This window comes from Chrysemys picta, chromosome 6 (assembly GCF_011386835.1).
Source record: "Chrysemys picta bellii isolate R12L10 chromosome 6, ASM1138683v2, whole genome shotgun sequence".
NCBI classification, from domain to species: Eukaryota; Metazoa; Chordata; order Testudines; family Emydidae; genus Chrysemys; species Chrysemys picta.
In genome coordinates this window covers 97,138,547-97,382,339 of record NC_088796.1, presented here as the reverse complement: position 1 = coordinate 97,382,339, position 243,793 = coordinate 97,138,547, and the positions used below count along the sequence as shown (strand labels likewise).

The following is a 243,793-nucleotide window of genomic DNA, read 5'->3' as shown; positions in this document are numbered from 1 at the left end:
TATTTTCATTTTGAGTGCAGCATGTCTAGACAGAGCAACTCTGATCCCCCAAACGACACTTACTCTGTGCTGCTTTCTGCTTGCATGCAATTAGAAATGTTCCTGAGCTGCATGCAGTATTCTGAGGGAACACAGGCTCCAGTCCTCTTTATGGCCAAGCCAAACTACTTACTGCCCAGAAAAGCACATGAAAAACTCAGAAGTGAGCAAGTATAATATAGTGTGCATTATAACGTTACAGATGCATGCTGTTCAGTCTCCGAGGGGCATCCAAAGAAGAGCTAGGAACCAATTGAGTTGCACAAAGCGCTCAGCTTGTTTACTTCTATTAATAAAGAGCTAGTGTTTGATCATACCCAGGGTGTGTCCTTAATGATCCTTCCAAAGGTCCTGAGCGCCAGTGGCTTCAATCCATGCACAGAGAGTAGCCCATGGCTATTCAATCATACTGGATGGAAAGCATATCGCTTCACTTAATGCTGTGTTCTACATTTGTAAATGTATATTTGCAGTGGTTCCCAGACCCTTTTCTGTCTTTATGAGCTACCAATGTTGTAGTTAGCACTGAATGGCTATAAAATTACTTGACTATGACATTTAAATTGCATAAAAAGTAAAGTTTAAGCCTGTTTTGGTATGGATGACTTCAAACTTCTCAGTTTAAACTGATATTTAAAGAGCAAGGTTACTTGTCATGTTCCTGTGTACAGAAGAAGGGCCTTGCAATGAGTCCATTCTGTTTGTTAGGAAGTTTCATGGTACGTGACCCCTTGCACTAGATCATGATACAAAATAATAGAAAATGGACAAACTAATGTTTAAACTGGTATGAGGTGTTTGGGGGAGGTGAACTACAATTATTGTTTAATCCTAGATGAACTGGTGAGGTGGCTTTTGATAAAGCCTAAATTTCTCAGGTTCTTTATCATAATGCTAATCTAGTATTGCTGCATATTAGTTGTCACCAGTAGTTTCTTTATCCTTATACTATATACCATATAGGGTTTATCAAACCTATGCTGACTTTGCAGTCTTTACATCATTCTCTCATATGTTACCATCTAATGAAATCCAATCAACCTTATTCTGAGGTGACTTAGCTTTTCAGTGTCTCACAAAGACTTGTTTTGTGGCTGTTAGACTGAACCATAACCAAATTTGCTTCCCTAATTGACAATCCTGTATGATCATTTGAAAGTACACATGGCAATTGTGGTTGTTAAGTAACTTAGCATTAAAGAGGATCTCGGTTATCGCTCGGCATTTTATTCTAGAGTTTATATAACTCCCTGAATAGTCTCATATCATATGCACTAGATCTCTTACCTGACGTTACAATAACATTATAATATTTGTAAATTATACACATACATATGTTTTGTTTTTGACCTTACAATGGAAATATCAAAGTGAATATCTATTATAAGTTGAACTAGTCCAAAAATGCCAAAATATTTGTGTGAAACCTTTCATCCAGACTTGTCATTCTTTTGGTGGAAATTCTGAAAACTTGCAACAAGCTCTAGCTATAAATTAACCATACATTTTCATAAATTCCCACTGACTTAAATGGGTCCAATTTACATGTCTAGTCAACTATATAATTCATATATATGTATGCACATATATTTATATATACAGTACATACATATGAAATGTCTGGGTTATTTTTGTATAGTTCTGTATCTTTTAAAATCAGGACCAAGTAGAGGTGAGTGTGAAATGAAGTGTAAAAATATAATTAAAAAGACCAAAAAAGAATTTGAAGAACAGCTAGCCAAAGACTCCAAAAGTAATAGCAATTTTTTTTTAAATACATCAGAAGCAGAAAGCCTGCTAAACAATCAGTGGGGCAACTGAATGATCCAGATGCTAAAGGAGCACTCAAAGACGATAAGGCCATTGCGGAGAAACTAAATGAATTCTTTATCAGTCTTCACTGTTGAGGATGTGAGGGAGATTCCCAAACCTGAGCCATTCTTTTTGGGTGACAGATATGAGGAACTGTCCCAAATTGAGGTGTCCCAAAAAGAGGAGGTTTTGGAACAAATTGATAAACTAAACAGTAATAAGTCTCCAAGAACTGATGGTATTCCCCAAGAGTTCTGAAGGAATTCAAATGTGAAATTGCAGAACTACTAACTGTCATCTATAACCTATCATTTAAATCAGCTTCTGTACCAAATGACTGGAGGATAGCTAATGTGATGCCAATTTTTAAAAAGGGCTCCAGAGGTGACCCTGGCAACTACTGGCCAGTAAGCCTCACTTCAGTACCAGGCAAATTGGTTGAAACTATCGTAAAGAAAAAATTGTCAGACACGTAGATGAACATAATTTGTTGGGAAATAGTCAACATGGCTTTTGTAAAGGGAAATCATGCCTCACCAATTTACTAGAATTCTTTGAGGGGGTCAACAAGCCTGTGGACAAAGGAGATCTAAATATAGTGTATTTAGATTTTCAGAAAGCCTTTGACAAAGTCCCTCACCAAAGGCTCTTACGCAAAATAAGCAGTCATGGGATAAGAGGGAAGGGTCTCTCATGGATTGGTAACTGGTTAAAAGATAAGTCCCAGGCAGACTGTGAAGAGTTACAAAAGAATCTCACAAAACTGGGTGACTGGGCAACAAAATGGCAGATGAAATTTAATGTTGACAAATGTAAAGTAATTCACACTGGAAAACATAATCCTAACTATACATATACAACGATGGGATCTAAATTAGCTGTTACCACTCAAGAAAGAGATCTTGGAGTTATTGTGAATAGTTCCCTAAAAACATCTACTCAATGTGCAGCGGCAGTCAAAAAAGCGAACAGAATGTTGGTAATCATCAAGAAAGGGATAGATAATAAGACAGAAAATATCATATTGCCTCTATATAAATCCATGGTATGCCCCCACCTTAAATACTGCGTACAGATGTGGTCGCCCCATCTCAAAAAATATATATTGGAATTGGAAAAGGTTCAGAAAAGGGCAACAAAATTATTAGGGATATAGAACGGCTTCCGTATGAGGTGAGATTAATAAAACTGGGACTTTTCAGCTTGGAAAAGAGGCGACTAAGGGGGGATATGATAGAGGTCTATAAACTCATGAGTGGTATAGAGAAAGTAAATAAGGAAATGTTATTACTCCTTCTAATAATACAAGAACAAGGGGCCACCAAATGAAATTAATAGGTAGCAGGTTTAAAACAAACACAAGAAAGTATTTTTTCATGAAACGCACTGTCAACCTCTGAACTTCTTGCCAGAGGGTGTTGTGAAGGCCAATACACTAACGGGGTTCAAAAGGGAGCTAGATAGATTCATGGAAGATAGGTCCATCAATGGCTATTAGCCAGAAGGGGCAGGGATGGTGTCCCTAGTCTCTGCTTGCCAGAAGCTGGGATTCGGTGACAGGGCATGGCTCACTTGATGATAACCTGTCTGTTCATTCCCTTTGGGGCACCTGCCATTGGTCACTGTCAGAGGACAGGATACTGGGCTTGATGGACTTTTGGTCTGACCCAGTATGGCTGTTCTTATGTTCTTATGAGTAATATAAAGAAACATTTTACGAAAACAAAAACTTGGCTTGTTATCCCATTTCTGTAAAAATCACCCCAACAACAACTACGTGAGTGATACCAGACAATCACTATGCTCTTGAATGAATTCACACAGAAATATGATTAAAGACAAAAATACCCTATCCCGGGACACTAAAAACTATGGACTTAGCAGAGCTACTGGGTTTATGGCCAATTACAACAATGGGTAACACTCTGCTGCCTGCTAACGCTCCATTGTCCTATGCCTGCAGAGGTGTGTTTTGGCCACATTCTTTTAAGTGATCTCCTACGACATGTGTGAATCCCTTATGCTTCACAAGCTGCTGTCCGACATGGTATTTAGCTTGAACACTCTAGTTACCTTCCCCAAGCCTGAAGAAGAGCTGTGACTCTCGAAAGCTTGTCCTGCCCACCAACAAAAGTTGGTCCAATAAAAGATATTATCTCATCCACCTTGTCTCTCTCCTATCCTGGGACTACCAGGGCTACAACCACACTACAAACAAATAGGCTAAGATAGTCCAAATAACATACCAGCAGATTTTTGAATAAATTTATTATGACTCATGTTCTTTAAATGATTTTTTTTATAACAGTTTAGAAATAATTGTTCTACTTACTCAGGTTCTTATACTGTGCTGATCACCATGATGTCTGTTAATGGCACTATACCTGTGAAAGAAGTTGATTATGTCATTCAGCAAAGCAATAATTTTACTGATATTTCTCCCCAGGAAGACTAGTGAGATGAGACAAGCTGAGACAGAGGAAGGGCAGCTAAGTGAAAGGGACACATGAAATAGACGGGTATCTTTCACAGTTGTTGTAAAGTACAGCACTGCCTTTCACTCAGAAAATATAGTTCAGTATAAATATTTACTCCACTGCATTTTTTACCTTCGCCAATGTATTTGTAGCATTCCCTAGTCTTAACTTTACTGCAGTATTTCTAACTCTAAAGTCTATGGATTGTAAAATGTCCACTTTTTAACGCTGCCCACTGTGTAAGCTTTAGTATGTGAACCCACTGTTTGTTAAATTAAACAATAATACTACACAAACAGCTTGTATTGTATTAGTGTTATGAAAAACCTGTTGCTGCTTTATTATGCTCAGCTACACTTTCTGCATCTTAAATAATAGGTCAGATTCTACCACCCCTTACTTACTTGGGCCCTTCTGAGGGGGCACACCCTCTCCCTAATAAGGAGGCCACTAACGAGCTGTCTGGGGCTCCACCAGAACTAACTAAACACACCCTTAAGGAAGAGGCAGATTAAGATTTATTGGGGCCCTGGGCACAAAGAATATTTGGGCCCCCCACAACACTCCTCGCAATGGGGCCTTGCCCCCTGCGCCTACTCTTCCTCCTGTGGTCCTGCCCCCAATCAGGCTGGAAGCCAGAATCAGAAGCCAGACCCGGGCCATGGTAAGAGCCGCCCAGGGAACTGAGGCTGCTGTAGGGAGCACCACACATGCCACCTGCCCTGTGCAGCATACACTGGGGGCGGGGGCCACAAGCCAGAGGCTGCTCTTGGACACATTGGTCCCCTGCCCAGGACAGGTGGAGGGTCTGGGACTCCCTAGAGTGGTCTGGGATCCCTGGGCAGCTCTTACCATGGCCCAGCTGCGTCTTCTGGCCTGGCCTCAGGGGAAGAGGAGGAGCAGGGGGCGGGGCCACAGTTCCAGTGCTGGTGGCCCCTCACTTCTACACAGATTCCTGCGCTCCTGGAGCCCAACGAAGACATTCACCTGTGGCAGGAGAGGAGCACTGACTGGAGATGCTGCTGCGGCTACACAGCTAGTTACACGAGTTGCTTCTTTGAATCGGACACAAGGATGCAGCCATTGAACCACACTGTGCATGGAAACATTCTGGCAGGGTGTGGTCTTAATAAGACACCTTGCTGCAAACTATCTTCCTCTGTCCCCTGCCTTTCCCTGGCAGCTAGATGGTGTTGGCAGAGGCAATTTGCTCTCTCACACTCTCTGTCTTCTCATTGAAATGGTGGCTTCGCTGCATGATGCCTCCTTAATGCTGGGAAAGGCAAGCCGAGTGTGCAACCTGCCCCCTCCCCAACCCTTCCCCCCGAACAGCACCAAGTCTCAGATCCCAGGTCAATTGACTGGGGCCTTTCAGCGCTTGGGCTGTGGGGCCAAAAATAGCAGCGTAGACATAGAGGGTGGGGGGGAGGGAAGCAATTACTTAGTCCTGGCTGGAGGAAGTGAATTGCACTCTACAGTGCTGAGCTTCAGCTGTGGGGCATGGGGCTTCTGCTGGGGGCTCGTGGGGGGAAGGCTATTGGGCTCAGGGCTTCAGCCCTGCAATTTCTGCTAGGACTCGGAGGCAGGAGGTGCCAGGGCTCAGGGCTTCAGCCCAAGGTCGTTGGAATAGGGGCAGCCAGAGGGCCATGGCCCCATCACTTTTAAAAGTGGGAGGGCTATGTCTTCCCACTTTTTACCTGCCTTAAGGCTATGGATGCCCATTTTGGTTGGACATATTCCTGAAGGTTTCATCACATGACAATCTTTAATTAAAGATTAATATTTAATTCCTGGAGCCTCCAGGGCAATCCTGGGGGGGTTGGCAGCCCTACTTAAGGGTGAGCAATGAGGAGGGGGTGGAGAGGTGAACATGGGGATGACAGTGCCTTGTGGGAAGAGGACGTGAGGCGGCAGGGCTTTTGGGGGGAAGGGGTGGTGCAGGAGCTCCCGGAGCTCCTGTAACCCTGTGGCTTCTGCAGGGTCTTGCGGGGCCCATTTTTCCAAAGGCCAATGCATTAATCCACCACTGACTCAAGGCTTGCTTGGTTGCGGGGAGGAAGCTTAACAAAGGAAAGCCTGTCACAGGCCGGGACAGCAACTAGAGACAGACTGCTGTGCTTCAGAGCCAGCTGGTGACATCAGTGAAGAGGGAGACACTTGCACACCCTGCAGCCATGAGACTGTCTGGACCAGAGACAGAACAGGTGCAACAAAAAACAGGGATGTCATGAATGGACTCAAACCCTGATCAGGACACTACCAAGTCAAGCCCCAAAAGTGTGGCTGAGAACTGTCCAAGATCCTGAGCATCATTTTTCCCCCCTTACCTGAAAACACCTGAAGCTCGTGTCACACATAGCAGTTCCCTGGGAACTACTAACTGATGAAGGGACTAAGTCCACCTCTCAGCTGCTGTGCAAGTTATGGCTCCCTTTAAAGGTCGAGCCTCTGTAAAACCATCTCCCGCTTCACTGAGGTAATCAAACAAATCAGATATGGCGGCAAACCACCCCAAGATCACCTTTTCAACTGGAGGGGGTGTGGTATGTGCAGAGAGGTGCACACACTCAGCTTATTAAGGAGAAAACTAATAAGCTCTTCTGGGCTCAGCCAGCACTAACAAGACATCTGTAGGGCTTGCTTTGACTGGTGGGAGGAAGGGAAAGCCTGCCACAGGAAAGGGCGGTCACTGGGGGAACTCTGCTGTGCCTTAGCTTAGAGGGTATGTCTACACTGCAATTGGAGACCTGGGGCTGGCCTGTGCCAGCTGACTTGGGAGCAGTAGGCTTAGGCTAAGGGGCTGTTTAAGTGCTGTGTAAACATTTGGGCTCAGGCAGGAGGCTGGGAGGATCCCCAAGCGCAGGCTACATCCCGCAATTAAACTGCCCCTTAGCCCGAGAGCCTGAGTCAACTGACACGGGCAGCCACGGATATCTAATTGCACTGTAAACATACTCAAAGACAACTGGTTACAGGGTTAGTGCAGCAAAGAGGCAGCCAGTCACCGACCCTGCTGCCCTGAGACTGCCTGGACCAGATAGAGAATGGGTCCAAAAGCTGAGGGGTGGGGGATGGATGCTAACGATGATCAGGACACCAAAAATGTCTACAGACCAGCTAGGCCCCAAAGGGGTGACCCAGAAACTGCCCAAGAGACTGAGCACCTTTTAATTTCCTTTCTCTTTTCTTTACTATGATGCAACCTGTCCTCAGGAAGGTCGGGGGAGGAGGGGAAGGAGAGAAGGGAGAGAACATTTATTGCTTGAAGAGACTCTTGTATGCCCTGAGAAGGACACTGAGTGCCAGAGAAGGGAAGCAACCCAAACGGTGGTGCAGTGGGGGCTCAAGGGGCCCTCATCCACCACAGCCCTGATTCAATGATATTTAGCTTTAACCAAGTGAGTAGTCCCACTGACATCAGACAGACTACATGTGTGATTTGTGTAAAGGTTTTCAGTGTCAGGCCCTATGTAAAGATATTTAGGCACCTAAAGGCACAGATAAGTACCCTAGTGGGATTTGCTGCCTCTTTAAATACCTTTAAAAATCTAGCCTTATGGCCTCAGACTCTGAAGATAGTGACTTTCTGTAGCAGTGTTAGTCACTTTTATTACACATAGGTCAATTTTAAAAATATATGATTGACATGGTCATCTTTTCAGTTAGGTGTACTGATTAGAAAATCTTATATTACTCTGAATTTTCCATTCATAGAAGTAGCTGAACTAAAATTCGTCACTCTTCTACTAGCTGAAGCTTTTTCTTAAAAACAAACAAACAAAAAACTCCCCACAAAACAAACCCAAAGAAATCTCTAACATTTACATATTAAAATTTGCAGTCTAATTTAAATGGTAAATTAGCAGTTGTTTTGGTGTATTGAGGAATACACATATTATATGTCATGCTATAGGTAAAAGAAAAAAAAAATCCTGAAAATGTTCTCTTTCCTGACTTTTTTTTTTTAACTTCCATCGCTGAGTAAAATGATAAACCTACACCCCCCACTTCAGAATAAAACAAAGACAGAAGGCAAGTTTTATTTTCTTATACAGTTTTTTTTTAATTCAGCGTTAAAGAAAGGAACTTCATCAACATTGATTGTCATTTACAGAAAACATTCAAAAATCATGTGTGCATTATTATGGAATGCTAAAAGTATTGAACTAATAAATTACAGGACATAAAATAAGACAAAAATCTATTACATTCTAAAGCAATATAAAACCTTTTTATTCGACAGGGATGCTGGTTCTAGGATATTCATGATTTAAAAAAAAAACCCTCAATGGTCACTTTCTAAATGAATCAGGCTGTAGTTTTACTCACATACACATAAATTAGGGCTCATATATTAAACAGGGGAGAAAGAGAGCAGAGAGAGATCAGAAGAAAACTGCAGATGTAAAAACAGTGGATGATATCCTGGCTCTGTTAAAGTCAATATTGACTTCAATGGGGCCAGAGTTTCAACCAATATGTCTCTTTGTCATTTGTGGTTTTGCTTTTTGCATCTACAGGCTAGTAAAAATACATCATTCATTATTATTAGTATTATTATTATACAATTAAGCTTCAGAAACAAAAATCAATGTTGGCTCTAGGAGGCATTTAGCTTTAGAAAGTACTTTTCATTCTGCTTTTAGTGTGAGTCATTTTTTATTCTACTTATTTGATTTTTTTACACTCGTTGTCAGGCAATGCAGCTCTGGTGTGTTGCCAAAGTGGTGAGCATGCTCACTGAGTAGCAAGTTACCCGCCTCCCCCCTCCCCCAAATCAAATTAAATCAATTTACAACAATGTAGCTACAGCCAAGCACCAAATAGCTCAGGGTTTTTAAATCTGGGATTTAACATCTCACTTCACTCTAACAAAAGTAATTGGAAATAGGATAAAAACATTAAACCTTTGAAACTTGGAAGTATATGAAAAATCATATCCGCTCACAATCCTAAAAGCAAGGAAGCATTTTCAGGGATATTAAAAATATTAGAAAGTTTCATTTAAATCTAAATAGCTATTTTAATTTTATTTATAAATTGGTAATCATAAAATACTAGCCATTAAAATCATATTTAGGATGCAGGAAAGGCATCCAAATGGTTTGCATCTTATTTATGCTCCTGCTTGTGTTGTTATAGCTGTTGATACACTGGACACAGTTTCTTTTTTCTGTTGTGATCTTTAAAATGTTTATTTGGTGAAGGTCAGTTATGGCTTCAGATTATAGCTAATGAGTGGCCTGACCTCAAATTTGAATAAGAAATTAAAAGCATACAAAAATATTTAGTTCATGGGAAAGAAGAATTTGTTTTTATTAATATAATTCATGCTGGAAAGATTCATAAAAGCCATATGTTGTAAGGAAACATTATTTGCTTGAGTAACCTTTTGCAAATTGTATTGTTCAACTGCGGTCTTCAGGTATTATTAGCACAATATTCACTTTACAGACTCGTTGGGAACAGGTGTCATTGACAGACCTGTCTTATTTTTCCCCCATTACAAACTGAAGTATACTCTAAACACCAATGGCTGATCAAAAGGCTTTATCTGTTACAATCAGTTTCCATTAAAAACTGAAGAAAACATTACACTCATAGGAAGCAAGTACATAGTTTGCTCTTTGATGTTTTTTCCTGTTTAAAAAAAATTGTTACAAAGTCTTATGCTTAAACAGAGACATAGAAAAAATCAGTGTATTCACTGTCCCAAGTTATTTACAGCAAAAATTACAGAGACAGCATACATAGTAGTAGACCTTCCACAAGCATATATTAAAAGTAATTGCTTTTGAAAAAATATTTTATTTGTCCTCTACATTTCTACAATACATACTCAGTTTCTGTTTGTTTTGTTTTTAGTACTTTCTTTAGTGTTAATCAGATGAGGCAGACAATGCAGTAGTAAAATAAGGGATTTCTGTAGTCATTCAGATTCCTAATTTATTTATAGCTGTTGTCCATCAATTACAGCCAGGGCAATTAGTTTGACATGGGAATCATCCCATAGAGATTAGCATAAAACTCAAAAAACACCCCTACATTTTCTTGAACTTCGTGTGAACAGTAGCTCAGTTAGAGTTTCGGTTGTGCTTTAGTCATGGCTACAAATATAGTCACTGAGCTGCTCCCTGTAGCCCACTGGAGGTCACACTGCAGTAATGCAAGAAGCAGAGATTACCACAGCTAGTTCACTTGTTATGCTATTCAGTGATGTTTTTTTTTTATAATAAGTGCATGAACAAATCCCCATCTACTGCACAGAAATGCATGGTCCACACTTTAGAACCTCAAAGGGTTACATTATTATTAGAATTTCATATTAACAACAACAAAAAATTTGCCCGATTCAGACATTGAAGTGACACATTTAAAGAAAACAATTATAGTGCATTTGAATCCCAGAAGAAGCTGACAGACTAATCTATTTACTTTGATTTCTTAAGCTGGGCGTCTAATCAAGACAAATATAAGTGCTTTTTTTATAAGCTGTTTTTAAGTAGAACAGTCTTCAAGGTAAAGCCTGTTCTCTGTTGCGGCCCATCTGGCCCTATTTGTTCTTCAATGCATTTGGGCTTTTGCTGCTTGAATAATAAGGGACCAATGTGGTTACAAAATTGAAAACAAGGAGACAATTTTCTAATTCTGTCCAGATATAGTTTCACTGTTACCAATGTATAGCAATAAACAAGGAGCATTGCCTTGCCTTGAAGCATATACATGTTTCCCAACAGCAGTATCTTCAATCAAAGATTACCAAGTCCAACAAATATGGAAAAACATTGTCATATCTACAGTAGATGAAGTTTTTTCTTTATGTTTCTGTACAGAAGACAGCGTGCAAAGCAAACATTTTCTGCATGTATAGTTACAAAGAAACATTTAGAATTTATTGCTGCTATATGTTTTCTTTCACTCTTCCTATATGATGCGGTCGAATTGTTACGATGATAAAAATATATACGTACAATACATCAAGTTACTGAACTCACTGTCAACAGTATTATTCTCATTGTCTGCAATAAATGTTTGGGCAATATTAAGCACCAAACAAGAATCTAGTCCTTATTCTCTGATGCATTTGTGTGTTTCCTTAGTCTTTTAGTGTAAACTAAATGGAAGGATTGTTTAAAAAGGACACTAGCAGATTGGCATAATCCATCCATGTCATTGTATATTCAGACTGCCTTTTAGGGAGAGTTACCACTGTAGAATTTTTTCTCTTTTCACACTGGATATTTTTTTTCTATAGTGCAGGCTGTGCATGCAAGTGACTTGTATAGTTAAATGATCTGCTTCTAGACCACTTCAGAGACTGTGCATTAGTTGGGCATTACCATTAGTGATTTACAAGATTAACTGTGAGAACCATAATGTCCAAGCCACTTGCCTATGCTGGCAGAGAGAGAGAGAGAGAGACAAAGGAGGCAGTTTCCTGCCTTCCCAGTGGAGAAGGTCTCACAAGGCTCCAGGATAAGAACAGATCAAGGCTTCTGTGGGGTGAATTAGCTTTAAACAGATTCCAAAGTGGGCCAGTCACTTCACAGTTCTTGAGTGTCCCAGTCATGTTTGAGGTAGGGAGCTCGCTCATTGGTCAGGAGGCTCTGCCTTCTGATGTGCTGATGCACTACCTGTGGATCTCCATAACCTCCATGACAGGCTCAAAGTAGCCCAGAAAATTGAATAGCCTAAACTCAAGTGATGGCTACCAGTATAAGAACTTGGCTAGATAGATCGATAGCTTTAAACCACTGGTAGCAGGGATCTTAGTCTCTCCCTTCCAACTCTTGATGTGAGGTTTCCCATTCACTCTCCCTATATGGAGGACACAGAGGTAGAAAGGGATCCTAGCTGCCCCCACCCCTAATAAACTTGGGAGAAGTGATGTGATCTTATCATGGTCAGAGGATAGGAACAGCTTAGCTAGGTCAGGGACCTGGAGGGAATTGATTGTGCGTGTGTGTGCATGTGTGCGCGTGTGTTTTCAAGTTCCCTGCACACGAAGAGCAAGGCAGTTCTTGTAAACAGATGAAGTAGGGCCTGGTTAAGGCATCAAGGAGTAGGACTGGGGAGGAGGAGCATAGTGTCCCAATTCTAGTGTAGTTGGAATATGGGAATATCATGCCTCTGATGTAGTAGTAACAAATACCAGTGTCTCAGCCAGAGATGAGCATAAGCTCAGAAGGACATGGATATATGCTAGGAGAAGAGTTGGTTTAGTGGCCTGGATGGGGACTGGGTTTGATGATCTGATACATCCACGAGAGGGAAGGAGAGTAGTTAACCTCTTTCTTTTCTATTGCTTCCTCTCAGTGATTATTTCTCCATATGGTCAGTCAGCAAAATGGTGGCGGTTACTACCAGCGTTATCATTTATTCTGTGTCCTAGTCCTTCATCCTACATGCCTCCAGCCATTCTGAATATAGCCCACATTAATGGTACTTTACCTTGGTACCTTTAAATCAAACTTTCTTTTGTCAATAGTCTAATTCAGTAAATCATACAGAGCTAATTTACATTCTGATTCTGTGGGGACATTTGAAAACATGAATTAATTGCTCAGAAATACTGTAATGAATGTGAAACAATAAGTGAAGAAGGTACTGCACTGAGTTGAGGAAACAATGCCAGTGAATTCAGTTTCTAACCAATGTCATTTCCAATCATTGGCTTGAAAGCCTTGTCTGGATCTCTCATTTGGGCATCTAAATGTGTGCCCTTCAAAACCCCTAACATTCTTTTCCTTATTATTACCATTATATTTATTTTTAATAATGAAACATCCCTGAGTGGCATACAGTGCAACATCTGCATCAAGCAGTGATTGTCATTTACAAAGTGTGAAACTTTAAAGGAAAGAAGAGGAGTGATACTCTGATCCACTGTTTCTACAGGATGTCAGAGACAGTAGGTAGTCCTTACAGTGGAGGCAGAAAGTGCTGGGTAATGTTAAGAATAGATAGTGTATTTTGTTAGTGTCAGGGAAAAGGAAGCTATTTTTGTCTTGGGTTTCAATTTCAACAGATATTTTTACAGGATGTGCTTAGACCAAAATGATGGTATCATGTTTCATTCTCATCTCATTAGCCAGTGATATTTCAGGAATGCTTAATATTGTATAACAATATGGCCAAATCCTCCAGTCCAAGCAAGGGCTTTGTGTGATTCTGAATGCAGCACAACCAATGGAGATAGGCTGCATGGGGAAGGTGTAGGGAGACTGAAGACCCTTTGTGACATGTTCTACAACTCTAGAGTAGCATAGGAGAGATTTTGGGGGCAGGGGCCAGGACCTGTGATTATGCAGATCTACCAGCCAGAACACCTTCCAGCACATCTGAGGCTACAGTAGCCTCCAGGAAGCAGCTCTACTATCATTCCACAACTTGGAGTGGAGATGGAAGGTGGCAAGGGGAATGTTCCTTTCCCCAGCCTTTGCAGAGCACTTCTCTACACAGTTTATTTACACAACTGTTCACAAGGAACAGGATTTGCCCCCTTTTCTGTGTAAATGTCATAATGGGGAATGGGAGGGGGAACAAACCAAAGCTAACCCAAAGAAAAACTCACACTATTGCAGGCTACCTACGATGAACATAAACAAACAAACAAAACCCAATCACTTCATAAAACTTGTCTTGGGTAATAAACTTCATCCTCCCCACCTCCCTAAACACATAAATTGGCCCAATCTAAACATCCAAGGTGAAGTGGAGGAAATAAATTATCCCATGTGCAATGGAGCTGAAATTAACAATGGGAACCACAAAGTAAAAACATTAAAACAAGTATGAAGGCATTGGGCAACATTTGACATGCATTCTACAAAGCTCAAATGGGAGCTCCAAACTCTGAGGCCTTTGATTTTATCAGGTGCCAAATACCTCCTGGGAGGTGCTGCAGGCCCTCCGATTTCATTAGCTATAACTGGAGCTAAGGGAGCTCGACAAATTGCAGAATCAGACCCTAAATGCTGCCAATCACAAGCCAATCAAAACATATATTGTATTTGGAAACTGCTTGGTTTAATTGAGTGACTTCTATTACCCTGTTTTCCTAGCAATCAGTAAAGTAATTTTCCCATTAAAAGGAAATATGACTCTTGGAATTAATTCTTTACACAAAGAGCTAACAGGAGTGACATTTACACCAAAATTAAGTCTCTGTAGTAGTGTAACAAGCCATCTACATACATCTGTCTGTTCAGACGGTGTGGATAATTTGGTTCAATGTGGCTGAATTATCTGAGTACAATACTAGAAATGGAGGAGCAGGTATAATTTTTTAAAATTTTCTTTTTTTTTGTTAAAGCACTGAGTAAATTTTGATAATCAAGGCTTTAGATAATAATATGAGGAGGATTAATCAGTCATTGAAAATCAGTCTAATTTAAAGTGCTTGCCATTAAAAATTTTACATGTATCAGCAATTAACTGGCTGAAATATGACATAGACTAATTGTAGGGAATTAACCTTTGCTGTCTTTGATATAACGGTGGAGTAACTAGAGATACTAATAATATATAAAATGATGCACAAATATTTTCTGAAATAAAATAAATAAAAACTATGTTCCGTTTGCTATAAGTGTGGAGCTCACATTGTACATTGTTCTTAAGACGGTTGTCATCTAATTCATGAAAAAGGTATCAAATCCTCAATTTTTTCAAATTTTAGCACAAATGAATCATCATCCAAAAATTTGCACTAGACATGATTGATTACTCATTGTTCTCTGGGTTTTATAAGTTTTAGTCATCCAGTCAAGGAGCAAGAACAATACCATTTTACTTAAATTACCAGTCTCACCTCATAGCTAATGAACAGCAATTAGCAACTAGTCAAAGTTTGCAAACAAGTTGTATCTAAATTTGTTTGTATTAAGTATTCAGTGAATACTAACAAATAATTTGGAAAAAATCAGGGTGTATGTGCAAATTATTCAAAAGGAATACAAAAGTGGGATGCTAAATTCAATAATTATAGTGGTAACTGTTGATAACTGTTGCCTTTTTAATGGTGATCAAGGTTCTGTGAATCAGCAATTTTTAAACACCACTGTTATACCCATCTTAATGCAGAGGGGCAGCAGTGCACATTAAAAGTGGTCTAAGAAAAAATCACTGTTTTCTAATCCCAGTTTGGACACTGCTTCTTCTGTAGCCTTTGGCAAGGTTCTTAATTTATTTGCTTGAGTTTTGCCATTTTAAAATAGGTATAATAATCCTTATGCATGAGGAGTGTTGAAAGGTTTAAGTGGCTGAGGGTTAAGTAAGTGCTTTGATGATGAAAAGCACTATATAAATGCTAAGTAATATCTTTTGTGTCTACATCCAGTTAACTTGACTAGAGTGCAAGAGGTAAAATTCCCAATGATAGTTGTTTTATTTTATGAAAGGAAAGGAATGAAAAACTTTTCAGGAAGCAACTCAGCATAATGAAGTACTGTTCTTATTTACTCACATAACAAAGCCTTATTATTAACTCCCCAAAAAGGACAATTATATTTAATCATTTTCTCTATGGATTGGAGGGCAGACTAAATTTATTATGTCTGGTCACCACAACACTGAAACAAACACTTTGAGGGTTTTCAACTATATGTTTTTGTTCTTGTGCTTAAAAAAAAACAAGCAAGGGAGTAATCATGTATAACTATAAATATACTCTTCTGAGCTGCTACAACCTGACCTGGTGAGTAGTTTTATTTTTAGCTGTATTCACATTTATTTGTTCTTACTGTAACATATTTGCATACCTTGATTGTCTGACTGTCATGGGGGGCACTGAGTAAATTTGGATAATCAAGGCTTTAGATAATAATAATATGAGGAGGAAGAATGGAATTGGGGTTCTATTCATCATTCTACCAGAGATGTCCTGCATGGCCTTCAGCAAGTCACACATTGGCTCTAAATTCTGCTCCAGATGAAATCAAGTAAAACTCTCACTTACTTTGGAGGTACAGGGTCAAACCCTTAGTCTTCTTGTGCTTCACTTTCCTCCTTTGTAAAATGGGGATATAAATACATTCCTCACCATACAAGGGTGTTGTAGGGTTAAATCAGTATTTGTACGTTGCATTGAGATGGAAGTTGCTATAGAAGTGCAAATTTTATTTGTTTATTTTAACTGAGGACATTTTTGGTGCAAATAGTAGATATCAGGGGACATGGCCCTGGTTTGGAAAACAAGTTGTTTCAGAAATGGATGTACAGTACAAAGTAATTTTGCAAACACAATCAGGTTTACAACAAATCCTTTCCCAGCAGAACTACTTCAGCTGTGCATTTTTTGAGATTGGAAACTGGCTTGTAGAAAAAATGATCTAGTATAAAACTGTAGGTTACATGCATAATAGAGGCTTAAAAAAATTATTGCTGTTGTGTCTTGTCTGTGATTACTAAAGAAAATGAGCATGAGAGGCAAACAATTATTAACTTTGCCCAGATAGGCTCCTCCCAAGCCAAAGAAACAGAAGAGTGGCCAGTGGGGGAAAGGAAAACTCCACAAAATTCCCTTATCAGAGTTTCCTATGGATTCTTTGATAAGATGTGGGGTTTGGTCCCTGAGGAAGGAGGAGGAGGAGGAGATTCAGACCAGAACCCTGCAGATCCCTGGAAATGAGCTGGAGGCTCAGGGCTACCCATGTGAAAACCATGCACTTCCACGTCAGCTGTGGAGTCTCGGGGTGTCTCCTCCAGCTCCCTATCTACACAGTTCCACTGTGGAGCCATACGGACAGGGCTTTCCATGCAGGCTGCAGAAATCCCTTTATAGGGTAGTTCCACTGTGCTGAATGACTCAGGCTGTATTAATTTCTATGTGGTTTGGGGGTGGGAGAATGGGGAGGGAAATTCATCTCACTCTGGCCCCCACACACAGAATTCTCCCTCTTTGCCAGCTATCCACACTCAGGTCCCTGAACTTGTGGAGAAGCCTCCACAGGATAAGGGGACAGTAGGGATTATGCTATGGGGGAAGCTGAATCCCTCACCTTTCCACAGGTGGAAGTCTATTGTGTGTGGATCTGGGAGAGACAAACACATTCTTCATTACTGTTTTTTCAGCTTGTGGTATCCTCCCACTCCCCTCTGCCCAGTATCTGCAGCACAAAGAGACAGACATGAATACAAACCATGGATCTGAACACTCTCAGGTTTGAGAGCATGATCTGGGACCGATTCACATTTGCATTTGAATGTTGCTACTCAGGCCTATCTCTGTTTTTAATTCAAATCTGTAAAAAAAATCACATCCCCTCACTTGCCTATCCTGAACCCCTAATAGTAGCACCTGAGCAATATATTTTTATGAAATGGAAACCCTCCATTGTCATCCAACAGCTTACTGTGACTTAGCTGGCGACAGAGTATCACTGTCATCACCACCCGCACCACCATCACCACATCACATTTTTACTCTTCAAAGCTATATTTTGGGCCTGCTCCTGGTTCAACTGAAGTCAATGGGAGCAAGATGGGCCCTGTATCTATTTCTCTAAGAAGCGCTAATAAAATATAATGTTTGGCTGATTCACAAAAATGTTCTGTTTGGGATAATTTACATTTTGACTCTGTGGTTTAGATACTTTACTGGCATGCTATGTTCATTTTTATATATGCTTTATTCCCGTAACAGGGAGAAAATTCCAAATCACTTTTCCTCTGTCCATTTGAACCATCCAGACAAGGCTTTTGCATCATTGATACAATCTTAATGTTTGATTTACAGACTGCATACTGCATAGACACACTATATGACAAGTTTCTCAGAAGCGATACCATCCTTTCATTATACATTGGTGAGTGAGGATTTAACTCTGCCTCACAGAGCAAAATCCTGATTGCCAAACATAAATCTAATACATGACTTGGAGAGTAAAAACTGCAGGAGAGCCTGACTGAGCATCCTTTGAAAGTAGGCATGGGATTTTTAAGCTACAGCATGTGCATATACTATATATATATATGTCTATAGTACATATACATATGTATATTTCATATATGCACAACAATTTCCAAGACAGCTATAAATTTCCACATGCATTAAACTATCTAAAAACATAGAAATAGGCAAGTGTAATAAGTGGAATTTTCTTAAATTATATTTGAACAATAAACAGCAAGAGTAATACTGCAAAGTACCGCTCTATTCTCATTTATATCTACAATAAAATTCTATGAACAGTTGTCTCCCCAAACATACCCCAATAAAATAAAATAAAAAAGGTAACACCCGGTGTCCTATATTTGTATATTTATGGTCAGTTAAAAAAAAAAAGAAGTAAAAGAAAGACAAGAATAAAAGAGCCCCACTCAGAGGTGCATATTTACATTCTTCAAACTGTAGCGGTGAAAAATAATTCTATTAAGTGCAGGACATTCCTAGTGTTGCAGTAGTGACGTTTTTAATAAGTCTTCATGAAAACATTTCTTTTGTCTTAACAGTGATGCATTCCAGGACTATGTGACAATTCTATCTTCCCCTTCACTTGCAGCCCGTGGTAGAGTCTGGATTGAAAAGCTCCTTGTATAATGGAGGAAACAGTGTATTCACTATATCTGGATGAGATTGCTTAAATACCTGCAGTTTCTCTCCATGCAAGTTGCAAAGTGCAGTAATGGTTGGTATCTTGGCTACTAACTGTAAGGGAAAAAAAAGAGCAAGAAAGTGTTTAGAAGAAAGCAGGGTTTCCAGAATGAACAGAGGTAGCATCCTGCTGGGTGGAAGAGTAACTGAGAACAGCGAAACCTGTTTAAAATGACCACCCCAACTGGCAATATCAAATTGTCTAGAAGAAACTGTCTTTTAATTAAAGGCCAAACACAACTGTCCTAGAAACCTCGGTGTTACTTTAAAGTGGCCATTTAAGAAATAGAGCTGCATATTGGAGGTGGTCCTTAATGAAGTCTCATTCCCATAATAGCACCAAATAAAACCACTAATGGTTGGAGTGAAAAAGAAGGAAATAAGATAGGGTAGCAGGGAAAAGAATAGCAATAACTCTCTTTTCCCTAGAAAAACTAAGCATATAGCTTGCTGCTGTTAACTGAATCAAAATACCACTACATAAACCTATAGAATTTCCTGTGGAAAGTAACATATTTTTGGTCTAGCAGCAGATTTTTGTGCAGTTACATGAGGAGCCTACCTAATTAAAATGTCTCCATTTCATCTGAATTTACTATTTATGTAATGCATGCCACACATTTCATAGTCCTTCCTCTGGCAAAACTCTGACTGAAATTAATGGGAGGTTTTTTATTTATTTATTTTGTTTTATTTATTTATTTACCAGGACTGCAGTATTAGGCCTTGCTTTTCTGATGACAGTTTCAATATCTTTTTTACAGTAGTACATATTTTTGACAGATATGAAATCTCTAAAAATTACAAAATAAGTATCCTTGTGGTCCTTACAGTGGACATGAAAAAAGCAGAGGACCAGATGCGCTATGCACTCGCCATTTGATATTCTAGAACAATGTGCTTACACTTTTCCCCAGTGTTAGCAGATATGTGTATAGGAACATTTCAGTAAGAAGCCTTACCAACACAATTGACAAAGCTATTGTCTTGGTTCTACTGAAATCTGGAAGGGACCATCCTCACTTCAAGTCTTACAAATTTTATTTCTCTTTTAAACAATTACAATTACAGCAACTCAGAAGCAAAATAGTTTGGCCAATAGAAGAATAAATACCAGATTTATTCAGGATGATCTATGGCTGTGAACTGTCAGGGATAACTCAATGCTATGTTCCCCTTATGTGATTACAAATTCCAGAATTTATTACCCCCTCAGTCGAACAACTGAAACAAAATATTATAAAATGGTAACACTTTCTTTCTTACCCTTATTCAGTGGGGAAATATATTAAGACTGAGCTTGCTTTCTGAATTCTTATATTAATATCTTCCAGAGTCTTCTGACTCTCATTCTCAGTGCATTCTTTAAAAAAAAAGATTACATTTTGAATACTGCATTAGATAATCTGGTAATGACTAAATTACCACTTCACCTTTGGCAGCATTATTGCTGTTCCTCCACTTTGAAATCATTCTCTATCAAAGCCTTACTTTGGTTATCAAATATATAAGAAGAATTATAATAGAATTGCTATGTACATGTTGGCAACACTCCTGAATCTTAGGAACACTTGTTCCGTTAATATAGTCATGAGCTAGCATGTTCAAAGGATCTACCTTTGCCAAGGTTTCATCATCAAGATGGTTCTTCTGAATCACATGTTGAAGTGCAAAATAAATCTTTTCCTGAAGTTTCTGGACCTTTCTTGGTTCTATTAGCCAGGCTCGATCTGACAAAGAAGAAAGGCAAGGGCTAAAGCCAACAAGAACAAGGAAAGAAGGCTCATCCACACATAGGCACCACATACCACGCTGACAAGGATTAATAATAATTGCATTATGCTGAGGGACTGCTATGCTATTAACACATGATTTCAGAGGCAGAATATTATGAATTATTATAAGATCACCTGGGAGTTCAAGTCATGGACATGAAGTACGTACTTGCTACCAGTGCACTGCCTTTACATGTTTGAACTTGACTATGTGGACTTTAAAAAAAGGACAAATGAGAGAAAGATGTGACAAAATGGACAAACTCCTGCAAAAAAATTAAACAAGGTCCAAGCAATTCATTTATTCTCTGTTGTTTTTTGGTTCATATTTCTCTATTTCATATCTCACAGGTGAAATACAAGTAATGCTATCTGAGTGTCTATTGAGTACAGAAAGAATAAACAAACTGATCAAAGTAGTCACACAGCTTTGACAGTAATAAAATATAACAATTTAAAAATTAAAAATTAAATAAACTAGAGTCTCAACTGGGCTAACATTTTGAGACCAACATTTAAGTCTGAATGAACAGAAATAGTTTCCTTGAAAAGAGTTTCTTAATACTTTAGATTAATTTTTTTGTTGCAACATCTTGAAGTATATTATTTAAAAAATGCACTTCTTTTTAAATGGCAGCAGATAAACTCTAAATTATCTGGGAGAATATGTCTACAGAAATAGCTGCTTGGAAGCTATCTTGCTTGTACTGAAGTCAAAGGCAAAACTCCCCCTGATTTCAGTGAAAGATGAGGATCTATATTCTCCCAGCTCATGGCTTCCTGAAACAACCATATGGCAAGTAGTGCAGCAGATCTTGATTCAATTCTGAGTCCATTAATACAATGCATTTACTCTACCGGTAAACTTTTTTTGTTATCATGCTGCAAATCTCTCTCTCGCTCTCTCTGTCTATTCAGACTGAATCTTAGAAATAGTTTTTGGGTTTCCATCAGGAAATGAAAAATCCTATCTTAATGCAGAAGATGAATTTTACAGGAAGAGCCAGGAGGTGCAGAAGAGCCCTTCCCCCCATTCAGATGCTTATTTTTTTTAATTAGAGGCAGAAGTGAAGTAATGGCACCGATTGGATTATTGTAAACTAACCATTAATATAATTTATCATACAGGCCAGATAATAGTGATGTTTCAACATATAATTAACAGGATACTATCATTTTGTCAGGCCCTGTGTGAGGAGAAGTGCATGAAAAGGGTGTAGCATGAAAATATTGCTGTTTGGAACACACTAGTCTGAGGCTTTGCTGAAAAGAGACAGAGCTGAGGTCTCCAGACACTGAACAGATGCTGAGAGAAAGGAACCTTGTTAGAAAGATAAAGAATCTTGTTCACATAAGGTAAGCAACTGGATTCAGTAACAGCAGTAGCAGCAGTAACAAGATTAGCTAAGAACTTACATAACACCTGCCTAAGTGAGCATACAGTAATATTCAGACTTCATATACTAAGTGCTAAATTTTATGCTGTCATAAAAACATGCACTCTAGTGGATTTAAAACAAGGCCCAGTGTGGCAGACTGGAGCAAAACAGATTTATCACAGAGGGATATTCCCTAAGGATTTCTCTCTCAATAATAAACGTGGGTTTAAAAATGAATCAGCGTTGTTGGTACAGTCTTTGTGAGTTACATTTCGGTGTCTAATACTACAAATTAGGGCTGTTACGCATAAAGCATAACAGTTGTTAAGTTCATGACAAAGAAAATGTTTGTCATAGTTGTACATGGTGTTTCAACCCATCTGTCTGTTATATCACCCCTCCCCATACATAAACACACCCACTGCAGAAAGAAGTGGCACATACTATTCACTTTGAGATTTGCTTCTTTGTGATGTGGGAGAGAAAAATCAATTGCAAGTGTCTTTATGTCTGTGTAGGAAAGACCCATTCAGGAGATGAAAGGTAGAATGATGGGACATTACAGTAGCTAATCTTGTGTCTCTGAAGAGCAGACTGAAATTCCGAGTTGGAGCACAGTGAATATGAGTTTGATAGTTGCTCCTGTTTATCTAAAGGACGCAACTCCCAAACAGCTTGCTATATCCAGCCATTTCTGGTCCAGAGAGGCACAGCACTTGAGTACTGTAGTAGGACTGTTGTATAGCAGTTAATGCACTAGCAAAGTTAATGGGGAAGCTTTCAGAACACTTGCTTGCAGTTTAATTGTCTCAAGTCAGGGCTGAGTCACCCACTTTTTTGAGCACTAAATGCATCCACAAATGGTTTAGAAAAAGTAGAAATGAGCAAGGGATTCTCAGTCGACAGCAAATACTGGTATCAAGTAGAAACGTTTGGTACTTTCCAAACTATGGGGTATTTAGAGGACCACAGGGATGAATCAGTATTTTGAGATCTATATACCATCTCCCTGCAGCTTAGCACATCTCATAAAAGGCTGCATCAAAAGCAACTAAAGTTAATGGGAATCTTTCCATTACTTCAGTGGGGTTTGGATCAGGCCTAAAGCAGGTGCCATAGTCTTAGAATTATCGGTAGTGTTTTGTTACCAGATCTTGCTGGCTGCCTGAGGAAGTAATTTGCTCTTCCTTCCTGTATTACCTGAGGCATAACATTGGGTAGAAATTTGATTTCACTGAAGTTTCTCTAGCTCCCAAACACATTCAACTGCTGCATTTGCCACACCTTTTCCACAGATGTGCTGTACTAGTCTGATCCAAAGCCGACAGAAATGAATGGAAAGTTTCCCATTGATTTAAATATGCCTTGGATCAGATCCTATATTTCCAAGTCACTGTTGTAAGACATCAAATTGGAACACAACTCTCAGTGAAGATTTAAATACAAAGACACAGGGATTCCACCTCTGCCCATTGTGAAGGTTTTGTAATATAAAACAAAGCTCGGTTGGAGAAGTATGATTCTGCTCACAGCTCTGCTGCTGTCCTTTCTCCTGTGGCCGAGGAACTTTCCCGCCAAGAAAACATCCTGGAAAGCAGCTTTGCATCCAGTGACTCCATCTAAGACACTAATGGTACTAACCTGCAGCAAGTACTCACTGAATCATCCCTTCCAACACTGAGCAAACTGTTACAGAACACAAAATCTCCTGTAGAAATAACAAGGACCAGAATCCTTGCAGCACATGTTATTATGAAGATATCAAGCGTGTTGACACCATCTGTGCTGGTCTAATTGTATCTAAATTAATCTCCTCCACAGATGTGACAAAGGGCAGAGCCTAGAGGAGGCCAGGAGCAGAATTGTGTGAATTGTGTGTGTGTGTGTGTGTGTGTGTAGGGGGAATTTATAGGCATGAAGGAGTTAGGCACACAATACCCATTAACTTTCAGTGGGCAAGTCCTTTTCCCTAAGGTGCTTTTTAAAACTTGTCCACTAGATTCAGCTTGTGATCTGATCCAATCACCCATGGTCCAAACCCTATTTTTTCTGCTTTTCCATCAACATTCATGCAGCCAATGTGTTTTCAAACACATAGGTGTGACTATGGGTATTTTGTACAAATGAGCATATTCCCATGACAATAAACGTATTTCTGACTGGCCCTTGTACAGGTGCACAGTATGGGGAAGGCCCTTGCCCTGCTTGCTCCCATCCCACATGAGAAGCCAGTCACAGTCCCATCCCTATACTCTATCAAAGGCAGAGTGTGCTCCCTTGTACCAACCATGAGAGTGCCTGCTGCCTCAGAGTGGGAAGGAAGGAGCTGAGGTCCGGTGCTTCCTGGAATTCAAGAAGGAATATGCCTCCCTGAGGCACACTATCTCTCAGAGGTCCACCTGGGGAAATGCTGTTCTGCCCCACTTGCAATCGGTACCTATGCCTATCACACACAATCTGGCCCCCTATCTCTTTCTAGTGTTCCTATTTTTCTTCTTTCATCTTATGACAGTGCTGTTGAATGTTGAAGAGACAATACTTGGCTCAGATCCAGCCAGTTATTTTTCTATCATTCAATTCAGGTTCTGAACAGCTGGCCAGAATGTTTTGGATAACAGGCAGGTCATAAATCTGCCTACCTGTGGCTCTTTAGGCTGGTGTAGCCATATTTTGTTCTGAGCCTATTTCCAGTAGGTTAACTGCTGTCGATATAATGTATTAAAGAAAACTTTAGAGAATAATCCAGACAATTCTTCAATTACTTAATGTGCCAGTTTGAGTAGGAACAACAGCTGTTTATGCAGGCAAAAAAATATGAACAAGGATGCAGTGAAAAAGAGGATTCATCAAAATACTTGGCGAGAACTACCTGGTGATATCAGAACAGCAGATGAAAACAACGCAATCTCTTCCTCAGTCAGCTGTAAGGAACATAAGTTCTTTGCAAAGTCAAACGCTTCATTCACCAGATCATCAGAACCTACAGATCACAGAGAACAAAGTCAATGCTAGACATTTATCAGCTCCTTAACCTGCCTTGAAAAACTGCTTGTTTTGATGTCAAGAGTGCGTGTGTGTGTGTGTGTGTGTGTGCGTGCGTCTGAGTGAGAGAAAGAAAGAGTGCAAGTGAGTGAGCAAGTGTTCTGGTTAGGTCAGCGCTTTCATTGATTACTGAATTTGCACTCACATGGAAAGTGAGGCTATTTAAAAAGTAGCATTTGCAGTTGTATATCACTAAAACTTTCAATAAATCCCAGTAAAATATGTGAAACACTCTGTCTCTAAAAACGCCAAAGGAAAAAAAATGTCTTTTGCAATGTCATTCAGAGATGTTAGCCAAGAATTTTCTTTTTCGTTATGAAAGAAAATTTTGTTTTTGAAACTAAAATGACATCTACACAAGGAATCTGACTAATACAGAACAGTCATCTCCTACAACATCCCATCAGATACCAATATAAGATAGCCTTCTTAGAAGTTTGGAGAAAAACATGCTATGGGACAAAGAAAATCAGCTAAACATACATGGAATGTTTATATATGATGTATATATTAGCAATGAGCTAAATATATACTAAATACTACCAATATTGAAACCTTCATTGGCTTTGGTCCTGATTGCCGAATGATTAACAGGTTAATTATTCTCACAACCAGAACACTGACATCATTTATAAGGTAACACTACAAGCAAGGTAGCAGTCATCATGCATGTTACATATAGTGATGAGGAATGATACAGTTGCTCTACCAAACGAATCAGAATGAACCTGAGCTGCGCCTGAATCTTTCTCAAGGTTCAGAGTATTCTCTGAATACTTGGTGCCCCCCCATGACCTTTGTGGGATCCATGCATCCATCCATCTACCTAAGCCACGAGGCCAAAAATAGACTTCATCCACTTACCCCTTCTGCAACATTCACCTTCCTTCCACACAGGTTTCAATTTTGAAACCATTCTTTTGGCTGATATTATGCACCAGTGCAAATGTCAAGCACAAATAAGGTTGGGATCACTATAGGCCAAATTCTGAAATCTTCATTCATATTTTACTCAGTCCTTATGTGGCACACTGCCAAAGTGTATCTTGCAGACCTCCCATTGCTCCTTTTCTACTAGAGGAAAACAGCCTACTACTGTTAGCAGCTAATGGAGTTACTTTGTTAGCTTAAATGGCAGTTCCCTGTTCTTCAGTGCTAAAGGTAAAGGATTCAAAAGCTGCTAATGACTTTTTTTGGGAGGGTGGTTACATTTAGAAAGGTAAATCCCCCACTCACTCCAGAATTTGGCTCATTGTAATGGCTGAAAATAAAAAAAGGCAAACCTACCCAAAGCTTTGAACATTTGCATTCCTCCATACTTTCCTTCAAACAGAACAGTGTTGTTGAGTGGGTTGAAGGCACGGCACATTCTCACCAAAACCACTTCCAAGCAGCCTGTTGGACAAGGAAAGAGTATGAAAACTACACACACTTCATTACTGGGATGTTTCAAGGCACTTTTGAAAGCAGAATGTATTAAATTTCAAAAAAGTTTCTTAGCAAAATACCAATGAACAGAAACAACCTTGGGCACAAATGGTGGGATTTACCGGGGAGGGGCTTAAGCACCTAAGTCCAATATTATATGTCACTGGCATTCACAACACCCTGCTTAGCAGCCCCCTAACCCTGTAGGTGCCTAAAATCCCTACGGCCCAGATCCACAGAGGTATTCATGTTTCTAACTTCCACTGGGTTCAATAGAAGTTAGGAGTCTAAATATCTTTGTAGATCTGGGCCTAGGTGCCTAAGTTTCCATTACTGAAGTCCCCAGGGTGCCTAAATGTCAGCAATGGGGCATGTGCACACCTGCCTAAACCCTGACACTGCACAGCAGTTTGGTGTCTAACTCATGCCTAAACCCCAGATGGGATTAAAAACCTAGGTATTCCCCCACCTATTTGGGTATCGATGTGGTAGACATGCTCAGAGCAAGTTGAAACTCACACAAAACAGCAGGAGGAGGATGTTGTGCCCTTCCTTATGACCTTTAGCCCTCCCCCAGGGCATTGGAGACCCAGGTTCAATTTCCCCCCTCTACCTAGTGTGGCGGAGGGATTTGAACTTGGGTTTCCCATCTCTCAGAAAAAATGCCCTTACCCCAGGGCTATGGGATATTGTGGAACAGGCCTCTCTCAGTCTCTCTTGTTGAAGCTGTTCCACTTTGATTCCCAGGCTCCATTCCTGCAATGCCAGTTCATATTTAATTATTTGTAAACAGTTGATCAACAGGAGAGATTTAGAGAGCCCTACCCCATAATATACCATAGCCCAGTGGCTGGAGCACACCCCATAGCCCAGTGGCTGGAGCACACCCCTTCTTCATATCAGGCAGAAGTAGAGTTGAACGCAGGGCTTCCCATCCCAGAAGGATACTCTAAGCACTGGGCTAAAAGTTGTAATGGTGGTTTCTTCTACCACCACTACACCTTCACAAGTGCCAGAAAAAAAATCCATTTTCAGATTTTGTTTCGTTTGACCTGAAATAGAATTTTTTGATGCACTGATATTTTTAATTTTTTTTTTAATTTTTTGATTTTCAGAAATGTCAGTGAACTGAAAAATCCATTATTTGCCCAGCTCTACCTAAAAGTTAGGTGCTGAAATATGGAGTGTTGAAGCATCTGTCCCCCTTGTGAATCCCACCCAAACACCACAACACAACCTACACATTTGATGGTCTTTGGGGCCTTTGAATTGGTTACTCACAAGACAGCGAGATCTCCTCTGCGGCTGTGGAAGTAGAAGACAACTTACCCTCCAATCTCTGCCTCTGGCACTAACCAGAGGGGGAAGAAATTCACGATCCAGTCCCATATCCCTGAAGTTTAGGGCTCCACTTTTGCTAAGGACAATTCAAATTGCCAGGCCATCCCTAATTTCAGTAGTAGAGCTGGTCAAACATTTTCTGATGACAAGCTGTTTTTTTAAAGGGTTTCATTAAACATTTTTTTTACAATGAAAGGTTTTGAAAAAGCATCCCAAAATTTTTCTATGAAAATAAAAAAAGTAGGAAAACACCCCAAAATTTTTTCCTGCAATTTTTGAAGTTTTTCCATTTAGAAATTATGGGGGTTTCACACTTTCTGATAGTTTTCCAATGTTTGCTAGTTTGAAAACTGTAACAAAGGGTTTTCTGAGAGTAAATTAGCTTAAAAGTGGAAGTTCTACTTTTAAATGTAAAAAGTGTTTCCCCCCCCTCACTTTTCCATACTATTTCCTTCATGTTTTCAGTTGGAAAACTGTAAGAAAGTGTGAAACATAGGTTTCCCCCTCTTTCTCATAATGGAAAAAGAGGGGAAACAGTCAGAGGGTGTGGAATGTGAGGGGGAAAATAACACTTTGTCACATTTTTAAACTCTACCACAGGGAAACCAGAATTTCCTCAAAGGAAAAATTCAAAGGGGGATTTTTATAGGAAACTGTGGGAAAAATCCCAGAATTCTGGCTATCTCTGCTCAATATTAGCAGCATGAGGAGCAGTGAAACCTTAGCAGTTTATACACTCTGCAGCTAATGAGGGTTCTCTTACAATACATTTTATGTCCAAATGTCATTGAATCTTTTTTTGAAGCGCTACTGTTTCTTTTGCTTTACCAGCCAAATGAATAAGGTTGTTTAATGCAGAAGCTGGAATGTTAATAATGATATTATTAATTATTCTCATGCTAAGATCCTTCTTTTCCAGGGGATCTTCTGTATTCCTGTTGGAGCCCTACTGGTCCTCTTATTTTTCTGCAGTTTGCATCTGCCTCCAACAGCTTGGTCCCATATTACAGCCACATCCTTCTGAACAAAGACTGGATCACACTCTCTCTTTCAGAATTGCCTGAGAGTTCTCAATTGAAAGACACAAGGCACTTCTCTAGCTCAAAGAAACTGCCTCATGCTACATCCCAGCCTCTGCCAGATCCAGGGACCAGGATAGTACAGGGTAATGTAGTTAATAACCAGTAGCAGCTTGTTTGATAATACCATTTTGTTCTACTGAGTGACATGGAGTTATTGCAAGGTCACAATTCCTAACAACTTAATGTCATCAGAGTGCATCTTAAAATGATTATTCTAAAAGAATGGCAGGAATTGCTGTGTGACATGACAGAAAAACTACCCCTCCCCCCACATACATCACAATGCACACACAACAGTGTCAATGCATGCTGCCACAATCCAACCACGCTCACTCCAGTATTAATTATTGCCAGCAGGGATTTCTCTTACTAAGTACTGACATAAGATTATAGGTATTGCTGTAGCATCATTAAAATGATTAGAGTTGACCAGAGAGGCAGGGTCCAGTTAGCGTGGATTTGATTCACTAAAATCAAGTGGCGGTTTTAGGGGCAGCAGTTGGTGATTCAACCAGCTCAGCTCAATGATACCTTACACTGCGTGTCAAACTGTGGCTTCTGCAATTAACAGTAAGTTTTTCTGTAAATGAAAAGCACAATTGACTTTAGAGGGAATGGGATCTGAAGACATGAATGTTATCAGGAGCGCCGCCAGCTTTTCTGCTGCCCTAGGCGGCGGAAGGTCCCGCCCCGAAATGCCGCCCCCCACAGAGGCAGCGGAAGGTCCTGCCGCCGAAATACCGCCGCGGTCACCGCCCCCCAAATTGTAGTGCCCTAGGCGACTGCCTAGGTCGCCTAATGGGTTGCGCCGGCCCTGAATGTTATTAATGCAGAAGATCATGTAGGGTTTACGTGTGTGGGGAGGGAAGATTGTGATGGGGAGAAGTAAGGTTATTTGAAGAGAGAATGACTGACTAAACCACTCACCTGATTTAAGGAGTAGAATTTGATCATTTTGACAGAGCTCCATGAAGCCTGTTATCCGCTTTGCAAACTCCACTACGTACTGAATAGCATGAGTGATCTGGATGGCACACTGCTGCCACAATGCTTCTCTTGCCTTCCAAAGGAAATATGCAATAAAAAATAAAGCAGTAAGCAAACATAATGTTCAGAGGCAAAACAATACAATGCTGTGTCACGCAAAGTGTGTAATTTAGATTTTATAATAGACAGAACTGGTAGCGCCACTTACAATCAAGGTTGCCTGACTCTTCTCATTATAAGACCCTATTTTCAGTTGCTTATAACTTTGCTAAACTTTAACTGTTTGGGCTGAAATTTTCCATGCTGGGTGTCTGCTTCTGGCTGAAAATGGTTTGGAAAAATTCAGCCAAATCATGTCAGACATTTACAAGAACAAGGCTAGTGATAAATACATTTTTGTATTTACATTGTTTTGCTCACGTAAAATTTCTTTTGAAAAGCTCTAGTGCCTCCATGCTTTGGAGGAAGGACTTGAAATCTGGTACTTTTGACAATCTCACTGTGCCTCTGACTCTGTAGCCTGCTGGTTAGAGTAATCATGTGTGAGACTCAGGATCCAGTCCCCCTGCTCTAAGGACTTTTTAAATTGTTTATCCACAGTGGAACAGCTTCAGCATGAGAGACTGAAGAAGCCCTACATCAGAATATCCTATAGCCTACTGTTTAGAGCAGACACCAGAGAGATGACAGGCCCCTGTTCAAATGCCTTCTATTCCTCAGGTGGAGGGGGGAGTTGAATTGGGGGTTCTGTGAAGCCTACTAGGGCCTGATTCTGGGATTTAGGCACCTAAAGTGGCAGTTAGGTGCCTAAGTCCTTTTGTGAATCTATCTATCTATCTATCTCTTTCTAGAGATAGATATAAATTAATGACAACTAGGCAATGTAAATATGCAAATATATTGCTAGCAAAGGAAATAGACTAATGCTATTTAGTCACCTAGTTGAACATTTCTGCTGGGTTCAAAAACCATTGAAGTGTAATTACAGTCAGAACAGTGACCGCACAAAATTGGGACCTTCTTGTTCAGTTTATCACCTTTGTGTGTGTATATGCGCGCGCACAAATGTATCTTTGGACTACATCTGCCACAGGTGAGTTTCAACTTCGATCATCCCTGGGGAGCCAACAGAGCAAACTGAACTCTGTTCTGCTTTGTCTAAATTCTGATTGCTGAAACATTATTATTGGTGAAAATGAAAAAAGCAGAACTCAGCTTGATTTCCACTGCCTAGGCTGAAATTGAAGAGCTGCAAGTGGGAGAAATATTCGGAACGAATTTGATATAGGAATCGTAGGGGGAGAATAAATATACAACCAGATGAAGTCATTTTTACAGCCACTTTTCAACAGTATTACCACACTTTACAGAGTGTGTTAAATTCTGCATTATCTACTGTCGACAGGTGATGGACATTTACTTTCCTTACAATAAAAAACATTCATTTTTCCACATGAAAATGGGGACAGTTTTAACAGTTGTCATAAATACGTTAAACAAATCTATTTTCTGTTTTGAAAAAACTCTTCCAACATATGGAGTCCAATCCTGCTCCCACTGAAATCAACTGGAGTTTGGGGAAAAGATCAGGCCCATGGAAACAAATAATTAATATGGGAGGCTGATTTTATCACCATTTCCTTTGCCCTGACATTATGCTACTAGCAAACACACAAGCAAGCTGTTATTTCTATTTTAAAATGCCATTCTCACATCTTCAGTTGCCAAGTTCTTCTAATATCAAACTGCTATTTCCCACCCAAAGGTTTAAAGCTTAACCTGGTATTGATCAACAAGTCCTTGCCAAATATACTGCACTGAATCGCAAGGAGATGGCGAAGCAAGAGAAGGAGTGGTAAGGTATTGTACCTTGCTCTGGTATACTTTAATTTCTTCATATGTGTGGGTCTGCCATGCTAGCTGGTGTAGTTCATCCATTGTATATTGACACGTCTCCAAATGGGACTTAATGATATTCTGTGCAATTCGATCTAAGAAATGGGGGGAAAGCAGAAAGTCACAATGAATAGTAATCGGCAATAGCAAAATTTTGAAGACATCAACGTTGGGGGGGATGATTAGTAGATAACAATATATTTTATGGCATAGGAGACTGGACAATGTCACATTTATCAATGTGAAATGTTTTTGTATTTATCTAGTTATTGTTTGCGCTGTGGAAATGTTCCTTATTAAATCCAAAGCCACAGGAAATTTGCTTGGTTGTGGATTACAAAATTAAAAATAACCAGCCTTTGGGTGAAAATATACCCAGTTAAAATTGAAAATGAAAGTTTTATCTGTATTTGGATAGGCACACATTTTTAGAAACCCAGGATGGTATTTTCAAATGGATTTTGAAATGGAGCAGCAGTAGCAAAACCTCATACACAAATGACAATGTATTCCTCAGAAAGAGACAGTACATTCAAGGTGCTGTAGCCAGACTTGGGCATGGGAGCGAGGAGGACCAGGAACAGCGTAGCTTCTTCATCATTGTCTACATCACTCTAAAGCTCTCTTGTTGCAGCTGTTCCACTTGGTCTAAATAATTAATTATTCACTGGAGCAGGGACTGGAATCCAGGTGTTCTCCCTCCCAGATGAGTTCCCTAACCACCAGGCTACAGAGTCATTTTCTCACTCTCTCTCTGGCCCAATTAATATATAATTATTTATACAAAGTGGAACAACTGCAACAGGAGAGATTAAGAGAGATGCCACACCTCAATGGTTTGATGGCTAGCACACTCATATGGAAGGGAGGAGATTTGGGTTCAAGTCCCTGCTCTGAAGCAAGGATTTGAACCTAGGTCTCCCATTTAACAGGTGAGCATCCTAACCACTGGGTTGTTAGGGGATAGGGAGTTAGGGGATAGGGAGCCACAACCACTTTGTGAAAGGTGCTTAACTCCCCCTGTGACTCTAATCCCAAAATCAAAATATTTCATTTTGAGGTTTCCTTTTTTTAAATGGAAGCAGTTCACCAAAATCAACATGAACTCACAAATATGATTTGGTCAATGTGAATTTGTATGTTGCTGTGAAAAAGAGTTGCAGCCAAAATCTTTTACCCAGCTCTAGTAATAACAACAAAAGGGCACATTAGTGACTGCGTAGGGTCTATACCATATTATTGTCCAGGAGGGAGAGGTGGAACCTTTGTCCCAGGGTACCAGGCTGCCCTATTTTGTCACACGAATAACCTACTGTATATCTGGTCACGCTGGGAGAAAGGGATGAAAAAGAAAAGCCTGGGAAGGGAGTAGAGAAGATACAGGAAAGTAAGAGAATGACAGCAGATAAGTCAGGGACTTGGGCTAAAATCATCATACAGATTAATGGCAGGTCTCAATGCACCCATCTCTTGTACATACTATGAGTGGAAGGGAAACCACCTTCCTCCACTTAAATCTGTTATGGCAAAAGCAGTAGTTTTACTAGCATGAAGTGATCTGGGTGCCTAGCAGCTGTGGAGTGGGTTAAAGCAGACCGTCAGTCCTGGCTTGTTCAGGTAGTGTTCTGGGGGAGAGGAGGTGGATCCCATTTATAGTTTTAGAAGGAAACCATATGAAAATTGACTTGTTATCATGGTTTTACCCAGAAATTAGACAAAGCCTAGCAGGCTCAATTTAAATATTTCAGGTTAATTCAATCTCCAAATTCAAATTATAACTGAGTGGAAAAACAATTCTTCTCTTATTTACATGTGTAATTCAGAGCTACTTCATTGACTTCCGCTGAGTTACTGTGGATTTACAGTGGATCAAAGCAGAATCCAGCACAAAAACATTTATCATTTCCCAAGAAATTGCACAGTCCATTTGCTGTTGCTGTACAACCAAGATGTTAGAAAAAATTTCACATACTCTTTGGTCAGGTTCAACAATGAATTAATCTAATATAAATTATATTTAAAAATAAACCAGACTAGAATTACTTACTCATGTCTATAATATGTTTATAACATTTACTAATCATTTAACTCTTTCTAAACCACTTTTAAATGGAGAGTTAATAAACAGTTTGACCATTATATAAAATATATAAATGCGTGTGTATACAATATGTATAATACTTATACATAATATATGTGCTTGTTTTTACACACACACACACACACACACACACACACACACACACCCACCCACCTTAATAAACAAGATGCTAAAAGATTCCTACATGCCACATGGAAAAAATAGCTCCATGAACAAGGAGGCCCAGTTCTGTCCAACCACTGGGCAGTATACAGTGTAAGACAGGGAAGAATTTGCCCCAAATTTCTGGTTTCAGTCATTTTTCAGGACTGAAAATTATTTGCTAAGGGTGTGGCAAGCGCTAAAGATTTTATTGTCTCTTCCCCTCTCTTAAGGGAATCAGAGAAGGTTGATTTTTTTTTAAAAAGTGATTCAAAGAAAACAATTTTATAATTTTTATAATAACTCAAATCTGAAAGATTGCTCTACTCATCAATAATCTCAAAAAACAACCACATAAAAATGCTTTAGATTATGGTTAAAAAGAATCCCAAATGGAGTTATCACTAAAAACTAGCAGGCTTCAATTTAATCCTTATTTAACTCACTCAAATATATCTCTGTGTTGCAGCAGATGCAGTCCAGGCTAAAAGATCAATCACTGAATTTAAAACTCCAGCAATGTCTGGATGTAATGGGGGTGAGTTAAGGAGGGAGTTTCAGCCTGAACTCTGAGCTTTCCTAACTCCTATGAATATATGTTCAGTCCTTGTTGTCATTAAGCTATAACACTGAATACGTTAATATTAAGGTAATGAGAATGAAGTATATGATGTTTGCTGGAAACATATTGAACCATAGCAAACCTGACTGCAGAAATTAAGCTCAAGCTGAAGGGCGTGTTTACGCTGAGGAGGATTTAACCAGATGGAACTGAAGTGCAGTCATAGGAACTTTTATGTTTTTTTTAATCAAAATATCTGACAATGGAAAAATAATTTAAACTTGCATTGCATTTTTCCAGACTATGTTGCAAACCATGTTTTAGTCCCATGCTCTTGGGACTCGTATATTCATTTCCTTTCTACTGACTCCAGATCCTTGCTTACAGTTTTCATCGATTCTTCCTACCCCACCCTCCACCTTTCTTTACATGAAGCAAGAATTATTCATACTCTTGATATAAAGAAAATAAAAGACCATATTACTGCATAGCTGGTAGAGGAGGTAGCTTATTGTTTTTCAGTCAGAACGAGGCACACTGAAGGTGAACAGTGTGAAAATAACATACACAGGCTTTAGCATAACTTGTCTTGAAATACACTTGATTGTTACAGCTAACTTATGGTACCCACTCACGTCACTGCTCTCTTATTCTTGTACTTCCTGTTTATGTATTTACTTAGGATGAGCTGGTTCTGCTGCAGATCATATGCTCTTCAATATTTTGTGGGGCTTGCATCCAAGCGATAGCTCTATACAGCTGTACACAGAATTGTTTCCCATATACTAATTGTTTCTTGAGCTGATGTTAAAACCCATCTAGGTGTATGAGGGCCTAGGGGCTAGTACCAGCAGAAGTAGCAGCAGCTCTGTATGCTGCCTTCCAAAATGAACCAGGTGCAAAGACAGACTTGAAATTCTTGTGCTGCAGGCCAGCTAAGTCTGAGTGTATCATGGAAAGGATATGCTTGGTCTCTAGGGAAAGGAGCCTGACAGCTCATTCTGTTGGCTGATTAGAAAGATGCATAAGCGGCAAAGGAGACTGTTTGCCTGCTTTCAGAGATGGCAGTCATGAAAAGGAAAAGGGGATTAGTGTTAAAATGGCAAGCGTTGGGCTGATGGGTCTTGTACAAGCTATTGACAAGAGAGAGATGAAAAGTAAAAGCATGGGCTTTCTGAGGGACAAGCAAAATAAGATACTTCAGGTAAAAAGAGCAAAGGGTACAGAATATCTTCTTGTCACAACACTCTAAGGGCATTACATCTTTCTGGGCATTTTTGGTGTCTTTGCCTTTTAGCAGGTCAGTCAGGGGAGCCTCAATTGATGCAATGTTGGGGCTGAACTGGAGATAATATCCTGCCAGGTCAGTAAGTGGCATGTCGGTCTTATGATCTGGGGTGTAGGGTATGAGTTTAATTCATGGATTTTATCTAGGATAGGTATTTGGAGGCCTCTACTTACCTCATTATCCTTTGTACCAGTGGAATGGTGGAGTGTCCCATCAAAAAGACAAAAACCAACTGTTTCAGCAGTGCTGAGAAATAGAGATGCTCATATAGCAGACATGATAGCTCAGTATGAAACAAACAGAGCTGGTCGTAAAATGGGGGGATGGGTCTAGTGGAAAATATCGACTTTTTGGCAAAAAAATCAAACTGAAATATTTTAGCCAAAAATAAACATAGTTCAATGCAATAATGCTGCCACAGTGCCTCATGAGAGGCGTAGTTTGGGGGCTTCATCTTTCCATTCTCCTCTATAGGCTAGTCTCCCTGGTCAGACTACATCTCCCATGATTCAGCCTGGGTTCCTCTTGTTGAGACGGTCCCAAATTATTATGAATTGCTGTGATTGATTTGAATGAATGTGATAAGCATGAGTTTTGTATGACTTGGTATGCCTGAACTTGCTAGAGGATTCTGGGAGCAGAATTCTCTCAGCATTAGACAAATGACGTGGAAAACTGCTGGAGGTGCTGAAACTGCACTTAAATGGTTAATAATGGCTCAATGGGCATGTATGTTTCAGCATCGAACTTTGGAATATATCAACAGAGAACCAGCTCACAAGATAAAAAAACACATAAAATCATGATATCGGTGGGCTTGGTGCAGGCTGATATGGGTCAAAATGACCCTTTTTGGATAACATCACGCTAAGAGCTTAAGTGAATGATTGATGAGAGGGTAAACGTTGATTGAGCTTTGGTCTGGGTTTGTTCTGCAGCCCCTCCTTCCAAAATATTAATTAGAGAAAACCAGTGATAAATGCCCAAGAGGCATATTTCTGGGACATGTGACTCCTTTGAGAACAAAAAGGTATAAATGCTAAACAAAGTAAATTAGTTAAGTTAGTTCCCCAATTAACATCTGAAGAAGTTCAAGACTGTGAGACGGAAGTCCTCAGGTGACCTAGACCCTGCTTTGAGGGACATTTAACAGACCAAGTACCTAGTGGTAAGTGGAAAGAAGAGAAGAAAAGAAGTCTCCATCTAGAATTGGTAGATATATCTGTCTTGTTTGCTAATCAGGATACTGTGTAAGGCCAACATAGTTACTGAGGGTTTATGCTTGGGGAGCTAAGGCTTATAGGAAAAGACGTGCTCTGTGTAACCTTAACTACTTGTGTGATTCTTTCTCAAATAAATTACTGTGCATTAAGCATATGGGTTTTCGAATTCTCACTGGGATTGGTAACATCCGCCCAGCCGTGGGCCATTAAAGATCCGTTTCAACGTTGGTAGCAGAGGGTGGTTTACTGTGCTAGTGGGAAAAGTCGGTTGTTTCTGAACTGGTAAGCCAAGCTAAAAGGAACAATATATCGTCTTAAAGCATTTTATGGTGACGGGGAACTGGGGAAATATATCTTGGAACCAGAATATTCTGGCAAGGCAAATTAAAATATTATTTTGAGACATTGTCTGTAGCGAGGGAAGCAGAGACTAAATACAACTTGGAACCAGTATATCGAGAGATAGAGAAACACACAAGTACAGAGGGTTGCATCAGTGTCATCTTAAAGCCAATGATGTTCCACAAGTGCAAGCAAGGCAGATTTACTTCAGAAGACAAAGGGGATGCCCCGAAGCCTCTGGGTATGGTGGATAAGTGTTTACTAAGACAGGTATGTGAAAGTTTGGAGTCAGATTCATGTCTGTGTGATGCAGTCCCCACACTGCATGAGAAAGGTTTGGACAATTTGTTGTTGAGGTATCAATAACGGTTACACTCCCAAGAAAGCCTGAACATCAGCACAAGTCATCTGTGCTATGTATCATGCTGTGAATAAGCTTGTAAAGGAGTGAGATGTTTTCGAATGTCAGCAAGAAAGTTTAGAACAGGAATTGGAAAAACTAAAATTGCAAAATGAAAACCTGAAATGGGACCTGCAAACTGCTGTAGCACAGAATGTAACTAATGCTCAGCAGATAACAGCTTTAACCAATATATGTCAAGATTTAGAGGAAAGAATTAATATACAGGTGGAAGAGGAAGAGGAGCCCCTTCCAGGATCTCTGGTAATCCAGCCAGTAGTGGTAGTGCAAATGCCTCAGCCTCCACAGCAAATACAAGAAGTAATTCATTCTCTGACTGAAACTGAAAAACAGACACTGGATAAACAATTGGGTTATTTGACTAAGAAAACGTGTTTCTCTTGGCTGTTGGGATACATGATTAGAAAACATCTAGATCTTAGAGATTTAAGAGAATTGATAACAACATATGCTGGCCCTACAGAAGGAACGACATTGCTGGCAGAAATTGAGGCAGAATTAAGCAAAGATAGCACAGACGGTGCTATCCTGAAGGTAGCCTGATATTTTCTAACCCCCTCTGAATTAAGGAGATCAGTTTTGTTGATGCATCAGGAGGAAGGGGAATCTGTTATGGCTTATTGTACTAGATTGTTGTTGGTATGCTCTCTGGCTGGAATTGAGGAAAAACAGGTGACAGATTTAATATCTTGGATGGATTTAGCTCAAGCAGAAAGGGTAGTAAATGGAACAAGTAGTTGTCCTCAGAGAATGGTTGGTGAGACTTCCTACAGTAATCAAGAAGGCTCCAACCATGCTCCAACCATCCAACCATGCTGACCTGGGACGTGATAGTTGCAATGAAATAGGTCAAGGCAGAGAATGGTATAGTAGGAGACGTGGAGTGTCTAGTGGGGGATTATTGTGAGCACAGGTATGGGCACAACTTGAGGAAAGGAGTGCAGATATGGTTTGTTTGGATAGGCAACCTTTGGAGACATTGAAGTGATTTGATGGCAAGAGCTAGATCACAGTCAACGCTGCAAGCAGGAGCTAAGGCTGGTGAGACTGGGGAAGCAGGCATAGGAACCCTTTATGGTTTGTTATTCCAGGAATTAGCTCCGATGGACGTGGTGACTCCCTGTAAGGGCGGCTCTACATTTCAGTAAAGGTGCCTCTCCCTTAGCAACCCAGGTCCCCAAGGTTGGATATTAGTGGCCAAATTACAGCCCCACATAACTGGTAGACGTATAATGGTTGCTAGCATTAATTGACACGGGAGCAGAGGCAACTTCAATTAAGTCAGTGCAGTAGGATGTGCACAGAGAACAAATCATTCCTTTGTTTGGATTCCACAGCAAAGAAGTAAAAGGGACTTTATTAATACATCTGCCATGTATTAGTATAGGATAGTAGGTCAGACCAAATTTTAAACAGATACAGTGGTTTCTAACAGCATGACTGAGGAAGCTATATTGGAAGTAGATGTGATACAACAGGACTTAATTTGGCAGGAGGCTGTTTGTGGGGAAAAAAGAGAGAGACTGAACGAGTGGATTATTTCAGAAGGATTAAGAAAGTGGGCCTGCAAGGCTATGACAGCTGTGGCACTGCCAGACAATAAGTGAATGAGGGAATGTCCTGTGGTTTGGGCTAGAAAAGAAATCTGAATGTGAAGACGTAGAAGCAGCAGTGGAAATGGCTTTACACATTTTTCCACCGACTCCTCAGTATTCCCATCCAGCAGAAGCAGTTCCACATATAGAAGAACTGTTACAGGATTTGAAAGCATAGGGGGTAGTAGGAAAATGTTAAAGTCAATACAACTCCCCAATCTAGTCTGTATAGAAATTGGATGGCAAATGGCATCCCACAATTGATTACAGAAAAATTAATAAACCTATAGTACCTATGGTCCTAATTGTAGCCCACCTTCCAATTTTAATGGCTGGAGTAGTGGCAATGGCTAAATGGTTCTTTATGCTGAACATTGCTAATTGCTTCTTTGCTAGTCCATTAACCTCTTTAAATTAATAACAGACTAAGTTATGAAAACTCCTGAGTTCCTGTTAACACCAAAGAAACAAATGCCTGAGTGAATATAAAAGAAGATCTGGGTGGCAAATTTGGTGCAAACAGTTAAAAACATTTGGACAGGGGAAAAAAATCAATGCAGAAAAAAAAAAGACCAGAAGGAACAACTGAAATATCAATGAAAAATAGAGGAAAAGATGATGCTTAAAGAACTGGTAAATAAAGGTAAAATAAAACCTATATAAAAGGAACTCTTTCCAGTTAAGTATGTGGCCAGTCCCAGAGCAGTTTTAGTAACCACTTTGGATGGAAATGTGTGAAGATATTCTGATCAAATCAAATTATACTTGCCAACGGACTAGATATAACAATTATCAGAAATGAATGCACAGTATGTACTAACCTATAAGGCCCGGTCAGAGGCCTTTGCTTTGTGTTTGCTTATATTTTTGCAGGTTAACCTATGACTTTATTGAAGCAAGAAGAATGCTGTGACATTTGCTTTGTTTTGTTGCTTCTGGGCTTGTTTTCTATGTGATTGCTGCACCTGTTTGTGCCATAAGACCCTATCCAAAGAATAAGCCAGAAGAGTTTTAAGTTACTCAAATTTTAATACAATGATCATCCTTATTAGGGGCACAAATATAAGAATATAAGAATGGCCATACTGGATCAGACCGAGGGTCCATCTAGCCCAGTATTCTGTTTTCCGACAGTGGCCAATGCCAGGTGCTTCAAAGAGAATGAATGGCAATCATCAAGTGATCCAACTTTTGTTGCTAATTTCCAGCTTTTGGCAAACAGAGGCTAGGGACACCAACCCATCCCATCCTGGCTAATAGCCATTAGGAGCTATCCTCCATAAATTTATTTGTTTTTTTCTTTAAAAAAAAATTTTTTTTGTTATAGTCTTGGCCTTCACAGTGTTCTTCAGCAAGAAGTTCCGTAAGTTAACTATGTGAAGAAAATATTTCCTTTTATTTTAAACCTGCTGCTTATTAATTTTATTTAGTACCCCTATTTCCTGTGTTATATGAAAACGTAAATAACACTTTCTTATTTACTTTCTTGACACTAGTCATGAATTTATGGATCTCTATCGTATTCCCTCCTTAGTCATCTCTTTTCCAAGTTGAAGAGTCCAAGTCTTATTAATCTCTTCTCATGTGAAGTTGTTCCAGACCCCTGATCATTTTTGTTTTTTTTCTGTGTCTTTTCCAATTCCAATACATCTTATTGAAGATGGGGCATACCTTGGATTTATATGAAAATACGAAAGGGATAAATAATAAAACAGAAAATACTTTCCTAATAATTCCCAATATTCTGTTAGCTTTTTTTTGACGGCTGCTCCTCCAGCCGCTTTTGGAAAGGCGGGGGAAGCGGCTGCTGCCCCTGCACCCCGCTAGCTATGCTACTGCGGCCCCTCCCCCGCTGTTCCCCCTCCCCCACAGCCTCAGCTCACTGCGCTGCCGGCGCAATGCTCTGGGCAGCGGGGCTGTGAGCTCCTGGGGCAGTGCAGCTGCAGAGCCCGGCCTGACCCAGTGCTCTGTGCTGCACGGTGCGTGGCTGGCTCCAGCCGGGCAGCATAGCTGTAGTGCCACCAGCCACTGGTGCCCCAGGCAGCGCGTTAAGGGGTCAGGGAGCAGGGGGAGTTGGATAGAGGTCAGGGGAGTTCGGGGTGTGGATAGGGGTCAGGGTGGTCAGAAGGCAGGGAACAGGGGGGTTGAATGGGTGCAGGGGTCCCGGAGGCAGTCAGGAATGAGGGGGGTTGGATGGGGCGGCAGGGGGCAGTCAGGGGCAGGGGTTCCAGAGGGGGTCAGGGGACAGGGAGCAGGGGGCGTTGAATAGAGGGCAGGTGAATTCGAGGTGGTGGTCGGGGGCGGGGGTGTGGATAGGGGTGAGGGCGGTCAAAGGGCGGGGAGAAGGGGGAGTGGATGGGGCAAAGGTCCCGGGGGGGCCATCAGGGAATGGGGGGGGTCGGATGGGGCAGGAGTCCCGGGGGGGGGGGCTGTCAGGGGTCAAGAAGCAGGAGAGGGGGATAGAGGGTAGGGTCCAGGCCATGCCTGGCTGTTTGGGGAGGCACAGCCTCCCCTAACCGGCCCTCCATACAATTTCCGAAACCTGATGCGTGTGTAGAAAATAAAACAAACCTACCGATAAAAGTATTCAATTACCCTGTTTAAACCCTTAACAGACCGAAGAAATAGAAAAAATCCCCAAACCTGAAAGTAGCCTCCAGGGTTAATTCTCCGAGGGAAGGAAAAGTTCCGAAAGAGCTTTTGGAAAGTCTAAATTCCAATACTGGGGTAGATAACAGTACAGATTTGATCAAAATCCTAGTCAAAGTAAACCTTACTGTGGGAAACAACTTGGAACCAATCCCTGCAAAAGTGCTGTACAGAAGTACAATCAGCACATGCTGGGAAGTAAGGAGAAAGAATGGATCAAGAAATGGGATACCCTGTATTGGAACTAAGTGAACTCCTGGGAAAGAGTGTTTTGGAAATTGTTAAACAATAACAAATATTTGTTCAGGATTGTTCTGGGAAAAAGTGTGTATAGAAGCTCAGGGAATCTTGGGAAAACAATGGAAAAATATCTTGAAACAAAGTCGCAGAGGTAATTGGCCAGAGACACTTATTTGGGCATTGAATTATTATTCCTATATTAACCAATTGCTCCAAGATACCTGGAGGGTGCATGTACATACATGTACCATACGCCAGTGCGCCCGTATCCTTTCCGGTATAGCTAATGGAGAGGTACAAGAAGTGTATCCGGTAATATATGCAAGTGCCTGGGGAAATGAAATGGGGGATTTTGGTGGATACGTGTGAGGGATGAAAACAAATAATAGGGAATGGGGCACCTTAATTAAAAAAAAAGGAATTGGAATTTGGAATTAAAAAAAATATGGTATGTACAATAAAACAATCAGCCAGACTTGTAATAATTGTAAAAAAATACACTTGCTCGAAAATATAAAATTATTTAAAAAGTTGCAGAAAACTTAAGATCTAAAATGTGTGTTTGGTACAATGTTGTATGTCAAGTAATAAAATAAAATGAAATTAAATGATAATATTTCAAATTTGTAAAACAACTGTATTATTTCTGCTATGCTTGTGTTTTAAATACCAAATATGTAAGCAGTATAAAAGAAAAGACAAGCTTTGCAGAAAACTTTTAAAATTAAATTGTCAGATTATGTTTTTAAAGATCGTAAAATGAGGCTGTAGTTCAAAAAGATCCAATAACTGGCATATTGGTACAACTCGCATGATTGGTGCGATATCACAGTTACCTTGGGTAATTGGATATTGAGTGAGGGACTGTTGAGATGATGTCAAATTATTATGAATTGCAGTGATTGATATAAATGGATGTGATAAGCATGAGTTTTGGATGACTTGGTATGCCTGAACTTGCTAGAGGATTCTCGGAGCAGAATTCTCTTAGCATTAGATAAATGATGTGGAAAACTGCTGGAGGTGCTGAAACTGCACTTAAATGGTTAATAATGGCTCAATGGGCATGTATTTTTCAGCATCGAACTTTGGAATATATCAGCAGAGTAATAAAATTAAAATTTTTTAAAAAATTAAAATTTTTACCTTGGTAAAAAAACACATAAAATCATGATATCGGTGGGCTTGGTGCAGGCTGATATGGGTCAAAATGACCCTTTTTGGATAACATCATGCTAAGAGCTTAAGCGAATGATTGATGAGAGGGTAAATGTTGATTGAGCTTTGGTCTGGGTCTGTTCTGCAGCCCCTCCTTCCAAAATATTAATTAGAGAAAACCGGTGATAATGCCCACGAGACATATTTCTGGGACATGTGACTCCTTTGAGAACAAAACGGTGTAAATGCTAAGCAAAGTAAATTAATTAAGTTAGTTCCCCAATTAACATCTGAAGAGGTTCGAGACTGTGAAACAGAAGTCCTCGGGGTGACCTAGACCCTGCTTCAAGGGACATTTAACAGACCAAGTACCTAAAAGTGGAAAGAAGAGAAGAAAAGAAGTCTCCATCTAGAACTGGTAGATATATCTGCCTTGTTTGCTAATCAGGATACTGTGTAAGGCCAACATAGTTACTGAGGGTTTATGCTTGGGGAGCTGAGGGCTAGTCTACACTACCTGCCTGGATCGGCGGGTAGAAAGCGATCTCTCGGGGATCAATTTATCGCGTCTCATCTAGATGGATAAATTGATCCCTGAATCGACGCGCTTACTCCCACCTCGTCAGGAGGAGTAAGCGCCATCGACGGGGGAGCCGCGGCGGTCGATTTGCCACCATCCTCAAAGCAGGGTAAGTTGAATAGGATATGCCGAATTCAGCTACGCTATTCGCATAGCTGAATTTGTGTATCTTAAATCAACCCCGCCCCTTCGTGTAGACCTAGCCTGAGGCTTCTATGAAAAGACGTGCACTGTGTATCCTTAACTACTTGTGTGATTCTTTCTCAAATAAATTACTGTGCATTAAGCATATGGGTTTCCGAATTCTCACTGGGACCGGTAACATCCACCCAGCTGTGGGCCATTAAAGATCTGTTTCAACACCCCTCTTGATGCAGTACATCATGGGAGTCATGGAGATAAAATCTGGCTGGGGAGCACAGCCTATAAAGGAGAATAGGGACATGAGAACGGAACTACAACTCCTATGAGGCAGCAAAGTAGTGTTTCCAAATTGAACTATTTCATTTTTGGTCTGAAGTATGTGGGTTTTGGGCCATACCTGAAAACTTTTGGGTTTTGGGGCATACATTTTTTTTGCCCAAAAAATCCAGATTTTCCATGGAAAGCAGATACTTTTCACAACAAAAATCTGTTCAATTGTAAACTCAATTTTCTGTCAAAAAAAAAGTTTTGGTAGATCATTTTCAATTATAGAAAAAAATACTTATTTACTATATGCAAAACCCATGGAGCCAATACAAGGTCATGAAATACTAGAGAGACCCAGGCAACACGTGATATATAATTATCAATTAAACTTTATTTTGGTTCTGTATTTATCTGATTAAATTTCTTAGAACACAGACACTAATATAACTCATTCCAGGCTGATTATACAGGGCCTTAAACTGGTAAAGGCTGCTTGAACTTGACATGGAAACTTATTTGCTGTTAACTGATTTCTACTCTTAATTCATAGGAATTTCAAAATTAAAAACAAACAAACACAGAGACATCAAATACCAAAGATTCTGATTCCCGAGAACTCACCACAGCTTTATTGGGCAGAATTTCAAGTTTCTGCTAAGACCGGCTAGTTTAAGTAAGTCACCTCCTTGCTAAAATACACCCAGAGTAACAGCATGACCAAGAGACCTATTTAGGCAATGAAAATATCTTAAAGAAAGCTGAAGGTGCCAGTAGAAATCTGTTTCTTTGGATTTTAGAAGTGCAGACCAGTAGAAGTATTGGTTTCCCCCGGAACAGATGCTAGTGGGAAGATGAACAAGGACTTGACTTTCTACAAAACCTCAAATACAAATGAAAGAAAGGAAAAGAAATGACAGTTTTCCTATAACAGACCTACAAGCAATTGTCCAACTGGGAAACCAGTTCACCTGAGAATTGATAACAACAGCAGGAACCAAACAAGAGTCATTACCCCTTCCTCAGAGCCATGCTCATATACTGATGAAAGAGACTCTCAAAGGTACTGGAGAAACCATCAAGATTTATTTGAAGTACTTGCGATATCCTAGAGAACTGCTGATGCAGTAGAAAAAGAGGAAAGCTCAACAAACAGATACAGAAAGAAGAGAATTTGTATTAGTGCCAGCAGAATAGTTACAGGCACTAGCATCGCCAAAATTGGCAAGTGCAAATCACTACAGATACCAGCATTGGCAAAGCTGCCTCATCTGGGCAGTACTTGGCTGAAGCCATAATGTAATCAGACTAGGGTGAATTTGATTGAAGTATGTCTACACTGCAGCTGGGAGTGAGCTCCCCAACTCCAGTAGACAGACATGCACTAGTTCTGCTAAAGCTACTGCACTAAAAATAGCAGCGTGCCTGGGGTAGCCCAGATGACATCTCAGGCTAACTGTCTGAGTACAGACCTGCCCCCAAGCCCTGGGTACATCCTTGAGTGGCTAGCTCAAGCTACCGCCCATGCTACCCCCAGCTATGCTGCTAGTTTGATGAGCGAGCTCGAGTAGAGCTAGTGTATGTCTGTCTACTGGAGCTGGGAAGCATGTACCCAGATGCCCTTGGTGACCATTTCTTGAGAAAACAGGCAGATTCAGAAGGACTGAAATAAATTACAACTGACTAAGTGACAAATAAGTATTTCAAAATCTATTGATATTTTAATTATTATGGCTGCCCAGTAACCCAAACTCCTAGAGTGTCAGTAGCGTGCCAGGGGTACCATGAGTAGGAGGAAAGTGCTGGAGATGTTTCAGCAGCTAGGCTTGTAGGTGCTAGCTCTGGTGTGTCCCAGTAAGTACTTGGACACATAGCTAAGGGAAAGGATATTTTACTAGGGCTGGCAGGAAAGGGAAAAGTTTCAAATACCCTAGGTAGAGAGGCTTAAACAGAGTTCAGAGTGAGCAACAGCAGTTCTTGTTTGGGTCCCTGGGCAGCCCAATCACGAGTCAGGGCTCTGCAGGCCTAGTGTCCGGGGTACCCTTTCCAGCCCAGAATCGATTCGAGGAAATAGGTGCTTGTAGGGTTCCAGGACAGGGTCAGCTAGTGTCTCCCATTGGGACCTCTCCATACTGGCTCCCTGCCCAGCCGCTGCTGGTCCACCCTAAGTCCTACACAGTGAAACGTCTGGCAGTCACATGGATGTTCCACATGCAGCTTTGTCCACAATCCCTGGGGTTTCTCTACAGCTCCCTGATGCCATGCAGCTCCCACTTTCAATCTCCAAACAGAACCTGGCCACTTCCTGGTTCAGGACCTTTCCTCTTACCTGGCCAGGAAAAAGGCAAGTACAGAGGGGTGAGGGCTGATGGGAGTGTAGTCCCTTGCTTTGCAGATCCATCACCCTATGTTATTTCAATGTTAAAAGAAGAATTAAAATAGCTAAAAGGGCAGGATGTAAGTATAGGTATCAAGTTTCACCAGCATGGGAATGATTTTGCCAATATCCGTCAACACAAAGAGCATGCCCAATGTGAAATAGTTGCTTTCAGAAACCTGAGCGATCAGACTCACCTGGGTGCTTGTGCAGTTGATAGAAATGTTGCTGTTAGGGTGACCAGCTGTCCCAATTTTATAGGGACAGTCCCAATATTTGGGGCTTTTTCTTATATAGGCTCCTATTACCCTTACCCCCACCCCTCAGTCCCGATTTTTCACACTTGTTATCTGGTCACCCTAGTTGCAGTTCTTTTAACAGGAGCTCAGATACTGCAGTGATGAAGGCCCTATAAGAACCAGGATGGATGGATGGATAGATAGAACTGAGTGAATACTGCCCCCTGCTGTGAGACAAGGGACAATCTTTTGTAACCCTGATCCATGTTGTGTGGCTGGAGCCAGAAAACAACAGCCTGTCTCTTCACAGTGCTTTTGTGCATCACACTTCTGTTTCTCTCCTGCCAATTCTGACTCCTGAGTGTTTTGCCAAATGTTATAGTAAGAAAGATGAAGAGGAAATAACAAAATGAGACTCAGCCCAGACAAAGCCAGCTAACATTACACAACTGGGAGGGGGGCATTAATCCAAGCAACATAGATATTCAATGTGTGGGAGAAAACTGGAAATCAGTAATATCCACAGGGACTTAGAAATGAGAGAGGACAACAGAACAGTTATGACTTTTCAAAGAGATATGGCAGAAGAAAGGCAGATAGATTTTGGGCAATTTTGGGAGAAGCTGCAGATCTTGCAGCTGAGAGATAAAAGACCCCTCTGTAAAAGTTCTCTGTCCTCACTGCCAAAACTTAGGTTCATGCCATGGTGCTCTCTCATCCCAAGAATTCTATCTTCCTCCTCTCTGCCATCCTTAGCTCTCACCTCTTCTATCTGTCCATCTTGTTCCAGATAAAATAATCTTCTTTCCCCACCACTATGACCACATAACTCCACTGGTTCCACTTTCATCCATGCAAAGTTCAAACTTTCCATCATTCCTTTTAAGACTCTGCCTATGTATTATCTGTCATCCTCTGTCACTTCCCATTCATGCTCTGCTCATTCTTCTAAACCTCTTGCTCCCTCTCTCATTCTCATCTGGTGCCTTTTGTCATGCTCATTCCTTTGCTTGCAAGGACATCCCAATTCTTGTTTGCTTTCATTTTTGAAAGCAACTTCCTTCAACCTTCTTTCCACCATTGACTTCCTATGCTATCTAGTCTTCTGCCTCTGCACTACCCCACCTACTGGCGATATCAGATTGGCTTTCTGTATAATACGAATTATATTTTTCTAATTAGTTTTGTCCCCTCACCTGACTTCCTTCCTTTTTCTGTTATCTTCATGTTGTATGTGTGTCTATTTTAGACTATAAACTCTTCACGGTAAGGAGCCTGTCTATTTAGATATATCTCTGGAAAGTGTCATGCAAAGCAGTATTACTTTTTATATTTATAAACATATTTATACATGTTTGATATAAATAAAATATAATAGTATATAACAATAAGTCAATAGAAATAACAACAACAACACTGCTCTACAGCCAAAATGCTTCTGAAATAAATGTAGTCAAACTTTACTAATTCTGGGTCACTGAGAATGAAAATGATGCTTAAAATTGTTGATTGGCTCTAGTTTTCAAGATATGCTATTGGGTCAGTATATACGACCCTTGACTTGGGAATGGCGGAGGATAAGTGAGTTATAAAGGGAAGGGATCTCAATTTAAACCAGAAATGACTAAAATACATCTTTGACTGGATCTATGAATAAATCTATGACTGGGTTTGGACAGTACTTGCTTTTTAGGCAAAACAATGAATGATGCAATTTGAAGCTGGTATTGCGTCATACATGATATGAATTGCATCATGTTATTCCTAGAAGTCATGGATGATGCAATCATAACGAAGCTTACATCACTCTGCTGAACAAATTGCCCTATGTCAGCTCTAGAAACCATACAGTATAGTGCTCTCTTATTTGTCAGTGTTTGATTTTTGCAAAGGGACACATTTCTGTTTAGCCAAAGTGAGCAGAGATGCCTCGTACTTGTGTGAACAGTGCAGATAACTTCTGCTATGTTTGTGGTGAAGTGACTTTTGCATCACAAAAGCGCAGCATAACCACTATGGTTAAGAAAGCCTATCACCTTTATTTTGGCTGCAAAATTGGAGATCAGGACAAGAGGTGGGCCCCACACATATGCTACAATACTTGTGCAACAAATCTTTTGCCAGAACAGGAAAAGGAAATCTACGCCTTTTGCAGTGCCAATGATTTGGAGAGAGCCAACAGATCATACCATCAATTGTTACTTCTGCATGGTGCCTCCAGTTGGGAAAGGTGTGTCAAAGAAGAAAAAGTGGACTGTGCATTATCCAAACATTCCATCAGCTATACACCCAATACTGCCGGTTCCTGATGCACCAGAATCATTCTCACTTGAGTCAGACGAGGAAGAGGATGAAACTTCTGGTCCTAAACCAGCAATGTCACAGTACCCACATTTTCTCCCATCCTCCTCCTCTGAACCACATCTCATAACACAAGGTGAACTGAATGACCTTGTCAGGGATTTGGAACTACCCAAGAGTAAGGCAGAGCTGTTGGGCTCCAGACTACAGCAGTGGAATCTCCTGGCAGGTGATGTTAGGGTTTCTATGTTCCGTGACCGTCAAAAGGATCTTGTCCCATTCTTCTTCATGGAAGGTGATCTTGTAGCCTGCAACAACATCGATGGTGTGATGGCAGCCCTCAACATCGTTCACAATCCAGATGAGTGGAGACTGCTCATTGATTCATCGAAGACGAGTCTTAAAGCTGTTTTACTGCATAATGGCAATGTTTTGCCATCAATTCCAGTTGGTCATGCAGTCCATATGAAGGAAACCTATGACAACATGAAACAACTTTTGAGGTGCATAAACTATGACCAACATCAGTGGCAGTTTTGTGGCGATTTGAAGGTTGTTGCTCTCTTGCTTGGTCTGCAGACTGGATACACAAAGTACTGCTGTTTTCTCTGCGAATGGGATAGTCATGCAAGAGATTCCCACTACATCAAGAAAGATTGGCCACTCTGACAGTCATTGGAGCCTGGGAGGAAAAGTGTTCAGCATCCACCACTTGTTGAATCAAGGAAGATTTTGTTACCCCCTTACACATCAAGCTGGGTCTGATGAAGAACTTTGTCAAGGCCATTGACAAAACACAAGCAGCTTTCAGGTACCTCCGTGGAAAATTTCCAAGGTTAAGTGAAGCTAAGATAAAGGAAGGTGTCTTTGTTGGTCCTCAGATTCGTGAACTTCTTCGAGATGATTCATTTGACCATGCACTGCGTGGCAAGGAAAAGACGGCATGGAAAGCCTTCCAGTTGGTGGCAATAAATTTTCTCTGAAACAACAAGGCAGACAACTACAGGTTGTTGGTAGAAAACTTCCTCAAGGCATACAAAAGCCTTGGTTGCAACATGTCATTAAAGATACATTTTTTTGCACTCTCATCTAGATTTTTTTCCACCAAACTGCGGAGCAGTGAGCGATGAGCACGGCGAGCGATTTCACCAGGACATTGCAACAATGGAGAAACGCTATCAGGGCAAATGGAGCCCATCAATGCTTGCAGACTATTGCTGGACAGTGACAAGAGATGCTCCATTTAATGAATACAAGAGACAAGCCAAGAAGCGCCGAGTAGACACTGAGAAGGACTAAACTATGTACATAATAGTTTTTTGCCTTTTGTTTCATAATAAATTTTATTTATATAACCCTTTTGCTGATTTTTAAAGTGTTACATAAACAGGACAGGTGAAATATTATCATGTAAAGCAACCATAAACACATGAAAAGACCTAGGTTTACAAATTATGATTAAAACTCTACTATCTATACAATATACATAGACATAAAATGTAAAAACTTAAATATCTTAGAAACAGTAGCCAATCAGTTGTTTTAATTGTCATATTTGAATTCAGCACATCAAAATACATAATAAATAGCACATTTTATCTCTGAAGCAGACGACGTCTCAAAAATTGTAGACCAGTGTAATAATCCCTAAATGGCACTGGTAAAAGGACGTCTGAGATTATTTCCCAGCACCAGAAAAATAGTGACAAACTAGCAGGAGTTCAGAGAATGACAGCTGCATTTCTGATAGAAAAGGACTCTTTAATCTAGAAGGCAAAGGTGTAACAAGATCTAATGTCTGGAAGCTGAACAAATTCAGACTAGAAATAAAGCTCACTGTAACAATGTACCAAGTGATGTGGTCCATCACTTGAAGTCTCTAAATTGAGATTAGATCAAGTTATATGCTGCAGAAATCACTTGGTGAAATTCTGTGGTCTGTGTTATACAGGAGGACAGGCTAGATGATCATCATAGAGCCTTCTGGCCTTGAAATTTATGAAACAACAGTTGTGTGGAAGAAGGGATTTAAATCTAAGGAAAGTATAAAAGACTAAAATAATCTAATTTGATTATGTGATGACCAGGGAGAGCGGGGACATAGTAAATATCTACAAAGTATGACCACAATCCTGCAAACTGCTCATCATGGGCAGACAGTGAGTCTCTGGGCGGGTGCAACAATCCACCCATGCACAAATTACAGTATTAGGGCCTATATTTGAATGACGGGGTTTGTTTAGTATTGTAGAGGGGATCTAACTGGCAATAATAGAATGAAATTAAGAAAAATAAAATTAAGGCTGATTATTAGGAAAAAAAATCTGGACAGTGAAGCCAACCAGAATATGGAATTGTCTTCCAAGGGAAATGACGGGGGCCTATAGTTTGGGACTCTAGGGTACAGTTGTGTCCTGGAAAAGGGATGGGCTAACTGACTTAATAGGTCTTTACATTCAGTCAAGGTTTCTTTAAATTGTAGGCAGAAAAAAAGGAAACCAGCATATTTTTGTAAGATTGGCCTAATTTACAATGAAAAAATGCTCTGCAGAGAAAGTGACAATGTATGGTTAACAACTTCGATGTTCTAAAACTGGGACTATAGCGTACAACTTCCAAAATAGCAAGTGACCTTTTCTATTTTTGATTTCAGTAGCACAGCTGGATTTTTATTTTTTTCCAACCAAGTTTCCTTATTTTAGGTTTCAGTAGACATCTCAAAGGTTTCCACCTCTCAAACATACATTGTGCTGGTGAGTTAAGAAGCTACCTACATCCAAGACATGTACAGAAAACTGGACATTCCAGGTCAGGTCCCCATATGATGTAAATCAGCACAACTTGGAGCTACACCGCTTTGGCCCTCCATGTTTAATGTCAGTATCAAAATATCCCAAACTGCAGTGCTGATGGTTCATAAGGGAAAAAACTTAGACTTAGGGACAAATGCAGATCTGGTGTAAGTAGGTGCATTTTCATGTACTTGAATGAAGCTTGCACCAGCAGTGCATTTGGCCTGCTAAATATAAGCTACACTTAGAATTATGTAGTATATGCTTCCTATAGGCTCTTGAGTTCGTTCATTTGTTTCTCTTGTCTCATGAGGGAGTCTAGCTTTCTTAGCATCCCCTTCTTTTGCATTGGGAGCTGAAGAACTTTGAAGTGTGCCTCCTAAAATACCGATAATCATCCTCAATTAAAATGAATAATGAATTTTTAATTTCACTTACCCTCAGGATCCAGTTGAGTAGCTAAGAGCTCATCTCAGCTTATACCCTAAGTTGAGCTCTCTTAGGGATCCACTTCGAATTAATGCTGCAATAACACCACAGCTTTGTTTGATAGCTGTTGTAAGCATTTATGTCAGGTTTTTAAAATGTCACACAGCCTCTCAAGCCAAAAATCACTGATGGTGTGCCCAGGATACTGCTAGGCTGATGTCCCATTGCCATCTGAGTCCTAATTCTAGGTTTTGTGTTTTCAAAATAAAATGTTTTACATTCTGTTCAAATATGGTCTCTGTTCTCTAGCTTTCATTTTATTAATTAATTTGTGGAGTTTTTAGGAGGTGATAGAGTTATGAATGCAGAAAAATGCAAATGAACGTCTCACAACTGTGGACCAAAGTGAAGTGTATGTCCTTAATGTATATAGACTATAGCGCTGGCTGAAAAATCTCAAATTTCAAAATTTGCTGGGGAAAAGAAAAGGAGGTGGGGGGGACGGACTTATTTTTCCTAAAATGTTTTTTTTCCCTAATCTCATTTTCAACCATTTGCCAAATGATAATGCAAACAACAACAAAAATTAAAGTACCAATAGGCACAAATCTATTGTATTAATTTAATTTATATAAAAGCCTAGCAACAGGATTTGACAATGTGACATTCAAATACTGGAAACTACAGTACATTTGAATAAAGCTCTGATCCTGCAAAAAGATGGACCCCATACTCCCAATCAGAATTCAATGAACTGCATGAGGGTTAAGGATACCTTTGCTGGAATTGGGACCATTTAGCCAAAGATGGATTTTCTGCCGATTAGAAACAGGTTAGCGGACAGTAGAAGCACATTCCACAGCAACTGAATAGTTAAAAGACTACAGGACATGGACTCTATAAACAACATTTAATTATTACAGATATATTTAAAAGTATTTGAGATGAGCTGCTTTGTGATTCCACACTGGATAGAGTCACATCTCACAGAAAGATATCTTTATACAGTCCTGGAGCATTAAAATTCAATCTACCCTGCAATAAGGGGGTGTCTATATTTATTATTATTATTATTGTTATTATTAGAACAAGAAATAATTTTTCAGCTGAATTTACCTGGAAGGACAGGAAATTCCTGAGGGACTGGTGGCATTTTAAGGCTCTTGGAGTGTAATCAGAAAATCTGTGGTCCACAATAATATTTAATAATTCAGAAGAGAATCAAACACACACAACCAAGTACATTAAAAGAGATAGGACTTCTCATATACTTAAAGTTAGGCATTTGCTTCAGTATCTTGCTAAAATGAGGCCATAGATTTCACAAAATCTAAGAATAAACATTTTGCCTTTTGTTTTTAATATTTTTTAAAAAAATCATGACAATATTCTAAAAATAATTCACATCTTCCCTGGAAGTGTTAGAAACTAACACAGGCCAATATTGAGCTAGTGCATAGGAACCAAAAAGTGAAACTGACTAGAAACAAAACTGGCCAGTTTGAGTGATTTCATTGCAAACAGCAAACAAGCAACATATATAGTGAGACTTGCAGCCTTGCTTTAAGAGTCCCAATCTATATAGGGCTTTTGCAAGACCCTCGTGAAAGACTATTTCATTATTAAGAAATTTTCCCTGATATCCTGCCTCAAGTGTCTGGTGTGTTAATTTGATCTCATTATGGCCATTTATAGCCCCTTCTTCCACCATAAATAAATGCATCATGTTTCTCCATCTCCCATATACTTGTCACTCATCTACTTTTTTCTCGCATGTAAGTCTCTAGTCACGTAATCATTTTTGTTGCTGTTCCTGAACTCTCTTCAGTTTGTGAATATCTTCCTCGCGAAATAACACAGATGTTTAAAATTAGCAGTGCCCAGACATTTCTTCCAATGCAAGACACCAGCTACTAATAAAGCTGGGAACAGCAGCATAAACAATACTAAAAAGGAAGTACAACATTCTCAACCGTAAAATAGTGGATAGTGACAAGCCTACGACAAACAATGTGGTTTTCCAACACATCTACTGCACAGGACATAGTATTTGAAATTGGAGATGTGGTTTTGGGAAAAGAACCTATGATGCATATTCCCCATGCATATATTCTAGAAAATGCACTATAGATTTATAAAGTTTAGCTGCTCCATCAGCTATAAGCTACACATGCTCACCTGTGCTCTAGTTGACTATGGTTAAAGGGAGATCCACAAAGAACACATGTCAGAGTCTAGTGGCAATGTTAATTATTGTGAGAGAGCAATGCATTATGGACTTGACATGCAGAATAACAGTATACAAAGCAGGAAGGGGATCAGCCAGAGACAACGTAAACAAGCCCTAAGACGAGGGGAGGATAAATGCTGGAATACAAAGGCTGCTCAGATGGTGGAGCAGGTGTCTAAAAAGGAAAGAAGGTACAGAAACAGAATCCAGCACACATTTACTGTCGCAGATACCATAGTATTTCTGTGCTTCTGTGTGGCATGGGCATCATTGTTGCAGTTGGCATAGTGTCCCAGAGGTGCTCGTCCCTCCATAGCCTGCCCTGCTGACACCCCTCTGGATTTCTATCATTCATGTCAGTTACTGTTCATTTAGGGGCCCTAACACTTATTTTGCAGCTACTCTACCTCCCATTTCCCAGGCCCAATTGCTCTTGCAACTTCTGTGACCCATTCCTTCCAGAACGTCCTCATTACGGGCCAGTTGTAATGGTAGCAGTTGCCAGATTAAACTACTTCTCCTACTGATTTTGCTGCTCCATGCCCTATGCTTTTGTGTGAATTAAATGGCCATCCGTCTGACATTTAATGGGCATGGTGTATCTCGTTATTCATTACTCAGTGCTGGCTGTACATTGGTCTTTTACAATTCTTTATTATGTGCCACCAGCGTTCAGGGCGCTGTGCAGAACGAAGACAGCCATGATCCCTGCCCTGAGAAGAATACAATCTTTCATCACAATATTTCATGGGAAACTTGTGGTTACATGATGCTTCGCTTATTCTGCACATCTATAGAGGTACGTTTAATAGACACTTTTTTGTGCACTCAATGGAATAAACTAGTTTTATTAGTTTACAATATAAGGAGTTATTCCCGTTTTTTTATTTAGACAATGTCCCTTTAAGAAAATTAAAAATGCAGCCTATTTCACGGGAATATATTTAATACATCTTGGAGTACAATCCATGCTAAAGTCTGTTCTTGCTTATTAAAAATTGTAAGTACATTTAAATTTATTATTATTTCTAATTCATTTTGGAAAAGTGGGTCCAAACTGTCATAAAAATCACAAAAATGTTGCCCTGATTTTTTCCATCAAAAATGTCACTGAAATTATGACTTTCAAAATGTACCATCCATCTCTATTTATTTGTACTACAATTACAAATTTGTAGTGTAATGCGCAAGGTCATGTATTTAGGGTCTAATAATAAGAATTTCTGTTACAAGTTGGGGGCTCATCAGTTGGATGCAACAGAGGAGGCCTGTGACCTGGACAGATGACTCTGAGCCACCAAAGTGATATGGGTATCAAAAGGCCAATGCAAGCCTAGAATGTATTAGCTTAGGAATTTCCAGTAAAGAATGATACGTATTAATGCCATTGTACAAGGCAGCGGTAAGACCTCACTTGGAATACTGTGTACAGTTCTGGCCACCTGTGTTCAAGAAAGATGAATTTAAACTGGAACAGGTGCAGAGAAGAGCTACTAGGATGATCAGGGGAATGGAGGGCCTGTATTATGAGAGGTCTATCAAAAAAACAACAACAAGGTTGAGCTGGGATATGATTGCTGTTTATAAATACATTAGGGGAATAAATACCAGGGAGGGTGAAGAGCTATTCAAGCTGAAGGACACTGTTTTCACAAGAATACATGGATATAAACTGGTCATGAACCAATTTAGGCTGGAAATTATAAAAAGTTTTTTAACCATCACAAGGGTGAGGTTCTGGAACAGCCTCCTAATAGGAGTTATGGGGACAAACAACTTGATAAGTTTTGAGAGAGTGGACAAATTTATGAATGCAATTGTATGACATGGTTGTTTGTGATGGTAGGGGGCAGGGCTCAACAGTCCTGGGCCTCACTGTCTTAGGAAAGTTTCTGTCCTATGCTCCTAAAGCTCATGCTTCAGGATTTCAGCTGTCTAATAGCAGGGGTCAGGAAGGGATTTCCCCCCATTCCCCCTAGTGTATTCTGGGAGTGGTTTTTTTATCTCCTTCCTCTGAAGCACAAGGGATGGACATGGCTGGAGATGGAAGATTGGGTGGGGTGGGCCAGGACTCTGAGGTGGCTCCAAGCATTATCTCTCTCAGGTACTCGGCTGGCTGGTTCTTGTTCATAGGCTCAGGGTCTAACTGATCACCATATGTGGGGTAGGAAAGGAATTTCGCCCAAGGTTGTTGGTGATTTTAGATGGTCTCGCCCTCCTTTGCAGTCTGTGGGAGTGGGCCACATGCCAGGATTATCTGGGTATATCTCCCTTAATCATTTCCTTGACCTCAAGCACTCTGTCCCTCCTGTTTTCTGGCTGCGGCCCATAATTATCTAGTCTCCTGTGAGTTGCAATGCTTTGGTCTGGTTTTGGTTGTTGGTTTTAGTGCAATGGTGGTGTTGGTGTCCTGTGATATACAGGAGGTCAGATTAGGTGATCTAGTGGTCCCCTCTGGCTTAAACTCTGACTCTTGCAGTAATGCCTCAAACCTCCAATTAAAACATTGTCCAGAGTGCTGTACAAACTCATTTCCAAAGGAAAACTGCCTTCCCACCCATCCCCCCAACATGATATACGATAAACAAAAAAGAAATAAACTTTAAATCACCCTAGGCAGAACTCTGCTTAAACTTCTACAACAAACTTAAAGGGCAATATTTAAAAGGCTTTGAGTCTAGCGTAAATTGATCAAACCCCAATTAGGAACACTGCCGACGGCCGTCATTTGTAACATTATAGTGACTTTATTAGCAGGCCTACAACTGACATGTGAATTGACTTAATCTTAAAAGAAGTTGAGTCCCTTTCAGAGATATACTGAAGCGATTTTGACTTGTAGGAAGATCTGGTCTGAGGCATTCTTTAAGGGTATCTACTACATTTTCAAACAGTTAAACTAAATAATTTCAAATTAATTGCTTGATTACATAAATAAGTACTAGACTCATGCAATTTAAAAAAACACATTTCGCCATGCTTATTGAACTGCAATGGTGTGTGTGTGTAAGACAGAGAGAGAGAGATGAGGCTTGTTAGACTATGGTCCGGATCCAAAGCCCATTGATATCAATGGGAACTTCTGGGTGGTAAGCAATTTGAAAATCAGGCCAGTTATTTAGGTGCTTAAATATTGGCTGAGGCACTTAACTTAAAGCCCTTATTTGTGAAAATCTTGTTTATTTTCAAAGACTGAATCATGGGTTATACCGCAGACTGAATTCCCCCAAAAGTCATTACAGTTCAGTAAGCAATTAAATATGCCTCGATTAAATTGTAACAACATAGTAAGTTATCTATGTGCATTTAGTTCATTTTAAACTGTCACATTGTGTAACAAACTTTAATAAGGCCACTGCATACATCTATAATTAGGTTGTTTTCAGTTAATTTTAACCCTATGACACATGACAACTTGCTTGAATGAGAAACAAGGCATTGTAAAACTAGCAAAAAAATAATCCTCTGCATTTCTGCAAACGTATACAGTACTTTTTGAGGCCAGATCAAACATTTATTTCTAAATGGTAAGCCCAGAGCAGCTAAAAAAACAGGTTTTACAGTGAAAAGGAAACAAATGAAAAAAAAAGGTTCTTCAGTTCAATATCAGCTGAAGCTAGAATGATGAAGGTGTTTCGGTTTTGCCATGTTCTAGTTTAATTCTCTGTTTTTCTGTCCTTTTGTCCCTTTTTCTGATGTAGTTGAAACAGTTTCTGACTGAGGAAAGCCATCAAATTAGTTTTAAATCTTGCCATACACCTCTCTCTCTCTCTTTGTGAGTTTAAGAGGAAAGTATGAGAGGGGAGGGGAGAGAGAGAGAGAGAGAGAGAGAGAGAGAGAATTAACAAACTAGTTACAGTGATAGTTACAAAATTAAGGGGGATTTTTTTGGTCTAAACTGTGTCAGATGTGCTGAAATGGGCATACAACTGTCATATTAATTTATTTTGACTATCACCTTTAAATAGGTATGGAAAGTAAGGTTATGATGGTATGGAATAGTGCCCAAAGGGTGTCTGTGGAATACACACATTGGATTAGTTTAATTAGTCACTAGATGGCAACGTTGCTCCATTGAAATATAGCTTTAAGACATATACTGTAGCTGTACTGGAGGGGATTTTAAAAGAGGAGTTGAGAAATGTGACTTCATATCACCTCTGTAAGAGGGATCTTAAAATATGGCCTAGGAAAGAGAGAGGCAAAGAGAGACATAAGGCTCATAGGACTACAGTTATAGATGCATCAGTTTGTTCAGGTTTATTATGCATGTGTGTTGCAATGGCAAGAAAATCCTATAGAATAGGTGGGATTTTAACATAGTAGTTGGCAGTATAGTATCTTTGACATTTCTGAAATATTAAGAAGACATTTTAAAATTTTAAATATATTTTTAGGGAGGGAGATGGGTTACAGTACAAGTCTGTCAGTCTCCTGAATGTCCCTTCAAGTAACGTTTGACTGAAAAGATCATCTTAAATTACATGCCTGCTGAAATCCAACTCGGCTGAGAGGACAAATTCTGGAGTGACTGAAGCAGGAGTTAGAGAAAACAAAATTCATACTCTTGGGGGCATATTTTTTTCAACAGTTAGGTTATGTCTACACCTCAGCCTATGTTGGCAAAATTTATGTTGCTCGGAGGGTGAATATTCCAGACCCCCTGAACGATATATATTACACTGACATAAGCGCTCATATACACAGTACTATGTCAGCAAGAGTACTTCTCCCGCTAACACAGCATCTGCTGCTCACGGAGGTGGGTCTTTTATGCCGATGGGAAAGGTCTCTCCTTTCAGCATAGAGCATCTTCATCAGATGTGCTGCAGTGGTGCAGCTGTAACGGCACAGCTATGCTACGGCATGTATAGATATACCCTTAGAAATGAAATATATACATGGTCTAGCAAGAAAGTGTAGTGCTATCATAGGAACCTGGTATATGAGGCAAAGCATATAGCTTCAGTTCAAAGTGCTGCTGAAATCCCGACAGAATGTCAGCACGTAGGGATAGACCCAGCTCCCATTAAAGTCAATGGGAGCTTTTCCATTGATATGAAGGGGAGTTGGATTGGGCCCTTAAAATGCATCAGTGAAGGAGTCAAAAGCTTTTAAAAATTAATATCTCATATAAAAATGAGTAATTGTGTGATAAATTCCTGGTTGTCAGAGTGCTTTAATAATAAATAATAATAATAACAACACTTTACTGTATATAATGCTGTTTATCCAAGGACCTTCAACATTTTTATACACTGAACTGAATCATGGTTGAAACCTTCAAGGTATTGAGCACTGTAGTTTCTGTGAGGCTACCTGAACCTTTAATTGGAAGTTATTTTGCCCCCTACTTCTACCCATATTTTGATTTTCTTTTCTGTTAAACACCAGTCGAGGGTTTTTAAATTTAAATGTAACTGTTTATTTTCGCCATGTTGCAGACCTTGCTTTGCTTTTGGTTTCTGGTTGAAGGCAGGGTCAGAGCCAGCCCTACATTTTGCAGAGGCCTGTGTGAAATAAAGCATGCACTCCTCCTACAGAGCACAATAAAGAGTGGCTACAGGTGTTAAAGCACATTAGTTCATTCACAGTGGTGCAGGCTAAGGGGATAATATCAGGCCAGATGATGTCAACATTGTTCACTATTTCACAGTTGCTTATTGTAGTAGAAACTTCTAGATACACAAGGCTGATAGGTGCAGCTTAAGTAGATTACCACCACTTCCCGCCCTCTGTTAAGAGCTGATGTAAAGAGTTACCAGAGGAAGCCATTTGTGATGCACAACAACATTTTTATTGGCCCTATAAAATCCAGGAACTTTGCTATGCAATCGGGAATGCCATCTACCTTACTTATTAACTATTTGCTTATGTATATATAGATACAGATACTCCTGTAACACTCTCTACAGTTGTATCCCTGAATAGGCTTCCCCCCCCCAACAGATATAATAATAAATTGTTATCCTTCTGTGGATTTTACAGGAACTAAGGGGATGGGGCTTGCTCCTTTCCCTCAAAATAATATTAAATGACTATCAACTTTCCCATTCATCTTCCATAGCAGCCAGTTGTCTTGTATCGGACCCCAGTCTTGACAAGAGATTCACCAACGTAGGTGTGGTATTAGGAACTCTACCTTAAAATAGTTTAGTATCCCAGACAGAAAGTGTGGGAGAGGGGCAGTGCAGAAGCCCATGTTGTTATACAGAGGCAGTTCGAACTGTGTCACTGAATAAAGAGGATTTCTTTCAAGCCTCTTGGACCCAAAGTCATTACTGAACACCACAGTGGAATCCCCTGCAATCAAAGGGACTCCATGATGCCTACACGGCTGGCTCTCTTTTGCAGAATCGGGCCTTATAAAATTAGATAAGTGAATTTAGCTGATCATAACTAGAGCAGTGTTAAATTCAGTGGGTCATCAAATCCTTGTTCTGCTGCAGTCCATACAGACTTTTTTCTCATGAATTTCACTATGAATTTCGGGTTTGAAACCCAAAAATTAAAAGGTAAATTCTGTCAAATCTGCCAAATTTCACCTGATTTGTTCTAATGGTTCATGATTCTCGGAGAACAGTTTCCATCACTCTTCAAAAAGAAAAAAGAAAAGAAAAAAAAGAAAAGGGACCAGATCCTAAGCTGGTGCAAAGCTGAGGATCTTCCCCTATATATTTATTTTGTTTTTAAAACAAATTGTGAGTAGTCTTTTTTTATTTTGCTATGTAATAGGAATTAGGATATTGGAACATATTTCTTCCAATAAATAGCTTTTCCAGTTATCAAATGCCTTAGTTTTGCATCTATGTTTAATTACCTACAAAGCCTGTTTATTGCTTCATATACTTTATCATGAACATTATTTCTTAGCTACCAAAAAGACTTCCCAGTTTTGCTTCTAGGCCCTGGTTACTGCTTTTGATTATATATATAAATTAGGGTGACCAGATGTCCCGATTTTATAGGGACAGTCCCGATTTTTGGGTCTTTTTCTTATATAGGCTCCTATTACCCCCCACCCCCGTCCCAATTTTTCACACTTGCTGTCTGGTCACCCTAATATAAATAAACCTGATTTATTTTTTCTAGGAGTTACAAAATTAGTACATGAAGAAGGGACCATCAACAATGTGTAAAGCATTTGAAAGGGCACCTCATGAAATCTTATTTATAAAATTAAATCAAATTGGCTTTTAAGTGAACACCATGACATGGACTGCAAATGGCTGATGGGCCATGAACAAAATAATGCTCAAAGGCAATTTATTCAGTTGCAGCAAGTTGTTTGGTGGGGCGCAGTAGGGATCAGTGTTCGGTCTAGTCCTACAAATATTGAACATTTTCTCTAACAACCTGGAAAAGAGGGTTTGCCACATGTTATTGAAATGAGCAAATGATTCTAAATTGTAAGGAAGTGCAAATATAAGTGAGGAGAGAGACAATTTAAAGTGACCAAAAGAGGTTAAAAGTGTGGCTACAGAAAAAGGAGATTCAGCCCTGGAAATATGCAAGCTAGTATATCTTGGGAAGCTAGCCCCAAGTGAGAAATTTGATGTGGGGGAGAAAAGAACAAAGCTCTAATATCAAAAGAGATGTAGGGGTTAGAGCGAGCAGCAAAATAGAGGTTAGTGGGCATATAAAGTGGAAGCAAAAAATGCCACAGTGATTCTGGATCGTCTCTGCAGAGCCAACATGTCCCAAACCATGGAGCCATTTGTGTCTCTCCATTTCTCCACATGATTCTGATGAGAATAAACTTGCAATAAGTTTTGGGTATCTCGGTACCGGAGAGATGTAAAGCAATTTATGGGAGTTGTATAAAATACAGCAACATGTATTTTGGCTGCAGAGTTTGAGAGATTGATTCTTGAGGTAAGATTAATAGAGTGGATATAGTACCAACTGGCTAAGTGACAACTAAGGAGCGGCAAGATAACCAACTAAAAGTATTTTAAGAATATAAACAGCAGAGGAAAATTTAATCTGAAAAACTTCTTAACCATGAGATTGGCTAGAATGTCTCCAAAGAGTAGTAGTAGAATTAATGGAATATTAATGTCACTTGGGACAGTTAAAGCAAAGCTGAGTAAATCACTAGAAAATATCCTATAGGGAGCAATCTTCATTGGCATGGTATCAACTTAATACTTACTTTCCATCTCTATTTTCTATTATTCTCTATCATTTTCACATAATACAGGCCATAACTCAGGAAAGCACTTCTGCTCACACACCAGTTAAATACATACTTAAATTTAAGCCCAGGCTTCAGTTTCATTGAAGACAACAGGACATAATCACATGCTAAACATTAAGCATAGGCTTAAGAGATATCCTGAATCGGGGGAGGGAGGACTTAAGCATGTGCTTCAGTGTTTTCATATATTGGGGCCATGGACTGCAGAGCAGTTTTCCAAAAATTCCAGCAATACAGCATTAGCACATCTTTTCTATTTTGCTCAAACATCCCTCTTTACTAAAGAGTGAGCCAGGTAGGCAGAATTATTTATATATAACTGGAAAGTCAACAAAAGGACAGAAGATCTGAAAAATATGTTGATTTCTTATTTATACTAAGCGACATACAGTCATTGTACTGAACAGTTCATTCCCTTGTGAATAATATTACTGGTTCCCGCAGTTAAAGACACAAGGAATATCTCCCAAGCTAACAGGATCTTTCAGAATGGAATGAAATTGATGTCAATGGAGATTCAGTAGAACCTCAGAGTTCCGAATACCAGGGTTATGAACTGACCAGTCAACCACACACTTCATTTGGAACCAGAAGTACACAATCAGCAAAGCACCAGCAGAGACAAAAAAAAAAAAAGAAGAAGCAAATATAGTACAGTACTGTGTTATACGTAAACTACTAACAAAACAAAGGGATCGTTTTAAAAAAAGATTTCACAAGGTAAGGAAACTGTTTTTGTGCTTGTTTCATTTAAATTTAGATGGTTAAAAGCAGCATTTTTCTTCTCACCGTAAAGTTTCAAAGCCGCATTAAGTCAATGTTCAGTTGCAAAGTTACAACTATTTCAGAGTTCCGAACAACCTCCATGCCCGACAGGGCCGGCTCTAGGTTTTTTGCCGCCCCAAGCAAAAAAAACAAACAAAACCTCTGAGAGCGCAACTGCCGAAGCCAAAAAAAAACAAACAACAATCCGGAATGCTGCCCCTGGAATTCTGCTGCCCCAAGCACGTGCTTGGTTTGCTGGTGCCTAGAGACGGCCCTGATTCCCGAGGCGTTTGTAACTCTGAGGTTCTTCTACTGTATGCCAATTGACACTAGTTGAAGATCTGGTCTTAAGAGTGTCCACAGTAGTTTTCATTCATTAAAAAAAAAAAAAAAGAACTTGGGTAAAATTTTCCAAAGGCCCTAGGTCCAATTTTCAAAAGTAACTTAGACACTTAGGCAGTTAAGTCTCACAAAGAGCTAGATCCATAAAGGAAACTTAAGCTCCATATTGCAATATCTAATGTTTAGAATCCTGCCACCCGCTGAAATCTTTAGCTGTAACTTAGTCATTGGGTCAGAGAGAAAGTGAGAATGACTCTATAGACAGACAAGTGGTTAGCACACTGTCCTGGGAGACCTGGGTTCCAGACCCTGTTCCAATGACTATTTAAGTATTTCATAAAAAGTGGAACTCCTTCAACAGGAGAGATGTGCTTCAGTGCTTTCCTGTTTTCGGACCACGGACTGTAGGACAGTGAGAGAGACAGAGAGACCCACCCCAGAATACCATATAGTCCAGCAGTTAAGAGTACTCACCTTCTTCCTTTCTGTTTGTGTGGAGCCTGATCTGGTAGGCATGCTCTACGGTGACCTCTGAGAATGCCTACAGACTGGCCTCCACAGGCGAGATAGGTTAGGGAATTCCTAGCTTGAGGATCCTGCTGGGGCTGAGGTAGCATCAGGATTTAGGCAGTGTGCATGTCCACTGGCAGAAACGTAGGCACACTGGGGACTTTACCAGTGAAAACGTAGCAACCTAGGGAATTTAGGTGCCTACAGGGTTAGGTGGCGGCTGAGCAGAGGTTTTGAGGATCTAAATTTTGGACTTAAGTGCCTAAATTCCTTTGTGGCTGTAGCCAAAAACCTTTGCTTGGTCCTACTTTCCCTACCCACATTTGGAGCTAATATAAGGCTGCTCAACCACCAAACGGTTTTCAGTTTCACTAAGGGGAGAGTGTGAGAATTCTTCCTGTGCTGAGTTCCACTCTCCTCTGATAAACCCTCACACTCCTCAACCTTGTCCCATCCTCAGGAAGCTAAAGTTACCCTGAATAGCACAGGGAAATGTAGGGAAAGGAAAGGGCGAGTGCCAACTCAGTGCTCACTAAATCGTCTTATTACAGTGTGTTGAAGAGGCAGTTGTCTGATGTGCTCACCTCTGGTATGATGAGAGGGAGTGGAAGAGCAAGGTGAGCCCAGCCCAGTTCTTTGCTAGGAAAGCAAGGAAAGAATGAAGATTTAGGCAGGGATACTGTCTTATCTGAGTGACCCTGAAGGACGAGAGAGTTTGGGCCTGATCTAAAACTCACTGAAGTAAATGGAAAGACACTCACTGACTTCATTATTTCTGGGTCAGGCTCACAGAGAGCAGTGGGGCAGCACCTCATCATCCCCACCCGATCAATCTACTGCAGTGTTTCCATTGGCACACCACAGAAGGTATCGGTGCCCTGGTGCAGGTGAGTATTGGCTCACAGTTTTTTAGATAAACAAGTAGCAAATAGGCTGATGGTACAAATTACAGCAGCATCTTTATTCTCATTACAAAGTCTATCCCTACACAAGATACTTCAGGGGCACAAGTGGTGGTATCTATTAGACTTGATTTTTCTCCTTTGTACCCACCCCAGACATCTTTAGGCACAAATTGGAAATGTGACTCTTCCAAAGCACATGGACACGTTTTCTCAAGCCAAGATGCACATACAAAACATTCAGTGTGTGCAAAGAGCTCAAAGATTTGGTTTTGTGAGAGTGAACCTATTTTAGTTTACTTTTTTACTGATGCTATAGTATAGGCTGGGGGTCTGCGAGCCATTTCAGGGGTGCCACGGGGCCCTGCGGCTGAAGACTGAAGCCCTAAGCCCCGATGCTCTTTGCAGGTCTAAAGCCCAGAGCTGTGGGGCTGAAACTCCCACGGGATTGAAGCCCGGAGCCATGGGACTGAAGCCAGGAGCCCTGGTGCCACCCTGCAGGGCTAAAGCCCCAATACCAAGGGTGGAGTTGGGAGGATATAAAGGGCATTGTTCCCTGCCCTCCCCCCCCACTTCAGTGCCTTACCCAGAGATGGGCAGGCCTGGGGGCAACTCCACACCCTCCCTCACCTCCTTCTCTCCCCCAGCCCCTGCCGAGAGGCCCTGCCCCCTGGCCAGGTCAGAGGTGGGAAATTGGAGCCAGGCACTGGGGGCAGCTGCTGCTCCGACTGCTGCCATGAATTGGGCAGCCACAGAGGTCTCCTATCTCCTGCTGCGGCTACTGGTGGAGCCCAGGATTGTGGCTGCTCCTCAGGTCCCAGCGCCCTTTTACTGCTGGAGCAGGCGGTGAGAGCCACCCAAGTAGGTGACCTGACTCCTGGGCAGCAGAGTCCTCAGGGAGCAGTGACCGCAAGGCAGGGGCCCCTCCCGGGCTCCCAATATACAGCCCCTAGCTACCTCCCTATCCATGCACAGCCCCTAGCTACCCCTCTTCCCTGCACCGCTCTCTCCACAGAGACCCTAGCTACTCCTCTCCCTGCACCCTGAGCTACCTCCCCTGCCTGCACATAGCCCCTAGATACCCCTTGCCTGCACCTTGAGCTGTTTTCAAACTGAGCTGAGCCCCACTCTACGCCCCCCACCCCATTTAATTTATAAGTTTTGGGTGCAGCATCCCCCCACCTCCCAGACAGGCTGGCTGGACTGCTGAGGTGAGTCAGGGGGTGGAGGTGGTGATCCCTCCCTGGGCCACGCTGTGCAGAGCTGGCCCGAGCCCTGCTCCCCCCAGATAGAAGTCAAACTACGTCTATGTCCAAGGACACCTCCCCCCCCCCACCTTCTCTGGAGGTTTTATAGCATTGGGGGGGGGCTCAGATAGAAAAAGGTTGAGAACCTCTGTTATAGATTACCCTTTTCCTCTTGTTTTTTAATTAAACCCAATTAGAGAGGTGTTACCCTATAATTTTATTCTAAACCACAACTGACTCAGCATTCATCACTTGTTGAGGTGGGAAGCTCTTAATTAGTAAGCCAGCCTCTTTTTCTTTTTTCTTTTTATTTTCTTAGAATAGAATACAGTGCTTTCGGCTGAGTGTGTACAAGTGAGAGCTTGAGCCATTCTATTTAGTTAGAAACCTTCCCTAGAGTGTGACCAAAAGAACATTATTGTTCACCCAAACCCAGCCTTTTTTGCTGTCTGAAACACCTGGCAGAAGGCTTGCTCTATCATTTGCACTGGCAGTTAAAGGAAAACTTGAGTAAGATGTATGTCCAAAACATCCAGAGAGTTAATCAGGAGAATACAAATCACAGCCTATTTCAGGCCAGATCCTCATCTCAGTTACACTGCTTTAAATCAAGAGATCAGTGAAATTACTCCAAATGTACATCTGTGTAACTGAGATCAGAATCTGGTGCTCATTTTAATAAACACAATAGAATGAGCCACCTTAGGGACTCTTTGTTTTGACAAGAATATGTATAGCTGTCAGAAAAGATCATTAAACCCTTCTGGTAATGAGCTCATTTGAAACAAGCTCCCTATTAGTAATTATCACTTGGTTTTGATTGATTCATCAGTTGCTTTCGGTGTTCCAGTTTCATAAACAGTTCATGAATTGCTGAGTTAAGAAATGTAATCATTATTTTAGAATTTGGTAAACTCAACAACGAAAAAACCCAGCCAGTCAGCCAGCCCTGTTTCAGGACCAGTCCATTCTAAATGAATTGGCTGTGTAGCATATCCGTTATAGCTGGACTGCAATTTATTCAACAACGAAAAAAGTCAAATGGAACAGTGAATGCTTGAGAAGTGAAAATTTTTCTTACCTATTTCAGTCATGGTTATCCCTGGAGCTAATTGCCCATTGTTGAAAGAGCTATAGGTAAACAAGTTTGGTACAGAAGTGAGGTCATAGATTGGTTCCTGCTTTATCTGTTTGAGTCCAGTCATGTCTAACCCAGACTGATCTGGGGAGGGCTGGGCAGAATCCACATTATAATAACCCTCGGACTTTGGCAGGTCAATGACATGCCCATTCGAGTAAGTGCCACCAGTTTCGTTGTTCAGGTTGCTCAGGCCGTTACTGATGCTGCTGCTGTATACCCTGGCAAGGGCTTCTGCCTCACCACTCTGCTGCTGCCGTTGCTCCTGTAATCGCTGCTGGTGCTTCTGCACTTCAGCATACAGGCTGTCCCTCTGCTTTTTGGACATTCTTCCAAATTTCACAGCTGAAAAGCAAACCATAACAGAAACCATTGCTCTCTTTTCTTAAATCATTTTCCTATTTACATCACTTTTGCCCTGTCTTTCTGCCGGGGAAATCAGAAATGATACAAAGCTGCAGACTACACACGTATTATGAAAGCTGAAGCATTATGCTCTTGATTTGCAAGGTACAACATTGCTCCATTTTGACAGATAGGGTCTCAATCAAGCAACATACTCCTCCCTGCTGTGAATGTTAAAAAAGACCTGGCATCTTTCTCTTGTCTTTCTGTGTTCACTACACAACAACCCAGAGGTATATAAAACTTACAACCTTTAGATTTGTATCCCATGTGATTTATCAACTTGCTCCCAAATCTTTAAACTATGCACTAACTGATTAGTGCCTTCTGATGAAAGCAAATCCTAAAGCCCTATTATTGCAACCTTTCAAGGGACTGTTATCTTCACACTCCTATTTTTTTTTAAAAACAACATTACACGTTAGAGTTAAGACCTGCAGGGAAATAACAGACTTGAAGGTAAGCAGCATAAATGAATGGCACATCTGCCATAAAGGCAAGAATTATGGATTTACACAATCATATTTTATATAATCTCCATGCGTAAAATCTGTACATTCTTCACTGATGACAAATGAAGGAAATAGTGTTACTTTTAGAGTAAGTCAGCATTAGAGTGCAAACTGGATTCTCCAGCACTTTAAATCTTTAGAGACTCATGTCTTCCTAAAAGATATGCTCTGATTCAAGCACGAGTTATTAGGCTTGATGCAAGAATTACTGGCTGAAAGTCTATGGCCTGTGTTATACAGGAGGTCAGTCTAGATGATATTAGTGGTCCTTTCTGGCTTTAAAATCTATTAAATATTTTCGGGTAGATCTGGGAAACCTCAGCCCAGAGATGGTAAATAAGCTTTTAGAACAAATTAGGTCACAAATTAGTTGGGAGAATATCTAGAGGGGATCAAGGATGGAGCTCCGAGGGATATCAATACAGAGCACAAGAGAGGGACACCAGGACATTCCTTTTTGGGAATATAATTATAGAATGGCTATTAGCCAAGATGAGCAGGGATGGTGCCCCTAGCTTCTATTTGCCAGAAGCTAGGAATGAGCGACAGGAGACTGATCACTTGATGATTACCTGTTCTGTTCATTCCCTCTGAGGCACCTGGCATTGGCCACTGTTGGAAGACAGGATACTGGGGTAGGTAGACCTTTGGTCTGACCCAGTATGGCTGTCCTTAATGAAGCATCAAATAGTCCTTTCATGTGGTATGAGGACAAGTGTTTTCTAAAGCCGCTGAATTACTTTAGATCCTTCTACATATTGTGCTAAATTCAGAGACAACATAAATGACTGCCAAAGATGGGCCTGATTCTCATTTACACTAGGGCCACTTTATACTTCTATTTATACACACTTTCAGGCCCCTTTACGATAGTCAGATCCTATAAGTCTGTGTGAATGTGAGTGTAACTTGCATGCTGAGGAAGCAGAAAGATGTGCAAAAAGAGAGGAAAACACCAAAGAAAGCAGGGTGCAAGAAGGTATATCAGATAACAGCCCCATCAGTTTCTCAATCTCTTTTAGGGATTGCTTTCCCTGCTATGGCCCTGCCTTTCCATCCCCATAGCACGTAAATTATACCACTTTACACCATCATTTGCATTACCTATGGATCCTGCCCATCATGCACGTCTCGCTCTTATTTTAACCACACCAGATAAGAGCAGGGAGGGCCAATCCACAACGACGTTATGTTGAAAAATGCAACTACATATTTTCTTTAATTTTAGGGCCTCAGTAATAGAAACAAACACCCACTGTTTATGCTCATTATATTTTCATTAATTGGACTCTCCAGCTGCTGTCAATTAGCATCCTGCCTCTGCATGATAGAAATGAGTCTGTTATTAGACTGAGAGTTAAAATTCACATATGATTTCTTTGTAACAACAAAAAAAATCAATAAAGGCAAGACTGTTTATGTGAGTGTTATACTCATAGAGCAGTGGTTCCCAAACTGTGGTTCGTGAACCCCTGGGGGTTCATGAAGTGTTACAGGGGGTTCTTGAGAAAAAATTCCCTAATGGTGGACTTGTATCACTTCGAATAAGCCTCTTATATAGAGCTGTCCATAGGGGCCTCAGGCAGCATGGGGCAAGCAGCCCGGAGCCTCTAGACTTCCAAGAGCTAAGCAGCTCAAAGCAAGCCTATCTATCACACTGAGGGACTTTAAACTTCAAAACTCCTTATATGAAATGGAAAGGGAGATGGATTTTTTTTTGCTGTTTTTAAAATAAATAAGCAGCTAGTATTGTTTTTAAAATTATTATGAAGAACTAGTTTGAGCTTTGTTGTAACGTGCGTTGTTTTCCTGGACTGCTCAAGACCTGAATGCTTGTGTAGGAGGAACTCTTTGTGTTGGCTTCTTAAATACCTTTATGCTGTTTCACATCTGATACTCCTTGATGAAACATAGGAGCCTTGTCTTATAAGAGGCTTATTCGAAGTGATACAAGCTACAAAAGTGAGATCTTGGAAGAGTGTTGCCGTTTTCATAATGTAATAAAAATACTGTAATGATAAATAATAATTAATAATAAATAGTGTGTAATAAGCATGTCATAAAAACACATTTTATATTTCCAAGATCACTTCTTTTTATAATTTATACTCAAGTAAAGGAGAAAATCCTTGGAAATATTCATTTTTAGGAGGGGGTTCGTGAGACTAGACATTTTAGTGAAAGGGTTTCACAGGTTGTTAAAGTTTGGGAACCACTGTCATAGAGGTTAGAGGAAGGCAGCACTGGGAGATGAAACCCTCTGTTCAACTACACCAATGAAAACTCAGGGCCACTGAGAATCTCTGCTTTACAGGTGAGGGACAGAGCACTAGCAGCCAAATACAAATGTCCCTGTGATACCTTAAAGCCCTCAACTGCAGTCAGGAGACACCATTTTTACGAGGAAGCTATATGCTGATTAACTGCTGAAAGAGCACAGCTTTAATCTTCTTTGGGCAGAAATGAGAGGCTAAGAACCCGGTATGCTGCACACTAGATACCAAGCTGAATTCACTTAATGGTGAGACTGTAGTACCCTTAAGCATGTTGGATAGAACTTTACAGTGTGAACTGTCTCATTGTACCTATGGAGTAGAGTACTACTCAAAGTGAGTAAGAGTATTGCAATCTGACCTTAAACTAATTTAAAACCTCTGAACCATATAATGAACATAATTTCTCTGGTGATCTACAAAGCTCAGAGAAATTTAAAATAAATTCAAATGGCACATTTTTAAAAATCCCCAAGACAATTTTTTTGCCACTATACAGATATAGATAGCCAAATTAAGATAAATGCCTACAAAATAGGAGACATTTTTGTTTTCTTTTTGGTGATTTTAAAACTTCAGTATGGATTTGGGAGCAATCCAAAGTAACAGTAGTAGCTAGGTTTGGAATAATGCAGACAGATTTTGCTCAAGCTTTCTTGCACAGCTCTGCCATTGCACCTCAATGTTAACCTGTAACACAACTCTTATTCTAGTCCCAGGCAATTTTTATTCTCAATTTGTCAATCATGCTGACTTGTGTTGCAGTTTGGGAAGTGGATAAGAGGACTAACAGTAAGGACTAAGAAGAGGCCACCAGCACTAAAATATATAGTTTGCTCTGTACAGCCTCACCCTGAAGTGTCAACTGGATACAATAATCTTCTTCATTTTTTTGTTTTAAGCAGTTGTGTAGCTCTCTTGTTCACTGCTAAACAGCAGAAGGTTGCACCAAGTCGCTCCTTTGTAATGTAATGTAATTTTTATTGAAGTGCTTTCAGATCCTTTAGCATAAAAATTGCTCTAAGCGTGCATATTTCCTTTTTAACTGTATATTTTATTTATTATACTGTCTCAGGCCCTCAAACATTTTTAAGCATGGGGAGGCTTAATACATCAATATTTAATATCATTAATATAAAATGTTATTATCTGATCCAGCATATGAAGCCCTCTTTATGAGGGGAGGACCTTTTTGCTTTTAATCAGAATGCCACATTTCTCTTTATAACATTTTGTTTTAATCTAATGTTGCTTTTTATTTTGTTATTTCCCCCACCCCCATGAAAAAATGCACCTAAGTTTAAGGGAATGGCAAAGATCTATGTTTTACTGTGAACGTGTTATGGAGCAGTTAGGTTTTCTTCTTTTTTTCCAGAAATCTGTCGGGGGGTTAAGTAGTCAGCAGCAATGAAGAACAGTTTCAAAGGGTTTACCTATGAAGCAGGAAGCTAACTCCTTACCATCTCTAGACATTCCTAGGGCAAGACACTTCTGCAGTCGGCAGTGTTGGCAACGATTTCTGTTGGTTCTGTCAATTAAACAGTTTCTCTGCCTGGGGCAGGAGTAAGAGGCATTGTTCTGCTGACTCCTCCTAAAGAAACCCTAGAGACAGCGTGAAAGAGAGAGAGAGATAATTACTAGATAGATAGATAGATAGATAGATAGATATAGTGGCATGCCACTGCAATAAACTCTAATTCAGTGAAATTTTGTTTATGATACAACTTTGTAAATGCTTTAGCCATAAATAGTGAAATAAAATCATGTTCTCTCCTGATCTGAAAAACCTGTGCATTACTCTGTAAAATATAATATGAGGGTAACAAACAGGATAGAGTGATAAAATAGTGTACATCCTCAATATACAATAAACACTGAACTTCATCAAATGCTCAGGGAGACTCTCACCAATATTTCTAACAAAGCAACTTATTGCCATTTGCTCCGAATCCTTTTTTTTGTTAAAGAAAAGGTACTGGTAATGTCTAAGACTGACATTTTTTTTTTTCACTCGCTACATGTGGTATCAGAAGTTGTAATATACTGTGTGATTCCCTAGGTTAACCTGGAGAAGCTTGAACTGATTTGGAGGGACCAGATACTCCACAAGAGAGAGGTAATTCAAATTGAGGCATCTACAAGAGCCCTAGGATTTAATAACCTTACTAGCTAAAGTGCAAAGGAAAAAGAAATACTTTTAAACAATACCACCCTCCTCCAGGAAAAAAAATCATGACATTTCATATGTAAAAGAAATACACCTCTACCCCGATATAACACAACCCGATATAACATGAATTCGGATATAACGCGGTAAAGCAGTGCTCCTGGGGGGGCGGGGCTGCGCACTCCGGCGGATTAAAGCAAGTTCGATATAACGCAGTTTCACCTATAATGTGGTAAGATTTTTTGGCTCCCGAGAACAGCATTATATTGGGGTAGAGGTGTATATTATTGTCAGGTAAATACAGAAAGTTAAAAATCCCAGTTTAGCTAGGGAATAGGCTAAAAAGTTTTAAAACTTTTAGTTACCCAGTCTCAGTAGGTTTTTTTGAGTGTTATTCTGGCTAGTTGTTTGGATTTGTGATTGGGGACAAAAGTACTAGAACCTGAGAGCATGTCCTTACTTAGTCATAGCCACTGAGAATGGCACCATCAGGCAGCATTAGGGCAGAAGTGACAAGAAATGCCAGAGATGTCAAGAGGAATGGAGCCAGGAAGGGGAGATGAGAGAAGTAAAGCTACACTTGATGTTCTTCTCTCTTCTACAGAACAACGAAAGGTAAAGAGCACAGGAGGAGCAGGGAGCCCAGAGAGGGGGAAGAGAAACAAAGGAGAGAAGTTCATTGGAGAACCTAGCAGCTTTAGAAACAGGCAACTGCACACTTACACAGTGAGAAAGAGATGGAGGGGGGTCTAGCAACTGCAGGAAGCCATGAAGGCAGATAGAAGGTAAAAAGTGCAGTTAGCATCTGTAGGAGGGAGACAGAGTAAGTAAGGTTTGACACTGGTAGCAGTGGCAGTGAGGTGGTTGAGTGTTGCTAGGATGGTTTGTAGACTAAACCTGAACTGAATCAGCAAGCTAGGGCTGGCTTCATTCAACAGCTAGTCCAGTATTGTTTCAGTACAGGACTATGGATGACAGCAGCAAACCATGACAATAATAATAGCTGTGGAGTCTGGAGAAATAATGGTGAAGAAACAATGTAATTGGATTGTACATGACTGTATTCACTCAGTAAAGACAATATTTGAAGCTTCACTCAAGTCCTAGCGCACTGAACGATGGCCAGAGGTGTCACTAGCACTGGACAACAGGTACTGAGTTTGAGTACAGATACTGACATTCCCGGTCCATGAAGTGAAGTTTAAAAGTCCCATTTCATCTACCCTGCATTGGTTGTGTTAGTGGTTATAACCTATTTAAAATTTAATTTAAGATGTAAGTTTTGTATCTTTGGGAATGCAGTTGTCCTTTAGGGAAAGTACCAATGAAAAATTGTAGAGCACTTATCTGATCCTGACTGATAAAGAATTTACTGAAGCCATGGCTGTGGGATTAATTTAAGGCCATTTTAGCACTAATTATGAGACATTTCTTATGTATTTGCCATACTTTATTAGAAATTTCCTTTTTGACATAAAAAAGGGTTTTCTGCTTTAAATTTAAGCAATTCCAGTGTGAATAGTCAAATTTTGACTTGGTATAATTTATTTTTTCCCTTTCCTCATCAGATCTAAATGTTTTCTTGGAATATATAATATTTTATATCCTTTTTTTGAATGGCTACATTTATTGGGGAGAACAATTGCTCTTTTGGGTAGAAGAACTGCACTGACCTAGTGCATAGAGTAGAAGAGCTAAAAAGTTTCTTGGCTCTCTGACATTGAATCACTTTGTGATGTTGGGCAAGTCACTTAACCTTTCTCTATCTCAGTTTCCCAGTCTGTAAAACAGGTATAGTAATATGTTCCATACCTCAAAGAACTAGGCTGCAGTTTTAACCACTTCCCACAATGGTAGAGAGACAGGTGGAATGAGACACTTTTGAGAGCCCCAGAGACATTGAGGTAGGCACAAGGGGTGAAATCCAGGCCTCAATTAAATCAGTGGGAAAATTCCCAGAAGATACCAAATTCCTGAATATACCCAGGCATGCTGCAGGATATGACAGTGCTATTTGCTACACCCTTTAACAAGGTGCAATGAGGACTGATAGATCAGATATAGAGTGATCGCTTTGTGAAAAGTGTTCACACACAGGTAACAGGGTGTTTTTGTCATTTATCATTTTCCTGTATGAGTTCATTTGAGAGAGTAGTGACTATCTGGTTTCACCCAGATCGTTTTTATTGGGGCATTTAGTGCACTCGATGAGTAAAGATGTGTTGTGGTGGGTGTTGATCACTGATCGCAGTGGAGATATGGCTGCAGGTTTTGCATCTGTTGTTCTGTCTGGTTCTGGTGCCGTTCTGAGTAGCTGTGTCCTGGTCTGTGGGGAGCTTACTTCTGATGATGAGCTTGGGTTGAGGGGTTGTTTAAAGGCCAGAAGTGGGTGTTAACAAAACGATCACTCTATGGACTTGTCTTCACGTACAGCACTGCAGCTGCATTACTGTAGTGCTTAAGGGTATGTCTTCACTACCGTGGCTGTGTAATTGCGGTACCAGGGCTGGGAGAGAGCTCTCCCAGTGTTGTAAAAAACCCACCACCACAAGGGGAGTAGCCCCCAGCGCTGGTGCACTGTCTATACTGCCACTTTATAGCGCTGAAACATGCATCGCTTGGGGGAGGGTGTTTTTTCAAACCCCTGAGCAAGAAAGTTTCAGCACTGTAAAGTGGCAGTGTAGACGAGGCCTTAGTGAAAACGCTACTATGCTGATGGGAGAGCTTCTCCCATCAATGTAGTCAATCCACCTTCCCAAGCGGTGGTAGCTCTCTCATTAACATAGCACTGTCTACAGGAGAGAAGAGGGGTTAGGATTTAGCACACTCCTCAGCGAGGTAGTTATACTGGTTATACTAACTATACTGATATAGGTCTATAGTGTAGATGTGGCCTATATCTGACCTCTCAGTCCTCATTCTCAAAGGAAACATTTTGAGCCCGGATGCTTAAATTCATAACTCTGCTAGACACTAAAAATCATGGATTGAACAGAGACACTGGATTTATGGTTTATTACAACAATCTGTTACTCTATATCCACCTGTTTTTGTCCTATGACTGCAGAGGTGTTAACGGGACACTCTACCTTGAATGGTCCCTTAGAATATGTGCTAACTACTTGTGTTAAACAATCTGTTCCAACTTGCATTTTGCTGTGATGCTGGGAGTGCCTTTTCCAGACCTGAAGAGTTCTGTGTGGCTCAAAAGCTTGTCTCTCTCACCAACAGAAGTCGGTCCAGTAAAAGATATTACCTCACTCACCTTGTCTCTCTAATATCCTGGGATCAGCACAGATACAACTAGACTGCGTACATCTTTCTTCATGACAGTCTCATGAAACAGGATTAGACTAATTGATCTGCTACTTTGAAACTGGCACAAAAACAAAAGGGTTACAACTGTGTTCAGTGGTAGAGGAGCTTCTTATCTCAATATACACATAGAGCTAAGAGGCATTGTCTCCTCTTGAGGCACACACAAGGGCTACCATTAACACTAATCACATCCAGAGGAGACTTTATTCCTTACTGCTTTATGTAGACTGGTTACAGAGACAAGAAGCTCTTTTTCTGTTTAAAAGCATTTTTTTTATTATTATTTTTGTGCCAATTTTAAAGTATCAGATCGATTAGACTAATCCTGTTCTGTGCGATCATCATAAAAAGAAGCCTATTTCCAGTCCAGTATCACAATAAAACTGTGTCACAATGGGGGATGGCTCATTTACAATTGTTAAAGTTTCTGAAAGACAAGTTCTGATTTTGGACAATATATCACTTCTCAATTTACTGGCATTAAATCAAACTTTATTTTTGGGATGTGATAAATCCAATGTTTTGAATTTTTCAGATGCCTTCAATGTTATAAAATGCTAAATACAAACCTGGGGAGCAAGATATTTCACACTACACACATGTAGATGTGTATGTACACCCACAAAATGTACAAGTGCATGTTTCTATATATAAAATGACCTGCAGGTGCTAATCAGAGCCTTTGCATCTTCAAGCGGGTGGTCAGAACTGCAAACACGAAGATTTGCCTTTGCAAAATTTTTGGGTGCTGTGAGTGCCAAAATAGCCCCTTATACATAAGTTAGCCACAGGGACTGCTTTAACATATGGCAGCCTCCCCACAGGTGCTGATGGCAGGTGCTGAAGCAGCCCCAAATCACAGGAGCACTATGGGCATTCTCCCGTCTACCCCAACCTGCTCCTTTCCATCCCTGGGGTATGCCAAGCCTACAAGGAGGGACAATGCTGTGCTATTTACACTCTTCCTGAGCTGGGGGAATTTCTCGCTGGGCAACTGAAATTTCTTTATGTCCCCTTCAGAGCATAGAGGCTCTCTATGAGTGGGGCCAAAGTCAGCCCCATATCTCTTAAAACTGTGCATTATGACACTTAAATTAACTTTGACATTTCACACATATCGTAAATGAAACAAGAGAACAAAACTAGTCCTCAGGTTCATTCGGGGTGGAGCAATTCTAACATACTGTAACCAGCATCTGTATCACCATTTATGCTGCATCACATATTACTAATTCAAAGCCTCAAACAAGGAGCTATTTCCAAATATTATTTGACTGTTGAATAAGGAAGACAACAAGTAAAATTAGACACGGAACACCTGTGTATCAGCAGCAGGCATTACAGCCTTTGGCACACCTTGTTTGAAAGGGTGTCAGAGTGTGTTGTTAAGTACACAGAAGCCTGAGGCAAATGCAGATGCCAATGACAGTGCTGTATAAAGTCTCATACCTTGCAGCCTTCACATGTGATGACTCCATAGTGTATTCCAGAGGACTTATCTCCACAAATTTTGCATGGTATCACTTCAATTTGTGCTGAAAAAGAGAAAAGGGTTATTTTTGGTTTATAATGCCATTCGTTTCTTTTCTGCCCTAACTACTGATCATAGATGTTAAAGCTGGTCAGACCCCTACCTCTCTGCAAGTGTAAAATTGTTCTTTATGATATTTTATGATTTTTAGTGCTCTGTTCACTCCAGTTCTAATTGATTCACATGATGGGGCTTCCACCATTTCCCTGAAGAGACTGTTTCACAATCTAATAGATCTCATGATAAGAAAGTTTTCCCTGACATTTGCCGTAAGTTTTTTTTTTTTTTTTAATTTCATCCCCTAGCTCTACCTATTGGATCACTCTAAACAATTACCTTCTTTGGTGTTTACAGCCTTCAAATACTGCTAGCCAGTAATCTTGTCCTCCATCATATCCTCACTCTTCATTTTGCTGAGGCAGAATTGCCATATATGATTTGATGCTCTTTCTATTAAGCTCCCCCGGGCTCTTCCCTCTCACCCCCATCACGGCTCATTGTACTTGTACACTTGATATGATGCAGTTCATGTGATGTTCTTTCATGTCCTCTGATTTGTGGTTTGCTGACATACATCAAAAGATACTAGCAACATCTGTAAATATCTGCAAAGTTCTGCCTCCAAGGAATTGCTTAAACCAGTGATTTATTTGCAGATATATCTCACCTCCTGCAGTCAAAGCCATTTATTTACTGGCTCTAAATTAGAAATGAGCAAGAGCTATAGATCCAGATCCTAACATCTTCAGTATCTGGTCTTTGCTTTGGCTAACTATAGAATTAGCGGCTCGCTGCAAGATTCAGAATGGCACGTAGATTCAGATTTACCCAGAATTGGAAGGTGTTTGCTTTTGGTTCAGACCCTTCTACAACCTAAATATTCAATCACTTCTTAATCTGAAAATATATTTTCCTCTCTCTCCATATCATTTTCTTTTTTCCATCTTATCATTTCCTATATTTGAGACAGAGTATTTGCCTCATTCTCCAACTTTGAATCCTTTGCATGACTTCTCCTGTCTATACTGCGTGGTCACATCTGCTTACTAATATGTAGGGACAGACTGTGCTTGGCTCTGGGCAGGTGCACTGGGGAAAGGGAGCAAGAGCCAGGCATAATTGTAGCCCTTGCACTTTGTGGGCCAGATCCTCAGCTGATACAAATTGGTATAGCTCTAATGAAGTCAGTGGAGCTCTGGATGTGACCTCCTGAGCAAAATACTGCTTCCTTCTAACTCCCTGATGGGGCATATGCCTCCCCAAAGTGAGTGGGGAAGGCACATACCCACCTCCCACCACAAAGATGCATCTGTCAGTCCTGTCACCGAAGGCTGGCTGGATGCAGAGGGGGAGCATGCTGTATCCTAAGGAGTAGTGCAGTATGCACTCCCCAGAGCTCTAGGAGGGATTGTGGGTCAGTGCCTTCAAGGAACAATCTGGTTTTTAGTAAGTAACAAGTGTGCACATACAGTGAGCGATGATGGGGGTGAAGGGGAAACGGAAGAGCCCAGAGGGAACCTAAGATGCATTCCCTTAAAAGTCATGCTTTCCCTTGGAGGTACCACAAACGCTGGAGCGTACACTTAGCTGTAGAGGATGAAAAAATTATTTTCAAACTACTGCACACACACTCGTACACAGGTGTTCATACTATGGACGGTGTTGGAAAAACAGTAAAGTGCTCTGGCTTTATAATCTAGTACCAAATTGTATCTGTCATCATTGTTCCCAGGTAAGAGAACAGAGACTCATTACAATTATCTTTATAACTCCCTTTATAGTTTGACTAAAATCAGATGAGTACCTGTAAGGGGTTGTCCCTACAACCCCTTGGAATGTGCTGTGTCTCTCTCACTACTAAATCATTGTTTATGGTAGTTAAGAATTCATTTTTTAAATAACTCAGTTTAATTTCCAGGCACAATGGAGTGCACAATTGCCTCCCATGCTCAAATGGCCTGCAAAGAAAGCCAGTCATAATCATGGCCCCTTCTTTCAGGGGGGGTGAAGTGAATATTCCTTTGGTGCATCCGCAGAGGTGAACAGTGTCCAAAGAGGGCAGGAAGGAGATCGGAAGGAACATACATGGATGGTGAAACTTCTACACCCACTGTGCACTCTAAGACCTTGGCTACACTGGCGCTGTACAGCGCTGCAACTTGCTGCGTTTAGGGGTGTGAAAAAACATCCCCCCTGAGCGCAGCGAGTGCAACGCTGTAAAGCACCAGTGTAATCAGTGCCTGCAGCGCTGCATGCTCGCTCGCAGTGCTGCAAGCTACTCCCCTCGGAGAAGTGGAGTACATACAGCACTGCAAGAGCTCTCTCACAGTGCTGGCGGCGCGACTACACTCGCGCTTCACAGTGTAGCCAAGGGGAAGGACTCCCTCCAAGGGGAGGCACAGTGTGCTCTCTTGGGACACAGTAGCTCTCTAGCTTCCCTAATGCAAGACTGGGTGATAAAAGCATGATCTAGACATACACCGTTGCATACACTTGTGAACTCATCCACAAATGACAAATTTTCAAATGGGTTTTCACTCACACAAATCTCCTACACTCATTTATATTTCTGTGCAAATGCTCATCTAGCACACAAGACAGCTTCTGCAAGAAGAAATAATTACCCCCTTCCCCAAACTAAACAATAAAGTAAAGTAGTTCTGCTATGCTATTTCATTACTGTATTGTTTCAAAAATGTGGCGGATTTATGGTTAACCTATCACATATTTTAATTATTAGTTTGAGTTGAATATAATTTTTTGTTAATATATTTTAGGCAGAGATGGGCTAGAACCAACTCCTTTAATGCAAGGGCCTATGAACTCTGGAAAGTTCAGATATACTGTACATTTTGTTCCTCAGGCCACCCTTGACTTTAGCTTCGCCTTAGTTTATGCCTTCACTGCATAAAAGATGGTAGTGGGGTTTTACAGCAGGGTAATTAATAGGCATTAGCTATTATGCTGTAAAATCCTTGTGGAGACAAAGCACTGCAGTTTTAGTGTGAGATAGCTAGGTGAGGTCAACAGTATACCCCACCCGTGGCTGACCTTGCCCAGTTCATCTCACAGTAAAACTGCAGTTCTTTACCTCCACAAGACTATGCACTGGGACAGCTAAAACACCCTAATTATTCCATGGTAAAAACACACCCTTTTTGGCAGCAAAGACAAAGCCTGAGAATGATTCCTAGGTGCTGCCAGTTGAGAGACTGAGTTTCAAGTAATTATAGATCTCTACGGTGAGAACCATGCAGAGGGAGAAAGCTTAATCTTTGGAAGGATGGACTGTTTTGGGTTGTCAGACCTCAAAGGGATAGATGTAGGTCTCAGGCAGAAGCTAAAGTCTGGAATATGGGGAAATCCTCAAAACTCAATAAGTCAAGATGTAGGAGGCAACAAGTGAAAATAGTGGAATAATAATAAAAGAAATAGATTTTAAAAAATAGTTTAAACACATTTACTATTTATTACTTTATTCCTGTGATAGGAACAAGGGCATAAGGCTTGATTATGCAAACACTTACTGCATTGAGTGTCATACTTGTTACTGTGAAGAGTCAATAATACTACACCCAGTAAGGGACTACTCATCGTCATAAGTATTGTGCTCAGTTATAAGTGTTTGTGGATTGGGTCCCTAAATGCTGAAGCTATGGATTTCAATTATTATGGAACAAATACAGTAGGCTCAGCCGCAAATCAGAATCAATCTAATCATTTTATAAGTTAGTAGTAATAAATATTAGCGAGACAAGATGGGTGAGGTAATAACTTTTATTGGACCAACTTCTGTTGGTGAGACAGACAAGCTTTTAAGATTACAGAGTTCTTCTTTAGATCTGAGAAAGGTACTCAAGTGTCACAGCTAAATGTAAGGTGGAAGAAATTGTTTAGCACATATTTCAAGAGACCATTCAAGGTGAAATAGCCTGTTAACATCTCTCCAGCCATTGGGGGTGGGGGTGAGGGAGCTGGAGGGCTTAGTGTATTATAGTAACAGTGAATACAAAGTCTCCAGCAGATTGGTGTTGCTGTTTCTAAGGCCTTGTCTACACTGGCAAGGTTCTGCACAGTGAAGCAGCTTTCTGCGCTGTAACTCCCCAGGTATACACACTGCCAAGCCACTTAGTGTGCAGAAACTGCGCAGTTGCAGCGCTGTAAAAAAAACACCCCAATGAGAGGCGTAGAGCTTTCTGCGCTGGGGCTACAGCGCTGTGGTGCCAGTGTTGACACCCTACTTGATTACAGCGCTGCAATTGGCCTCCAGGAGGTGTCCCACAATGCCTGCTCTTGCCTCTCTGGTCATCGGTTTGAACTCTACTGCCCTGCCCTCAGGTGACCAACCATCATTCCCACCCCATAAATTCCTTTGGAATTTTGAAAATCCCCTGCCTGTTTGCTCAGTGATGCATGCAGTGGTGTCAGCGCATCTTTCCAGGTGGCCATGCCTGCCCCATGCACCAGGCAATCCCCAGTTGGAGCAACAGCAAGCTGCTGGACTTCATCAGCATTTGGAGAGAGGAGGCTTTCCAGTCCCAGCTGCGCTCCAGCCGTAGGAATTATGATACATACGGACTGATTTCACAATGACAGAAAGGGGCCATGACTGGGACACATTGAAGTGTGGGGTAAAAGTGAAGGAGCTGCAGAACGCCTACCACAAGGCGCGGGAGGCAAACCGCCACTCCGGTGCTGCGCCCACGAGCTGCCGGTTCTATGAAGAGTTGGATGCAATACTCGGTGGCAACCCCACCTCCACTGCGAAGGCCACTGTGGATACTTCGATGGCTTATGTTAGTCAAGAGTGGACTGAGCCAGGAGGAGGAAATCTTGGACGAGGATGTGGAGGGGGACTCAGAGGCAGAGGACAACTCGGAGGTCAGAGATGCATGCAGCCAGGAGCTCTTTTCTACCCCGGAGGAAGCTAGCCAGTCACAGCTGTCAGACTTTGGTGAAGCACAAACAGAAGAGAAGGCCCCTGGTAAGTGGATTTGATTTTGGGAATTGCTGAAGTGAGTTGTTGGGGCCAGGAGGGTTGCAGAAAGCAGGCTTGTGTCTGTATGATGTGCGTACCACCACATGCCTAGTCTGAGTGGTGGAACAGGCTGTTGATTGACTCCCTCACTTCACGGGACTCTCCCTCAGAGATCTCCAGGAAACTCATGGAGATACTGGGCAATCCCCTGCTGCAGGTTCTTTGGCAGAGCTGCTTTGTTTCTTGCCCCATTAATGGTAACTTTCGTACACCACTGTGTCATCATGGGGTGGGGACACCATTGCACAACACAGGCGAGCTGCATAAGGGCCAGGGCACAAGTTGCAGAAGGTCTTGGAGAAGACCTTCCCTTGATTCCCTGCTCACCCTCAGCAGTGAGATATCTTCCATAATGATCACAGCCTGTGGAAAATGTGGGGACAGAAATGATTATCAGGCCCCTCCTACAGTGCTGGCTCTCCCGAAGGGCCACGTGCCCAGTGTACAGTAGGGTCCATGAAGAGTAATTTACCCTGCCCCTGCGGCTACTCACCATTTTGGGGGTCTTGTGGCTCATGTGTGCTTGCCTGGGGTCAGCCAGTTAGTGACAGGTATGTGAATAGTGGCTGTGTTTTAAATCACTGAATCAGTGTTCTCCGTGTTGCAAACAATACTGCTCTGTAAAATGTTGCATTTTGAATTCACAGAGATGATCTATATGCATCCGAAGAAGTGGGCTGTAGTCCACGAAAGCTTATGCTCTAATAAATTTGTTAGTCTCTAAGGTGCCACAAGTCCTCCTGTTCTTCTTTTTGCGGATACAGACTAACACGGCTGCTACTCTGAAACCTTTCAGAGATGATCTTGGGAGCCCAGCCTCCCTCTTTGTTATAGGCCGCTGAACGGCTGGGCAGAATTAGAAAGCGGCCATGAAGAACTAAGGAGGACTTTCTGCGTGAGGTTATGATGCACTCCACCGCCAAGAAACAGGAAATGTAGGTGTGGAGGGAGAGCGAGAAGAGGGACCGAAAGGAGAACATGGTGCACCAGAATGAAGCCACGGAGCAGCTCTCACACATTATGGAGCGCCACGCGGACATGCTCCAGGCGATATGAGCACTGCCAACCAAGCAGCTCCGCGCCTGACCACCCCTGCAGCCGCTGTTGCATAACTCTTTCCTATACGCCCCTCAGACACCGTCAACACACTCTTATCAATCTCCTGGCTCCAGTCTGTACCCACGGCATTCCACTCCTCCCCCATCACAGTCCAGCACTGTGGACTCCCACTACCCACTGCACTCAACACGTGTCCCTCTGCAGTTTAGCCCTGTTGAAGTACAGTACTCACTGCACTGTACTCCAAAGGAGAAGGCTGGATATGATCCCTGGACATACACAAATCTTTAACAGTCCTGGGACCTCACCTCCTCTTGGGACCTTCCCTTCCCCCAACCCCCTCAGTGCTGATGTGTTTTTTTGTTTGTCTCTCTCCTCTGGTTGTTGTTTTTAATAAAATAATTGTGTTGGTTTGATAGCAATCTTTATGCTATTAATTGAAAGCAAACAGAGCCCTGCAAAGCAACAGCAATTATCTTAAACCTCCATATTTCATCATCTGCACCAATCACAATCACCTCCTAGCATTACAACACTGCACTCTCGAGCATATCAACAAATATTAGTGGCTTTCAGCTTCAAATTACTGCCTCAAGGCATCCCTGATCCTTATGGCCCCACGGTGTGACCCTCTAATAGCCTGGTCTCTGGCTGTTCAAATTCAGCTTCCAGGCACTGAGCCTCAGCGGTCCAGCCCTGAGTGAAGCTTTCACCCTTCCCTTCACAAATATTATGGAGTGTACAGCATGTGGTTATAAGCATAGGAATATTGTCATTGGCCAGGTCCAGCTTCCCACATAGGCAGTGCCAGCGGGCCTTTAAATGGCCAAAAGCAGACTCAACAGTCATTCTGCACTTGCTCAGTCGTTGTTGAACCACTCCTTGCTGCTATCAAGGTGCCCCGTGTATGGCTTCATAAGCCACGGCATTAAGGTGTAGGTGGATCTCCCAGGATCACAATGGGCATTTTGACTTCCCCTACAGTGATCTTCTGGTCCAGGAAGAAAGTCCCTACTTGTAGGTTCCTAAACAGGCCAGTGTTCCGAAAGATGCGTGTACCATGCACCTTTCTGGATCAGCCTGCATTAATGTCCGTGAAATGCCCACAGTGATCCACATGCGCTCTGAGAACCATAGAGAAATACCCCTTCTGATTAATGTACTCGGTGGCTTGGTGGTCTGTTGCCAGAATTGGAATATGCATGCCATCTATTGCCCGTCCGCAGTTAGGGAAGCCCATTTGTGCAAAGCCATCCACAATGTCACACACGTTGCCCAGAGTCACGGTCTTTTGGAGCAGGATGCAATTAATGGCCCTGCACACTTCCATCAACATGAGTCCAACCGTCAACTTTCCCTCTCCGAACTGGTTAGCAACTGATTGGTAGCAGTCTGGAGTAGCCAGCTTCCACAGTGCAATCGCCACACACTTCTCTAATGGCAGGGCAGCTCTCATTCTCGTGTCTTTGTGCTGCAGGGCTGAGGTGCGCTCATCACACAGTCCAAAGGATGTGGCTTTCCTCACCCGAAATTCTGCAGCCACTGTTTGTCATCCCACTATGTGATCCCACTGCTTAGTGCTTGTTTCCCAAGCCCAAAAGCGGCGTTCCACTGTGGTCAGCACCTCCATGAATGCCACAAGCAATCTTGTGTCATAGCTACAATGCATGGCCAGGGCTGGCTCCAGCATTTCTGCCACCCCAAGCAAAAAAAAAAAAAAAAAAAAAAAAAGCCACAATCGCAATCGTGACCGGTGGTGGCAATTGGGGGAAAAGAAAAAAAAGCCACGATTGGTGGCGGCAGTTCGGCGGCAGGTCCTTCACTCCTGGAGGGAGTGAGGGACCTGCCACCCCCGAATTGCCGCAGGTGCCGCCCCTTTCCCTTGGCTGCCCCAAGCACCTGCTTGTTAAGCTGGTGCCTGGAGCTGGCCCTGTGTATGGCGAAATCAAAGTCCCGCTCCTCTTGCCTTTTAATTTAAGCAATAACTCCACTGCCACTCGTGACGTGTTAATCAGAGCGAGCTGTATACTTGTCAACAGTTGGGGTTCCATTCCTCCAGACCGAAGAGGCAGAGCGTGCAGTACACAAACCATTGAAAGATGGCGCCAAATACACAGAGATGGAAGCACAGGGATTGCTGCAATGCATCATGGGGCATTGGGACAGGACCCAGGATGCCCCGCAACCCCCTCTGCCTTCCTACAACTCTTAGCAGCAGAAGAGGAAGAGATGCTCCGTGGGATAGCTGCCCAGAGTGCACCACTCCGAATACCACTGCAAGTGCCGCAAGTGTGAACACAGTATTGCGCAGGCAGCTGACAGAGTGAACACACAACAGTGGTTTCTCTTCAGCGCCTGCTGAGCGGCACTGTAACTGCTGGTGCTATAACTCTGCCAGTGTAGACATACCCTAAGATAGCTCATGGAAAATGCAACATCTCTAGGGCAGAGAGAAGAGATTTAAGGAAGTTTGGAAAAGCAGACTTTGCTGCTGTCTCCTAGGCATTTCTCTTTTATTCGTAAGACAGCAGGACAATTTAAGGATTCATAACAGAAAACCTGAGTCGTTAATTGTACAGGCCAGAAGAAAAAGAAGCCACTGTATTCCCAGAAACATCTTGAATTACTGTAATTAACACCCAGTGTACCAGGTTTCCTTTGCAGATTTAATGATTGTCAGCAGCTCCTACACCTTCTTCACATTGCATCTTTGTTCAATGCTCTAGATTTGTATATTTTCCCCTCTCCCTCCTCCTCCTTTCAAACAGAGTTGATGAAATAGTACATGTTAGCTCTCTTTCTGTAGAACTATTACAAAAGAAGCTGTTTCGTTTTCAATCCTTTATAAGCATAACAAATGTATCCTTTTATCAAGGGGGTATTTTCAGTTTCTTTCAGAATGTTGAAGTCATTACATTATGTATCTTGAAAATAAACTAACAGTAAAGTTGCCACTCATGGCAACTTTCAGCAATACAGGAAATTATGTCCTTCTCCCATTCAGACACAGTAAACATATTATATATTAGTATAATAGAGAACGACTTGTCTTCACTTTTCAGGCACTTCATGGCCTATCCCCTTCCTACCTCTTATATCTAATTACCTACTGAGAATATTGAGTTCTGTCTCCTATTTGCCAATTATGCTGGTCTCAGTTGTCCATTTGCCAAATTTTCAAGCAAGCATCTTCACACATTCTCCCATGCCTGGGGAGAAAGTGTGAAGATGCTTGCTTGAAAAACTGCATAGGAGGAGCTCCTCATAGATCTGAAATGCCACCGGATCATCTTCCTTCAAATCCCTCCTTGAAACTCACCTCTGCTATGAAGCCTAAAAAAATCAACAATGGTTAGGCACTTGCTGTGCTGTGATTGGTGCTTATCACACTAATCATGATCATCTCATTGATACCTTGTGCTCACCCTATTTGTTTGTTGTATTCACATCTTGTTTTATTCTTGGATTGTAAGGTCTTTGGGACATGAACTGTTCTTTTGTTATGTGTTTGTATAGTACCTAGCACAACTGGGGCTATGGACATTGGGAGCTGACAATACAAATAAATAATAAATTAATAATTAATAAAAAACAAAACAAAAATGGGTTTCCTTTATGGAACCTAATACCACTAGAATAACAGGAGGGAATAGTGAAAGGAGATGGAGTGCAGAAGATGACATTTTAAAGTCTAACAGCAAAGGAAGTACCTATAGAATAAATTAACATCACTCAAGGAAAACCCCTGAAAAGGGAAGGATTTGTGTACCAACACTGTAAATGTGTTCTTTAAACTATCTTTAAGCCAGACATTAGTTACCCAGGCTCTCAGATGCTCTCCAGAGTGGAAAACAAGCAAACAAAAAATCCCATTGCCTGAGTGGATGCACTAAATGTGATGTAGCTGTAGGTGAACTCAGTCACCTCTGAGCTCAATATGTCAGAGATCCAAGTCTTCAATCACATGTTCCAAGGAGACAGCATTTCATACAGCTAACAAACAGCTTCCTCACTCAACCAAAGGAATATAAGCAACTGTATTCAATCAGCATAGACCAGCATTTTTTCTAGCTGGAGCTAATTCCATTCCTACTAGAAATGTCATTCAGTGGCTATAGTCAAACCAGACATCCTAAAAAATGAGGAGGTAAGAGTCATATGTTTTGAATATATGGAATTAGTGGTAAATCTATAATGCAGTGTAAAAAGAGTTTACAAAGTTCATGTTGAAATGTAAGTAAAAGTCAGCAGGTGTCCTTTGTGTAGTGTGCTTGATAATCACTAAAGTCCATTCCTTCCTGGTCTTAGTAACAAAAAGAAATAGCAGGCTATGGAGTTCTGGATAATGTAAGACTGGCCAAGCATGTCCACATACAGTCTGGCAGGAAAAAGCAGGACTAAATGAGACTCTGTCTCATGCAATCACTGCTTCACATCAGAGGAACTTCATTTTCATGCAAAAGAGGCTGGACTATAATCTTCCAAACTGGTCACTTTGGACTAGTTGGGGAAGGAGCGTATGTGTCATGAGGATATTTAAAACTTTTAAGATGTTGTTCCAGATCAAAAGAGTGTTGTACACAAGAGATGGCATACAGCTGGAAGGGAAAGATAGCTGTTAGTGGATTTGTTGATACCACAGAGATCATACTTGGAAAAATCAGTGGAGCTAGCGATTTAAAGAGTCAGTGAGCAATTTGATGGAATCCACTTTAATTCTTCCAGGAACTCTCGTCACCCTTCAAACAGGGCCGGCGCAACCCATTAGGCGACCTAGCCGGTCGCCTAGGGCACTGCGATTTGGGGGGCGGCGACTGCGGTGGTATTTCAGCAGCAGGACCTTCCACCGCCTCTGGGGGGGGGTGGCATTTTGGGGCGGCGGAAAAGCTGGCAGCACTCCTGCCTTCAAATGTATTTCTTTGAATAGTGACGGTGGAAATGTCACATTGCACTTCCACGTTTATTGTCTTGGTGATTTCAGCTGAAATAGTCAGCTTTCAAGTAAAGAGATGTTTTTATCTAACTGCCAGTCCTGCAATATCAGCTTGAGCTCTGTGAGCTGAACAAGATTATCTTCTTCTTATGCAATATCACCAATAAAAGTTTTCATGACAAATTAGGCCTATAGATCACTGCATCTCCACTGCCATCAAATTATGCAGTCAGTGACAACACAGCAAGCTTTCAGTCGGTTTGCTCTGGAATCTAGTAATCACTTCTGTTGATGGTGCACAAGAGGGACTAGATAGACTACAATTATGTTAGTCACTAAAGTAAGCAGATACGACTCTGACTATACACAAAGAACCGAGCTGTTTTATAAAAGGTGCCATTTTTACATAGTCAGTCACAATGTAGATTCACAGTTTAGAAATTTGGCCTGCGCCCAGTCCTCTGGATCCTTGACTCTGCACTACCTTACTTTACTTCATTATAACAGTATAATAGTATCATGTCCTCAGGTGGCATTTTTCAGCTTATAAATACAAACATCAGTGCAAATTTTCATGACACATCATTTCTGCCTTTTTAACAGTGAACATCAAACACAATTGCCATCAGTCAGTCCTTCTTGTAGTTCAATTCTATGCTTCCTATTTTGTAGCTGTTTTCAACTCAAGTGGGACAAGGTGCCAAATGTAATTAGGGGCCATTGTGACTCAGAAAAAAAAAATTATTTATTGGGTGAGGTACTAACTTTGGGCAAGTCATTTCAAAACTCTGTGCCTCAGTTATCCATCGGTAACATGGGCATAATGATGCTTACTCACCTTTGTGAAGTGCTTTGAAATCTATAGATGAAAAGTGATATGAACCCAAATTATTAGTGATTATTACTCATGGGTCAAAGGTAATCTCCAGACTGTCCATGTTATCCTAGCTTACTGCACCTTGTTTGCCATATACTAATTTTAGAATACTAAATAGATACATTTCCAAGAAACGTTGATTTATTTGTCTTTACGTCCAATAACGAAGGTGAAATTATAGGAGAAAATGAGCTGAGGAGAGCAATTTCTTCCCATTACATCATGAAGAATAGAGCTAGGCAAAATGTCCACACATAAATGCCCTCCCCCTCGAGTTTCTAATACATTAGTGTGATGGACATGCAGCTGCTATGAATACTGTATGTGACCTACTTAGTGAAACAGTTACTGAACTACTATATTGGGTTCTTGGGCTTGCTTATGTGAATGTATTGGTTTGGTTTCCTAGGGGGCTACTGGAAAAACAAGGAGGAAGGCAGCAAACAGCTGTAGATAATCAGCCTTCCAACAAACACTTGGGCATTTACAAGACAATGGCTGAGCTATAAGTGGTAAAGATGCTATTTCCAGGCTCCAACCCAAAGTTACTCAGTTCTTTTGCAAAGGCTGGGAGCGTAGCGATCAAAGGGAGCCACAATGGTTTAAAAGACTCTTGGGAGAATTGTCAATATGCTGTTTGTGAGGGGAACAGGCTGATCCTGACACAAGTCCTGGTGGAGTGTGTGAAGCAGCCGGGGTATCCGCAGCCTTCCAGGGAATGGGAAACGCGAGGAAAACAGGCATTCATATAGACTGCTTATTGTTGTAAGATCTTTTTTTTCTGAAATGCTTTGGTTCTAAATAAACCATACTTTGCTTTCAGAAGGCTGTCTGGACACCCAAGGAACAGACTTGTAGATACTAAATGTAAGTCGAACGTGCTGAGGTAATCACAGTTAGTATCAAGCAACTGCAGCGCAAGGCCTGGTCTGAGAACGGGAGAATCGTGTGATCCCATCCTGATGGAGGTGATAGCTTGAGGCCTGAGATGGAAGAAGGGGTGCATTCAGAAGGGTCAGGGGTGCAGTTAGCCCAGTAACTTTGTTTATAAGCACAACACTTCTTAAGCTTCCCTAAGAAGGTGCTTGCTGTTCCACAGCCTGGTATTTCTATTGAAATCTATTAACCCATTTTTACTTTTTACATAATATGGCTGCAAATTATACATACAGTGCTTAATGGAGGTGTTAAAGTAAAGCAAGTCACCACATAAGATAAGAAGCAGGGCCCCCAACCAGCAATCTGGGCTACTTTAGTGTGTTCAAATCATAGTAATTTAACAAAACCCTAAAAGCCATATCCTGTGCCCCATACACAAGCCTTAAAAATAGCAGGGACACATGTCCAGCATTACTACTAGGAGAAGATTTAACTGCATAATAAAGGCAGAATTATTAGTGCACAGTTCCCACATCCCATAAAGACTCAAGCAACCGTACTGCTGACGCTGCACGCTTTTCCTAAAGCGATTACTATTGTAATCCAAAATATTATACTACCCAGGCTATCTTATATTTGAGCTCATCAGATCCAACATTCTGCAAATAATCTCCAACAGCTTTAGCTAGTGTTTACATAAGCTGGTCAGGATGGCTGTTTGAGCAATGACGACCATGTCTTTTCTATGCACAAAATGAACTACACCAAAAATATGTACTTACAAGAGCAATAACAGCATATATGGAAAATATATTACAAATGAAAAGCTCTTCTCTAGGAGAAGCATGCTCTGTATTCACTGTTTTACACAGTCAAGCTCTTTGTAGAATATTCCCCCCCCCCACTGTTTCAATATATAATAACCTCTTTGCAGCTTAAAACCAAAATCCGTTTCCCTCCCCACATATTCTACTCCATCGCACACACATACAGTGATTTGTTTTGAAAGCTGTTCATGAGTATTGGTCTGTTAGTATTGATTTCTTTTTTTAATAGAACATAAAGTCATGCAAGCATTTGGGAGCTCTTTTGGGGTGTGGAGGGAAGAAACTGAAAGAATGACAAAGACTTTGCAATTCAACTGGGCAAAAGAGTAGGGTAAATGTTTGGCCTGCCAAACATATGCCTTTAATTTTAATTATTTCTTTTTGTTTTCCCAGTATTGACATGCAAACTTGAAAACATTTTGCCTATGACAGCTGCTTGTCATTCACATATAACACTCCAAGTGTAAATGTAAATTGATCACTCAATATTATAGGTGTGCAAAGATTTGATTTTTGATGGGTTTAAAAATGGTGAGAGCTTTTTTGCATTACTCTGTCTTAAAGAACATGATCCTGCAACAGCATATGTGCAGAGTATTGCATGTACTAGTAAGAATATAAAATAAATAGAAATTATCAGGATAGAGAGCACAAGGAAACCTGATCCTGCATTAATGAGAGTCATGCTGCTACACAACCACCACGTTACTCCTGCTTAATAGCAGAAGAAAGACTAAAACATGGAACAGATACTGAAGGGCTTCTTTTAAAGGCTGAAGATCACACCTGAGCTCATGTCTCCTTAGACACATTTATTCTCTACCCACATCCCACTCATTTTAACCACTGCTTGTATGAGATCAGACAGCAAGTGTGTAACTGTTGTGAATTATTTCCACTGAGGATGGAAGACTATGTCTAATGCTTACTCTTACTTGAGCTCATGCAGTCTCTGTGAGCAGCCTTCCACTCCCAACTGCGCACCACAGGATAGAGGCCAAAGTGTGCTTATACACTTCTTGTCCTCAAAGGAAAATGGCTTCCTGCTCAAGCTGTCTGAGTTTCATATTCTTTATGTAACACTGAAAACAGAATTCTGTGCCCTGCCTAATCATCAGGGGAGAAGAGGACCACAGTACAATGTAAGCCCTTGACAGAAAACTAGTGGACAATAAGCAACTTTAATATTCATGACTCATGCCACTAAATAATGCTTGTGGCCCACATGCTTCAAGTACAATCCTGTTTAACTCCTCCTCTAAACTGTTTAGTCTCTGAACAACAACATTACAATCACTCAGACTAATAAGAAGGATAAATATTGCAGCAATCTCTGGGTTATAGAGATGTCAGAAACAGTAATGTGTTTGTAAGGTTCTTTATTATTTCATGCTCTACTGAGAACAGTTTAGAATCTAAGGGGTTCATTCTAGAGGTACACACAAATCAAAACCCCACAGTCAAACACACCCACACTATGGAGAAATTTATATCTGGATCTGAACTTTATGGTTTGGGCCTAACTCTAGTATATTATCTTCCTGATATCAGCATACAACTTTCATATTGAGCATAAATATCAAAGAGAGACTAAACTCCAACCCCCATTTATAGGAATGTATTCACCATACATGGAAAAGAATTAAAAATTAAACATTGAATAAGCAATAAATTGTTAGAAATAAATAAAATTATTTAAAATTATGATACTGACTTAGAAAAGTTACTTGCTAATAACGTTTGAATGGAAAAGATATCGTATTCTGCCATAAGCAAGTCACATTTGCTGCTCATGTTGCTTGGCAATTATGTTTCATATCATTCACCTCATGTGAACATTTATTCGTACATGGTAGAAACTTAACAAAGCCTCAGTTCGGTCTCCTTTTTGCACCCACAATTTTGGAAGTGAAAGAAGAAGAGAGTCTGGGATTAAAACATTTGACACCTAGTACTGACTAGACAGAAATCTTTGTTGTTATCAGGGGTGCTGGAACTAGGGGTGCTGGGGATGCAGTAGAATCCCTGACTTGAAGTGGTTTTCATCATATATGAGATTTACAATTTTGTTCAATGGCTTTCAGTCTCCCTACTATAAAAATTGTTCCAGTGCCACTAGTTGTTATCATTAAAGTTGCTGTAAAAAAACATACATATAAAAATGTTAGAATTAATTTGGAACAAACATTACCAGGTGTGGAAATCATTAGTTAAAGTGAAGACATTAATACCTTTGCAGATCATAAATTCCCTTTAAAAAGCAGATGTGAAAATTCTTTTTATACATTGTAACAACCTTAACTCTGACCTGTAATACACAGTTACCAAAAGTAGCACTTCACTTTTCAAGTTTTATAAAATTAAGTTAAAATGACTTAAAGGTACACAGCACTGAAGTATATACAATAACTATAAACTGACTTTCATCAAGCTATCTAAATTATACATTTTGTGGTTTATTTCTCTTTCTGCACATATTGCAGAATATTGGATTATTTACACAATATATTAAAAACAATAAAAACAAACAAACATTTTTTTTTGGATCTCATACTGATATACAACCGAGACATGTCTTTATTTAGTAAGTATTATAATATGTAGAAAATATAATATATAAAATACCATAACACTTGCCTTATTCATTACATTACTGATTACTTATGCCATATGCTATTTATTAGAAAGTATTTGCACTACCATATATAATTAAAAAATGAGGAAGGGGTCAGGGTTAAGATTACTGAAATATCTAATGTGAATTCGCTCATCTATATTTTAAAGAAGATATATGGACTGTAAGAGCATTAAAATCATTATCTACGTTACCTTAACTGATCATTGCCATAGTTTTTATTGTTTAGGTTTTATTAAGGTATGTATGTTTTCTCAAAGTTATATTACATACTGTAGCAAACATACTGTAAAGTAATTAAGTAATTTTGGGGGGAATTTACTTTTATTTATTAAAAAATACAAGGAACATTAAGAATACAAATGAGGCCAGCATTAGCCTATGAAGAACAGGGAGCACTGGATTTTCTGGACATCTAATTTGCTGTACATAACAGTCCTCAACGATTTATAGAGTACTTCAGGGACCACTAAGTAGAGAATGTGGATCAGGAACCACAGGCTTGGGAATGGTCTTGGTGAGAGAAGTCAAAGCATGGACGCAGGGAAGAGTAGTCCCCATTTACCATATAGCCTTCCCCTCCCTCCCCAAATAAGATCAACTTTTTCTGCTAATCCAGACATGCTCCCATTTCCTGGTACACATCCCTTTGCTCTTCTGGTATCTTAGTGAAGCTAGATGCCTTTTGCCCTTATTGAAAAATGATATAACCATGCAACTAAGGATATTTTGCTAATTACATCATTTTCTGACTTATGTAAGATGTCTCAGGGCAAAATTTGGCCCAGTTGATTGTTACTACTATCTACTTTGATTAACTACAGTATTTTTTGAACCACAGGGTATGATGCAATTTTAAAAACATTTTAGTAAGCTAAATATACTGTATATTTGCAATCCTGAAATGCCATTAATTAATGCAGCTTTTCATGCTAATATTTTACTGCTTTAGGCTCCTTGCCAAAATAGCTAACTACAATGCTCAAGGAAAAGTTTAGAAGGAAGAATTCATGAGCATAGTTCATGTCTTTACTTTATTAATGAGCATGATTCAGTAGCAAAAACTTTCTTCAAACCTGAGCTGTCGTCTTGTTTTCCACTTTTGATAGAACAAGAAATTTCAAAGCTAAATTAACCATCTGCTGGAAGTTCACTAATGTGAGGGAGGATGTGAGTCATTGGTGGGCCAGATTCAGGTCTTATTTGCACATGAGTAAATCAGGAGTAACTTTAAGTACATTTACCAGTGCAACAGAGATCAAAATTTGGCCCACATTGTCTTGGAATCTTATACAAATACTATTGAAATTAATGGAAAGAACTTCCATTGGGATTTGGATTAGACCCTGCATTAACTGTCCAGTATCATATACACACAGCAAAACTTCCACAAAGCAAAACTGTCACAGCTAAAGCAATACAACAACAAATAAACAATAACAAAGATTTCAGGCTGACAGAAAGTTTTTCTGAAATCAGCTAGACTTCCCACTTTATATCTACTCTCATGATTTTCTGTATTTGGTCATATTTTTTATCATTATCTATAGATTTTCAATTTGACATTTTTATTTAATTTCACTGTACCTTCTTTTCAAAGGTAGTAAATAAGCCAGAGATAGCTCATGGATTTGCATCTGTGGCAAAGGCTACTTTCTGGCTATCTGTCAACTTACCAATTTAATTTGATATCTTTTAACTCACTGGGTAATATACAGTCTAAGTAAAACTCCAAGTTGAGGTATATCAGGGATATATTTGGCCCAACATGATTAGTATTTTCCATTTATTCTTCATGCGAGCACCTCATATTACCAAGGAATGGAAGAAGAAAAAAGTTTTAACTCACCAATTGCATCGGTTTTTATTCTGAGTTGACTATCAGACATTTTAATGCAAATAAATATAAAGCCTAAATACAGAATAGTATTCTTTCTACTACTCTACTTACTGGCTACTGCACCTATGCTGTTGCAAAACTGGAATCTTAACAGACTGCATTAGCAAGATTAAATGAAAGAAGTGTTAAAGGCCTAGACTGTTCCATTTCATTAAGAAAGGGTGAGAGACTGCGTGAGGGAATGAGGGATGGAAAAAGTACTCTTTTGATACCATCTTTATGTAGAATGAAAAATCCTGTTTCTTATTTACCTGCATTTTTTAAAAACTAATGTAGAAAGATATGTAGACAAATCTCAGCCTCCTCCTAATATCAGAAATCATTCATTCAGTCTGATAGGTACAGATGACTAGATTTGAATGGCATGTTGCAGATGCCATATTAATACATATAATAAAACCATCATGTAAAATAATGCACCCCTACCTGTGTTTGAAGCTAAAAGGTTAATTTGCCACTTCTGTTGCTCTCCATCTATTGCATTTGGACCCCATGATATGTCACATAATTTTACTTTGAAAATTTGTATGAGTTTGATACTATCGTTGAGGAATTTAAAAGAGAAATTGACAAATGGGAAAACATTAAGAGGAGTTCCAAAAGTTTATCAAAATAAGGAAAAATATAGAAAGTTAAGGGAAAATATGGGGAAAAAATGCCTAAGAACATGTCATCCTGTTACATGTTTTTCTCAGTGATGATTTAGCCTATGGAAAGTTAGAGTCCCTAATAAAAAACAGTGTTTTTATTGTATATTATTTTTATCATTGCATTGAGCAACAGCAGTGAGTTAATTACCAATAATAACTAATTTAAATCTACACTAACAGCCTCTGGATATTTTTCATGTGATCTTGCTTAGATTCAGTCACACAGGCTACTTTTTATACTGTAGGTTATAATCCTAAATAAGCAGCAGCTTCATTTCTTATTCCAAAACACTGGGCATACGGCATTTCAGATGAATAAAAAAAACCCCAAGAGGCAGTCTTGCATACTAAGAGAACAGGGATAGCCCTAGCTCTATTATTTCATAAAATGCAAGCCTTTGATCTTGCAGGGCATAATTTTTCCTGATTTGATAAATAATTGGTGTATAATTTCCCTCCTGTTGCAACAGCATTTCATTCTGCTGAAAGAGTGATCGCAGAAGAAGATTTCTAAGGCTCACTGTTTCATATTAAACCCACCATGTTTCTCCCATATAAGTACATGGATCAAAGAAATGGCCAAAAGAAATCAACATATAAGCTGTTCTCATTTTTTCCTCTCTAATTTGTGTCAGTAAGAATTGGTTCTGCGTAAATCATAAGGAAATCAATAGATTGTTACCCAATATTACACAGAATTTAACTTCCAATTGGTGCAGAGTTTCAATTACTGATATGCAAGATTTCAAATCCACTTATCCATCTCTTGTGTACTCAGAAGTCCCATTGGTTTCAATGGGAATTTTCAGTGGGCAAGGAATGCAGGATCTATTTATACAATATTTACAGGAAGAGTAACTTCTGGATTTCAATGAGCATCAGTGAAGGCAGAATTTGGCCCCAAATATTTATAGTCAACTTGAATTTGGTAATGATGTTCTATTTCTAGAAAAGTTGGCAATACTTGAACCACAGCTTTTTAAAATAAATATACGGCTATAATATTATTTCAAGTTCATAGAAAGATGAAACTACAGGAGGTAACATTTCCGGAAATGAATTATTCTATTATTCCTGAAAATGTACGTTGAGGACACCTTTATAGAAGCTCAAATATGGATTGGCCCATTGGAACTCCAATCCTCTTAGTACAGAGTTATATGAGCTCAGGAATCCCTGAAGTTCCACTGCTACCTGCATTTTGAGCTGAAAAAGTTGTGTACTTGCCTAAATGATCAAACTATTGCACAATAGTTATTGCATGAATGTCAAGGACTCAGGCATCTTTTACGCATCATGACACAAGGAAGCCAAGAAAAATACGTTTTTGGATGTTTGTGAAAAAAAATTGCCCATGTGCAGTATTTCCAGGTTGGCAGTGAAGATGAAGTAGTATTGTTTAATGAAAGAGAAAAGGGTATTCTTTTATGTGAAAACTTCTCTGAAAAAGGGCAAGGAATTAAAATGAAGAGTGCTTTTCATATGTTTCACGGCATTTTATATCTGTTGCTCTATGCATAATCACTTAAAACTGTGGAATATAGTCTTATCTATGAATGCCCTTTCAGTTGTTCTTGCACCATGATTTGCTCTGTATTTTATCTAATATATGGAGGTAAATATACAAGTTTGGACTGGGAGGGGGAAGAGAGAGAGAGAGAATAAAAAGTTGACATATATTCACCAGTAGTTGAAAAAGAAAATAAACTACAAGAACAACCAACGGTATAGTGTACTGGTTGGAAATATAATGATAGCAGCTATTATATCATAATACAAATTTGATCCTCAAAAGTCATAGGTATTAAAAGAGAGAATCTATCAGGTACTCCAGGTTTTTATGAGATTGCAGATTTTGAAAGCAATGTGAAGGTACAGTAAAATCTTTATATTTATATCTATTCCACATGTAGGTGACTTAAATTCTATAAAATTAGCTTTACACTTTATTTTTCTCATAACTAGTCAGTAAGACTTGTGCACAAAATGCATGAGGGACTCACAGGCTAATTATTACATGATCAGTGTAGAGCAAAGAAAAGGAGAGGGAACTCTCGATCTCATGATAGCCTCCCTGCCTCCAGAAGTAAATATCAATGTTTTGAGTGACAAAAATGTAGGGCTGGATTTAAAGGCAAAAATCAAACAAATATACAGTTTGAAATAGATCTGATTAAATCTTGTGACAAAATCTTGATCCTCCAAAGGGCTGAGTGGAAACGGAGGGTGTTGTTCATGCTCTGGTGTGTTGATTCCAGACTATGGTGTCTCCTGCAATCCTGAATACGTTTTTATAACTTAAAACATTTCAGTTGTTCTAAGTGAGGTGGTTCATCTTAACTGAGGCCAATCTGGCCTACGCTTTAGAGACAGCTGTAAATGGTGAGATTAAAGAAGAGTAGCAGTTTGCTTTTATTTCTATCCACCCACCCCTATCAGTGCACCAATATTTTAAGATCAAGTCCCAAATGTATCCAGAGTGGAACTTTTTTCTCAAAATATATTTCTTCTATTTTATGAAAATACATCCAACTCGTTTAAGAATAGTTAAGAATAAAATTGTCTGACACATAGAAAAACATAAACTGTTGAGCAATAGTCAACATGGTTTCTGTAAAGGGAAATCATGTCTTACTAATCTATTAGAATTCTTTGAAGGGGTCAACAAACATGTGGACAAGGGGGATCCAATGGACATAGTGTACTTAGATTTCCAGAAAGCCTTTGACAAGGTCCCTCACCAAAGGCTCTTATGTAAATTAAGCTGCCATGGGATAAGAGGGAAGATCCTTTCATGGACTGAGAACTGGTTAAAAGACAGGGAACAAAGGATAGGAATGAATGGTAAATTCTCAGAATGGAGAGGGGTAACTAGTGGTGTTCCCCAAGGGTCAGTCCTCGGACCGATCCTATTCAACTTATTCATTAATGATCTGGAGAAAGGGGTAAACAGTGAGGTGGCAAAGTTTGCAGATGATACTAAACTGCTAAAGATAGTTAAGACCAAAGCAGACTGTGAAGAACTTCAAAAAGATCTCACAAAACTAAGTGATTGGGCAACAAAATGGTGAATGAAATTTAATGTGGATAAATGTAAAGTAATGCACATTGGGGAAAAAAAACCCAACTACACATACAATATGATGGGGGCTAATTTAGCTACAAGAAGTCAGGAAAAAGATCTTAGAGTCATCGTGGATAGTTCTCTGAAAATGTCCACACAGTGTGCAGAGGCGGTCAAAAAAGCAAACAGGATGTTAGGAATCATTAAAAAGGGGATAGAGAATAAGACTGAGAATATATTATTGCCCTTATATAAATCGATGGTACGCCTCATCTCAAATACTGCGTACAGATGTGGTCTCCTCATCTCAAAAAGATATACTGGCACTAGAAAAGGTTCAGAAAAGGGCAACTAAAATGATTAAGGGTTTGGAACGGGTCCCATATGAGAAGAGATTAAAGAGGCTAGGACTCTTCAGCTTGGAAAAGAGGAGACTAAGGGGGGATATGATAGAGGTATATAAAATCATGAGTGATGTGGAGAAGTTATTTACTTATTCCCATAATACAAGAACTAGGGGTCATCAAATGAAATTAATAGGCAGCAGGTTTAAAACAAATAAAAGGAAGTTCTTCTTCATGCAGCGCACAGTCAACTTGTGGAACTCCTTACCTGAGGAGGTTGTGAAGGCTAGGATTATAACAGAGTTTAAAAGAGAACTGGATAAATTCATGGTGGTTAAGTCCATTAATGGCTATTAGCCAGGAGGGGTAAGGAATGGTGTCCCTAGCCTCTGTCTGTCAGAGGGTGGAGATGGATGGCAGGAGAGAGATCACTTGATCATTGCCTGTTAGGTTCACTCCCTCTGGGGCACCTGGCATTGGCACTGTCGGTAGACAGGATACTGGGCTAGATGGACCTTTGGTCTGACCCGGTACGGCCTTTCTTATGTTCTTATGTTTAGGAGAAGGAGGGTTGAAAAAGTATAACTACACATAAGAATAAATTCTATATGGCCAGATCCTGACTTGATGTAAACTGGCATAGTTCCACTGAAGTGAATGGAGTTGTGCCAGTTTACACTATCTAAGGATCTGGTTCTATCTTCTCAATTATTCTACATCAGTCATTATAGTAGACTAAAGAAAAGACTAGAACTTTGTAAAAGGAGGTGCAGCTGACTGCAGAACTCTTCTTTTGAAAGCTGCAGGTGCTGTAACCCCCCTGGTTTTACTGACAGTGCCATAGGAAATTGAGCAACAGCTTCTAGGTTGTGGCCCTGCACAATTTCAAAGAAGAAGCTTCTGCTCTTTCATTGTAGGAAGTAGGTATTGTCCTTGGGGAATGTGATCAGATGAACCTGCAGGCTTGCTCTTTTTCGCTTTATATACTTCAGCCATGCATGCTCTGATCCACCTTGAAAATATCTTTTTGGATGCTGGGCTTCCTCCCTTGTGCGTACAGAATACAAAAAATAGTCTCTCTGCCATTCTGAAGTTTGTCATCTGTAAATCTAAGTCTCCATGGCCTTGGGGACATTTCGACAATATGAATTAAATTCTGTTCGCAGGCTTAAAATACAGAAATTGTGACACTGCCTCCTGGTTTCAATGAAAATCAATACAAATGTATACAGAATGAAAACAGGCACTTTCATTGGGACTACTATATATGGGGGATCACAACAAAAGGATGAGCACAAGACATTGCCAACAGTTCTCTCTTGGACCTTGTGAAAATAAACCCTCTAGAACAGTAGGGGGTGGGAGGGAGGGAGGAAGAGAGAGAGATAAAAGGTCTATTGGTCCATTGAGCAGTGCATTTAAGTTCAAAGAATTCAAAAATGATAACAGAGCCTTTGCCTTTATGAGGAGAAAGGAAGTGTCTCTGAAGAACCTTACAACATTAGGGTAAGAAAAGAGACTTTCCCCTTCAATATGACTTCTAATAGCACAGAAAACCACCATGTTAAGAACACTGTGAGCTAGAAAGTTATCCATACCGAAGAAGAAGAAAATCAAGGACATGTAGAAAACAATATCTTCTAAACTGAACCAGTTGAAAAAGCTGACCTCAGATTTTTAGTATGCTCTATTATTAGACTTTCTGCTGGTAACTTGCAATGTCTAGATGACCTTTCTGCCTCACTGCTTCCATTTCACTTTCCAAGCAGTGAGTGACAGGCTGCTCTTGGTAAAAATCTGTCTCCTGAAAAATGATCTCAGGCCTCCTGGAAACCTCTAAAGGAACATTTATGGCCAAGTCCACCAATTCAGGAAACCTCACCCCCTTTTACAATATGGAAATATTTTTCATTCAACACATAATTAGACTGTGGAACTCATTTCCACCGGAAGTTAGTGAGGTCAAGAACTTAGCAAGATTCAAAAAGGGATTGGACAATTATATGGATAACAAGAATATCCAGTGTGACTATAATTAATCATAATAATTTTTTTGGAAGAGATACCAAACCTCATGCTTTAAGCCAATCTCTAGCTATTAGAGACCAGGATGAGACTTAATGTGGGGGGAAGATTATCCCATATCTGCCCACTGTTGAGTTCGTATACCTTCCTCTAAAGCATCTGCTATTGGCTACTGTCAAAGACAGGCTGCTAGACTACATAAACCTGGCATCTGATCCAGTCTGGCAATTCTTATGTTCCTGTGGAATCAGTAAATTTTCCCAGCCATGCAGCTGCATTTTTCTAATATCTTTGCAATCATTAGTAATGAGGAAATACACATAACAGAGATCCGATTGACTTCTAAAGAACAGCGCACGTTGGTACTCTCTGACAGTCTCTATAACAGTGAAATGATTGGAGATCTTCTGGTTGTGACTGAAGAGCTGTCACTGGAATTCTTGTTAGGTTTAACCTCAATGTAGCACTCACTCCCACTCTGTCATGGGTACACAGGAAATTATAGTTCTGAAAATGAGTTAACCTAGGAAAGTAGAATCCACATTTAGACATGTTCCAATGTATTTGGTACATCAGACATTTGCCAGCTTATGTCCTGAGTTCCACTTTTAAGTGATTGGTGATCGCTTAGATATTTTTGACCACAGTGAGGTTGGCCAATAAACTCTTTCTTTTTCATGAATCACCTTCTGAAAACCAGGAAAGCTTTGAAGGCTGCTTTCATGTCTAACATATCAATCCATATTATTCTTTTATGGTCTGATGTTCTGAGCACGTATTATGTAGCTTGGCTACCAAGCAGAGGATGTCTTTGCTTTTACAGGATAAAATCAATTAGAATTGCAGATCCTGGGCTTTGGTAAGTTGCAGAAGGGAAGCAGTCACAGTGGCCTCATGTAAAGCCTTATAATATCATTTCCATAAAATCAAGACATACTGTTTAGTATGGGGCATCACCATCCATCTGTGCCTGTAAGGGAAATAAGTTAGTCATTTTTTCTATTCTTGTCCTCTGGGTTGGGAGGACACCTTCACAATTAGGATATATGTAAATGTCTCCTTTTCCCAAATAAATGTCAGAGGGTTATCTTGATCTGTCTAAGGATTCTGGGGATGGATATCTGAAAAGCAGGGCCTCCATTGTGCCTCCGCTATAAACTCCGGCTTTCTGGAATAGCAGAACTATCAACTCTTGACACATGGACGGATACTGAGAACTTGGTCTGATCTGCCAAGGAAGTTTGCAAGTGATCAGGGCCTGAGAAGATTGTAAAAGTGTCCAACAAGAAAATGCTACTGATGACTCTTGGCAATAAAAAAGGGAAAGTGGTATAATCTAAACTGCTTGTATGCTACTAACAGGTCCAACCACTTGAACTGTAGAGCTAGCAATCCAACAAACTGCCTTGAATTGCTGAAGGCAGTCACTGGGACTGGGTGATCTGCCATGAAGAGCAGTATGTTTGCTTCAAGCTGCAGAGAAATGCATTGCAAAACTAGAAGGTTTAGACTAATTTGGGAATAAAGCAAGTATCTCAGTGAAACATGTATGCAAGAATGTGTTAATATGAAATGTAGGCCTTAATGTAACTTATAGTTTCATATTTTACATTATATCTCAGGGGTTCTCAAACTGGGGGTTGGGACCCCTCAGGGGGTTGCAAGGTTCTTACATGTGGGGTCGCGAGCTGTCAGCCTCCACCCCAAACCCCACTTTGCCTCCAGCATTTATAATGGTGTTAAATATATAAAAAAATCATTTTTAATTGATGGGGGGGGGGTCGCACTCAGAGGCTTGCTATGTGAAAGGGGTCACCAGTAAAAAAGTTTGAGAATCACTGTTATATCTGATCTGAAACCTCGTCATTGTGTTCAAATATTTCCATTGTGAAGTAAAATTACTGCACTCTGGCTCCAAAATAAAGTCCATTATAAACTTCCCAAACTACATGCAATTTAGTAAAGCATGCACACAGAAAGCCTTACAAGTCTTATCTATCAATGAACAGTGGTTGCCATTACAAAGTCAACATAACCCCGTGATACTATATAGGTGAGTCAGAGAAATTTCTATTTCCCATTAAAGTATAGGGCAATACTGTGGGTGAATATTACCTAGTTAGCAGTGGCCACTGGGTCCTGATTGTATTTATAAGAAATACCTCTCTGTCTGCTAAATGTGTGAAATGAGAGATACAACAAAATTATTTAAGTCGGCGTCTTGAAACAATGTGGACATTATTCTATTTGCATGAATTACATTTTCTATAGAATGTATTCAATGTAAAGGGTGCAAAAGGGAGGGGGAATCCTGTGCCTTATATTAAAGGTGCTTTTTGATAATATGTTAATTCTCAAGCTAGCTTTCAAAAATAGGAACACTGGGTGCCACATTGCAAGATCAGCTGCAAAGAAAGCATCAGTACTGGGTATCTAATCTTGAATCTTGTGCTCATTAATAATACAAAATACATCAAACCTTTCTAAAACAACAAGGCCAGAACTTTGCGTTAACTGCTCTGTCAGGACTTATTTGCACTCCCAAAGATGAGGACTGTGCTCTTTGACAAAAAGAGTGCATCCATGTTTAAGTCATTCTTCTAAACATCCACACAGGCTTCTGTTTCAGAATGCAGCACGTAAATAATACATGCTGAGGTCAGTATTTTTAAATACTTATTGTTTTAAATAAGAAAAACAATTAAAAGGTTTCTGCTGTTGTCTGAGAAATAAACTTAATTTCTTGGGAGCTAGAAACAATTGTAATAATGTGCTATTATTGTAGTGTTCTCATCTGACAGGATCTCAGAACATTTCACAAAATATATATCCTCTGGCACTGGTCATTAGAGCTTGGTAAAATTTTTCATCTGAAACTTTTTTTTGCTGAAAGATGCAGGTTCTGGTCAACCAAAATTTTGTAGATTCATGTCAATTTTGGCAAATTATTTCAATCAAAACAAAGAAAAAAATTCAGAAATGTTGAAACGAATCAAATTTTTATCAGAACAAGTCGGCTTTTCAGGCTAGATTCACAAGGCAAGTTAGGTGGCATTTGCAAAATGGGAGTTGAATCCCCTCTTCAGAGCAGGGATTTGGACCTCGGCGTTTCACATCTCAGGAGAATGTCATAAGCACTTGGCCAATGGATATGGGGGCAGAAGAGGGATGCACCACCTTCTGGACCTCCTAGTTTTCATTAATCTAGACCTTCATTTCCTTTTACTTTTTTAAAGGTTAAAAATACCCCCAAATAATGTTTTTCAACTTTTTCAATTCACTGAAAATTCCAAAATTGTTGGTTTCAGTTCAACCTGAACCAACTCCCTCCTCCTCCCCCCTTTTTTCTGGAATTGACAGAAACCCCCAAAATTATTTATTTGCACAACTCTCTTGACCATGGATGTCCTTGTGCAGTGCACAGGAAGGCATGAAAGGGAGTTGTGCTCCAATGCCAGTGTGAGCGGATGCTATGTATAGGCTGAAATAAGGTTAAGCACTAGTCCAGATCCACAAAGATATTTAGACTCCTTTCTTCTATTGAAATCAATGGAAGTTCGGAGCCTAAATACCTCTGTGCATCTGGGACTAAATGTAGTCCTCCACACGGAGAAGAAATAAGCTCCCTCTATTCTCAACAGCCCATGGTATAAAACAGGTGATGTCTATATGAAGGCAGAAGGGCTTGTGTGAAGATACATAAGCTTATGTGTGATCCTCAGCACACCAATAAGGAATATAGCTACAGTAGGGAACTATATCTGACCTTACTCCTATTACTAGAAAAGAAAAACTTATCAGCTGTGTTGCAACTCTCTCATTAATGTAGGATCTGTTTTCTCTGTGCTTCTTCTCCTGTTCATCATTTTATAGCTTGCACTTATATGTGCAACAGTCTGACCCTACTGAACTGTACATGATCAAGCCCTTATATATTACAAAATATATAATCACTTCAGCCATTGCTGAAAAGCAGCCACTTCTCAAGAGGAGAATGGAGATTGTTTAATAGTACACAGCAAAACACAACACAAACAGTCCAGGACAGAAAGAGAAGAAACATACCATATCCAATTGCATCTGCCAGGGGAATTTAAATAGGCGAAATGTAATTATTTAAACTGGAATCTGACTAGCACACTGGAGCTAACACCCATCCCCTTATAAAAAGTGCTGTGTGTCTTTCATGAATAAAAATGGTCAGGATTTTTTCTCCCTCTTTCTCTTTCAAAACACAGCATTCCCAACAATCCTATGCCCTAACACCTTGCTAAGGCATTGGTTAAAAACTAACTGGAGAGCTGCCTCCTAACGAATCATCAACATGCTGAGTACTCTTACCTAACTAATCATCAGAACTAACAAGATCGCAGCTCAAAGTAATTTGGCTGCAGTTAACTAACCACATTTGTAAATACTTCATAAAAGCAAAGATTTGATTTAAAATGTTGGTGGTCAATTTCATCCATCAATTTTACAAGACAAAACTCATCTGTTATCAGTGATTAAAAATAGTATGTTGAGGCTTCCTTTTCAACTTGCATCATGTTTTTGTACGTGCCCTAAAAGATGTTTTGGGACACTTATGTGGGATTATGTTCAAAATTAGGAGGATCCTGCAAAACCCAGGATAAATGGCAATCCTATTTTCTGTGGTTTCTTTTACTCACTAGTCTCCTATGTTGTATTTCAGCTGATAATGAAGAGGTGAACATTTCTATATTTGACTTTTAACATAGGGGTGAAAATTACTTTACCCATTACTAGCTCCCTGAGCCATCCAGTCCTCTAAAGGCGACTTTACGGGTTTTATGCTTTGAGTACACAGTGAAATTGGAGTAGATTTTCAAAGGCAAAAATGTCATTTAGGTACCTCACTCCGATTGATGGGTATTAGACACACAAGGTACTTTGAAAATCTACCCTGTTATATTCTCAGTAATGACTAAATAGTAAACTAGATTAAAAAGGAAGGCTGAGGTATCTAACTGTCCCTGTAGGTGCTTCAGTCCAATATTTAGGCACCACTGGCATTCACAACCCCCCTGCTCAGCTACTCCCTAGTCGTGGAAGCATCTAAGTGTCCCTGGTAATGACCCCCTAGGGAGCCTTAATTTCTGCCCCATGGCACATGCCAGCCACCTCAGTCCTGACACTGCCAAATTGCTAAGCACCTAACTCATGCCTAAGTCTTGGTGGGATTCAATATCTAGGCATTCTCCCATCTGTTTCACCTCCGTCCCACTACAGTAGGTGAGCTCAGAGCACCCCTCCACCTATGCAAAATAGGGGGCACTACCCCCATTTAGCCCAATAGCCCAATGTTTAGCATAGTCATCAGGGCAGGGGAGACCCTGGTTCAAATCCCTCCTTTGCCTGATGTGGAGCAGGGACTTAACTGACTGCCCTGATCACTGGGCTATATGGTACTGTAGAGCAGTGGTTCTCAAAGCCGGTCTGTCGCTTGTTCAGGGAAAGCCCCTGGCGGGCCGGGCTGGTTTGTTTACTTGCCGCGTCTGCAGGTTCGGCTTATCGCGGCTCTCACTGGCCGCGGTTCGCTGCTCCAGGCCAATGGGGGCTGCGGGAAGGGCGGCCAGCACATCCCTCGGCCTGCACTGCTTCCCGCAGCCCCCATTGGCCTGGAACGGCAAACCGCGGCCAGTGGGAGCCACGACCAGCCAAACCTGCAGACACGGCAGGTAAACAAACCAGCCCGGCCTCCCAGGGGCTTTCCCTGAACAAGCGGCGGACCGGCTTTGAGAACCACTGCTGTAGAGCAGAGCTATGTTTGTCTCTCTTGTTGGAGTTGTTCTTTTGTAAGAACTACTTGAAGTGTCACTGGAGTAGGGACTGGAACGGAGGTCTCCCCCCACATGTCCAGGAGAGTGCCCTTATCCCTGGGCAATAGCATTATTCCTTTTTCTCTCTATCTGGCCCAAAGAATATTTAACTATTTATACACAGTGGAACAGTTTCAACAAGAGCGATTGAGAGATGCCCACCCCAGAATACCCTATAGACCAGTGGCTGATTCAGTCATGAGGGGAAAGCTGGGTTCAAGTCCCTGCTCTACAGCAAGCAAAGAAGGCATTTGAACCTGGTCTCCTGCATCCTGGGTGAGTGCTCTCACCATGGGCTCTTGGGTAAAGGGAGGGGTGGCATTGCTACCACCATCAGCTCCTTTTTCTTGCTTTTTATTGAGAAAGGGCTTTTACCTGGTTTGGGCACCTAACTTCAGGAGAGAGTCCATACCTGTGAAGATTGAGTGAAGGGAGGCACCTTCCTTCAATCCAGTTTTAGGCATCTAATTTCCTTTGAGGAGTGGAGCTTAGGCCATGCCCCTCTCCTCAGCGTTTCCTACTGGTTAATTTAGGTGGCTCCACACTCAGCACGTTGACTTCTGTGAATTTCTTTTTTAGGTGCCTGACTTTCCCTATGCATTGTCTGGGGCACCTGGATGCCTAACTCAGGGCTATGAATTCCACTAGGCACCAGAGGGCCTACGAGTTGGGAAATCCCTCTTACTAATCTATCCTTAAAATTTTAGGAATAAGACTAGTATGCAGGATGATGTATCTCCTTTCTGGGATGAGTAGTGAATCAGTAGTGCTGGTGTTATACTGTATAAATCACATTCAGTAGATGACCTAAAAATGGAATTTCAGGGTAGCCACCGCTTCTCGGGTTGAATTTTCATGTAATCATTAAGAAGACTTTTTCTTTTAAACCTCATTTTTCCGGGCTTAAGCCAGTCTCTAAATGTTAGAGACCAAGATGAGACCTAATGGGGAGGATTACCCCACATCTGCCTACTGTGGGGTTCTTACACCTTCCTCTGAAACATCTGGTGCCAGCCATTGTCAGAGACAAGATACTGGACAAGATGGAGCTTGCGTCTGATAATTTCTATGTTCTGTCAGAAGTTTTTCAGTTTGTTGCCATTGTGGGAGTTTTATTCCCCCTTCGTGTGAGGTCTTTTGTGCAGGGAGTCCTGTTGGAATGTCAGTGTAACAGAAGAGAAGGATGCCCTATAACTGAAAAAAATCAACTAGTGGAGCATCCTTACTGAGATATCTGAATTCATCTGTCTGGACAGGTATTGGCATTGGAGGGTAGGAGGGCAGTTCACTGAATATCTCTGCAGCGCATCAGAGCATCACAGAGCATCAGCCAAAAATGGTTCATCCTTCTATAAAAATGCTCATGGAACAAGTTAGCTGCAATGCACATAATTAAAACCAAAACTCAGCATGAAGCTATATGAAAACAGAGATAAATTCTAAGTAGTAAAATAATAATAAAAATTATGCTGACATAATGCTGGTCAGCCTAAGATCACAAAGCACTTTACAAGCTATAGGGTAATATAGGGAAATCACTGCAACCAACACAGAAATGCTGCCATTTCTGGGATGGATTAAGGTAGTTATTTAATAGCGTCAGATACACCACACAGCTGCTCAAGACAGGAAATAAAAGATACTCTATGTATTGAAACCTCACAGGACATTTAGTTAGTTAGGTGGAATGAAACTACCCAAATTCAGGTGTAGCTAAGACTCTAGGGCTGAAGCTCCTACTCTTGCAAAATGGGTCAAGGACTCTTTAATGGCCACAAGGGGTATGGGCCTTCAGTTTAACATTTTATCCAACAAACAGTATCCTGTCATTGTCCAATGCTGAAGCTTTGAATAAAAGAGAAGGGAGCCACCCACTGAATCACCAACACAATTTCCTGCCATATAGTATTGAAGTGTTATGGCTTTATCAAAAGCCTTATATAAGGAAGGCTCATCTGATTTACAGGAAACGGGAAGTCAGAAAGTGTAAACTGAAAGTAAGACTGGAGGCTGCAAAGACCACTGACAGAACCTAAATGTTATTGGAATTTTTTCATAGCGGTGAGATCAGATATCCCTTTTTGGGTGGAAAAAGTTTTATGGATACCATCTTCAAGGAATTACAGGTGAATTTTATTTTAAAAAAGGATGGGAGGATATGATTTTGTACATCTTAACTTAGGACAGAGTCCATGAAAGTTTCCAAGAAAAAAATAGTGCATTTTCTTGATAGGCAAATATACATCTTTCCAGGTATGTCTTGGATCATCCTGATTGGAAAGTACAAGTTTACTGAAAGGGAAATGTACTTTGCCTACACAATCAACTGCAATTCTTTTTCCATGCTAAGTTTTGATTGTTCTTGGACGGGATAAAAGACATATCCTCTGATGAAGCTAATAAAATAATTAGATGCAAATTTGGCATCTCCTAATGAGATATGGTAGATGATAAAATGCAAGAATCCAAAGAGGATGGCATAATCAAAAATACTGTTCTCTAGATTCCTAATTCTGATACTTGTGTGATCCCTAATTGAAAGCACAAGACATTCCTTTCTAGGTCCTGAAAATGAGAACATAATTTGTTAGAAAAAGTTAAATGAAGGTTACAGTAGAACAATCATATTTTATCAAAGTAAAGTACTAAGATACTTCCACTGTATTCTTAAATGCTGCACTATATTCATATTATAATTGTCAAAAATGGCATCTCTATTAAAATGTGTTAATGCTATACTAAACCTTAGTCTGCTAATAGTGACCTTTTTATCCATTATTCTTTTCATTTAAAATGCTCTTTTTGAGAAAAGAAAATGTGTATATCTTTTTACTGGCTATCCCTTTCCACAGTTCTCATGCATAATGCAATTGCTATAATTTTCTGCACCTCAAAAGTGCAGCCATTTCCCATAACTACACAGAGAGAAGGAAAATGACCTGAATTCAAAGTACCGTGCAAGAAAGAAAGACCTTACTAACATAGCTCTTATTACTTAAAATGACAGTGAATAACAAGAGACAGCACATGCATTTTCATTTCAGGTGGTTATATCTTACTTATTATCCAACCCCAGCTTCACGTTTTCTTGGACACTAATGATTTCTGATCATGCAACTCAAAAGATCCAGGTGAAGCTGTAATATTGGCCCACTGAAAAGTGTCCAGCGAGGCACTGGGAAACACAATAATTCCAGAGACCAAGTACAGAGCCATGTCACAGTTGCAGCCCATAATAACGTGCTCTTATTGGGTGTAACGTAGTAGGTACATCCAAGAGGGCAAAAGGGACTTAAAAAACAGCTGCAGATGCTGGACTCAATTCCCATTGCTCTTACTGTTCCACTTAAGGTTGCTAAGCAAAACAGTTATTAAGTCTCAAACATTTTGCTTTGGAGAACAAAATTGGGAAAAAAATAAAAATGTCAGAGAAGCTGTTATAATTAACCAATAAAATTGCAAAAAAAATTGAGCAATGAAAAACAGATGTTTTCAATATGTCTACCTGAAACCTTTTATAACAAAGTTCTCTCTGCACCTCATCGATCTCATGCTTTAATTGGCAGACAGTAAAGTCTGATGGGAAAATAATGGTCTTTTAAATACCTGGGAACGAAAAGCAAATTAAGTTAGCACAGTGTAAAAGGCAAGTAATTACATAATGTCAATCCTGTTTTATATAGTTGAGTCTTTAAACAGCATGCTAAGAAAGGACATGTCTGGAAGAAAATATGAATCCCCTTTCTTCAGGTGACTGCTGTACTCTTTTCTCAATAAGGAATTGGGATTAATACACCTAACAGCAGACTCTTAGGTTAAGGGTTTCTCAAATGCTGCTGCTAGCTCCATTAGTTTATGTGTATTTAAAGTTTTCTCTCCCTCCTGTCAATTTCAAATGTCAACAGCCATTGATGAAACTGCAGTCTTCATTGAGCAACTTGGAAAATAATTCCTTGTGAAAGAAAAATTTCTGCTATTTCAGTGAAAAATGTGACTCTCCCTTATATAAAAAAATAGGACCAAAAATGAAAAAGACATACTGGTGGCAATCTTGAGCAGATATACTATAGTACTGGCACTATCTCATTCAGGAAACTACCAGAGATTTATCCAAATACAGATAAACAACTGATCATAAAAATGAACGGTGTTTTAAACAGCTCATGTCTAAGCTCTTCACAGTGTTTTTGCACTTTTTGGTCCCCTACCTCTGCTGCATTGGTGCTGAAACTTGTTCACACAACACACTCACTGCCTTAGCAGGACCTCATTTACTAGTCTTAACACCCTAGGAAGTGTCTTGAAAAGAGGAGTTAGGGGTGACAGGGGCCAGAGCTTACTGCCTTTTTCCTTTAATTTATGATCCCATGCTTTTCGACTATTCTAAACAACTAGGTGGTGCTTTGCAGTTTCCCAGGAATGTGTCATGCTTGTTTAAACTGTGTGCTGTGCATTTGCAAACCTTTATCCTTACATTGTCCCTGGTGCAGTGATTACTCAACAGCAATTACTCATCTCCATTCTGTGGTGACAGCACTAGAAGAGAGGAGGTGATCCTTGTCTGCAATGACAGGGGTTACTTGGGTATATTATGATTATGTGCATAGTACAAATAATCTCAGTGCCCTCTACCAGACCGGAGTGCCTGAGTATGAAGGAGTCATGACAGGATCCCAGGTACTAGCCCTCTGCATATGTGAACATCTGCTTGAAATTGTGAATTGCTATTATGTACAAGAAGTAGGTGGATTTTCTTTTTCGTAAGCAGCATTTTATTACTTGGGTGGCTTCAGGGGAACATGATGCCCACGACAGACAGGAATTACACCATTGTATAGAACTTCTGCATGGTTTGCTGTTATTTCTCTTTGTCCCTTGGACAATGGATATATTAGCTGATGCTACAGGGAAATGCTTAAGGAATTAATCTTGGGAAATATATGCAGGTAACTGACTACATGGTACCCCGGGTGTCTCAAAGGATTCCAAGGGCCATGGTAGCCTTCACAGAAACTGGTAGGACATGCCTTTGCTGAGTCTGGCTCTCCAACCCATCTTTTCATTCCTGCAGAGAGTACAGAATGCCTGCTTCTTTCTCTGAAGGAATTTCCAGGACCAGGAATCATAGAACTGGAAGGGACCTCGAGAGGTCATCTAATCCAGTCCCCTGCACTCAAGGCAGGACTAAGTATTACCTAGACCATTCCTGACAGGTGTTTGTCCAACCTGCTCTTAAAAATCCCAAGTGATGGAGATTCCACAACCTCCGTTGGCAATTTATTCCTGTGCTTCACCACTCTGATAGTTAGGATGTTTTTCCTAAAGTCCAACCTAAACTGCCCTTGCAGCAAGTTAAGTCTATTGCTTCTTGTCCTATCCTCAGAGGTTAAGAACAACCGTTTTTCTCCCTCCTCCTTGTAACAACCGTTTATGTACTTGAAAACGGTTATCATGCCCCCTCTCAGTCTCTCCAGACTAAACAAACCCAATTTTTTTCAATCTTCCCTCATAGGTCATGTTGTCTACACTTTTAACCATTTTGTTGCTCTTCTCTGGACTTTCTCCAATTTGTCCGCATCTTTTCTGAAATGTGGCACCCAGAACTGGACACAATACTCCAGTTGAGGCCTAATCAGTGTGGAGTAGAGCGGAATTACTTCTCGTGTCTTGCTTACAATACTCCTGCTAATACATCCCAGAATGATGTTTGCTTTTTTTGCAACAGCGTTATACTGTTGACTCATATTTAGCTTGTGATCCACTATGACCCCCAGATCCCTTTCTGCAGTACTCCTTCCTAGGCAGTCATTTCCCATTTTGTATGTGTGCAACTGATTGTTCCTTCCTAAGTGGAGTACTTTGCATTTGTCCTTATTGAATTTCATCCTATTTACTTCAGACCATTTCTCCAGTTTGTCCAGATCATTTTGAATTACACCTTTACCCTGATATAACACGAATTCGGATATAATGCAGTAAAGCAGTGCTCTGGGGGGGCGGGGCTGCGCACTCCGGTGGATCAAAGCAAGTTTGATATAACGCGGTTTCACCTATAACATGGTAAGATTTTTTGGCTCCCGAGGACAGCGTTATATCGAGGTAGAGGTGTATAATCCTATCCTGCAAAGCACTTGCAACCTCTCCCAGCTTGGTATCATCCGCAAACTTTGTAAGTGTATTCTTTATGCCATTATCTAAATCATTGATGAAGATACTGAACAGAACCGGACCCAGAACCGATCCTTGCGGGACCCCACTCATGATGCCCTTCCGGCATGACTATGAACCACTGATAACTTCTCTCTGGGAACAATTTTCCAATGAGTTATGCACCCACCTTATAGTAGCTCCATCTAGGTTATATTTCCCTAGTTTGTTTATGGGAAAGTCATGCGAGACAGCATCAAAAGCCTTACTAAAGTCAAGATATACTACATCTACCGCTTCCCCCCTATGCACAAGGCTTGTTACCCTGTCAAAGAAAGCTATCAGGTTGGTTTGACATGATTTGTTCTTGACAAATCCATGCTGACTGTTATTTATCACCTTATTATCTTTGTACTGGTTTGTACAAAGATGTAACAAATTAGGTGTTTGCAAATTGATTGTTTAATTGTTTGCTCCATTATATTTCTGGGTACAAAAGTTAAGCTGACTGGTCTGTAATTCCCTGGGTTGTCCTTATTTCCCTTTTTATAGATGGGCACAATATTTGCCCTTTTTCAGTCTTCTGGAATGTTTCCAGTCTTCCATGACTTTTCAAAGATAATTGCTAATGGCTCAGATATCTCCTCAGTCAGCTCCTTGAGTATTCTAGGATGCATTTCATCAGGCGCTGGTGATTTGAAGACATCTAACTTGTCTAAGTAATTTTTGACTTGTTCTTTCCCTATTTTAGACTCAGATCCTACCTCATTTTCACTAGCATTCATTATGTTAGACATCCATTTGCCACCAACCTTCTTGGTGAAAACCAAAACAAAGAAGTCATTAAGCACTTCTGCCATTTCCACATTTTCTGTTATTGTCTTCCCCCCTCATTGAGTAATGGGGCTACACTGTCCTTGGTCTTCCTCTTGCTTCTAACATATTTGTAGAATGTCTTCTTGTTACCTTTTATGTCCCTAGCTAATTTGATCTTGTTTTGTGCCTTGGCTTTTCTAATTTTGTCCCTACATACTTATGTTATTTGTTTATATTCATCCTTTGTAATTTGACCGAGTTTCCTCTTTTTGTAGGACTCTTTTTTGAGTTTTAGATCATTGAAGATCTCCTGGTTAAGCCAGGGTGGTCTCTTGCCATACTTCCTATCTTTCCTATGCAGTGAGATAGTTTGCTCTTGTGCCCTTAATAATGTCTCTTTGAAAAACTGCCAACTATCTTTTATTATTTTTCCCCTTAGACTTGCTTCCTATGGGATTTTACCTACCAACTCCCTGAGTTTGCTAAAGTCTGCCTTCTTGAAATTCATTGTCTTTTGTGTGCTGTGCTCCCTCTTACCATTCTTTAGAATCATGAACTCTACCATTTCATGATCACTTTCAAATTCTCAACCAGTTCTTCTCTATTTTTCAAAATCAAATCTAGAACAGCCTCCCCACTAGTAGCTTTCTCCACCTTCTGAAATAAAAAATTGTCTCCAATACATTCCAAGAACTTGTTGGATAATCTGTGCCCTGCAGTGTTATTTTCCCAACAAATGTCTGGGTAGTTGAAGTCCCCCATCACCACCAAGTCCTGTGCTTTGGATGATGTTGTTAGTTGTTTAAAAAAAGCCTCATCCACTTCTTCTTCCTGGTTTGGTGGTCTGTAGTAGACCCCCTTCCGTGACATCACCCTTGTTTTTTACCTCTTTTATTCTTACCCAGAGACTTTCAATAAGTCCGTCTCATATTTCTATCTCAACCTCAGTCCAAGTATATACATTTTTAATATATAAGGCAACACCTCCTTCCTTTTCCCCCTGCCTGTCCTTCCTGAGCAAAGTGTATCCTTCTATACCAATATTCCAGTCATGGGTATTATCCCACCAAGTCCCCGTGATGCCATCTATGTCATAGTTGTGTTTATTTACTAGCATTTCAAGTTCTTCCAGCTTATTCCCCATACTTCTTGCATTAGTATACAGACATCTAAGATAGTGATTTGATCCCACGCCTCCAGTTCTGTCTTGTCTCTCCCTTATTTCTGCTATAACCACCCAAGCTACCCCCAGATTCTGACCCTTCTCCCAGGTCTCCATGTTTTTGACTTACCTGTGGGCTTTGGTCACCTGCCCCCGTTGAAGTTTAAAGCCCTCCTCACTAGGTTAGCCAGTCTGTAGCCAAATATGCTCTTCCATATAGCGAGAAGGCGGCTTGTGGACTCTACCTCTGAGTTAGGGCCCTTACTCTTTTATTTCCTTCTCTCTCTCTCCTCTTCCTCATCTGCCTCAGAATTAATACGTCCAGCATTGCTGCTTGTTCCTCAGTCCCATTCCCATGGTCCCGTCTGCCATCCCTTCCCATCAGCCCCACAAAACTCAGCCTATTTCTTCCTCCAACCCCTGGGCTCTCTTCTCTTCCCTTTTTAACAAAACTCCTGTCCACACTAAAAAATTGTTTCTCTCCAATACAAGTAGTGTGTGTATATATGGGTTCCTTGCCTCAAACTTTGCTTCTTTGGAGCCAGAGTGAGTTACCTAGCAGAAGAATAGAGGGCTGATGGGAGAGTTTCTCCATCTGTGTTCCACCTGCCAAAAAGGCATCTACTTTGTGTGTGCTTGATCCAGCTTCAGTGTACCTCATGCAATTCTGAAAGTAGATTGCGCACACTAACCTCGGGGGCTATTCCCTCTACACTGTCCATTCTGTGGTGTGCACATGATCAGTGCATGGCCACCCACAACCTGTGGAAATCCTATCCATGCAATTGTAGCTCTTTGGGTTGCACATTGTGAGTTAGTCTGCACAAGATTTTGGAAATTTGGCCCTTAAAATATCTGATCCTATTTTGTTGCTTCTAACATATAACTACTGTATCACAGCTAAGCTCTTGTCCTAATGCACTATTTCAGAAAGTATTCTTAGTAAACACTTCCAACTGAAATTTTATGACATGCAAGGCCACTGGAAATCATGGGAGAAATAACAACAGAATACTTCAAGAGGTCAGAAATGCAAGGCCATTGTCATCTTCTTGTGGTGCATTAGTAATCAAAATGCATCATCTATCTACTTGAACAACTACTGATATGAATGTATTCTGGAACAGAATATATTTGGTTTCCCAACACCATTTGCTTTTAGTTAAAAACAGTTCAAGACAACCATACATAAAATGAACAATAATAAATTATTTCAAGATTTGTACAAGACATTTGCCAATCCACTAGAATGCTATATTTACTAAACAGGCATAGCTAAAGAAAATAATTATGGATTGCATGTAGTGTCGGTCAAGTTACATTTCACTTATTATTTTTCTATTGACCTTGTGTTATAAATTGTCCAGAAAGATTTTCTTTTCACAGCAAATATATCAATCAAATGGCTTGAATCTTTTCCCTTTGTAAACTTTACAGCAATGTGAACGAATCAACAAAACAATTGTTCTCTAATGGTGAACTAGATTTAATTAAAATTTAAATATCAGTTATTGGTAAATAGAAGAAATGATCCTGGCTCATTACTAGCAGAAAGTGTTCTGTGGTAAATCAGGATGTTTCTGCTGTTTACCACCTCAGAGGTTTATAATGAACAATGTAAACTAATTCAATTGTATGCACAAATTACTACATAGTGATTGGCCTCTGACAGGGTTCAAGGATTCAATCAAGTATAGCTTTCCCACACAACAAACTGAAGCCACTCAAATAGCATGGCTTTAAAAAAACATAACACTTTAAATCCATGGCCACAATGGTAATCTTTGTAGGTAATACTGATGGAGGCATTCAAAATAACTTGACATAACTGATTCATTTATGGATTAACATCTAGATTCATTGTCTGTCAACGCAAATATGACTGACCTCAACTACGTGGAATCAATAAATCTTTATTTGTCACAACAGATATCAGTATCTGCTTATTCGCAGGTACAAGAGTAAAGTACTAGCTCCTACTTAGCTGAAAACCATCATGTGACATGTCAATAGGTTTCTGTTTCTTACCTCCTCAGAGGTCAATAATGAGATTTGGAAAATTACCAATTGGATAGCACATGTGAATGATTGCATTGCAATTACTTGCAGTGAATTCTATGGTACTATTATTCACATCCCAGGAAATAAACAGAAGCTTTTCTAGACCCCCATTTGAGAATGTTTATTTCAAGGAAATGGTTTCATTTTTGAATTTTGTGGCCATAATGGAAGATTTGCATATGTTCATTCCAATGAAGAAATTCAGAATGTATGTAAAAATATACAAACTGACTAATTGTTTGAGTGAGTAATGAGATTTTATTGGCTCTTGCATTAAATATTGACCATCTCAGGTCAATAGCTGTTGATATTCACATCAACAGAAGTCAGTATTTGTTTATTATCAAAAAGCCCTTTCAAAGACGGTATTAGAGGGTTGACCACTTTTCTTATAGACCAAACAATATATAATATTAATTTATTGTTATTATTAGTGATTCAGTTAATTTTTGCTCTGGTGAACAGGTAAATTCTTTGTTGCCTGGGGATATATGAAATAGCATGTTAGTTGCCTAGGATAAAATGCTCACAAGTATCAAAGTGATTTAGGAGCCTTAGTCCCATTTTTAAAAGTGACTTATGGGCTCATTCAAATATCTGAGGACACAGCTCTGTTCCGTAGACTATAAATTAATGTTATATGCAGACAATGCCCTTTTCTATATCTCCAAGCCAAAAACCACAATTCCAGCCCTCTTATCACTAATTCAAAAATTGGGATCAGTGTCTGGTTACAAATAAATTGGAAACAATCTAAACTATTGGAAATCTCCTGGTTGTCACATAGTGGGTGGGGCTCTTTCTCAATAGATGCAAATTGATGCAATTAAGTATCTAGGTAGAAAAGTACCAAGAAATATTAATAAACTAATGCAGATAAACTGAGATCCCATAGTTTCTCAAATAGTTAGTGATACAAATAGGTAGCATCTTCTATCCAGGAGCCTGTTGAGAAGGGTTAACACAATAAGAATGAATATTCTCCCTAGGCTTCTCTATATTCTAAATGGCGTATCTGCATAATGGAAAATTTAATATGATTAGTAGACCCTTCCTGTAAGGCGTGGTCAATATCTATGATTAACATTTAAAAACTGCAATGACCTATAGGCAAGTTGGGCTCCCAGACCTACAAAATTAAAACGGTCATGTCACAGGTGTCAAACTGGTTCTACTATGCTCAGGGCCAGCTCCAGGCACCAGCTTACCAAGCAGGTGCTTGGGGTGACCACTTCGGAGAGGGGCGGCACGTCCAGCTGTTTCACGGCAATTCGGCAGACGGTCCCTCACTCCCACTCAGAGTGAAGGACCTCCCGCCGAATTGTTGCCGCAGATCGCGATCGCAGCTTTTTTGTTTTGTTTTGTTTTGTTTTTTTGTTTGGCTGCTTGGGGCGGCCAAAACCCTGGAGCTGGCCCTGACTATGCTAATACCCTTATACCCACATGGGTGGAAATTGAATGTGTATTAATGTATCCAGTTCCTCCTGTGGGTCTCCTTGATTCCTCTTTTTGTCCAATGGAGAAAAAATAAAGTGTCTACAGTGATGGCTGGTTGAAGGGTTTGGACTGTCCTAGCTAAGAGGTACTATTTTCATTCTCGCCATCATGCAAAAGCACCTATTCAGGGCAACCCAGAGTTGCAGATTGGGAACAAATCTATAATTTGGAAGAACTAGCTGTGCAGGGGCATCATGTGAATTTCCCAAGCAGCCACGGATGAGGGCTTTGTTCCTTTTCTAATGCAAAAGCAACGTTGTGATCCTTCACCCTCAGCAGATTGGCAGTACTTACAATTAAAACACTTGCTAGCATATTAATTTGGTCTGGATACCCTAGGACTGTCACAGGCCCCAGAACTACTGGGTACTGCGCAGGCCCATGTCCACTACGTAAACTTTGTTAATGAAGAGGAACTCCACTAGTATGGAGTACTTTATGCAAGTGTGGAAAGGGGATTTATCACAGTCCCCTAAAAGAATCACAGAGTATATTATGGGAGTGTTAAAAATGCTTCTGTGGCTTCTATGCCTGATACAACCAGATCTTATTCAAAATGTACTGGATGCTACAGAGGATGCACAAGATAAAGGCCTTATACTCTGATGTTTGTTGGTGCTGTATAAGGAAACCTGGTGCATATGCTATGGGACTGTCCAACAGTCAGGCAGCTGTGGAAAGAGGTGGACAGAAGAGTTAAAATTGTGCTTGGCTTCAGTGCGCAAACCTCAGCTGAAAATTACATCCTAGGTTATTTACCTGCTGAGCTCTGCCACAGAGAATTTGGTTCTTGAGGACTGTAATCATCACCAACCTCATGATTTTACAAAAACAGAAAACCAGGCTTATGGCCAAAATAGAACTGTGGTATTCAGACCTGTCTGAGTTAGCAGCCAAAGAAAGAATATCTTATCGCTGTCAAGAGCATTTATATGAATTTGAAGAAATTTGGACCCTGTTTCTAGATAACATTTTTTACCCAAATGTTGATATGGCTCGAAGCATGCCAGAGCTCATTCCTCCTCCTCTTTTCCTCCTCCCTGTCTCTTCATTCCCTCTTCTCCCTATTCATGTATGTCTTTTTTTTACTGTTACCCCCACCCTAACATGTAATGTGTATATAGTAGTGTCTGGGTTTGTACTGTCTAGTCTTTCAGCTTTGACAAGTTGTAAAATTGTGTACTTGAATAATTAAGAATATAAGAATTGCCATACTGGGTCATACCAATGGTCCATCTAGCCCAGTAGCTTGTCTTCTGATAGTGTCCAGAGCCAGATGCCTCAGAGGGAATGAACAGAACAGGGCAATTTTGAATGATTCATTCCCTGTCATCCAATTCCAGCTTCTGATAGTCAGAGGTTTAGGGACACCCAGGGCATGGTGTTGCATCCCTGACTATCCTGGCTAATAGCCAGGGCCAGCTCCAGGCACCAGCCCTCCAAGCATGTGCTTGGGGTGGCACCTGGAGGGGGGTGGCGCTCACCCGGGGAGAATGGGGCCGCGGCCGGGCTCGCCGCCCTCCCCGGGCACTCCGGCTGGCCGGGGAGAGCAGGGCCGCCCTCCCCCGGCGCTCTGGCCAGCCGGGGAGAGCAGGGCCGCGGCAGGCTCGCCGCTGTCCCCCGGCGCTCTGGCCGGCCGGGGAGAGCAGGGCCGCGGCGGGCTCTGGCTGGTCGGGCAGAGCGGGGCCACCGCCGGGCTCGGCGCCCTCCCCTGCCGCACTCCCCGCCGGGGAGCGGGGGGCAGCGGGAGGCTTTTTTGCCGCCCCAGGCAGAGCCGGCCCTGCTAATAGCCATTGATAGACCTATTCTCCACAAACTTATCTGATTTTTTTTTCTGAGCCCAGTAGTTATATTTTTGGCTTTCACAACATCCCCTGGCAACGAGTTTCACAGCTTGACTGTGCATTGTGTGAAGAAGTATTTCCTTATGTTTGTTTTAAACTGCTGCTTATTAATTTCATTGGGTGACCCCTGGTTCTTGTATTATGTGAAGGGATAGACAGCATTTTCCTATTCACTTTCTCAATGCCATTCATGATTTAGATCTCTATTATATCCCTCCTTAGTCATCTCTTTTGTAAGCTGAACAGTCCCAGTCTTTTTAATCTCTCCTCCTATAAAAGCTGTTCCATACCCCTAGTCATTTTTATTGCCCTTCTCTGCACCTTTTCCAATTCTAATATATCTTTTTTGAGAAAGGTGACCAGAACTGCGCATAGTATTCAAGGTGTGGGCGTACCATGGATTTATATAGTGGCATTATGATATTTTCTGTTTTATTATCTATCCCTTTCCTAATAGTTCCTACCATTCTGTTAGCTTTTTTGACTGCTGCTGCACATTGAGCAAATGTTTGCTGAGATCTATCCACAATGACTCCAAGATATTTTTCTTGAGTGGTAACAGTTAATTTAGAACGCACCATTTTGTATGTATAGTTGGGATTATTTTTTTCGAGTGTGCATTACTTTGCATTTATCAACATATCAACATCAAATTTAATCTGTAAAGCCTCCCTTAACTTGTGATATTTCAGAAATTGTGGATTTTGCAATATTAGGCTTCCACTGCAATTTTGACATCAGGAACTCCAGCCACGGGGCTAAGAGTGGGAGTCTCTGCTCTCAGCCCTGTGGTCCGGCTGTTAGCCCCAGGCCCCCACTCTCAGCCCCAGGCAGCCGAGAGTGGAAAATCATGGACAAGTAACAATGGACTTTATTACTGTAAATAATAAAGTCCATTATTACTTTTATGCAATTTTCAGCTGCAATTTTTTGACAATCATCCTGCAATTCAAGTAGGGTCTTATTCATCTGCCATTTTGTCGCCCAGTCACCCAGTTTAGTGAGATCCCTTTGTAACTTTTTGCAGTCAGCTTTGTCCTTAACTATCTTGAGTAACAGTGTATCATCTGAAAACTTTGCCACCTCACTGTTTATCCCCTGTTCCAGATCATTTATGAATATGTTGTACAGCACAGGTCACAGTACAGATCCTGTGCTGTTCCTATTTACGTCATTCCATTGTGAAATCTGACCATTTATTCCTACCCCTATCTTTTAACCACTTACTGATCCAGTCAAAAAAGCTAACAGAATGTTGGGAATCATTAAGAACGGGGTAGATAATAAGACAGAACATAGGATATTGCCTCTATATAAATCCATGGTATGCCCATATCTTGAATACTGCATGCAGATGTGGTCGCCCCATCTCAAAAAAGATATATTGGAATTGGAAAAGGTTCAGAAAAGGGCAACAAAAATGATTAGGGGTATGGAACAGCTGCCATATGGGGAGAGATTTGGGACTTTTCAGCTTGGAAAAGAGAGAAATAAGGGGGGATATGATAGAGGTCTATAAAATCATGACTAGTGTGGAGAAAGTAAATAAGGAAATGTTATTTACTCCTTCTCATAACACAAGAACTAGGGGTCACCAAATGAAATTAATAGGCAGCAGGTTTAAAACAAACAAAAGCAAGTATTTCTTCACACAATGCACAGTAAACCTGTGGAACCGTTTGCCAGAAGATGTTGTGAAGGCCAAGACTATAACAGGGTTCAAAAAAGAACTAGATAAATTCATGGAGGATAGGTCCATCAATGGCTATTAGCCAGGATGGGCAGGGATGGTGTCCCTAGCCTCTGTTTGCCAAAAGCTGAGAATGGGCGACAGGGGATGGATTACTTGATGATTACCTGCTCTGTTCATTCCCTCTGCGGCATCTGGCATTGGCCACCGTCGGAAGGCAGGATACTGGGCTAGACGGATCTTTGGTCTGACCCAGTATGGCCGTTCTTATGAGAGGACTTTCCCTCTTATCCCATGACTGCTTAGTTTGCTTAGGAGTCTTGGATGCTGGACCTTTCTGAAAGTCCAAGTATGCTATATGCACTACCTCATCCATGTCCACATGCTTTTTGACACCCTCAAATTTTTTTAATTCTATTGGAGATCCTGTGAAGCGTAGGATTGGGAAATATATACAAGCTGTAAATAATTTCCCTTTTTGTACCGTTCATTGTCTATTTCTTATGAAAACCAATACACATTTTTAAAAAGGGGTTTAGGCACTTAGAAGCCTAAATCTCATTGAAAGTGAATGGGATTTAGACACCTAATTCTCTTTTGAAAATGGGACTTAAATGCTTGAGTCACATAGATGCTTTTGAAAATGTTACCTGTAAAGATTAGGGGTCAAATTCTGCTCTCTGCTGCACCTAGATAACCTCAACACATGTGAAACAGAGAACAGATTTGATCCCAGAAATGTAAACTATCAGTAGCATTGTCTTTAGTCATCTACATGACTGCACCTGGTACACAATGACTCAAAACAAGATTTTTGTTTAATTCTCTGAGGGAAACACACACATGTACAACTTCACAGATTTTTTTTATTCCTGACATTTTGCTTGGAAGAAAATTGTTTTCTGGAGGCCAGCAACAATATAATGTCTTTAACAAAAGAACCACATTTTCATGGATTTGAAAGCAGCACTGGTTGATAGCAGCTAAACCTCATCTACCATTGAATGTCTTATTAATGTGAAATGGGTTTGTGTTATCAACTTAAATCCAGGAGGACAGATGAGCACATCAAAGCTGGAACTAATTTGAGACTGATGGCAGGTTTGAGAGACATACCTGGGACTGAATGGGCATGGAGAGTGAACTACCATTTTGCCAGTGAAACCTCCAGGTATTGGTGAGGACATATTGTGAGACAATGAGAGGAACATCACATTACTGATGTTGTGCCTCTTTCATGGATTTAAATATTCATCTCCTAACACTGCCAAGCTGACAGCATTCATGAGGCCTAACATCATTGATTTCTCCAGCCCTGGAAAAGTTTTCTTTTTACAGGAGAGATGAGGTTCTCACCCTACCCTCAAAGATCCCACATTGCAGTAACCATTCCTCAAGACCACAATAATACTGCTGGATGTGGCAGCAGAGTGTATTTCATGACTAAGGAATTTAGAGTAAGTTTCCAACTTGAACTCAGGTCCCTTGGATAGCAGTTGTCACTAAACTAAGGTGCTGACCTCAAAGGTCTATTTTTGAAAAGGACACTATCAATTTGACCCATCTAAAAAGCAATATAGGACCTAGTTCAGCAAAGTACTTAAACACCTATCAACTTTAAACACGCGAGTAGTCCTACTAGTGTAAATAAACAGTGGGTTGGAGGGGTCAGAGGGCTGTTATTTTAAGCTGCTCTTGGTAAGAGAGATCTGAAATCTCTTCAGAAAAGAGGAAGAACAAATAGTGAATTTGAGGATGATGATGTACCCGCAGAGCAGAAGGTCACTGGCTGGAAGAGGGAAGGATTTTTAAGGAAATGTGTGGCTACACAGAGCAGAGGATTTTGTCCCTGAATCCTTTAAAAAAAGAAATGTCTTACTCAAATGTACTTTTTGATTTACTCTTATTGAATTGTAAGAACAATTACCTGTAGCCCCTACATGAAAACCTGGGCTCAGTTGTTCCTTTAAGGTACTGTGTCCTGCATTGAGGCAATGCAGCAGTAGACTACTCCAGTAGGTATTATGCACAATGTCTCTCTGAGCTCCCTGGTGCATAGGGGAGCACACACACTTCTACACCCCTTCATGGGCTGCACTGTATCCTTCTTCCTTTGGTCATGGTAGAGGGAGGGGCTATGGTCCCATTTTATCTCTACCTAATTTAGTTAGGGTGGCTACTACTGCTAGCAGCACCAGCCAAGGGGCATCCTTGTGCTAAGTGTGCACAAGAACTTCAATTGTGGCTGGTCTTTGCACAGGACAGGTTCCCTAGCTCAGCAGCACAGGTGCTGGCCACAAATTAACCCTTTATTTGTATTTGTATTTTGCAGAAATTCCTGTTCATTATTTTTCAAGAAAGATCCTTTCAGAATGACAAGACACTTCCTAAGTACAAGGAGGAAAGCAACAGCAACAACAAAAAGAGAGCGAGAATGTGTATATGTGTGTGTGAGAGAGAAACAGGATTCTGTACTGAACCAGCATCTTCCAAAGTTAATGCCAGCATAGCTTGTTTTGGGATATATGGAGTGGTTAAGGAAAGTACAATATTGCTCCTTAAAGTGTGTTTGCACTCTAAAAAATAACACTTACAAATTGCATGGTGAGTTCTATCTTTATTGTTTCTTAATTCTTTTCAAAGCATATAGATTTTACAAGATTTTTTGTTTTGTTTTTCTAATTGTAATCCCTGAAAACTCTACTTGGGATCTGAGACTAAAGTGGGGTTCTTTCTGAGCCATCAGCTAAGTTAATAAAGGCTCTGCAAGAAAAATTAGGTCTTCAGTTATACTCGTGCAACCTCAATGTCTTCCAGTCATGGCCTCAATGACACCTGTTCAGTCTCACTTCAAATTGTGTATTTGAATAGGTGTAAATGACTGGAATTTATTAATCAATTCTGATGCTGATACACAAGGAGGAACAGAACCCAGATCATGCTCTCTTAGGTGTCATGGTTCTATAGCTTTAACAGGAGTATGACAAATTAAAAACTTACTGTTGTTATTAAAGTGATTAGCTTTAAACTCTGAAGATACATCAGAAGCAAAGATCCCTCAGGAGAGAGAGAGAGAGAGAGAGAGAATATATAGACACATATACACACATGTGTGCACACACATACACAGAGTACTTACTTTTCAGAGTAGAACAAGAAAAATGCAGTGAATTGTTTCTTCAGGAAAAATGAGAACTTGGTAAACTCAGAACACACAACACAGCACCATAACATTTTGATATAGTTATTCCAGAAACACCCAGGTCTAGGCAAGGTTTCTCAGACCCAAGCTATTATCCCTCTGTCCTCAGTGGATTTATAGGAAGCTTTCTCTGAGCCAAACTGCCATAAAAAAGGGATTTTCATAATCCCAATGCATCTGGGAAAGGATTTTCTTGATCTCTGAACTGAACTTTTCATATAAAAATAAGAGGAGTGACCAGTCCTGCTAACACACATCATCTGCGTTTGGGAGAGAAAATCAAGATGGGATCTCTCAGTTTATTTCATAAAATGTTTATTTGTACATACCTTATTGTTACAACTGATAGTATTTAAAAGAAAATAATTTTTCATCTTTGGTAATCCTGGCAATTTGTGGCTGCTCTCGGTCATTCCTTTAATTCACCTTTTTGTTGTTTTTTGTTTTGGGAAACTATTTAAACAAGAGGTGTTTTTACAAGTTAGTGATATAGAGAGAAGCCCCAGATTCAAACAGCCCTGTTTGGTAAGGGGGGGCTTCTCTCTGTCTCTCTTTAGTTGAACTGCAATTCCAGATTGGAACACCCTGAAAATCTGGGAGGATTCAAGATCTGCTTTCAGATCCAGAATCAAATGTTAGCATTCAGGACCGTATCTAGTTTAAGCAAACGACCTTATAGGACCTGTTAAAGTTTCTGTGGTATCACTTTGGACAATATAACAGAACTCCAACACTAGCTAATCAGATATAAATGCTTTGCAAGGCTGGATATATACTTTGCAAGACTGGCAGGATAGTTTCTCTCTCCTGCTTATAGAGTTTTACTTTAAAGCAATTTTAATATGTTATTATAAATGGAGATATGCAATGACAGGTCTGCTTTAAGGTAGACAGAACACAATAGATGTGCCAATATGTATATACATTCCAAATTTGTTATCTACCCTCCTTGTTATTTGCTTATTCATTTTCTGAAATTAGCGTCAGGAGCACATTTCATGAGTGCTACATAGTCGATGTGCTTACTTCCCTGAATGCATTGTTAGTAGGGAGTGGTCAGCACACATGTGACTGTACACATTTTTCAGCTAACTCAGAGATCCAGAACAAAATTCAGTGCTCTGAACCATTAATGTAGGTCTGCAATACTCTCTAGGGTTTTCTGGCTCCACAACCAAATGAATGGCTTAAAACACATCCATATGTAATTTATCATCTCTGGCAGATATAACATGGGCAATACTCCTCATTTAATAATTAATTCAACTATCATTCAATATAAATTACCTGTGTCAATTAGATATAGGCTAGTTTATTTAACTGCTTCTGAAACTTGTGTATGGGAAACACTGAATGGAAAATACAAAATACCAAAAAGTCCCAATGGTGGGTGAGTACTGCAGAGTTTTGGTTTGCACAAATAGAAGACAAGTGATGCCTTGGGATTTTGAATGAGGAGTGGCTTGGAAAGTTTAAAAAGCCCTCTTCTGATGTGCCTTACTCTGGACCAAGAGGCAAGTCTCATGTCACAAAAAGTTGCAACCCTAAGTGCAAAATCCTGCTGTAGATACCAGTCAGGAATTTCTGATTACTGCACTCCCAAAAGGAATATAAGCAATAAAAGCAAATATACATAGTATTTTCAGCGCACGCATGTTGGTTAGACTGTTTGGAGCCTACAATTTCATTCAAATATTGTTTATTCCTGATTTACCATTAAACAGTTACTTTGCTTGCCTAAATTATGCTCAGGTAAGAGCATATGGCTAGGGAATAAGTCCTGAACTGGACAGCCAGAACAATGTGGCAGACAAATAATCAACAAAGAAATTAATATGACACATGGTTATAGGCACAGGCTAAACATTGATCATATGATCCAGGAGCAAAGATAGGTCTATAAAGATTTTCAAAGCTGTCTAGTGGATTTGGACACCCCATTCCCATTAATAATAACCGGCATTCTCATTTCCCAGCATGGCTTTGAAAGCTCAGCCATAGTGTGCAAACATATAGCTACTTTTCAACTAATTCACTATTTTTTTAAAACAAAGAACAGACCCAAGGCCCCACACAGAGCAGTGGCAAGGAAGGATGTGAGGATGATCGCTGTGTGAGAGTTTCAGTGATGTAATGTCTCTTCCAGCCATAGCAATGGAGCAAAGAGAAATGATAGTGGTGACTGGGTGACAAAATGAACTGCAGTTTTCAAAGAGTGATCTGTCTGCAATACTAGTGGACTTAAACTGTCCTGCACTGGTCTCTCGTGGAAATTTGATTTTTCATGAGTGAATTCACAGAGATACTCTTATTTAAGACAGTACTGGTAACTGGTGTTACTGATATAGAAAACTATACTTTTATAGTAAACGCAAGAGTGAACATCTGAGACAATTTTAAAGCTAGTCAATAGGAGGATAGCCATCATAAAAACAGAATGGTGATTATAGTTTCCATCATCTTTTTTTGCAGTGATAGCATTAGTCCAGTTGATTGTCCTATGACAGTGTCATCTGGTTTATTACAATAGTTTTTCTTTAATGCACAAAGATATGTGGTGAACATTACTTATTTTCCCTAAGGGATAGATTCTGATACCAATGTTCATCTTGAATTGTCCACTGAAGCTAGTGGGACCTTTGTGGAGTAAGGTGCTACTCAACATGAGTAAAGGTAGCATGAGGAGCTAGCCATTATTAAGCACAGTGAAAACCTAATTGAAGAAGAGAGCAAAAGAAATGTAAAGGATGGATTATGTATAAAGTGTCTGTCTATGGGGGGGTACTTATATGGCCCCCATCATTGTAGTGTCTGAGCACCACACAATCTTCACTGTATTTATCCTTATAGCACCCCAGTGAGGTAGGGAAGTGCTATCATCCCCATTTCACAGCTGGGGAACTAGAGCACAGAGAGACTAAGTGACTTGCCCAAGGGCATCCAGGGAGTCTGTAGCAGAGCAAGGAACTGAACTTGAGTCTTCCAAGTCCCTGGAACCATCCTTCCCCCCCCCAGTAACAGTAAAAATATTTGAATTAAACCTCACTATGTACTTCACTGAAACCATTCTGTAGGTCAGATCATGAGGTCTTTACTGAGTTTTACTCAGTCCTTGTTCAGTGTGATGCTGTCTGATTGAAAATGACCATTCTTATCATTGTTGCTATCACTGTTCTACAATTGCAACAAATCTTATACAAAGTGTATCATGTAATGTGTCAAAGAAAAAGTTACAATCTGTCAAGTATGATTATCCTGGTTAAATCCATGTATCATCACTCTATCCAAAGTTATGAATATTGGCTATGTATCTCTCTTAAACGTATTTGTTAGTGGGGTAACACCCACAAGGTCGTTTACATTCAGTTTTGCCAACCCATTGTGAATGGACTATTCAAGCTTGATGAGCCGTTAGGAAGAATGAACTCTCCAGATAGCTCTTCCATTATTAACTCTTTTCTTTTATTAATAAACCTTTAGTTTTAGTCACTAAAGGATTGGCATTAGCATGATTATTGGGTAAAATCTGGGTTATAAATTAACGTGGCTATGTGGCTGATGGGATAGTTTCTCAAGTCCAGGGTGGACTTGAGAGAGAGCCCCATGACCTTTTTGATCTGAAAATGGATGTTTTGACACAATTCCGTTTCATGAAAACCTTTGGAAGGTTTTGGGTTTGTTCCAATGAGTAACAAAAACAAATTTTGAAATCTATAAAGTTGGCATGAAGTGGAATCGTCATCCTTCAGCCAGTTTTATTTATAATCCATTTCTCCTGGTTAGGACACCATTCTGAGCCTGGGAACAAGAGCTCTCCTCTTTTCCTTGGGAGTAGAGAAGCACTGGATTTCTGGGCCTACCTCTTGGTATCATGACAGGGCCCAGGACGGAGGGAGCTTGCTAGCACCAGCTGCTGTTTCAACTTGCTGATCTACTTAAAAAGGCAATGTACTTAGAGCGGGGTCAGAGTACTTAAAGGGGCAATGCGCATCTCTCTCTCTCTCTCTCGCTCACACATGGTGTGTGTCTCTGTCTGTGTCTGCCATGCTGTCTCCCCTCCCTCCACTTGCGCTGCCTTATAGAGTGTGAGGCTATATTAATAACAATGTGTTAACCCTTGAGAGCTCAGCCAAGTTCTAGTTCATCATTTAGCAGTAAGGCATTCCCTGGGAAATATCCCACCCTCTTCCACTCTCTGACTTCACCATCTCAATGAAGCTTCACAATCATCATTGCTGTGTACAGTATTAAATTGTTTGTTTAAAACTTATACTGTGTGTGTGTGTGTGTATATATATATATATATATATATATATATATATATATATATTAGTCCTTTATCTGGTGAAAAAAAATTCCCTGGAACCTAACCTCCCCTATTTACATTAATTCTTATGGGGAAATTGGATTCACTTAATATTGTTTCACTTAAAGTCCCATTTTTCAGGAACATAACTACAATGTTAAGCGAGGAGCTACTGTAGATGCAAATAGCTAGTCACTTTGAGGACTTTCTGAAAGACTATGTTTATGTCTATTCTCAGAGGTATACACCTCATAGAAATAGCACGCAATAGAAATCTAAGAACTCAGAAAATTCAATGAACCAATTGATCCCAGACAATTTTTGAGACATTCTCAAAGCCTTGCTGAAGCATTCTCAAAACTATACTATACAAGCAACAGACAGAGGACCAACGATCAAAGATACATTCCAACCATGTCTTAGTACTTCAGTACTGGTTAGTGCAATGCACTGAGCGGTAGTAGAATATTTATTTAACACAATCTATTGTGTGTGTGTGTGTGTGTGTGTGTGTGTGTGTGTGTGTGTGTGTTCATGTTGTGCACTGTGGGGGAGAGGGGAAGAGGAATAATATAAAACAGCATATTGAACATATGTTGTGTGCATAACAAAAAATGAACACAAAAGTACATCTTTTGTTATGCTGCCAAAGGGTACATTAAAAATATCAACCCACTGACTCAAAGCTATCAAGAGAGCCTCCTTATGCTAATAATGCAAACCAAGGACTAAAGAGTCCCTGGTCTTTATTAAGATGTGCAGGGGATTAAAGTTTCTCCATTATGGCCCTTCTTGGCTGTGTGTGGCAGATCTGGCCATGGGGATGAGAGAGAAAGCAGGGGCTACTTTCCAAATAAAAGCCATGAAAGCCAATAGGCTGTGAGAGATTGGGAAAGGGTAGGGAGAAAGAGAAGCCCCAGCTTTACCCTCCCTACTCATTGGCAAAATTCTCTGTTCTGCGTGGCAGATCTGTCTGTAGTATTCTGTTCTTCTGACATGTACATAACTCTCACTGAGATCAATTACTCATCTATGAGGAAAATGTTACTCCTGTCTTCTGAATGATTTTCTCTTCTCACCTTTTCATCCAGTGCAAACAATCATACCAGCCTCAGAAGATGTGAATATTGTCTTCAAATTCACACCTTAAATATAAAGGAAATAGCAAAGCTATTGTTCTCGGTGTCGGTGAGATCCTATTTGGTAACAGAAAAGTCCCTACTTCTGCTCTGAGTAAGAGGGCTAAAATCTGATAAAAACAAAATAGGACTTTGTTTCTTTCATACTGTAAATGATCACCTTTTTCCTGGCTCTTCACTGATATTGGCTTCAGTTCTTGTAGTCCGATAGGTGTAACAAAGCAGTAATAATACTAATGGTAAATTAACAATTTAAATTTGTCCAACTCTACAAAGTACCTCCAGAATGTTTTCTTATGCCATCGTTTTTAAATGGGGTCCAGTAAGTAGCATCTTTCACTATAGATGGAAACTTTAATTAGTTAAATTAGTCTGTGTGTATGAACTAATTGGCTTAATTTGTTAAGATTGTGCAAAACTTTGAATGTGTAAATCAGTATATGAGTGAAGTGTTATCATTATTCCATACTGTTAATATACTGTAATATGAAGTAATGTATAAATACGACTATGTATTCTCTCCCTTACTAAGGGGTAATCCAATGATACCGATATATATATATAGAGAGAAAGAGGTCAACCCTAATCCTTTCTGGGCAAATGGTTTTAACAATATTGGCTGCTCTTGCCAGTGTCAACATACAACATACAAACTTCACTGAAGTGCAATTGTACTCTGAGAAGTGACTCTCTAAAAATAGCATGGTGAGGCTTCATGGTTACAGTCTCAATCAAGGAATTCCATGTCAAATGTGCTCAGTCTACAAGGAAAAAGGAGGTTTTTCTCACTGTTAGCCTTGCAAACTCAACCTGAGGTCACTTGGTTGAGTTGGGTTCTTTTCTTCTCACATATGATCACCTGTAATAATGGTTCTAAAACTACACCTCAGTTAGATCTATGGCACTCCATTGCCTTTTACAGATGTAAGTGACATAATGCATGGTTCTACTGAGCAAGAAGGTGTCATATTTATATAGTCAATTTACAGGTAAAACCCCAGTTTAACTACCTGGCCTGGGCTCAGTCCTTTTAGTCTCTTGACTTTGCTCTGAAATGTCTTGCTTTGGTCCATCCTGGTAGTGATAATGGGCTCTTGACCTGAGGTAGAGTTTTCCAGAAGACAAATACAAACATAAGTGGCTTGACAATATATGTGACATAATTTCCACTTTTTAATCAATGGCCATCAAATATGGTTGAACATGGTTAGAACTTTGTAGACAATTCTACTGAATCTAAGTCACTGTCTCTTAGCTATGTTGGTTCTGCCTGACTAGCAGGAGTAAAAAGCAGTGCAGAAATGTTCTTCACTAAAAAGAGAAGATATGACAACTGAGTACACATGAGGGGCAGCTTTGTAAATGGTGCCATTTTAAGATAGTGGCAATCTGTTTAATTTTGTATATTTTTGCCTATGAATATTAATAACAGCAATGGAAATCAAAGCCCTCTTCTTTTCCTAGTGACCTCTGAATTGGACGATCCTCTGTTTTCAGGGTAAGGAATAGTTCATTACAGTCCTGGGCTTCCCCTCAGCGGACAGTTAAGTGCTCAGTCATGTGTGGTGGTTTAGAGTGGACTCCAATTTGCTAGGCATCCAGCTGAGATCAGTTCCTTTTATTTCTTAGGAAATCTATCCACACTTGAACACTGGTCCCAGCAGTGAAAGATGGAACACTGCTTTTTCTGCTATACCTCTCAATTCCTATGTATAAGCATTTCAACATTACAAGTACTTTATAGAGCTCTCAGTTGTATTTCTCAAAGTTAGCCCATGCTCTACTTTCTTGCTTATGAAATAAGGACAAAAAATAATAGTATCCTATACTTACACAGAAATGCTACTGATAATCTCACAATTAAACCCTTGAGGTGTGGGGGGTGGGGTTTTTGCCTTCTTCCGCAGCATGGGGCACTGGTCACTTGCTGGTTTAAACTACAGTAAATGGGGCATTCTCTGTAACCTGAAGTTTTTAAATCATGATTTGAGGACATCAGTAGCTCAGCCAGAAGTTATGGGTCTACTACAGGAGTGTGTGGGTAAGGTTCTGTGGCCTGTAATGTGCAGGAGATCAGACTAGATGATCCTGATGATCTTTTCTGGCATTAAAGTCAATGAGTCTAAATGTTAAAAAGGAAATAGCAGCATACGACCTGTAGTATTCACAGATCCACATTGTTATTCTTTGTAACTAGTTAGGTACCACGTTGGGATAGGTGAACATAATGAATAAAATAGGAAATAAAGAAACTTCTTACATCTAAAATTGCATCAAGCTCTGACCTTCTACTCAAATTCATAGACAGAATGGGGGAGAGTTTCAAAGGTAAAGAAAGCAGTTAGGTGTCCAATTTTCATTGACTTTAATGGGAGTTGGGTGCTTAACTCCCCTTTGCACCTTGGAAAATCTTCCTCAAACAGCCCAAATTTACAAATTATGCAGATGTAAAAATACATATGCAACTGCACATCTAATTTGCATGTAAATCATTGTGCCTGCATATGCAAATTTGCTAATTGTGTGTGCATGACTATTTGCCTGCAAAACCATCTTTTTGCATATGCAGTTACCTGATTTGCATGCACCTTCAGAGTAAATGAATGGAAAAAATAAAAATCCAACAAGTAGGCCTGATTCTGATCTCACGCGGCTGTAAATTAGGAGCCACACTAGTAAAATCACTGGGGCTAACTGGTAAAGTACTGATGTGAGATGAAAATGAGATGCAATGTCAAAATCAGGCCAGAATGAGGATGACGTATCTCTCTACAAAACAATCATGTGATATAACATATTTTAACTAATTGGGGTACATTTCTAGAGGGACCTCAACTTGGACTGCAGTTTTGGAAGTGTAAGCAAGTAGGCGGACAACTCAATTCTAGCATTTGCCCTAGAAAAGGTGGCCTTTTTAAAATAGCCCTTTATGACATTAGCCTTCTTCACATTTATTTCATAGTAGAATATCTCTGAATCATTAACATGATACAGTCAAGTAATATAGATCTGATAGTAAAGAAGATTCTCTGGATTCACAGGGCCAAATCATAGCCTGATCTATGTGGCCACGCAGAGGATTAATGCGGAGTAAGATATCCTTGTCCCCTTCATGAACTGAGCAAGTGGGCATAGAGTGGGCATAGAGGGATAGAGGAAGGGGGAAGTCTTGGCTCAGCCTTCCTCTCCTCACCAATGCTCTGGCTGGTGCAGCTGAGACAGTGTGCAGGTGGGGAGGAGTAATGTGCTATTGGCGTAAACAAGCGGCAGATCTAGGGTGACCAGACAGCAAGTGTGAAAAATCGGGACAGGGGGTGACGGATAATAGGCCTCTATATAAGAGAAAGCCACAAATATCAGGACTGTCCCTATAAAATTGGGACATCTTGTCACCCTACACAGATCATATAACCCATTGGAATGACTGGGGGCAGGAAGCGGTGATGGAAGGGAAGAAATTGCACCTCTGTCAGATTGCAGTGCCCTGGGGTGGCAGAGGTATGTGTTGCTCTTACACAGGGCAGATTTCATTTGCACCATCTAGTCCTATTTATGTACTTTACTAATCTAACGTGTCACTGCCAAGAAATATGAGAAATATGAAAAAAAATCTACAGTTATGTGACTCCACAATCTCGTTATTCTGATACTGGAAGCCCAGCCAGTCAAATCAAATTAATTAAGAACTTAAAAACCCAACCACATAACAGTGCTGACATAATCGTATACCTAATCAATGACAACTCTGCGGGCAAAGGTCTAAACAAACAAAAAGACATGTTGCCTTGTGTTCCACAAAAAACAATGAGTATTTCTTCAAAAAGAAAAGGACTAAAAGGTAGAAAAATACATGATACAGTGTATTCAAGCTTCCTAGAGATATTAAAAACAACAGAAAATAAAAATTCAAATATAGAACCTGAAAATAAGTCCAGCAGAGCATCCCTTTAAAACCCTGCTTCAGTATACTATCTCTTGCAGTGAAAAGATTTACACCTACATGGATCAGAAAAACCACTGAGTCATGCAGCATTCATTTGTATAAACCTTATAATGTGGACTGCATAAGAAAGTTTATGCTTTCCCTATTTTAATAAAAAGGTTTAAGAACTATTCAGAACCTTGCAAGTTAAACTAAAGAGGTTACGCAGGGCCATAATCAAGGCAGGGCAAGAGATGCAGCTGCCCAGGGCACAAAGCTATGGGGTGGAAAAATGGGGAGGTTTTGGGGGGACACACACACAGGGTCATGTACTCCCGCTCCCCCCTGATTTCAGCTTTCCATTTAGCACAGAGGTTTTCTTGCTTGCTTACCCTGGTCACTAAAATGCCTAATTGACTCAGGTTAAAAGTGTCAATTCTTTGTGTTGCACTTACAGGAGCGCCGCCAGCTTTTTTGCCTCGCTAGGCAGCGGAAGGTCCCGCCCCCGAAATACCGCCGATGACCGGGGTGGCCGAAGATCCGGCCGCCGCGGTCGCCGCCCCCCAAATGTTAGCGCCCTAGGTGACCGCCTAGGTCGCCTAATGGGTTGCGCCGGCCCTGTGCACTTATACTGGAGAATAAAAAAAAATAAAACCAAAAAAACCGAACCAACTAATCAACCCTCTCAGCACCACTGTGTAATTTAAAAGGTAGAGTGAATCGTGAATGTTAGCTTGATTATTTCTTAGCATTTTACTGGAGATAAATTTTAATAACTCCTGCAAAAATAATTTTACTCCATGCTTACAAAATGGGTGGGTTCAGCAATTCCTGCACTATTAGGCAAATAGGGCAAACCTGTCACTGAATTATAATCACATTCTGCTCTGCCCAACCAGTTGAGTCACTCACACCACAAAGTCTACAAGGAAGGTGCCTACTGATGGCTTTTCCACTTGCTGTAGCTCTAGCCAGTCTTTGCAATCTAAGCCCAGTGATGCTGGTATAATGCAAGTGTTTGAGTTACACTGATAAGGCATTTTAGCTACCCCCTTCCTTTCTTAGGGGAGATGGGCAGTCTAATGGTTATACAATGAGGTCTGGGATACTCCGTGGGTCTACTCTTTGCTCTACCAACAACTCACAGCCAATGAGGCCAACGTTTTCAAAAGTGTCCACTAATTTGGGGTGTATCCATTATGAGAAATTGAGGACCTGACTTGCAGAGCTGCAAAGCCCTTGTAGCTCTCACTGATGTCAGCTGAAGTGAAAAATACATCTGATGGACACTTCTGAGAATGTATTAGTACTTCTATATACTAGTTTACATATCATTTAAATATACGGTTTATTATATAGGGTGTTGTGTAGCTCAGTTAACTGGAGCCCAATCCCCTCCTCTGGATCAAGACTGACCCAAAGGGTTAAGCACAGGTGTTGCATGGGGGAATGGAATTCTGCATTCCAAACCCCGGAACAATACAAAATTACTCCATGGCTGTCCTTGAGCCTTAATGCTACAGTTAGCTTCCATATTAGCTATGATCCCTCCCTACTTTACTGGTGGATTGGGGGTACTTGCAGATCCACAGTGCACACCCTAGCCCATCCCCAAAGCATTCCTCCATACTACTGTAGAGGAAATTCCACAAAACACACCTTTTTGTACCCAACTGTGTCCTGCCCTCTTGCGTAGGTTCCCTACATCCTCCCCATCTCCCTTCAAAGAAGAACAACCCACCAAAGTTTTTAGGCACAGATTGGCATTGACATTGAGGAGGCAGGATTTGTCCCTTTATGTTTTGAGATCCTTAGTTGGAAGGAACTATAAAAGTAAAAATATTATTAGTAGCACATTTTAAATATTAGCCATGATAAAACAAATCTGGTAAATTGTAATGCCACCACCTAGTCCACAGTATTGTCATATCAAAACATTTATTGATCTTACAAAAAATGCAGTTTAAAATGCAGTATTTCTTCCACTGAGGAATAGCTCACATAAGTAAAATGAACAGCTTAAGACCCCAATATATTTAACAGTGAAGTTATCAATTTAAAGCTCCATTTTGGAGTCTGGATTAATGTTAAAGCTAAATGACTTCCAAAGGGGAATGGTCACAATGAGGAAGTGTTTCAAAAGCATTCTCAAGTTTTACTTGTGTTTGTAACGTGCTCTGACTTCTTTGGCTGAAAGGCACTACTTTATATATAAACAAAGTATTATAAAGAACAAAAGCCTTTTGCATAATGTACCATAAAGCCTAAGGACAGCACCAAGGTAAACCCCAAATAAAAATAAAATGTACTGTATCAGAGTCTAAAAGAATTTGGAAAATGATGATAGAACATTATGATCAAAGATCAAACTGCTTCCATTACGATTCCATTTAGTCACCTAGAAGAATCTCCTTACTAATACTGAGTCTATCTAATGTAACATTATATTATTAATAAAAAACATTATAAAAACTTAGGTCTGGTGTTGCATTTAAAGGGCCAGATTCTGATCAGTTACTGTCACTTCTAGTGTAACTCCATCGGATTTGATTGAATTATTCCAGATTTACACCAGTGTAACTGAGATCAGAGTCTGATGAGGTGATTTGCATACACCAATTTAATGGCAGAGTTAGGATTAGGGCTCTGAAGTTCCTGGATCCTAGACTCACACTTGCTTTACCAGACCATACGTCCTCTCTGCTACAATCATCAGACACGAATGCAATCAAAAATCACATGAAAATGTAGAATATTATCTGATTTATTGATAGGAGCAAAAAACTAGGTTTTGCAAGTGCGCATGATTGAATGATATTTGGACCATGCCTATCCCATGATAGTCTGACGGAATGTTACTCATGATTTTGGATGTTTAGATATAGTATGTACATTACATACAATCCTCTCCCATCATATTAAAAGAGCATTATTGTGGTTGCAAAATCAAGCACTCAAAAATTAGGAAATGCCAGAATTAAGGATGCCTGTGTAACTTTAATTTGTACTCCTTGTGGTTATGCTCTAGGAGACAATCTGTAATTATATGGTCAGATACTAAGTTTGCACAGGACCCAGCTTCAGTTAGTGCACAGAATGGATGGTGCTCAATTAATGAGTCAATTATTCAATATTTTGTTTCTCCTCATTGTTCAATGTGCAGCCCTAGGCCTTATTTACTGCACACTATTGAAACTTTGCTCTGAAGACAGAATTGTTAATTTCAAACATGAATGAATTTATTTTCACAAAGTCCCAGTGAGATTTGGGGGCGGGCGGTATTATAATCACTACTTTACAGATGCGGAACTGAAGCACAGAGAAATTAAGGTAAAAGTATCAAGTAATTCTGGGTATCCAATTTGAAATAACTAGGGCCTGATTTTTCAGAATACTTAGCATTGTATATCACGTTATGGTCTCAAAGCACAGCTCCCATTGACTTCAACTGCAGCTGTGAATGCTCAGCATTTCTGCAAATCAGACCCTACAGTTTCAAATCAGGTACCAAGAAAATGAGGAACACACAATTAGTGACCACCTGTAAAAAGTTTGGTTTACGTGACTTGACTAGCATCACATAGGAACTCTTTGGCTGAGGAAGACATAGAATCAAATTCTCCAGCACAGCATTAAACTTGCTCACCCGGTTCTTTGGCAGCCTGTCTGGCAGACTGTCGGGAAGCTGGGAGCCTGGAAACCCCAGGTGCATTGGTTCCCAAGCTCTGAGACTCCCAGTTCAGCCAGTGTGCTCAGGGCTTCCAGGCTCCCAACTCCCACTTCAGTCCATTAGGCAGAATATTGTTTTGAAATGATCAAAACAAACTTTTGATTTTTCATTTTTTTTCTGGATTCTGTTTCATGGAGAATTTGAAATGCAAATCAAACGTTTCTAAACTGTAATTGAACCAAATTTTGAAATTCCTAAATCCTACAGGAAATTGAATGGTTCTCCACACAGCTGTAGTTATTATCCTTTATGTAGACCAGCACTAGATGGAATGCGATACTTTGTCAGTGGGGTTTACAGATACACCTCTACCCCGATATAACGCAACCTGATATAACGCAAATTTGGATATAACGTGGTAAAGACGTGCTCGGGGGTGGAGGGAGGGGGCAAGGGGGCTGCGCACTCCGGCAGATCAAAGCAAGTTCGATATAACGCGGTTTCACCTATAAAGTGGTAAGATTTTTTTTGCTCCCGAGGACAGCGTTATTTCGGGGTAGAGGTGTATTTGCTGACAGCAGGGGAATGGTGAGATTATGGAATCTTTGGGTTCTGTTCCAGGCTACGGAGGGGAGTGCGATCTGGTGGACAGACTCCCAATCCCAGTTTCCCCTTGTGACCCTAAGAACTCCTCAATGCCAGCTGGCAAGGGCATTACAAGAATATCCTGAACCTGTACATTTAAGCAAGGTCTTAAATGAAAGACAAGGTCTCCCTTTAACATCGCTGTGAAATGTACATACAGGTACTCTGTAAGGAGTTATGTACTTGTGCTGAAAATATGCTCCTAAAGTCTGTATCAAGGCAGAATGGTTTTCTGTCACACAACAGCTGTTTATTCACCTGTCCCTCTGACATGTAAATTAAGCATTGTAAATTAACACACCGGAGAGTCATTTACATACAAAGTCATGGGGGGTGGAGGAGGTCGGAAGGGGGAGAGGAGATGTGAAATCAACAGGGAGGCAGCACGCCAGAGAATAAGCTACAGGGAGTTATCTATGACTCTGAGATACTGACAATGAACTTTGGGAATATAAGAGGAAGGCAAGGAAACACTCCTTTATCCTGCATCTAGGAAGTAACTAGACAGTATGATTACATTCATGAAAATGGGATCACAACCTGCCCCGGTTGGAAACACTGAAAAAGACAGAAGTTTAGCCTAAGTAAAACTTAATTTCTAGAAATCATGGTGTGATTTTGTTTTATATGTAACCCCTTTGTTTCCATTATCTTTTCTCATTATCTCCTGAACCATGAACCTTTCACAATAAACACATTGTTGTTTTCACTATAAATATATCTCAGTGCCATGGTATCATACAAGGAGCTTGTCCTGTGTTGAATCATTCAAGCTGGTATATTGTTCCCTGTGGGGGGATCACAAACCTGATATTCCTGTGAGTGTTCAGTGGATAAGGAGCTGCAGACTAAAGAGGAATACTTCAAAGGGGTTTCAGGAGTGGGGTACACCTATTGTTAACCTGCAAGGCAAAAAGGGAGGCCTGGCACAGGCTAGAGAAGATTGTTTGGGTGGCTGGCAGACTGGAGGTGTTAGGAAGTGGATATCCAGTTAAGCAGAAGCAATTCTCCCTCTCGGGACAAGGGGGTAATAAAATTAATTTCACTCCTGGGTACTCTGAGAACATTCACACCCTCTCACCCCAACTCAGTCTCAGTTTTCCTTTCCCCTCCCCACACCAGTCTCAATCTCTCCACAAGCTTTGATATCCCCATCTACTTCCCCAGCACCACCCCCAGGTCTGGCTCTTGTCTTTTCTGTATTTGAATAATGCAATTTCCTCTGTCACACTACCTGGGCTTAGCAGGAGGGGCCTTTTAAATACAACACCTAACACATAATACATAGAGATGTAGTATCTACCAGAAATTTAACTACTTTTTAAAATTCAGTGTAGTATTAAAGTGTGGTAATAATATTAATAGTTGTATTATTTTCTGTAATAATATCCCAATAGTGTTTGAAGGGAACACAAATACCTTGTAAAATAATTGGGCTGGTTTGTAGATCTTAAGGGAAAGTTATTATTGTTATTATTCTCTAATTTCAATAGGGAATTGTGTTTGTGAATAACAACATAGATATTTTTTTGGCATTTCTTTTCCAAAACCTAGAGTGTATTAATGAGTCTACTCGATGAACAGTAAATAAGAAAAGCTAAGAGCAGGCTATGACTCACAACAATCCTGTAATCTAGAACTTGCATCCTTTTCATCTCCCTCTGGTAGTTGTATAGTGGCCTATTTGCTTAACTACTACTTTGCTAGAGCTCAGTGGCGGTGAACATTCTAGCATAGTCCCAGAGGCTTCAATGGCACTACACATATTCTTACTGTTATGCGTGTGCTTAAGTGCTTTGCTGGATCAGGGCCAGATTACTCAGCACCCTGCAGGATTGAGCACATAGTGTGTTACTTCCCATGTGTTCCTGGAATGTGATACCCAGCAGAGATGCATGACAGGCACAGTCCTTAGCTTTAGTGATATGCTGAGTAGACAATAGAATGCATTTCCCTTGGCAGCTTTGATACTCTGTTCAGCCATGTTGTCATCGACAGATGCAGTTTCCACTGCTCTCCAAGCTTCAGAATGGTTTTATAAATCACTTCAAGAGCACTTGAGGACATTTTCTTGCATTTTCTCTCCTGACACCCCCTTCTCCAATAACACACACAACACATTTATTCAGGGATTCATTAGCAAAGCATTCTTTAACATTAATCTAGGGAGAAAACTGTTCCCTAAACTATTGCTCTGTTAACACAGATAGCAACTAATCTGCAGTGTGGAGATTACAAAATGCTTTGTCCTTTCTACCTTGCAAAGCAGTAGAACTCATTAATGAGCCCTTGCTAACTGAATCTGATTTAGTGTCAGCGCTGTCACAGTCACACAGAAGCACACCAATAAAATTTCAATCCGACTTGCTGTGATCATTAAGTCCAGTTGTCTAACAACAGGAGTTCTGCCTTTGTGTTGAAGATTGTCAGATCAGGCTCACAGGAGCTCTGAGTTTCAGTCCCTACATGAAATAAATAAAAGTGCCAAAGCTGCCATCTAAAATATAAAGATTAATGGAGAAATTCATTAGTTCAAATGACATGCGTAAGCGCTGCTGTTGGCTATTCTTGGATACCTGATCTCTGATATCCTTTAAAATAAAAGCACAGACCAATAAGTCAGTGGATATATCAGCTAGATAAATGACTATCAATTCAATAAATAAACAAAATAAAGAATTAAAATCAAGAGCTGGATTAAAATATATTTTAAAACTTTGTGGTCTATTACTACTGTTAAAGCCAGATTGTCAACTCCTGGCTTGCGTTGGCAAACACTTTCTCATGCAAAGAGTCCCACAGACTCCAATGGCATGACTTGTATAAGTAACTTCTCAACAAGATAGGGAAGGGGTTCACAATCCAGGCCCCAACGCTATCAAGGTTTATCCATGTGTTTAGCTTTAAGCATTTTAAATGGATTTTTTCCCACTACCAGAAGTGTAGATGAAAACTATTTTTAATTTTTTTGAGGGTTTTATTTAAAAAAATGGAAATTTGAAAACTGATTTTTTTTTTAAAAAGTTTGTTTTTGGCCACTGATAACTGAAACATTTCAGCCACCATCCAAACATTTTAGGTTTTACTGAATTCCCCCCACCCCGCCCCCGGATCAGCTGAGATTTTTTCAACAAAAACCTGAAAAAATTAATAAAAAACAGGCATCTCCCCAACCAGATAGCAATTTTTCCGCAAGCAAAACAAAACAAAACAAAACAAAACAACCCTCAACCCAAACCTTTTAAACTGAAAATTTGTGACTAGCTCTAGTACTTTGCAGGATTGGAGCCATAGTCCATAACAATAGGGTTACCATACGTCCGGATTTCCCCGGACATGTCCTCCTTTTGTGTGCTAAAAATAGCGTCCGGGGGGAATTTGCAAAGCTCTCACAATGTCCGGGATTAGCAGAGAGTGGCTGGGAGGGCTGCAGGGAAGTCCCGGGCTGGACTCAGGAGCAGCTGTAGAGGAGCCGGATCCGCCCTGCATTCTGAGCCAGCAGCTGCCTTGCAGCCCAGTCCGGCAACACTGTGCAGGGCCAGACCGGGTTTTGTTGTGCAGGGCCAGACCGGGTTTTGTTGTGCTCCGGAGCTCAGCCACGTGTCCGGCTCGGCTGCACAGAGCCCAACACTCTATTCTGAGCAGCAGGGTAAGGAGGTCAGGGGGCAGGAAGGTTCTGGAGGTGGAGGTCAAGAAACAGGGGGGGCTTTTTGGGGGCAGTGGAGAAAGTTTTGGGCAGTCAGGGTACAGGTAGGGGGTAGGGTCCTGGGGGGCAGTTGGGGGGGGTCTTAGGAGGGGGCAGTTAGGGGACAAGGAGCGGGGGGGGGGGGTAGGGGGCTGGGAGTTCTGGGGGGGAGCTGTCAGGGGGCAGGAGTGGAGAGAGGGATCGGAGCAGTCAGGGGACAGGGAGCAGAGGGGTTTAGATGGGTTGGGAGTTCTGGGGGGGGCTGTCAGGGGGCAGGAGTGCGGAGAGGGATCGGAGCAGTCAGGGGACAGGGAGCAGAGGGGTTTAGATGGGTTGGGAGTTCTGGGGGGGGCTGTCAGGGGGCAGGAGTGCGGAGAGGGATCGGAGCAGTCAGGGGACAGGGAGCAGAGGGGTTTAGATGGGTTGGGAGTTCTGGGGGGGGCTGTCAGTGGGTGGGGAGTGGTTGGATGGGGCGTGGGAGTCCCAGGGGTCTGTCTGGGGGTGGGGGTGTGGATAAAGGTTGGGGCAGTCAGGGGACAAGAGGCAGGGAGGCTTAGATAGTCCTGGGGGGCAGTTAGGGGCAGGGGTCCCAGGAGGGGGTAGTCAGGGGACAAGGAACGGGGGGAGGGTTGGGAGGTCAGGGGGGGGCGGGAAGTGGGAGGGGCAGGGGCGGGGCTAGGGCGGGGCTCCTCCCGTCCTCTTTTTTGCTCGCTGAAATATGGTAACCCTACATAACAACAACATTGTTCTAGGTGTGTTAGAGACTAATAGGAAGGCAAAGGGTCTAGGTGTTTCTCTCAGACTAATTTAACTTCACTGGCTGTAATGGTGTTACTCTTGATTTATACTGGTTTAAGTGAAAGGAGAGTCAGGTTCAGGGTCCCTGTCTCAAAGAACTTGCAATCCTAGCTTTCAGTTTCCCAACACATATACATGTAAATACAATAGCATGTGCTTAAGAATCAGCAGGATACAAATAAAAGGATGTGTGTAATGAAAAATTGCATGCTTGATGGGTGACATTTAGGACTAGCATGTTAGTTTGATGGATAGGATTTCTTTCCCCATTCATCTAATGGGTTAACACTCTCTGTGAGAGCTTTAGAGGTTGCATGGAGAAAATGCGCTTTAAGGAGGGAATTGAAGAAGAAGAGATTCAAGGAATGGCAGACGAACTTGGAGAGATTGCAGGCATAAGGCTACACAGAAGAAGGCACAGAGATGACAGTGGGAGGATGATATAACATGTGGAAGTACAGGCTAGGTGGAACACATGGGCAAAATGGAGTGTAACGGCTCACTTCAGTGAAATGAGAAGGGCATTTGCATGTAGCATCGTAATTTACATCTGTTAGCACAAGGTGAGTACTGAAAAATTACTGAAAACGTATCTCCCCCAAATTCGTAAAAATCAGTCTTTTCACAGATATTTCTGAAGGAAAAAAGGGGCCTATCTTCTAACTTTTTGGTAACAAATACTTTACTCAATTCTAGTTAGCATCACTAAGAGTAATACATAGATTGAGGGGGAAGTAGATACCTTCTCTCTTTTGCTCCCATGCACTAATGAAGCCTTATTACTAATATACCCTTTAAAAACACAAGTTTCTCTCACTCTAAATTGAAAGACAAAAATACCTTTAAAGATAAACAAAACTTTGTTTTCCAAAATATCCTAGCTTTTAGCTTTCACAACAGACTTTCTATATGTTCCGTTGTTGTGCAGGGAACAACAGTAATCAAAAATAGCAAGATATAGGGACAACACATTCCACCGATAAAACACTAACTATGAATCATTACATCACCAGAACAAACCCCCTGTTGACTGATCATGTCCTGAGATCATTTTTCTGTTGTTGGCATCCTTTTGACGGGAATTGCAGCCTATGACGTAGATGGTTTGCAATGTCTCATGTGACTGCATAGGCCAATCCGAGATTTGCATGATCTTTGGCAGTTATTGCAAATGTATGTATAAGCTGCCTTTTTCAAATTAAAGTTCTCATTGGTGTCACATGGCCCATACTTTTAACTTATTTCAAAAACTATCCTTCCTTCTGAATTATAGTATAATGTGCTTGGTAGGCAATGATTATGAACACAATACTTACAAAACAGTGAAGAGCACCTTAATTGCTGAAAGACTAGGCCACTGTGAAACTTCTTAGCCAGGCTGGGTCTAAAAGATACCTATAGCTGCTTTTCCAGATACATTTGTCCCACTTTTCTGGAAAGTTCAGATTTTAAAAAAGCAGGAAAGAGATCTAGATGCTATTCTCACCTTTAATTCAGAATCAGGGACACAGACAACCTTTTTTTTTCATCTCTGTACAAGATCAGGAGTGCTGAAAAAGCAGCAAGAAATGGTCCTGGAGAATGTTGGTGAGTACTGATTATTATTATTATTATTAATTATAATGATAATAATAATGATAAAATGAATAATAATATCAGGAGGAGGGGTGGGGCGGAGCTGGTAAGAAAACAGTTCCTTATTTTTGAAATACAATGTTGGCAACCCTACTTCTGAAGGGAATTCGGACTCCTTTCTTCCCTGGCTGGAAAATGGCTCAGCATGCAGTCTCTCCTCCTTGTGCCCGGGGGAGGCTCCCCTGTCTGTGCTTCTCCCACTCTTTCTGCAGCCAGGGTGGTTGTTTTCCTCCTCTTATTAAGGCCATTGACCCTCCTTCTCTCTCTGTGTGTGTGAGGATTTGATTTCCTCTCTCCGGGAAGACCTGGGATATGTCCAGCAAATGGCCACTTCTCTGGGGCTGATTCCTAAAGTCTCCTAGTTGGCCCTTCTCTTCTTCCTCCTTCCTCCAAGAACATGACTTCAATGTGCTCTTTTCACAAAGGGAAGGAGGGAGGTAATTATATGAGTAATTAAAGCTATAGTATTATGCCTAAAACCGAGGATCAACAACTGTCATGGACAAAGCTGTTATGCCACTGCTAATATGGTTGGCTTGGTTTCAGATGTAGCAAACAGATTGCAATCACAAGCTCTGTATATTCATCGCTACAGGCATGCTTTGAATTTGGCATGCTCAGACACCATTAAAAGTAATACTGTCATAAACTCTTTACAAAAGCACAAGATTAATTTAAAAACACTCCCAAATGCTATATTTCAAGACATAAAATAGGAAGTATAAGTACAACACCAGGCATCCAGGTCTCCTGTCCAAGATGGCCTCTCTGTGCAGGAAAATTTGCTTCAGTTTCTGAGAACTACCTTGCACTGTGTGCAATGTGGGAGGTTGCAAAGGACACAACGAAAGATCCTGAAATGAGAGGTCAAACTGGCGGTATAGGAGCTCAAATGGAAAAGTTTAACTTACTCTTTTACTTTGAACAAAGACAAAAAGTCGTAAACATGGATCAGACGTTTCAGCAACTGAAGGCCAATCTCTTACAAAAATTGCACTTACTTCACCTCAATGCATTCAATCAGATGAAAACTACCATTTACACTAGGAGCAAATTTACCAAAAAGGATTAAAATTGGAGAGAGTCTGAATGGCTGAACTTTCAAGGAAAAGTTACCCAGAAAATGCAAAAAGGGACAAATGAACACAGCTACCCAAATTCAGGAATTTTATAAATACATCTACCATGAACTAATTGATTTTACATTGTCCAGTATTCAATCAACATTTGAATAGAGAAGCTACAAAATTATTCAAACATATTGAAATGTTCATAAAAATTCCAAACATAACAGAAACACAAATTCAAGAGGTGCTTCAGGTGTACGGTTTCAATTTCAACCATGATTACTCAGCTTCATCTATTGCAAACCATCAGCCTACAGAAAGATCACTGAAGTCAGTTCAGAAATACATCAGTTTGCTTATCTGAATCAAATATCAGCTATTTTCTGAAGTGGTAAAATTGATAAAAAATTATTTTGATGGTACGAGCAACCTATCCTGTTAGTGTGCATAGTTTCAGTGATCTATGTCCTGCTAAAACATGGATTTGATACACAACGAGACAATCATGGCTCAACTGGTGTAGGATTTTACCTGTACACAAATAAAAAAATGATGACTTCCAGCTTACGAATGCTGTAGAAGATTTCATTTCAAGAAACTCGGAGAGAAGTTCATTGTTTGTAACATTTTCAAATTTCCAAGTAGTTCTTTTTACTCATTTAAAAAGTAATGCTTTAATAAGTATTTCTGTACTCTAAATATGTCCACTTTTAATAAAGTGAGATAAACAAGCTTCTGTTCCAGACTCAGTGTTTCCTTTATTAATTTGCTTCCTAAGTTTTGGGGGGGTTAACCCTCCCTTGCCAGCTTCTAGCTGTTTACACCCATGAGAATTCAGCTGTCAGAACTAGGGTGATGCACTTCCATTTAGCCTGTCCTCACAAGAAGGTGCTAGGCTCCTTCTTGAACTATCAGGATTCAACCCTGGTGGGCCCTGGCATAATTCCAACACTGATACTAACCTTCTTTCCTTGAGCACTCCCAGAGTTTGGAGACAAGCCCAGTTGTGTCTAACTACTGTAATTAATAATACATCAGAGTTATTTCAGAAATGTCTCTGATTTCTTTAGGCAATATGCATTCTTGGTCATTCTGTGATAAACTAAAATACACTACATTCCTTAAACAGAGGGTAGTTCATTTATACGCTGTGGAAAAGCTTTTCTATTGCAGTACTGTAATAATACTACAAAATACAGTTCCACTCCTCTGTGCCAACATTTTGAGCAAGGAAAACCTGAGACCATTTTTGTAGTGGTGTAACTACACTAACACTAATGAAGTTACTCCTGCTTTTCACCAGTTTTAGTGATAGAAGAAACAGGCTCTCAATATATACTTGCAACAATAGAATTTGATCAAAATTATTTTCACAGTTTGGGGATAATTTCCTTATTATAAATATGAAATAAAATAGATTGTGAGGCTGAAATATGGCACCTACCCATTACAATGTATCAAATGATCTATTACACCAGATGCACCAATTGTACATGTCTTTATCAGCCACATGGTGTCATTGAGAACTACAGCGTCATAAAAAGAAGTTTTGTAAAACTGGTCATATAAACAAGGAACTTATGTGGTTTTCATTCTTTATAGGCTAAAAGCTATTGGGATGAATTCATCTTTGACATCAATGTAGTTACACCAGGGATGAATTTGGCGTAAAGTCTTATCTTACTAAAAATTCTATGTTTCCATAAAAAAAAATCACACATTCTGTAGTATTTCTGATTGTTGTTACATGGAAACATGATTCTCAAGGGAGCAGAAGCACTTCCCTGGTTTATTTTGTTTTGGGAGCCTTTCAGTCGGAAATTGCAGGATATTACTCTTCTCTAGATTGTTACAATCAGAGACAAACTAGGACTTCTGGCTATCATTATGCTGATGGCCTGTGAAGAATTTCATGTTAATAATGGGAGTAGAACTCAAATGCTCCTGCTCCAAAGCACAGGATAGTACTAGCTGAGCTAAAATAGGAATCTCCATTAGCTGCCAATAATATTGGCCACAGTGGAACCATTCTGATTCCAGCTAGCAGAAGTCAGTGGAACACGTGTTCATTTGCCAGTACATTATATTGTTTCATGCTCAGTCACATACTTTGGAGTTTATTTTTGGTCAATCTGATTGGGTATAAATGCACATCACGACTAATAATAGTATGTTTTGTCGATCAGAAAACAAACTATGTGGGTGATAGGCACATAGGATAGTAGTAAATCTGACATCACATAAACTACTCAGATCTCATCAGATAAGACCACATTTGGTAGTCTGCCACATCCCCAAAAACCCCTCTCTCTTACGTGAAAGAATACACCTTATGAGAAAATTACATTGTGATTTTGTGATTTCAGATGATATAAACAATTAGTGAAACTTTTCCCACACTCTTTTATGTAATACTTGCATATGTCGGGCTTTTAATATTATTATATTAATGTAATTTAAGAGCTAAAGATTGTAACTATTTATATTATTTTTTATATATTTTGTTAAATTGAGAGAGAGAGAGAGAGAGAGAGAGAGAGAGAGAAATCTAAAATAAATCACTAGAAAGCCAGCATTCGTTGTCTTATGGCAAAATATTTGAGGTTGAGAGGATCGTATGATCTACCTTTTCAAGGGCTGTAGTAAATGCTCCTTGTATAGCATCTTCTAATGCTCTCCTGGGGTGGTAAGGATCTGCACCCCTTCCAAACCACTCTGCCTATCAGGCACAGTTTAGCCAATGTCAACTAAAATCCACAGGGCCAAATTCTTAGTATAAAATGACATAGCTTCAACTGAGTTCAATGGAGCTACACTGATTTATACTAGCTGAGAATCTAGCCACTATTTACATTTCTGATGTCATATCCAAGGATTACAAGGTTTAGTGCAATAACTGTAAATAGTCAATATGTGCTACTGACTAGCATATCAAGATTTCCATTATCAAAGTGTGGTGCAAACTTTAATTATGGGTAGGGTGACCAGATAGCAACTGTGAAAAAAACAGGACAAGAGGTGGGGGGTAATAGGCGCCTATATAAGAAAAAGTCTCCAAAAACGGGACTGTCCCTTTAAAAATGGGACATCTGGTCACCCTAATTATGAGGGATAGGATCCTGCATGCCTTACTCAGCTAAAAATCAATGGGAAGTTTGGGTTATGAAAGGAATCCAGGATTGGACTCTCAGCTGTGTAATAAGGCCACTCAATCAACAGCATATATATAGAAAATATCACTAACTATTTATTGATGGCAGGCTATGATGTGTTTTACTACACAGTATGATTTCCGTAGGGTGGATTTCTTAACCAATTTTGACTACCATTTAATAACCCTACTATTCACACATTCACTATGTCATATCTTCACAGGGTACTTTATATAACTGTGATGACTTGCATGTACAGGCAGCAGATAATCCTGTAACATTTGTAGTTTTCCTGACTCTCCAGTTATGAATGTACAATGTTGAGACTAATGAATTTCATGGTTGTAGATTCACAGCATGTATTGTAAACATCTGAAGCTTAGAAGCAGTTTATAATATCTTTCTTCTTCTTGGTAAGAGTCAGAGTGTCTTCTCTTTGAATTTTCAAGGTCCCAATACTTCAAATGACAATGTACTTTTAATTTGTCACATAACATGTACAATATAGTGAAAGCTATAGGTTATTTATTATGAAAAAAATCTGTTATGTCTAGTTGGTTCTTCTGTGGAAAAGAAGTGACAGTTCTGTTTTTAGCCACATTCACTCTAACTTTCCTGTGTCACCAGGTAAAACAGGAAATAATAATAATTAGCACATTGGCTCCCATTTCTGGAAAATTCATGCAAATATATGCTGCAGGCAAACACAGAAATGATGCATTTTTTTTACCAGAATCACTCAGCTAACAGAAAGTGCTGTCCAGTGCTGAATTATTTTTAATGTTTGTAGTTAACCTTTTCATACATATTCAGAATTGACTGCATGATGAATTTTGATTTATGTGGAGAGTATGGAGGGGGAAGGGAAGAGATGACTGAAACTTGAAAAAGGGCCAGTGTGTTTTGATTGTTAAATGATTTGCCAGATTACAATCTGTGATGTCTGATACATGCATCCATGGAAAATCCATTGAAATCCATGTTTGCTAAATAAACAAAAAAAACAACAAATACAAATATCGATAATCCTACTTATAATATTGTAAAACACATTAGTGACAACGCATCTGATAAGCTCCTCTCTGTAAACTGATCAACAAAAATGCTGGTACTTCCTTTCTGATTATACTGATACTTGGGGTGCAAAATGTGAAGAATGTGACAAGAGGCCCAATCCTGCAAGGTGCTGCCAAGCATCTTCAGCTCCCATGGATTTCAGCTTTTTCCAAGAGGTGCCCAGCATCTTGCAAGACTGGGTCCCTAAATTAGGGAAGGTAACATTTTTAACTGTGCATCTCAGGTTTCATGATGAGAGGGACGGGTAAATAGCAGAGAAAGCTCTTTACCAGAAGACCACCTGTTCAAATCCTGCCTAGGTTCGAAGTCTTATTCCTATAGTGTTCACATCACAAAACAGCACAATCACAGCTGGCATTAATTGGTACTAATGCTGGCGAGGTTAGTCATGGTAATAGGCCATAAGGACAGAGTCCTAAATTAAAAGTCAAACTGAAAGGAGACAGAACAAGTTGCTTTAACCCAAGGACACCCGTTAAAATCTGTCTTGTGCAGCCAAAGCATGTCTGAAAAGGAGACAGCAGCAAACCATAACTCTTTCTTGACCTGAATCTCATGTAGCACAAATTTCATTAGTTTTAGGTCCTGTCACGTGCCATGAATGATTCAAATTTTGGTGTAAATTATATGAAAATTTACATAGCACAAACCTCATACATGAAACTGATCTTCATCAATATGGGTTAATGATCACACAAAGAAACAGTCACTCTGTTTGGGGAGCTGGAAGTACAATTAAACAATTCCAAAGGGAAATGGGAAGAGAAATGGAATAAAGGGCTCAATCCTGCTCTCCCTAGAGTCATTGGGTGTTTTACCATTGGCTTCAATAGGGACAAGATCAGTCTCAAAGAGAATCATCCTCAGGCAAATAAAAATGATTAATAAAACTCTACACTGTGAAAAGTCGAGGCTGAGAGTCCATGATAAAGCTGCCTTCAATTTATTTAAACTCATATAGCTGATGCTTATGTAGCAGATAATCCATACAGACACTGAATTTGCCAGCATAAAACCACAATATTATGCAAGGATAGCTTTCTTGAATAGTATCTTTAATGTAATGGGTCTAAATAGACTTCTGCCTAAATGACAGAGATAAGGTCTTCATGTTCCATTTACTTTTTTTCTTGCACAGACATTAACTGTGGACAATATAAGCAATATTCTATTCAATATATTTGCACTCCTTTGTGCCGTTCCAAGTATATCAGAGAATATAACACACAGTTGTTTGCTTGTTTTTCTGGTAGCATTACTCTGATGAAACAAAGCAACTTGTAGTACTTATATAACTTTCCTTTTTTTAGCAAATGCAGGTCCAAAACTGCACATTATACTGTACTCCAACAGTGGCTGGACAGAGGAAGGGCAGTTTTATGTTTAAGAACTCAGAAGATCTGAGATGGATTTCTGGCCTGTTCTGCTGCAGATTTCCTGTATGAACTTAGGCAAGTCACTTAATCTCTCTCTTCCCAAATGTCCCATTTCTAAAATGGGAATAATAATACTTCCCTACCTCATAGGTTCAATTCATTAACTTTTGAGAGATGCTCAGATACTACAGTAATGGAGATTATCTAGACACCTAGATAGTGTGGAGTGGTATGAACCAAGGTGAATATAAAAGTAACAGGTTTTAGAGCACCAGAAGTGGCAATGACCTGATAAATAGTACGAAAAGTCTGTAGCTAAGGTAGCTCTCCCGGTACTGTGGTAAGAAACCAGCCATTTCCTGCATCCTACAAGCTGATGGAGTTTGCATCCTTATTGCCGAGTCTAGTATGAAGTGTTTGCTTTCTTCTGTTATAATAGATAAAAAAATAATTTGCCTAGAGTTGAATTTTTTTAAAGTAATCAGTAAGACCCCACCTATGTGCTAGTGTATGGTTGTGTACCTAAGAAATTCTTTTTGATATTGTTCAGAAGCCAAGGCATACTTGGGAGGATAAGAGGTATTTTTAACTATACTTAGCAGGCTTCATTAGGTCTACTGAAGTGGTACAGAAGGTTTAATATACAGAATTACTCACATATTTTAGCATTTTACCTAATGAATAATTCTCGCTAGCTAAGTTTATATTCTATGATAATTTAAAATGAGTTCTTGCTTCCCCTCCCCTTCAAAAGAACTAAATACTACTGAAAAATTAGTGGCACATGCAGAAATGCTTTCTTTCTGAGGCACAGTAATTTTGGAATATTTTCTTTATAGGAGTGAAAGCACATTGCTTCCATGTAGAGTCTCATAAAAATGTAGATTATCTGGCTGCTAAAGTAAAGATGATAGCAGGCTGGCAAGCTCAACACTTACTGACTGAAAGTTACTTATCTCCTCAGTTTTCACACTCCATACTCTATATCTAGTTCAGGTTTCAGAGTGGTAGCCGTGTTAGTCTGTATCAGCAGAGGGGCATTGCTGGCACATGATGGCATCTATCACATTGGCCCCTCTGCCATGTACATTGGCCAAACTGGACAGTCTCTATGCAAAAGAATAAATGGACACAAATCAGACATTAAGAATTGTAACATTCAAAAACCAGTAGGAGAACACTTCAATTTCCTGGACACTCAATAACAGACTTTAAAGTGGCAATTCTTCAGCAAAAAAACCTTCAAAAACAGACTTCAACAAGAAACTGCAGAACTGAAATTAATTTGCAAACTGGACACCATCAAAGTAGGCCTGAATAAAGACTGGGAGTGGAGGGTCACTACAAAAAATAATTTTCCCTCGCTGATACTCACACCTTCTTGTCAACTGTTGGGAATGGACGACATCCACCTTGATTGCGTTGACCTTGTTAGCACTACAAAGGTAATTTTCCCTCTGTTAATATTCAGCCCATCTTGTCAACTGTTGAGAATAGGCCACTTCCACCTTAACTGAATTGGCCTCGTTAGCACTGACCCCCACCCCCCACTTGGTAAGGCAACTCCCATCTTTTCATGTGCTGTAATATATATACTGCTTACTGTATTTTTCACTCCATGCATCGGATGAAGTGGGTTTTAGCCCACAAAAGCTTATGCCCAAATAAATTTGTTAGTCTCTAAGGTGCACAAGGACTCCTCATTGTTTTTATCTCTAGTTCAGTTAGTGAAATCCTGAGACTACAGCTGAAATCAGATTTGCTGTGGCAAATTGAACTGTTTTTAGTGCTGTGGATCTGCAAAGAAACAAAGGTCGAGACCCATCTTTACCCATCCTTCTTTGCAGTTAGTGGAATTTGACTATGTGGGATACAGCTGCCTGCTGGTGGTAGTGATCCTTGCTCAGTGTTCCAGAGGAAGAAGAAAAACAGATCTTCCTTGTCCTCAGGAAAATATCTTTCCTGGCTCCGATTCTGATCATCAGTAAAACCCTCTGCTCGTGAACAAGTATTACCATCATTAGACATCTAATTACAGCTCTATGAAACTTGGATGTTTCACCTTACAGAGCTTTGTTGGAACACTTCCTTCGCTCTGAGTGGGTTCACAATCGCTGAGGTTTGGAATCTAAATAGTTTGAAACCAGGCAAAATGACAATTTTTGATACGAAACTATAAATCAGTCCAGATTTGTTAAGGGTTCAAAACATTAGCAAATCTGTGAATGAAACTGGCCTGAACATTATATGGAACTTTTTTATGCTCAGAATAGTATCTATCTTCTATTCACACCAATGAGAAGCAATATCCATTTTACACATACCTTAGCAAGAATTATATTACAGATTTACATCTGCACTCATAGCTCATGCTAGCAATAACTATATTCATAACACTATCTGAAGATTCTCATGTCATAGTCCGAAGACATCATGACTTAGTTACAACTAGCAATGCCAAATTTCAGCTCTTGGGTTACATTTTCTTGGCACCAGCTTTTCAAAAGTTTACTGCTGGCCATTTCACTTGGCACTAGAAGTACCTCATAAAAGTGCTTTTATTTTTTAAAAAATTAAAATGTTTGTTAAATGTAAGAAGTTACATTATTTATATTGTATTAATTGTGCTTACCAACTAAACAATGCAAAATGAGACCATGAACCAGGTATACAATTGCCCTCCTCACAATAATCTAGCAGCTATGTGAAGAAGATGGTAACTGGAGTTTATTATTTCGCCTGGAAAACATTTTTTAGAAACAATAGAGTGAAACTAGAGATGAGCAAGGAGGTCACTCTGTCCTTACATGGAGGCTTCAAGTGTAAGTCTTGGTTTCATGCATATTCATCCAAACACAAAACACTGTTGTCTGGGTATACCACAAGGAGGACAGGAGACTTGTTATGGGTTTTAATCAGGCTGTAACTTTATTATATAGATGTCTAGGACTACCCGGCAGATAAAGTGTACAGTGCAATCAAACCCATGTTTATTCAAATCAGTTCTCCGGGTCTTCCACCAGCCCCCCTTTATTTCCATCCAGGTCCCCCAGCCAAGCCATGGCTTGGACCTTACCATCCACCAGCCTCGTAAGAGGGTTAAGGTGGGCTATGAGAACGGGAGGGTGGGGGGAGAAGGGAGAAGAGGGGTTGGCTCCCTGCTGTTCTGTTCCTTTATCCAGTACCTCTTTTTAAGTCCTTTACCAGGCCATTTATCTGGTCACTGGCTGCCCTCCCTATGGAGTACCGGCACTGGACATCCGCCCAACCTTACAAAATAAGTTGCAACATATGGCCTACCACCTTTTCTTCTCACCAGAAATGTCCTCCCTCACACCTGCTGTGGGGTAGGTGAAAAAACCTCACTCCACTGAAGCTAATTCAGGTGGTGCGGGAAAAATTCCTTCCTAGCCCCCCTTTAAAAGAGGTGACTAGCATAATGCCTACAGGAGGTCCTAACCCAGCCTTCCATTCACCTCCACTGGGGGGGGAGGGAGGGTGGGTGCTGGCTTCCTTGCTGCTTGGACATAGAGACTTGCCCCACCCAGGTTTCGTACCTTCATGCACATTCATGGGGGGCGGGGGTGAGAGTCGTTGCTGCAAAGCTGACCACCGATCACCTTTTACAGCAGTTTCTGACCTTCTTCCTCTCTTCCCCCTCCCTCAACCACAAAGCAGAGCTGCCCAGACAAATTCTGCCCCCCTTTAGTTGTAGGGCAGTCATTATCCAAGATTTGAAGAAATACTAGAACTCTGAGGAATATCTGTAAGCCCATGACAAAACCACACCAGCCTTAGAGTCATACACTGGATCAGAGTCACAGTGTATATTTACCTGGTTCTGGGAATTTCCTGTGAATGTAAGTGAAGTTGCTTAAATTGTTGTCTCTCACTCATCTTAATACATGAGCTCAGTAGGACAAAAAACAAAGGTATGGGGAGACACTGGGGTGAAGATTTAGGATAAATACGAGAAATGTGCCCTTAAAGTCTCATGTCTTCTCCTGCAAAGGTGCAATTTAAGCCCTCAATCCTGCAATGAGATGCATAGAGGAACAGGAGTCTGTCTAAAAGATTAAGTGATTAGTGTAAATGAAGACATGCAAAGCAGGTAGAAGTCCTGGCTGGCCTTAACCTTTGGCTTGAATGTACCCTGCCTTCCCTTTGTGTTACTGTGGATCTCTTCTTTCCCTTGACCTTAAACTGAAGAGAGCTTAACAATTAAGTTAAATTTTAAAACATATAAATGAAACCTCCCCCCCTTTGGTTTTCCTTTAAAATTTCATTCCTAACCTCCTAACTATCTTAATTAAATCCAGGATGTTTTGCATTGATCTCAACATTTCTGGGATTAAACATTTTGATCTCAATTATATGATGAATACTTGATTATAAATTCAACGTATAATTAGTAATAGCAATTATAATCCTTCAAAAAGTTTAATAATTTAAAATTATCAAGAATTCCATTAAAGTGGGTTATATACAAGATGGTGCCAAAAGGTAAATTTAGGGACATCAAACATCCTTTTAAAAACCAAAGTATTAGAATTTTTAAAAAGGGATTTAGAAATTTCTTCAGTTTTTTTAAACTGCCAGATCCTGTTTCATAACCAACGTATGTATCATTGCATACTTTACATAGAGGTAGAATAAATGTGTTAGACTAACAATATCATGCAATAGCCTGGACAAATTTTATGGGATTAAGATAAGGTTTAATTTAATTCAATAAAGTTTATTGAATTAGGGTTAATACCTTGGAGTACACTATTAAAATGCAATTATGTAGGTGTTACTGTGGCATTGTATGTACCTTCTCTTGTAAGGAGAGGGGATGCTAAAGAACTTCCTCCATTATCAACCCTTTGAAGCCAACCCCCTGAAGAGAGTGTCATATACTAGTTCAAACTGGATTCTCCAGGGATCAACAGACTAAGAAAGGGTTATTGGATAAACAGTCTGGTTTTAAACAGGCTCAGGGCCTCCTTCCTGATCCAGCAAATGGACAGGACCCCTGGTCCACTGGGAGCCCCAATCCTTAAGGTAGTGTTGGAAGGACTGGGCCTCTTGAGGAGTCATAAGACTGGGTGTTCATTTTGAGCTGAAGCTGTGATGAACTGGTAACCACAAGGAATAGCCCTTAGGTGGTGGTGGTAGTGGCGGTGGTGGGGGTGGGGGTGTTAGGATTGGAGTTAACTCTGGTAAGCTTATTAGCATACATGTAGGTTCTTTTATTATTTTTAATATGTTTTCTCTGTAATGCTTTTTCCTGTAGGAATAAAATAGGTTTGCATAGAAAGAACTGTGGTACTTATAACTATAGCAATTACACTTGTTAACCATCTCTGAAGGGAAAGCAAGCAGATGTCCTTGGGCAATGTGTGTGTGCTGGGAATAATACAAAGAAAACAGAACTGTGCAGCCTGGAAATACCCCACCCAGCAATGCAATGGCTAGGAAGCTGCAAACCTGAGCGTGGGTGTCCTTAATGACCACTCAGGGGAAATGCAGGTTCAATTGCCCTAACTTGTAGCAATAAGCACTTGAGTAAAATACACACTTGGAATTGTTCCATATGTGTGTGCCCAGTTCTGCACCTCTGAAGTCAGTAGGATTGTTGCAATTACTTCAGTAGTGTAGGATTGAATGAAGGTCATGAAGTGATGTTATTTTAGAATAACTACCTATGGTGTGTTGTTATTACACTGAGAAACATGTTATCATTAGAGATGGTTGGGAATTTTCCATCAGAATTATTTTCTGATGGAAAATGCACTTTTCAAAAAATCAAATTTTTGCACGGGAAAATTTCAATTTTGTCAAATTTTGTCAGGAAAAGTAAAATGAAATGTTTTGTTTCTGCTTGGTTTGACCCAAATTGGATATTTTGTTCTGTTGAAATGACCTAAAATATTTAGTTTCAAATCAGTTCAACATCAAGTGGCATTTCCCTATCATGATGAATTGCCTCCTGGGAATAGTAATTTGGGCCCTCATTCTCTCCTATGGGATGGGCTTCCTGGGGGACTACATTCCATAATGCAATATGGACTCCTGCTAACCCAGCTGTGTGGTACATGATGGAAGTCACATGACTAGGTGCATAATAGGAGATATAGTCCAGTTAGGGATCCTGATTCATTGGGAAGAATAGGGGCATGTGGGTCCTGAATACATGAGGCAATGTGACACAACAGATAAATGAAGTTTAATGTTGAACTGTGCTGAAGCACAATGTTTTTGGTCAGTTCAACAATTGGAAATTTTGAGATTTTTTTTTTTGATATTTTAGTTTTTCATCTAGAGTTCAGATGAAAATATTACAATGAAAATGTTGAAATATTGGAATTTCCCATAGGACAAAAATTCTGAATTTCAACCATCATTAGCTGATCATCATTAGTTTTCTGAGTGAGAAAAAATGGTAGGACCAAGTATTGTACAATGAACTCAATTAAAAAATCATGGCAAATTATCAATTTTTTCCTATACTTAGATTAGGAGATACCTAGGTGGTTAATGTTGGCACATATTGATTTAACTGGCTTCATAGGTGGCAGCTGCTCTGTGAATCACATGGATTAAAACTTTTGCTAGCCAATCAGAGTGCTCAGTCAGACCTGTCATCTCTCTAAATTGTATTGCTCGGTAGTGTCATATGGCACTGGTAAAGGCTCACAGGCAGTCAATTTCTTCTAACACTAAACAAGAAACTTTATTTGATTATTTAGGATTATTTCTAATTTAGCTCTGCCCCTTCCTTGGTAGAGCTTCTGACTAGAACATTCTCCAGCCCCTTCCTGCCTGATACATTTTTAAAGAAACAGTACCTAGATAGTAATGAACATTTTCTCATACTAACACAATCCTCACGATCTTGGCTCTTCTGGGGGCAAATCACTCAAATCCCAAATAAATAGGACCAATAAGGAAGATGAGGGGGGCAGCGTGCTTTTCCCACAAACACCACATGCTATGGACTGTGTGCTGGAGAATTTCACTTTAAATAATTAAATATTATAGAGAGGCTCAAGCAATAAATTGTTATAAGAATTTGGACCTCACCCAAGTGCTAAGAGGGGGTGAATCTATATTCTAGTTTGGGCCTCCTAGATCTTTACTGAACAATGCATATAGAATAGCTCATATTTTATCCTATAGATGGAACAAAATTAAAGCCAACCATCCCATAATTCCTAGTTTTTCCATTTCCACAGCTCCTAAATCACAGACTGCAATTTCCCCATCATAAACTATACACAACATATACATAATATGCAACCAGAAAAAAGAACCAAAGATGTTTTATTTCTGGTCCTTTCTAATACTTTCTGTTTAAACAAACAAACAAACAAACAAACAAACAAACAAATAAATACAGCTGCTGCTCAGAGGGATTAAGATAGGACCTTAGGTAGCCTTTCTTGTATTCCCTTCACTACTGTTTTACTACATCTAATTTCAGTTTAGGTTAAGTAGAGCCAGTTGCTTAGGATGCTAATGGGCTTTGTTTGGCCTTCTATGCTTCCTTGGATATCATTTTCTTTTGACTCACTCACCTTTAATTCTCAGGCATTTTCTCTCTGGGGATATGGAACATTTTAGAATGTTTCATGCAAATCCCTCAGAAGATATATACTCAAACTCTTACGTTTGGAAAGGGAGAGAGCGCTCGTGTGTCAGTTTTGCAGGAATGCTCTTATAGACACCTACAGTTCAACAGATCAGCCTATCTGTGCTGGTTCTTGGGAATCAACAGTAACTTCTACAACCTCTTGTGTCCATTTTTGCTGTGCCATTTACTGAAAAGAAGGAACAAATTATACAAAAGTAATTTAACCCCATCAGTGCTACACGGATCTAAGGCACACACTACGCTTCCAATGTGAGCTTAGCGATAGAGCATGGTGTAAGCAGGACACGTTGTTGCTACAATGATTTAAATTAATAGTTTTGGTCTTCTAAACTCTCAGTGGTTCAGAGGTACAGCATGGGATGGGTTAACACCAGTGCTTAAGTCTCAGAAAATGCTTTATTCAGAAATTTGAGTTGAAATGACATACAGGAAGAAAATAACAGGCACTGAGTAGCAATACAATAAATTATTTTAGTGAAGTCTAGTTAAATCTTGGCAATACAAATATAATAACTGACAGGATTTAAAGCTTAAATATATGTTTTTTAAAAGTGTCTAAACTGTGTGTTCAGCAATGTGAGCCTGATGTGTGCCTTCTTTGGAAACTTCTGCTAGGCTTACAGATGCTAATTCCTTCTTTCTTCCATGCTGACATCATACACAAACTGCCATGTCAAATCTAATATTTGGAAGCAGCAAAAAAAAAAAAAAAAAAAAAAAAAAAGCTCTTGTTTGCAGCTTTTGCTGAAAAGTCAGTTCAAGACCTAATTGGAATTACACTGCAGTGCAAAGTAGACAGTAACTTTCAGGGACTTAAAAAGAGGAGGCATTAAATAAATTACTGCCTTCAAGGCTGCAAAGCTTTTACTCAGTGAGTAATTCCTTACATATAATAGCCTTACAAACAAACTATATTGCAGAATTTTTGCAAGAATATTTTTTCCATAATCATGAATGAAATAAAACCATCAATTGCCTGTATGTTGGATTTGATTTTATTTATTTGTTTTAAAGAATTTAGCTTTTGCTTTTCTCTCTCTCAAGATTAGTAAACTCACAAAATCTCTTTTGATCACTAGGCCCTGCACAGTCTAATAAAAGCTGCTAAACACTGCTGGGACAAAGGTCTCCACTGTAGTGTGTATGAAAGAGAAGATTTACAGTCATATGCTATGTTGAACAGCCTTGATGAATGGAATACAGTGCACTGCATCTGTGACAGGCTGAAACAAACCACATGCCAGCTCTGATTTCAGACTTACATAAGAGGCAGACCAGACCATGGTATATCAAAGGGGTGTGGGAAGGTGGAACTAAGACAGAGGAAGCAAGGTTTGGCTTGTTTTTATTACTGCTTTACAGGATATTTCCAAATTTAGTTTATGATCATTTATACCGCCCAGCTCTCTTTCTCACCTGGGCAACTGTATACCATTTGTATGTTCTCACCACAGTAGAAATGAGATGTTGCAACAGTTTTAGAATCACAAAATTCTCTGTAATACTATTTTACCTGAAAAGTAAGCATGGGCGGGGGGTTGGGGAGGGGAGGAGGAAGAGGAAGAGAGGAAAGTTAACCAAGCTGTAGGTGCTACCAAGTATTCCTTTGGGTAATCAAAATTATCAGGCTAATATTTCAACTACTTTTCCACTTCTTCTCAAACTCTTTGTATTTACTTTATTTCAACAAAAAAGAGCTTGTCCTTTAGCTCCAATCAGATAAGCACCCACTAAAAGAGATAACAGCCCTTCATTATTTCTTAAATTTATTCAGACTGGATTTTTGAAGAAACTGAACCTCAAAGTAGCACCATGCTGTCTTCTCAAATTTACCTATGGCACACTAGAGATTTCTGCTTTTCAATTACGCAGCCAAAACAAAGCACCCACAGTAACACCACACCAAAGGAGAAAAAGGCCAATAATACTCGATACACTTTTTTTTTTTATGTAGGAGAGGGAGGGCAAATAAAAAACGAGGCAGTTTGACTCATATGGTCTTCCTCAGGATGCAGTGACAGTGGTCAGGAGGGAACCATTTATGCTAAATAGAACACAGTCCTATTTTTGAAAGAAATGCTATGAAGCGTCACAGGTTTTTCATGAAGTTAGACCATACATTGGCAATGAAACAAGAACAACTCAAATGATGAGGGTTTTGAATATTTTGTTGTAAATATTTCACACATTCCTGTTCTTCTCCAATCAGCTGTGTAATTAAGCCTGTTGCACTCTCTTATATCAACGCTGTTGTACCTGAGGGTCAAAATTGTCACCTGAGTGTCTCAGTTTAGTAGGTACCCCAACATGAAGGTGCAGAAAATCAGTGGTAACTCCTGAAAATTTTGGCCTGTGCTTTTTGTTACATTTAGAATTCAGGAGGCCAAATTTTCTGCTGGTGTAATTCAGCTTAAGTTAGTGGAAATACAGCAGCAGAGGATTTAGCTCAAGATATATAGGAGAGTACAGAACATACTGAGTTTTTCCAGAATCTCTTTTAAATTAGAAAGTAGCCCAAATCAAAACCCCAGATCCAAACACCCCTTAAAGTTTGGCATGACGGGTTCATAATCCAAACTCAGATCCTGATCCAATATTTTGCTAGGCCCCTTTCTATATTATGTGCCAAAATTAAAACCCAGATATGAATACAGCTCCCCACACACCTAGAATTTGTGCTGCTTGAAATTTGGATGCAGATATGCATTTTCTGGGTGGGGCTTCTCTACTATATATATGTTAACTGGTGTGCAGAAGCAAATTTTAAAGGAACAGCTGATCATTTGCAAAGATAATTTACATTAACGGATCTACACCCCTCCGCCTTACATTGCATTAAATCCTTTAATATAACTGAAATTTATCAAACCTTCTCTGCTAAGTACTGCAACTGATTACCAGAAAAAAGACTTCATCTTTTGATAACACATCTCATCTCGCTGGGAACAGTATACAGAGTTAAAAAAATTACATAAACAGTAGAGAAGCTTTGCATTACACATAGGAATAGAAGATATGTCATAATTAGGGATGAAAGCATTAGGTCCAACAAGTCTAGTATCCTGCCTCAAGCAGTAGCCAATATCTGGTTGTTTGGAGAAAGGTAAATGCTCCCAGACACACACACACTGCAGATAGCTAATTTTTATACAAAGTTGAATAATGGGACTTGAAAAGGGAATAGAAGAAATGATTTCCTGACCACAGCAGCAATCAGTTTACATCTTGAAACATGAGATTTTTATACCCTTAGCTTTACATACAACCTACAGATGATGTTGGTCATAAAATATTCCATTCTTTTGTATTCTATCATCACACATATTTAAGCAGAACTTCAGAACAGCTAGTGGGTACAACAGAGTTTAGTCTGTTCCAGAGAAATGCACTAGCTTCTATTGCCATATTACATACTCATCTGCAATTCAATATATCTATGGGGATTCTTATCTGGATTTTATTGTTTACTTTTGTAAAGTATATAGTATTTACCTGACTGCTGAGGGAGAGAAGTTTGAAATGATTTAAAATGGTCACAGTTTCCATGCCTTCCCCCACAAGACTTGTCAGTTGTCTGGCAAGGTTGCAAGCTAATCATCTGGAAGATGGAGGGTACTAAAGAGTGGTGTGGTCTCAGTAAGGGCAAATAGTAGCATAAACCCATTTAGCAAATGTGCAATTGCTGGAGGCTGAGAATTGTGGGGGTGTGATTCTCTTCTATCTCACACCAGAGGTGTAAGATACTTTATTGACTTGAAAGGAGTTTCTCTTAGCGGTGGTAAGTGAAAAAAGAATCAGGCTTAGTCTCTTGAGAGCCCATACACACACTAGACCAAACTCTGTTTTCAGTTACACCACTTAATATCCATTGACTTCAATGGAATTACTTTAGATATAAGGCAGTCAAACTAAACCCACATTTCAGTCCAACAAACTCTTTCTTCCTTGCTTTTAAACAAATTCTCATATTTGTAAAAAAAGGTTCAGCTTTTAGAAAAATCAAAATGTGCTGCATTTACAGTACTGATTGTGAAATTTTCCTGACTTTTGTTTTTCTTTTGGAGTTTGCATTACCAATTGGTACAATTATTCTTTGATGCAACTAAAAGAAAGGGAGTCAAAGCTAGTCTCCTGGACAACAAATACCTCTTCTCTCTAGCGAAGTTTTCTTTCATCTGAAAAGGCTCACTGTGTAATGGATACTTTAAGAAGAATTAGACAAAAGATGCTGAACTTCCAGTGGAATCAGATCTTTTATAAAGCTAAAGAGCTTACTTCCTGCCTACGGTTTAGCCAATGGTTTTAAAGACATATTATTTTACTATATAGCAAGTGTTAGTAAGTATGATGATTATTAACATTTATGTAGAACCGTACCATGGGTTTACATAATATTTTACAGAACACATATTACATGACAGTATTTGCCTCCAAAGAGCTTACAATTTATGGCCCAGATTTTGGCCAGTCCCTGCACCAGGAAGCAGATTTTTGGTCAGTGTTGTAGCAAATCACTCATTCCTGTCATGGACCCTTAGGCAGAATCTGGCCCAAATGTCACTAGTGACTGCAGTTTCTGCTACCTTGCGTTGCTCTCTTGAGTGCTAGCTGCCTCAAAGAAGGTGGGCAGAAGTATAGCTCCTTCCTTCACATTGGCCCACAGAACTGGGTGGGAATGGAACAGTGAGCACAATATAGCCTCAGCATGTGTGGTAGAGCGGCTGCTGTGACATGCACTCCCTGGGTGCCCCAGAAAGAATTCTGGTTGGCTTAGACAGAATTTCTCTTGAAGGCTTTTTCTGCAATGTGGCCCCTCTGCACTCCTTTCAGTGTGCATTAGGGGCAGATTCTCGTCCGACTTGAGACAACAAATAGATGCAAAAGGAGAAATTCTAGTCCCTAGAAGTAAAACAAAAGAACACAACAAAATCCACTATGGCTTAAATTGAAACTTGGAACATCCCCTGCTTCTAAAGAACATTAACAATCCCCCTCATCTAGTTAGAAAGATAAAATATCCAAGAATTCTGAGCCAAACATAACCCCGAACATTCTGACCACTCCTTTTGTTAAAAATAAGATTCTGTCTTATTTGAAGGAACATCTAATGGCATTTTATGGCACAGGAAGTTTGGGGGACTTTAAGGTATCATATGTGTCTCTAAATGGTGCTGTGTAATCTAACAGTAATGGCCCCTGCCTTTGCCTCGTGGCCTTTTATTTATTTTATTATTTTTGTTCATCTTGTTCATGTCACTTAAATATGAAAATTGATGGAATCCACAAGAATACTTACTTTTTCCCCCCAATGTGTTTAGCCACAAAAATGTAATTAAAAATGCAGTCTTTTGCTGGATTGTAGCAAGTTTTCAGATAGGCTGAATGAGAACAATGAGGTCTGGTAACATGCCCAAGCCCACAGTCAGGGAGCGAGTCAGTAGGATTAAAATGGAGAGCCTTCTCATTTCCAAACCTTTGATCTAAATGCTGGTGCTACACTACAAACATTTCCTATAGATTATAGGGCAGATTAATTTACAATGGAGCGTTGCCAATTTACACCAACTGAGGATCTGGCCCTATATATGAAACTCAATATAATATGCATTTCTTGTGTTTCCTAGTCATTTATTATTTTGTTCTGCTAAAGAAATGTTAGTTGCCTCTACTTTATTACAAAGGAAAAAATTCCATCCGCTTTTAAACATCTGTTAAACAGTATTTTATTAGCTTGCAACATAAGTTATACTTTTAATGGAGACTTTGCTTATTAATGACTAATAAGTCGTCACACCCATCTTCCGCTGCACCCCAATATTTGATATTCATGCTTCTGCTCAAAAATAGCCAGGGACTCTGCCATAGAGGTTTACCTTAAAGTTGAACTCCAGAGTTTGGGGGATGTTTGGAGGGCAAAAGGCAAGATGGATATTTCACTATTCCTACAAAAACCTTGAACATTAGTAATGACTGTCACTGCAGCACTAAAAGTAATATTTGGCTTGGTCCTATGATGGATTTTCAAAAGTACTGCCAATTTAGATAGGTGCTTTAGGGAATGACATTACAGGGAAATGCATTAGCGAAGCTGTAATACATTGGAAGCAGAGAAGCTGAAAGTACATTGGAAACCATTCATAGTAAATTATTTCTTTTACATTGTATTCTATATGGTATGTGAAGTTTCACAATAATCAGAATTGCAACTGACAGTGCAGAGCATTGAAAGAATTTGGGACTTCCACTGCACTATCCATGGAGTTTCACAAATGGATTTCACTGCATTTTATGAATTTTGGTAAATAATAGATATTTCTAGTTCTCTCATCCCTAATAAAAGACTCGTGGCTTAGTGAAAGTGGTTTAGGGGTTTTATCTTCTCTTTTATTCTGGACCTTCATTTGCCCCTCCATGTGCCCCAAGTACTTCTGATATCGAAAGGACAGTTTCATTTTCTTGGCTGGACGACTGCCCCATCCTCAATAATACCCTCTCAGGCTGAAACCATTTTCAGTGGTAACTCTCAGCCTTGGATGAACTGAAGACAGAAGTCCTAACATTTTTCTCAAGTTGCTTTTTAAATGTAATTGGTCAGTGTACTGCCAACTGAGCCAAAACACTTGCCGAAATTGTGTGTAAATGAAAAGTGTTGGTATTATGGCTCATTACAGAGTCAAGTCGAACACAGAAGAGCTTGTAATCTGGAAAGACCTGTAAATTCTCTTCTCACTAAGAATGAAAATTCAACTTATAAATATTAAGATTGAACATCCTCTCACAAAAGAGTTAAACCAAATAAACATTTCATATTGTTTTTGATGTGCTCAAGGCTTTAAGCTTTTTGGGGGGATATCCAGCATTATTCTTTGTTAGTTGGCTTTATGTTTATTACTCACAAAGTTGGCTTGCTTGGCACGCACCCCCAACCATTAAATGGAGTCGCTGGATTAATGTAAGGTTTCGAGTGTTGCCAATTCTTTTTGATTTTTTCAACAATGAAAATTCAAACACCTCTGTGAATGAACTTTCTCATTACTGTAAAACCAATAATCATGATATATAAGCTAATGTTGTGTTATTATATCTATAAACATTCTTGGTCTCTCTTCACTGAGAAGGCTAGACCCCAACTTGCTTAAAGTTGGGTATATACTTAAATCCCCTGCTGAACTGGGGCCTTAATCTGCTGCTTTTACTTAAAAAATAAAAGCTTTAAGACATCACATCATATGAAAGAAAAGATGCCCCTTGTTGCACTGGAAGCAAAACCATTATTATCATTATTGACATCAAGTCTAGGAAGCCAGGGATCTAGAACAATACACACTGTGTGGTTAAAATGTTAGAGAGTTTCAAAACTTCCATTATTCTGAGACCCTTGACCTCCTGATACTATCGCCTTTCTAGGATTATATATCAGTTTAAGAGACCTAGGTTGCTTTTCTTAGGCCTTGGCTACACTTACCAGCTAGTTCGACGGCTGGAAATCGAAGTTCTGGGTTCGACTTATCACGTCTAGTCTGGACGCGATAAGTCGAACCCGGAAGTGCTTGCCGTCGACTGCGGTACTCCAGCTCGGCGAGAGGAGTACCGCGGAGTCGACGGGGGAGCCTGCCTGCCGAGTGTGGACCAAGGTAAGTTCGAACTAAGGTACTTCGACTTCAGCTACGTTATTCACGTAGCTGAAGTTGCGTACCTTAGTTCGAATTAGGGGGGTAGTGTAGACCAAGCCTTAGAGATACCCCCTTTTATTACTCATTCTCACTCCACTCCGCGTGTTGCAGTAAAGTAACATTTCCTGCACTTCATAGACCAGGACCATCTATGGAAAAGATATTTCTGTCTTTGTGCCCATTTAATCTTTGTGCTCTCTGCAGAGACTGGCTTTGAGGTGTGGACACATCTCCACCAGGAAATGGGCTGAGACCACCAACTAATTACACACAAAGTGCTGAAAAATCATCCGATGATAAGCCCACTACACAGTGGTGGTTGTAACAATATCCATTGGATAGTGAGCCCTGTTGTGTGACAAGAGTAATGACCTTTGACTCATGTCACATGACTGAAGGCAGGGCAAAATGTCCAATTTTGTACCAACACTTCTGTTTCATCTATATTTCTGCAGTCCTCACCTAACCTTCAGATTTCTCTCTCTGGATGTTCGTGTTTTATGAAAGCCTCACCCAACATTGTCTTTTTGTGTAAGTGCCTAGCTTTACGGACACATTTGAATTTTCAGTCCTTGGTTTGTAAGGGTGCAGTGGAAGACAGTAATTGATTTTGTTTTCATAATGAAGAATAAGTACCTATCAAAAAAAACTTGTGTGGTCGAGGAAAGGGGATAATAAACTCAGAAAAATACCGTTTCAGATATTTTAGGTCAGTCCTCAGTTCTATAATGTAATTCTGAAAGTGATCATGCCAATTATTAGACAATGGCTTCATTTATTACCCTGTCCAGCCACCTCAGAATAAAATCCGGTTAAAGAGAAAAAGAAACAAACAGAATTGTAAAGATTTGTTTTCATGGTCTCCTATCTTTATATATCTTTCTATGTATTTTAATATATTGAGAAGAACGTTGTAAGAGGATGCAAAAGAAAAAAAATTCTTGATATGGAAAAGGCTGCTGTGTTCATGTAAAATAACTGCATGTTTTACCTTGTTCTCCAGGGCTCCAAATTGCCAATCTTGTGATGTGCTGTCACAACTTATGTGTGACTGACTGGTTACAGAGCCTGCTGATCTATATGGAGAGGTGAGAATTTGTCACTGTGCATAAACAGAGAGATCAGTCAGATACAGTGATAGATCTGTTCTTTGCCTGGATTCATCTGCTGCTATATTAGGGTGTCTCAGCAGCTGCCAAAATGAATTCCAACCCCAGTTTTGTGGTTGAGAAAACTGGAGAAGTAGTAGTGATGTCCTGACAGAACTACTTTGGGATGCAATAATCGTGGGGGGAAATATTATTATAATCACTATTTCAAAATGTTTGGAGTAGTGTCGGTCTTGCAGATCAGCCATAGGGGTCCTAGAGTCATTTCATTATACATTCACCGCAGTGCATGTGTACCATTGTATTGCAGTACCAGGTCACAACAAAAATTCCTGCTCTTGCCATTACTGGCAATATCAAGGATACTCTATACAGCTAAAATCATCACTGGGATTCGTAAAAAATGCTGTAAAGCTACTGTTGGCCAAATGAATATTGCTACGTAGAAACAGGTGCACTATTATTAAAGAAGAGCCCCTGTGTCCAAGACTGACTATCCCAGAACACCCCCTTGGCAGCGAGGCATTGCAGCCTCTCTGCCTTACCCTCCCCACCAGGCTCTTTGGCCCTCTCCAACTGTAGAGGTGACTTGGCCCTCTGGCTAAGCTACTTGAAAAAGTTCAACCCCTTCTGGGGTAACAGAGTCCCTTAGTGCATGTCTAGAAGCAACAAAAGAGTCTTCTGCCTTACTGGGTTCAGCCTTCAACACCCTTCTTACAGGCAGGCTCCCAGCAGCAATGGCCTGTCTTACTGTTCAACCACCAGCTCCTGGGCTCCAGTCAACCCAAGCATCTAATGTCAGGTCTATCCTATTACCAAGGTCTTCTGACAGGCCACAGCCCTCAAACAGTTCCTAGTTCAAGTCCAGCTTCTTGCCCCACATCAGTGCAGCCTGTCCATTTTCCTCCCCACCCCTCCATCCCCCAACAGCTGTGCTTTCGCACATGTGTAGTGGGGCAGGGCTAACTTAACAGGGCCAACTGAACCAAAACCTATTGGACAAGATGGTGAGGGATGCAACCGCATGCCCTGGGTGTCCCTAGCTTCTGATTGCCAGAAACTGGGAGTGGACGACCGGGGGATGGATGCCCTGTTCTATTCATTTCCTCTGAAACACCTGGCAATGTCCACTGTTGGGCTAGAAGGACCATTGGTCTGATCCAATATGGCCATTCTCATGTTCTGTTCCCAGCTCTGTTACTGACTCACTGTGTGACCATGGGCAAACTGCTTAAAGTCAGACTGTGTGAGTTACACATCGATTTGAGTTAGGGATGTGAGGAGCTCTGTGCAAACAGGGGGAAGCTGCATCCTAATGCAGTTTCTCTGATATTTGCATCAGGGAGACTCCTTGGCTGCAGTCAAGACACATCTGAGTGCAATCACACTATACAAAATTATCATTTGGTTTTTCAGGTGGTAGGCCCCCTTTACTGGGAGTCCTTAAAGGCACAACATAGAGGATTATGGTGAAAGCCACAGTGGAAGTAGAGTAGAAAGGAAGTGTCATGATAAATCTCAACTAAGTGAAACAGCGAGCTGGTTGTTGGTAGATAATGCTATGAAGACCACAGCTGAAGCATTATATCATTATGGATAAACTGTCTGCAATAGCTACATCACCTAGGCTTCTGCAGAATGTAGAACTATACAATAACAAATCAGGTTATTCTGAAAAATTTAAAACTCAAACAATATCCCACTAAACAATTCCTAATGGTAGAATTATTGTACATCTTGCATTTCCTTGAAAACAGTAATAAAACAACAACACACAGAAAGAAGTCATCTTTGTATTGTTACATCTGTAACGCTTACCAGTGTCATCTATTTACCCCGGCTTGTTATGCTGGGATTTAAAGCTTAGTAACTATTTACAAATCAACACTGGTTTTTAAAAGGTGTGTTCTTTTTGAACACTAAAGTGATTGAAATCATCAAGGGCAAAAAACTCTACATGCTATAGATGTAATCCCTCTGTGGCTGTATTGTGATGAACAATAAACAAGGCAGCATATCAGAGAAGATAAGGTACTGCTATTCCATCAGTCCTGCCACAGTATTTATCATTTGTATAGAACTAACAGTGTGCTAGGCACTTACAACAGCCACCACTAAAATCTGTTTCTCTATATTTTAATAATTACATTCAAATATTCCAATTTATATAATTTCTGAGGCCAAAATTGTTGGGATAGCTCAGGTAAAGAGCCCTGATGGGAACATTCTAGAGTTTTCCACAAGCTCTGTGCACACACATTGACTGATCTCAGAAAAACAAAATGCTGATCATTATTATGATCATTATTATTTTTATCATTAAATAAAACACAATAGGCTGTTTTGAGTCTGAGTAGTCCAGAATATATCAGTGATGAATATAACACAAACAGAAAGCAAGAAGAAATGATAGAAAGAACAGAATTGGACTTGGATGGGGTTACAAATGGAAAAGAGTTGGAACCGCCTTCAAACATGCTGTTAAGGTTTCTGGTGGTAGATTTTGTTTACTCTTATCTAAATACTGTTGCTAGTAGTAGAACATAATTACATTTTACTTGCTAGTTTACCTTATGTGGAAATGATATCGGTGAGCACTCCTGCAGTACAACTGTATTTTTTTTTTCTTTAAAGACTCTCTGCTAAGGTCTTCAGGAGCTGTTTAAGGACAAATAGTCTTGATGGAAAACTCAGCTTGGAGTCAGGCTTCAATGGACTATATGGATTTATTTTCAGATAGAGACATAATATGTCTGCTCAGTTATAAAAGACCACAAACATTTCTTCATGCAGCACAAGCTTTACAAAGGTTTTACAGTGACCAAAATATCTGAACCCATGAACCTAAACATCAGCCGGGCCAGTACTCCAGAGTTGGAATATTCTCATAGAAAAATTCTACATATACGTTTGCCCTGGAGCCGCACACATGTCTCAAAGGGCAGAATTTGGGCTTTAACAATGTTATAGCAAAAACACATTTCAAAACAAGTGACAGAATTCCTGCCATGTTAAAAGAGGTTCTGTGCTCAGAGGACTAGCAGGCTTGGTGCTTAAAATGTTAATTGTGGCCAAGATGTTAATAAATGGGGGCCTAAAGACAAGTTCTAAAGTCTGTATTTAGGCACTTAAATTAGTGGCCTGATTTCCAAAAAAGCCGAGTACACAGTAGCTCCCATTAAAAATCTTGGACTGCATTTTTTTAAATTGTGTGAGATATTTCAAAATCTGGAGTCTAGGGAGACTTTGTTTTAACCTCACAGAGCTTTTTTTTCCCTTTCAGATTCTTAAATGAATTTTGTATTCATGAAAGATACTAGATTGACAGCAGATACTGGTGAGAAATAGAAATCCTAAATCCACAGAACAGAACAGGTAGTGCCGGTTACTTTACAGCAGACAGCTTAGTAATACAATTTGATTAGTCATCATCGGCTTGATAAAATAATTAGTGAAATTCCAGTGTGCTGGTTGTCAGTTTACATCTTTAAGGAGGTGTTAGCTCACACTGATAGACAGCACTGTTCTTTTCCAGTTCAGCAAAGTGAGTGTACAGTATAGCATTGCCATAAACATTCATATGTATCATCAGAGACACCACTTAGTATAAGAGTATCACCTTATGAGTAAAGGATACAAGCTGAGAAACTTGAAGTATAGCTAATCTGAACGAGCCTCTCTAGGGCTAAGATATAACCCCAAATGTAAGTGATAAAATATTATTAATCTTTTAATTTTCTCTTGAAAACAGTAAATAGGGTGAAGTAGGTATTTATCAATGTAAGAAGGAACATGCCTGTTGAATTCCAGGAGGGGAGGACGGGTGGGAGGAGATCTTCAGCAATGCTTAAATACCAATGTCCTATTTCCTCTGTGTGGACATTAATATCTCCTGGCACTACTTTCAGTAAGAAGAGGTGTTCGTTTTCCACCCTAGTGTTCTTCAGCAGACATCAATCTGGTTGCAGCTCTCCTACCCCAGAACTGGCTGCCTGATTCCTGTATTGGTCTGTATATAGTTTATAAGGTACTTCACAGTCCTTTGGGATGAAAGGTGCTGTGTACTGTGAACCAGATTTTCTTGACCCCTGGGAGGTGCATAATGGGTGGGAAAAGGTAGAAAGAAGCCTTTCCCCGCAGTATGTGTCCCCCAGCACAATTACTGTCACTCTCCTGGATGTAAGAACTGCTCTCTGCTACAATCACCTTGGGCAGAAGGCATCACAAAGGGGTATAGGAAAGAGGCAGTGCCCACATCCACACCTCTCAGGACAGTTGGGTGCTGCTGAGCTATGCACACATTGCACCTTCTGATGGAGTGATGCAGTGCTCATGCTACCCTCCACCCCTTCCCCCTCACCCCGCACAAGAAATCTCCAGGTACCACAGTTTCTCTCACACACACAGTGCCTTCTGGGGCTCAACTCAGCTCAACACAACTCTCTGCCATTCCCAAAACAGGACAGTATGTTAATGGTTCAAGAGGATATTACAGGAAATGGACCTTTTTCATTTCCCATTATAAATATATGCCCATCCAGGGAAGCGATGGGACAGAATGCTCGACCAGGAGATAACGGTATCTCTTTCCCAGCCAGTGCTCTCTTTACGCAAAGTCATGACAGTAGCACAAACTGCCTTTTAAAGCACTACAGGTTGTTCAACCAGTTATCAGGCTGAGTATTCCCAGACCTCTATTTCTTAATAGGCATCTCTTGCAGTGGAACAGGGTCCAAAAAGAATTTGTAACTGAACATCTTTTCAGATTAATGGGTGTAAGTAACCAGATTACCTTGGCTAACGCATCAACTACTGTAACTATGCCACGTCTGTTTCTAGCTAGCACTAAAATATGCATTATGAGATGTTAGCTGAATAGCAAACCATCAGCCATAAAGCACTGATTAAAATAAATTGTTATGCTGCTTTGTGGGGGAAAACATTTGACAGATGCAAAAACTGGTAAACCCATTTTCCTCAGTGGTGAACCTATTGCACATATCTAGAGTAAACTAGAATAGCTTCTAAAATTTTACACAGAGAATGAAATACATTCATCTAGTCTGCAAGAGCAATGGTAGGAGATGTTCAGAAAGAATTTGATTAAAAGCAGAGACTTGTGTGAATTTCAGGTGTAGGTTTGTGAAACAGTGTAAGGTTCACAGAAACGTCACAGGAGATTCAGGTGCCCTGTGCTGCCAACAATAATCCTTCCCACACAACCAGCTCCCTGGATTTGAACAATCAGACCCAAAATTCCAAGTGAACACTTGCCAAGCAAGACAGCCAGTTTCCACTTACCAAATACATTCAAATAAGTATGTTTTGCTCAGCTTCACTAACTAATCAGTGTGTTACTGACAAACCTTTATTCAATAAGAAAAGATATATGTAGGTCTATGAAATTGCACTCATCTTAGTGAGGGTTAAATTTGGGCCATGTGTAAGCATGAGATAGGGTAGGCAGCCATTTAAACCCCTCCCATACCATCAGTGCAGTGAGCAATAATGAGGAGGGCATATTTTCAGATGGATTTCTCAGTCTGCTTTTCTCCCTTTGGCAAAGTTCTGTTCTTACTTTGTTCTTAGTTCAGCCACTTTCTTTCTTTTTTTTCTTTCTCCTTCCTTCTTTTATTAATTCATCTCCCTTACACTGTGTTTTTATCCTGTTAACTCTTCTTCACTTATTATTCCCTGTGCTGCTCCCTCCTGGAGGGTCTTGCTACTGACACACATCTCCCTCTTTTCCATTTGATCTCTCCTCCCTCCTAGGACCCAATTCTGGACACCTACTCATGCATCAGCGAGCCTACTTGCATGGTTAGGCCAAATCATGTGTGTTTTGGTTGCAGGATCAAGCCCTAATGGTCCCATTCTAAGTGTCATTCATAATCTACAAGGAACCTTCTAGTTCCTATAGTCCTTTTCTCCCCTGGTTAAAAGGACATAATCAGCACATTCTCTTTTATAAAGAATGTCTTAGGTAACTAAACAGCAGCATTTGCAGTTTGCAGTATTTTAGGTATTTCCCTATAGTAAGGAGATAGAAGTTTTGGTAATACCATATATATTAGGATAAACTGGTCCATTTAACTAAGGCCAAATGGGCAAGTCTTAAAGGTCAATACTGCAAGATAAATATACAATATTACAGATACTTAATATTTGTTTTCATTTTGGAAAACAGACATGTTCTGAATTTTAAAGCAATTATTTTATGCAGATGTCATAACTTTTCATCCCAGTGTTACGTATGTAAATCCCTGAACATTATGATGAGAATAAAATCATTAGTATGAATTTTTAATATGCATTACACATATCCTGCTTGTATTTACGGTCATGTTTGTATTCTCCACTACACCTTTAAAAGTCACTGACAATATCTGTGACCCAATGCAAGGATAACATACAATCCATTCTTTCCTTCACAATTTACCTGATCACCAGGGCCAGAGAATACTGATTTGCCGTTGTCTATGAACCAAGACATTCTCAGCTACAGAATCACATTAGATATTAGAGGATAAAACTAACTTCTACCAACCTTAGGAGTGTAGTGTTCCTTAAAATCCAAACAACTGAGAAATGATAACTAGGCCCTCAGTGAACATGTATTCATGCCCTCTCCTTAATGAAAGGTAGAAATCCAGAGTCTTCTCCAGTGGGGAGTGTTTAAATGGGAAACAACATTTAAACACATGCAGGGCAGTCAACAAGGTCAGTGGATTCCCCCCTTCCATTTCCACCCCAGCTTCTTATTAAAATTCAGCTAGGATCCTCTGCCTGGGCAGCTCAATAAAACTCAAAACCAGTTTTCATTTGGGGGGAGGGGGGGGGAATCAAAACTGATAGATCTACATCTAATCTTTCCCCCAAGTGTTCAAAAGATAACAGATGAATGCTCTGCAGGGAATAGGCATTTTATTTATTCATGAATTTATTTCAACTGCAAGACATTGCCACTAAACTTCCTATAAAACGTCTGATAGCAGAGCCTTGTGTCAGCTGGCCTTCAGTTGCTCTTCATAGTCTGCTTCCTAGTAACCAGGTGCTGGCAAATAACGTATCTACAAACTCACCTACCACTCGGTAAACTTTGAGTCCCAAGAGAGTGAACCAGACACTCCATCATCCCCAAATGCACATCTTCAGCAACACTGACCCTGGATTGCCATTATACTAGCTTCTGATGGCATTACACAAGGGACCAGTTGTGGAAAGCCAGCCTGGAGGGGAGTTGCGGTGACACAAGGCAACCACAACCGCCATTGCACAAAACATCATTACACTGTGATAATGTAACCATGTGTCATGGTATTAGTAAAACAATCCCAATTTTTCATATAATGTCCTAGTATCCCAAGAACAACTTCTGGGATGTCCTGAAATTTCCCAGCTTTTCATCTGATCAGTCAAAATATTTATTTATTCCGTAACTGCCAAATGTATTTGCAAGAATATTGCTAAACTTAGTAAAATTTGCTCTGTTTATCAGGAACAAACAGTCCAGTGGAATGAGCATTGAGTGAACGGTGTTTGGAGCAAAAGGCTGAATGAATATATACTCTATCAAAGGTGTTCTTTTGCTCAAAGTGAATGTTAATGACATCTGTTTAGTGTTTCATGATAAACTCATTCAGAGCTTTAAGCTACTGGAAAAATCCTTCACACTGAGAAATATCCAGGTGTGTCAGGACCGTCAGAAACTGACAGTAATGACACAAGGACACTCTTTTTAAAATTATACTTTAGTTTCCTTTATGACTATTTTGCCTTCACAAAGGTCCTGCTTTTTTATTTTGAAAATGTGGTCCTATTTTACTCAGGGCATATGCCAGATCCAAATACTTATGATAAATCTAGCTAAAATTATCTTTCCAATTACAAGAAGCACAACCTTCCATGACAGACATGGCAATTTCCTGCAATGTCTCTGGGAGACTTACTGTATTAAATGTATGTATCACTGTAGGCCAGAGATTGTATGTAATTCCATGGAGGTGGGGAAACACAGCCTTCCAGAAACTAAGAACTGTGGGGGGTGATTAGGCAAACTCACTCAGATTGTAACACCTCCCGAAAGGTACCACTGCCTGGAGAGATTTTCATATACTGGTTCAAATTCATATACTGGTTCAATATACTGGATTCTCCACAGACCAGCAGAAAAAGAAAGGACTTTTGGATACACTGCCTGAGTTTAAACTCAGTCGGGGCCTGCTTTCTGATCTAGCAAATGGACAGCACCTTCTGTACCAGGGAGAGTCCAATCTTTTCTGGAAAGGATTGGAAGGACTTGACCTGCTCATGGAGGTTCTTGTTCTGAGAAAAAAGGTGTTATGCTATTGTAGACACAGTAAACGCCTGTGTGGATTTTGATGGACCGTTCACTTGCCAGAGCTTTTTTTGGAGCTGGAGTGATTACTGGTAAGCTTATTAGCATGCATGCAGGTCCTTTTCTTGTTTTTAATATATCTCCTCTGTAATGCTAGGGAGGGGAAAGGATGGGCTTCAGAGGCCGGGCTCCACCCCCAGCTGCAACTTCAAAGCACTGCCTACACAGCTATTTCTAGAGCAATAATAGCATGAGCCCAGCTAGCCCAGGTCAGTTGACCAGGGCTGTTGACCAGGGCTGGCAGGATCTCTTCCACAGGCTGTGCAGACATACCTGTAGATTTGCAGACAGATTTGCAAAAGGTATTTAGGCACCTAAAGACACAGACAGGCACCTAATGCAATTTACAAATTCACCTAAGTGAGTTAGTTGACTAACTCCCACGGACTTTCACCTAACTTTTCTACACACTTTTGTAAATCCCACAAGTTGCCTGTCAGTATCTTTAGGGTGCCTAAAATATCTTTGTAAATCTGGCCTGTAAAACTCACTGAAAGTCAATGAACTTAGAATCCTAAAGCCCAGATCCTCCAAGATATTTAGGAGCCTAACTCCCATTGAAATCTAGGGGAGTTAGGCACACAAATACCTTTGAAGATCTGGGCCTAATGACCAGATTTTTAAAGTTATTTAGGCACCTAACTTCCATTAATTTTAATCAGTTAGGCACCTAAATACCTTAAAAATCTGGCTCTAACTGCTTAAGTCTCTTTTGAAAATGGGAATTAGGCTCTTAAGATACTTTTGAAAATGTGACCCCTGATCTTTTTAAATGATAGAACTGTGTATTTGAATACCAAATAATTTGATAATGTATATAAGCAAGATCTGATGCTTTTACCAGCTTACTTTATCATATTATTTCGTCATGTTTTTTCAGAAAAGCCATTTCACCTAGCCTGACAAGAGAACATAGCACAAAGTGTATGTATCAAAGTCAGGAAAGAACCTTTTCAAATAACGTATTGAGCACAGCTATAAAACCAATCAATTCAGTCATCAGTATTGGTGCCACAAATGGTCATCTGTTATCTATCTCATCATCAGAAACCAAGTAAATAAATAGCCTATTAAACAAAGGGTTTTAGTTAGAATGAACATGGGAGGATCTGATACTAAAGGTACTGAAGCAGCCAGGGGTGCTAAGCAACCTCAATTTCCATTGAAGTCAGTGGCAATTAAGGGAGCTCAGCAGCTCACAGATGCAATGAACACTTTCTGAGATTGCATCCTTAGGATATATATCTGCATCATTAAAGTCTATGAAGATTAAATCCTGGCCCCACTGATGTCAATGACAGTTTTGCCATTGACTTCAGTGGTGAAAGACTGTCACATTAGTTGTTGCATAGTGTTTGCAGTACTGTAGCCTGCTATTTATCTGTGTACGTGTGCATGCGTGCACACACCACTTTGTTCATACATTCAAGCATGCACTCTCCCCCACATAAATATAAGCAAACTATACTACGACTTGATCCTGCAGACCATACTCATGCAATTTGTCACACTGAAACATGCCTACACATCATCACCTTAAACAACACAAACTATGCAGCAAATAGAATCATAGAAATGTAGTGCTGGAAGGGACCTTAAGGGGACATGAAGTCCAGTCTCCTTTGCTGAGGCAGGACCAAGTAAACCTAGACCATTCCTGACAGGTGTTTGTTTAACCCAGGGATCGGCAACCTTTGGCACGGGGTCTGCCAGGGTAAGCACCCTGGCAGGCCGGGCCAGTTTGTTTACCTGCCACGTCCGCAGGTTCGGCCGATCACGGCTCCCACTGGCCACAGTTCGCCGCTCCAGGCCAATGGGGTGGCGGGAAGCGGTGGCCAGCACATCCCTCATCCCGCGTGCCAGAGGTTGCCGATCCCTGGTTTAACCTATTCTTAGAAACCTCCAATAACAGGGATTCCACAGTCTCCCTTCAATATTTATTCCAGAGTTTAACTATCCTAATAGTTAGAAAGTATTTCCTAATATCTACCCAAAATCTCCCATGCTGCAGATTAAGGCAGTTACTTCTTGTCTTATCTTCCATGGAGTTGGAGAACAATTGATCACCATCCTCTTTATTACAGCCCTTAACATATTTGAAGACTGTTATCAAGTCCACATTCTGTTTTCTTTTCTCAAGACTAAACAAGGCCAGTTTTTTTATAAACCTTTCCTTAGACATTAGATTTTGTAAACCTTTTGTCATTTTTGTTGCTCTCCTCTGACTCTCTCCAATTTGGCACAAACTGGACACAGTACTCTAGCTGCAGTCTCACCAGTGCTGAGTAGAATGGAAAAATTAGCTCTTGTGTCTTACATACACTACTCATGTTAATACATGCCAGAATGATTTTAGCCTTTTTCGCAACTGCATCACATTGTTGACTCATATTCAATTTGTGATCCACAATAACTTCCAGATCCTTTTCAGCAGTACTGCCACCTAGCCAGTTATTTTGTAATTATGCATTTGATTTTTCCTTCCTATGCATAGTACTTTGCACTTATCTTTGTTGATTTCAGACCAATTCTTTAATTTGTCAAGGTTGTTTTGAACTCCTGTCTCACAAAGTGCTTGCAATCTCTCTCAGCTTGTGTCATCCAAACATTTTATAAACATACTTTCCACTTCATTATCCAAGTCATTAATGAAAATATTAAATAGTATTGGCTCCAGGACTGACCCTCGCAGGACCCCCCAAATACATCACCCTGGTTTAACAGCAAACCATTCTTAACTACTCTTTGAGTACAGTACAGTCTTTCAATTGGTTGCACACCCCACCTTTCAATAATTTAATCAAGACCACATTTCCCTAATTTGCTTATAAGACTGTCACATGCAATGGTGTCAAAAGCCTCACTAAAATCAAGCAATTTTATGTCTACTGCTCCCCCCCAACTCCATCCACTAGGCCAGTAACCCTGTCAAAGAAGACAGTTAGGTTAGTTTGTTCTTGACAAATCCATGATGCTTTCAAATAAATTGTTTAATAATTTGTTCCAGTATCTTTCCAGGTATTGAAATTAGGCTGACTGGTCTATAATATCTGAAAAGCAAATAAAGGAATTTAGGGAAAATTTCACTAGCCTAATAATATTTAATCTGTAGTAGAGCTGAGCAAATACCCAAAAATATTTTCAGCAAATATTTACCTGAAAAAATTGAATTAGCTTAAGATTTTTTCATATTCCTTTCATGTTCACTTTCCCCAAGCAGTCTAGCAAAAAAGTTTACTGAATTTCAGAAACAACTAATTTTAAGTTAATATTCTAGAACGTCATGAATTTTGAACGCATTCACACTAGAAAATCTGGTTTTAAGAGTAACTGTCATCCTGTCAGGAAACAGAAATAACACCACATGTCATGTGATCAGAACTAACCAGCACATCTTGAATAATGAAAATCAAATATTGGCAACATACTGCTTGTGAACAATCTAGACACCAAGAATTATCACAGAAAATATTTAGAAATTAATATATAAAAGTGAATAATTTGAGAAATTTGCTGCCTGCTTGTGAATAATTTAGGAACAAAGGAGGCAAAATGCATCAAATACACTATTTACTTAGCTGTAATCTATAGCTTTCTTTAAAAATAAATACACACACACACACAACCCTCCCCCCCAAAAACATAAACAAAACCAAACAATACCCACTAATATCAGAAATAAATAAGACCCTACTCCACCATCTCCACACATTAAACCACAACAATAGCTAAAGCAAACTACTGTTTGGTCTCCTGCTGCTTTCTACAAAAGAATTTCAAAAACATTACTTCTTGCTGCTATGATGTTTGAATTGGTCTTATACTGCTTGCAAACCTTTAGCTAGTAATGAAAAAATCAATGTTCCCTCCAACTCTTTATAACATCTGCATTTTATTTTACTGAGTGTTTAATAAAGCACAGTAGGGATTACAGACAGGAGAAGCACATTTTGTTTATTCTCTTCAGTCTTTGTTCAGTTACTAGAGCTGCATTATGTGGTTTCTGTAATTCTGGTGTATTAAATTTAAAAAGAAGAATTGCCTACATACTTATTTTATGATCTAAAGATTATAAACATATTTTTGGATAAAAACAGTGTTCCTTTCCCCACTATCAGCATTATGAAACTTTTAGGTACCTACCATAATTTGTTTAAATATGACACTAATCAAAGATGAGTTTCCTGAGGTTTCTTTTAGCTTACCAAAAGAAATTAATCTTTGATTTTTTATATCTATAGTGGGGTGTGTGTGTGTGTGTGTTTATGATTACAGTTATAACTTCATTCTTACTTAAGGAGTCATAATGTGTCTCTCCATTTCTCTCTCTCTTTCAGACACAAACACATGCACACACACACTACAGTGCTTGAAAAATCCACTCACCTAATATGAGGCAGCTCTTTCATTATACAAATAAATAAATACTTAAAAAATATTTCTAAGCCATATGGTTACAAAAATAACTTTCCCAACATAAACCAAGTGCAGGAAACTGACCAGAGTTATTCACAATATTCTGTTGAATAGTGTTCCAGTATAAAAGGGAGATTATCAGCTTCCAATTGATATAAAGAATACTTGATCTCACATTTTAAAACTCTGACATTATTATGTGTAGAAATGCTAGTTACGGTACAGTTTCTAACACTTTTAACAATAATCTTTCTGTCCTTCAAAGCCCTGTATAGTTGGGCTCCCTGACACAAATTCTGATCTTACTACACCACAGTAAATCTGCTAGCAGAGTTACTCCAGTTTTACATGGGCACAACTGTTGAAAGTAGTAGTATTTGGATCACTGTAACTAAAAACTTGGCTTTGCAAGCAGAGGGCATTGAAAAAATATTACCAATAATGTTTTTACACTCTAAAATATTCACCGATTTGTTTTTCTGCAAAATCTGTGTACTGAATGTACGATGGTGGGACTTGGTATACAAATTTTAATTGCCATTCATTTGGGTTGAATGGCTTAACTCATTTGTGGGTTTGTGAGTTGTGAATAACGCTGCCTTCTCAAACTTATGCACACTAAGGGCCTGATTCAAAGCCACTGAAATCAGCAGAAAGACTCCACTGATTTCAGTGGGCTTTGGAGCAGGCCCTAACTGCACTTAAAATATTTTAAAACAAAGTAGTTTGATTCCTAACTGGATACTTGAAATGATTATAACATTTTGGGGTTAATGTTCCAATAATTTGAGAAAGCTACGTCTGGCTTCAAAGTCAAACACAATCTGGATAAAACAGTTCATGAAAATGAAACCATTTGGATGTCTTCCTTAAATCCATCCTATTTAAAGCACTAGTGGACTGAAAAAGATTTTGGCTGATGCTATGCTGTAGGCAAAATGAGAGAATATGCTAAAGAAGCAGAGAAAGAGTCCAGCAAGTGACCCTTTTATGTCTTTATGATGCCAGTGTTTTAGATGTAGTTCAGGCACAGCTCCTGACAGACTAGTTAGGGCAGTGGTCCCCAACCTTTCAGGGTGGCGGGCGCCTGACGACTAGCTGCTGAAATGCCGCCGAGGAGCGCGTCCGCCTGACAAGCAACCGCCAAGAAGCAGCGTCATCAAGAGGGTGTCGCCGCCGAAATGCTGCCAAGAAGCAGCAGCACTTTGGCGGCGACGCTTCTTGACGCACCCTTTTCAGTAGGCGGGCACCCATAGGTGCCCCGGCGGGCGCCCTGTGTTGGGGACCACTGAGTTAGGGCAATACATCACTCGCAACTAAAGACAATCATATACAAGGTGACTTCACAGTTGTGGTTCACTTTAGAAACACTTCAGTGTCTTTGTAACTTAGTGGCTCCTTCTCATTATCCTGACCAATTGAACAGAGACTTTACTTGTGCCTAGGGTGACCAGATGTCCTGATTTTATAGGGACAGTCCTGATTTTTGGGTGTTTTTCTTATATAGGCTCCTATTACCCCCCACCCTCTGTCCCGATTTTTCACATTTGCTGTCTGGTTACCCTACTTCTGCCTGTTTTTCCCTAGCACCATATTTCTCTTCTAATTGTAAGTATTATCACTTACTGGTGGTACTAATTGGTGTTTATAGTGGCGTAGGCAATATGTTTGCTATATTCCCATTCAATCTCTTCAGGTTTGGTGCTGTTAGCTGTTATATCATGAACATAAATTAAATAATAATACTCAGTAATTAATATAGCATCTGATAGAGCAAAACAAAAAATAATTAATATTCATGACATCCCTGAGAGGTAGCAGTTATTATCCCCACTTTGCAGGGATAAACTGAGGATCAGAGAGATTAACTGACTTGCAGAGCTGCAACTAGGACATAGGAGGCCTAACCCCCCTCTGTTCCATCCACTAGACATACCGCCTCCCAGGTTGGTGGTGTTTGTTATAACTGAATTAATCCAATTAAGTATGCCATTTAGAGAAGTGTGGGTGACTGTAATAAGAGTGTAACACACAGGAGTGCAGGTCCATGATCCCAGTTACTTGACCAGGGGCAGGATTAAAGGTCATTACTCTTGTCACATGACAGTACTCACTGACTGCAGTGGCTACTGTTACAATGATTACCCTATTATTTTTATACGAACTCCTGAATTCCTCACTCACACAAAAGGACTGACTGAAAAGAGTAAGGACTTCAGGATTTGAACCAATAATATGAATTAGCACTTATATAGCATATGACAAATATTTATTAATAAACCCCATAACAGATTTTAACTGCACATGACTACTTTTAATGATTTATTTGGGAAAGAACCTCCACTCATCTGCATGAAGGGGAGAACAAGTAGAAAGAGATGCCTTACATCAGCGGGAAAATGGTATCTACTTAAGTGACCAAGTGAATGAACAAATCAATAGCAGTGGAGAAGCACCACTGATGACAAAGTAGCATCATGGAGATAAAAACAACAATAGGGAGAAAGAATCATCAGCAGCATGGCAAATAAACTAGCAAGGATCTATAGAAAACCCTCATTTACCAAAAAAGCATCAATTAAATTTCATTCAAGAGATGTCATAGTGGGATATTCAACTGTAATTTAGTAGGAGGCAGTTGTGAGTTAAAACACCAGCGGCTAGTTCAATGGAAACCATGATGGTATTATTTTACGATAGTGATATCAGAGAACAAGACAGTTTCAGATAACTGGAAGCCAAACAGGGATCCTGCACTTTGAATCAAGCTCCTCCATCTTTTCCAAAGGGGAAAAATAGCATTTCAGAGTTTCTATTATAAAATCCACATATGGTAAATTATTATAGATGTAAAGTGTATGCCATGGTTGTGATCCAGAATGCTTCCAACACAGCCCCTATTAGAAGCTATGTCAAATTATCATAGTGAGAACAAGAAATAAGGGATGAAAAGAAAAGTAGTACACAGTTGCTGAACGTTTGGGCAGGCCCATCATGAAAGTAGGTCTCTGAAGTGCTCATACAACAGTGATTCTTGTATGTAGGACCCATTGTCCAGGCTGTAAATGGTTAATAGGAAAGGGGCTGCATCAGTGGATTTCATAGGCAGAGGAAAAACATTATGGGTCAAGTTTGTGTCAAACCTCAGGCAACTACAGCATCAGAACCAGATGGGAACATTTGGCTAATAGAAAAAGTGAAGACAAAAATGTTGAAGCAAAATGACCCAACATGATGGGCCTTGCCAAAGCAGATTGATATTGCTGGTGCATGTAGTAGACTCTAGAGAAACATTTGGTGCAAGCTATGAGAAAATATGGTGCAAAGAATATGCAGAGATGTCCTCATTGCTATGCATTGACCAGATTGGGTAGGGAATTGTTGAGATGTCGTTTAAAATATCAAAAGAAAACGGATGATTATTAGAAAATTGATAACTGAGCTCAAAATTCTTCATTTTGACCACTGTTATTGATTAATAGGGCTGAGAAAAAGGTAGCCCTACTGAAATATATAGATAACATTTTGAAAAGCACAAGTCATATGTGGTGGGATGGCTACACATTGACAAAGTGGTCAGCCTATACTTTTGGATTGCTGCTTTATGGAGTCATTATTATAGTGGAAAAGGACTGAGCTCTTTCACTCATTCAAACAGCGGGGCTACTGGCTCCCACATAGGAAGCATGAATTAGAAAAAAATATTCAATAGGCTCTTTCATAAAAGTCATAAAACTGAATTTGTCACAAGTGTTCTGAAGATGTGTGGTTATAAAAGATGACTAACAGCTGTGTGCCACCCCTTTACAAGATGCATTGAGCCAGATGCAAGCACCCTTACATTGAATAGCACCTTACTGTGCAAGTAGTCACACTGAAATCAATAGGGCTAATTGCAGAATAAGGTTCTACTTGATATGAGTAGGAATCAGGGCTTTGGAGGGGAGCCCGGAGCAGCTCCGGAGCAGTGGAGCTGCAGGTTTTTGCCTGGAACTGGAGCGGAGCCAGAGCACAGCTCCGAAGCCCTGGTAGGAATGTCAAAATCAAGCAGATAATGAGAGCCCTTAAAACCTGTTAATACTGGAAACTATAGTCCCAAGTTTAAAAATATCTCAGAAGTTTTCATTACAGTCACAGACAGTTAGGCGAGAATAGGACTACCTCAGAGTCCTGATTTAAGGGCACTAGGTTTTCCGATACAGTTTTAACACTTCAAATACTGATATCGGCTTATGGAGCAAGCTGAGAACCTTAAACTTAAAATCAGCTTGTTTAGTCCTGCAGCTATTTCAAGAAATAACTAAAGGAATGAACCTTAGGACTACTAGGTTCTCCCTTTCCTCACTTCACCTCCCACAGGAGCTTCATTGTCTACTGAAACTTCTTTATTACAAAAAGCAGCAATGCACCTAATGGTCAAGGTTTGGATGGCTTTGTTTTTGGAAGAGGCAAAGATAAGGGGAGTCAGATAGTTCTCTTTGTATTAACATTTAAACTGTTGGTACTTAAATTCAGGAGCATCCTGAAGCTGAAGGGTAAAACAACCCACTGAGGGCCAGATTCTGCCACCCTTATTCTTGCTGAACGGTCCACAAATAAGTCCACTGAAATCAGTAAGATAATTCCTGGAGTAATCCATGTGAGTAAGGAAAACAGAGTCTGCTCCACCGTGATTATGATGCTACCAATATGAAGCCTGATTTTGCTAACTAAGGAATAACTCCACTGATACTCAATGGATTCACACTTGTGTAAAACCAATATATAAATGAAAGAAGAATCAAGCCCAATACATTTAAAATGTTATAGAATAGAAAAAGGGCAAGATTGTCCTTACTAAGGCTGCATGTTCCAGGCAGTGGAGAGAACCTCCCAGGATCTTGTCTACCATCAAGCGATTAACCCCTCTCTCATTAATTTGGAAGATACCAAAGAACAACATCAAAATCACTCTTCACTGCAATTAAGTTCTTCCTCCATATAATCAATCTCTTTGGCCAGATCCTTAGCTAGTCTACATTGTTATTATTGAAATGCCTTCAGTGGAGCTATACTGATTTACATGAGATGAGGATCTGTCCCTTGGTTGCTAATGCTTATATATATGGTGAGTAACATCCTAAGTCATGAAAACACACATAGTGCTCTTTGTAGTGTGAACCTGCCTTCAGAATCAATAAGAAATGAAATATTTGTACATGATGTAGGAGATATGTCTAACATGGGTGGAATCAAAACTTTCCCCAAACTCCAGATATATTATGTATTGATTTGATCTCGATCCGGGCTGGAAATTAGTGTAGTCAAAAAACAAAACAGGTGATGAATAAGCTTGTGGGTATGCTCTAACTTACATATACTTTGGAATGAGGTAATGTGATAGGTTAACTTTGTTTTATTAAAGTGCTCAATATGAAAGCTGCAATCCTTGGAGATATCAGTGGGGTTAGATGAGATATTCTGGTTCTTAAAAAAGCTCTAACTCATGAAAAGTTCTATTTCTTAAGGGTTATGACTGTAGCTATGGATCAATTCACGCTCAACGGAAACAGCCAACAAAGAGAGAGATGAGTGAAAGAAGAATAGAGAAGAGGAGAATACAAAGAGGGGAAATGAAAAGAAGAAACTGGTGGGAGGGAAGAGAGAAGAGAAATATAAGTAGAAATACAGAAAATGAAGCAAAAACAAATGAAAAACCAGAGGAGCAAATACAAGGGAAAACTGGAAAAGGACAAAAAGGTCAAATGAAAATGTAAGAAAAAATAATACAACAAAACCTATTAAGAAAGAAAAAGGAAATCTAGAAATACAGAAAAAGCAACAGTTTCTCACTTGAGATTAAGTGATTTCCAAAAGGATGCTTATGGTTTATTGACTTGAAACTAAACTGCAGCATTATGACCAATCAATCAGTGTGATACAGTTAATAATACAGTGAGCTGGAGTAGGGCATGTTATACAGTTATACTCAAGGAGCTATCTATGCTCTGATTCCATGACTGTACAATTCACCCCTTGCCACAGAACTGTGCTCTAGAATCTCATCTTTTCACTAACAATTCTGGGTTGTGGAGGAGCCCATGCCAGCTACATAAAGTGGGTCCTTTACCTGATGCCGTGGGCAGCACTGGCCTCAGAGCAATCCAGAACTAGAGAGGTGCCAAGGAGGAATAAAGTCACATTGCCTCCACCTCTAGGCTGTGCCTCCTGAGAAATGCCTCACAGGATCTGACCCAAAAATTCTGTGACAACCAAGTAGACCCTTTTAAAATAGAAGTAGACCCTTCAGAGTCCAAATGTCTTTAGTGCTGTGCATTGTCTTAAAAATTACACCTCTCTTGAATTTTAGATCTGGGGAAATACTGACTTATTCTTTTTAAATAGCAAATGCTTCCACAATAATCCCCCTCCCTCCTTACTTTATCAAGTAGCCTGTTGTCATTTGCTGACATTCAAAGGAGTGAGAAATGTCAAAGCAGAGCTATAAATTGAACCAAATGCACTGCTTTCCTCCAGGCCACTTATTTCTCCTGTTATTTGTTTTGTATTTTAATTTTGATAGGTCCATCTATGGCTATTAGCCAATATGGGCAGGAATGGTGTCCCTAGCCTCTGTTTGCCAGAAGCTGGGAATGGGTGACAGGAGAGGGTTCATTTGATGATTACCTGTTCTGTTCATTCCCTCTAAAGCACTTGCAATTAGTCACTGTTAGAAGACAGGCTACTGGGCTAGATGGAGCATTGGTCTGACTCACTATGGCCTTTCTTATGTTCATATGAATCTAATGCTTGTAGCAGGGAGATGCACTGACATAAGTGTAAAGCTTGCTGGCTGTAATCAAGGAAGAATTGATGGGACTACTTATATGAAGAAGGCAAGCAGAATTTGTACCATCAGGTATGTAAAGCCTGGCCAAGAGGGGAACAGCCCAGTCCCATTACACACATCTATCAATTAACATGGATTCTGAAATGCAATGCATCTGTTATTCTAATCCTGGGTTTTTCTGGCAACAGACTATTATACTAACTGTGTGATGATGATCTTTTGTTAAGACTATCAAACTAATTTATCTATGACTTTCAGGAAGACTAGAGCATAATCCACTGAACATAGTCTCTTCAACCTAAAGCTCAGTAATAACAAGAGATTCCAGTGATATTCCAGGTTCTGTGCTATCCCTCTCAGGAACCTTTATCATTAGGTGACATTTACCAGTTACAATCCAGTTTATGGAAAGTGTATGGACTCTTACTCCATGTTCAGCATTTGAGGGGTTATTTTCAAACACAGAAACTGAAATATACCACCTCTTTTCTGTCAGGAGGAGCACGTTTTATTTATTTCACACAGAGAAAAAGGGTTTCTGGGCCTCTTCAGGATAAAATAGGACATTTAGTGCCAAATTTTCCTCAGAATTACATCTGTGCAAACCCACTGAAAACAATCCGGCAAAAATTAGGGCAGAATTTGGCTCCTAATAGCTTCCATTCAGTTGCTATGGAACACACCATAACTGAGCTGTATACTGGGCACTTACTACTTAGTTTTCCAATAATAGTGGCCTATCCTGTAGTCCTTATGCAGACATACTCCAGTTTACTATAGAATTTGAATTCACATAAAAGATACAGCATCATCAGTGAGAAGGAAAACACTAACTATTTTTTCTCCAAGTAGCAGACTCCAGTATCTTCATTTACAGAGGTTACATGGAAAGAGGGTAGGAAATAGGTCCAGGTACCATTACAATATTCTACAAATTCTTCAGGCTTATTTTTACAAGGACAAGGCCTGTTACCTGTAAGAAAGTTAGTGAAATTCTTCAAATTCAATTTTGACCTCATATTAAAAGGAAAAATACTCAATTTACTTTTGGGTAAGTAGAGATAACAAGGTGTCTGCAAAACTATTCCTCCTGGCCCAGAATCTGATCTTAATTACACTGGAGTAAATCAAAAGTCAGCAGAATTAGTCCAGATTTTAATAAACCATCCCAATCTCATAATCTGCCTTGGTATCTTTAATTTTTGGTAACTTTGGCACAGTATAAAAAGATGACTCAAATCACCAAGAAATGTTGTTGAAGAATGTGTTTGTCATTTTACTTGTTTTGTTCCAATTCCCAAATGGCATTTCAGCATTTCTATATAGATCCTTTATAAATACAAAATATTATTTTTATCCTAAAGCTTCTTGTTTAGCCTTTGGATCCCTTCTTTCATTTATTATTGAAATGCAGTTACCTATATTTTTTCCTCTAAATTACTGTTAAAATTTCTTCTAAAAAGCTTACATTTTCCCCTTAGCCCAGATTTTATTTTGCGGATTCCTAGCCTCACCATTTTAGATCAGAAACAGGATTTTGCCGAAACATAATAATATTTTTATGTAGATATAAAATATAGTCATAAAATCATAGGAAAAATATGGCCCTGTAGCTAATGCTGTATTTTGCTAGTAAAGAAGAAAAAGATAAGTAGTTCAATTAATTGCATAATTATTTTTATGATTTATCAATGTTAGATCTATTATGAAAACCTTATACGACCAAATGTGGATGTGGTTCTGGTTCACTGCTCTACCTCTGGAGTTGATCAACTGAAGTAACTGATTGGACCCTTAATTGCACTCTGTTACAGAGCCAAATTACATAATTCTATCAGTTTATATAAATCTAGCTGCCTAGCAACAATAACAACAACAATTTCAGCTAAGCAATATGATATAAACTAGTGAGTACTGCTGTGGGCATGGTTTTCTGGGTGCAGGATATTTATTAGTGACTCACTATGTGCTCTTTAGAGGAGAGGAAAGAGAAAGGAATCCAATCAGAATTAGGTGATGAATAAAGAATAAATATCCAGTGGTATCACACACACACAAAAAAGCACATATTGTCTGAATTCAGCTTCCCATCTGTTGAGAAATATATTTTTATTTACAAAATACTAGTTGAAGGAAATATAAAATTAAAATACTATGCAGTGATACAACTGGGCCAGCCAAAAGCCACCAACAAAACCTAAAATAAAATACATTTATACACAATTCAGCTGGCCTCTTACCAACCAAAGGGATATTTTCATACCTGTCTGCCCAGAGCACATTAAAGATTTCATGTGTTATTATTGATATGAAAATGACACATTTCTCAATAGCTAATTCATTTCATATCAATTAAATTGTTTTCCCCTAAAAGTTTGCCCCACATACACAATAGCTTCATGTTGTGCTTTTAGATTAGTGCTGCTCAGGATCATATGTGAGCATGTGTAATGGGGAAAGCAGGAGATTGGTAATCAGGACGAAGAGAACAAACCCAGTTGGATATGATTCATGTGGGTTACATGAAACATGCCTGTAGGGTCCACCTGCAGGGATTAGCAATGGATAAACCTCTGCTTGTTCACTTGGAAGTTTGAATTCTACAGGAACTGGTTATTCATAGTGTGCGATCGGTCACCTAGTTTGCATGGTATTTTTTCAGCTCCTTGTTCGGATGACAAATTTTTAAATATATGAAGAGAAAAATTAAATACAAAAAAAAGCTATCAAGAGGGCTACACAAACACTTTTGGTGCAAGCTTCATGAATATTTGCAAAACTTTTGTTAGACTCAAACACACTTGTAAACAAACAAACAAAATTGCTTGTATGATTGATCGCTTGTCATGCGCACAAATAGTTTTGTAGTGAATTTTATTAAAATAATGTTTGAGAATATTTGCTGCAGTGTTAACAGAGCTGGGCCCAGTACATATTTTTAACAATAAGCCTCAGAATTAAAAAGAGCTTCCAAAGGTAACAACATTAAACATATTTTTAAACTGGTTACTGTGTTTATGATATTAAAACAAAATTAAGAACATACAACAAACTTTCTGATCACCCTTGATTTTGGAAGAAGAAGAAGAAGAGTGAAACTCTGCCCTCTTCTAGCAGAAAGTCCAAGTCAGCATTTTCCAAGAGAATTTCTTTGAAAGGATTTATAGAAGCAACCTACAAATATCAATATTCCCTGTGCAAACTCATATCTTTGTTCTGTTCTCTCTTGCTCACCCTGTCTCTTTTTGAATTTCCTATAAAAGCTAAATTAGGTCTCAGGGGCACTGCACCACTAAACAAGGATCTCTTTGCGATGGAAGTAAATGTACTCAGGAGGGAGATGTTCTTGAAGGAGAGGCTAAAGTGTCTCCCTCCCCCAATTCTCTCATCTTTCACACAGAAATCTTTACTCCCTCCACACAAAATCAGTCTCTCTCTCTCTCACACACACACACACAAACTTACAGAACTCAAGTTTACTGAACTGGAATAAATGCCATTTTGGCATAACTTTCCAAGCGGCTCCAACGTTCACATGATTCCTTCTGAAATTTCTCAGTTAGTACCGGTATATACATTTGGAATACCAAGACTAACCCTTTTTAATATCAAGCCTGCTATGCTAACAGGATATATCCACAGCGCAGCCTGCAACTCAATAAAAAGTCAATTTAGCTGTCCCTGTGGCTTCCAGTCTACTCTAGATAATAAAGCCGTTCCAAAGTTTACTCAACTTTAACTCCATCACAACAGGACTTGACATTACAGATTTGATTATAAAATATATATTGCATTGTGAGAGATTGAGGTTCACCATTTCCATTGAAAAGAAAACGGACTCCCTGCCTAGTTATAAAAAACGAGACTGCAACATTTTAATTATTCTAAAAGATAAAAAGCAACATTCCATCTTCAGCTAATACAAATGTTTCCTTCTCCCAGCATTTCAGACACTATTCTGACTAGCCATTGGGTGTACAGTATTTGAATCTGAAATTGAGAATTACAGGTTTACAGAGGGACTAATGATTAGTTAACCCTTATATCAGATATTAAGAAGATTCTATTCCCTATATAAAAAGTCAAAGCACATATTAAAAAAAATTCTTGTTTCCATTATTACATGGCCCTTTTAGGGGAAAAAATAGAACCATGTTTCAGGGCAGCCCATTTAAACACAGGCTCCTGCACATACAGATATATAAAAGGCAGGATCTGTCTCAACATTGGAAGTTCTTAATAAATCTAAGCTAAATGCATGCATGGGTATATGCATTTCTATGTGGAAATAACTGAAAATATTGTTAGATCACCCATCCCAATGTAGAAATCAATAGTAGTATAACAAAAAATGTTGTATGTGTACTAGATTATGAGACTTCTTATAATACAGAAGATTTTCTTTTGAACACAGCAAAAAAGATTTATGGAAAACTTCTAAATAATCTCTGTTCTGCTCAGCTATTCATTGTCCCATCCATTTTCTTCATTAACCTGGTATGATTCTTTCAATTTTCCATCATATTCAAATTTTATGTTAAAAAAATCTTGAGTTTTTTTTAAAGTATGATTGATCAAATAAATGTGATATATCAGCATGAAAGACAACATTTGCATGGATTTTATTTCTGTATTTGCCTTGTACCACTTATTTATTACTACAGTTTACATTACTTCTTAAAATATATGCTGTCGATTAGCGAGCACCCTCTCCCACAAAACTAGATGGCTCAGGAGATTTATAATGAATATAGAGACTAAACTGCAGGTTGAACTTCAGGTTGGTAGTGACTTAATGTTATAAAAATGTGATGGCTATTTGGTGGCCTGTGAGAAATAAGTTGGTGGTCTCAATCCAGTTTTCAATGGAGTTTGTTAAAAAAAAAATGAACACACACTACTGTTAGCACTAATTGGCACCCCTGTTGGCAGTCTCAGCTGTAAGGCCAAGGATTTAATGGACATGGAAAAGGGGTCTCTCCAGGTCAAGGTTGAATAACAATAGTGGAATGGCCTGGGAGAAGCTTGCACTGCCTGTACAGTTTTGTGTGTCTGTTTCTGTAGCTAAATAAGGGCCCGATCCTTTCAACACATGTGCGTATAGGTAACTTTATCCATGTAACTACTCAAATACATAAGGCATCATCAGGAATGGGTCCCAAGACATTTCAGTCTCCAGGAGTGAGGTCAATGTGGCACTTTCAGTACTAAATTAATATTTATCATTCTGAAGTCTTTCACAGTCTTTGTCTTACAAAAATTCTTTGTTTATAGTGCTTATTTGACTTCTAAAACATGGCAAGTTCCCATCACTGAGGGCTGGGTCCACCTTACACACTAGAATTTCACAAAATATTTCTTATTGTTTTTTCCTTAGTGCATAAGTGTGGTCAATGTGTTCACCTTAGAAAAGCTATTACTCTTACACTATATCGTGTGGAAACCAAAGCAAGTATATTTTTAAAGAGAAAGAAGAGAGGAATTCAATCAAAGAAAAAAAAAATCACATACCTTATTACAATATGCATATTTTTCTTTACAGTTTTCATCTAAATCTGTTGCTGGTAAATGATGGGGGTATGGATAGCCTGGCAAGTAAAAGCTCCTTCTTTGTGCTGCCCCGCCAATGAGCCTCATGACTGACTTGTAAGGACCACATCAAAGGCTGAAAGGGCAATTCATTCTCAATGTCCATTCAGTATTTGATCTCCCTTTTGAGAATGCCACCAAGAGTGACAATTACGGTGGTGCTTTCTCTGATGGAAACACCTCACAAAAGACAGAATTGGAGCAACTCTATTCCCCATAGGCCTCTAAGCAGCCATGAGACAGTAACAACTATCAGTCACAACCAACTTCGGCTGGATTTGAATCAGCAACCTAAAAGGTACACAGCTTCTTATTTTTAGGTAAACTGTAAAAAAAAAAATCTTGAAATGACTATTTAGTTCTAAGATAAAAAACTACAAAAATAAACACAAGATGTGCAAATGGACTGGAAAATTGCATTCTAGATCAGTGCTTCTCAAAGTTGGGCCGGGCCGTCGCTTGTTCAGGGAAAGCCCCTGGTGGGCCAGATCGGTTTGTTTACTTGCCATGTCCTCAGGTTTGGCCGATCGCAGCTCCCACTGGCCACGGTTCGCCACTCCAGGCCAATGGGGGCTGCTGGAAGCGGCAGCTAGCACATCCCTTGGCCCGCGCCGCTTCCTGCAGCCCCCATTGGCCTGGGACGGTGAACCGCAGCCAGTGGGAGCCACAATCGGCCTAACCTGCGGATGCGGCAGGTAAACAAACCTGCCCGGACCACCAGGCGCTTTCCCTGAATAAGTGGCGGATCGGCTTTGAGAAGCACTGTTCTAGATAATTGTTTAAACAAAATCTATAAAATAATAAATATACAGCATGTTGGGACCAAATTGTACTCTTGGATGGGTATCTACATTTCCTCCAAGGTTTTGGAGCCATTCAAATATAAAGGAGATGCTGGATATGCACTGGAGCCAGGATTTGACTCATTGTTCTTAACATTGTCATTAATTTCTTTATTGTGTGAATGAACAATCCTTCAAACAGTGGGTCCAAAATAATAAAATAATCTGGTAAAATAAACAGGCCTAATTAAAATAGAGACAATGTGTGGTTCTATGATGCAAGAACAAATACTGCATTTCATAACCAGTGTCTACAACTTTTCTAACAAATTGTTCTACTTTTCTTTTTTTATATGATAAATTAAAGCTAAAACAATTCTTGTTTCAGTCTAGTGTTTTAAGTGACTGGTTTTGTCTGTATTTTGGAATTGGGAGAATATGACTGATTTATAAAATTTACAATTAATAGCATGGCCAAACATTGAGATGAAATTTATATAAAATATGGTGTGACGTGAGAATGTATGTCACAGTAAAAATAAATTTGATGTGCCAATTTCACAGCAGTCTGAAGGAGCAGACCACAACGTAAATGTACTGGAATGAATAAGAATGTACTGGATGGCTAACATCAGTGTTTGACTGAATATTAATCCACCAAATCCAAACAACACAAGAAATACTGGATAGTAATATAATTAACAGATTAATGTTGTGTGTTCATTCTTTTTCCATTTATTTCATTCTTCTTCTCCTTTTGCCTTTCTGACATAGTGCCAGAACTTCCATAGACATCAATGGGAAGTGAGGGAGCTCAGTGTCTTGCAATACTGACCCATTTTTATTTCTGTCCGTTCTCCAGTTCCACTCTCTCTCTTTACCTTTTCCTTTGGCCTCTACTACTTTTCTCTCTTGATAGCACATTTTCCTATTTTTTCCAATTTTCTCCTCTAGGTCTCCAAGTTTTCCCCTTTCTCTATTCTCCTCCCTTTTCTGCCCCTTACATCTCTTCGGATGCCCCAGCCCTCACACTCATTTTTTTTTTTCCCTATCTCCCTTCAGTTTCCTGGTCTTGCTGGCCTGGTCTCTTTTCCCTGCATTCTGCAGCAATCTAGAATTACATGTTGCAAAATACCTTATTCTGAGATGTGCCCTGCAAGATATTTTGAAACATGCAATCCTAGGCCTTTTTGGGTTGTAGCTACTATTTGGCTTAGAGCAGGTATTGAAAAATGTTCATTTCAAAGCCAAATATTGGAGTTTTGGACCAGACTCAGCTGAATACCTACTTAACAATAAATTCAATTAAAGCTAGAGTCTGCCTAAGTGCATAGAGTGGGGGAGGGTGTAAAGTGCCTTCTTCCCCTTGCATAGCTGACAAAGCAGAATACCATATTAATTTAATTAATTATTTTTTTAATTAATGGAGATATCCCATCTCCTAGAACTGGAAGGGGCCTTGAAAGATCATTGAGTCCAGCCCCCTGCCTTCACTAGCAGGACCAAGTACTGATTTTGCCCCAGATCCCCAAGTGGCCCCCTCAAGGATTGAACTCACAACCCTGGGTTTAGCAGACCAATGCTCAAACAACTGAGCTATCCCTCCAGCCCCTGAACTCTGAAGAGCACAATACTGCTCCCTCCATACATTCCTGGGAAACGTTGCTGCAAAGGGAACATGGAAGGCAGAGAGGAAGCAGGACAACTACAACCTACAAAAGGGTACAGAAGCAGGATTGAAGCCTGCACACATCAAAGCTCCAAGAGATGTACTCTGCCTACCCAAGGCAGAATGCATTTGGTGTTCCCCCTGGGGCAACATTATGGGCCAGTGTGAGCAAAAGTTCTGCATGCACACAGATTTCATTCACCAAATGTAATATACTAGATGTTCAGTAGAGATATTGACATTTATATAGAGAAGCATATCAAAAACAATTATTCGAGAAACCTTTCATGTGATGAGAAGCCTGCAAAATGTCCTTCAAAATGAGTAGGACATTACATACTTTTAAGTATACTTTTGGGGTGGGGTTTTGAAGAGCACTCACCATTTGCCATTGAAGCCAGGAGCAAAACTGGAAGCAAAGTAAGGCCAACATTGAGTGCTTTTTAAAACACCACCCTTACTATCTTGACAGCAGCCTTACAACTGTAAAAGCCTTTTTAAATTTAAGCTACTCTCAGTAAGTGACAATAATGAAACGATTTCATAGGTAAATCCAGATGGTCCAGAAATATTTAACACTTTCTTTTGTTAATTACCGCATATACTCGTTCATAAGCTGAATTTTTTTAGTAAAAAAGGGAAGCACCAGAGAAGGGGGTCGGCTTATGAATGGGTATAGAGAGGGAGAGGTGGGACACAGCCTCTCCCCCCAACAGAGGGAGCAAGGAGAGGCAGCAGAGCCAGAAGGGAAGAGGCGGGGCCAAAGTCTCTCCGCTTCTGGCCACGCTGCTCTCCCCCCAGCCTCTGAAGCAGCTGCAGCTCCGGGGCTGGCAGGCTGCAGCCATGCCGCCTGACCCTGCCACTCAGAGCAGGCTGCGGCCGTGCAGCCTGGCCCAGCTCGCTGGAACATGTTGCGGCCGCGCCACTCGGCCCGGCCCGCCAGAGCAGGCTGCGGCTGTGCAGCCCAGCCTGCTGGAGCAGTTCCAGCCAGGCCAGAGACATCCTCCCCTGGGAAGGGATGTGATGGGGAGAGTGTGGGGATCCTGGGCTAGGGGTGGGGTCATGTGGGGGGTGGTCACAGGGGTTACTGCGCTGACCCCAATTTCTCCCCCCCAAAAAAATTTCCCCACCAATTGCTGTCCCGGCCAGTCAGGGTAAGCAGCTGGCACGCCAGGATACTTTGTTTACTTAGGTTTACCTCAATGCCTGCGGACGCTTGATGGCCCGGGAGCCAAAGTTTGCTGATCCCTGAATTATAGGGTCGGCTTATGAATGGGTCATAAAAATTTTCCATTTTTACTTATCCATCTTGGGGGGATCGGCTTATAAACGAACCAGCTTATGATCGAGTATATATGGTACATAGGACCTGATTCTGCAATTCTTATACAGTGGAACTATTAATGATGTAAATTACTACACATTGTTGGTAAGGGTAATACAATTATACCCAAACCTATTGGCATTGTGTTATCCTTTTCTCCATTAATAAGGTCCCCTCTTTATTCTTTCTGGAGGGATAAATTCAGCCTGAACTGGACCAAAACTTATTATAATCAAGAAACATTTGATATTGATTTTTTTCTTTTTAGTAACATTTAGCATACTTGTTTTTTCAGCATATGAAGACTTATGTTCTCATTTGGGTGTGGACAGTTTCAGGTAATTGAATTTAATAAACCAAGATTATTATAAAAGATTTTAGAGTCAGAAGGTTAAGTGCAAAATCTCCTGCTTTTGCAATTTTCACTAAGCTACTCTGTGTCATTGATTTTCAAGTAGAGCTCTGTTGTATTAATTTAGGTGGAATATATGGGCTAATGGCGTCAACGTAACTTAGTCACTAATGAACATTAAAGACCATTAAATAAAGTTTGGGTTTGTTATACAGAGACTTCAGCCTGCTTCATATTAAGGCAAATACAATATTAAAAATCTTTAACTTTTTGTTAAAGATAAAGAAAGGAAAAACAGCTAAAGCATTTGAAATATAAAGCATTAAATACTGTTTTCATTGTAATAACATTACTTGTTCTCTTTCCCTTTAGCAGGAGAGAGTTTTTAGAAGGGAAAAACAAACCAACCATGTCTGTCGGGTTTTAGATTGTATTAAAGATGGTAATAACCCTCTTTTTGGGGTTAGTGACATGGGCTAGTATCATTGCTATTATTGTGAAACAGGATTGGATTTTAACTTCAGGTGGTGTTTGGGATTTAGCAGGAGCTAGCAGAGTGGTGATATTATCTGGGTTCCTCCCTTAGCCTGGTCTGGAAAGAATATCTCTCAGGATCAGGATGGTGAAGGCCCAGAGTCCCAGCAGAGGTTAGAAGTGGCAGCCATGATGGGTGAAGCTTGCTTCAGCAGCTAATTTTTTTCTAAGGCCCCACAAAGGGATTGGTGGCCAAAACAGCCCAGCTCTTAATTTTGTTGTTTACCAATTAGGCTTCGTTTCTGACACACTAATTTTGGTTTACTGATTTTTAGTTTTACACTTTTCTTGTTCATTAAGCATAACTTTAACATTGTTTTGGAGTTATACTAGTAGGCTATTTTGTTTAGACTAATTTAGTCCTTTTTGTACTTTTTAAAATTAACTTTAGCTATTGTAGGTTATTGTAACATTTTATAAATGTTTACATACTTTTTACAGATGATCTTACAATTTGAGTAAATTTGCAAGCCCAATTATTACAAAAGCTCTCCACTGATCTCAACTGATATTTCTTCTTAAAAACTCGTGGTGCAATATAGTTTATTATTTGGACCCATCTGAATGGATTTTTGTTTGCTTGTTTGTTTTGTTATTTTGGCTTTCTGTATTTTGAATGGAGTAGTTATTCTTTGACCGTGTATATTTTTGTTGGCAAAGTGGAATTAATCATAATGGGAGAAGTCTGGTTTGCAATTAGTTGATGGCAATCGTTAATGGTAGTTAAATATTTTTTCAAGCATACCCAGACAGGATAATGATCACTACCTTATATATTCCTAAGCATGTTAAAATAAGTTATATTTGATCATCAATAAGACTTGCTCCAAAGACAGGTTCCCTTTTCTTTATAAAAATATGACCCTAGAAAAGCACTGTGCCCCCCTCCCCCCGTTACCTAATGTTTTTCTCTGGTGTCATTGGTTCTCTATGCTACCAGACTACCACAGTTGCTCATTCTTGATTCCCCTGTATTTGGGTAAAGATATGAAAATCTGGCTTTTTTCCCCCAAACTTATAATTAAAATTTGCAGCAGTTTAAATTAATACCAAGCATATTCTAGTACATAATTATATTGTAAAAAAATATACATGCTGTTGTCAGGTTGGTTTTTCATAGTTGATTATGAGCAACTAGAAACAAGTACCACTGTTTTATTTCTCTCCCAGACAGCTATCAATGAAAGGAAATATCACAAGTATCCTTTTAACTATGTCTAGATTATATAGTTAAGACCTGATTTGTAAAGTTTCATTTTCCAAACATCTTGTGGCAAACAAAATCAGCACTAAGAAGTGATCAAGGAAACCAACACTGGAAGTGCTGCATGAAGTTTTCTAAAAAATAGTTATACTTCTCTCATAGTCTCTTAAATTAAAAAGACCCAGCTAGAAGTTTTTCACTTAATAAAACCGGGCACATTTCCATAAAACGGAAGACCAAGAGACAAATGTCTCTTTATTATAACTTAGCTGAAATCCTCCTTATCCTTATGTTATCCTTAAAACAACATGTTGACATAGTTACTGTTGTTCATATACAGTATAGACAGTCATCCCTTTCCTAAGTGAGTCTGTTAAAAAGTGAAAGGTTTCAGAGTAGCAGCCGTGTTAGTCTGTATCCGCAAAAAGAAGAACAGGAGGACTTGTGGCACCTTAGAGACTAACAAATTTAAAAAGTGGGTTGTAATTCTTTTCATGCTCATCTTCTGATGCTGTTTTCACTATACTAGTTAAAAGCCTAGCCTTAATCCCTTTGAATAAATGGGATTTTGTCACTTATTGCAGTGGAAGTAGAATTGGGCCCCCTGGCCTGGCATCTTCCACTTTTCTAAAAATAAGTACCTTTGAACACCAGAATCCATGTTATCTGAAAACACTCATTATTCAAGCTCAAATTCTATTCTGCAACATGTATAACTCACATAAAACAAGTCTTCCTCTCTCATTCCACTGACAATCCAAGTCACACATTTATCTTAATCATTTCATTGTTCAAAGAGGCATAGCCCACTTTATCTCCTATTGTGTTATGAATGCTTTGGGTGGTTAAGTGTTACTTATCTGTAAGCAGCCTTTTTTTCCCCATTTTTATCACTTGAGATTTATTTTAGTAGAACTATAATTTCATTTGAGATCAAGATCAACCTATTCCAAAATATATGCTACCCTCTCGACAGCTCATTATTTTGACAGTACACTGAACTGTAATTTAATGACTTCTTTTGATCTATTTTTTTCTTCTGCTGCACCCCTGCAAACACCTTCACTCAACAAAATTCAGAAAACATCTTACTCATAAGAGTAAGGAAACTTTTAGAATACAAAGACGCCCTAAAGCGGGGAGGAATGAAATGCAATGAGAATGCATAACTTGTTTGCTGTTCGGCCCAAAAGGGGCTTGTGGTTCTTTAAGGGTTCTCGGTGAAGGGCTGAGTTGAATGACCCAGGACGAGGGGGAATAGATACAACTCAATTTTATTATATGATGATAATTATAATAAAACATTAATTTTATGAATTCTTATTAACTTGCTACTATACTATGTAACAGATTTTAAACAACTATAATTACTATGTAACTAAATTTGTAACACTTGCAATTATTATGTAACTAACTTTAAAACACAAGATAAGGGAAAGGAAACACATTAACAATTGAGGCCTTTTTCTGTCTAACCACAGTATGGGGTAACAAGCAAAGTAACCACAAACAAAGCAACGATAGTTAACTAATTACTTACAACCATGCAGATAACAGCCAGATGGGAGAGAATATACATAATGAGTTCGAGCCGGCTATACGACACACGCTCAGGCTGAATTTGGGAGCGGGAGAGTCAAGCCCAAGTTGATCAGACCTGGACTGGCCGTGACGTAGGTTCGTTTTTCGGGACACCTCTAATTGCTATACAGGGGTGACTAAGTATATAGTTTTTGGAAGTAAATGTGGTACGCATTGATTGGTTTTTTAGTGCCCCACTGTCTTCCCCTCATTAGGAAGAACAGTACAATACGGAAACTGCAGAAACAGTTTTTTTGTGTGGTAACACTAGGGACACGACCCTCATAAGTTTCCTGTGATAAGCACTATGCCCTAATAAGGTCGTGCAGTCTATTGGGCCTCTTTCGTGGCTTTGGGTCCGCTGCGGGGTTGCGAAGCGGCCTGGCCAAAATGAAGGGTGGGGGGGGGGGGGATATAGGCTGTATTAACATTTGCAAATGCTAGTCTAAAGAATATAGTTCAATTTTGGCTCCTGTGAATTGACATTTCAGATAATAGAATCTCAAAGAGAACAGTTTCTAGACAAGCAAGTTTAGGAAGCCTTCTAGTTGGTCATGGATAACCAAAAGGAAGCTGTTAGCTGTGGTGAGCTCTCTTCAAACACACACACAGCCTGGCAGAGACACTTAACATTCGCCCAGGGTATGTTTAAAACATTCATTTTGCAGTATACATTAATCAGCTACAAAACTATAATGCTTTTTAGCCACACTTACACTTCTGTAACTACCTATAATATTTTTCAGCTTTAATATTATGTTCAAAGAAATGTTGGTATAGGAGAGGTTAATTTGGCCAAGATGAATACATACACAATCTGTAATGTGGCGATCAGTTAATGCATTTAGAGGAAATAATAATAATAATAAAAGATTTAAATCCACTAACTTTTTATTTATGTACATCCTGGAGATCAGAATGCACTACTTTAGAATGGCATACATGAAATTTTAACATTAGCTCTTCTGAAAAAATGTGGTGCTTTTGACAGCTTCTATTGTTCTGGAAAGCTACCAACTGTATTTCATTTTCAAAGAGTACTGTACAGATTGAGGCTTGAAGGTGATTTTGCTTAAAACCTCAATGCAACAAGCTTTGTTATCACAACATGTTTCTTATAACTTTGATTCCCTCTAAACCTTTATAGTCTTTCACATTTCTTACAATCCCAGACTGCTGGGTTTCACTGGGTATACAGTACACAGTGTCAAATGCAGCTTTCTTGCTCAGGTGAGCAGTCCCTTGATTCCAACAGGGTTACTCACAAAAGCAAAGTCCAAGATAACAAGATTTGGCCCAGACAGTATAAAACAATCATCTATCAAAATGAGTTCATCTAACAAAAAACCACAATTGCTTGATGTTCACTCTTTATTGAATGCATTGTTTGAAATGTCTGTGATACAGACAGAGATAACTAATGTTTTTTTTTTTAAATATTTAGATTTTGGATGCTTCATGAAATTCACTGATGTCCTTCCTTAAAAGTTGTTAGATACATAATAATTGCCAATTCATCAAAATAATTCATCATTAACACCACAGTAAACACATTTATGTCAAACTGAATTAGCCTATATACTTGTATTGGAAGCAGAGAAACAGCTGTCATTCTGTTTGCATAAATTTTCAGAAATATGTTTCTGGCAAAGTAAAGCACAGTATGTGTGTTTCTGCTCTATTAAAAAAAAGTAGGCCTCAATGAAAAAGGAAGGAAAAAACACATAGGGCCAAACTCTGCTCTCCTTACTCCCAGATACTACTTAAATGTGTAAAAACTAAGTGAGTGAGGTTCTGCAGGATCAGGAACTGAGTGTCATATTTGATACTTAATCCTATTTGAAAACTTCTGTTGAAATTAGTGGGAGTTTTCAATATGTTTATGAGAATAATATTAGAAATAAAACAGTAAAATGATAGTCTCCAAAATACTACAGGCCTGATTCTGCCACTGTTACTCACATTGTATGGTATCTAACTTAAGCAGCTCCATTAACTTGGCTAGGGCTGAACACAGAGTAGGTAGGATGTAACAAAACTGGGACTTACTATGATGTACTGTATATTAAAACATACAGAATAATAGTGACTTTTATAGTTCATATATAAAAACCATTAAGGAAATCCCCAACTGGACTAAATTCTTAAAGTTATTAAAACTAGTCTGGAGGAACTGATTTTAAATATAAATTCATCCAGTCAAAACACAAATTTAGTTTAAAACATATAATGTTGATTAAATAGATTTATGTCCTACAGTAATTTAATGTTTAGAACAGCACCTTAAAATAGTAAAACATTGTATAAATACTGCTAATTATTATTCTCTCTCTGATTCTATTGTTATGTTTCAATTAACATTTTTACAATGTCTCCTTTGATTCACTTTTTAGGTTTCCTTTAGAGTTCATGTAACTACTCTACTGTTAGTTATTTATACAACTATTATATTTAGCATGATTTACCATAAATGCCGTTATAACACCTGTGGTTTCCCTCATTAAGAGCTGAATGGATAGGGTCATGGGTTGAAAGGGCAGCATATGGGCTACGAAAGGGCTAGTTAACATAACCTATTATATTGGTGCACTGGTAAAGCTCATTTCTATTCATCTGATGATTAGTTCAATCAATATTTATTCCTGTGTACTTCCTTTGTCTTTAGCTACAAAGCAGACATCCTTCAATTTCATAGCACAAGTCTTGTCTTCTGTGAATTCATTGTTTCACTTGAAACAGAAAAAAAATAAATGATTTATTGGGCAGCCTGGGATTCTCTCTTTTGATTTTGTTTTCCAGCATTAGATAACTAGCACACATATTATGGCAAATTGTAGTTACTGCGACTGTGTATTATCAAAGATATATTTCATCCATACATTTCTTAATAGGCACATGTCAATGTCATACAGTGTTTGATTCCTATGCCAACCCCAAGACTTTCTGCTTAGGATGGGAATGTGTTTTATAATAGGAATTTTGAGTTGTAACTCCTGTGAAGTGATTGTTTTCCCTCTTACATATTTCCCTCCTCGCTCCTAAGATTAGTGATATATTTTACTATCAAACATAAAGCTTCAAAACACTGCATTCAGTGGTGCTTCTTGTGTAAGGACAACTAGTATGAACAAAAGTTGCAGGATCAGGACCTATATTTCCAAAACAGGAAATTCAGTTGTCATATTATGACGATGATGATTACTTTTCAATGTATTTATTTCTGGTAGCACCCACATTGTGCTAGGCACTTCCCAAAACAGAGAAGAATGGATTTCACTGTCCTATATACTCTATATTTTCACAGTCCTGTGTAGTCCATACTTTTTAATATACATTTTAAATTAAGTATGAGATTGCTGATTACTGGAGAAATATTCACCAAAAACAGTTTGTTCATAAAACAAAGTTAGGAAATACAAAAATCTTTACCAATCTGGATGTACAAATGTTTCAGAAATTAATTATGACAGAAATCTGATTCTATATTAATTTGAAATACAGCACTTCCATTTGTACAATCTAATATAAACACTATTGTTTTTGCAAAGAAACATACATATGTGACCTCATGTGGAATTAGTAAATGGTTTAAAAATCAAAATAACCTTTCAATTTTCAATTTTGATTTCTGCTTATGATAATTTAACTAGAGGGATGTCATTACCTATCAACATTAACATTTGCATTTTTTATGAAAAAAGAAGAGTAATATTTTACCATTTGGTATGGTCTCATCATATCTAAGTGTTGATTGAAAATTATCAAAACTTTTATCAGTAAAGCCAAATTGTGTTCTGCTAAGGCCTAATCTTGCAAACTCTTACTGGTGTAAATGGTTCTTTCTCATGCAAGTAGCCCTATTGAAGGCAATGAATGTTACTCATATGAGTCAGAACTACTTATCTAAGTAAGAGTTGAAGGATTAAACACATTGTGACCAGCTCAAATATAGGTTTCAGTTCTGTCGGGGTCTGGTCCTACTCATTAAAATGAATAGTAGTTTGCGCTACCATTGATACTTGCATAGGTAATACACTATTACATTTATGTAGATATTCATGTCAATTAATTAGGATTGCATTTTGTCATTCTTTCCAAAATTAATTTTGATCATATTCCAGAGATACATGATTTGGGGTAATTAAAGAAAATTATTTTCTTTACCTTAATACAATTATAAAATTACCTGCATCCATCTATTAAATTTAAGGAAATTGATGCTTTTCAGTTGTCCAGACACTTTTTACATGCTAATTAATAAACTCCCTCAATAACACTGAAGATTGGATTTGTTTAATTCACACCTTCCTAATTGCTTATGAATATTTCAGTGAAACTGTGAAAATAGAATAACTGTATAAAGTAATGTAGTATTTCACAGCCCAGTCCTGAAACTAATAAAAAAAGTAAATCATACAACAAAACCTGGAAAAGTACCTAACCTCTAGAGTTTTGAGGGTTTTTTCTTTGAAATATACTAGATTTAACTTTTTGCTGAGATACCAATTGAGAATTTAAATATTACTTATTAACAAATGTTGTGCTTTGCAACACTGTTTAAATGTAATTTTCACAAAATGACTAACTGTGATCATAATCTTGGTGTTTGTAAGTACTTGAGGTAAAATTAGCTGTGACTTGGCATGGCTTTTAGCCAGTTGTTAGTTCTCTATACTGAGTCTCAGTTGTGCTAGAATACAAGACCAAAATGCACTAATGTTCATAATTTGCCTAATTATATTATAAATCAAATTTAAAATATCCAGAAAACAAACCAAGTGTTTTTGTTGGTTTCTTTTTTAATCCAAACACCACTTTGCTTTTATAATAGTGCACATAAAGCCTCTTTTACTAAGAAAAATATAATGTGTTCTTACCTCTGATCTAAAAATCAACGCTTCTTCAGTTCAAATGTCTCACGTGATTCTTACTCCTATATATTGTACATCCTTATAAAGGTAACATCACCATTATTCATCTAGCAGTTTTCAGCCTTTTCCCCTTATAAATTCCCAAACTAGGTATTCTATACTGACTGAGATTTATATTTAAAAAGAGAGAGATGGACTAAAGATGACAACTACAGTGACTAAAGTACAAAGATGTTTACATTTCAGCTTCTGTTCCATAATATTCTTCAGCAATAAATCAGCGTTATTGAGTATTCTTAAAATGACTTAAACTAAAATTGTAAGCACTCGAAGAAATAATTTTCTGTATCAGATTACCAATGTCTGTAAGGTAGTTACATAACTGCTTAAGTGTGACTTTAACACGGATGTACTTTTATGGATATGGACTGACTGAGACTCCCAGACTATAATTCTGCAAATATGGAGGTGCTGTTCCAAATTGGTGCTGCAAGTTTGGGGCATTCGGTGAAAATGTTTAGTCTGGGAAATTTTAGAAAAGCATGCATGCATCGCAGACTTAATACTCTAAAGGGAATGCTGTAGGACCGCAAATCGCCAGGGAAAGTTTGACGATCTTGTGTTAAAGACGGTGCTCTCTCGTCTAAAAAAAATAACAGTGAACCAAAATAAATTCATCTTAAATAAAAGAATATGTCCTTCACAAGAAGCTGCAAACGCATGCTTTACAGTCCTGCAATATTATTTTAATTTCCTAAAGTCAGTAATCTATTCATTAAATAAACATTTATTAACAAAACTGAACATGGAATGGGACTGATATTGTTAACGAACAACTGAGCTAAACAAATACCTTAAATCCACACTAGATTACATCTCTTTTCGCCCTTATATATATTCGATTGAAAACACTCTTTGGGTAACGTTCTTTCGCGTAACAATAGATTGTGGGGGCGGGTTTGGTGCTCTACCATCGTATTTTAAAGTATTGAATAAAATTTATTTAAAATACACACATTAGGACTCTATCTTATTCCCTTTAGTGGGAAGAGGATTGGTTTGGCAATCCTCTGTCAAGCTGACAGAATTTGATGGGGGAAACGCGGCTATCCTGCTGCAGACCAGTGGGAAATGCTGCTACAGGCATTGCAAAGTTTGCTGACACGTCTGCACCACTTCTCCATTCCCATGAACCACTCACTCAGTCTGATACCTCTAACATTAGGGGTCACCGATCTCCTGGGAAAAGTACAAGGGATAGAGACTGCACATTCCTTTGTTCTACCAAATAAATTGATTTCTTTTAGGCAATGATAGGATTTTTGTTTAGAGACAAGGTGGGTATGGTAATGTCTTTTATTGGACTAACTTCTGGTGATGGAAGCGTACTTTAGCTGGGAAGTTTAAACCTTCCACCAACAGAAATTGGTCCAATAAAAGGTATTACCCTCACCTACCTCGTCTCTCTCATATCCTGGGAACAGCACAGCTACAACAACACTGCAAAGGATTTTGTTTTTACATTATTTACCATACAGCATGTGGAAGAAACACTGGAGGCAACTCTCTCATTCATGTTACAACCTCTTAAGGACCCTGATGAGCCGCTGTTCAGTTACAACAGAGGAAGCTGGTGGGGGGAGAGATGGGGAGAGGAGATTGTTTTCCCAGACTGTTTACTAATGTAGAGAGTCACTGAAGAGCTTATTCCCACCACATACACCCTCCGCCATCTCCTACATCCTTAATCAAAATAAAATGTAAACCCTAAACAAGAAACGATGCTACATTCCGAACATGAAATACACAGTAACTAGCAAATGATCTGCTAGATTGACATAGAAGAAACACATTTTAAAAGATGAAATGTAAAAAAGACGGGGCATAACAGAGCTTTCACTGACTCGAGGTGGGGTTTTTAAAGCTAAATTGTGTTAAGCAAATTCTTGCCAGCCTATGTGGTCAGCTAGCGCCTTGCTTTTCCCGGTGCCTATTACAGTCACTTCTCCTCTAAATAAGAGGGATGCCCGATCTAACGGCTTTGCTAACCACCAGGGAAATGAGTTAGTTTCCAAAAATCCAGCATAATGCATTTGGAAAAATTAATATAAAAGTTTTGTAAGGGTGCGATGGCGTCTCTCTGTTTCCACTCATCAAATTTCAGGGCCGGATTAGAGAGAAATTTGCACACAGTGCTGGTTCGGGTTCCTATCAATATTCAGAAGGGATACACTGATCTCCTTCCCCCGCCACATACACACTTAGTTTCGGCCGTAAACCCTCTGCTGTTGACCCAGTATCAGAACGGCAGGGAACGGGTGGTTCCGGAGGGATGCACCGTCTGATCTCTGCAGCCAGGAGGAAGAGGGGCTGCTAGAGCCTCGAGGAGAGGGCGAGGGAGCACGAGTTGTGACGAAAAGAGACAAGGAGGAGGCGGAGAGCGGAGCTTTCACTGAGTAATCTGCCAGGTACTGGGGTCCTGCCCTGGTCCCTGTACTTGGCTTCCGGGCCGGGGAGAAGTGGGTCAGTGGAGCACATGACAAACGCAGATGCCAACAGGGAAACACAACCACCACCACACACACACACACGCCCCTGGCTTCTCCTGCCCGCCACACCAATCAGAGCGCACAGCACGTCGCCAGGCACACGCGCCCCCCCCCGAAACGCCTGCTCTGCCCGACCCACCGCCAACCCGCGCAAAAAGAGCAGCTACTCCCTGGAGTCCCCCTGCCTCAAAGAGCACAGCACGCGGGCGGCGCCAGGGAGCGGCACCCCCCACCCACTTCCAGCACCCCGTCCTGCAGCAAAGCCGCTGTCAGTCACCTTGCCCCCCAGCCCCCGCCGCTTCCACTCGCCCCTGGCACGATGCCCTTACGAGCAGCAGCTCGTCCTTCTTTGTGGAAGCGCCGGGGGCGGGCAGCGGGACTCCAGGGATCACGGGGCCTGCGAGCACAGACCACTACCCCTGCCCTGGCAGGACAGGACAGCACAGAGCATCTTCTCCCGGCCCAGCGAGCACGTGGGGCAGAGGCATCCACAGCGCCTCCTACTGATCACAGCTAGGCTGGGATTCCAGGGCCACCCACAGCCTGGCTGGGATGCGCAAGGGACGCTGCTTCCTACACCCGGAACGCCCCGTCTGCCCTCACCCCCGTGTAAATGGTCGGGTCTTCACTCCTCTCAGTAACCTGCGGGCTGGAGGATACTGAGGAGGGCTTGCGGGGGTGTTTGGGTGGGGTGGGAGGAGGGCTGAGGGCCACTTTATGATGTGTTATTACTAGAGTCTCTGGCTGTTTGTGAAGGGCTGAGAGAGGGGAGGGAAGTGGGGGAATCTTTGCTTTGAGACAGGCCAAAGACTCTATTAAAATGCAAGGAGCTACTCTCCCATGGAAGAATGAGTCAGCTGAAAGTCCAGGGGAAGGAGGGAGACACAGGAAAGGGGCTGCTTGACTCCTAGCACTGGCGAGCTGAAACCTAGCCAGCCCTGGAAAAGCCCCCAACGGAGAGAGCCCATCTCTGCAGCCAAGCAGGTGCTTCCAGACAGCCCAGCCCCTCAACCACTCTCAGGAAGCCGGTGACCTGCACCCCCATCCCCAGACCCTCTCTTAATCAGTCGACCCTAAGTGACGGCAGCTGACACTGAGCAGGGCTGGCGCGGGGGAGTGTAATAAAACAAAGCGAGCCTGGAAGTTCCCACCAGAAGTTTAGCAGCCACTACCCCCTTCCTCACAGCCGGTGTCCTTTCCCCTTCGCGGCACATCAACACACCAGGGAAGAAAGCGTCTAAATGCCCCCCCCCTAAAATAAAACCAAACTCCAACCCCAAACCCAACCCACCTGCGTGCGCCCTGAGAGGGAACCTACACGATTGCCCAACGCACACCAAAATAAGACATTTCTAAACATTTCCGAACAGCTATCAGGGGACTGTTTCCTCATCTCTTCCTATTAATGGAAGCTGGGACATACTAAGGAGACTTAAGTCTTCTGAGTCCTAACTCCCAGTTGAAACCTCCCGTATACTGAAATGCTCTTGCATTCCTTCTTTTAATTACGCTCCTGCTAATCATCAGATAGAAGAAGTACATGTAACAGATGCCCGAGTGAACTATACCAACATTTCGAAATTGTTTGTTTACTTTGGGCTTGTTTTAGTTCCCCCGTACAAATCTAAATAAGTCGACCCACCGCCATAATAAATAAATAAACGAAAGAAAAATCAATAGCACAAACAATACATTAGACATCACTGAAAAACTTTATGCAACATAAGCAGCAAACTCCCCCCCCCAAAAAAAAGGAACATAAGAAAAACCTTGGCTCTGTGAAATCAACCCCTCCCCCCAAATAATATACTCCCCCACCTCCTTATTCCCCTAATTCTTCCCTTACCTCGCATGGTGTTGGCGATTCCCTGCTCAGCGCAGTCATGAAGCTAACAGCTTGGACCTTGTATCACAAAAATCCCCTCTCAGCAAGAACGAAGGCTGCAGCCGGAGTAGATCTGCTCTGCTGGGAAAATCATTCCTCCAAGGTTGTTATTCTTATTTTTTGAAAGTATAATGTGTATATAGACGTAAAAGGAATGTCTGTCTGGCTTGTCTGAATTGTGCGTGTTTCTTTTTCCGCCTCCCCTCCCCGTATTTGCTCTGAAATACCACTAGCAGCTCCAAAAGATTTCTTTTGTGATTACTTGGACTGAGGAGGAGCAGGAGCAGGAGCGATGGTGGTTGTTGGTTTGTTAGTTACGGGGACGGGGGGGCGAAAGGAGTTTCTATTTTTTTTAAAAAAGGGAACGGGGGAAAAAAAGAAAGAAAGGAGGGCTGTGTGAATGGCAGAGCATGTGCGTTTTCACATGACATCTGTGCCTGTTAGCAGATCCCCAATGTGAATTTTCACTGCTCGGTTACAGGGACGCGCAGAGAGAGATTGAGAGAGAAAGCTGCAAAGAGGCTTATAGCAGAGAGCTGGCTGCACCGGCTACCCGAAGCTCCTCCTGCTGTCAGCACCGCCGCCAATCAAAAGCCTCCCGAGTTGGGAGCCCGGCTGGGACCACTGAGGGGGAGACCCATCCGGAGAGAGACAGACAGAGGGGCGCACAGAGAGCTATTGCCACAGAAAGGGGGGCGGCGGGAAGAGGAAAACACATGCACAAAACAAGAGCACCACGGCCAGTTTGCTGCTCCCTGGGTGGCTGTCACAGCTCCTTTCTGCCCTGGGTTATTCACTCCCACGTTTACTAATGTATCAAATATAACTGTGTGTGGTTTTTAATCATCACCAGATAGTCTCCCTGTCCCTCCTCAATCCAGCACTGCACCCTGGCCCAGAAGGAATGGGCTGTTTATGTTTGTAAATAGCCCCACAACTGCCAGATTGAAGAAGCAATGAAGATCGCTCTGGAAATATTCTCTGTTAACAGTTTCCTCAACGTTTACTACTTGTGGGAGCTTTTCTCTGTTTTGATGCCAACTGCTTTTTTATCATTCTGGTTTCAGTCTCAGGAAAAATGATGGTACAAAGTGAGCTGCCTGCAGTGCATTGGAGTTTGAGGAGAGGTAACAAAACAGGGAAATGTGAAGCCCAGCATGTGATTTTTTTTTCTGAAGGGGTATGGTGGTGAGGGAGGCAGGCAGAGGAACCCTCCTCAGATATGTATTTTATTTGGGAATGAGACTATAGTTCCTGATTTCTCTCTTCTGAAAACAGTACAAAAGTTTTGTGGCCAGAGGTTCTCTCAGAGAAGGGAATATGAGTGTCAAAAAAAGTTTGTTTTACCAGTATAGGAATAGTTGGCAGTTATGCAGCAATGAGTATATATAATAAATATATTCTGATACAGCCAGATCCTGCATCCGTTCTGACGTCAACTGAAGCGTTACTTGAGAAACAAATGACTGCAGGATTTTGGCCCATGTAATTTTTGTAACATCCTTAGACAAACCATGGCCTCTCTGATGTGAAGATCTGAGCCTCAATCGCACTCATTTAAAGGGGAGTTCAGGGACCTGACCAGTTCACAGGAATAAGTCCCTCAATGTGAAAAGCCAGTATTTAGACTGACAGGGTGTTCACCCCCTGAGGGATGGCTATATGCAAGTTTTCTATACAGCCCCCACAGGCAGGTGACAAATTCGTTATCAGTTTTGATAATGATTGGATGTTTTTCTAAGAGTTATGCTCTAGTTTAAAGTACACACTTGATTAGGCTTGATGCAGTCACTTACCTGTTAGGGAAGAATAAATTCTTCCTTTATGGCAGGAATTACCAGGTGAAATGCTATGGCCTGAACTATGCTAGAGGGCAGACTAGATGATCAGTGATCTCTGCTGGCCTTATGATCAACGTAGACCAAGTGGTAAGTGGCATTTCCACACTTGGTGAAAAGTGGTACAGTTTTCTGTCTGGAGGACAGGGTGACAGCTTTCTTTAAGGAATCATTTAAAATATGCACACATGAATTATGAACCTGTTGGTTTTGGGAATGTTGTCTCAGAAGGCTATGGTGAGGCTTCCTTAGCACTATCCAAAGACTTCAGATTTCTTTGACCTCATTCAGTCTTGTTTCAAGTCAGTGTATTATAAATAAGCCATACTTGTGTTAGCTGAAGATGGAGATCAACTGAAGGATGAAGATCACCTGTCCATGCTAATTTCCTTAGATTTATCAATGGCCTATTCACCATGAGCTTTCAGTGATGCATCTGCAATCCTCAGCAGGGATTTATGGTGATGTCTTGGGTCCTAATCCTATGAAATGCTTAACTTTACTAGCATAGGTAGTTCTATTGATTTCAGTGGGATTACAAGTGTAATAAAAGTTAACCATAAACTTGTTAGCAGGATTGGGGGGTGTTGACTCCTATTTAGTGGAGATTTTAGAATGTATTGCTAGATCTTTGCCTACCCAAGGAGTCTTTTATGTGGGATTCCACAAGGTTCTAGTTTCAACCCTTCTCTTAAACATGTATGAGAGTCTATTAGGAGGGTAGAGAGAAAACATGAGTTATAGCACTTCCAGTATCGGCTATATCTCCATCTTTCTAATAAAGTTGAGTGATTTACCTGATATCTGAATGAGATTGGAGCTTGAATGAAGACTCAACACAGAGGGCACTGGGATAAATGCTTGTAGGTTGAAGAAAGCAACTGGAAGAGTGGGTAGAGATTATATGCAGCCCTTGCTTGAGGGAGCACACCCAACATATCCAACATGTGTTGTTGAATTTTATCACGCAGGAGGTAGAATTATCCTGGCTGTCCAGGAAGCAGCAGTTACTAAGACTGTTTTTTTAATACGTTTGGCAGGAAGGTTGTGACTCTTGTTTTCAGGTTCTGAACCTTGCTATTGTCCATGCTTTTGTGATTGATGTTAGACGATTATAAAGTGATGTAGTTAGACTACACCTTCAGTTCATTCAGGAACATAAATCAGTAAATATTGAAGCAGCCTATTTGCTAAGCATAGAAAAATGTATTAAACAACTGCTCTGGCTACTGGACTTTTTTATGGTTTGAATATAAGATGATATTTTTGGAAAACAGTGAAAAAATAGAAAAGCCTTCTTTCCTTTTTATCAAAATGACATTTTCAATCAGCTCTTGTTTTTATCTACAAAGCTGTAAAGGGTTTGGGCACTGAGAACCAGGGACACTATAGTCCTTGTGCAATTCCATGGCAATTACAATCATAGGAGAGATACTATATTAGTCTCCTAATTTAAAGGTGAGCAGAGCTGATAGCAGGGCATTCTCTGGGAGGGATCCTCCCATCTGGAGCTTACGTCTTCAGCTTGATCTAATATAATTCACTTCTGTTACACTCTGGGAGATGGTGCAAAACTGATCTCTATCTCCCGGAATGTGAGTTGAGGAACTTGGGGTGGTTGGTTTTATCATGTGTTCTAAACTTATGAGGAAGGTCTCAAATATTATTGGGCTACTTGTTGTGAAGCTGCTCCAGATAATCCAAATATATTTGCATCTTACTATATATACATATGGACTTCAGTGAGCACCTCACAGACAAGAATTTCTCCTTACCACAACCTCGTAATGTAGGAAAGTATTATTCCCTTATTCTAAATGGGGAATAGAGGCACAAGAAAGAGGCATATGACTTGTCCGAGGTCACACTTTAAGTTTGTAACAAAGCCAAGAATTGAACAGAGACTTGAGTTCCAATCCCATCATTTAACCACAAGACCATATTTCAGCCTTTGTAAGAAGGGATTATTCTATAACCAAAGTGAATGGAATGTCTCAGTTTACAGATTTTAAATGTTTAAAAATTTAAAACAGATCAAAATTTGGTCATGCACACACGTGCATACATAATATAATATAGTAGCTTTACTTTACTCAAGAACTTTTAATGAGCATGTTTTAAAAATAAGTTAAGAAAAACAATACTACATTATTAATATATTTGGATTGCAGATTGAACAAAGAAAATGCCTTTTAGAACAGTCACTCACATAAGTGCCTTTCCTAAGGCTCTGTAGCTGACAAATCTTTTAAGACAATATTTAAGGCCACACAGTTTTATAATTTTTAATCATATAAAATATATTCATCATAACCACATTAAAGATGCACCAAGTTATGCCTAATTCAGTTACTTCATTAAAAATTACTGAATAGAAAATAGTCAAACAAATTGCACCTACAGGCCCAAAACTGCTTCCATAGAAATGAATGGCGAGTTTCTGTTGGATTCACAGGGAGCAGGATTCATCCCCTAGCCCTAAATTTGTTTCTTAGCTTCACTAGCAGCAAGATTGGGGAAATATAATTTCTGAGTCTCATCTGCCTCAAGCAGATATGCAAGACATTCCATGCCCTTTATAAGTCATGGGGTACTTGAGACTTTTTTTTTTCTTCCAATTTTGCATCTTAAAGCAATTTAAATAGGAATTGTCAAGAGGTTCAAGAATCTGAACTTCTCCCACACATTCCTTAGTTGTAGTTCGCTCACTGAATTATACAATTCTTCCTCATTTCTTTATTATCTGCTGTCTTAAAAATGATAGCAAGGCATATACAGGGAACACATTATGTTTATTTGAACTCCAACATAGCCTGTGTATCATTTGTTAGATGTCAGACTTTCAGTAATGTATTATTTTATTTGGGAATTGTATCTTTAATATATTGAAACAATTTAAAAAGTATCAACAATTTCTTATTCAATTAGAAAAAATATTCAGTAATTGAAAACCTTTAATTATATTACTTTAGTTTTTTGAAACTATGGATGTAATATATTATGCAGGACAAGATAACCAGAGTTTTTCTTTAAAAAGGGAGAGAGAGATAGAGAGAGGAAAAAAAAGACCTGATTTATTCAGTTTTTTGGGGTGGAATGAAAAGTGATCTCTAGCTACACTGTGTGGGTCTCAACTCTTTTCAACACTTCACTTCATTTAAGAACAGATGGTTGATGTAAGCCTCCAATCCCACTGTCAAAAATCTTTCATAATTAAGAAAGAAATAGGTTTTAAAATTGCATTTTTTTCTTCAAGCAAATAGTTTACAAAAAATGTGAAATGCTAGGCAGCTTTCAAGGCATTTTTTCCCCTGAAAAGATTATATTATGATCTGTTTTATGCATTCATAAGGTGTCAGTCACTGCAGTATGTGGGCCTTTGTATAGCAGTGTCCTTTCAATATATCTTTGAACAAAAGCAGGTATCAAGTGGGAAAACACTTTAACATGGTGATTTCATTTTCTCCTTTCTTTGTTTACTTATGATGGCTAGTAGCTGAAGAGGCTGAATTCAAGGTAATTATTGGTCAGACCAGCATTCACCATGGAAATAAAATACAATAGAGTATGGGGCAGAACTAGTAGTCTGGAAGGCATATAAAACCAACGCAAGTACCAGTGCTCAAGTCATCTGGTGCTCCTACTGAAGAAGCTAGAACATGTAAAGGCTTGGAAAATGAAGAGGAATCCAGTAAAAGAATCCTTGCCTGAAGAAAGAAGTTGCTAAGAGGTTGCCTCAAAGATGTATTCCTGACATATTTACAGTCTACAAACTGGCATTACCTATTTTGGAGTCACTGATAACTCTGAAGAAAATAATCTCTAATGCTTATGATCAATGTCCTAATAGATAAAGCAGAAGATTGGGTATTAGTTGGTGAGTGCTACAGACTACCAAATCACACTAGGGAACAGGATGACCGGCTTCTTATGCACCTATCTGTAATGTGTAGGGGGAAAAAAGCTGCGTGATCATGGAGGACTTCAATATGAATGACATATGCTGGAGTCTCATACTGCCAGTACTAAAAGTATCCTTGGAAATTCTGAACTTTATAGATGACCATTTCCTAATTCACAATGTTGCAGCCAACATAGGATAATTCTTTTTTAGACCTTGTCCTAACTAAAAATTAATGATAGTTTAGGTACAAGGTATCATGACTTGATCACATTTATAATGTGCAAACAGAATAAAGCCTAGACCAGTAAAATATATATACTTGGTATTTTAATAGGGCAAGTTTCCCAAAGCTGACAACAGTGAAGACCCAAATCAGGTAGGAGGAAGAATTTAATCAGAAAAATGTGAATGATAATTGGGAATCATTTAAGAACACCTTACTACTTCCCAAAAAGCCATAATCCCACAATTTACAAAGAAGACTGGGCTGGTTTAAAAAAAGTCTACCTGGATTAGAGGGAAAGTAAAGGCAGCTGTAAAAAAGTTAAAAGTTATATAACAGATAGATGAAAGGGGAAGTTGATAGTAATGAATATAAATTAGGAATTGTAGGAAATTGATTAGAAGCAGAGGGATACAAAAAGAAATCTATGGCCAGCAGAGTTAAGGAGTTATATATATATATATATATATATATAAACCCTTCTTATTGTCCTATATATATATATATATAAGGTACAAAAAGAATCTTGACAATGGCATGGACCATTGGAAATGGTAGACATATCAGTGATAATGCAGAAAAGACTATTCAAAAATATGCATGTTCTGTATTTGGGAAAAAAGTAGATGATGTACTCTTTCCATTCCTTTAGTATTTGGAGGATATTAAAACAGAAACTACTGAAATTTAGACATTTGCAACCTGTTAACTTGCAGCCAAGAGTTTTAGATGAGCTGGCTGAAGAGTTTGTTGGACAATTAATGTTGATTTTTCAATACACATTGGAGTACTAGGGAAGTTCCAGAAGAAAGCTAATGTTATGCCCATTATTTAAAAGATAAACTGGATTGTAATTATAGGCCTGTCAGTCTAACATTGATCATGGACAAGAAAATGGTGGCTGATACAGGAGTCAATTAATGAAGACTTAAAGGAGGGTAATGTAATTAATGCAAGTCTGCATGGGTTTATGGAAAATAGATCCTGTCAAACTAACTTGATATCTTTTTAGATAAGATTACAAGTTTTACTGATAAAAGTAATAACATTGATGCAATATACTTAGACTACTGTAAGGCATTTGACCTGGTACTGCATAACATTTTGATTAAAAACACTAGAATGATGTAAAATTAACATGGCACACAGTAAATCAGGGGTCTCAAACACGCGGCCCGCGGGACTCTTGCGTGTGGCCCGCCAAGCTCCCCGTGCCCCCTCCCGCCCTTCTGCCTACCCGTGGGATTGCCCCCTGTGGCATTGCGAGCCCCACACCGCTTTCTGAAGCAGCTAGCAGCACGCTCCTTCGGGCCGGGGGGGGGGGGCACCGTCCCCCGCAGCTCCTATTGGCCAGGAACAGGGAACCGCGGCCAATGGGAGCGTCATGGGAGGTACCTAGAGGAGTGGCAAGAGCAACGCACGCATGGAACCCTGACCCCCCTTCCTCCCCCAGGGGCTGCAGGGACACGGTTCCAGCTGCTTCCTGGAACGGAGCAGCGCAGGGCCGGGGGCCAGAGCAGGCATGCAGGGAGCCTGCCCTGGCCCCGGTGCACACCGCTGCCACCCCAGAGCTACTCTAGGTAAGTGGCGCCGGGCTGGAGCTCGCACCCTGAACCCCTCCTGCACCCCAACTCCCTGCCCTGAGCCCCCTGCCACATCCTGCACCCCAACTCCCTGCCCTGAGCCCCCTGCCGCATCCCATCCCCCTCCTGCACTCCCTGCCCTGAGCCATCTGCTACACCCCTCATCCTCTTGCACCCCAACCTCTCAACTCCCTGCCCTGAGCTCCCGCCGCACCCTGCACCCTTTCTGCACCCCCTGGGGGCAGCGTTGGGGTGGGAGCTTCGGGGAAGGGATTGGAATGGGGTAGGGAAGGGGTGGGGAAGGGTCAGGGCCTAATGGAAGGGGTGGAGTGGGGGTGGGGCCAGAGGCAGCGAGAGGGGGTGTCAGTGATGCGGCCCTCGGTTCAATGCACTAGTCCTCATGTGGCCCTCATGGTCATTTGAGTTTGAGACCCCTGCATTAAATGGATTAAAACCTGGCTAACTAATAGGTCTTAAATGTAACTTTAAACAGGGAATCATCATCAAATAGGTGTGCTTCCAGTAGGGTCCTGCAGGGACCAGTTCTTGGCTGTACATTGTTTAACAGTTTTACCCTCGGGGGTGGGGGGAGGGAGAGAAATCACTGATAAAGTTTGCAGATGACACAAAAAATGGGGGAGTGGTAAATAATGAAGAGGACAGGTCATTGATTCAGAATGATCTGGATTGCTTGGTAAAGTAGGTGCAAGCAAACAATATGAATGTAGATATATAGATCTAGGAACAAAGAATGTAGGCCACAAGTTACGTTATGGGGGACTCTATCCTGGGAAGCAGTGACTAAGAAAGATTTGAGGGTTGTGGTGGATAATCAGCTGAATACAAGCTCCCAATGTGACGCTGTGGCCAAAAGAGCTAATGCTAGGATGCATAAACAGGGGAATATTGAGTAGGAGTAGAGAGGTTAATTTATCTCTGTATTTGGTACTGGTGCAACTGCTGTTGGAATACTATACCTAGTTCAAGAAGGATATTGATAAACTGGAGAGCCACAGGAATGACTACATGATTAGAAAACATGCCTTATAGTGACAACTTCAAAGAGGTCAATCTATGTAGCTTTACAGAGCGGTGGTTAAGGAAAGCCTTGGTTAGTCTATACGTATCTATATGGGGAACAAATATTTAATAACGGGTTCTTCATTCTAGCAGAGGCAGGTATAATATGATCCAATTTCTGGAAGCTGCAGCTAGACAAATTCACACTGGAAACAGGCATACAGTTTTCAAAATGAGGGCAATTAACCATTGGAACAATTTACTGAGGATTGTGGTGGATTCTCCATTACTGACAATTTTCAGATCAAGACTGGAGATGGGCTTTAGGAATTATTTTGGGGGAAATTCCATGGCCTGTGCTATACAGGAGGTCAGTTTATATCATCACAATGGTCCCTTCTGGCCTTGGAATCTATTAAGTTCCTTTCTTGGCAGAGCTGAGCATTTGAAAAAGCAAAGTATGGGCTGTAGTAAAGGAAACAGGAAGATGATAGTTGGAAGAAGCAGGTAGGAAAAATAGAATATACCAGTTAGAAGTAGAAAATGGACAAAGAGCAATGTACCTCTGCTTCAAACCAGTCTGTTCTGAATTTGCAGTCCAGGATGTCAGATACTGAGGGAGTCAGCATTGTACAGTGGGAACAACATGATTCTTTAGGGGGTAAACTGTTGTATTTTATTTGAAAGTGGGAGTAGCTGTTACACCTGGTCAAAAAATTTCATTTGTAGGGGTTGGGGGTGGATTGGGTTTTCAACTAACAATATTTTTATGGAAATATTTAATTTTCTTTGGAAAACAGAAAACCTAAAAACTTAATATTTTTTCTGAAAACTGAATTTTCTGATTTTTTTCAGTTTGAAAATTGTTGGGTTTTCATTTTTTTGACAAAAAGTCAAAACTTTATGGGGAGGGGGGAAGAATTCCAACCAGCTCAAGTAGCTGAACTACTTCTAACCTAATACAGCTGTTTTCCCCCAGCTTATCGTCATTTTTAATTTAGTTTGATGCATTGGGTAGTTTTTCAGAAAACATGGTCTGTCATCAATCCTTTGCTATTGGAGTAATTTTCTCTGGGATAGGATCCGGAAACACTTATTTCTTAGAAACTACTATCCTGAAGAAGTAAGTTTGGGGGTGGGGGGAGAAATATTTTTATACATTTCAACATAAGTTACAATTTAAAAAGGAGGGTGTTAGAAGCAGAAGAGATGTAAACCAGCAGAATGTGGCAAAGATGGTTGTAGGGGATGACTGGAATTTCCAGAGTAAAGGATATGTCAAACTGACAGGTGTTCAGCTTTGTTTTAGATTGATAAATTGACATTTTATAGTAAGTACGTACGTGCAAAATGCAAGAACGTGCAAAATGGAGATATGCTTGAGCTGCAAGCTTAGGATCAGATTTTGTACGTTACAAAATGCCCCTGGAATTTGGACCTGGGGCTTTAGTTCAAAACTGTATAGAAGCAGATCTGCTGCAAAATTTGGATGTGGACCGTGTTCAAATTCTAATGTTTCCCCTCTCTAGTACCCTTTGAGATATTCAGATCTGGGTGTTTTGGACTCATCCCTAGTGTATACTGCATCTATTTCAACACATCATAATTATAGCTGTAGCTCATAGCAACAGCTATAGTTAAGGTTGCCCAAGGGTTTCTATTCTAAATGGGCTTTTTAGTAGCTCATAACTTTTTCAAACTTTCTCCTTCAGGCTTGAAGGTATTTATAGAACTCTGCCACATCCATGTGATCATAGAAGGTGCATTTGCCTTATTGAATGCATCTCTTATGCATGATAGCATTCAACAGAATTTATTTTTTGTATCCTTAAGAAAGCAAAATGAAATAAAAAATAAATGTGCACAGGTTGAACATTAGTTAAGGACTGTATCATAATGCATATATTCAGGGAGCTGGAGTTAAGGTTGAATATAGGCAATTTCAGCTTTGGCATTTCCTAACTTCTAAATACAGAACCTGGCAACCTAAACATTCTTTTAGCATATTTTTTAAAATTTTATGTAATCTACCATAAAATGACATACAAGAGAAAAAAGGTGCAACAACAGCATGTGCATATATCTGCAGACAGTGTGCTGCAAGCTGTCCAGATATTAAGGGTAAGATTTTCAAAAGTGCTCAGTGTTGGCCTAATTGTTCCATTGATGTCAATGGGAGAAGAATCAGAATCTGAATACCAGGATTGTGGCTAAAAGTCAGCCTCAACTATGCCCCACTTCAAAAAACATCTTATTCCAGGGGTTCAAAGACTACCATGAATTAGCACAACTAGAGACAATGAAAAAATATTCTTGTCAATTTCCATATATCTAACCTCTAAATGTAAGGTGCAAACAATTTATAAATATTAACTTTTGCAAAAAGTAAATAGGCTAATAACTTTAATTTTAAATCTTAAATCATTTTAATAAAATAAATAGGAATCTGAGCATGTCCATGAACCTTCTACTTCTGTGCTTCAAGATGGAAGAATAGACAAACATTCTGAAAAAATGATATTTGATGGATACCACAGAGGAAAGTTCTCATAAGATTTATTTTAAACTAACAAATGCTGATCTAAATCAAAATTCTTGGGCCGGTATTTTTGCCCCTGCTAAAGTGGCTTTGTGCTACTCCAGCAGCATCTTCTGCCTTTTTAGCCAGCTTTTGGGGGATTTTTCCTATGGATGGCGTAAGGGCAGTGTAGCAGCTTCTGGTTTAGGGGACATATCAGTCATCTGGCCAGGGAGTTGTGACCTCCACCGGGGTCTCAGAATGGCAAATGGGAGCTGAGTGGAAAACAGAGCAACCATAAGGCATTTCTAACTTGTGCTAGGGATTGGTCTGGCACCTGGTGACCCTGAGATCTGGATAATATAAAAGTGTCTTACAGTCCCCTGACACCATTCTCCTCCCCACCCCCTCTGAGCTTCACTGACTACAGCATGGCCAGTCCCAGGCTCTGGCCACTTTTCTATAATATATACGCCAACATTTAGATGCTGTTGAGAAATGAGGCATTCCCAAAGAAGGTGCCTTGACTGTTTACAATGGGATAGAACTGTACATGGAAGGTCAATCTCTGTATCATCAAAAAAATTATGGGCCTCTTTTGTGTGAAAGAAACAGAGGAGGCTGCCGGTGATAGAAGGAAATGCATCCAAAGATGTGAGTGTCTGTGCCTCTGATTTTGTTGTCATTCTAAGGGTCCTGATCCCACTGAAGTTAAGGTGGTATAAGTTATATCAATAGGAGAAAGATTGGGTCCAACTTCATTAACTTTGTGTGCACCAGAGGTTACAAACCTGTAGAGAAATGAAACCCTTAAGGTCCAGGGGAGTTATATGAGAAGATGGCAGTAATTTACATCAGTACACAAAATAGAAGAATAGCGTAAAACAATTGGAAATAACAGGGATGCAGACCAGGAAAACCTTCATTTTCTGCTGCACAGCATTTTTATATTAAAAAACAAAACAAAAACCGTCCCCATCACCAACCAACCCCCACACCCTCTGAAATCAGTGATAACAGCCCAGATTTAAAGAGGCAAGGAGAAACAGAAGGAATATATACACAGCTGATTGTAACATAGTAAAATAAACTGAATATTAACTTCATATAGCTATTATCTTTTCCAAAATTTACCAACTTAAACATTGCCAACTCAATCACATTTACAAAATTGAACAGTGGATTGTCTAAAAATGATAGTTTTGTGGCACTTAAGTAATTCATATGCTTTTATCATGTAATTAAAGTTAAAGAAGCAGTTTAGGAAGGAGTAAATAGCAAGATGGAGAAGTAGGAAGGTGGACAAATACAAAAAACACAGGGATTGAAAAAGACTGGGATCCAGTGAGAAATTTAATTTTCACCAAGGAGCTAGAAACATTGCTACACAACCTGTGTATCTCTCCAGGACCACTATTTTTAAGTTATCCTATACAGTGTAATGGGACACATTATTTTTTATAGATACAGACACTGAATCATTTTAGGGAGTGGCAGGGATAATCATGCATTATTCAGTTGACATCTGTATCAAGTTGTTCCTCACAGCCTCTAGAAGACATGACACTATGTGTACATTCTCTTTTTCCTTGTCCTATAATTGAAAATTAACACGCAATTCTATGCTGTGGTAGGATTCTCTTTGGCCATGGAGATGGCAGAGAGGTTGTTGATTGGACCAGGAGCTAGGAGATACAGCACCTGGGAGGAAGAAGGGGAGATCACATGTTGGTGAATCAGGACCCAGACCCCTCCTCCACCTCTCCTTGGTGCGCTTTAGGGAGCAAGCAGGGTGATTGGCTCTCATTTTCCCCACCCACACCCCTATTTACATTTCTCCTGGGGTTTTCAGAGGTCTCTTGCCCCTTTTGCTGTTGCATGCTCCTGCCCCTTCCTTGTAGTGTAGAAGCTGTGTTCTTGAGTAAGCTGGGGGTCTGATCAATTGGGATCAGAAAGGAATTTTTCCCCATTGGGCCAAACTGGGGAAGGTCTGGTGGCTTTGCCTTGGAGACACAGGTGGGTTGAAAGGAATATAACTTGAAAGTTTAATATTAGGAAAGATAATATTGTTTAGCTTGTTGCAATATGCAGTAGGCATCCAGTGCTGATAAAGGCTAAAAGGGCCAGCTCCCAGAGGTAAATGAGACTTGTTATTTCATTAGTGGATCTTGTGCCTATAGGGGAAGTCTTCACAGGCCAAGATCCCCTTTTGGTACCATCTATCTTGCTGGAGATGGAAGGATTTTGAGGTGGATCAAATCCTAGAGATAGGCAGAGGCTCTTTGCCAGAAGCTAGGAATGGGCGACAGGGGATGGATCAGTTAATGATTACCTGTTCTTTTCATTCCCTCTGGGGCAGCTAGCATTGGCCACTATCAGAAGACAGGGTACTGGGCAAGATGGACCTTTGGTCTGACCCAGTGTGACCATTTTTACGTTCTTACCCAATATTATTGGTTATATTGTGGAAGTCCCGTAACCCTGCTGGATCCAGTTAAATGCTTGGTAAGTGAGAGTGGGGAGTGGGCATATAGCAACCCCCCTCCCTGCCATGTGTCAGTCACCTGTGTGTCCTGATCACTGTGGACCAGTCACACAGTAAAGAGGTTTGGGAAAACATGAATATTATCACAAAGATTATGCAGGTCTATAGTATCAAAAACATAACCACAAGTGTTGTGACCAGCAATCCAAGATCCTACCAGTGAGTGTCATTTCTTAGACTTCTGATAGATTATTGTAGCAGCATAGCCCTATCTCACTCACCTGTGCACAGACTTTGTTTCTAATATATGCCCTGTTTTAAGATCAATAGCTGTTTAATAAGTTTTATTTTAAATCTCTACACAATCTGTAGTTTTATAAATACATGTTGTGACAATGTAACTTGTGTTTTAGCGTGCATGGTTTCCAAGATCATCCCTCCCTTGGAAATACCAAAGGGTTATGTGGAGAGGACACTCTGTAGACTTTCCCCCAAATTGCTCTTTAAAAGGGAGAAAAGGGGTTTGATAGGTGAACCACCACACGCAGATCATGGGTTACGATCAAGCCCCAAATAATCAACCCCTTTGGTGCTAACTGTAAAGAAAACACACCTGGTACACGATACATAAAAGGCACAGTAGTACATAGGAGGCAATACACATCTTGTGAATGATTGAGACATTTGGTAGCTCCCAAAGCAATTTCTTGGGAATTTGCAAAGCTATGAATATAATTCCTGTCGTAAGACAGGACAAACAACTGTGCCCTAAATTAAAAGGGAAAAGATAGTATTCCTGGTGTCTTGTGAAAGTCAAAGTTTTATGCTGACATCTTCCAGGCTTTCTACTGATGTAGCTTTGGAAACAGGGTTTACTTTTGGTAAATAATTATTTGATGGTGGGGCTGAAAGGTAATTGTTTGAGGTAGTGGCCTGTTCAGAACAGGAATACAGGGCCAGTCACTAACAAAATGCACAGAACAGAAAACAGAGTTGTGTGCAAAGCTCCCACTTGTATTACCCTTATCAAATTGGTGCTACGTACAATTCTTTTGCTATGCACCAATATAAATAATGCTAGCTTGTAAGCCACAAGGGCTGAAAAACTAGCCTGGGATGGGGTAGTATAGGAGTAGACTAGCTGATCCCTCTTTTCAATAACCACACCCCCTATCTCCACTGCACAGGCAGTAAAGATGATGTGTAGCATACAAGCCCATATACTGGCTATATACCCCTGCAGGCTCTCCATTACATTGGGGTGAACCATGCTACTAAAGACTGTATAGCACATCACTCCACTAAATACACACTATCTTTCCAAGGAACAAAAGGGATGTCTCGATCCTGACAATCTTACACACATGAATGATCCTTATTCATTCATCTGGTGAAGCCAATGGACTACACACATAAATACATGCCACTCATGTGAGCTGGGATCAGGCCCAGAATTTGAGTAGTTAATAGGCAGTTAAAGAAAGAAAATCATAAAGCAAACACCGGAGGTAAGAACTGGATCCACTTCCAACAGATTAGGTGGAAAAATACCTAGAAAAATCTTGATGTCACAGCTCGATATACATCTTATTATAAAAAGCAACAGATAAACTACATAACACAAAACTCAGTCCTGCAAGCACTTACTCAGGGGACGATAGGTTTGGCAGGAATGGAATCCTTCCACAAGTCCTTAGACCTGCCATTAAGTGGGGCTTCCATATATTTTGCATGCTGCAGACAGAAAGGGCTCTGTTCTGGTCATGCATACCCTGTGGTTTAGGATGACATGGCAGGGACAGGCCAGGCAAGGGATGATGGGATGCAAAACTAATTAGGAATACTGGTTTGCTATCTGTTCAAGGCACACACTAGAGTAGGCAATTACAACTTTGACTAAGGGGGCTGAGCCAAGCCCTGCTCTCAGTTACACAGAGGTAATTCTGCAATAGTTTCATCAAATTAAAATGGATATTAGAATCTGGCATACTATCCTCAGCCCATAGCTCTATACTAGTGTTATATATTTAGATATGATAAAGCAAATTAGGGCAAACCCTGTGTCAAGAATCAACATATGGGCAGTCAGAGCAGGAGTCAGGCATGAGGAAAGGAAAGTTAGGGTCAGAACCAGAGTCACAAGCCAGATCCCAGAGCCAAGGGTCAGAACTGAATTACCTGGAACAAGGCCTGGTGCAGGGCAGGACCAAGGCAAGAAAACAGGAACTAGGAAAGGTCTGTCTTAGCAACACATCAGGGATCTACCTTAGCATACAGATAGGCAGCAGGTGTTTTCCCTAGGCCCTTAATAGCATGCCTGGGCCAATCAGGGAACAGGTATGCTCCACTAGTCAGGACCTCTGTGAGAGGGCAATCATTGGTGCTACAAGGCTCACAGACCATTGGTGAGTGCTCTGCTAGAGCTATTGGGTGGCAGCACCAATGCTGCAGTCACCCAGGGACCTCCAGATACAGGTTCCAGCCCTGTGGATAGCACAGTAGTGATCACACCCATAACACAATCATCTCATCACACCTGTAGGCCTTGCTCCTGCTCCCAGTAAAGTCACTGAAAGATTTGAGTGACTGCTGTAAGCTTTTGCATATAATAAATATTCAGGTAATGTATTATTCAGGGCCAAATTCAGACCTGTTTGCCACTCTTGACAACTCCACCAAATTTTAGGGAATTACACCTGGTTTCCAAATATCTAATTTTGGTCCTCTGTGTTAAAGTATCTCATTTTTCCCCATTCAACTCAGTGAACTTTGGGAATCTTACAGGATAATTTGGATGCAGTGCTGTTGTAGCCATGTTTGTCCCAGAATAGTAAAGAGACAAGACGGATGAGGTAATATCTTTTATTGGACCAACTTCTGTAGGTGAGAGAGTCAAGCTTTTGAGCTTACGTTGAGCCCTTCTTCATGATAATTTGGAGTGAGAAGAACATTTGATCTATAATGCATAAAAGACACTGGGCTTGATTTGCCTCTCATGCCAGTGTAAATTGGGACTAGCTTTGCTTCTCTATGAGATTGCATTTATGTAGAACTGAGGTGAGAGGAAAATCAGACCCACTGTTATATTCTGCTTATACTTTTCATGCCTGATAAAAAGTTCTAAAGAGTGTTAATGTTATTTGCTGACAAAAACAAAAAAAACCCTTAAATGTGTTCTTAAGTTTATCTAAATGCTTATCAGCCCCAGTTCACTATTTAAGCAGTATTTTTTTAAAAAAAACATCAGTCATTATTAACAAGTGATGGTTTTTGACTTAATGGCCTGGGGTGAAGCCAAGGGCAGATAACACTCTAACAAACCGGTTGTTAACTTCATTAATGACCAATTTCCTCAGGATTATTTCTATTATAAACTAAATTCAATGGTTTAGATCAGAAATTATACATTTTTTCTTTAAATTAGCTGTGACATGGTTAGAGGAGTATTTAGGAGAACAGATTTTTTTTCTTTAGCTATTAATGACTATCATTACTCCGGACATAGAGAGAGAGAGAGAGAGATCCAGACCTAGTAAATTTGCATTGTATAATTCCGCTAAAAAACTCTCTCTTAATTTGGGCAGAGGGGGCATGAAGAAAAAGATGAATATACTTCCGCTTCACATCTGGATAAAACCAATGCCAATTAATATTCATCTCAAAACTATTCCAGCGGGTGCTGCCTATGTCTGTTAGGAACTTTCCTTTCTGTGCATTTATTTCACCATTGTTACAGACGGGAATGCAATCACATGGAAACTAGTGTAAATCCCATGCAAATGATTCATACTGCTTATGTGCTATGCAAATTGAATGGTCTATATTCTACCTAAATAATGCAAAAGAATGTGATGCTAGCCAAATAGTGCACAATGCTGAAAACCCATTTGATTTTCTGGCTTTGAATAAAGAGCTCTGCATTCTGCTGGCAGCTGAGGAGTTCAAATAGAAAACATGCCAGCAGTGTAGACCAATGCATTATCACCCCAACCCCCTTGCTGCATAACTGTGCTTCATAATATGCCATAATATTGGCAAGCACAGCTCAAAGCTCTTTAAGAACAAGAAGCAGCTCATGAATAATGGTTGGATCAGGAAAGTGATAATTAAATGAGACAACTGAATGCCAGTGGAGTCCCCAGTGGAAAATATTCTTCAGTGAAGATCATTTCCACCTTTCGTTTTCCCTCCCAGTTTCAGTACAGGCTAGCAGTTCATTACTGTAGATACTCTTCAAGCTCCCCCAAAACCTTTTATGGTATTTTCATATTTTAAGATGTGCATCGGTGTTCTTTATGTTTAAAGAAAAAAGGCTTTACCTTTGTGGGCTTAATGACATAATATATCATGTTGTTTTCACAGAACTGGTAGCCTAACAAACCACTGTAAAAGTAGTTAGAGGGCAATATCCCGCACTCTGCTGCCTTGTGCTACTCTGGCTACATAAGTTGGCCTAAAACCTGGCTTAAATAGCAGTTAGAGAGTTTCCGCTGTGTGGGAGAATTCTGAGGTAGTGTATCCCAAGCTGCCATACATAGTGGATCCTGCACTACCCCACTTCTTGTCCCCATAGCATAGACTGTAACTAGGATGTTTCTATGCCCTGGCAATGTACAGCTACTGGGACAGCACATTGGGGGCTATTAGCAGCCACTGTGAAGTAGAGCAGCCTTAAGGTGTCACTACTTTGTCAGAGTTTGGCCTAGTGGCCTTCTTGTCTTTGGCTGGCCCCACCAGGACTGATGGCCCCTCCAGCTTCCTCCTGAATTTTGCTGACCGTAGTCTAGGATCTGAGCCAAAGGCCAAGAGCTCTGGGCCTAACTGTCCACTGCCTTTCTACTTTGTGTAGTCATTTACACTTGTGAAAGTGAGTTCAGAATGGATGTAAAAAGCTTCACCCACTATAGACAGGTGTAAATGCCCACACAAAGGCATTTTAGAGGATCAGGCCCATTATGGACCAAATACTGCTTTCACTTAGAGCAGTGGAAAGTTGGAGGGACTCCATTGACTTTAATGGAGTTACTTCAAATTTATGCTGGTGTAACTGACCGCAGAATTTATCCAGACGTGCATACTACAACGCAGTTTTGTATCCTATGATGCATGTTACATTCATTCATGCTTTTCTCTGAAATAACTACAAACCAACTTTTTAAGCTGTCTCCGTATGCTTAAAAAGTTTCACAATGAATGTTATTGTTCCATTTCAAACCAACTCAGAATTTTTATCAGTTATTTTTGAAGTATTTGGCAGGATAGCTTTGCATTCAAGATTAATAGGATATTTTTAGCATCTAAAGTATTGGGAAAATGATTTTGGTTTGCTTATTTAATAAATACATTGAGCAGATGATTACTATTTAACATGCACTTAAAGATTTTCAGAAAAATGTCTTCAGTGTTCTAGAAAAAAGTGTTCCTCAGAGTGGAACAGTCCAAAAAGTTAAAATGCTTCGTGATCACTTAGAACTGTATATTGCTGTAGTTTTTAAAAGGCAGAGTGACTTTCAATTCACTCACACAAAGCTATAGTAGTAACCAGACTACCCGGGTGAGTGGGCAGGGAGGCAAAATCCATTTCTCAACCTGGGACAAGAGTTTAGAAACAAATGAAATAAAAAAAAAAAGGGGGGGTGGGAATTTTCAAAACCATTGTTTGTACAAGCTCCCTTCCCTTCCACCACCCAGCACAATGTCCAACTCTTACTAATTTAGGAGTAGTTCTAATTCAGTATTCACACATTCAGAAAAAACAGATGATCTATAGTCCACACACACAGAGCCCTGTCATGTAGTCCCATTGAAGTCAACAGTATTCCTTTATGTGGAGTAGCTGCAGGACCAGGACCATATATAAGGAGTCATACTTAAAGAATAATTTAGTAGCATACCTATAAGATTGTGTATGGTCCCTATGGCTTTAACATTATAGAGTTTTGAAAAATGTTGATAAAATATCATTTGCCACTAGCTGAAACAGAAAGCCATAGTGTACAATCGAAAGACAGGCAGAAAAGGACAGAAAAAGATAAGATTGCATGCAATAAATTTGCCAATTTCACATTACAGGTGATTCACATTGCTTACAACCATCTGCAGAAAATGAATAAATTAGCATTTGTCAGAAGAAAGTTTCTCATAACTCTGTATGCTAATTTGCATATGGGGGGAGCTAAAAGGAATGGAAGCCTTTAAATAAGTACACATTGTTGTATAAGAGAGAACTCTAAAAGCTAGAGAGTAGTGCTTGTTAATAAAAGTATAGATTTCAAAAGTCCAACACAGCCTCTGCCTTTTAGCAAAAACAAGGTACCGTCACCATACATGCTGCTAAGATTGATTTCAGCTCTAATGTTTCTCTTTGTAATCTTTAGGGAGAATTTGTTTAGAAAGTGAGACTATCATTATCCTTTTGAAAAGGGTTCAGTGCTTCCCAGAGTTGTGTATTATAAGTGCACAGATTTAGTTTAAAAAATGTTCTGTTCAGTTTGGAATGTAAATGTGGAGGGAAAAGAAAACCCACCACCAAACACTCAGAGTAAGACTCATTGACAATGCATCAAGCTGAGACATGTTTCATCTTAATTAGCATTATTACGCATTTTGTTTTACACTGTTTTAGAAGCAAAAAGGGGGTGAGGTGGAGCTTGGCTCTGAGATGTGCCTATCCTGTTCTGATTGTTCAATACATTTTACATGCCTATAATAAAGTTAATACGGAATAAAGTTTGCACTTTTCTTGGAAAGAAATCTGCTTAATCACTTTATAGATATGATTTTTGTGAAAAAAGATTACCTTTAATAGTCTTAAAAGGTTCATCGTGCTTTGGGAAGTGTATAATTAAAATAGTATTGTTGCAGCATCTGGTTTATTTTTCATATGTTTAAATAGCAAACTTTGAAATGTGCAGTATCATAGAGATGATGTAAAGGAGGAATGAAGAGATATTAGAAGCAGCATAGTCCAGTGCGTGGAGACAGGACTAAGAACCAGGAACTACTGAAGTCTAATCCCAGTCTGCCACTGATGTGCCAGGCAAATCATTTAACCTATCTGTAAAATGGTGATAACACATACCTTACAGTTGTATTGGGAGGGCTAATGAATTAATAATTGGAAAGCACTTTGAAGATGAAAAAAAACCATGGGCCTGAATCTGCAACCCTTGGGCACACTGAGAGGCACCAATAAGCCTCTTCAGAGTATAGTACTATCCAAAGTGAGCAAGGGGGGTACCTTAACAAGGTTCTCTTTTCCTTTTTTACCCCTAGATAGTACCAGGATAAGTAGGTATTCCCTATAAATAGGATAGAGTATACTGACAGTACTGTTAACACTAGAGTACATTCTGAGAAACATTTTGAACATTTCCCCTCCCCCAAATTATTTGTGTGAAACATTTCAAAATTGTCAGAAAAAAATAACCAGTTTTTATTTGGATTATCTAATTCACACAAAAAGCACATGTTGCCTTTTTTCCCCAGAGACTATTTGAGTTTGTTTAGATGATAAAGGAAAGCCACTAAAACAGCATGTGTGAATGAGACCAAGAATATGAGACTTGGCACTTAGGTTGTCAGCTCTGCTGTCGGTTAACTACTCGTTGACATAATAGGGCTCTTGCTCCCTTCCTCTGACCCCAATGTTTTTGTTGTGTTGTAGATGTTGTCACAATACTTGGATAGCTCTGCTTTCATCTATCTAGGTATTTATATGGCCCTGGATGTGAGTCACCTCCCCTGCATCCTCATCAAGTGCACTTCAGCCTCAGTTTCCCCTCCTTCAATGCCTCTGGGTTATCACACACCAGACAACTAGTCTTCCAAATGAAAACTCCTCTTCAGGGATCTGGTTTATTAATATAACATTTAATTCCAATACTTGCAGAGGAAACCTTCAATCTACACGCTGGCTTCAGGCTTCCGCAGCCCAAATATTAGAGTCTGCAAATAAACCTTTGAGCCCTTGGCTCGGGCTTCCAATCTTGCCAACTCTTATGTTAGTTGGTGTTTTTCTTAAAGTCCCTGCTCCTGTTGTCATGGGGTTATGCCAGAATCTCTCTTTTCATTAAAAAGCTCCTAGCCTTTATGACTGTGGTGATAAGCTTGAAAGCAGAAACCCCAAAGAATTTTTTTAAAAGAGTCAGAAGGTAAATATAAAGAACCCCAAGTTGATTTTTTTATTGAATGGTCTTTGGGGGGCTTGACTTGTGAATTCTGAATGTTTGGGGTTGGCAATACTGGGCTTCACTACAGTCCTATTCCTCAGCAGCAAGAGTCCCGCACAGCCTTCTTCCCCCTGGGCTTTAAGAGTAATTCCAGGCAGTCCCTGACCCCTCACCAGCTTCTGGTCACAGTTCCACTCAGACTTTTTTCATAAGGGCAACTTGAAGAGAACACATGTTCTGCTGGGAGACATGCACAGTCAACTTGTGGAACTCCTTACCTGAGGAGGTTGTGAAGGCTAGGACTATAACAGAGTTTAAAAGAGAACTGGATAAATTCATGGTGGTTAAGTCCATTAATGGCTATTAGCCAGGACAGGTAAGGAATGGTGTCCCTAGCCTCTGTCTGTCAGAGGGTGGAGATGGATGGCAGGAGAGAGCTCACTTGATCATTGCCTGTTAGGTTCACTCCCTCTGGGGGACCTGGTATTGGCCACTGTCGGTAGACAGGATATTGGGCTAGATGGACCTTTGGTCTGACCCAGTATGGCCTTTCTTGTGTTTTTATGAAGGGAACAACACTCTGCTCTCTTAGTCATTCTCTGACTGATTATTTGGTTAGCAGGACCGACAACCCCAAGTATTAAAAAAATAATAATAAAAAAAAATCATGAGTTAGGCTCTGGTTCCTTTATGTTAGTAATGATAAAATAAAAAGATGCATGTGAGATTATTTTTTGAACTCGTGATTAAGTCAATAAATGCATTCTTTCTATTTGTGTTCTGGTTTCTGAGCCTTTATGGTTCATGTTTTCCAGTTTTCCTCTGTAACCATGGGGGTTAGAAATTTAGTGGGTTTTTTTGAAAGTCTCAAATACTCACATCATTCAAGGAGATGCGGTTTTAAGATTAACACCAAATATCATGAGAGTCACACTTGTTGGCAATGATGGATTAATCACATTAAGAGTCATATGATTGCAGAACTACATTCCCTACCAGTCCATCTGGAATACCCCTAGAATTCTACAACTTAAACACTGAAATCAATGTGAATTAGGCACCTAAATACGTTTGAGGATCTGGGCCTAAGTGACTTGCTCATAGCATGCAAGTCTGGCAGAGCCAAGAATTAAACTCTGGTCTCCTGAGTCCCAGCCCAGCACTTTAGGCATGCCACACTGAGTTTAGGGTGCAATTCCCAGCTCAAGGAGACACACTCATGCTAGCTCTCATAAAGCTTACATGCTAAAAATAGAATGTAGCTGCAGCAGAAGGGACTAGCTGCCCTGAATATGCACCTGTCAGAGACCGTAGGCACATACTCGGGGCAGCTAGCCCATCCTGCAGTTCACACTGCTATGGAACACATTTTTTCAATGTGCTAGCTCAAGGAGAACAAGCATGAGCATATCTCTGTGAGCTGGGAATCACACCTCTAGCTCAAACTGTAGAGACACCCTTTAACTACCAGGCCATATTTCCTCCCCAAAACACACAGAAGATCTGCTCATGTTTTTGCATGCAGAGAAAACTACAAAATGAGTGTCTGGAAGTATCCCTATTTTTCAATTTGTTATTCAGCATTAGTTTATTTTATTTATTTTGTGTTGCAGCTTGTACATTCTGTAGTGGGAAATCACTGAGTATTAATCCCTGGAACATCTGCACTAGCTATAGAAAAGGGCACAGACCAGACCACATTGGAACAGTTGCTAAGGAGCAAACAAGACACCCTGTGTGAATGGTGATGATGTTTCTAGAGCTCCTGCTATCCTATAGTTTCCAAAATTGGTGGAAATCTTAAGATTAAATATCAGCCATTTTTGTGACATTTCTGATGTCTAGGGATGTTTTTCATCCTCTAATAACTTAAAAGAAGCTAATGGGATTTTGCTTAAAAACTTAAAAATAAACACAGAATACTCATTAGCCAGTCACCAAGCATAAAACATTTCGGCCCCAATAGCTTATTTTTCAGAAAGTTATGGACACAACATTTGAAAACAGGGGCTTATTGAAACTGTTTTGCAACCTTGACTATAGTGTCTACTGCTAACTGAATGCTCCAATAAATTACTCTGCACAGTACATATGGCATTGGAGTATTGCATTCATAATGCTTCAATTAAGGTTTCCATTATAAACGTATATTTTCAGAGGCTAACTCCTACGATGCAAAATTTGGTAAAAAGCTGTCAAGCCATTTTTGATAGATAAAATTTTTTTTAACAAGAAATCATCAGATACTAGTAATCTTTTTCAAGAAAAAAGTTGCCTTTTAAAGCACAGTATTTAGTAGGCACTTATGGTTCTATTATTTTCTCAGTGTGTACATGCTTCTTATTAATTTTATGTAAGAATAGGAAATAGGTCTAATACTTTCACAATTAAATTTTTTTTTCTATGTCAAAGAAATAAACATTTAAAGAGTGGTGTGAATTGAAATGAATTCAATTGAGCTAAACTGATTTGCAGTAGATGATAATCTAGCCCTTTATCTCCAATCAAGTTACAGAGAGAGAGTTCCTTTGTATTTGTTGTAATATATTTCATACCCAACTGTAACAGGGTTCACTACTCACTGCTTGTGATTTGGTTGTTCCTTCTTTAGGACTTTGCTTTGTGGTCAAGTTATTATAACTGTCCCCTTCTGTTGTTTGTTAAAGTGACTTGGGGCAAGCTATCCCTCTACCATTCCAGGCAGTCTTCTATTCTCCGTCCACAGGCTGTTCCACTTGCCCAGAAGCAGATGGAAATCCCAGGCCCACCCTCTACACCAGGTTCTAGCCCAGGGACCCTATGCTCCACAATGATGGTCTACTTACTCCCAACCTGATTGTTATTTCCCTGAAGTCTATATTACTTCCTCCTCCTGTCCCCTAGCACTTCAGGGTTTATCATTTGTCAAAGTTTCCCCCACTCTCCCATAGCTGCTTCCTACCAAACCCTATACTTGCTAACAAATCTTCCCTCCTATCAAAAATGATTGCAGACTACTTCTACTTACAGTACCCATCTGTTCTCAGCTTTCTAGAAGCCCCACCTGTTCCTGCCCGGGTGAGCTTCATCCTTAATTAAGCATTATTGAGCCTTGGCTCCTCTCCAGCTGCAGCCTATGTGGTTGATTGGCCCATCTAGCCTACATTAACCTCTTCAGGATGGGTGTGGGGTGAACACCCCATCATAATTTAGTAATGTTGTAGTAATTGTACAGCCAAAAGGGGCTGTGATTACATTCAACAGTAACTCAAACACACTGGAAAAACCTATTTTTATTGGACTATTGGCTGGGATGTCAGCTACTCTCTTCTCCTTAAAAGAAGTTCCATTGGATCTTTAAGTTGTTCCTGAAGAGACAACATAGGCACTTTATTCCCCAACTCATCTAAGGATATTACTTCTAATTGTGCAATGCATTTCAACTTCAGCATTATGAACATGTGGTGCAAGACTTAAACTTATAACCTTTAGCCCCAAAACAAAATACTGGCACTTGAGACATGAAGACCATTTGGTTCAGATTGGTCTATATACTAATATATCTGGGTTAATTAACAACAAAGATTTGGACACCAAATGCAACTTTCTGGCAGAAAACTGCTGCATCAAAATTTCATATAGAGTCTAATTCAGCCACTGCTAAAGCATCTGGATTCTTTGCAAATGATCAGGACAGTTTACAGTAATCAATCTTACATACCTCAATTATACTTAAAATTCTATTTACACACTTCTATGGAGCCAATTGCCTCAAAATAAGGAGATTTTTATAAGACAAGCCTTCCAATACTTAACAGAGTAGGATGCAAACTTTGAATCATTTCACATGTGCCTTATTTTTTGTACCACATTGTACTGTAGATATTGTATAGTGAGTTCTGAGAACATGCATGGAATACGAACACGTGCATGTTTAATGTTGAAATATCTGGAACAACTTTTTAGTTATTTGTAGACTTTTTGAAAACCCAGTTTTCAAAAAGCAAGATGCAACATCCATGCATGATTGTTCGCTTTTATTTGAGTACAGGCAGATACTTGCATGTGCACTTGGACAGGTAGGCATCTATACAGTCATTTGTGTCTGAAAATACATGTGTTGTGTGAGTAAATACTGATTACCTCCTTCAGAGGGATTAGATTTTCCAATGTTCTTTTATTTCACTGAAGGCTGATGTTGTGGTGCTCACCTACCACATGGCTACCTTATACGTTGAGGGGAAGAGGTACTTGGGTAAGGCTTCAACCACATGCAAGCTGGTCCTGACTGATTGACTTAAAACACCTCAATCTCTTGAGCCAGCACTGTGGGAGGTGTTGATATAAGGACATTGTCTGAGCAGTGGAGTCATCATCTTGCTTCCAATTCAGGTGGCTAAGAACTAGCCCCAGGATGAGAAAGGTGCAAGCTATCCCACCAGGCTGTTTCAGAGCTAGGCTCTGCACTTGTGCAAGGATGCTTTCCAGCCTGTGTTTGCGCTTCTTCTGTATAGTCTCCAGCAACAGTGAGAACAAAAATTGCAGCTGTCTCTGCATGCTGCTAGAGTTCTTAGAAATGTAAAGGAATATTAAACAGAAAATTACGGCATCTCAATTTTAATGCTCTGTATAACACAAAGTTCATACATGTGCATAAGTGCTGAAACTGGGAGTGCTGCTGCACCCTCGACTTGAAGTGGTTTCCATCATATACAAATTTCACAGTTTGGGTCAATGGCTCTCAGCATCCCCAATATACAGATTGTTCCACCACCCCTGTATATGTGAAAAACAAACCAATCCAAAAATACTGTTTTCTTACCTATTCTATGAGTCATACCTTGGAATACAAAAAAGACAGAACATTAAAAAAAATTTCCCCAGTGTTTATACTGTCTGCTTATTTCCATATTTGTCCCAGCTAGTGCAATGAGAAACATGCCAGTTTCATTTTTTTAAAGTCAGTTTCTAAATTTCACTAGTATGTTTTCATTCATTAGGAAAAGGCTGCAACATCTGTGTGAGAGCATCAAAGGAATGTTTATCTGATAATCTATTTCCACTAGAGTTTTTTTTTAAGGAAACATATTTTAGTGGTCTAAGATTTGGTTAAAAAAGATTTTTACAAAACTTACATTTTGGATCAAAATTGTCAAAGCAATGTCCCTTTAAAATCTCAAATTCATTTTTTGTTGAAGTTTGCCACTTACTCTACAAGTTCTGTTATGTTTGTCTCTAAAGTTTCTGTCCATATATGTCGTGACAAACATAGATGTTATGATTCAGTGCATTTTAAAATCATCGCATTCATGTTAAATGTAGCTTTCCTCCCACCCCTTATCTTTTCTTCACGGTGTTATTTTCTTTCTATCCATTTTACTTATATTAAAAAGGCTCCTACTGGAATTTAATTTTGAGTTAAATCTTCACCCCACCCATCAGCTGTGAGGCTGCATTAAATAAATCCCACTAAAAGTAATAAACCACTCTTAGCTGTGGCCTTGTGATATCAGTTGTCAGCCTGTCAGCAAATGTAAGAGCTGAATTCACTGTTACTGCTACTAGAGGAAAGAGAATTTGAAGACCAAGTAATAATAAATAATAATAATTAATGGAGATATCCCATCTCCTAGAACTGGAAGGGACCTTGAAAGGTCATTGAGTCCAGCCTGCTGCCTTCATTAGCAGGACCAAGAACTGATTTTGCCCCAGATCCCTAAGTGGCCCCCTCAAGGATTGAGCTCACAACCCTGGGTTTAGCAGGCCAATGCTCAAACCACTGAGCTAACCCACAATATCAGAAATATTATGATTAACTGAGATATTTGATGCTTACTATGCTTTAACATGCAGGGGATGATAATAAAGATGATATTCTTGATAAGAAACATTTTCATCCTGTCAATGGTAAAACAAAATGGTGGGGCAGAGATGGAGGGGGAAAAAACTTTGTACATGAAGTTCTGCTATCCAACATTGGTCTGTGAGTTCAAGGATTAAGTGCAATAGACGTGAAAACAGTATATATTTGTGAATAGCCTGTAATCCACTAAGCATCATGCACATCTGAGAGACAAGGGAAATTGTTGATCAGTATGAACTTCATTTTATTTTTATTATATTCTTTATATGCAGTATATGGGTATGTGTATACAAAATGAGTGTGAATGTGTGTGTGAGTGTACATATCTATATACAGACACTGTGAATTTCAAAGCAAATAAGTATACATGGAAAAAAAGAGAAACCTGAAGAATTCTCTCCCCCTCCCCCCCTCCCCCCACAAGCACTCTGGGATACTGGGAGCAGAGCACTCTAACATGGCAGGATTTATAGGTGTGACTAATATAAGTTGACAGCTCAGTTCAGATTTGTCTGCCTGTCCTTAGCTAGACCATTTTAGTGAAATGTTTGTTTACCCTTAAAGAGCTGAACTTGGCTCATAGAGGATGACTATTTTTCATTTGTTTGTGTCCAGCCTGGAAGAGTTAAATTGTATGAACAACTAACAAGCCAGGCTATTGGTTATTTGGTTTCTTTTATGGGAACAACAGCAGCTCAGCAATAAACATCCTCCCCTTCACTAAAGGCAGCATATTATTGCCTTTGGGAGAGCCAGAGATCCAGGAATTTCCAGGGGGCCGAACACAGAAAAAACTCAAGGAAGATATTTTAACTGAGGGCACTTGAGAACATTGGTGGATGGGCTATTTCTAACAATTATCACAATGCTTCCTCCCACATCTAAGAAAAACATTTCCAATTTATCAGTGAAGAATGCATATACCAATTCATAGCAAGTGTTAGCAGATGACTCTAAAAATGAAGGATATTTTCTAAAACAATAGTGGTGAGGGGTAAACACACAAAAAACAAATACAATTAAAATGGTCTTTTTCTCAAAGAAATTCTTTGCATATGGGTATCAGCATATTGGAAAACACATTTTTAGGGCTTTGTTTAGAGATAAGCCAAATACACAATGCAGACCCTTCCACTCCTTCCCTTAGCATTTCTCAGTGTTTTGACAGTGAGGCCTGGTCTACACTAGGAAGTTATGTTGAATTTAGCAGAGTTAAATCGAATTAACCCTGCACCCATCCACACAACGAAGCTATTTAGTTTGACAGAGAGGTCTCTTAAATTCGATTTATGTACTCCTCCCCAACGAGGGGAGTAGCGCTAAATTCGACATGGCCATGTCGAATTAGGGAGGTGTGGATGGAAATCGACGCTAATAGCTCCAGGAGCTAACCCACAGTGCACCACTCTGTTGACGCTCTGGACAGCAGTCCGAGCTTGGATGCTCTGACCAGCCACACAGGAAAAGCCCCGGGAAAATTTGAATTCCTTTTCCTGTCTGGGCAGTTTGAATCTCATTTCCTGTTTGGACATCGTGGCGAGCTCAGCAGCACTGGCAACGATGCAGAGTTCTCCAGCAGAGGTGACCATGCAATCTCAGAATAGAAAGAGGGCCCCAGCATGGACTGATCGGGAAGTCTTGGATCTGATCGCTGTGTGGGGGGAAAGCAGTCAGTGCTTTCGGAGCTGCGATTGAAAAGACGGAATGTGAAGATCTGCGAGAAGATCTCAAAAGCCATGATGGAGAGAGGATACAGCCAGGATGCAACGCAGTGCCGCATGAAAATCAAGGAGCTGAGACAAGCGTACCAGAAGACCAAAGAGTCAAATGGACGCTCCGGATCCCAGCCCCAGACATGCCATTTCTACGAGGCACTGCATTCCATTCTAGGTGCGGCCGCCACCACTACCCCACCACTGACCGTGGACTCTGAGGATGGGATATTGTCGATGGCCGCTTCCTCGGAGATGTTAGCGGACGGGGAAGATGAGGAAGGTGAGGAGGAGGACGAGGCAGTCGACAGCGCTTACAATGCTGATTTCCCAGACAGCCAGGATCTCTTCATCACCCTCACAGAGATCCCCTACCAACCGTCCCAGGTGTTAACCCGGACCCTGAATCAGGGGAAGGCTCAGTCGGTAAGTGTTTTAAACATGTAAACATTTATTTTGAACAGAACAGGAATATTAACAATGGGTTTTTCATGATTAGTTTGCCCTAGGCGCTCTACTTTTTAGTCCTTGCCAGTGCAGCTACCTTGGAAAAGAAGGTCTATATGTCCGGGGATAGAGCTGAAATCCTCATGGGACATCTCCACGAAGCTGTCCTGGAGGTAATTGGAAAGCCTTTGCATGAGGTTCCTGGGGAGAGCGGCCTTATTGTGTCTCCATGGTAGGAAACTTTTCCTCGCCAGGCTATCATCAAGTACTCTGGGATCATTGCCTTGCAGAGCATGGCGGCATACGGCCCTGGTTTTTGCTGGCTTTCACGCAGCATGTGTTCTTTCTCCGTCTCAGAAATTCTCAGCAGAGTGATGTCGCTCATGGTGACGCAGCAGGAACTGGCCAATGCTAGGAGCATTGCTTTGAACGTGAAAGGAGGGCACTGCTATAATTTAAGTTTTAAGCAGCCAAAAGTCAGCTGCTACCCGAATTCCGCTGTCCTGCCCTGCTTGTCTGATCTCCACTGCAAGACCCCAGGCACTGAATGCGAAGGCCGAAAATTCGACCTTGTCCTGAGTGCGCATGTGATAGGTGCTGTGCATGGTCTTGTTCACAGAGAAAGACTATGTTCATTGTTCACAAAAAATTATCTTTGTGAGGAATTCACTCCCTTTTTCCCATCCCACAGCTGCGACTGTCTCCCGACCTACCCTGGCATCCCCCTCGCAGAGGCTGGCGCAGATTAGGCGGAGAAAGAAAAGGACACGGGACGACATGTTCTCAGAACTTATGGGCTGCTCCTGAGCCGATGCGGCCCAGCAGACTCAGTGGAGGGAGAACATGTCGCAATACCAGCGAGCACACAGCGAACGGGAGGAGAGGTGGCGGCAGGAAGACCAGCAGGCGACTCAAACGCTGCTTGGACTAATGAGGGAGCAAACGGACATGCTCCGGCGCCTTGTGGATGTTCTGCAGGACCGGAGGCAGGAGGACAGAGCCCCGCTGCAGTCTATCTCTAACCGCCCTCCCCCGCCACAAACTCCCATACCCCCCTTACCCAAAGTCCCAAGAAGGAGGGGGCGGCAGGGGCCGTGAAAACTGTCACTCCACCCCTGCAGACTGTTCAAGTACCAGAAGGCTCTCATTCCCAAAAATTTGATAAGTCCTTTCCTTCCCGCCTCACCCAAGCCCCCTGTCCCAGTTTCATGCCCTAACTGTGTAGTTGCTAATAAAAGATACATTTCTGTTAATTACTGTTTCCATCATGTTCTTTTAGGGGAGAGTGTGTTTGAAGGGGGAAGGGGGTTGGTAATTGGAGAGGACAGTCACCTTTACCAGGGTACAGACACGGGGGCAGGTTCAGCAGAAGGTCACACACACATTGCAGTCACTAGGCACCCTGGTCAGTCTGGGAGGTGGTTTTCATGTTCTGTGGGGAGGGGGGGGTATGTGACTTTGTGGCAGGGGAGGGCATTTAGAGATCTTATGCAGCAGTCCTTATCCTGGATCACAGAGCCACGCAGCAGGGGATCTGTAACCATCCTCCCCCGCCACAAAGTCACATAGCCCCCACACGCAGAGTCCCGAAAAGGAGGGGTGGCAGGCTCCGTTGAAACAACCAGTCCACCACTGCAGACCACTCTAGGAGCAGGAGCCTGTCATTCCTCCAGTTTAAAAGCGTTCTTTCCATCACTACGCCCGCTCCCCACCACAGTCTGCGTCCCAGTATCAACACTTTACTGCGAAATCCGTAATAAAGAAAACGGTGTTCATTAACAAAGTTCCATTTATTTTATTTTTAAACGTGTGTTGGGGGGGGGGGTGAATGGGGTATGTAGCTGGAGAGGATAGTCAACAGTAAGTGGGTAAAGAAACAGGGGCAGGTTCAGCTCCTCTTTAAACAAACTTAATAGTCACAGGTTACCCTGCTCACTGAGAAACCTAGCTTTCAAAGCCTCCCGGATGCACAGCGCATCCCGCTGGGCTCTTCTAATCGCACGGATTTCTGGCTGGGCGTAATCAGTAGCCAGGCTATTCGCCTCAACCTCCCACCCCGCCATAAAGGTCTCCCCCTTGCTCTCACAGAGATTGTGGAGCACACAGCAAGCTGCAATAACAATGGGGATATTGGTTTCGCTGAGATCAGAGCGAGTCAGTAAGCTTCTCCATCTCCCCTTGAGACGTCCAAAAGCACACTCCACCACCATTCTGCACTTGCTCAGACGATAGTTGAAGAGTTCTTTTTCAGTGTCCAGGGCACCTGTACAGGGCTTCATGAACCAGAGCATTAGCGTATAGGCTGGGTCCCCGAGGATCACTATAGGCATCTCCACATCCCCAACAGTTATTTTCTGGTCCGGGAAGTAAATACCTTCCTGCAGCAGTCTAAACAGACCAGAGTTCCTGAAAACACGAGCGTCATGAACCTTGCCCGGCCATCC

General features: G+C 40.1%; 1 protein-coding gene across 3 annotated transcripts; it reads right to left on the bottom strand.

Annotated features, from left to right (window-relative positions):
• Positions 1–8,439: 8,439 nt before the first annotated feature.
• On the bottom strand, positions 8,440–227,448 carry RORB (RAR related orphan receptor B). 3 transcript variants are annotated; one of them, XM_065549411.1, is made up of 11 exons: positions 211,568–211,687; positions 78,159–78,244; positions 72,685–72,826; positions 67,978–68,379; positions 31,828–31,949; positions 29,899–30,031; positions 26,408–26,515; positions 24,948–25,058; positions 20,542–20,654; positions 18,919–18,978; positions 8,440–10,484 (listed from the first exon to the last, which is right to left on the bottom strand). In XM_065549411.1, the coding sequence occupies exons 1-11, from the start codon at positions 211,572–211,574 to the stop codon at positions 10,407–10,409; spliced, it is 1,362 nt and encodes a 453-aa protein (XP_065405483.1). In that variant the 5' UTR covers positions 211,575–211,687; the 3' UTR covers positions 8,440–10,406. The 3 variants fall into 3 exon arrangements, with proteins under 3 accessions (XP_065405483.1, XP_065405482.1, XP_065405481.1); XM_065549410.1 differs by lacking the exon at positions 8,440–10,484 and adding an exon at positions 227,356–227,448 and having other exon boundaries at positions 14,623–18,978; positions 211,568–211,684; XM_065549409.1 differs by lacking the exon at positions 8,440–10,484 and adding an exon at positions 227,356–227,447 and having other exon boundaries at positions 14,623–18,978.
• Between the last annotated feature and the right edge of the window lie 16,345 nt (positions 227,449–243,793).

Bases quoted from the DNA above. Each gene is read 5' to 3' on its own strand.
- RORB (XM_065549410.1), bottom strand. The intron at 68,380-72,684 runs GTAAGGAGTTAG...TTTGCTTTTCAG, and splicing joins CCTAGGAATGTCTAGAGATG to CTGTGAAATTTGGAAGAATG. The intron at 26,516-29,898 runs GTGAGTGGTTTA...CTTGTCCAACAG, and splicing joins AATTCTACTCCTTAAATCAG to GCTGCTTGGAAGTGGTTTTG.